This window comes from Crocodylus siamensis, chromosome 2 (genome assembly GCF_052110815.1).
Source record: "Crocodylus siamensis isolate JL-2025a chromosome 2, ASM5211081v1, whole genome shotgun sequence".
In the NCBI taxonomy this organism is placed as follows: Eukaryota; Metazoa; Chordata; order Crocodylia; family Crocodylidae; genus Crocodylus; species Crocodylus siamensis.
In genome coordinates this window covers 140,477,847-140,766,204 of record NC_143396.1, presented here as the reverse complement: position 1 = coordinate 140,766,204, position 288,358 = coordinate 140,477,847, and the positions used below count along the sequence as shown (strand labels likewise).

At 45.6% G+C, this 288,358-nt stretch overlaps 1 long non-coding RNA gene and 1 pseudogene across 1 annotated transcript; one reads left to right on the top strand and one right to left on the bottom strand.

The window, feature by feature from the left end:
- Positions 1-19,618: 19,618 nt before the first annotated feature.
- On the bottom strand, positions 19,619-19,747 carry LOC149870837 (U2 spliceosomal RNA; annotated as a pseudogene).
- A 51,510-nt stretch (positions 19,748-71,257) lies between these two features.
- Positions 71,258-257,895, top strand: LOC149870836 (uncharacterized). The gene is made up of 4 exons (XR_016440498.1): positions 71,258-71,590; positions 192,706-192,753; positions 254,668-254,721; positions 256,335-257,895. It is a non-coding gene; the product is annotated as an uncharacterized LOC149870836 (long non-coding RNA).
- Positions 257,896-288,358: the final 30,463 nt, after the last annotated feature.

The following is a 288,358-nucleotide window of genomic DNA, read 5'->3' as shown; positions in this document are numbered from 1 at the left end:
ATCAGCTGAAAGAATTCCCCACCCCTGATCTAAATATAGGTCATACTACTGCACTAGAGCCTTGAACTGGCCTTCCATGGCACTGGGGCTGAGACTGGCTCCTGTGCTTTGACAGTGTTGCTCCCAGCCTCATGCTGCATCAGAGCCTTGAACCAGCTCCTGTGTGGTATGGGTGCTGGTGTTACACCCAGTCCCTGCACCACACTGGAGCCTTGCCAGTTCAAGGTCCCAGTGGGGTAAGGAGGGTGGGAGCCTGACAAACAGCTTTGTCAGACTCCCCTCATCACACTCGAGCCCCCTGGTAATATCTGCTTGGAGCAATCGGACATCAACTCAACATATATTAGATAATATGATTAAGAATACTCCTAGTTGGAAGAGGCCTAACTATTATGCTTCAGTGGCACTTAGCACATGCTTTACTGCTTCAACACTCAGACTCTGGCGTTGTAAGTGCTGTTAGCATGTGCTAAGTGTAGTGTGTGTGAAGGCCTTTGTAGATTGTCTTTTTCCTCGTGTTACCAAAGCCGTCCTGATTAGCTTAGGGATCCAGGTTTGCAGCACTTTACTCCATCTCTACTCCAGCATTAAGACTGCTTCCACCCAAGTTTCTTTCCTGTATTAGAACATCAGGGTATGCTCAAATCCAATGTGGTCTAAGTTTTTCACAAGAGCGAAGTGTTTGGCTAGCACAGTGGTTCTCGACCTTTTTAGACTCAAGGCACCTCTTGGAAAATGTCAGATCTTACAGTTCACACAGGTTTTTTTTGCCTACAGGAACATAATAGACCAGTTTTTTTTATTGCAAAGAACTCGGTGCCTACATTGGTCTTGGCCTGTGCTGCACACAGTGCCCACTTGGGCCAGTGTCCTGGACCTCTCAGGTGGGTTCTACATTTGCTGCACCAGGCGTATGGATGGTGGGGCATGTAGGGCCAGATGAGTTTGACATCTCTGCTCTAGATTAAGTAATAAGGCTACGCTGAGTCATGCTTGCTGTACAGGTGCTTTTAGGAAGTGACAGTTGGTGTATAAAACAGCTCTATGCCTAAGCCTCCTGAGCTGCTCTGTCCACTCCAAAGCAGGAACCATGGCCACCTCTAGTACTATATTTATGAAATGGGTACAAATCATCTCTAATGTATTTTTAATAATAAAATAATGGTTTTCAAATGCAGTTCAAATCAAATGCTGTTTGCATCCATACCTAGCTCAGGAAAGAAATTCCTTGGAAAATATGAATAGATACAAGTTGGCTATTTTGGAATTTTAAGGTTGAAGGAACTGGCTAATGAACTTAACAGACTATTGCCAATTATGTCTGAAAAATCCTTGAGAAATAAAAAGCTACTGGAATATTGGAAGAAGGCATATGTTGTACTATAGAGAGATTAACAAATGAATATGAAGAGAACCAGAATGACTGAACAACCCAGAATGGGATTGTTAGTAGTTTTCGGTTTTGGCCTAACTCTGCTCACATGGTAGTCCAGGACAAGTTGTATTTTAAAGAAAATGCCACTGTGACAGGCTCAAACCACCTGCAGTTGCTGATGGGTGTGTCCCACCCCTTTGGGTGACATCACACCTGGGTCTATTCACCTTCCATGACTTGTTCCTGCAGGGTGTACTTTTGCTTGCCTGGAGGTGGTGATAAGTGGTCCCTTGAGGGTCCAGGTGTGACTCTATTGGTGTGCCTTCTGTGGGACTTCTCCTCTACACCCTTACCTTTCCACTCAAGTGTTATAGTCAGTTTTGGCAGCATCCTGCCATGATAACAGGGCTCTTCCTCATGTGCTGGCTGCTTGGTGAGAATGGAAACCACAAGGAATCTGCTGCTGCTTTGTATTTCTTAAAGAATCACAGCACAACTGATAGTCTAACTTAACTAACTTGGACTGTGCAGTGGGCAGGGCAACGATGCTCATGCACCAAGCAATCTACTTTTTGGGCAAGGGTTGATTCAGTGCTGGGTGCACCCTTTGCTCATGCATCTTTGGGTTCCCTATGCCTCCTGGTGGGCAGGCCTTCTGGCACAGGTTCTCCATCCTGGTGCTAGACCAGGTATGGCACTGCCTCATGGCATCCACTGCTATGCTTGCTGGAGGGTTGTGGCTCTGCCAGATCCCTACTGGCATGCTCCAAGGCCAGAGGCATACCAGCTGGGTGTGTGGTGTCAATGGGCCTCCAAGCCAGAGTTTATCCTTGTTTGGCCCCTGCAGGTCCCATTGGGCTGCTCTCTCCCAGCCCTGCCTTACCTGGGTGCATCCATGCTATCCTCTGCATTCAGGGGAAGCGTCCCATTGCATCTGGGCTGCACTGCTTACTGGTTGTGTTGGGTGAGCTGTCATCCAGATGGGTCCCCAGTGCTCTGGCAATGAATGAGACTTCCAGTTTTTTCCCTGGTATTTCAGCCCCAGGGAAAGCAGCTGGCCTTCAGCCAGTTGTGAGGTGCACATCTGGGTTTTTCCTGGATTCCTTGGCAGCGGGATGAGCATGCAGCACTTCCCCAAGTGTGCTGGCCCTAGGGAAAGGTGCTGAGTCCCTTCCAGCAGTAGGGAGAGCATCCAGCTCCATTTCCAGCACTCCAGCATGATCTCTCCCTGCCTCTGTCCCCAGCATGGCTTTTAGCACATTGCCTCTGGGCTCTGGGTCAATCAGCAGTGCTCCCTTGGTTGGCATGGTGCTGGCTGGTTTGATCATGGTCCAGCCACCTGGACTGTGGTGCTGAAGTAAGTTGGGTGGGGGCCTGTCACAGCCACCCTTTGGTGGTAATAGAACCATCACAATCAAAGATTTTCAAAAATAGTTTGGTGTGGCAACATAAGGGCAGCATATAAAATATCCAAATCCAGCAAATCTTATTCTATCCCTAAGACATTTTTCCAGACAGTTCCACATGGTAGCTAGGTTTTGTCCTTTGTCTAGTATGTATAAATCAAAATGATTAGGTTAGTTTAAAATAAAAAAAACCGCAGCTTCCTCCAGTTAATATAATGATGATTAATACTTAGCTCGTATATAGCATTTTTAATGAGAAGGTCTTGAAGAAGCTTTATAAAGGAGGTTAACACCATTTTATCCTTAAGGAACTTGAAGAAAACTAAATGTCTGTCTGTCTGTCTATCTCTCTATCTAGATCAGGCTTTGTCAACCAGGGGTACTTGGGAAGGCCCCAGGCGGTACGCAGCAGTGGTACAGGGAGCGGGGCCACCAGCACTTTGTGCTGCTTGTGCCACGTACTGCCAGTGCTTCTGTTTTTGCTGGTGCTTCTGCCGCCATGCACTGCCAGCACTTCCACCACCACGCACTGCCAGCACTTCCACCACCACATGCCACTGGCACTTCTGGTTTTGCCACCACGCGCTGGCAGCACTTCTGCCACACCACACTGCTGGCACTTCTGCTTTCATTGCTGTGCACCAAAAGGGCATGCCGGGGACCCGCTCCCCCCATACTTGTCAACTGGCTGCTGGGGGACTCTCTGCTTCTTGACTGGCTGCCGGGGGTACACAGACCAAAAAAGGTTGAAAACCACTGATTTAGATCCAGACATATTTAGATAGACAGATGGGCTTCTACTTCTTTAATTTATAAGGTGCAAATCTATCCTGCCTTCTAAAATCACCCAGTCAGGCAGTGGTACAGCTGAGAACTGAATGAAGGTTTCTGGACTCCTGCTTTATCCACTAGGTCATACTGCTACCCATTAGGTCATTATAAACAGTGTAGTTGCAAGCTACCAGCACTGAGCTTGTCTACTACTACAGCAGCTGGTTCCAGACAGGATAAGGCTGAGAATGAACATCCTACCTGAGTCTGCTGATGTGCTTCAGACCCAGAAATCGACCAATGAGGCTGCTTCAGGCTTTCCTCAGTACCTGCTCTTGAGGCCATTGGAGACCGGGAGGATTAGCCTGAAGCAATCTTAATGGGAACATCTGGGTATGGAGCATGCCTGCAGATTAGGTGAGCATGGCATGTTTGGACCTGTCCTTGCTAGGGCACGCTGCCATGATATAGACAATTGAACCTTATGCTTGCCATCCAGGTCACTAGCTACTCCTTATTCCAACTGTAGTGTTACATGCTATAACTTAGAGAAGCTCCCTGATTTGGAAGAATTGGGTCTGCAGAGGTTGCTTACTGCTCCACAATTAGTTTGTTGTTCTCATTCATGCATACCTGTGCTTACTGAACCTCATGATCATTACACCTGTGAACTGATTTTCTTTACTCAGTGTTCCTATAAATAAGGAGGGTAGTGCTTGCTTCACTTCCTGGGTTAGTTTTAATCTTCCCAGTATAAACTGTTCTAGACTGTCCAAAGATGTCCATACACGCAGTTAGCTGGCTCCTGTGGCTGACTGGCACACTATACGGATGTGTCCCTTTTAGAGGGTTGTATTAATGTAACGGTACTATATTTGGGTTGTATGGAACTGGCTTAGAGCAGGGGGTTTAGGAGCAGGGGCACCATGCTGGTGCACAAATAGATTTGTGTCCTAGTTGTATCTGTCTCCTTCAGTTCATTGTATTAATAATAGGGCTGTGTGAAACAGCACATTTTGTTTTGACTTCCGTTTTGCTGGGACAGTGTTTCATTTTGAGTTTTGTTTTGTTTCAAAGCGCTGTTCTGTTTTGTTTCGTTGAAAATGTTTCACTGTTTTGATGCTGTTTCAAAGTTTCTCCCGTAGGCTATAATGGGGAAGCACAAAGCTGCCAATAATTTTGTTATTCTTTGCCATATTTGGATGAAAACAGCAGGGAAGATAGCCTGTTCTGAGGGCATGAAGCCTGCCAAATTTCAAGGAGATAGGTGCAGGGGTTTCTGGGAAACTGCACTTCAAAGTATTGAAAGCAAAACTCATGTCACTTGCAAGTGTGAAGGCACAGGGGGGTGAAAACAGCAGGCATGGTAGCCCCTGCTGAGGCCACAAAGCCTGCCAGATTTCAAGGTGCAGTGGTTTCTAGGAAATTGCACCTCAAGCTGCTGACAAACAAAACTCATGAAATGTGTGACTTTTTTGTGCGTTTCAGAAAGATTTGGTGATTAAGACATACACACAGCTTTAAATGTTTTTTCTACATACCTCAAGGTATCAGGCAGCTCCTAAATGCTGCGATGCTGGGGCTCATGGAGCATCCCACAGGAGTGTGGGGGGCTCCCCAGCACGCTTGGCAGCAGACCTGGAAGTGGATTGGAAATAATTCTGGTCCACTTTTGGGTCTACCAGAGAGCGCTTGGGCCCCCCACCATGCCCCCTGGCTCAGCACCTAGTGCCCCCTGTGTCTGGGGAGGGGCACCCAGGGTCCCTGCGTGGCTGATCCCTGCATCGGGGGGAGCATGGGGGGTCCCCACGTGCTCTCTGGTGGACTTGGAAGTGGACCAGAAGTACTTCCAGTCCATTTCCGGGTTCACCGCTGAGCACATGTAGGGCCTCCCCGCACTCCTGTGGGACGCTCCATCCGCCTCAGCATTGCAGCAATCGCGATCCATGCTGGTATCTCAAGGTATATAGAAAAAACTTTTAAAGGTGTGTCTATGTCTGAATCAGCATCGAATCTTCAGATTTGGATTTGGCCGAATTGAATCGGGGACAGTGATCCGAATCAACAAATTGAATCACTGTCCCTGATTCAGGCCTGATCCAAATCCAAATCGAGTAGGGTCCGCTTTGCACACACCTGCTGGCCAGCTACACAGTCAGCATCAGAGAAGTCCTTCCCCCCTCGTCTCTCTCCCTCTCCTTACTTTCTATTTCCCTGCAGGCAAGCACAACTTGAAACTCAAAATGTTTCAAAACTTTCAAAACGTTTCCACTGTCCCTCATTTTGTTTCAATTTCACTGTTTCAAGCTTGAAATGAGTTGAAACAGCATTGAAATGAAACAGCTGGAAAAATGTCACACAGTCCTAATTAATAAAGTCTAACATGTTCCTGGAAGCTGACTATGGCTCTTCTGCTGAACCCAAGCATAGCATAGCCACCAATGTGGAAGTATTCTTTAGTGGGAGGGAGATCTTTCCATCTCTGAATTCCCTCAAGCTAATAGAAACTCTGTGAGTTCAAAACCAGGAACTTAAGGCTCTGGAAGTATGTTGTCTTATGTAGACGTAATAATTGCCCCTTTATTAAAACACTAGCCTGGCCAGTAACACGACTGGCTGTTTTTTGCTTTGCATGTACTACAAATGTGCAGTACAGGAAACAACCCTACCTCAAATGGTCAACCCTCTGAAACCTTCTGAAGAGCAATTTTATAGCTGCATGTACTTTCTTCCAGACATTCATTGCCCCAGGGTGTTTCTTTAGATGATGCTTTGTGCATGTTTCTCTTAAGTTGGAGGTATCACTCACCCTGCCCCTTGGGCTGCATCTGGATTGCAGGGCTCCTTGTGGGCTGGGTCACAAGGACTGGACATGACAGTGGGGTGAGTGGCATTGTGTGGGGTAACACTGCTGTTGATTGCCTCCTGCTGCCAACACGCATCCCCAGTGGGTTTTGTGTCTCACATTTGGGTGGCATGCCCTGCCCCTGAGTTCTTGGCCTCTCTATAAACCCTGCAGGCCAGATCCAGCCCACAGGTTGTAAATTTGACCCCTGTTCTAAATCATGCAACATGTCCACTTAATACCTGGTGGTGCTAGTATCTTCTCCACTGTTTCATAACTACCATAATGTCACAGAATTCATGGCACACCTTCTATATGCAACATTGTAAAAAAGTCTGTTTGCTGGAACTGTACTCTCCATTGGAGACTAAGGAAGTGTTTGAGGTTAATTTAGCACATAATGGGTTTCTAATAATCCAAGGTTTTTTAATGGTGCCTGGGTGTTTTAGGAGTGAAATAAGTGATGAGCCTCAATTTGGGATTTCCTCCATCTAATACAGAAATATGCAAATTCTGCTGGGGCGGCTAGTACCCCAGCATAGCCTATGCAACCTGACTTCTCTTGGGATGGCATACTGGGCCACGTGCTGAGTTTGATAAGTCTTCTCCAACCTGGGCTGAGAGAGCTAGGTCTCTAACTCAGGCCTGTAGAAGCTTATGCTTGAACATCCAGAGCTCCCAGGGCTCAGTGTTGAGGATCCTGTGTGAGGGAACAGTGTTACACATGCACTTCTGTACTGCTTGGTGAGACTTTTCCAGTGTCCCAGGCAGCAAGGAAAAGAGCATTTGTTTTGAGAATTCACTGCTAATGATCACCAATATTACAGTGCCTCTATATGCCTTTGCCCTGTGTTTATTTTGCCCAGTTGTGTTGCTACTTAAAGGATTTCTGTCAGCCTTAGTATTTTGCTAGTGAGGTTGTGGTGGAATCGGTTGTATAGAACATATGTGCCAGTAGTGCTTTCTGCCTAATTGTGTTTGGAAACAAAATTTCATCATTTTGATATTTTTGAAATGCAAGCTGACCTCAATCTAGTGTTCAACTACACTGGGATGCAAGGGTTATATAAATGTTGATACTTTCATCCTTTCAGTGGGTGGTATACATGATTATGATGTATGTGATTATGAAAAGTGTTGTCTTCATAATTTTTACTCTCTAAAATCACTTCAGCCTATGTGCAGGGGCTGCAGCTATTTCTCCTCTGAGTTCCTGTTTGTTACAGAAGAGACCCACACTGTGCTTCCTTCTGGTGACTTTTTACTTTCTTTCTTCATTATTTTCCTAAATCTAAAATAAGTGACTCATGCTGAAAGTTGCTTTTTGTGGCAGTCAACGATTTTCAAAATGGAAAGGAAGAGCGCATCTAATTATTAACTACCTGAGACCTTGAGTTAATGTCTGCCCTGAAGCATGTTAAATTGGATTGAATTGGGTAGCAGTGAGGGTAAAATGTGGCTCAGTGTATTTGTGGAAAAAAGAAAATTGCCAATTAGAAACATATGCGTATGGTTTGAGGATTTCCTCCAGTAATGGGCAGTTTAAACTAAACTATAAATATCACAAGGCAATAGCTTCATTTTAAAAAATGGATTGCCTCATGAAGTATCCAGATGAGATGTAACCAGATGCATTGGTGTGCATGAAATATTTTAATAAATCCTTGAGTGGCAGGGATTTTGTACGCGATCATCTTAGATTTTTCTAAATGGAATTTTCACTTGCTTATAAATTACACTGAAAATTCCCAAGCAGCACTAGTGCATTTTGCTATGTTTATGTTTCAACCCAGAGAAGTTTCCACTGGTTATTTCCCTCCATCTATTCCATGATGTAATAATTAAACAAACATTAATGAAGAATAAATTAGATTCAATGATGGCATGAGCCCCTAATGGTAAACGCACTTCCAGTTTTGAAGTATTCACCATACAAATGTTGGCATGTCTGCATTTTAGAAAAATCCTCATATACAAAATATGGCCCTAACCCAGCTGTCGAGTATCCAACATATTAATCTGAACTGAGATACCAGGATCCTGTGCATACAGGATTTGGATGCAATACTGTTGGGAGACTTTCTCTAACCCCAATTAGTACTTTAATGCTGAGAGCTTTTTAAAGAAGCCAAGAATAACTTATATTTCTTTATTAAACTGCTTAAAGTTGGCTGGTGCTTGAATCTATCTCCTGCTGAGTCTTCTGGTCAGCATCTGAACTTTTTCCTTGTAGTGGGTGGTGGGAGTGGGGGGTGGTAGTGGAAAATAAATCATTATATATTTCCTATCTTCATCTTATGCTGAATGAGCTATGAGGTCTTCCATTTTTGCCTTGGTGGCTGTGTGTCCTGTTTGATATTTGCATAGCATGAAATATAGTTTTTTGATGGCTCTGTCAGGCCTTCTAAAGCAACCTAATGCATTTTTTAATTTAATCGTATAGGTCTTTCATCACAAGTGGCACAAAAGGCTGAATGATTTAATAAACCTACTGCAGAGGACTAACCACCTTGATCCCTTTATGTGTCTGGAAAATGTTCCTGCTACTCCTGGGAAGGATCATGCTTCAGAAATATCACTTTTGGGCTTGGGGAAGAGATTTTTCTAGGCTCAAGGTTCTTTGTTAAACACCTTAAATTGGATTTCTCTTTAGAAAACTGATAGCTGGTTTTGCATGCATGCCTGCATGTATGAGAGAGACTGGATGAGATTCCTCATGTAATTAAAACAAATTAAAGCTTACTATTGTTAGAAATATTATTAAAAATGCATTATCAATAAGTCTTGTTAAAACAGCGCAGCTGTCAGCCCTCCCTGGTGAGAGAACTGGGAGAGCTACTGAGAGCTCTTTGTATTAAGGTATCACTCTCTCTTTGTTTTGCAAAGTTACTATCTCTTTGTTACAGTAAAGCATATACTCCTCAGCTTTTCTCATGCAGATAAGAGTAAATTGCAATTCTAGCCTTGAAGCAAGGAAAATTCAAACTCTTGTAACCTCATATATTTTCTACCCATGCGCAATGAATTAATACATATAAGCCTATCCGCCCCGCATACTTAAGTAGTTAATTATAATACACATGCGACGTATGATTTGACGTATTCACATACATGTTTGTATGAATCGGAAATGAGTTGTAAAAGTTCCTCCTTCTGCACACGTGGTCAGGAGAGAGGGGATAAAGCCAGCTGGGCAGTTTCCCTCGGGGGCAGCAGAGTGTTTGATCTTTTGTCTCTCTCTCTGACCCTATTTGCAAATATATACCTTTTGTGTTGCTAATAGAGTGTGTCTGTGGCTGAAGGTTTTTTTCGCCTCCCGAGAAACGAACCGCGATTTTTACATCACTATCATAAAGCATCATAGGCCATATCCCTGGTTGATGTAAACTCCTACGTCTCTAAAGTCGGTAGAGTAATGCTGATTTATACTAGCTGAAGATCAAGCCCTCACTTTTAAAAGTAGCTGGATGCTACTGTTCCTATTAGTATGAGACACAAATCAACATGAGCCTGCCTAAGGCCTTGTTGCCCAATTCACACATCCATTTGTCAGTCTTCTGTGAAGTATTTAGAGAAAGCTAAGCTGGAAAATGGGAAGGCAGGCAGTTTTAGTTCACTCCAGTCACTTCTGAGCGGCTGCTGGGGGGTCTCTGGGGGGCTTTGGGGGAGTGAGGGTGCAGCGGGCTTCCACCTGTGTGTCTCTCACTTCTCCGGAGCCTGAGGCTTTTTTTGCTGTTGGCAGGCCCTTTTGAACTACATGAATGAGCAGTGGGCCCACCATCGATGAACTGCTCTCAGGCTAGGGGGGCCCCGCCTGAGATCTGGGAGACCCTGCCCCACTGGAGAGGGACTGGTGATTACCCCCCCTCCCCCCGGAGGGCTGGGCCAAGTAGGGGCCTGGGCGGGGCGAGAACCAGCTCAGCTCCCACTCAGCCGCCTCCTCCCACTCTCTAAGGGTTGACCCACTCCCACCACAGGCCCCTCTTACCTCCGGCTGTGCTGGGGATCGGCGGGGGGCTCCGTGGCTACTGGGGGATCTCTGGGCGGCTTCAGGGGAACAGGGGCACAGCGGGCTTTCACCTGCACATCTCTCGCCGCTCCGGAGCCTAACTCAGGCTTTTTTGCTGTTCACTACTTCTAATACCAATCACATAAATCAGTTTAAAATCCTGTCCAGGAAAGAACAAATACTTCTTTCTTTCTATTTTCATATTAATTTCCATAGTTATAATGAACGTAGCAAACACAAATAATTTCTTGTCAAGAATGTTTTTTCTGCAATGTCTGCAAATATTTCTTTGAATAATTATCTGTAAAAAGATGTTCCCTTTATCTGACAAATTCAAAGTGGGCGCACCTACGTGAGACACTTTAGTCATGATTAAATTAGTATGCAGTAAGCATCACTGTACACGTGCAGACACTTACTGCACATTAATTTGCTCTAATCATGAGTAAATTTGCTACCTTTAAATACAAGTAGCAATTTACTTGCGATTATTTACTATGCAGAAGCATGTGTATAGGCTCTGACTGGGAGCAAATATGCTCCCAGTCAGCCCCACCAGCAGAGGGCCACCCCAGCACCAGTGCTCAGGAGCTGGGAGCTTCTTCAGCCCCAAGGCTGGCTTGGCTGTTTGCCCCAGCCCCAGGCCCTTAAAAGCCTTGCGGTGATGCTGGGGCCCTGGGCCACCTTCAGCCAGCCTTTGGCCACAGAGGCCCCAGGGCAGCTACAGCAGCCTGCCTGCACCCCTCTACCATTCCCAGGCCTATGCTGTGCCCCTCTGCTGGGTGCTGCAGGAGCCTGCCAGGCCTGCAAGCACCCTGGGCCACATGTAGCAAGTAGGGCTGTGCGAAGCTTCAGTCCCTGATTTGATTTGGCTTGATTTAGTGGCTGAATATCCAAATCCGAATCAAATCGGAGGACCCTTTAATCTCCCCGAACTGATTCAGAATGATTCAGATATTCAGACATAGACAGAGCTTTAAATGTTTTTTCTACATACCTCCAGGTAACAGGGGCTCGTGATTGCTGCAGTGCTGGGGTGCATGTAGTGTCCCACAGCATCGCAGCGATCATGAGCCACATCTGTTACCTGAAGCTATGTAGAAAAAGCTTTTAAAGCTGTGTCTGTGTCTAAATTGCTGATTCTCCAGACCTGCATTGAGTCTTCAGATTTCAATTTGGCTGAATTGAATCAGGGAGAGTGATCTGAATCAATGAATTGAATCACTGTCCCTGATTCAATTCAGCTGAATCCAAATCCGAATCAAATAGGGCCTGCTTTGCACAGTGCTAGTAGCCAGCCTCTGGCCACTGGGTCCTGTTGCAGCTGGTCCAGGCATCTGGCAGCCTGCCTGGACCCCAGCACTAGTCCCCAGTATAGTCCTGCTGCCTGCTTGCCTGTTCTGTGCTGTGCCCTTGCTCTGGGCACTGCAGGCACCTGCCTAGGCCTGGCAGCACCTGGACTGTTGCTCAGAGGTCCTGCCAGGAGGGCTGGGACATGGGCTCCTGGCCAGTGGAGGTGCTTCTGCACCTCAGCTTAAGCCCACGGGGGGGCCCTGGCCAAGGCCGATGGTGATATTGATAGTTCATCCCTTCTTGCAGCTGGTGCCTCTCCTCTGTGTGCCGCTGCTGGACCTGCACAGCCAGGAAAAAGAGGCTTTTTCTGAGAGTTTGTAACATTTATGTGATAACATGCACTATAACAGGGGGTTGTGCACTGCCTGGCTTCAGATGGGGAGTCTTGCATGCATAGGTACCCAGGGACCACGGTAAGTCAACTGGGCAGGCTCTGGCACAGGCAGTCACTAGCTGACCCCCCATCCCCACTTGCTATGCTATGTTTAGAAGTGATGCATTAACTTTTTGGTGAACTAATTCCACAGTAGAGTTAAGTGTTAAGTCTTACTGGGTGCATCTACACATGCAAATGATGTGGTTAGTGTTTACTTTAAAATAAATTACTTTAGAGTAAATCCACCCCAGGCAGGCATCTACATGTGCAAGGAAGCAGAACCAGATTTGTTCCTCATGGCAGCATTTTGCTCCTGCCCCAGCCAGCACTGCACTGGCCCCCTGCTGCTGCCAGGGGGAGCTGGAGGCTCCAGCTGCAGGTGCCTGTGGCTGGAGGCCATGTTTAAAAGGCAGCCCCAGTGCTGCTGGCCACCTGCTTTCCTGACCTGGAGCAGCGTGCAAAGCAAGGTGGCAGCATGCGGCAACTGTTGCTGCAACCTCTGCCCACCATGCCATGGCTGCTCTAGCCCTAGGCTCCAGGAGTGATGTCCACTACCCAGCCTCCTGCTCACCATCATGCTCACCCAGCTGACCCATCACAGGGACCACCGCTTGGCCCAGCTAAGTCTTGGCCCTGATGGTCCCCCTGTGTGGTGTGGCTTCCTAGCCTAGATCACCATGTTGTCCCAGGCCCCCTGCCACTGTGCTGCTACCAGCCAGATCCCATGCTGTTGCCTGGATCCCAGCAGGGATGCTGCTGACACGCTCCTATATGCTACTGCCGGGAGGATGGGCTCTTGGCCGTGGTGCATGTTCGCTGCCCGGGCGCCAGTTGTGTGCCTGGTGGGGGCTCAGCTGGCGGGTGTATGGCTGCATGAGCCAGGGGAGGAGTAGGTAGGCGGGTCCCCAGTGAGGAGAGGTGGGACTGCCACTGCACACAGCTAGAGGTTTGGCACTTCTGGTGTGAAGTGCCCACTCTGCACCAGGGTTGGCAGGGTGGAGTTGTGAAAGATGTGGGCAGTGTTGGCATTGCCCACCTAGCTGGCAGTCATATTGGTCAAGGCTCCACAGTGCTTGACGATGGCCTGGAGCATAGTTTCATAGTTGGTAGGGTCAGAAGGGACCTAAGCAGATCATCAAGTCCGACCCCCTGCCATGGCAGGAAAGAGTACTGGGGTCAAACAACCCCAGCAAGTTGTTCATCCAGCCTCCTTTTAAAGACCCCAGGGTAGGAGCCAGCACCACTTCTCTTGGAAGTTGGTTCCAGATCCTAGCTGCCCTGACAATGAAGTAGCACCTCCTGATATCTAGCCTGAATCTACCCTCTGTCAGCTTGTGACCATTAATTCTTGTCACTCCTGGTAGTGCTAAGGGAAACAGGGACTTTCTCAACGTCTGCTGGTCCCCCCCACCTAGTTTGTAAATGGCCACTAGATCCCCCCTCAGCTTTCTCTTGTGGAGGCTGAACAGGTTTAGGTCCCTGAGCCTCTCTTCATAGGGCCTGCCCTGCTGACTCCTGATCATGTGGGTGGCCCTCCTTTGGACCCTTTCCATGTTGTCCACACCCCTTCTGAAGTGTGGCACCCAGAACTGGATGCAGTACTCCAACTGCGGCCTGACCAGTGTTGCATAGAGGGAGAGGATCACCTCCTTGGACTTTCTTGAGATGCATCTGTGGATGCATGACAAGGTACGGTTGGTCTTCCTGACCGTGTCCCCACACTGTCTGCCCATGTTCGTTTAGACTCCGAGATCCTTTTCTGCCTCTGCACTGATGAGAAGGCAGTTCCCCAGCCTGTAGGTATGCTGCTGATTCTTCCTCCCCAGGTGTAGTACCTTGCACTTGTCAGTGTTGAAACCCATCTTGTTTTCATCCACCCACCCCTGTAACCTGTCCAGGTCTGATTGCAGCCTATTCCTCCCTTCTAGTATGCCTACTTCTCCCCACATCTTAGTGTCATCTGCAAATTTGAACAGGGTGCTCTTTACCTCCTCGTCCAAGTCACTGATGAAGATGTTGAACAGTGTGGGCCCAAGGACCAAGGCCTGCGGAACCCCACTGCCCACATCCCTCCAGGTCGAATAAGACCCATCCACCACCAGTCTCTGGGTACGGCCCTCCAGCCAGTTAGTGACCCATTTGATTGTGTAGGTATCGATGCCAGAGTCTTCTAGTTTTTTAATGAGAATGGCGTGAGAGACAGTGTCTAAGGCCTTTCTAAAGTCCAGAAAGACTACCTCCACTGCGACATGTGCGTCTAAGGATTTTGTGACCTTGTCATAGAAGGCATGTTGGAGTGAAAGTCCCACTGGCTGTAGTAGGGGCAGTTGCTGCAGGGCAGGCAGGTGACAGGGATATGGGTGTCATCCAGGGTCTTGATGCACTGGGGGAAGCCCAGGGTACAAAGCCCCATTACCGCCTCCAGGGGGTCATACACTTGGAGCATAGTGTGCCCCAGCATCTCCTGGAGGGTACCATACACCTTCAGGATGGTCTCCCTGGCAATTGCTTTGCCCATGCTGAAGAGGTGGCTGATGTAGCACAGGCTGGTGGGTATAGCCAGCTTCAGCAGGGCAATGGCCAGCTGGGTGTCCAGCCTACTGCTCCAGGTGCAGGCAGAGCTGCTCAAGGAGCTCCTGGAAGGTGGCCCAGGTCATCTGGAATGACTCCAGCCACTGCTCATCATCTCAGGTGCTCTGGATGATGTACAGCCACCAGTCTTGGTTGGCTGGGTGAGTCCATAGGCAGCGGGGCTGGAGCCCCAGGAACTCATGGATGGTACCAGTAGTGGTGTCCAGGTGCATGTTGTTGGCATCCCTGCTGAGGTTCAGTCAGCAGCACCAGGTCCAGGCAGCAGCAGTGGGGTGGCAGGGGGCTTAAGATGAACCTGGCCATGTGGCTGCACCACACAGCAGGGGCAGCCAGGGCTGAGACTGACCTGGGCCAGGTGGCTGTCACCATGGTGGCACAGCATGGCAATCAGGGTGTCCAGAAGGAGCCTGGGGCAATAGATATCACTCCTAGAGCCTGGGGGTGGAACAGAGTGGGCACAGGCTTTGGTGGCAGAGCTGCAGAGGGCTGTGCCAGCATGCTGCAGGCTGCTCTGGGCCAGGAACACAGGCAGCCAGGGAATAGTGCAAGGGGCTGGCTTTTAAAGATGTTTGCCAGGCACAGGCAGCTGTGGCTGGAGTCTCCCGCTCCCCTTGGCTGCTGCAGGGGGCCAGTGTAGGGCCATAGGGGTTGGGAGCAGGAAATTTGTTCCCAAATAGCTGCACTTGTAGATACTTGCCCAGGGCGGGTTTACTCCACAGTAAATTATGGCAAAGTAAACCCATCTAGCAGTATTTGCATGTGTAGGTGCACCCTTCGAGATTTTACTTTGCTTTACAAATTGGAATGAACTTTTTCATTTATTCTTTCATTTATTTTTTTCCTGCAAGAAGAAAATGGTTTTTAGTAATGTTTTTCTTTTTTCTTTTCTTTTTTGGTGGGAAACATATCAGCACAAACATCTATTTCTGTCAGACCTAAAGGTAGGACAAACTGCTAAAACAGAAAAAGATTCCCAACTGCATTCGGACTGATTTACTCAAGTCTTCCTTACTCCTGAAAAGAAACAAAGAAAACCCTAACTCCACTGAAACCTGGAATTGTCTTAAGTAAAATAAAAAACATAAAGCAGATTTGAGAACAAGGCTGTGGCTGGATACGCCCCCTGAAGAGGTTCTTGGAGCTTGTTTTACAGGTAGCCTCTCGCTCGTGTTCCCCCTACTTGATTAAAGGTTTCTGTTCATTGCTTGTTGCCTGTTCATACTCAACCACCCAAACGAACTGCTGAATGCTTCTGTGTTAAGCATGAAGTTTGTGTAAGCTAATGGCAATGTAATGTCATTTCTATAGTTAGTGCACATAGAATAATGCAAATACCCACTGTGTTTTCCAAAACTACATTTTCCATCCAGGCCTGGATTAATGCATAGGCAAACTAGGCACATGCCTAGGTCCCTGAGCTATGGTGGGTGGGGCTGGTTCTTCCCTCTGCGGTGGCGCAAATGGCTCCATCCGCCTCCCTTCCCTTCCCCTCCCATCCGCTGGCCTTGCTGCTGTGGTGGCTGCTTCCCAGGGGTGACTCCGAGCCCTGCTCCCCGTGGGCAGCTGTGCTGGGGTGGGGAGGGGGGTCTCCACCAGCCTGGGACCCATGAGTTTGTTTGCCTAGGGCCCACTAAAGGGTTAATCCAGCCCTGTTTTCATCGCCATATGGCCTACCTCTCAGTATACAACAATCATGGCTTTCTCAGGTTTCAGTTCTGCCTATGAAGTGCAGCCCTGGTTTGAAACAATTTGAGCCATGTTGCTTAGGCAGTATAAGGAGCCAAAAGATCCCCTGGAGTGCTCTTTGTAATAAAGTCAGAGTTCTTGGTATTGTGCCCTCCGCTAACCTAGCCCTTGTAAGTGCTGGTCCTACATCAGGGAGAACAAGACAGAGGTCTGTGGTTTGCCTGTTTCTTGCATTTTTGGGGGTTGAATGAGCTATAGTTAAAGCATGACCACCACTATTTTGAAGCATGGGATGCTAAATACACAAGACTGCAGGTACTCTAATTAGAACAGCTCCTGAGAGATGCCATATGTAAAGCGCCCCCCACCCCCAAGCATGTGTAAAGATGCCTTTACATGTTTTTGTGTTGTAAGCCTGATTCTGGTTTCTACCATGATAGTTCTGTCTACATCTTGTTATGGTAAGTCTCCCTCTTTGCTCAGACAGAATCTCAGCACAAATGTACTGGCATCTCACTGTGGATAAATGCAAGCGAATATGTAGAAAAAATAAATCATTGATTACATTTGGGGGCTCTCATGCAATCTCTCTATTTTTTATGTCATTTTTTATGCCAACCTTAAATTGGGAATGCTATCCCAAAATGTTTAGCTGCAGTAAGAAGGGGATTTATGTCATCTGCCTGCTGCTGCTAATTTGGTATTTTCACCTCAGCATTGTTTAATTAGATTTTATTGGACCTTGAAGGTCATCCAGTAAAGCTGTGTTACAGTGTAAGATTTAAACTCAGGAGATTATGGGCCTTGATATTTTTTATATTTCTTTTCTGTTTCTTCTTGCCTGTTGGTAACCTTATCAAGGTTTGTAGAACCACAGACCCTGACAGGTCATTACACAAAGAAACTTGAAGGGCTGTCAGTCATTAAAAAGAATCCTTACACATTTACCCTTCTTTGTGAAAGCCCTCCTATTGTACTCTGTGCTGATAAAGGCAGATGAATGCAGCTAATGAAGGAATTGTTTGTCTTCTCTGCCTTTCAGTGTGTGATAGGTTTTACTCATGGTCCAAAATGCTATGATGCTGGTTATTGCTCAACTAATTCAGACCTAGGCAAAGATCTTCAACTTGAGCTTAAGGATATCATTTAGCAATTCACAAGAATAGTGAACATCTGATAGATCTCAGTTACAAAGGTGTAATTTAGTCATTCTCCAACTGTGATCCGTAGGAACACAGCAAAGAAATGTCAAAATATGCATAGATGTTTTCCTTCTTCCCTTCAAATGGCTAAACAATCTTATGAAACTCTAAAGGTCCACATACATACTTGTTTTCCTGTGCTAGTGGTTTCTGAGGTTGTCACTGGAATATGGATGATTGTATTTGCCTTGTTACAATGTGGTCCAAGCTATCAAAGTGTTTGAGAATTTTGACTCCAGTGGGTTTTGACTCGATTAATATTGGCAAATGGAGATCAGAACCTATCTGAGGGAATTTTATTTGCCTCTTTATCTAAATTTTTTTCTGACCCATTGAGGTCTTTCAGAGTTCTTTGTAACACAAGAAATGTTCTGTTGTTTTTTCTGTAATCAAAAAATGAGTGACAACTAAGTGCTGGGTGCCTCAAGTCTAAAAATATTCAGAACTACAGGATTAGAGAATAGGGCATTTCCGTGTGCTCTGTTATTACCTGTGCTATAGTCATGCTCTGTCCTGGTTTTTTTAGTTTAGGAACATATGAGAGCAGGGACTTTCTCTTATCGGTCTATACAATGCCTAGCACAGTGGATCTTGCTTGGGGAACTGTTATAATGCAAAAAGCAAAGATTTGCCTTACACTTTGGGATGTGGCATAGCTGGGTCTTCATCAGTAACTGTAGGGAATTGTCTTCCTCCCCAGTGCTTGTGTTCAACTTTCTTACTTTTAATTAAAAAGCAATTTGGGGCTATAAAAGCAGAATAAACAACATTTAACGGTGTTCAGTAATCTTTTCAAATGGAGAAAAGATTTAGAGCAGTCCCTCTCAGGCTGAAATTGAATTACTTAAAATATCTGTTCATTTTGTGTTCTTTATTAAGGATCTGATCTAAAGAATTCTGAACAGAATGGCTCCAGTGGACTTCTGTGGGCTTTACTTACTCTCCATTCCTTTTTGGCTAGGGACAGACATTCAAAAAGCCCGAACCTGAATTGATTCAGTCTTTGCAGGTTAGTCTAATCTGGCTAGGCTGAACCGGTTTTCAAGTGGATAGATGTTCCGCACATGTCTGCAGTGTCTTAGGCCAGAAGCTCAGGGGTGCTAGAGCAGCCCTCCCTTCCACAGGGAACCTCAGCTGAGGAGGTAGGGGTGCATGGCCAGGTCCTGGCAGGCCTGTCCCAGGGCTCCCTGACAGCCAGGAGCAATCCGGGCCTATAGGGACGCCTGGTCCCAGAAGGGAACTCTTCCCCCCCCTCCCTCTCCCCCATTGCCACATGGCCAGGAGGGGGGCCCTGTTCAGTGCTGGGGGGGGTCTTCTCCCTCCTCCCTGCTGGTACAGTGGGGTGGGGAGGAGGGCTCTGTGAGGCCGCCTGCCCCCAGATGGGGACTCTTCCTCCTGCTTCTCCCCCATCACTGCTTGGTGGGGAGGAGGGGCTTTATGGGCTGCTGACCAGCCTCAGAGGGGGACTCTTCCCCTCACTCCTCCCCCCTCCCAGGGCAGGGGGCTCTATTTGTGCTCAGGGGGAGTCTTCCCCCCATAAGCAACTTGTGGGGGGGGGGCACTCGGGGGCATGTGCCCCCCTGAGATTGGGCACTACTGGCAGCTTCTACGGGTGGTCACTGCTTGCCACCCCCCGCGCCACCTGCTGCCTGTGGGTAGTCCTCCCGTGCCGCTGACATTGCCACCTACATATGGTGCTCTCTCTGTCTCAGGAGGCATCAGTCATTCATGCTTCCCCCTACTTCTAGAGTGCAGAGCTCAGCTGGGCTTCCCTGCAGATTCCAGCCCAGAGCTTCCTCTCTGTGAGAGCCCAAGCAGTGTGCAGCTGCCTGATTAGAGACAGCCAGTGGTGCCCTGTGCTGGGGAGGAGCACGACCCCCTGCAGTCTACCCAGCTGCTTCTAAGCCTGCAGCTCCATGCTGCCAGCCTGCAGCTGGGCTCTCACAAAAGGGAAGCAGGGGTGGGGCTCCCTCCACTCTGGGACAATTTTTTTTTTTTTTCTGTTTTTTTGCACCGGTCCTGGAAGCACTGCAATACCAGGTCAATGCATGGAGTGGAGGGAGCATGCTCCGGTTCCACCACCCAATACCAAAAAGAATCTGCTCAATATAGACCTCCTATGGAGGACATATCACCCAGAGTGGGCTGCCTCATGGCCATGCTGGCAGCACGGCAATAGCCACTCTGGGACAATGCTTTGCAGCTGGCAATGGGAGAGAGCAAGCTCCTGACTTCCCTGCCTGCTGCTGCTGCCATGCACCAGGATTACAGCCATGGGGGGAGTGTGTGAGGGTCCCTCCACACTGTCCAGCTGAGCCCCTCTTGGGGGGAGAAGGGGGAAGGAGAAGTGTTCCCCCCAGCATGGAACAGAGCCTCCCCCACCCCTACTCTGGGGCTGGGCAGCATCGCATGGAGCCCCACCTCCCAGCCCCCGGTGTGGGGAGGGGAAGAGGAGGAAGAGTCCAGATCCAGCTTCCCACAGAGTCTCTCTTCCTACCCTGGGAGGAGGAGGAGGAGGAGGAGGAAGAGAGGAAGAGTCCCGCCCCCCCCTCCCCCCCAACATGGAACAGAGCTTCCTTCCCCACCCTGCAGGACAGCCTACCCAGCATTGCCCTGTTAAGGTGACAGAGGCAGGGAGAAGGGTTAATTCCTTCCTCTGCTCTCCCAGACAGCCAGGGTCTGCCAGCTCCAGGGGCCACTGCTGCAGCTCCCCAGCAGACAGACTGACTCCTGCTGGGAGGGGAAGGAGGGAAGAATTAACCCCCTCCCTGCCCATTGCCTTATGGGAGCCACGCTAGCCAGTGCTAGCCCTAGTCCCAGCTCAGCTAGAGAGCAGAGGGGCGGGGCCAGCCCTGTGGCTGGAGGAGAGAGCCCCACCCAGTCCAGAGAGCATGCTGGGATGCTGGGGGGGTAGATTTATCTTAAACCAGGAAGGGGTCTGGGACAGACGTTGCATAAACTGGTTTGAGGCAAATCAGTTAAGTCTGATACTACATTCAACCAGGTTTATCTCAAACCAGTTTCAGCCATTTTCAAACTGGTTTATGTGCACTGAACTTAAGTTCTGTTACAGGTTTAAACCAGTTTTTGATCACTTAAACTGGTTTATATGTAATGTCTGTCCCTATGGTTATTTAGTCTGCTGAGGAGAGAAAGCAGTTTGGATTTCAACTACTTGGGTTTTACTCCTGCTTATCCAAATCGCTCATGTATTGTGCTCTATTTTACTCTTTATCCCTAAAAGCGATAGAAATTAGTGTGTCTTTGTCTTTAATGGTTTGGCTCTTTAACCACAATTCTCCCAAGCAAGTCTAACAGAGGTGGCATGGGAGTAGATGTTCAGTAGAATGAAGTTGTTTTTAAAACCCAAAGCATGTTTTACTGAGATCTTCTGAGTCTTGATATTTTTAAAACTGAAGTCTGTAGAAGAAGGGTATAATGTCTGTGACAGTGTTAAGTTCACACAACAGACCAGAAGTAAATTATTAAAAGTGAGCATAGCACAGGGTGCTTAAATACTCTTGGGACAGCTGGAGCAGAAATAGTTCAGGTAGAAACCATCCATAGGACACCAAATGCAGCAATACTGAACTGAATCTGACTGGTGGGGCAGAAAGAGCAGCAGGTCTTATCTTTCCTGCTGTAAGAGTGGCAGGACAGTCAAAGGCAGCTCCCATTATAAGGTTCAGGAGTTGTTTGAGCTATTTGCACCTCACCTCCTTCCTGATTACCTTGCCAGATAATTGAACTCCCTCTTCCAAAAGCCAGCTAAGCTGAGGAAGTTTCTCAAAAAGCTTTTGCTACATACCACCAGGTTTCTATGCTGCCTCTTCATATGGCAGCCTTACTTATAGCTGGAAGCCATTATTTTATAATAAAAGACATTCACAGCAGTTAAACTGCTGTAATGCAAGTAAACACAATGGAGACATGCACCATAACATCTTGTTATGCTATTTCAGAATTATTGTGGCAATGACACTTGCTGCAGTTTAAATAAAAATCACCTAATTGCAGTTTACTTTTAGTAATTGTATAGCTACTATATTGTTTTCTTTGACTAGTAGAGCTTCTATTAAACAGTCCAAGAGTTATGCTATAGTACGTGGTGGTATTTTTCCATGACTACCATAAATTAGCAAACAGTTGTGAGAATAAAGCATCCAGTGTGTCCTACAGTAGGAGGTAGCTAGTTTGGAAGGGTTCAACTCTGACTGTAATTAGTTTATTCATTAACGGATAGAAATTCAATGATGTAGCCGCATGAGATACAATATTGAAAGCTACCTGAACATATGGGAGCATGATAATGCAAATTTAATTTCTTAAAACAGGAAAAAGTCCTTTTTGTTTAATGATCCAGTCTCATGTTCTGTTCTGAAGTGACTGTTTTGTTTTGTTTCATTTTAAACAAACTCAATATGTCAGATGCAAGAACTGGATTATATGCTTTTTACACAGAGCTAATATCTGTGTCTATGAAAATGATTAAAGTATTTTCCAGCATTCTTTGGTCTGTTCATCAAGATATGGGTATTATTATTAAATGTTTGACTTGAATTAGTATTAAAAGAGAAGTCAGCAGCTGCTCAGTATGCATACAATTGTAGGACAATACATTCAGTTTCTGATTTTATTGGGGTGCTTAAGAATAGAGAGGAAGGGTTGTGTCCAGCAGTTAGTGCATATCTGTAGATCAGACCTTGGTTCAAATTCACAAAGCATCACAGACTACTCTTTTAGATGCCTTTTAATGCACCCTCTTTAAAAAGTTCAATGGAGTTAATCATTCTTCATTGCTTTTTAGAAATGTTGTGATAATACATACACGAAAGGTGGTGATGCTACATTCATGGGGGCCGGGACCTAAGGTAGATGGAGAGACATGCATGGAATTCCAGGCAACTATCTAGTCTGCTGTCTTTAGGTCCTAAGCACATTTTTGAAAAAGCACGGTAGTTGTGAGGTACACCTTTGCAGACACACAAATAGAGGGTTGTGTGTGACTCATGAGTACTTACACAGATATTTACCTATGTTGTGCTAGAAAATAAAGAGTTTTCCACGGGCAAGTTGGTAGGCTTCATTTTTCAGAAATGGAGAGATTTCATTTCAAAATATAGGAAACCCTTGCTATTTGCGAATCTGCTATTCACAGATTCGAATATTTGTGGTGCACTGTGTCAACTGGGTGGGTTGCCACTGTGGCTCCCTTTGGTGCTGCACCGAGCTCCTGCCTCTGCAGTTAAGCCAGGCATGGAGCACTGTGCAGGGCTGGGGAGAGCGGAGCGGAGAGCAGAGCTGGATGGGCGGAGAGTGAGTGCTAGGGATGGAGAGGGAGGTGGCAGTGGTGGTGGCATCTTTTCCCCAGGAGGCAGCCACAATCAGTCCCCAGGCGCTGCAGGGGAGCCCACACTTCCAGGCTCTCATGGTGGGGGGTGCAAGGAAGGCTGTGGGATCTGACGGGGAGCCCCGTCAGTATTTGCAGATTTTGCCGTACGTGGGGATCTTCAGAATGGGTCCCCTGTGAATGGCGAGGATCTCCTGTATTACCACTGTTTAGAGTTTATCATTGCTAAAGGTGGACAGAATATTTTAAATGAGCTAACTCTAATCTTCACAGAATCCAAACATTTTTTGAGGTTCAAAAACTCTTTAGTAAGTTTGGGCATTTTTACACATGCTCTGGGAGTGGGGGTGCAGTAATTAGAGCAGCTTCAAGAGCTGCTCTAATTAAAGTGCCTGGAGCGTCTTATGTATTAGCATCCCCACACTTCAAAATGGCAGTGGGGGTATGTAATCTAAAGCAGGGGATGTCAACCAGGGGTATGCATGCCCCCAAGGGTATTTAGAAAGGACATAGGGGGTATGCAGAGATGGGTGGGGACAGAGCGTGCCCTGGGGCATGGTGCTGGTGTCTTCCCCTGTGCCTTCCCACACTTTGCTTCTTACCCAGGGGAGGGGGAAGGGGAGGGGCTGGTTGGGCACTGTCAGCCCCACATCACCTCCCACCTCAGCTTGCTCTCTCTGTGCCTGTTTCCAGGAGCTGGGCTGTGGGGGTGAGGACAGCAGTGCCCCTGTGCAGGCCACACACGCATCACCTGGCTGGGGGGGGGCAGGGCTCGCTGTAAGGGGGTGAAGAAGGTGCTGGGCGAGGGTGACGCCGGCGGCAGCGGGGTCCGGCTCAACTTCCGGGTCCCGGCGGAAGGCCAAGCACCCAGGTTTCCCCCTTCCAGGAACCCGGAAGCACCCGGGTCGAGGCCCACCCAGACGGATAAAGGGAGAGCGGCGGATCCGGAGGGGAGACCGGAGGCAGGAGCGGCGGATCGGGAGGAAAGCTGTGGGAGAGCCAGTGCCGGAGGAAACACCATTGAGCGGGTGCGAGCCGCTTGGAGACGTGGCAGGACCTACTGGGACAGGAGTAAGCTCTGCCGTGGCGAGGAGGCCTGGCCAACTGGCGGCGAGGACATGAGCGGTTTAACGCCGTGGGAAGCGACGGCACCCGGCAGGAGCCGGGTACCGTAAGTACTGTAATACAGGGGCGACCACAGGCGGGGAAACCACCGCGCCTGTGATTTTTGGGAGGACTAAGGAAGGAGGCCCTGGGAGAGGGCGGAAGATCCCAGCCCGAGTCCAGGAAGGGGGTCAACCCCGCAGTAGATAGGGAATATCGGGGAGGATAGCCGAGGGTCCAAACAAACCCCGGCTCCCGTGAATCCCTGCCAGGAACCTGGTGTTGAACTTTGTATTTTTCTTTACGAACATTTTTTTGGGACTAGCGTCCTGACGAGTGGCTTGCCCCGAGAGGCGGCCGCTACCCGGAGGACCGGGTGAGGGTGTAGGGGTGGAGGAGCCCTCAGGATCCCTGGACCCAGTGGAGACGGAGTGCCGCTTCCGAACTGCACGCGCCACAGTATTGTGAACCCCTAAGTTACCATCGAAGTCGTGGCAGGTGAGACTGGCGTGGTTACAGTGAGGACGGCACATTCCCCTCTCACTGGGGGGTCCCCTGTGAGACGGTTGGTCGACGATCCGCACCCCTCACACTCGCATGCAGCAGCTGCCACTGCCGCCATCCCGTGCTGCCGCCACAACCTGTGCTGCGATCTGTGGCCAGTTCTACGTGTGGCTTCGCAGGCTGCTGATATGCCTCACACCTCGTGTGCTGTGCATCAGCAGCCTGCAAAGTCACACGTGCGACTAGCCATGGGAAAGTGGTGCAGAGTATGGTAGGGGCGGTGCAGGGCGGTGGCAGCTGCCATGTGTGAGCCCCACCCCCGCCGTGGCCAGCCAGCTGGGTGGCACATGTGTGGGCCACAGAGGGGCACTGCTGCTCTCGCCCCCTGGTCCTGCTCCTGGGAGTGGGCACAGAGACACACTCCCTTCCTGCCCATTCTCAATCTGCTGCTGCCCCAACGCTTTCCCTCTCCCCCTCACCGCCCCTTCCCCCCCACACTTACCTGCTGTGTGTGTGTGTGTGCGTGTGTGTGTGTGCGCGCGCTTCTGTGTGTCTGTGTGTGTCTGTGTGAGTCTGTCCCCTGCCTGCCTGGCCACAGCAGGCACATAGCATTGCTTGGCTCTTGGGGGCAGCAGGGTGCAGAGTCCAGCTTGCAGCAGCAGCTACCTCCGCCCCGTACACAGACTGTAGGGGCACATGTCCCACAGACGTCCATTAGGGTGTGAACAGTGGCAGGAACTGCTCCCTTCCTTCCTGCACCTCCCAGACAAACCACTCTTGCAGCTCTGTCCCGCACTCTGCCCTGGCTGTGCAGCCCCAGCCCCGCTCCCTCCCTCACCATGGGGGCCTCCATCTGTTCCTCCCCCCCTTAAAACTAAGAAAAAATTATAAAGGGGCACATGACCTGAAACTTTGAGGCAGAAGGGGTACACTTGCTAAAAAAGGTCATAGATTCATAGATTGTAAGGCCGGAAGGAACCTTGGAATATCACTGGGTCCAGGCCCCTGCACCAAGCAGGTTGAAAACCCCTGATCTAAAGCATGTTGAACAAGCTTTAGTTAAAGCACCTCTGCTGCCATTTTGAAGCACAAGGACACTGATACATGAGATGCGAAGGTTGGCTGGAGTGTGGTAATTAGCATACTCCAGCAGACTAGATTAATCTGCTCCTACACGCTGTAATTACAGTGTGTCAGAGCAGTCTCCCAGCTTGTGTACAGGCACTCTTTAATGGTCTGCCTTCTTAATGCTGGTTATGACTGGAAGTGCAAATAACACAAGAGTAGCTATTTTTACACCATTTATCATTCATTAAAATAAAAATGTCTGGAAATGTGTAGTGAAAACCTGTTCCTATGAGATTTTTCCAGCCTTCCAGGCATGCAAGCATTTCACACCTTAGCCTAAATTTCCATCATTGGCAACTTTGACCAATACTGAGATTTTATAAAGAAATCTCAGGGGTTGTAATTCAGCTTGGTTAGATCCAAGAGTAGGTGCTACTGAGTTCTAAATACTAAACAAATCTTTTACCTTTTAACTGAAGATTGCATTGCATTGTACTCATTTTTCAGGCAAACAGAAAAAATAAAATATGATGATTCCCTAGAAGTTTCCTAAAGTCTGATCTCTGCCAAGTAGATTCTGTGAACACCTGCCTAGTATGTGACTTGTTGAAAATCTTTGAGTGTTTTGTAAAGTCTCTTCCATTCCTACCCACTAGGGACATCTTTGAAATTAGCATAGTCTATCTCAAAATCAAATGCAAACAAATTTTAAATTAATAGTGTGAACATACTGGGAGAAAAGGGACTTAAGGGGGAGGCGGACATGTTTACTGAATATACTCCATCTGTCATTTCGCGCTTCTTGGAAGAGTAAGAACTCAGGTTCAGAAGCAAGAGGGAGATCCAAATGTAAGGTTAGCTTAAAAAAGGATGAATTAGCACTGCAGACGGCAACAGCACCTAGCTGGTCTAAGAAGAGTGTGAGATGTGTTCCACTTCCAAGGCCTTGCTTAAATTATTTAATGCTACTGAATTATGCATCCAACAATACCAGGAAAAATCGAAGCCCTTGTTAATCCTCCAAAATAATAGTGAACCATGAAAATAAAACCAGAGCAGAAGATTTGCTAAACTGGCTCAAACTAATGATCACTCTAGTTCAATAACTTTTCTCTAAGAGTGGCTTTGGAAGAAGGCATGAATCCCCTCATAAATTTACTTACTTTGTGCTTTTGTCTTTGCAATGAACGACATAAAAAGAACATTGAAACTGTCCCATGGTGTGTCTTGTCCTTTTGCTGAAAAAAGCTAGGTATATGCCATGGAACTGGTCCGAGCCAGTTGGTGCTCAGCAGTAGGGCTGTGTGAAATTTCACCACCAGTTTTGTTTTGATGCTGTTTCAGCCTGTTTTGAGGTCGAAACAGCAAAATCAAAATGAAACAGATATGGTCGAAACAGCCTCAAAACAAAATGAGGCAAGTCGAAATGTTTTGCTGTTTTGACGTTTCACCCATAGGCTATAATAGGGAAGGTTGAAACAGCCTATAACTCTGTCATTTCTAGCCAGATGTGGATAAAACTTGCAGAAATGGTAGCCTCTTCTGAGGGTATAAAGTGTGCCACGTTTCAAGAAGATAGGTACAGGGGGTTCAGAGACACTGTACTTATGCCATGCGTATGTGTTAAGCCACAGCAGGGTCAAAGCTACAGGAATTCTAGCCCCTGCTGAGGCCATGAAGCCTGCCACATTTCAAGGAGATCAGTGCAGGGGTTTGGAGAAACTGCACCTCAAGCGGCGGACAAGCAGAACTCATGACATGGGTAACACTGTGTGTGTTAAGGCACAGTAGGGTGAAAGCTGCAGGCATGCTAGCCCCTCCTGAGGCCACGAAGCCTGCCAGCTGCCAGGCAGATCAGTGCAGGGGTTCTGGGGCCCTTCACCTCTGGCTGCTGACAGGCAAAACTCGTGTCATGGGTGCTTGTGCAACTGTATCTGTCTTGGGGCACGGGGAGGGGAAACTACTACAGGCCTTCTTTGCAATGGTTTCGCTAGAGATGCATCAATTGATGAATGCCAGCGTATTGTTGGCTCTGCTGGCTACAGCATCGCACTGCCGGCTCATGTTCATACTGTGGTCAATTATTACCCTCAGGTTTTGGTGACAAGTGATGGGGGATTTTCAGTCCTGATGCCTGATGACAGGCAGCAGTTGTAGAAGCATCCATTACACGAGTTTTGCCTGTGAGCAGCTATGGGTGCACAGCCCCAGAACCCCCCTGCACGTATCTCCTCGACAGCTGGCAGGCTTTGTGGCCACAGCAGGGCCTAGCAGGCCTGCAGTGGTTTCCCCCGTCTCTGCCCCAAGACAAACGCAATTGCACAAGCACCCATGACACAAGGTTTGCTTGCCTGTGGCCAGAGATGCAGGGCCCCAAAACCCAGAACCCCTGTGTCTATCTCCTTGACAACTGGCAGCCTTCATGGCCTCAGCAGGGGCTAGCAAGCCTGCAGCTTTCACCCTGATGTGCTTTAACACGCACAATGTCACATAGCTGTCTGCAGCTTGAGGTGCAGTTTCCCCAAATGCCTGCACCTATCTCCTTGAAACTTGGCAGACTTCGTGGCCTTAGCAGGGATTACCACCCCTGCAGTTTTGACTCTGCTGTGGCTTAACATATGCACATGACATGAGTTTTGCTTTCAAGATTTTGGGGTGCAGTTTCCCCAACCCCCCCACACCTATCTTCTTGAAACGTGGCATGCGTCACACATGTAACACAAGTTTTGGTTTCAGGATTTTGGGGTGCAGTTTCTCTGAACCCCTTGCAGCTATCTCCTTGAAACTTGTTAGGTTTTGTGGCCTCAGCAGGGGCTACCATCCCTGCAGTTTTTGACTCTGCTGTGGCTTAACACATACACGTCACTTGAGTTTTTTCTATCAAGACTTTGGGGAGCAGGTTTGCCAAACCCCCTGCACCTGTCTTCTTGAAACATGGCACGTATCATGCCCTCAGAAGGGGCCCCCATTCCTGTAAGTTTCATCCAAATCTGGACAGAAATGACAAAGTTATAGCCTGCTTTGACCTTCCCCATTATATCCTATGAGCAAAACGGCAAAATGTTTTGACAGAACTAAACAAAAGTCGAAACGAAACACTGTTTTGTTGAAATGTCGAAACGCTGGTGTGAAAACAGAACGCTTCCATTTCACAGAGCTCTAGTCAGCAGTGGTTTTGTCTTCCTGTCACAGGCACTCAAATTGGTTTGGCTGCTGTTCAGAACAGTCTGATCCTGCCTGCCATATGAATAAGATCAGCTGTTGGCAGCACTTGTCAGTGATGGGTTTCCTGGGCATTTTCTCCAAAAGGTTTGGAAATAGATAGGGCCCAAATGGTTTCAGTATGTTCTACGAAGCATGATAGCTGGTTGCAGTGGGTGACAGGCATTTTGGAAAATGTTTCATAGACATCAGGGCTGGAAGGGACCTTGGGAGATCATCGAGTCCAGCCCCCTGCCCAAAGGGCAGGAAGTCAGCTGGGGTCATAGGATCCCAGCAAGATAAGCATCCAATTTACTCGTGAAGGTGTTCAATGTAGGTGCTTGAACCACCTCCGCTGGCAGACTGTTCCAGACCTTGGGGGCTCGGACAGTAAAGAATTTCTTCCTTATGTCCAGCCTGAAACGGTCTTGCAGGAGTTTGTGACCATTCGACCTAGTCATCCCTTGGGGCGCTCTGGTGAACAAACATTCCCCCAGATCCTGGTGGTCACCCTTGATAAACTTATAGGTGGCCATCAGATCACCCCTGAGCCTACGCATTTCCAGGCTAAAGAGTCCCATGTCTCTCAGCCTATCATCATAAGATCTGTTTTCCTGACCGCTGATCATGTGCGTGGCTCTCCTCTGGACTCTCTCAAGCTTCTCCACATCCTTTTTGAATTGTGGAGCCCAAAACTGGACGCAGTACTCCAGCTGCAGCCTCACCAAGGCCCTCAGAAGGGGCCCCCATTCCTGTAAGTTTCATCCAAATCTGGACAGAAATGACAAAGTTATAGCCTGCTTTGACCTTCCCCATTATATCCTATGAGCGAAACGGCAAAATGTTTTGACGGAACTAAACAAAAGTCGAAACGAAACACTGTTTTGTTGAAACGTCGAAACGCTGGTGTCAAAACAGAACACTTCCATTTCACACAGCTCTAGCCAACAAGGGGAGAATGACGTCCTGGGATTTGCTCGAGAAGCATCTATGGATGCAAGCCAGCGTTTTGGTCGCTTTATTAGCCGCAGCATCGCATTGCAGGCTCATGTTCATCTTGTGGTCAGTGATGACCCCCAAGTCTCTTTCTTCTGTAGTGCTATCCAATGTAGCACTGCCGAGCCTATAAGGATGCTGCAGGTTTTTCCTCCCAAGGTGGAGAACCTTGCATTTTTCGGTGTTAAACACCATCAGGTTCTCGTCTGCCCATTTGCTGAGCTTGTCCAGGTCAGCCTGGATCTCCCGCCTATCTTCTGGCGTGGATGCTTTGCCCCAAAGTTTGGTGTCATCGGCGAACTTGGCCAGTCCACTCCTGACTCCAGTGTCCACATCATTAATGAAGATGTTGAACAGTATGGGTCCAAGGACAGAGCCTTGAGGGACCCCACTGGTCACAGGGCACCACGATGAGTGACTGCCATCGATTACAACCCTCTGGGTCTGACCACAGAGCCAATTTCCCAGCCAGCGGATCGTGGTGGAGCCAAGGCCGCAACTGGCCAGTTTGGCCAAGAGGTGATCATGGGATACCAGATCAAAAGCTTTTTTGAAGTCAAGATATATGACATCAATCTCTTCTCCCTTGTCCAGGTGATAGGTCACCCGGTTATAGAAGGAAATGAGATTGGTCAAACAAGACCTACCTACAACAAACCCGTGCTGGCTATCCCATAGAATGTTAGCCTGGGCCAGTCCCTCAAGGATGGCCTCCTTAATAAACTTTTCTAAGAACTTCCCCAGGATAGAAGTCAGGCTAATGGGCCTGTAGTTAGCCGGATCCACTCTCCTCCCTTTCTTGAAGATCGGCACCACATTGGCCTTCTTCCAGTCTTCGGGCACTACACCAGAGCGCCAGGAGTTTTCAAAGATCCATGCCAGGGGCTGGGCTATGACGCTCGCCAGCTCCTTGAGTACCCTGGGGTGCAGATTGTCAGGGCCGGCTGACTTGAAGGTATCCAGCTTCTCAAGATGTTCCTTCACGAGGTCAGCATTTATGGAGGGTAGGGTATCCCCAACACCTGGATCTCCCTGTCCCATAGCAGGCATGGGCGTCCCATGGGACTGATGAAAGACTGATGCAAAGTATCTATTTAATAGGTTGGCTTTTTCCTGGGTGTCAGTTGTCAGTTGCCCCATCTGGTTTAGCAGGGGTCCAGCGTTGCCCTTGCTTTTCCTCCGGCTCCCCACATATCTGAAAAAGGACTTTTTGTTGTCCTTGATGCTTGAAGCTAGTTGGAGTTCAGTTGCAGCCTTGGCTTTCCTGGTTTGCTCCCTGCAGGACCGGACCAGTGCAGAATAATTCTCCTTGGAGGTGAATCCCGTCCTCCATCCTTTGTAGGCTTTCCTTTTTAGCCGCAGGAGGTCCGCTAGGTCCCTGGAGAGCCAGGAGGGCTGCTGTGTCTTCCTGCTGCCTTTCCTCTGTGTTGGAATAGATTTAGCTTGCTGTGCTATGTTACTGTGCATATTCCTTTTTTTTTTTTTTTTTTGTGAAAAATGGCAGGCAGTTAGGAATCCCCTGATTCCCAGAGAAATTTAGGCTAAGAACCACTTTTTTAATTGAGCTTAGATGCTCTAATCCTGTTGAAATCAAAATGCATTAGGTGCTGTGGTGCCTAAGCAACTTTTGCAAATAGGATTTCGGCTAGTTGGTCATTTAGGCATTTTGGAAAGCCCGGACTCTCGTGTATAACCAACATCATTCAATGGCCAGTTAAGAGGGCAGAGGTAGGAATGTTTGCTTAAAACATTCTCAGTAAGAAGATATTTCTCTAGTCTTGCCAAGGTCATGCTGTACTGAAACACACCAGTAATATGTGCATTTCTTCCATGCTTCCCCATGGCAGAATGTGCTTTCATTGGCTCCTGTGGCTGTGCAGGGGTGTAAGCTCCTTCCACCACCCTGGTGTACTTATACAGGCCTGTGCCAATGGGGGCACTCAGCAGCCAAGTCCCTACCTAAGTACGTAGGTGGAGAAAAGTGGAAATGGCAGAACCGTAGCTCCATTTCCTTTCTCACAAAGCAGATAAGCCAGCAAGGTTCAAGGCAAGGAAGTAAACTCAATCCCCAAAAAGAGAGGGAAGAGTGGAGGGATTGTGGACCTTTGAATCATAATTTGTTTTCAAGGCTGCTCTGGTGGTCGGCAGGTTTTGAAAGTGTGTTCCCCTTTTTGTAAAATAGCTAATAATCATGCACAGGTATTCCTCAGAGTAAAGGAGCTATCTCCAACTTGGCTCTGTCATTGCAAAACCATGTCTTTTTCATATTTACAGCATCTTGTACAGAGGGGACAATGCATAGCAGAATGGGGTCCTGAGCTGGTTGAAACCATTGGATGCTACTGTAGTGTGGACTCAGGCTTGCAATATACTGAGTGTCTTGGCCCAGATCCAGCAAAGCACTTAACTACACGGCTAAATATAAACGGGAGCTGTCCTTTTGAAATGAGCTTGGATGGCTTGCAGGTTTAGTTATGCATGTGCTTGGCTGGATTGGGGGCAGAGTGCTGAGCACCTGGTAGGACTCTGTTTTCTAAATCTTACATGATGATCCTACAGTAATAAATTGCTCTTAGAAGCAGTGTTGTGAGAATTTTTTTAAACTAATATTTTAGTTTAGTAAAGGAATGTATAACAAAAATGACAAAGCATTAATACATGGTAATAACAATTAAGTTCAATATTCCATTCTCCAAATACCCTGAGTAAAAACTATCTATTAGGTAAAATGGCTAATAATACTAGACACTTCATTTTACCATATAAGTATTTAGTATATTGGAGTCAAATGACTCTCAGGTAAATTAAAGCTGTGGGTTTTTTTTCCAGATAAAATAAGCAAAATTTAAAACTGAGCCTTCCCATTAACAAGATAGGTGAATACAAGCATATTGATCTCCAGACCAAAGAGTTTAATTAAAATAGCAGCAAGGAACCAAGACTAAACTGCTCTGTATTAATCAGAGACTTCAATAGAAAAGCCAAGATAATTAGTCATGTTTAAAAATTTTGAATTTGTAGTAGAGTACTACAGGTCCCAGCTGGAATCAGGACTTTGTGCGACTTACACAAACTAATAAGATGGCATGGTTTCTGCCCCAAAGAGCATACAATTCAAGGCCCTGATCTTGCAAACATCTATGCATGTGCTGAGCTTTATGTATGTATATAGTCCTGTTGATTTTAATGATCCTGTTTATGCTACGGTATTATAGATGGCCTAATTATCTGCAGAATCAGGGTCTGCATTAACAATCAGTGATATGTGGGAATTACAAGTAAAGTATTGTAGCCACAGGTTACTGTACTCAAGCAGATGCAGAGCTTGCATGGTGATTGAGCCCATAGCATTGCTTGAAAGTCAAAGGTGCTTGAGATGGGCATTTTTTGTATCATAAGCCCCCTCTACATGTTACAGGTATTGCACCATTAACTGATTAATTGCACAATTAGCCTGAGACTGGCTACATGTGCAAAGTACCTATCATGCCATTAAAAACTCCAACTAGCGATAAAATTAGACGTTGAAAATGTGCACCAACTTTATAGCTGGTTACTATTGAGCTTTAATTAGCATGTGTAGCAGGGTGCCCCGTGCCTGATGTGCATGATCCCCAAGGCTCAGGGGTGCATGAAAACCCTAGGCCAGGGGTTGGCAACCCCTGACAGGTGTGCCAGAATATGGCATTCAGAGCATTTTGCTCAGCACGTCACAGCTGGCCCCAGCTCCAAGCAGGCCCCTGTCATCAACCACAGCACAGGCAGCCACGAACCTGCAAACAGCTGCACCAGGGTCCAAAGTCCCAGCCTGGCTCACACGCGCCTCAGGGCAGACAGCAGGGAAGGGGCTGGGGCAGCGCAGACAGCAACAAACTGGGGCCGGGCTCTGGACCCCTGCAAACTCTTGTAGGCTTGTGGCTGCCTGCCATTTGCAAAGCCACAGCCTCGTGTGAAATAGAAGCAGCCCAAGCTCCATGGTGGGTGACAGGGGCCTGCCCAGAGCCTGGGCTGCTTGTAGCAGGCAGCTGCAAGGCAGCAAGCAACTATACTGGGATTTGGAGCCCTGGCCCAGCTTGTTTCTGGTGGTGGCTGCACACATGCTTCAGGCAGCACAGAAGGGAAGGGGCTGGGGTTGTGCTACCCCAACAGGATTGGGCCCCTTGCAACTCTCCCACCATCTGGCCCTAGCAAGCAAATGATGTAAAAATCGCGGTTCGTTTCTCGGGAGGCGAAAAAAACCTTCAGCCACAGACACACTCTATTAGCACCACAAAAGGTATATATTTGCAAATAGGGTCAGAGAGAGAGACAAAAGATCAAACACTCTGCTGCCCCCGAGGGAAGCTGCCCAGCTGGCTTTATCCCCTCTCTCCTGACCACGTGTGCAGAAGGAGGAACTTTTACAACTCATTTCCGATTCATACAAACATGTATGTGAATACGTCAAATCATACGTCGCATGTGTATTATAATTAACTACTTAAGTATGCGGGGCGGATAGGCTTATATGTATTAATTCATTGCGCATGGGTAGAAAGTACCTGAGGTTACAAAAGTTTGAATTTTCCTTGCTTCAAGGCTAGAATTGCAATTTACTCTTATCTGCATGAGAAAAGCTGAGGAGTATATGCTTTACTGTAACAAAGAGATAGTAACTTTGCAAAACAAAGAGAGAGTGATACCTTAATACAAAGAGCTCTCAGTAGCTCTCCCAGTTCTCTCACCAGGGAGGGCTGACAGCTGCGCTGTTTTAACAAGACTTATTGATAATGCATTTTTAATAATATTTCTAACACAAATATCTTCCAAGTCGAGGTTGCAGGGCTTTTTGGAACTCGGCCCCAGGATGTTGCCAGCTTCTACCTTAGGCCCACATGGGGCTCTTGGTCCCAGCTGCGCCTCACCTGCAACTGGGACTAAGAGTCCCACGGCTGACAAGGCTCTGGCTCTGAGCTGCTCATGGCCTCTGGCTGGGAGCCCCCTCGGCAAAGAGAGCACCCAGCTGTGGGTGCCTTCTTTTTGCTGATGCAGGGTGATAAGCAGGGATCTGGGTTTTCTGTTTGCTGTGGGGAAATGTGGATATTCTCCTTTGAAGGATAACAATGTAAATTTTCTCATTTGAAGGAGAAAACATGGGAAACCATAGGTTTCCCCTGGCAGCTCAGCCAGCACTGAGCATTCCAGCTGCAAGGAGCTGCTTGGAGCTGTGGGGACTGGGATGCAAGGGGTAGGGGGTGCCACATGCAAGTGCATGCACACACAAGCATGTGGCAGCCAGGCAGCAGTGGAGTGCAGCTCCCTCCACGTAAATCTATGGGGGTGGGGGAGCACAGATGACAAAGTGGCGGGGGGCACAAGTGATGCATTGCAGGGGGCAGAGGGGCCACAGGTGATGGATCAGGGGAGTGTGGTGGGGTGGGGGGCATGTGCTCCCTCCGATTTCTGCACCCATAGCAGGGCACAGGGCTGCAGTCAGGCCAGATGAGCTCTGGGCCAGAGCTGCCTCCGCAGCACAGGAGGTGGGACCTGGTGTTCCTGCCATGTAGCCGTAGCCTCCAAGGCAAAGCACCCTCTGTCTACCCGGTAGCACTGGGGGCACAGCTCTATGCTGCTGTTGTTGCTGTGCATCACCTTGGTACAGTGGTGGTGCAATGCTCCCTTGCAGGCTGGGTCCTTCCCACTCAACCATGGAGGTGGCTCCTGCCCGGAGCTGGTCTAGCCTGGCTGCAGCCCTGTGCCTTGCTGTGGGCACAGATGTCTGGGGGAGGGGGGAGCACACACCCTCCTGATGCATCGCCTGTGCCCACCTCTCCCCCTCCTCACACACTGTGGGCTGGGGCCTGCTGGTGAGGGGCAGCGGATGAGAGGTGGCCTTAGACCCTTAAGGGCCATTTAGTTCAGCCTAAAATGCAGTGGTAGGATATGCTCTTCCTAAACTACCCCCTCGAACTACTTTTTGAAAACCCCCAGTGTAGGAGATGTAATGTTTTGTTCATTGTCCTGTTGTTTAACATTTGGAAGTTTTTTCTGAGATCTGATTTAAATTTGTTATGCTACAGTTCAAACCCATTGCCTTTTGTCCTACCTTCTGGGGATGGAGAACTATTTTTCCTCTTTCTTTCAAACATTTGAAAACTGCTATGATGTCCCCCTCCTCAATCTCCTTTTCTCCAGACCAAACATGCTTAGATCCTTCCAGCTTTCCTGCATTCAAATCCTGTATCACCTTTGTCACTCCCCTGTGGATCCTTTTTTCACTCCACATCTTTCTTAAAATGTGCCTAAAACTAGACACAATACTCTAGCTGAGGCTCAGCCAGCACTGAGCAGGGTAGTACTGTTTCCTCATTGGGCTTGTTGACAATGTTTCTTTTAATGTATTTACTTTTTTGTATGAGCATATTGAATTTGCGTCCCCTCCCCCAGCTCCGTCTCATCAGTACTACTGCCATTGTAGTTATTTTTCTTGAATGCATTTGTTTTTTCTTACTCATGGGTAGCGCTTTCATATTTGTTTTTGTTGAATTTCATTTTGTGGTCAGTAGCTCACTTCTCCAATTTGTCAAGATCCTTTTGAATTTTAATTCTATACTCCTCAGTGTTTGCAGCCCTCCCTAGTTTTGAATAGTCTGCAAATTTAATTTAAACTCTCTATTCCTGCATCCAAGCCTTTCCTAAAAATATTAACCAGAATAGGATCTGGAATGGGGACCTCCTGCCAGTCCAGTATTGATCCATTAATGCTTACACTTATAATCATTTGGCCAACTATGTAACTATCTAATGCTATTTCTATTTCCCCAGCATTCTTATGTGAATGGCATGTAGGGCTGTGTCCAGACCTCATTTCCCTTAGCCACCAAGCCAGTTTCCCCATCAAAGAAGGAAATCAAGCTGATTTGACAGATTAGTTCTTAGAAATCCATTTTATGTGCTGGTAATCACCCCTTTATCACAATTACAAATTGACTGTTTTATAATTTGCTTTAGTAACTTTCAGGTATTGAAGTCAAGCTGGCATGGCTCCTCCTTTCCCTTCCTTTTTAAAATATGAGAATTATGTTTGCCTGTCTTCATCCCCCGGGACCTTGCCTGTCATCCATGATGTTGCAAATGTTACTGCCAGTGGCTCTGAGATTTTTTCACTTAGCTCCTTCAGCACTCCAGGGTGAATTCTACCAGGCCTTGCTGACTTGAATTTCTTTACATTTCTTAGAAGTTCTCTGGCAAGCTTTTTATTTGTCATTATATACAGTCCTTCCCTTTCTTTGTTTAGATTAATTTTGCTAGCCTCTTAGCATTGGTCACAATGTATGTGTATATGTGTGGGTACATGTATGTTTGTGTGTCAAGACTGAAACATTGTACTGCTAGGCTTTCTTTGAGTCTTCTGTGTTCTCCATTGAGCAGTAGATCCAAAGTTTCTCAGGTCATTTTTTCCTCTCCTTTCCTTCCTCTGCTATTTATAGACCCTTATCTTGTTTTTGTGCATCCCTTGTTAGTTGTTACTTGTTTTTGCCTTTGATTCCTGGTCTTGTCCCTACAAATGTGTGCTGTTCCTTTGTATGCTATTTTAGTGACATGCTCTTCTGTTCACTGCTTCTATGTGTCTCTTGATTTTCAAACAGCTGAGAAACTCCGAAAGCTGCCATATTGTTTCCTTGTGGTTCTTAAGCCATTTGTGGTATTTTTATTAAAAAATCTGCTTCCCCCCAAACCATCCATTTAGTTTAGTGGTTTAAGTATGCTTCTCCATTGCTATCCTGCTGTGACCTCCTTCTACCCAGCTGCACTATAGAAATAGATTCAGCCTCAGTTACCAGAGAGAGCAGAGGGATGAGTACCAATCCAACAGCATTTGAATTAACTAATGAAGGTATCTGACTCCCCTGCCCTTTTGCACCCCTGGTTGACAGCTTTATCTTCTGTTACCCTGTGAGACAGTAGGGTAGGGAACATCTTTTCCATCCTCCAAGGTGTCTGTGGGTCAGAATAACCAGACAAAGCAAGTAATGCTTAGCACTTGGCATAATTGGGGCTTAGGGGATGAGTTTCAAAAGAACCTGTCTTTGGCTGAACTGTGCTCCCATTTTGTGGTCACTGGAAAATTATTTCATAGATTTCATAGATATTAGAGCTGGAAGGGACCTCGGAAGATCATCGAGTCCAGCCCCCCGCCCAAAGGGCAGGAAGTCAGCTGGGGTCATAGGATCCCAGCAAGATAAGCATCCAGTTTACTCTTGAAGGTGTTCAATGTAGGTGCTTGAACCACCTCCACTGGCAGGCTGTTCCAGACCTTGGGGGCTTGGACAGTAAAGAATTTCTTCCTTATGTCCAGCCTGAAACAGTCTTGCAGTAGTTTATGACCATTCAACCTCGTCATCCTTTGGGGCGCTGTGGTGAACAAACGTTCCCCCAGATACTGGTGATTACCCCTGATAAACTTATAGGTGGCCATCAGATCACCCCTGAGCCTGCGCTTTTCCAGGCTAAAGAGTCCCATGGCTCTCAGCCTATCATCGTAAGGTCTGTTCTTCTGACCTCTGATCATGCGCATGGCTCTTCTCTGGACTCTCTCAAGCTTCTCCACATCCTTTTTGAATTGTGGAGCCCAAAACTGGACGCAGTTCTCCAGCTGCGGCTTCACCAAGGCCAAGTACAAGGGGAGAATGACGTCCTGGGATTTGCTTGAGAAGCATCTATGGATGCAAGCCAGCTTTTTGGTCGCTTTACTAGCTGCAGCATTGCACTGCAGGCTCATGTTCATGTTGTGGTCAATGATGACCCCTAAGTCTTTCTTCCATAGTGCTAGCCAGCGTAGCACTGCGGAGCCTATAAGGATGCTGCAGGTTTTTCTACCCAAGGTGGAGAACCTTGCATTTTTCAGTGTTAAACACCATCAGGTTCTCGTCCACCCATTTGCTGAGCCTTTCCAGGTCAGCCTGGATCACCCGCCTATCTTCTGGTGTGGATGCTTTGCCCCAAAGTTTGGTGTCATCGGTGAACTTGGCCAGTCTGCTCCTGACTCCAGTGTCCACATCATTAATTAAGATGTTGAAAAATATGGGTCCAAGGACAGAGCCTTGGGGGAATCTCACTGGTCACAGGACTCCATGATGATTGCCTTCCATCAATTACTACCCTCTGGGTCTGACCACAGAGCCAATTTCCCAGCCAGCCGATTGTGGTGGACCCAAGGCCACTGTTGGCCAGTTTTGCCAAGAGGTGATCTTGGGATACCAGATTGAAGGCTTTTCTGAAATCAAGATATATGACATCAATCTTTTCTCCCTTGTCCAGGCGATAGGTCACCTGGTCCTAGAAGGAAATGAGGTTGGTCAAGCAAGATGTACCTGCAACAAACCTATGCTGGCTATCCCTTAGGATGTTGGCATTGGCCAGTCCATTAAGGATGGCCTTAAACTTTTGTAAGATCTTCCCTGGGATAGAAGTCAGGCTGATAGGCTTATAGTTTGCCGGATCCATTTTCCTCCCTTTCTTGAAGATAGGCACCACATTGGGCTTCTTCCAGTCTTTGGGCACTACACCAGAGCGCTAGGAGTTCTCAAAGATCCGTGCCAGGGGCTGGGCTATGATGCTTGCCAGCTCTTTGAGTACCTTGGGGTGTAGATTGTCAAGGCTGGCTGACTTGAAGGTATCCAGCCTATCAAGGTGTTCCTTTATGAGATCAGCGTTAATGGAGGGCAGGGGATCTCCCTCACCTGGACCTCCCTGTCCCGTAGTGGGCATGGGCGTCCCATGCGACTGAGGAAGAACAACGCAAAGTACCCATTTAATAGGTTGGCTTTTTCCAAAAGTGTCAGCAAGGTTGGGGCAACGCTGAGCACCTTTGAAACTCCCTTTTTAATTGTAGAGTTGGGCCTGGTCAGACTTTAACCTTTGATATTCATAATTATTTATGATTTTAACATATATAGATTCAGCATTGGAATAGTCGAAAAGGTATCTTAATGGTGGGTAGAAAGCAATATTAGAAAATTGCTTTTAGAAATTGGCTAGTGGGAAGAATAAATATTGCATTAGAATAATGAACCAGGGAAATGGCAAGGGTTAATTGGTTTCTAAAGTCTGTTTGTGGTGAAGATTCACGTTCTCAGCATTTTAGCATCCAAGGGTCCAAGGTTGGCATACAGACAGGCAAATATATCTGGGAATTTGGAAACATGCAGCAGCAAAACAACCACAGTGTTTCCTGAAAACCCATAACAAGATAGGAACATGCAGAATTAGCAGCAGGTTACAATGTCAAGCTGTAACCTGGTGAAGAGCTCTTGATTCCTGTGTCTTGGGGGAAATGACCAAATTAGGAGACCAGGAATGACAAAATTACTGTTACCAAAATGACTGCTTCCTCCGCTACCATGTGGAGAAAAGGTAGTAGAAGGGCTGGTATGCCCTCTTGGCCTAATGGGGATATCATGGTTCTCTTGAAAAAGAAGAAAGAGGAATACAAACTATGGAAGCTTCGGACAGCCCCCAAGGAGGACTATAGAACAATTGCCCACACTTTTAGGGAGTAGATTAGAAAGGCTAAGGTGGTGACTGAATTTAAACTAGCAACAGAAATTAAGAACAATACGAAGTCCTTCTTTAGGTATGTAGAGAACAGGAGGAAAACAAATGGAAGTGTGGCGCCATTGCTTAACAACTCATGACAGCTGGTTACTGACACTCAGGAGAAAACTGAACTCCTGAATGACTACTTTGCTTCGGTATTTCACCAGACTAGGAGGAAAGATAAGGTTTAGAATGGGCATGGTGGGAATGGCCACCTTCCTACTGTTGATGCTGAATGGGTGTATGATCAGTTAGAAAAGCTAGACATTTATAAGTCAGCAGGACTGGGTGAACTTCATGTGAGAGTGCTGAAGGAGATGGCCAAAGTCATCGTGGGACCTCTGGTGAAACTCTTCCAAAACTCATGGCATTTGGGGGAGGTCCCGGAAGACTGAAAGAGGGCCAACGTTGTGCCTGTCTTCAAAAAGGGGAGGAGAGAGGACCCGGGCAACTATAGGCCAATTAGCTTAACTTCTATCCCAGGGAAAACCCTGGAAAAATTCATCAAGGACTCTATGCACAATACGCTTGCAGAAGGTGGCCAGTGGTGTCCCTCAGGGGTCCGTGCTTGGTCCAGTGCTTTTCAACATCTTTATCAATGATTTGGATGTGGGGATGAAGAGCTCACTGGCCAAGTTTGTGGATGACACCAAGTTATGGGGGAGTGTGGTTATGCTTAAAAATAGTCTGCAAATACAGGCCGACCTAGACAGGTTGGCAAGTTGGGTGGATTGGAACTAGATGAAGTTCAACATTGAGAAGTATAAAGTGCTCTATCTGGGGACAAACAATCCCCAACGTACTTACAGGCTTGGTAGTGCCAAACTGACTAGCACCACGGCTGATAGGGACTTAGGGGTAATAATAGACCATAGTATGAACAAGAGCCATGAGTGCGATGCTGTTGCCAGCAGGGCAATCAATACTCTGACATGCATCAACCAATACCAAGCAAATCCAAGGAAGTGATTCTTCCTCTTTACTCAGCATTGGTGAGACCACAGCTGGAGTCCTGCATCTAGTTCTGGCCACTGCATTTCAAGAAGAACATAGAAAGCTTGAGAGAGACCAGAGAAGAGCCACCTGTATGATCAGAGACTTGCAAGGCAATCCATACAAGGAAAGACTGAAGGATTTTGGTCTCTTCGGCCTAAAAAAGAGAAAGCTGAGAAGGGATGTGGTAGCAGCTTTCTGCTATATGAGGGGAATACATTTAGGGATCAGTGAACAGCTATTAAGCAGGGCACCCTTAGGGAAAACCAGGAGTTATGGCCAAAAATTCCTGGAAGAGCATTTCAAGCTTAACATTAGGAAAAACTTCTTCACAGTTAGGGTGTCTAGACTGTGGAATAAACTCCCTCCAGAGGAGGTGGTGCAATGACCTACCTTGGAAATCTTCAAAAGGAGACTGGATGGTCAACTCGCTGGGGTCACCTGACCCCAGTTGTCTTTCCTGCCTAGTGCAGGGGTGGTTGCTGGACCCAATGATCTTACGAGGTCCTTTCCAGCCACTGACAATCTATGAATGTATGAATCTAAGATACTGGCAGATTACCGAATTAAGCTGTGTGCACATGATGTGTTTAAAGAAATAAGAATTAGGCTGACAGGGCAGAACATGGACAGCATGATAACCACAGGAAAACCAATCAATGGTACCCAGAAATGAAGATGCATTAGGGAAAAAAAAGAATACAAAAGTAGGGCTCTTTGGGGCAACAAGGGGGAATCAGAGCCCAACCTCCAAGGCTGCTGACATCTGAGAGATTGAGTAAAGCAAGAACCTTGAGGTGGGATTTATGTACTGGTCAGACATGCCATCTCCTTGTGAAACCCCAGGACTGGTAAATAAGTAGGGCTGTGCAATCATTTTGCTTCCTTTGCTTGCATTAGTCTTATTTGCTATCACTGGGTTTATCTACATGAGATGCTTTACTGTGCAGAAGACTAATCTAGTGTGCAGTAAAGCCTCACCATCTACATGTGCGCATATTTACTGCTCTGTAAATTAGTCAACTGAGTAGTTAGTTTGCTGTCTGTAAATACAGGTAGTAAACTAACTGCACAATAGATACTGCACAGTAACACTCATGTAGACACTGGCTGGGCGCAAAATTGCTTCTAGTCACCCTAAACGGCAGGGAGCCAGAGGGGACAGGGAGCTCTCTGTCCCTGGTCCTGGCTCTCTCAGCAACCCAGCTCCCCCCAGGTGTTGGGAGCCAATCATCGCCAGGACTGGGGAGCTCTCTGCCCTTGTCCTGGCTCCCAGGGTAGAGCTGGCAGCTCCAGAGGGTGGGTGGGGGATGGGAATCCAGCCCTCGCCTGTCCCATGGAGCAGCTCTGGGGAGTGGGCAGGAGCTGGGAATCCAGCCCTGACCTATCCCCTGGAGCAGCCAGCTCTGCATGGCAGAGACCTCCTCCAGGGGACAGGTGAGGGCTGGATTCCCAGCCCCCACCCACTCTGTCCATGCAGGGCAGCTGCTGGTGAACCCAGTGCTCCTCTGTTGAGCAGGAGGGTTGCTGGCAACTGCCCCACACCTGGGACAGCTCCCAGAACCCCCCTGCCAGGCAGGGAAGCTCTGCCCAGTAGGAGGCTTGTTGGGAGCTACATGTCCCAATGGGCATAGGGCCAGGAGAGCTTTTCCTGCCACAGGGGCAGGTCTCTCCTGACCGCATGCACATCAGGCCACCTTGCCATGTGCATGGGGCCAGGAGACAGCTGCTGCTGCAGCTGGCAGAGCTCTACTGACCCCATCCCCACTGGGACAGACATGGTGTGCCTTGCAGCTCCAGGGCTAGAACCGGGGGGAGCCTGGAACCTCCCCTTGCCTGCTGCAGGGGGCAGAGCAGTGGCAGGAGCAGCCCTGTACCAGGCTGCTCCTATTGAGAGCAAATCTGCCCCCAAGAAGGAGCACATGTAGATGTGCTCTTGGGAAGGCTTACTGTGCAGTACTTAACTGTGCAGTAAGCCTACTGCAAATTAATAGCACATGTAGATGTGCCTCTGTATATCAATAAAATTCTTTTGTTATCAAATGGTGGGGTCGTGGTTGGTCATAAACAAAGTTTGTGCTCACCCAGAACAAGGTATCAGGACTAGTTCATTAATCCAGTGCCAACACTTAAAAGGCAAGGTAGAAAAACTCTGTAAACCATAGGTCAGATTGCCTGACATTGCCACTCATGGGCTATTTGACCACTGACACATGCTATCACAATGAGTCATCTTTCTAGATGACATGTCTGCCCTTCCTGGCTCCTAAGTAAACACCATCAGGAAATATTGATGGGGTGCGTGTTTCCAGGGCAGAACTGAAAACTTCTTGCAGTCTCTGGAACATCTGAGTTCAAAAGAGACCGAGGAGGCAGTAGCAGCTATTGTAATGCAACTAACATCAGCAAAGAAATGTCAAGGTAACATTCCTGAGTGAAACTGAGCACTGGGATAACTGACCCTTTTGTCACCAGTCCAGAATTAAGACATAGTGATTTAAACGAAAACCAATCTGAGTTGTATCTCTATGGTGACAGACTTATCCAGCTGGCAGAGTTCAAAATATTTTTTTTTCTTTTTTCTTGTGCTTTTTTACAGCTAAATAAAATGCCTGAGATTCCAGCTATTATTCTTTATCGCAGCTGCAGTTCAACAAAGTACAGAAGCATGTGCTTAAGTTCAGTGAGGTCCATTGGATTAGAGATCTAAGGGTACAGGGAATATCTGCTGATGTATTGTCTTTTGAAAAGGTGAATAGAGATTCTCTTTGAACAGTACCTAGTGTCATAAGGGATCTAAATGCATTATGGAGAAGAATAAGGAACTTTGCTATGCCATATTGAAATCCCCACTTTTTTTTTTTTAATGGGTCTGATGAATGCCCATCGAAGTCAATGAAGCCTTTCTTCCTGATGACATTGGGCATGATATCAGATCCATGTGCCCAAATTACCTCTTATGTACCATTCTGTGAGCTTCCAGGATATCTGTGTGTGTCCTAGTTCATTTCTCCATATTTGTGGGTTTCAAACTGTTAGATGCTGAACCCCCCCCTTTCCTTGTACTTGGTACAGCAGAAAAGTTAATGTCACTGTCAGTTTTAATGGCATCATGAGAAACTGGAATTGTCCAACCCGTGGTTAGTGTCTCACTTCATTGAAAACAAGTAAGGGGTGAAGTCCTATGTTATACTTCTGCCCTTCTGTTTGATACTTCTCACAATTAGCCCAAACTATAAGGTAGTCATTTTTATTAACAGCACTCTGCTCTCTGTCAGTTGATGCACTACAGGTGATTTTTTCCTCCTGCCTTTTATGGCTTATAAAAACATAACTATGTACTTCCAGTCTCACATCTGAAATATTCCCCTTTTCAGAATTGCAGTTTTTCCTTCCCTATTTCCTGCTTCTTTGGAACCAGTCTTCACAGTGTTCTGGATGTTGGTGTGCGCTGCCAACATACTGTTGCTTTCTTTTTTGCTGAAGCCTTTATTCCCCTCCTCTCTGGTTTTCTTATGATTTTGAAGTGACAGCTCTAGGATGCCATATGACTCTTTTGACCTGGACCCTCATACAGACTTGTGCTCAGATACCATGGTATTGAAAGCTGTACAGGTACTAATACATATAATTTAAGCTGATGTTCTTAGGACTTCAGCAAAATAATTCCAGATTTATGCTGGTGTACCAGATCTGAATCTGAAATGGCTAATCAAATGCTCCTTCACCACTGACAGTGATGGGTCAAGGAAAAAGTGAATTATTTATGGAAAGTGGAAACCTTGAAACCTATGCAAGTGACAAACAGTGTATTTCATTAAATGTTCACTATAGGCAGAGACAACCCTAGCAGGGTGTGGGGCCCAGGGCAATTCAGTCTGTTAGGGACCTGGATGCAAAGAAGCCGGTGGCAGTGGTGGGGTGATGAGTGGCCAAATGCAAAGCCACCAGCGGTGGTGACACGGAGTCACCAGCACTACGTGGGCCCTGCAGGAGAGGTTGCAGCTGCTCTGCCTGGCTTTGCAGGGCTCTCCAAAGCATGGGGCTAATTCCGGCCCCCCCTGGGATGGCCCTGACTATAGGATTATTATTTTTATTTCATTTTTTAAATAAGTTTGGTAAATAACAGCAAGAAAACTATTCATTACAGAGAATGTGGTATATCGAGGTACTACATGATATGGCTCAGGACCTTGCTTTCTTGGAGTCTGGTGTGTATGCGCCTTTGGGAAGGGGACTCAAGGGAGTTGCTATTCTCTGCTTCAGATGTACTGCTGTCACCTGCCACAACTTGATGGAATTTTTAACTTATTGGGAGCTGGAGTTAACTGATAGCCTTTGACCTTGAGTTCCTCCAAGGGTCTTTCAGGGGACTCTTTCTCCCCTTGACACCCCTGTCCGTACCACATCAACACAGTCAGTAAGGAACCCCATATCAATATTCTTCAACCTGGAGACTCTCAGCAGTTGCTCCATTCCTTCCAGGGGAAGATGAGGGTGCTGCATGGGGTAGCAGACCCTCATCTGGTCTTAATTTGTCCATGCCCCAGAAAGTCCATTTCTGTTGAACAAGCTTAACCAATTAAAGTCTTCATACTGGTGGCACCCACCTGGGTGCAGTCTCTCCTGCAGTCAGCTCTCAGCTGATGGTGGATATCCAAGCAACTCAAGAATTCAGGGGTTATTCCAAAAATCTTAATTAGACTAAAAAATGGAGTGATACCCTAGAGGGCACCCAGGCCCATCCAGTGAGCCCGAGTGCTGTGTCCACTCCTCTGTCCAGCTGATCTCTGCCCTGTCTGTGTTGCAAATGCTGCAACTCACTCCTTTCAGGGCTTAGTTTTCACCCACAAGAAGGCAGTGTGGCTCATGAGCCGCTGAGTCTGCTCTCCACACCACAGGGAAAAATCTTAATGCAAACAGAAAGGAGAACCAAAAAAACAGGAAATTTCTGCAGTCTGCAGTCCACTGACTCAGGGCAGTAACTCCATGTCCTCCTGGTGATCATGTTTGCTGATCCTCCTCTCCCTGGCTTACCACTCAACAGGCTCCTCGCAGCCCACCACCACTGTGCTCACTGCTCAAAGCAGGGATCCTCTCACCACCCCTGCTCTGTGGATGCTCTTCTCTGTCTGAGGGAGAATAGCCATTTCTGGCCACGACGGAATCCAGAAGTGTTCCACTCTCTGGCTTTCTGGTGTTCTTCTTGTGCTGCCCCTTTTCAGGGCCTGAAGTAGTTGGCTGTGGACTCCTTCCCCCAATCTGGTGGGAGCAGTGGCTTTGGAAGTGCTGCAGTGTCATTGGAGCCAGACCTAGGGCTTCTCCTCCTCCCATGGTGTCTCCTTCCTTGGCAGCCTTGGGCTCGGTGCATTGTCTTGCTGCTACTTCCTCACATGGTGCAGAAAGCTAAACCAAGATTATATAGTATTAGGAAAACCTAAGTCCCACAGATGATGTTAGTAATAGGAATCATGCAAAGCGGTGGATAGTCCCATATCATTTGTGTGGCTTAATGGCATCACATATTACATAAGTGAGTTTTGGGGATTGAAGATGAGTTTGCATCACTGCAAACTAAACTATATCCAGCTGTAGTTTAGTTTGCAATGATGCGTTGCAGCTGTTAGCTCACCCCTTGGCTGTGGAAAAGGTGGGCAGGCTCCGCAAAAAAAAAAAAGGATCAGGCCCCTCCCTGCTTCTGATTTCAGCAAGTGCCTGTTGAAAGCAAAGCAGCAAGGGGCCCAGTCCTTTTTTCTGCAGAGCCTGCCCACCTTTCCCAATGGCTGGGGGGCAAGCTGACAGCTGCAGCTGCATCTGGATGTAATTTAGTTTCCAATGATGCAAACTCATTTAAAACCTGCAAAACTGGTGCTTGTGTAATGTGTGATGCCGTTAAGCTACACAAATGACATCTTCATCATGTGTGCATTGTGACGACTGTCACATGTACAAGCACCCAAATTGTTTGAACCAGAGATTGCTCCTTTCATCAGCCTATGTGTAAAAAAGCAAAGTAGGTAAGAGCAGGAGGAACTCGCTTTAAAAATGCCCATCTAATTACCAATTTGCTCAGTGGGCTGAGTGACCCTTGAGCTGTGGGGGTCCCCAGTCCTTCCCTCCACAGCAGCGGTGCCCCCTGGGGCTGCCCAGGTGGGCTGGTATTGGGCTGGGTGCAGCCCCAGCTCTCAGGCAGCACCTGGCCTGATCCAACTGTTCCCTGAACCTGCCTGTTGGAAGCCCACTGGGTGCTGCTCCTTGGGTTGGCTCGGGGAACAGTTGGAATGGACCAGGTTCTGGCTCTGACCTGAGGCAGCATCCATCCCAATAGCAGCCCTCCCACATCACCCTGGGGGGTGCCACTGCCTCAGAGAGAAGGACCGGGGCCCCCCGAAGCTCAAGGGCAGCTTGGCCCACCGGCAGCTTGCCCCCCCAGCCATGGGCAGGCTCCAGCTCTGGCAAAAAAAAGGATTGGGCCCCTTGCCATAACGTGTTGGAAAAATTGAAACAGTGGGTTTCAGTTAAAAACCCACTATTTCCATTTAAGGGGCATAGAATAAAACCTTGAGGACTAAACCCCTGTCGTGTGTATAAGCACCCTTCATGCTTAGAGCCTCCTTCCGGTGTGTGCAGAATAGACATGCATCCTAATTGCTGGAAATGTAAATAAATGCTGAAAGCTGTGAGGCCCTGCATAGATACTCTGCTGCTTAGCATCTGATTTCTGCCACTGTGAGATACAGGACACTGGGCTGTATGGACTCATGGTCTGACCCAGTATGGTATTTCTTATGCTTGGACAGGGCTTCAAGTTGGGAAGGAACCAGTTGCAAGACCACTCATTATTTTCCCTACTAAAATTGCAGTACATGTGGAATGAAATGAAAGTACCTTTGATTTAATACCCTCAGCCTGACATGTAGAGAGAGCTTACTTGGGCTTTTTTTCCCCTTTTCTCCCAAACAAGTGCACTTGGCAGCATGCCTTTTGAAGGTAAAGCTCTGATTTCCAAAAGAGAACACAGTCTAGCAGCTCTTGTAAATCTCTTTTAGGAAGGTCTACATGTCTCCTATAATGCCATACAGGCATGTCCTCATATACTAATTAGCTTAAAGAGGAAGCTCCTTGAACTTGTTTTTAAACATATAAATTGTGTATCTGTAGGGTTTTCCCAGCATATTTTTTCCTCCTTATTTTTACCATTTCTTTAATATCCATATCTCATGAAAATAATGCACTGATGCTACAACTGAGAACATTACATCCATGTAGAAGGATCAGATCTGAAGGAATTTTAGATCAGGTAGGGGGATATCCATCAATTTCACCACAGACATTCATTCTTATACTGTTACACCTCAGGTTCAAAGATGATATATCTGACAGTTTCAGCACCAAGGGCAGATGCTTTTGGTTGGTTTGTCTGATTGTCTGGGAAGGTCACGCTGCTTGGACTATGTTCTGATGAAGCACTCTCATCATTTGAGAAGGCAAACATTATTATTAATAATAGTATGCATCTGCCTGTCAAAGATCCCTCATAATGCTACTGGTACTTTGTTATGAACCAAAGCCTAAATCCTCCCCCACCCCCTGTCTCCTGCTGCAATATTTAAAGGGGATTCAGAGAAAATTGGACAGAATAACTGTGCTTCATCTACATCTCTTTTTTATGTCTTGTGCGACATTCCGTGTTAAGGTAATTCATCCAAACAGGCCAACTCTATTCTAATGAAATATATTCAATAAATTAATGCTGTAAAGTGTTTCAGCTAGGTTTCCTCTGATTTTCTTTTTTGTAGCTTTCTGCATCTCAGAAATCATTTATTGTAAATTTCTCCACTATTCATTGAGAACAGCCTTCCTTTTAAAAACAGCCTGCAGTGTTTTGGAAGGGAGGGGGGAAGGCAAAGGGAAAGTGGGGCAAAGTGTTGCTTTCATTATCATGTTAAATGTTAAGATGGTAAATTGCTTATTCTGATTGCCTTCTGGACAGACAGATGCCCCTTATCTTGCATGTTAATGAGGGAGGTTTTACCTCCAAATTAGCTCACACAAAGAAATTGCTAAGTCCTTCCTATTTCAGGGCAGGTTTTCTTAGGCAGTTTCCTTGTTCCCTTGCACCTGATTTTTAATAGTGTTTGAAAGTTGTAGTGAGAATGTGCAAAACACCCAAATGCTAAATTTCCTGGAGGCAGGGATGGTTGAGACCACACGTTGTCCAAGATCCATACAGAAAAGGTTCTTTATTAATGTCAGCGGTTCTTAATAATAGCTCCAAACAAAAACATAATTGGGTGAAACTGAATACAATGGGACAGATTTCACTGTTGGCCTCTCCTATGCCTGTATTTGAGTATTCAAGCCCACCCACCTGTGTTAGCTGAAAACAGAATTTTAACGTGGAATTCTTAGCTTCCCTCTTGTCCCTGACTGAAGGACATTTGCTTGGGGAATGTTTCTCTCTTACTATAATCCCCCTTCTCTTCCATTCTGTCAGAAATGGTAACAGTGCTCTGCCAGAGGAGGGTTTCGCACTCTGTCTCTAATGTAAAACTGTTCTCAGCAATGTTAGAAGTCATGTACCACTATTCTGTTTTGGAAAATTACAAACTCTCTATAGATGAAATCTTTGAGTAGTCCCTCTGTATTTCTTCTTGTGGCCTCAACATGACTGTATTGCAAACTTTTGAATTCTTTTTCGAAAGCAATAGCTGTAGTAGTTTCTAATCCTGAGAGTATAAAAGACCTCAACTGCCCTGCAGTCTCTTTTAACCACCAGACATATGGCAAGCTCAGGCAGCATACAGTGTCCTTGATGCTTTTTCTCAGTAGCTTTCCTTTTTTTATGTCTTTGAGATCAGATTTTGCTTATACTTAATCAGTCAAAGCACTAGAGCGGAACAGCTGCCTTACACACCTTTGGTGGTTGGGCAGACTCCCTGGGCTTTCTTGATGATGAAGTCTGGCACTGAGCGAATCTCATATCTGCAGGGCTGTCCAAGTGGCAACCCATGGGCCAAATGCAGCCTGTTAGTGGTAAATTAATGGCTTCTGGGCTCTGCATATGGGTCTGGGTGCTGCTTCCCTGAGCCATCACTGACCCTTTTCAGCAGCCTGCACTTGCTGATTGTTGTTTTTTTCACCTCCCATGGAAGCCATCAGAGTCTCTGGAAGAGTCTTCCTCTTCCACCTTCTGTTTCTTGCTACTGTTCATGGGGACAGCAAGCATATAAATAAGCAGCATAGATCAAAGATGAATTCCCTTGTTGATAGCATGCTTCAGTGCCAGTTTAACAAGGTGTTGTTGGGTGTCCTGGACAGCAGGAATTTCCCAGGGGTGCTAGCAGGGAGCCTCAGAGGGGAACTATGGGCTTTCACTTGAACAGAGACATTGTGGAGAGGTGATGAAAACCCTCCTGAAACCTTGAGTCACCTTTTCTTTCCTCCTGAAGAAACACTCCTGAGAAAATAGTGGGAGGGGAACCTCAGTGACTTTTTTCACACCTAGATGGTAGAAGGAATGGGACCATCTCCCTTAGTATGATGATGAATTGGCAAGAGAGAGAAGATATGCTACATTCAGGCAGCACTTTCCAATTTTTTTCTGGTGTTTCTTGATGATTATGCAATGGAAGGGCTGACTTAATGCCAGTAAATTATACCATACTATCCTGAATAAATTGTGTAGTCTCTGCCAAGGGGTGAGGAGGAGGAAAAGTGAAGAGGCTTGTACTCTGAGGTATCCTATGTCATGTGGCTTGCTTTGAAGATAGTAATGGGTTTTGTTTTTATAGACCAGCTTCAGAATAATAGGTAGTCAGCAGTTTTCAGAGGCAGTTCTCTAAAACAAACAAACTTGCCCCTCACAGCTACAAACAAAAAATCAATGTTTCTTTTTTTATAAGGGTATGAAAAAGAAAGAAAAGGTGAGAGGGAGGGATAAACTTCACAAAGAAGGATAAACCAGTGGGAGCTGCTGGGGGCTCATCGCCTTTGCAGACCAGCCCCTAAGGTAACAGGCAGGGCTGACTGGTGCCTCTTGAGTCTGGGGGGATAGGTGGGGGGGCACAATTTGCACAGGCTCCGTCAGCTCTGGGGAAGTGCTCCACTCCCCTGCATCAGCACTGAGGAGTGGAGCACTTCCCCGGAGCTGGTGGAACCTGTGCCAGCCCCCCACCCCAGCCTCCCTTCCTGCCTTGCTTCACCTGCAGGAGGATCCGCTGCCTGCCCCAGTGAGGCTCCACCAGCTCCGGGACACTGGTTTGCTCCCCGGCCCTGATGCCATGTGCCTCCTCACTCCCTAAGGTGATGTGGGGGGAGGGAGCAGTGATGAGGTGATGCGGGTGATGAGGGGAGAGGGCCCTAACAGGAGACGGGTTGCAAGGACTGAGTGTCTGCCAGGGGGCATCATGACCACCCCTGGGATGAGTTCTTGCTACAGTAAGACCACATTATGCCTCTTAGTGGCAGAGCAGTGTTGTGAGCAGAAAGAGATATAGGCTAGGGACGGACATTCAGAAAGCCTGAGGTATAACCTGGCTAGGCTAAACTGATTTGTAACCAGACAGACAATGTCTCTGGACTGAGGAAATGGAGGAATGTGCTTGCAGTAGTTCAGGCTAAAAGCTGGGGGCCACTAAAGCAGCCCTCCCTTCCCTTCCATAGTACTGAGGGGGTCATGGCCAGGCCCTGGCAGGACCTCTGATTAGGGAGGTCTGCCTGTACCATCTTGGGTTTTTCCCTGCTTGCTGCTCAAGAGGCAGAAAACCATAGCCTCTTTCCATTAGTTCAGACTCTTTTTAAGCAGCTTACCAGCTGACCTGTTGGTTAGCTCCAAAAAGCCCTAAGGGGTCACTGTTCTGTCTGCTTGCCCCAGTGAAATTCGAGACACACACACAGACACCTCTTGGCATTAGCTAGCATACCACATGCCTAGGGTCCTATGGGCTGGGGTCTGTGCTGTGGGAGATGGGAGGGAGGGAGGGGGGATTCTTGCTTGAGCAGCGAGCACTGAGGGGGAAATAGGGCAGGGGGAAGCCAGGAAGACCCTGCTATATCTGCAATCTCTGCCAGAGCTGCAGCCAGGGAGCAGGGGGCAGGGGCCAGCCCTGCTGTGGAGAAGGGAGCCCTGCCCAACCCAGAGAGCATGCTGGGATGCTGGGGGAGTCTGGTCTATCTTAAACCAGCAAGGGGTCTGGGACAGACATTACATAAACCAGTTTGACCCAAATCAATTGAGTCTGATACTACATTCAACCAGGTTTATCTCAAGCCAGTTTCAGCTATTTTCAAACTGGTTTATGTGCACTGAATGTCTGTTCTGTTACAGGTTTAAACTAGTTTCTGACAACTTAAACTGGCTTATATGTAATGTCTGTCTGTATTCATACTGTATTCATAGTGGCAGTGTATGGAATTCCTGTGTTTGTGTACATCTTTGCTTCTGAGGCAGGATGTTGTGGGGTTCTGCATGGTGCCATGCAGCATTAGGACTGCTGGGTGTGCCTACATGTTTCACAAGAGAAACCCAGAGACTTCAAATCTATCGTGTCAAAAACATTATGCCCTGGTGTAGTCTTTCTGAGCTCTTTTCAAGTCTCTTCTGTAGTCAAAAAAATCAGTGAAAACTAAGAGCTGGCATTTTCTGAAGGTGCCTTGAGTCTAAAATGTTCATAATCACTGGTATAAGTGTTCCTGTGATCTTTCTGCAGCAACCAGTGATGTTCCTTGCACTTGAAGGGGAAGGCCTGTCTAAGCTTTCCTGCCAGCACAGCCCTGCTGGCACTGCCTGGTATATACAGATAAAAGAGTAGAGCTGTGGCCTCTGGAGCAGTAACTGCTCTTTGGCCCTTCTTCAGCCTACATTCCCAAGAACCTGTAGCAAAACTATGGCTGCCTCCTGCACAGGGCTTTCAGTGTTTCTGTGCTTTAGACTTTACTGCATGCCGTGTAATTAACCCCCAAATTAGAGGCCAGAACAGAAGGTCAGTGAATACAACATTCAGTCAAAAGCCCAACCAAATGTAGCTCTTGGACTTCTACACAAAATTTAGCTAACAGTAGCTGAGGGGCTGTTTAAATTTATATATCAACTTATTTAATTAGCCACACATAATGCTCACAACAAATTTAACCTTACCTGTGCATGCAGAAGGAAAGTTTGCACGGGCATTTTTAAGATTTCAGTGGGGTTATGCCATGGATGATTTAATCTAGGACCTAGAAGCTGGATCTGAGAACTCGGGCGTCGGGATTTTGTTTGTAGTGGTCTGATAGGCTTATTGAATGACTTTGGATAAACTTCCTGATGACTATATGCATTTCCTGTCTATCAGAAAAGCGTGTCTATCAGAAAGCCAAGCCAACACACACTTGGCTTGAGCTCTATTGTAAACACGTTTTTTACCCTCAGTAGCTTTTAATATCTTGCATTGCTTCAGGGACAGTATACACTTGGTGAGATTTAATTCTGACTGGACTAAGGCCCCTGACAGACATTCAAGTAAAACTGCTATGGGATATATGATGTGCCATCCCAGCAACTGTACTTCCTGATGTGTCCATGTTCATGATGGGAGGTGTGATTGTGGGATCAAGCATCAGATTCTATTGTGCCATATTGCTGGAGCAGGGGAGCCCAGTTCTGAGCTCCCCCTGCACTGGTAGGTAGCAAGCTTGTCTCCTTGTACTCCCCTGGCTGGGAGCCTTGATCAGCTAACTAACATTTTGTCACTTATTTATGGGGAAATCTGTCTCAACAATATCTTGCTCAGACTGTCTCAGTTTTGGACCACTAGTCTTGCCCAATGACAGCAAATAGGTTTAAGCGACCATGTGCCTTAAAATAACTGACTAATGAACAGTGAGCTAGCCCTGCTAGTGGTGCTGATTTCCAGTAATTTTTGTTCTGCAGGACTGAGACTGAGCATGGAAAAGAGAGCCAGGAAATCCTGAGATCTAGTCATGATGCTCTTTCTGATTTGCTGTGTGGCTTTGGGCAGATATTTTTGTAGGGACTACCATGCTAAGTGAAGTGCATAGTCTTTCTGCTGCAGGATATTGTCTCTGCCAGTTTACTATGTCAGGACAGCATGAAACCCATACAGTGGACAGTGATAAAATAATGCGCTTGTAGAAAAGCTTCTTCCTCCCTTCAGGCAGTAGGTACTTGGCTTACATCCTGCAGCATGAGGAACTTTATCCTTCTGAAACATTTATCTTATCTACGACAACTTCAGATAGTTAATTTTTTCATAGATTCATAGATGTAGGGTCGGAAGGGACCTTGCAGATCTTCTAGTCTGACCCCCTGTCCTGGGCAGGAGAGAAAGCTGGGCTCACATAACCCCAGCTAGGTCATTTTCAAGCCTCCTCTTAATGACCCCCATGTTAGGAGCCAGCACCACTTCCCTTGGAAGTTGGTTCCATGTCCTGGCCACCGTGACTGTGAAGTAGTGCCTTCTAATGTCTAGTCTGAACCTACTCTCTAACAACTTATGGCTGTTATTTCTTGATACTCCGGGAGGCGCTTGGGGGAACGAGGTCTCTGCCATTCCCTGCTGGTCCCCCCTAGTAAGTTTATAGATGGCCACCAGGTCCCCTCTCAACCTTCTCTTGTGAAGGCTGAACAGGTTAAGGTCCTGTAGCCTCTCCTCATAGGGTCTGCCCTGCTGTCCCCAGATCATGCAAGTGGCCCTCCTCTGGATCCTCTCAATGTTGTCCACATCCCTCCTGATGTGTGGTGCCCAGAACTGGACGCAGTTCTCCAACTGTGGCCTTACCAGTGTCGCATAGAGGGGGAGGATCACCTCCTTGGACCTGCTTGTGATGCATCTGTGGATGCACAAGGTGTGGTTAGCCCTACTGACTGTGTCCTTGCATTGGCGGCCTATGTTCATCTTAGAGTTGATAATGACTCCAAGATCTCTTTCTATTACTGTGCTTTTGAGAAGAGAGTTTCCCAGCCTATAGGTATGCTGCTGGTTCTTACTGCCCGAGTCCAGCACCCCGCACTTGTCAGTATTGAATCCCATCCTAGTCTCATTTGCCCACTCCTGTAACCTGTCCAGGTCCAACTGTATCCTGTCCCTCCCTTTTAGTGTGCCCACCTCACCCCAAATCTTGGTGTTGTCCACAGATTTAAACACGGTGCTTTTCACCCCCTCATCCAAGTTGCTGATAAAGAAATTGAACAGTGCGGGCCCAAGGACTGAGCCCTGGGGGACTTCACTGCTCACATCCCTCCAGGTCGAATATGACCCGTCCACCACCACCCTCTGAGTGCAGCCCCTCAGCCAATTTGCTATCCATCTGACTATGTAGGTATCAATGCCACAGTCGCCTAGCTTTTTAATGAGAATGGGGTGGGAGACAGGTTCAAAGGCCTTCTTGAAGTCCAGAAAGACTACATCTACTGCAACACCTGTGTCCAATGATTTTGTGACCTGATTGTAGAAGGCAACCAAGTTGGTCTGACAGGACCTGCTCCTATTGAACCCATATTGGTTGCCCCTGAGCATTATCCCTGCTGCTGGCCCTTCACAGATGTGCTCCTTGATAATCTTCTCAAAGAGCTTCCCCAGGATTGAAGTAAGACTAACGGGCCTATAGTTGCCTGGGTCCTCCCTCCTCCCTTTTTTGAAGATAGGGACCACATTGGCCCTTTTCCAGTTGTCCAGCACCTGGCCAGAGCACCACAAGGACTCGTAAAGCCATGCCAGGGGCCCCACGATAACCCTTGCCAATTCCCTCAGCACCTTGGGGTGGAGAGCATCTGAACCTGCTGATTGAACACATCCAGCCCTCCAGAAGTTCTTGAACTTGGTCCTTCCTGACCCTGGGCCTGGTGAAGTCTCTCCTGAGTCTGTCCCGAATCTCGGTGCGGGAGTCCCAGTCCCTGCACAAAAAAATGGAGGCAAAGAAATTGTTAAAAAGGTCACTTTTTCCTCTGGTGCAACCACCGGATTGCCTAGCATATCATGCAGGGGCCCCACATTACCTGGTGCTTTCTTCATACTCCCTATGTATTTAAAAAGGGACTTTTTGTTGTCCTTGATCCTTGATGCTAGCCCTAGTTCCATATCTGCCTTAGTTCTCCTAACAGTCCCCCTACAGACCCGAGTGATGGAGGTATACTGCTCTTTGGTGATAGCCCCTCCCTTCCACTGGGTGTACACCTCCTTTTTGGCAATCAGGCATTCCTGAATGCCCTTGGTGAGCCAGGGGGGCTTTTGAGCACTTTTGCCCCCTTTGATTCTCATTGGGATTGTCACCCCTTGGGCTCTGAGTATTGTCTCCTTAAGGAACAACCACTCATCTTGGGCACCCAGTTCCCCTACTTTCCAGGACCCCAGTGCCTCTCCTACCCATCTCAACTCATTGAAGTTGTCCCTCTTGAAGTCAAGGGCTACTGCCTTGCTTCAGGTCCTTGACACCCTGCGCTGGATGGTGAATTCCAGCAAGCAATGATCACTGTCACCCAGGTGGTCAAGAACCTGGAGTCCCCTCACCAGGTAGTTACCTGTGGCCGGGACCAGGTCCAGCAGGGCATTTCCCCTGGTGGGACTGTGCACTTCCTGGGTTAAGTGGAGGTCCTGTATCTTGGCAAGGAACCTTCGTGAGCAGTCAGACCTGGCTGATTGCTCCTCCCAGCAGATATCCAGGTAATTTAGATCACCCATGAGAACTACATCCCTTGCCTTAACTGCCTCTGCAAGCTGACCTGAGAATTCGCAGTCCAGCTTTTCCCCTTCTTTGGGAGGTCTGTAGTAGACCCCCACTGTGAAGTCCCTTTCCCCATGACCCCCCTGTATACTGGCCCAGAGCAGTTCAGCCTGCCCCTCCTCTGACCCCATCCTGCTAGTTGAGGCTGTGTATTGCTCTTTGACGTAGAGCGTCACACCCCCACCTTTCCTCCCCTCTCTATTCTGCCTGTATAGTCTATAGCCTCTAATGTTAACCGCCCAGTCGTGGTTTTCATTTAGTCTGTTTCTGAATTGTTGCATCTAGTTGTGGTCTTTACCTCCAAAATACTTTATAGCGGTGGGAAGAATGCTTTATAGCCATGGGAAGGTCATCTGTACTCCACCTTGCAGTCCTTATTAATTTTTTCCTCTAAAGAAGTCCTTCCATGCTTCTTCTTATTTTTGTGTGGCCCTTCTGTAGGCCCTTTCTATTTGTATTACTATACTTTATTTTAAAATCAGGCAATCAGAAATCAGAATAGTTTTTTAAGGAAAGAAGATACCTTTAGTTTATATAATTGAACTGTAATATTTTAATTGTTGTTCTCCATCCCTTTTAAGGTACCACTAAACTAATGTTTTATTTCCTTTTTCATTCAGTGAGCTGTCTGCAGTGACACAGGTCTTTTTTCTTAGTAGTTCTAGTTAATTTAGAACCCATCAATGTGTCAGAATAATTCAAATCATTCCTTCCAATGTGCATTACCTACCTCAGATGTATGTTGAGAGGATTAATTAGTTAATATCTGTAAAGTGCTTTGGAGCTGTAAAGTGCTATATAAGTAAGTATTATGAGGTTAGAGGAAATTAGAAAAGGATTTTTGTTTATCAGTTTAAATGGCTTTATTGATACTGCCGTTGTTTGTGTGGAAGCTGATATGAATAGGTCAAAATATCTTGCAACACGTGCAACAGGAGTTCTAAGAATGGCAGTGTTCACACACACCATTATCCAAATGCATATTCATACAGTGATGTGTTATTTTTTTGCTCAGCCACAAAACAAATTTATATTAGGCAGTAAACTGGTTCTGTTGGTATTTGTAAATGAGACATTTTATTAGCAAAAATAATCATTCCTTCATCCCCCCTACTTCTAATCCACTTGAGGTTTTGTCTTTATGATAATTGCACAATACTTCATTTTATCTGGGAAGTGTATACAGTAGTATCCTCATTGGTAAAAGCATATTAGGTACTCCAGCCAAACCAGCCTGGGAGACTGAATTAAAATGCCAGATTGTGTTAAAAGATTGGTAGAGGAGGAGAGAGCTATAATTGCTGTGATACAAAGCTGCCTAAAACCCAAAAGATTTGGACTTGTAATGTTGTACCTCCATATACCATTTCAACCACTGTGGTAGGAGACGCAGCAGATTTTCTTCACAAACTGTTTTGAAAATTCTGTTTAGACTTGCTGCTGCTCGGTTTTCAGCTAGTTTCACTGAGACTCTGAAACTCTTTATATATCAATGGTGCTATAGTTTTCTTACCATGTTAACACCAAAATCCATATTCCTTTAAGTACCACCTCCTTTGGGAACTTCCCTTCCCCATGTTGCTCTAGAAATTATTGGTATATAAATGGGTTGTTGATTGTAGCTGTGCTGATCTAAAGACATAGGCAGACAAGGTTCTTTGGGTAAATGTGATATCTTTTATTAGACCAACTAAATAGTTAGAAAAGTTCTTTGCAAGCTTTTGGGCACAAACACCCTTTGTCAGGTCTCCCTATGATGAAGGGTATTTGTGTCCAAAGGCTTGCAAAGAACTTTCCCCCAACTATTTAGGTGGTCTAATAAAAGATTCAAAGAAGTTGGGGGCTGGAAGGGACCTTTCAAAACCATCAGGTCCAGCTCCCCTGCTAGCTAACACAAACCCAGACACAGAGGGGCTCACTGAAACTTGGTGGGATCCAACACATGACTGGGAAGTGAACATCAAGGGTATAGGTTGTACAAGAGGGATAGAACAGGGAAGAAAGGTGGGGGTGTGGCACTCTACGTTAAAGAGCAATTCACATCCTCAACAAACAACACTGGGTCAGAGGAGGGGCAGACTGAAGTGCTTTGGGTCAAAATACAAGAGGGTCAGGGAGAAAGGGACTTAACAGTGGGTGTCTACTACAGGCCATTTAACCAGGGAGAAGAACTAGACTGGGAATTCTCAGGTCAGCTTGCAGTTAAGTCAAAGGATGTGGTGATCATGGGTGACCTAAACTATCTGGACATCTGCTGGGAAGAGCAGTCAGCCAGGTCTGACTGCTCATGTAGGTTCTTAGCTGAGTTACAGGATCTCCATCTAACGCAAGAGGTGCGCAGTTCCACCAGGGGAAATGCCTTGTTGGCCCTGGTCCTGGCCACAGGCGATGACCTGGTGAGGGGACCACCTGGGCGATAGTGAACATTGCCTACTGGAATTCACCATCCAGCACAAGATGTCAGAGGCTTGCAACAAGGCAGCAGCCCTGGACTTCAGGAGGGTGGATTTCAATGAGGTAAGGAGACTAGTCGGGGGGGCTCTGAGGGCTTGGAAGGGAGGGGAGTTGGGAGTCCAAGAAGAGTGGTGGTTCCTTAAGGAGACGATCCTCCAAGCCCAAAGGGTGACAATCCCAACACAGATCAAAGGGAGCAAGAGTGCTCAAAAGCCCCCATGGCTCACCAAAAGCATCCAGGAATGTCTCAAAGCTAAAAAAGGCGTACACCCAATGGAATGGAGGGGCCATGACCAAAGAGGATTATACCTCCTTGGCTTAAGATTGTAGGGGGGCTGTTAGGAAGGCTAAAGCAGAGATAGATCTGGGGCTAGCAACCTGGATCAAGGATAACAAGACCTTTTTTAAATACATAGGGGGTAAAAAGAAGGTACCAGGTAACGTGGGACTTCTGCAGGACACGCTAGGAAATCTGGTGGTTGCACCAGACAACAAAGCTAATCTCTTTAACAATTTCTTTGCCTCCATTTTTCTGAGCAGGGACCAGGTCATCCCCCCGACCAGGATCCCCGATGGTCCTCGCGGAGGCACAGCCAGGCCCAGGGTCAGTGAGGACCTAGTCAGGGAACTTCTCATGGGACTAGAAATGTTCAAATCAGCAGGTTCTGATGATCTCCACCCCAGAGTGCTGAAGGAATTAGCAGAGGTCATTGTGGGACTCCTGGCATGGCTTTATGAGCACTCATGGTGCTCTGGCAAGGTGCCAGAGGACTGGAAAAGGGCCAATGTGGTCCCCATTTTCAAAAAAGGGAGGAAGGAAGACCCAGGAAACTATAGGCCCGTTAGTCTTACCTCGGTCCTGGGGAAGCTCTTTGAGAAAATTATCCAGGAGCACATCTGCGAGGGACCAGCAGGAGAGGTTATGCCTAGGGGCAATCAACATGGGTTCATTAGAGGCAGGTCCTGTTAGACCAACTTGCTGGCCTTCTACAACCAGGTCACAAAAGCCTTAGTTGCAGGTGATGCGGTGAACGTAGTCTTTCTGGACTTTAGGAGGGCCTTTAACACCATCTCTCACCTCATTATCATTAAAAAATTAGGTGACTGTGGTGTCAATGCCTGCATGGCCAGATGGGTCGCCAACTGGCTGGAGGGCCGCACCCAGAGAGTGGTAGTGGATGGGCCATTTTCGACCTGGAGGGATGTGGGCAGTGGGGTGCCCCAGGGCTCGGTCCTCGGGTCCGCATTGTTCAACATCTTCATCAGCAACCTGGACGAGGGGGTGAAAGCACCTTATTCAGATTCGCAGATGACACTATGATGTGGGGAGAAGTGGGCACACTAGAGAAGAGGGACAGGCTGCAATTAGATCTGGACAGGCTACAGGGGTCGGAGGATAAGAATAGGATGGGTTTCAATACTGACAGTTGCAAGGAAGAACCAGAAGCATACCTACAGGCTGGGGAACTCCCTTCTCATCAGTCAGAGCAGAAAAGGATCTTGGAGTCATTATTGACTTCAAGATGAATATGGGTCGACAATGTGGGGATGCAGTCAGGAAGGCTAACCGCACCTTGTCATGCATCCACAGATGCATCACAAGCAGGTCCAAGAAGGTTGATCCTCCCCTTCTATGTGACATTGGTCAGACTGCAGTTGGAGTACTACATCCAGTTCTGGGTGCTGCACTTCAGGATGGATGTAGCCAGCATCAAGAGGATCCAGAGGAGAGCCACTCACATGATTGGGGGCAGCAGGGCAGGCCCTACAAAGGGAGGCTATGGGACCTGAACCTGTTCAGCCTCTACAAGAGAACATTGGGAGGGTATCTGGTGGCCATCTATAAACTGACCAAGGGGGAACAGCAGGCAACGGGCGCTACGGGGAGTAACAAGGAATAACAGCCATAAGTTGATGGAGAGTAGATTCAGGCTAGATATCAGGAGGCATTACTTCAAAGTCAGGGTGGCTAGGATCTGGAACCAACTTCCAAGGGAAGTGGTTCTGGCTCCTACCCTGGGGGTCTTTAAAAGGAGGCTAGATAGACACCTAGTTGGGGTCATTTGACCCCAGCATTCTTTCCTGCCCAGGGCAGGGGGTCGGGCTTGATGATCTGCTCAGGTCCCTTCCGACCCCACCTACCAACCAAACAACCACCCAACTACCAACTTGGGTGGGAAAGACTGCTGGGGTCAGATGGATGCTCATTGGATATAGCCACTCCCTCTAACTCAAGATGCAGAACAGCATGGAGTTCTAATGTGAAAGGGCATCTGTTCTCACTTACACAGTATGCTCCATTTATTTGGAGCTTTTCTACCTTTGTTTCATTTCCTGACTGATCATGTCATCACAACAGTAACATGCAGGATTTGACCTGCAGTCTTACTAAATTTGACCTCTCTAAATCTAAATAGTTTCTTCGAAGACAGTGTACCTATTGCAGTATACACTTGCTGAGTGCTTGACCTGTGTTATCCGAGAAGGATTCTAGATTAAAAGCCATGAATAGGGGAGTTGATTCTTTAACCCTGCTCCCCTGCCCAATTGTCTTTTTAATTAGAGTAACAGAAAAGGCAACAAAGTTACTTACAGGGGGGTATATGCAGTTGCACGCCCATTCTGCTGCTGCTGCTGCCCATGCTTGTTCTGGACACAGAGGGAGCCCCAGAGCCACTCCTGCCCTGCTCCAGCTGCAGGCTGAAGGGAACAGCTATGCCAGGTGCTGTGGCAGCAGTGGGCAGGTTTCCTCTTCCTTTTTCTGCACCTGCTGCTTCCCCCCCCGCCCCGCTGCCCCCCAGCCCGCCAAAATGATTCCTCCTGGCCAGGAGCAGGTGCTGGAAGGAAGAACCTGTCCTCCACCATGCTTCTATCTCCAGCTATACATGGCACCCACACAACTGCTCCTTACAGCTCCTGGCTGGCATGGGGCAGGAGTGGCTCTGGAGCTCTCCTTGCACCTGGGCAGTCCTTGGACTTATGACACAATTGGTTCCTGAATACTATGTCTTAAGTTGAAACATTGTAACTCAGAACCGATTTTCTCATAGGAAACAATGTTATAAATGGGGGGGTTGGTTCCTAAACCAAGGACCAATACCCTATTTTCACCAACAATAATCCAGAATTTTGTACTCAATCAATTATAGATGAGTAATATAGCTACATTTATGTGTTTGTATTGTAAATGGTAGTCATGTTGATTTGGAAGGACTTCTTTGAGGTGACTTTGCTGGACTTTTTGAAGGGCTCTTGGTTGGACTTTTTGAAGGGTTATTGGCTGAAGTCTTCTCAGGAGGCTTGGCTGAAGTTTCATAGATTTCATAGATATTAGGGCTGGAAGGGACCTCAGAAGATCATCGAGTCCAGCCCCCCGCCCAAAGGGCAGGAAGTCAGCTGGGGTCATAGGATCCCAGCAAGATAAGCATCCAATTTACTCTTGAAGGTGTTGAATGTAGGTGCTTGAACCACCTCCAATGGCAGGCTGTTCTATACCTTGGGGGCTCAGACAGTAAAGAAATTCTTCCTTATGTCCAGCCTGAAACAGTCTTGCAGGAGTTATAACCATTTGACCTCGTCATCCCTTGGGGCGCTCTGGTGAACAAACGTTCCCTCATGTACCCACCGGGCTTTGTTCGCTCCTGACGGCAAAACAGATGTTCTTTCACCGCGTCACCGCCCTGCTCTCGCCTGCCACATCTTGATGTATTGTCAATGGGGGGAGTCGTCTGATGGGTTCTCTTTGCCCGGGTCCACCCAATGGACGTACACGGGGTTCCAACCACCCCTGCACCCCGGCCTTACGCCACCTTCTGGAGCTGGCCCTGAGGAAGTGGCACGTGACTTCTCTTGCCCTGCTGCTGCCTTCCTTTACCCCTATTCCCTATACTCAGAGGGTTGAGCCTCTATAGTTATGGATCTGGCTCCAGACCCTCAGTCCTTAGGATCTACGCTTCCAAATGGGCTTGGGCATCCGCAGTCCCAGCGGTGGCCCCGCCCTGATCTGGCTTCTCCTTATGGACTCTTGCTGCCCCACCGCGCCCCGAGTGCACCTGGCTCTGATGGGTCCTCTGCGGTGGCTTCCTTTCACCGCGCTCCAGTCCCGCTGCCTCCTGCCTGCTGCCGACTCCCGGACGCTGCCGCTGGCTCCTTCCCTCTGGCTCCTCCAGCTCTGGCTCCTCGTCCTTCCTTGGACGCCGTGGGGCCTCCCCTTCTTCTTCCTCCGTTGGCGGATTTCCCTCTTCAGGGCCATCCACCCCTTCCTTTGCAGCTGCCGCCGTTTTTATCTTCGCCAGCCGGTGTTCTACACTGACGTCACCAGCTGGCCACAGCTGTATAAAGAGCCGGCTCACAAGCCACGTGGCTCTCCCCGGAGCGTTGACTCCTGCTGCTGGTCAGTTTTCAGGGTCACCCCGGCCCCTGGGACATCCCAGATACTGGTGGTTACCTCTGATAAATTTATAGGTGGCCATCAGGTCACCCCTGAGCCTGTGCTTTTCCAGGCTAAAGAGCCCCATGGCTCTCAACCTGTTGTCATAAGGTCTGTTTTCCTGACCTCTGATCATGCGTGGCTCTTCTCTGGACTCTCTCAAGCTTTTCCGCATCCTTTTTGAATTGAGGAGCCCAAAACTGGACACACTACTCCAGCTGCGGCCTCACCAAGGCTGAGTACAAGGGGAGAATGTTGTCCTGGGATTTGTTTGAGAAGCATCTATGGATGCAAGCCAGCGTTTTGCTTGCTTTACTAGCTGCAGCATTGCACTGCAGGCTCATGGTCGTCTTGTGGTCAATGATGACCCCCAAGTCCCTTTGTTCAGTAGTGCTAGCCAGCGTAGCGCTACCAAGACTATAAGGATGCTGCAGGTTTTCCCCCGCAAGGTGGAGAACCTTGCATTTTTCAGCATTAAACACCATCAGGTTCTCGTCTGCCCATTAGCTGAGCCTGTCTAGGTCAGCCTGGATCACCCTCCTGTCTTCTGGTGTGGATGCTTTGCCCCAAAGTTTGGTGTCATCGGCGAACTTGGCCAGTCCACTTCTGACTCCAGTGTCCACATCATTAATGAAGATGTTGAACAATATGGGTCCAAAGACAGAGCCTTGGGGGACCCCACTGGTCACAGGGCACCATGACGATTGACTTCTGTCAGTTACTACCCTCTGGGTCCGACCACAGAGCCAATTTCCCAGCCAGCGTATCGTGGTGGACCCAAGGCCACAGTTGGCCAGTTTTGCCGAGAGGTGATCATGGGATACCAGATCGAAGGCTTTTCTGAAGTCAAGATATATGACATCAATCTCTTCTCCCTTGTCCAGGCGATAGGTCACCTGGTCCTAGAAGGAAATGAGGTTGGTCAAGCAAGACCTATGCACAACAAACCCGTTGCTGGCTATCCCTCAGGATGTTGGCGTCGGCCAGTCCATTAAGGATGGCCTCTTAAATAAACTTTTGTAAGATCTTCCCTGGGATAGAAGTCAGGCTGATAGGCCTATAGTTTGCCAGATCCACTTTCGTCCCTTTCTTGAAGACAGGCACCACATTGGCCTTCTTCCAGTCTTTGGGCACTGCACCAGAGCGCCAGGAGTTCTCAAAGATCTGTGCCAGGGGCTGTGCTGTGATGCTTACCAGCTTCTTGAGTACCCTGGGGTGTAGATTGTCAGGGCCAGCTTACTTGAAGGTATCCAACCTCTCAAGATGTTCCTTCACGAGATCAGCATTGATGGAGGGCAGGGGATCTCCCTCACCTGGACCTCCCTGTCCCGTAGCAGGCATGGGCATCCCATGGGACCGATAAAAGACTGATGCAAAGTACCCATTTAATAGGCTGGCTTTTTTTTGGGTATCAGTTGTCCCATCTAGCTCATAAGGGGTCCAATGTTGCCGTTTCTTTTCCTCCGGCTCCCAACATATCTGAAAAAGTACTTTTGATTGTCCTTGATGCTTGAAGCTATTTGGAGTTCAGTTGCAGCCTTGGCTTTCCTGGTTTGCTCCCTGCAGGAGTGGCCCAGTGCAGAATATTCCTCTTTGGAGGTGAATCCCATCACCTTTCTTTTTAGCCTCAGGAGGTCTTCTAGATCCCTGGAGAGGCAGGGGGGCTGCTGTGCCCTCTTGCTGCCTTTCCTCTGAGATGGAATAGAGTTAGCTTGTGCATTGAGGATTGCTCCCTTGAGGAGCAACCACTCTTCCTGGACTTCCCTCCTCCTGGGGTTGTGGTCCCTTAGGGCCTCAATGACAAGCCTTCTGAGCTTGTCAAAGTCAGCTTTCCTGAAGTCAAGGATTTCAGTGTTGCTGACTAACTTGCCAGCTTTACGGTGGATGGTGAAGGTGATCAGCTCGTGGTCACTGTCGCCTAGCTTTCCATCAATCACTAGGTCATCCCCAGTAGCCAGTACCAAGTTGAGCAGCACTTTACCTCTCGTTGGCCTGTAGACTTCTTGAGTCAGGTAGAGGTCACCAATGCATGATAGGAAGCTTTGCAACTGCTCAGTGTTTTCTGAGTGATACTCCCACGAGATGTCTGGGTAATTGAAATCACCCATGACAACCATGGTCCTGGAGCATGCGGCCTCAGCCAGTTCCCGGGCGAGCTCCTGGTCAAGCTCTTGACTTTGGGTGGGAGGTCTGTAATAGACTCCCACCATTGTGTCCACTGTGCCGTGTTCCCCATGGATTTTAACCCAGAGAGTTTCCAGTTGTCAGCTTGCAGGGATGCGTATCTTTCCTTAACATAGAGAGCTACACCTCCACCTCTTTTATCTACTCAATCTCTCCTGTACAAGATATAGCTACCTATACCTGTGGTCCAGTCATGGGTGGAGTCCCACCAGGTCTCCGTTATCCTTATGCTGTTGTAATTATTTGTGTTAAGCAGGAGGACAAGTTCCTCCTGCTTATTCCCCAAGCTCCTGGCATTTGTGTACAGGCAGGCAAGTGTCCCTATGGGGGCTCTTGCCCACAGATTGTACCAGGGCTGGGGGAGGGGTGGGCTCCCTTAAGTGCCTTGGCCTGCTGGCTTTGCAAGGGTTGCTCAGTGGGCCAGCAGTGGCGGTAGTCCCGCCGCCCCCTGGCAGGTGAATTTTAAAGCCTGGTGGAGTCAGTCAGGTCTGCCAGTCTGGCTGAGAAGAGCCTCCTCCCCAGGGTAGAGAGGTGGAGGCCATCTCTTCCCAGAAACTCACTGCTTCTCTCGTCAAAGAGCGGGCTGTGATCATGAAAGCCAAAGCCTTCCGGATGACACCAGCGCCACGGTCTTTGGTTAACTACCTGGATCCTCCTCTCCCTCCTCAGCCCATATCCCAAGACTGGGAGGATTGAAGAGAACACCACCTGTGCCCCAAGACCCTTTAGTCCCGCTCCCAAATCCCTGTAGTGCCTCATGATCTGGCTGGGAGCACTTCGAGACATGTCATTGGTGCCCACATGAATAAGGAGCATGGGATAGTGGTCTGTGGGCTGGAGGAGCTTAGGGATCTTCTCCGCAGTGTCTCAGATGCGGGCCTCTGGGAAGCAGCAGACTTTGTGGGCTAAGGGGTTGGGGCGGTAGATTACCCCCTCAGTCCCCCTCAGGATGGAGTCTCCCACAACAAACACTTTACATTTTTGTCTCAGGGAGAGCGGGGGCAGTAGCTGTAGTTGGGCCTGTGTTGCCTGCAGGAGCTGGCAACTCAGCAGGCTCTGCTGGGGCTGCAAGAGGTTCGTACCTGTTGTTAAGGTCTGGCAGGGCAGGGGCCTTGGTGTGGTGGGCCTTAGGGCCCTTGACCACCTTGGTCCATCCCCTTGACTAGACAGACTGGGAGGTCTTGGAGTCCTCCCTTGTCCTGGAGGGAGACTGGGGTCTACCCTCCGGCTCCTGGGGGAGAAGGGCCTGGCAGTAGGAGTCTATCTCCTGCTCACAGTCCTTGATGGCATGTAGTCTCTGGACTTGTCTGCTTTCTTAAAGAAAATGTCCAAAGAAGTTGGGACAGATGTTCTCCAGGGAGATGGGCAATGCAGCAAACTTGTTTGCTAGCATGGTGTGGCCGTGGATCAAGCCTTGTAAAGTCAAAACTGACATCAGAATGTTGAAACAGGGTATCAATTTATAAACGTTGTCAGTGTGAAATGTTGTAACTCAAAACGTAGTAAGTTGAGGCCTACCTGTACAGACAGTCAAAAAGCCCAGGGCTGAGTTGACTCAGTCTTCACAGGTTAGTCTAAGCTGCGTAGATTGAACTGATAAGCAAGTGAACAGATATTCACTTTTGATTCCAGAAATGCAACTACATGCCTACAGTGGCCCAGGTCAGAAGCTGGGGGGCACTAGTGTACCCCTCCCTGCTTGGCTGGAGCAGACAGCTTAGGTCAAGTCTAGCCTGCCCACCCTGTGGGGAGGGGAAGGGTTTGTGGGGGAGGTGCAAAGCTGGGACGCTGGGGGACTGAGTTAACTTGAATCTGGAGGGGATCTAGGACAGAAGTTTAATAAACCAATTTAACCTAAACCAGTTAAGTCTGATATTCCGTCCATCCAGGTTTATCTTAAACTGGTTTTGTCTATTTTGAAAGTGGTGCATGTGCACTGAACTTTTGTTGCATTACAGATTTGAACTGGTTTCTGATGACTTATACCAGTTTATGTGTAATTTCTGTCCCTAGCCCCTGTGTGTCTGTTCCCCACTCAGTTCCCTGGTGTCCTCTGTCAGCCGAGGGGTTCCAATCACACCTCACCCCCCTGTTCCCTTAAGGTCTGTGGGGCAGTATGTCTCCTCCCTCATCTTTAGGAAATCCTAGATTAGTTCATGCATATACAGCTCTGAGGGATGTGATCATTCTTATTTAATTAATTCACCCAAGTTAGTTCACTTGAAATAGGACTGGGCCATTTTAATGCAGCATTGGCATACTATTCAGTTGAGGATAGAATGTATTAGACTTTGTCAGGGAGTCATTAAAAAAGGAAATTGTTATTAGTCTTTTAGAATTCCACCTATCTTTGACACTTGCCTATATCAGGATTTTGATAAATTCTCAAACAATACACCGATTTATTAATTGCTGACTTGTGCCAAGATAGCCAAAGTTAGGGAAAGAAGGCTTTAAATGCTGTCTGATATAACAGAAAATGAGGCAAGTAACTAAAGCATTTTTCAATGGGACATGAGCAGTAAGACTCTGGATGTCACTGATCTACAGGGGTGCTGGAGTCCAGCTGAGCACAACTGATTCCAATGACTGGGGCCTTCCCTACCACTTGATAAAGGAGCTATCAGAGAAGTCTGTTGAAAAAATGAATCCCATGCTTTCTGCTGACATATCATCTAAAAATAGATACTTTTGCATTTGCCTCCCCAAACAAGACAGGTTTTATTTTCAGTTAAAAAAGAACAGCTGTAGAAGCCCCAGCGTTAGGGAGCTTTTGCTGTATAGACTGGGTACAAGGTTGCACATGTAGTCCAATGAGCTATATTGACCAATCTACAGATTTCCACCAATGGGTTGAGCTTTTCAGCATTGATTCAAAAGTTTTGGCTGCCCAATTTCCAGTAGTTTTAGACAGCTTTGTAAAGCTCAGCCGTACATCTGGAGTCTTGCCAACACAATTATTATTACTATGTTGTGTTGTGGTACTTGGATGCATAGCAGAGCACCTCTGGCCTGGGGCAGTGCTGACTCTTGACACACCAAGTGTGGTGGGACAATCGGTAGGGCTGTGCAAAGCTTCGGTCCCTAATTTGATTTGGCGGAGATTCGGCCCAATTCGGTGGCCTAATCTCCAAATCCAAATCAAATCAGAAGACCCTCTCCAGACTGAATCAGAACCCTTCAAATCGATTCAGAGAGATTCAGAAGTATTCAGAGATCTGGGCATAGAGGCAACTTTAAATGTTTTTTCTACATACCTCTAGGTAGCAGGTGGCTTGTGAGTGCTGCAATGCTGGGGCGCATGGAGTGTCCCACAGAAGTGGGGGGGTGTTCCCCAGCGTGCTTGACAGCAGATCCAGAAGTGGACCAGAAGCACTTCTGGTCCACTTCCGGGTTCACTGGGAAGCATTCACGGAAGCATCAGGAAGCACACCAGGAGGCTTCAACTGGTGCCTCTTGGGTCTGGGGAGGGCACCTGGGGTCTCCCTGTGGCCTATCGCTAAGCTGGGGAGGTGCGCTCCACAGCAGAGCCAGAAGTGGACTGGAAGTACTTCTGGTCCACTTCTGGGTTCACTGCCGAGCATGTGGAGGGCCCCTCCCCACTCCTCTGGGAAGCTCCGTGTGCCCCAGCATCACAGTGATCACAAGCTGCGCTGGTACCTCAAGGTATGTAAAAAAAAACATTTAAAGCTGTGTCCATGTCCAAATTGCTGATTCACCAAATCACCATCATATCTTCAGATTTGGATTCCGCCAAATCGAATCAGGGACAGTGATCCGAATCAACAAATCAAATCACCGTCCCTGATTCAGGCCGAATTCAAATCTAAATTGAATAGGGCCTGCTTTCCACATCCCTAACAATCAGCTACCCCTGGGGTAAAGGTGGCACCTGGGACTACTGCCCTGGCCCCATCCCTTAGTTACACTACTGGTGGTAGTGCCCAGGAACTCTCCTCTGAAACTATGACCTACATTAGTTGCTAAACAAACACAGGACAGAGAGATCTTAGTTCCTCTGTCAAAAACCTGTTATAACTATTTGGAAATGGTAATGCTCACTGCCAACACAAACCAAGCCTATTTCAGGGTTTCTGCATGATAGCAGCTGCTCAGAGCCTATCCTTTTCCTACAGATGTCGATGAGAGTTTTGCTGTTGACTTCCAAATGATCAGACTTCTAGTAGGATCAGGCCCTTTTGTGTAGAGCCATTTGGTCCATCAACAGCACAGTGAACATACAGTATATTGAATGCTTATATCCTTGAACTGTTAGCTGTAATTTTATATGGCATGTAATCTTGTCTGGAAGTAGGGGAGGATGTAGGATAACTTGTAATCTAATCTTTTCTGTCTGTAAAAGAAAAGTTGCTTTTGTTATAACTTGTGCCTGCTGTTGAGGGCTGGGGAGTCAGAGCTGGGGAAGCTTTTCTTTCCTTATGAGGGCCTTTGCTCTGCAGTCTGAATGTCAAAGCTGACCCCATCAACTGCAGTGCCAAGGCTAATTGAATCAGAGCTGCTTCTGATTTCTGACCAGGTGTGACCAACCCCCTAACCCCATCTCTCACTCTGTGGAATTAAAACTCAACACTGGATCTCTGAGGGCAGTCTCTTTCTGACTTGTTTGTTAATCATGGTCCCTCAAGTGCTGACACTGAGCAGGGTTTGGCCAAAGGGCACTGTCCAGGAGATGCGATACATCTTGTAGTTGTAGAAGGCTCTGTCTGCATGGATTTCTGTGAGGGGAGGGGAACAGATCCTTTCATTTCCTTTTCCTTTTCTGCCATAGACCTTGAATAGTATGGAAATGCCCAGGTGCAAAGAGAAACCAGATTTGTTTCTGCTGGGATGCTGCATTGCTGGGTGTGTCTGTCTGTTAAATCCTGGGTTAAATCCTGCACCACAGCAGAATGGAAGTGATTTTCCTAGTGCCCTTCTCCAACTGCTTGTCTTCAGTTCTGCAATGTTGTCCCTCTTGCCACCCCTCCGTGGGGCCCCTTTCCTTTACTATGGTAATAGTGACATTCAGCGGGAAAGGCTAGAAGCAAACATCAAAAAGCCCAGGCACAGTGCTGGTGATTAATTCCATTTGTCTGTTTGTTTTTAAACCCATCTAGGCTACTTGCTGGCAAATTTCTGCAGTCCCTTCAAAATGCTGGACCAGGAAGATTCAGGTTGACAGCTTGGATAACACCCTGGAAAGAATGGCAAAGGTTTTGCTGTGAGGAGGAATCTCTGCTCAGCTCTTTTATTGCCAGAGGATATTTACCTGGCACTGTAACAGCATCTGCTAGAAGGAGACCCCTTCTTTCCTGTTTGTATATGGCAAAGTTTCTTGCAGAGCTCCTGGGCTGTACATTGCCGGACAAGGGCACCTCTCCCATGTTTGAGGTAGGTGCTGGCATGTGCTGTTTGATCTTTTGCTCCAGCTGGGCTTGCAGGTTTTGAACTGTCTCCCGAGGATGCTGCAGCTCTGATCATGGCTTGTGTTTGTTATATATTGGCAAGTAACACCCGGGAGGTGGGGAGCTGGGTGTAGGGCAGGAAATCATGGAGTTTGCTTGTCCTTGTTTGTGTTGTGGTAAGCCTCAGTGGGTTTGCTTCCCAGCTAACAGATTAGCGTATTAGTTGCTAATGAATTGGAGTTTGATTGCATGCTATTGACACTTGCCACTTGTACAAGAACTGTCTGGTTTCTCTTATGAACATTTTCCTTTTCTCTAATTATTTGTATCTCGTAAGAGAAGGAAAACCAAATGAGTTAACCAGCTACAATCTAGGAAGGGGCAAGCATTTTGAAGGAAACCTTTAAAAATACATTAATGTTATCAAGAGGAAAAATAAGGATGAAATTATTTTGGAGTGAAGTCATACAAATCATAATGCAGATTAGAAAGGACAAGGTTTGGGAGACAAAATGTGCTATATAAAGGAGGAGACAAACCTCTCTGCACTCTCTACACAAGCCAAATCCCAATCCTTTGCATTAGTTTTGGCTGAGTAAGATATGTATAGCAAATTTCTTTGAAGTAGGGCCCTGTCCACCTCCCATAGTATTTGACAGGGAATCTTTCTGTTGATTTGAGGGGTTTTGAGTCAGGCTATTAATGGATGGTGCTTCGGATAGATATGCATGTAGTATTCCATCGTAAAGGGATCAGCTAGCAGAGTCGAAGTATTTGTGTTTTCACTGGCCTGGGGACTGGTTTTTATTTTTGTTTAAGCAGTGATTCTCAGCCTCAGTGCTACAGCAGCCTGTTGGAGACCTGCTAAATCCTTTTAAGGGTGCCACTCAATATTAGCATGATTAGGTCGGCAAACACCTCCACACAATTCACAAGATGAACCCAGAAGTTTCAAATAGGAATCCATACCATCAAAATCATTCTGATCTGTTGTGTTTTTTCCTGAGTTCTTTGCAAGAGAATAATTGCTTTCTTATTCTTGTGTAGTAAAACAAAACAAACAAGCGAAAACTAAGAGCTGGCATTTTTCCAAGGGGTGTCTTGAGTCTAAAAAGTTCAAGAGCCACTGAGCTAAAGTGATTTTTCAGGTGTAGAATATCTCCATTCAGCTCCTACTTTATACCGTCTCATTCTTTCCCCTAGATAATACAAAAATGTCTGTTCTATTTTCAAGTTTCAAATAATCTGAGTAAACAGAGTAGGTAGAGGTGTAAATTGGAAAGATTGTCAAAATGCCCTGGTTGCAAGGCGAGAAAATGTTCAAAAGTAGATTACAAAATTCTTTGTGTATCTGGTTACTTGAAATTACACATTAATTCTTTGCAGGCCCTCCCAGTGAATAGCTCCTAAATATTAGATATGTGGATTTCAAAATTTGTGCTGTGTTAATGAGCTTCACACACTCTGCTTTCTGTGCTGTGATTGGATGACTGATGTAAGCAACCATTGGGAAGCAGATTTCAAATATTATAATGTCATTTACAATCTGAGATTTGCTTTCAGCAGATATTTTAAATCTGAAGTGAGCTCATTGCATGCAGCAGAGTGCTTGCTGAATGGAACTGTAGAGCAGGAATCAACAGTCAAATTAAGTTTTTGAAATAAGAAAAAAATCAGCTCTATTAAAAAGAGAAGTAGGTCCAAGAAGCTGCCCTTATATTACAAAGTTCTATATACTGTTGTTAACTGCAGAGTAGCATCATGATGGGCAGACAAATGGAGCTTGGTACAGCAGCCACAGCCTTGGTACAGGAGCAGAAGTTCACTGCTGTGAGGGGAGATGTTGCCTCCTTGTTTTCCTGCTGAAAATCTGTATTTGAGTAGCTGCTTGACTCATTTTGGCAACAAAAAATGGAGGTGATATCCCTCTGTAGCAGTGAACCTCTGGCTGCTGCTCCTGTACCATGCATGCTCTACTTGTCTACCCATCAGCACTTGTCCATAGCAGATCCATTTTAGTTGGAGCTAAAATCAGCCAGCTGCTAGCCATAAGAACCTGGTTCCCAAAGCAGAGTTTATAGAGTCAAATCAATATCCTGAAGCATTCAGTGCCCTGTGAAGAAGGGAGAGCTCTTTAGAAAAGCTTCATTTCTTTTCATTTTTAAAAAAATTTGTTTTTGTTTTTATTTTTTAAGTTCAAAAGTTATTTGCATAGCTGTTTGAATATATATAAAAAACATTATTTCCTTGCACTTGACATTCTTTGCAATACTCTCATAAAAGTTTGAGAAAGCTGTTGGGTTCATTTCTGTATGGCAAACATTCATTCTCTTATTTTTAATTTTATATACAAATGTTTCCTTCTCAGATTATTTAGCATGAATTATCATGCAGCGTTTATTAATATATTATTATTGTTTAGAGCTAATGAAGCATGTTAGGTGCTTTGTAGAGCTGTTGTAGCTGCTTTCACAAGCCTTATTATCACTGTATCTGAGTGCTTCATCGTCTTTACTACACTGAGCCTGACAGGACCCCACAAGGTTATAGAAATGCCATTTTACAGACAGGAAACCAGGGCTCTGGCCATGTCCATATAGTAGACTTTTTGCTGGCACGGCTATGTCAGTCAGGACCATAAAGAAGTGTGAAGCCTGGCTGATTATAGTTGTGCTGGCAGAAGCCTGTAATTCCAGTTAGACTGGAAACAGATGTCACCTTTGTGCCACCATAACAATTTTAATGGTGGCACGAAGGCCAAACAAATGGACATCCATGGCCCTTGTCTGTGGCTTATACTGTAGGTGGCATGGATATGTGCCACTGTTTTGCAGTGGATGTCTGTTTGCTTTAAGGTGAGAGAACATAGTCAACTCTGAGCTGCCCACGCTCTCCAGTTGCCCTGGGCAGATGTTCCTCAGGCTTCAGGGAACTGATCCTGCACAGGACTTCCCAGGATATGCAAGATCAGGCCCCTGACCCTCAGGAGCACCTGCCCAGGTTGCCCCATTAGTAGAGGCATGTCCTGAGTCTGACATGGGGTGCACCTCTAAAGATGGGGATATCCTTGGTTTCCCAGCTTTGGAGTCATGCCCAGGGATTCTGACTTGGGCTGTGTCTCTGCCGATGTGGAAACCCTGGGGTTCTTCTGTTTGAAAAAAAAACACCCCCTTAGTGTTGTGCCTCAGGATCCTAAGAGTGGTGGGGGTCCAACCCTGTGGGATAATGGGCAATGTCTGTTTCACCCACTGAAGCAGATCTGAGTCAGTCTACAGAGGGCATTGGTGCCGGTGCTGGGATTAGCAAGCAAGAGTTCCTTGCTCTCTGTACAGAGCTTACTCCTCCAGCCCAGGCTGCCTCCCATACTGACCTGGGCTATGGCCTGAAGTCGTATTGACTGCTCATAAAAATTGTAGGTTTAGCTTCTGGTAGTCAGCTTGGAAGAAGCTTGTGGAACCACTTGGACCAGCAATAGCAATGGACAGTGGATCTGGAATCCAAAAATGAAGGAACCTGAAGTTTGTGTTTGTATAAATTCCAGAAGGCCCAACTGCCCAAGTGCAAGGTGACCCCTGGGTAGTGTGTGGGACAGAATGGGGATAAACCATCAGTCTAGTGGTCAGTTTTCACATTAAAGTATGCAAAGTTACTATGTTATTTAACCAAAAGCTGAGATTTGCCCTCATAATTTCTGAACCCACACAATTGCTTATGATTGTAGATTTTGCGGGTATTAAACTCTGAGCATATGCCTGCACCTACACCTCTGTGTAGTCATATAGGCAAAGGTGATGCTGTCCATATGATAAATTGTGGAACTATGTAATAAACTATCTTGCCATGCACCTTTAACTTGCTCACCTGCACTTTGCCCACTAATCCATCTTCCCTGACACATTCTTTCTTCTCCTCTCCCCCACCAATGTGATATTCCCTGTCTTCCCTTATCATACTTAGCCCTGCCTAAGACCCAAGGTAATCAAGGCTAGGAGCTGTATTTCTGACCCTTAAAGTGTATTGACTAGACACTACCATGAGAAGCAGAAAAGGAGAGAATTTGTAGCTTTCCAACTGGACTTGTGCTCAAAGAGCCTAAAAAGGGTGTGAGATAACAGATTTCAAAGCAATGGCACTTTTAGGTGTAAACCCCCCCTATTTTCAGTCCTTTTTTGTAACTCCCGTAACTCCTGGCGTACTGGGACTCATGATAACTAAAGCAACTGGATTGACAGGTGGAGCAACAGAATAAAAATGTCCTAAGGAAAACACTTTAATGTTCCATACCATTCCTTAAAGTGTGTTTTCTTCTGGAACATATATCATGTAATAGAGATTACATCATTGTTTGGAGTAAAGATGTGATTACCCTTAACTCACTTAAAACTTTGCTACTTGTGAGTTATGTCTGTCTGAAACTCATGCTGATAAAACTTTGTTCCTGGCCATTTTGTATTTCTTTGTCTAGCCACACCGTGTGTTTATAAGATTAACTTCTGTGTAGTTTTTGTTCAAGGCATATTAGTTTTGTTTTTGACCTTTTGATACCTGTGTTTTCAGTATCTGTTATTTTATTTTAGAGCCATCCCTTGAACTTGTTAGTATCTGAGATGGTTATCTTTGGAGCTATGAAATACTTTAAGGCTTGCTCTTAGAAGACTATCATGCCTCACCTTGCTTCTTACAGAGCTGGGGTCTTTGAAATGTTGTACTTATTTAAATTGGCTCTGATTATGGGAGCGTTTTTTCCTTCTGGTATGAAAGGGGTGCTTGGGGCAGCCTAGGAAAAGAGTGAAGTGGAAAACAATGTCATTCCTACAGGTACAAGTTTTCAGAGGTACAGTGAGCTCATTCAGTGTCTGAAGTTGGGTGTGCTGACCACAGTAGACTGGGGCCGGAGGCGGGGTGGAGGGTGAGGGGAAGGGAAGCGAAGTCTTATCTGCCCTGGCTCTCTGCACACTGAAGGCAGCTGCTACTAATGCTCTAGCAGTATCTGCTTGGGTAGCAGAAGAACCATGACACAGCCTCTCTGGGAGCTGCCCCTGGCTCCCCAGTTGCTTTCCCCCACCACCTAAATGCTATTGGGTGCAACAGTGCATCTGCTGGGGTAAAGACTTCTGGAGGAGGAGGGGTGTTCTTCTTTCTGTACTTGTCATCTGCCCCCCAGATACACTGCTGGGTTTGGGGCTGTGTCTGCCTAGGTCCTATGGCCAGGCAGCACAGGGCTGCCCCTGCCATGGCATTCTGGTGCCCCCTCATAGTCAGTGCCCCACTTACCCTCCTTTCTACTTATACTACTGCAAATTTTGAAATAAATGAAGTCCTTGTCTAGAAATGTTATGGACTTATGGATCTGCATGGTATAGTCTGTATAGGTCAGGAGAGTAAACTTCCCATATATTCTGTTTTCTTACATGTAGGAGGGGATTTGGTTTTGTGGAGACAGGTCATTGAGAATGAAGATCAAGGAAATCTGGTCTATGCATGGACTGATCAGCCAGCTTTGGATTGCATTTCATCTCACTGAGCCTGTACTTGCCACAAGGTTGCTAAACCTTACTCATAGGAAGGAGCTGATTTATCAGTCAGAGCCCTGCCTCGTGTCCTGTTTTGAGCCTTGCCATTGACTGCAGTGTGATCAATATTTGTAACATACGTTGAGGCTAATGGGGAAATACTAGGTAAATTCTGAGTGGTATGGTGTCTGCAGACTTTTATTGTCTCATACTGATTATATCTGGATTACTCTGATAGAAGTGATGATGGCTATATGTTGGATTGTTGGTGTTCATTGTTATGGTGCTTTGTTTGAAATTATTTGTATTTTCAGATCTTTCAAGTTGCTGTTCTCACAGACCACGTTTGAAGAATGTGCCACTGAACCTAGATCTTAGAATTGCTTCTTTTCTATGAAGTCCTAATCCAAGAACTGATCCTGGTCATACTTTCTCTTCTGGGTTTTAGAAGTGGACTTTTTCATTTGTAAACTCGCATACTTCTTGATCATATGGGCTGGTGTCCTGTTGCTCTATACCTAACCAACCCTTCACCTGCTGCTAAACAGGCCCTGTGCTAAAGTTTCATGGTGGGAAAGGAGGGGGGGTGCTTTTTGTTCAATGGCCTGTGGATGAATAAGGTCCTGATCCCATAAACTGGGTTGTCAAAGATATGTTCCAGCCCACAAAATCATTCCAGTATTCTGTTTGCTCTGTTTTGGGCTGTACTGTCCAATAAGTAAACTGAAGCTACCTTTAAGAGTGATTAAAGCAGGGGCAAGTTATTAAGGAACTGGACCAAAAATCAAAAGAACTCCAGTTTTAATTTCCAGCTCAGGCCTCTTCTCTGACCTTGAACATTAAATTTGATCTCTGTCTCCTAGGTTCCCCAACTTGTAAAAGGGGGTACTAAAATTTAAAATCTCAGTAGTAAAGTACAAAAAGGTGAGATGCAGGGGAGGGGGCTTGGAAGTAGAAAAACAAATTTGGTGTTATTTGCTGAAGAGTTCAAGTTTGTAACCATAATGTGAAGAATGTACCCAGTGCTACTGGGAGGACCCACCAGGTTATTTAGGGCTCTGTTACATGTTACACTTGACACATTAACTGGACTTGCAGCATGAGCATCCATGCGTTCAAGCAGTAAAACATGTGCTAAGTGCAGTTGTATTGTAGTAAAGGTATGGCTTTTTAGGAGGAGTATCTCCAGATTGTATTAAGTAGCATGTGTTTTGCTGCGTCTAACTGCTCCAAGGAGATAATACAGGCTCCTTGTGGTCCCAGGTCTGACAGTTTCAACCAGCCCCACTGTAGTGCCTGTTGGTCCCAGCCTTGGCATGGCACTGGCATCTTCAACTGGCTCTCATGCAGTCCTGGTGCTTGGACTGGCAACTACCTGATTGTCTGGAGCCAGCCCCCATGCTGCATCAGTCTTGAACTGACTGTTGGTCCCAGCCCCAACACCACATCACAGCTGGTTTAAGACCCTGGCCCCCCATGTTTGAAGTCCTTAAAAATCATGTTTGCACTGCACCAGAGCAGGGCCAGACACAGACATGGGTGAGCTATGTGGGTGCCCAGGGCCCGACAATGGTAATACTTTAATTATTATTATCATTATCTCTGGCAAAGGTGGGCCTGATACTAAAAGTTTGCCTGGGGCTGCCAGGAGTCAAGGTACGATGCTGGAGCACAGCCAGTTCATGACAATCAACGAGTCATGTTAGAGATCATAGTAAGCATTGCTGTATGACTGTTCAGAACACAGTCTAGCTTTTAACACAGCATGGTAATGCTTACTACAATCTAAATAACATGCTCTAAATGTAGTGTGTGACAGGGCCCTTAGAGACAGCCTGTCACAGGGCGTGCTATCCTTTTTAAGGAAAACCCGTCAGCGCTGTTAGGAGAGCTTTGCTGTGGGGCATTTGGCTAAGGGACTGCCCCACTAGGAGCTTTAAAAGTTCCCAGAAGAGAAAGCAAGGGGAAGGATGAAACAAGTTGTAAAGGGAACAACTTGCTGCAAGGGGAAGCCAGGTTGCTTTGCTGGGGCCAGAGCAGAAAGGGCAGAGCCAGACTTAGGTGTGGGTGGCATGGGTAACCACCCAGGCACCATGGTCATGGGGGCACCTGCCCTCTTCCTGCCCCTCTGCTTGTGCCAGGTGGGAACAGTCAGGGGACTTCAGTGACAACTAATCCCGGTGGCTGTGTAGCAGGTCCCCCCCATGCTCCGGCTGCACCCAGAACTGATTGGAGCTGGGTGGTTGGGGCAGCAGGATAAAAAGCCCCTAGTGGCAGTGGTGGGTGCTGACAGGCAGCATGACAGGCTGGAAAGAGGATGCTGAGGGCCAGTCCAAGGGCAAGGAGGCAGTGCCAGCGAGAAGGTGGCATGGCTGGGCAGCCCTGGCTTGTGCACTAAGGGGTTCAGCATCACCGACTTGCTGGGGCTGGAGACTGAGCTGCAGCCCCTTAGGTACTGCCACCCCTGCTGAGGGCGTGGGCAGCACTGGGTGGCAGTGCCCTGCTGCTGGGACAGGGCTTCCTGTGTGGGTAGCCCTGCCTGCTGCCCACCCCTGCCCTTCCTGATGGCCTGTGTCAAGCCCCCGCTGCCCTACACTAGGCCAGCATTTCAGATGAGTGGATATGTGCTGACCCATGATAGCCTATAGAGCCCCCTACCACCTATAGCTGCTGGGGCACATGTACCCCTCATGCAGGTACCCCCTGCGCCCCCACCCAGATCCATACACCCACCCTCCTCACCCCTCCCTCCCTCCACACACCCCCATGCACAGACCCCACATACAGTGCCAGTGACTTGGAGAGGGTTCTAGGAGGAGGACTGGGGGTGGGATGGAGGAAGGTGCTGGTGGGGGTGCCAAAATACAAGTTCACTCAAGGCACCATTTGTCCTAAGGCTGGCTCTGAGAAAGGGGGTCTTCTAATATTCTGGAGAGGATTGAGGATTGTGTTTTGTTTATGGGTTTACTGCACTTTGCTTTGGAGAACTGGTTGAGGGGCTCATAAGGAAGTGAATTCTTCTTCAGGGGCCAGCAGGAGAAATGACCCACTTGCACAACTAATTAAATGGGTACCTTCTAGGAAAAGGATGCTGGAGACTTTTATAAATCAGGGATCCTGGTTTTCTCTGATAAAACCCCCAAAGTCCATGATTAAAATGAAAGGCCCCTCAGTCCTCCTACACAGCCCCCTGGCCCTGCTCATGCCCCTCAGTCTGCATCTCCCCACAGCCCCACAAGCCCTGCATGTGCCCCTTGCCCCCCCACCCACAGCCTGGTGATGCATCCCCTGAATGCATGGCAGCAACAGGGTTGGCAGTGCAGGGTTGTGCTCTAAACCAGTGGTCTCCAAAGTGGGGTGTGTGCACCCCAGGGGGTGCACAAGACAATCCATTGAAGTGCAGGAAGAAAACATTAGAACTTCTATTTATTTTTTATCTAAAAAAATAAGAAAGAAATTAAGCTTTACTAATATTTAATATACGGATTGACACAGGCGCCCTCACTCGGTCCGTATGGCAGATGGTCACGTGTCATGTACAGTACACAAGTAGTATATGTATATAATTTATAAATAAATAAATATACATATATTGGGGGTTCGTACTCAAAAATTTTTTACTGATAGGGGTGCGCGATCAAAAAAGTTTGGAGACCACTGCTCTAAACTGCTGCTGCATGGGGAAGACAACAGGGTGGGGAGCCCAAGCCCACAGTGAGCAAATCTGCCTGCCCCTACCCCACACATAGATCCAGGTGACACGTGCACCCCATGTTTCCCAGGAGTGCACGCAGTGGTGGGGAGGCAGCCCCACCCCCAGATGAACCACCTGTGGCCCTGTCCTGCTCCCTGCTAGGGCCCTGCAGCCAAGCATTGTGACCCTGGGCACCAGCCCCAGCTTTGCCCAACTCCCTCCCTCCCTCCCTCCCTATAGGTACCTCAATCCCCACTCCCCTTCCCCCACACCCCTTGCCTACAGGTGTTGTTCTCCAGGCTGCTTGGTTTCCATGTGCATATATACATGTACATGGCACCCCCTGCCTGACCGCCTTCTTCCCACTCCCTCCCAGCCCTTTGCAGGCTGCAACTCTGCTAGCCTGCAGAGAGCTCTTTGCAAAACTGCAAGATCTGCAGGTTTCTCTGTTAAAATGAGAAATCTGCATTTTCCTTCAGAAAAGAGGAAATCTGTGTTTTCTCCGTTTTTCCATGGGAAATGGAAAACCCAGATCTCTATTTATAATGCACCCTAGCAAAGAAGCTGCTATGTCTGTCCTTGCTGAAGCAGAGGTTGATCTAACTAGGCATCTGAGTTAACATGTAGTGACAATAAAGATGTAATGTAAGTTTTCCCTTTCTACATGTGAGCACTGGAGCTGGATTTTTAGTTGGGATTCTCTGTCAAAAGCCTCTATCAAAAATTGCTCGAGGGGCAGGAGAAAGAATCTGATACCCAGCTCAATTCACAGGTTATAGATACCACACAGCTTCTACAGCAAAGCAGACTGGGTTGTCACCTTCTTACTTGCTGGAGAAGAGGCCTACAAATCAGGGCTCATCAGTTCCATTCTTATCAGCACAGAACAAGAATGCCTTGAAAAAGTCATGTTTCCTCTGTGCTTTCAGCTTGTCCATCTGTCAATGCAGCTAATAATATGGATCCTACCCCCCTTATTTATAATACCATGGTGCTTTAGAAACCTAAGAACGGGCCAGGATCTCTTTGTGTTGCTTCTTGGGCAAATTGAACAAAAAGGTGACACTTGCCCCCAGATGTGAATGGTTTTGAGCCGCTAGAATATGATGTAGCTGCTAGGGAAGGACAATGGTAGTACCTACAGAAAAAGCTGAATACTTTGCAGGGTTAGGTTCCTCCTGCCCTTTGAAGGTAGTATTTGTAAGTCAGTTGTGGGGGTATACAGAGCAGCAGCAAACAGTGCATGGGACTGCTGAGGTGCTTCAGATGTTTGCTACAGCTTCTGTTTCAGAGGATACCACTTCCCCCATCAGCTGTGTGGAGCTGCTGGTGAACTCTGGCTTACTGGAGAAGCAATGCCCTTTGAAGTAAAAGCTACAAGAAATTGCTGAGTGGCTTGTTCTTTATTTGACAACTAGCTGTGAGTTAAGTGGTTTGGAAAACACCCAGGCAGAATGACCTGGTTTTGACTGGATGATGTTGAGTGGACTAGACAGCTTCTGTGGGTGAAAGGCCACACCACATCCAGTGAAAGCCATTGTGGGATTTGTGTAGCATCCTGTCTATTCTGAACGTCAGTCTTTACACAGTTATCACAAGCACCAAGATTCATGAAACTTAAAGCCTCAGCCCTTGGAGTTATGTGATTACCTGCACAAGATCAGCTTCATCTAAAAGGAAATAGAAAAGCAAGAGAGAAAAGAGTTTGTTTTGGCTTCTGGCCCATTATGGTTTGTGTTTTCAAACTCTGAAATTTATTCATTTAAAAAAAAATGCATTTTTTGCACTGACTCAAGATTTTTGAACGCTTTAGTCCAGGGGTTTTGAACCTTTTTTAATAAATGTACTCCTGGCGGCCGGATGCGGAGTGGGGTGGGGGGGAGGGTGGTAGCACACAGCTGGACATGGAGTGGCGGTAGCATGGGGTCATGGATGGTGGTGGCGTTGGCGTCACAGAGGAGTACCGCTGCCCTTGCCCCACCCCAGCCCTGCTCCTGGGAGGTGGTGGTACAGGGTGGTAGGTGGCGGTGCTCTGTCCCTGCCTGCCTGAAACCTCAACAGCTTTCCCAAGTCCCCTCGGGGGTGTGTGTACCCCTGGTTGGCAACCCCTGCTTTAGTTGAACAATGTTGTTCTGGTTTGCAAGTGACCTAAATAGGGAGTTCTAACTGAAGGAAAAGGAGAATGTATTTGTAAAAAAAAAAAGCTAGTCATGTAACAGCTATGATTTATTGATATTGTACCTTTCTTCCATAACCTGGAGCCAAAGGCCTCTGAGGAAATCTGACTAATTAAAACTAAGAATAACATTACACAACTCAGTAGTGCTTGATTAATGCTCAGCCTCAATCATTTGAGATTTATGAAGGATCCATTAATCCTGGTGTGCGTGTGTATACACCCCCCCAGGATTAATGGATCTTTCATTAAATCTCAAATGATTGAGGCTGAGTGCATGCATGCACACGTGCACACACACACGCGCACACACACGCACGCACACCTGCCACTTTCATAGCAAAATATGCCTGAGAGGCCTGACCCTTGGTTCCACTAAAGTCAGCTGTAAAAACTATTTTGATTTCAGTGGGAGTAAGGTAAGATCTTGGTATGATAAATGTGGTTATTGCTACAGTACAGTGGCACTTTCTGGTTGTTTCAAAATTGGCAGAATCTTATTATATTTATGAATGGACTGAAATAAAAATTCTGGACGCTATTTGGTGACCTTATGTAGGAAATACAGTTCCAGTGCAATTCCAGTGACTCAGGCACTAGCCTGGGACTTGTGAGAACTGTGTTTGATGCCCTGCTTCATCAGTGATTTCCTGTATGACCTTCAGCAGCTCACTTCTTCCCCCTGTGCCTCAGTCTGTAAATAGGAGATAATCCTTCTCTGTCACAAGTGCTGTGAGGACTAATACATTACAGATAGGAGGTGCACAGATATGTGGCAATGGAGGTTACAGAAGTACCCATTTAGGGTGTGGAGAGACATAATACTTGAATCGTTCCAAGAACGTCACTAATTGGGAACCAGTTCACAGTTGTCCCTAGATAGAAGTGTCCACATGTACACTGCTACGGGTTCTGAGTAGAACCCTCACCTGTTACGTATTGTGTTGCTGCCAAAATGCCAGCGGGGTGGCAGAGTACCTAGACCATTGTGCCTTTCAGGGCTCAGTGCCAGGAGTTTCTCCAGGATTCCCCTAGATGGGGGAAGAAGACATGGATTGGGCAGGGATTGGAGTAGAGGAGTTGCAAGGGGAGGGGGGATTGGGAAGCCCCCTGCTTATGGTTCCCAGGGGTCTGGGGCTTTGCCCTTCATCCTTCCAGTACTGGGGCAAGGACGTTTGGCACATGGGACAAAGCCCACAGCGGCAGCTTGCCTTTGGCCTGCACACAGATCCGTGGGTCACATGCCCCCCATGCTTGCCCGGGCATGTACACAGAAGTGGGAGCTGCCCTCCCCCCATCCCCAGGGCCCCCAAATGAGCCACTTGCTCTCAGCTCTGGTCCATGTCCCACCCCAGTTGGGCAGTGCCTGTTAGTGCCCCTTTGCCTTGGCGCCCTGGGCAGTTGTCCCGCTCGCCTCTCCCCCGCTTGCTACAGCACTGCATCCCTCCTCCAAGAACTCCCTGGCTTTTCCAACCCCTGTCCTGGAAAGGCACCTTCCTGCCCTGGAAAGCCAATTTCATTTCCCTGTTAGTGATCTTGGGTGGTGGGGTCCTAGGCTCAATTGAGGGGTGGGTTGGGAAGGTTGCCAGGTGTTTCTTGCTCTCTACTTCTGGGCTGCCACTACTGATCTCCACCCAACCCATAGGCCAGCCTTTAGTTTTCTTGCCTGCCTCACCTGCCCAGCCTATGCCTGTACTTGCCAGCAAACTACCAAACTCTGCATGATTGTTCTTAGACAGGGGGTGGCCAGGTATGTGTGTGTGTGCGTGCATGTGTTTTGAGGGAGGAGGTTTGCGGGGGGGTCTATACTCCTTCTTTCTGGGGGTTGGTTGCTTTGGGACTTCCCACAGTCTCTACCTCACTGCCTCTTTAATAGGACTTTCCCTAGAAAGCCACTCAAGTACCTTACACTGCCAGCAATTGTATAGAGATGTGTGTGCAGGATGGACCCTGCAGGGTAGGGCTGAATGCAGGAGTGCAGTGCATGGCAAGGAGCAATTAGCAGGCTAGTGTACTTCACACTGAGCTCAGAACTGACAGCCTTTCTGTTCTATTAAGTGCCTGTTGTGCAATGGCTGCGTTTCCTCTCCCATGACACCCAGCAGTTTTCAGGCGTTTGTTACAGATGCAACCATCCACTCACCACAAGCAGGGGGGGGCATAACCCCTCCCACCCCCTCTAAACCTGGCTACCTCCAAAAACCACATAAGCCTGGGACCCCCACCCAGGGTCCCCAGCAGGGTAATAACACTAAAACAGAGGCTTTCTGTTTCCCCACCCCTGCAGACAAGGGAAACTTGCAGGCAAGAGATCTTTGGGTACTAGTGTTCTGGTTACATCCTGGAGTATAGCCCCATTGTCCCGCATGGGTTTGGTTGTGTGAGAAGCAGTGCAGGTTGGGATGTCTGGAGGACTAACCAGGCACTAAGCACAGTATGCTCTGTTTGTATATAACATTGAACTGGTTCAAGGAGGACTGGCTCAAAATAGTAATTTATTTTCTTGGTGTGCTTTTAAAAATTTCCAGGAAGTTTAAAGTGGTCTAAAACGGTGTCTACGTCTAGGCTCCTGGTGTCTCCATAGATATCCTTGCTCACGTTGTCATTAGAATGCTCCACCATTGCCTCACTGTCACATGTATTAAGCCCCTGCACATTTCAAAATGGTCACAGGGGCGCTTTTTCTAAACCTTGTTGAATGCGTGTTAGATAAAGCATCCTGCAGGCATTTTGAAATGTGCAGGGGCTTAATACATGTGACGGTGAGCTGTTTTAATTAAAGTGGCTGTCCAAGAACTGCTCTAATTAATGTGCCCTCCCCCACAACACCCCTTAGTATGTGTATAGGCACCCTTGGTATTTAGTGTATTTACAATGTTCTAAGTGTTATGTCTGTCCACACCCTCAGACGGGACTTTCTGTAATGAGACCCAGGTCCAAATACAGATGAGGTTGGAAAAAGTTTGGCTCTAGATCCCAATTCAAATTGTCTGACTCAGGTCCCTGTCTCTACAGAGAATACCTTATTAAAATATCACCCCCTTATTCCAGGTGTGACATTTGTTCATCTCTAAGAGGAACCCATAAAAGGCTAAGTATGATTGACTTACTGCAGTAATGCAAGGTTTGCCGCAGTACTGCTTGAAGGAATTATTCTTAAACTATCTAGCAAAGAGTTTCTGCACTGAAAGTTTGACCCTCTTGGTCCCCCATCCCCTTCACTCTTCTGTAGGAGGATTATAGGCTATTTGAGGGAATGGTCTGTTTACTGGTGGTTTTAAGATGAGGTTTAGCACTGCAAATTCCTGGGAGAAGATGTGGAGCATTTCTCTCATTCTGCAGGCTAAGATTTAAATAACAAGCACCAGGGTTAGTTATGTTGGGCAGGGGCAAAGCCTCTGTGCTGTTGTACACAGGTTGTTGGGGAGGTAGGGAACTGCCGCTTTTTGGCTGGATTCTTAGCTGATGTAACATCTTCATATCTCTGTCTATAAGGCTATAACTGCTTACACAGTTGAGGATCTGGCTCTTGATATTCCCTAATGGGACAACTGGCAGGGATGATGAAGAGCCAAGGTCATGCCCTCCAGTGCTTGGGGAGGCTGTCTGGGGGTTTGCCTTAAAGGCTTGTGATACTCTTGCTTGAGGTTAAGGTCTGCACTAGCTTGGAGGTCTGTGATTAACCCTTAGGGTGGGACAGAATGCCAGATTATGTTAGCATAGGCTTACTGCTGCATGCCACAGGTTGGTGCTGGAATGAGTTGTTTTAAGCATATGCCACCTGTGCCCTTGCACAGTGCCCCACTCAGCATATGAAAACTGTATTTCTCATTTCAAATGTTAAAATGAGGCCAGAATATATCGTACTCTTGCACAGGGCCTCTGAATACTGACTTGAAAGTGAAGTAGTAATTTTAGAATGATTAGTGGCTTGCAAAACAAATTTTACTTCATTTGCTTTGTAATGAAGCCAGTCAAACTAATTCTGTTTTTGTCTGTGCTGCTCTAGTCATGTTCCCGCTTTTGGGTTGCTAGATATTGTAATGACTTCTGAAGTCATTGGGATTATTCATGCTTAAAGACTGTTTCTGTACTTAAAAGAGCTCCCAGTGATTTTAGTGGGGTTTGGATTAGGCCCGTATCAAATTGCTAAATACAAGCAGCTTTCTTATGCATGATCACAGCCAACCACTCTAATGTTTCATGCAGAAAAAATATTGGTGTTCCCTTTGTTAGACTACAGGGAATTTTACTTGCAGGTAGTGACTAGTGTCTTTGTGGATCCTGGCCAAGTATAACAAAGAACATCTAGATCCTTCCTGAAGCTGTTGAGGATTATGCTAAGTGTTTATTCAAATTAGTATAAAAATAAACATCCCCAAGGCCCAGAACCCCTAGCCCATCATTAAGTACTGAACATGGCAAAGTGGAAAGAGGGGTGGATTAGATGGATACAAAGGCTTGTCCATGTCACAAATATTTTTTATTAGAACATGCATCACTTTAAACTCTAGTTTAGTTCAGTTCCTCTCAAACCAAGCCAAACTCCACCAGATGCTATTGGCAACAGACATATGGAAATTTTAAATTGAGGATATAGAAAACATTCTGAGCAAAAAGCCATGTCTCCTGTCAAATGTCCATCAAGACTTCTCTTGTCCCTAATTGTATGTCTTTTGTCAGAGCATGTTGAGAATAATCGAACAAAGCTGAAAAATGTTTTCTGTGGTGGTGATGGTTTAATGCAGTGTTAATTACTTGTACATTGCATTTATTTTAATTAATATTTTTATATCATACCAGGCAAGTGGAGAGGTCCCAGTGAAATGTAATAGGGTTCTATAGAAAGTACTCTAAAACAGAGAAATCTCCTTTCTTTGCTTCTTGAGTCATTCCATAGAATGTTAGAGCAGGGTTATGAGTTGATATTAAATTCTGTAACAGTTAAAAACATTCCTGGAAGGTTATCATTCTTTGCTAAATTATATAGGATTTCTCCATAAAGGGCATGTCTACATGAGATGGTTACTGTGCAGTAGACTAATTAGCTGTGCAGTAAACATGGCGAGTCTACATGTGTGCCACTCTTAGGCTGGAGAAAACTAATTTACTCCAAAGCAGGATTGTACTTGTAAAAAAAATACATATACAACTCTGCTATGGAGTAAAAAAGTCTGCAGCAATGCACATGTAGACATTGTCCTGGCTGGCTGGGGCACAAGGATGCTTCATTGCCAGGGCTGCCTGCCAGCTAGCACCCTTGTGCCCCAAGCAGCCCCTCCACAGCACGTTGAACTGGGGAGGAGTAGCTGCTGGCAGGCTGAGCCCCTGGGCCTCCTGCCAGTCAGGGCTGCTCCAACTCAGCTTAGTGTGCTGAAATCCCAGGCACACATGTAAATGTGTGCCCAGGATCAATAAACTCCAGTACGATAAACACTGGAATTTATTGTATCGCATGAATATGCATGTGTAGATATGCCCAAAGAAATGTATTTAAGAAGTGGATTCTTATGATATAATCAATTATGGAGGGAAGGAGGTAGTGACAGGATGATATCCTTTACTGTGGAATGTCATCATTGGAAAGCAGGACAAGCCTGAGTCTATCCATCTTGAGAACATGACATATTTCTTTATAATGGCCTGTCCACAGCAATGACACCAGGGCCCAGTTCGACTGAGTCCTTTAAAGATCAGTCCACCAGTATTCCTTGTTGAGTACAGCCTGATTTTGGCTTAAAATGGAGGGACGAGAAAGAACTTTGGAGTCTTGTGTGACAGAACTGATATTTGTACATAAAGTGCATGGCTACGATAAAAGGCATATTGATAGATACTAAATTAGTAAATGTAAGGTGTATATCTCATCATGGTATTTATGGAAAGTATAGTGAGGAGTTGACTAAACTAAATAGTCATAACTGGAGTGGATTTGTTCTTGGCTACATGTCTGATTGACTAATCTGTGGTATTTCCAAATCCCCTTGAAATGTAAGACTTTAAATCAACAAAATCCTTTAGTACTTGCTAAAATGTAAACTTAAAATTAAGTATGTACTTAAGTACTTTAGTGCTCTATACAAATGCGCACACTTTTAGTTTCCCACATCATTGTAACTCTTGCATTTTGTCCACATGAACTGCCATTTGCTCATAGCAAAAAGTGAAACTGAGCAACTACGTAGAAAGAAGGGATTGCTTTTATTTTTTCTTTCTTTTTTTTTTTTAACCTACTGGTGAAGGCAAAGAAAGTAATAAATGATCACTTTCACTTTTTGTGCAAGACATCTGATTCCTGTCATCTGCCATGCCTTTTATTTGGTCAGCCTTTCTGTGTGGGGTGACTATTCTTTTTCTTACGATTTTAAATGATGATACACCTGCCAGTGCACCTGAAGGTCTGAAGTTGTTCCAAGGAAGCATCTTTATTGTGTCCGAATTAGTTGTATGATTTTTTCAAATAATTCTTTGTCTTGCCTAATAATTGCAAAAATCATTTTCTTTTTATAGCACCTGTTGCAGGCATCTTGCCTTGGTTATAGAAGTTTGAACTGTATACTGTGGACACATGGATCATGTCACCATTGAAGTAACAGCACTTCTGGGGTGGAGCATACTAGCTCCTTAAAGGTATAGTGCAGTGGTGCTCAGCTCATCTGGCCCTGCAAGCTGGTTGAGTGGCCCAGAACCAGTCTGTGGACCAGATCCAGTGCACAGAAGCCACAGCAATTAACACTGCCAGTGCTTTCCCATTGCCAAATTTCTGGATCCACGGGGAGTCCGGTGGTCTGTATGACTTGGCTCCACAGGCTGGATTTGGCCCAAAGGTCATATCTTGGTCACTCCTTGTGTAGTGCAATACCACACTATTTTTTGAGAGAAGAAAGAGAGAACCCTATAGTAATAGTAATAGCATTTCTTTTATTAACAGAGGATCATAAGTATACATGACACTTTTAAAAACAAAATATACTTATGCATTGAGGAATATGTTTACAAATATCTGTAATATATTTACAATTGGAGGAGTGATATTGATATACATGGGCTTTTTGAAACATGGAGGACAATGAGTCTGTAACAACTTGTACCTATTTTTTCTTTTAAACATGATTCTTGATAGTTTTGCAAATTTGATAGTCTCCTCTGGATCTTAGATAAATCAAAATAGCCATAGCTTTTAGTGTATTTGAGGTTTGATGAGAGACAGACTTGGCTTAATATATCATCTCTAAACCCAACCCATTTGGCAGCACTATCCCCTATTGTGTTGTAATAAATTAAAATGCCTCCAAGAGAAGAATAGCACCTAACAATTCACCAACGCTATTGTCTGCAGTACTGGGATTTTTTCTCTTGTTTTTTCTACATCTACCAGCTGACCAAGCCTAATTTCTAAATTTAATCCCTCCCCCTTCCCCCACCAGGTCCCATGCTTCCAGGCACCAAGATGCCTGTCTCATGGACTGTGCTGTCTGTGTCCTACTGGGTGACACAACATCAAATATCACATCTTCTTATGCTGTATGCACCCTGTGACAGTTTTGTGGAATGACCCAGCAACATCTACTTAGACTGATGTGACGGGGTGGCTGGTGGTGATTTGGCCCAGGGGTTTTGAAAGGGTAAAAGATGATTGGAGAGCTTGGGATTCCCTTTTCTCACTAGTCAAGCCCCAGAGACCCACCTTCCATGTCCCCTGATTGGCCCCTTGGGTCACCTGGAGGGGATAAAAGGGGCAGCGCGGCTGACTCAGGGGAGATGAGCGAAGGACCACAAGGAGGGAGTTTCAAAGAGCTGGGAAGAGCTGGGCCAGCAGGGCAGGAGCAGTTGCCCCAGAAGAGTCTGAAGGAGTGGGACCTGCAGGCAGCAGTTGGAGCCTCAGCAGCGTGGCCTGTGGGTGGCAGGAGAGTTTCCCCGCTGGGCTCTAGGATCCCCCTATGAGAGGCTGTGGCCAGCAGGACAGGTTCCCAGCTCCAGCAAGAAGCTGAGCAATGACCTGAGAGGTTCCCAGCTCTGCTTCCAGCTCCTCCAGCAAGAGACCAGGAAGCTCAACATGAAGCTGGGATTTCTGGAAAGTCAAAACCCCTAGTAGTTTGGAGCAGTACCAGTGCTGGTGGCTGTGTGGTAGAGTTTCTGCCTACCAGGTAGGGGAGCTGAGTTTAAGTCCCAGCTGGGGTGAATGAAGTGATAGGGAGAAATTCTTGTTGCAGTAGAAGGGGGTCATTGTGTTTTCCCTCTTTCCCCCCGCCAGGTACCTAGGGCCTATATTTCTTGTTATTTGACATTTTGTATTTTGTGCATTTTATATTTTGCCAACCAGTATTGTTTGTTCTGCTGTTTGTGTTTTATATTTTGTTAAATCTGTCTTTTCTCAACTGAATGAATATGTCTACAATTGTAAGTGCCTAACCTTTATTGAATCCTGCCCCCTCAGGGAATTGTAGTGTCCCCTGTACCCACTCGTTTATATATGTTATATTGCCACTACTGTTTTTCTCATTAAAATGGTTAAGTCCTCATTGGTGATCTGGTTTTGGTCTATATGGGGAAGAGAGTCCCTACACTTCCCACAGCACTTGTCCACCTGCTCTGATCTCTTCAGTTGGAGAGAGGGTACATCTTGAAGTACCACCCAGGTGACATTTACAAAGCACATTTTTAAAAATGCACGCTCGCACTCTAGCATAGGCCCTACTTCAGGGTCAGTGGAGGTAGTCTTTACTGAAATTACTGGAAAGACTGCCAGCTGTGCTGCAACACATTATTTAAACATGAAAACTTGAGAAATACATTCTAAGCATACATGCATGTTTACCCATTCTGATTACTATATACCAATGTCAGAGCTAAAACCAAGAGGAATTTTATTCTCCCATCTTCTCTCCAAAGAGGCATGTGAAACCAGTGAGGGGTTCATTGTGGTAGAGCAAACAGGCCAAACACCATTCCACTGATTCTTACCATGTGTTAGATAAATCTCCATGTTCAAAGCCAGTCTTTACAACCTCTTGAATTGATTCTGAACGCATATCTCATAAAATATTATATATAATCCTTTCTGCTGCAATAGCTTTTTAATGTGAGAAAACATTAAGCTCTTGTGGTGGAACTGAACAAGGTCAGAATTTAATACAGCATAAATACGGAAAAGTCAACTTACTAAATGTGCCTTTTCTTTTAAGTAAATTGTTTGTATTAAAAATACTTACTTTCTCCTACATATAAAAGGTAACTCTTTTGTAGACTAAAAGTGTCCCTAGTGCACATTTTCAAAGGTTTGTAATGCGTTATTAGTATTGGATTAAAAATTATCTGAACATTAAATACAATTGTTGGGAACTGGAAGGAGTCCAATGTATTATAAGAGCTCATTGAACAAGCAGTCTCTGTCTATGGCACCATTAAAGAAGCGTAAGTAGAACTGTGGCTGTGTTTGACTCCCAGCTGAATATGCTCAGCATCTCTTCTCTTAAAAGATGAGGGAAACCAGGTGTAGGTCTTGCAAGCCACTGCATTAATTCTAGTAACTCAGTTACTAGTGGTTACCATAATTCTCCCCCTAAATAATGTCCTTGGTTAAACATTTCTGCTGAGCTAGCCAGTCACATTCAGCAAATAGTAACGCCCAGTTGTTCAATCACTGTGATTATTAGATTATATTAGTAGTGTTAATACTTGTACCAAGTAAGTGCATGCTTCTGTGGTGACAACATGAATATTCATCAGCTGCAGCTAGAAAACAGAGTTAATGTATGGGGAAGAAAGTAAAACAAGGGGAAAACAGTAGAGTCAGTGCTACTTATTTACACCTTGGTCAGAGTGGAACAATGCCCAATGCATTTTTAAGCCCACTTCTAACTAAATGGAAACCTGCCTGCATGTTTTGCTTTTTGACCATTCACCAAATTCACTGTCTGTACAAGGTAGCATGACTTCACTGAAGTCAATTTAACTGTCCCTGCTTGTGCTGCTGGGGTGAACCAGAAAGAAAAGATGTGTGGGAAAGTCCTGTCTATCTGAACATATCAGGCCAAGCTTTAGCCTGCACAGTCTGGACATTACTAGGACATTCTGTTAATCATTTCAGCTTAATGTGATCCTAAACTGTATTTACACTCCATTCATGCTGGGAAATGTTAACCCTCCTGTTCTACAGTTGTGAGCAGGGCAGAACAATATAGGGAGTTGATACCATATGCCAAAATTTATCTAAGGTTGTTTGTACAACAAGTATATGTAACTGAGGGAAAGAGAAGATGACAAAATCGTAGCTGAGGAGCCCACCCATGCACTCCTCATTCAGGTGAAAACTCCTACTGATATTCCAAGAATTGTGGGATTATAACTCAATGGTGAAAATGTGGGAAATGTTTAGCAGTGATGGATGAACCTTAGGCAGATATTAAAAGCCTCAGATTTACATTTCTTCACTGAAATAAGTTAAAGATAAACTTTTGGGGGATTTTTTTTTTTAGTTATTATACCCCAGCTGTGTGGAACTGTGCAGTTTGGCTGAAAGGATTTATATAAATGTTTTCTTTTTTTTCTCTTCCCAAGAGATTCATACGAAAGCTTCATTTTGAGGCTTGAGATCTATATGAGGCTGACAAGCCTTTAATATTTCAGCCACATGCAAAATAATAGAACAATTAATAAGGAATTAAAGAAGGATGACATCATTAATTGCAATTGGTGTGGGTTTATGGTAATTAGTTCTTGTCAAATTGACTTGATACTTTCTGGTGCAATCACAAGTTTGGTTTATAAGGGAGGTAACATTGATATAACATTTAGGATTCTGTAAGGCATTTTATTTGATAGCATACAACATTTTGTAGCCAAGAAACTAGAATGATACAAATTAGCATGGTATAGTAAATGGATTAAAAGCTGGAGGTCTCAAAAGGTAATTATGACAGAAGGATCATTATTGAGTTAGGCGTGCTTTAACGAGGTCCCCTAGTAATAGCTTCTTGGTGCTATTCAATTTTTTTCTTAATGAACTTCAAGAAAAAACATATGATTGATAAAGTGTGCAGATGACATGCAGATTTGGGGGAATGATAAATAATGGAAAGGACATGTCACCTGATACTGAATGATGTATGTCACCTGTTAAGCTAGGTACAAACAAACAATATGCATGTAGTACAGCAAACTCTTACATAATACATCCAGGAACAAATAATGTAGGCCATGCATACAGGATAAGGAACTCGTGTAGGAAACAGCGACTCAGAATGAGTTTGAGATCATGATGAACATGGGCACCCAGCGCAATGCAATCCATAGATGTATAAACAAGGGAATACAGAGTATGAGTAGGGGAGGGGTGTATGTCTCTATTCGATGATGGTGCAACTCGTGCTTTGAATGTTATGCACAGGTATGATGTTCACAGTTCAAGATTTTTCTAATAAATTGGTCAGGTTTTAGAGAACAGCTGGGAGAAATGAGCAAAAGATTAGACAACTTACATTTGAAAGAGCGAGAGACTCAATGAGCAATACTAGCTTGGCAAGGTGATTAAGGGGGTGCTTGATTACAATCTATAAATAACTTCAGAGTGAGCAGGAATTTTATGTTAAATAGACTCTTCAATCTACCAGACAAAGGTGCAATGTAATCCAAGCATGAATTGGACAACTTCAGGTGATAAATATGATGCAGGTTTTAACTGTGAGAATAATTAACCATTAGAACAGCCTGCTAGGGTTTGTAGCAGGTCCTCTGTTACTAGAAATGTTTAAAATCAAGGATGTGTTGAAGCAATGTTGTAGTCATGAAGGTCCAGAAAATATGCAAGAAGCAAGGATTTCTGTGTGTGGTATCATTTATTGCATCAACTGCATGGTTGCATCAAGGATGCTTGTTTTTCTAGAAGGCATACTTTGGTTCTATCATGAATTAATTTAGAGGACTGCTATACTTGTGTGATGTAAGAGATCAGACTAATAATCAATAGTTACTTCTGCCTTTATATTCTATGAATCTAGGTTTCTTTTTTTGTGGAGTTAACTCAAACCCAAAACTAAAGCAGAACTGAGTTGAAATTGCCTAGTTTTACTGGAGAAGTGCAAAGGTTGCCTCCATTTTTCCATTAGTTTCAAAATTAGTGAGTTAAACAGTTTGGCAAATATGCATCCATAAAAAAGGAATTTAGGAGTGATTCACTCCGTCAAAATATTTTATAACAAATGTTAAGAATCAGTAATAAGTTGTTATCAAGTGGACAATGCATATATGTGTCTTTAAAAAAATTAAATAGTATTTACATTCATTAAAAGTTAAAGAGAAGCAGTGAATATCATCATATTTTTACAGTCTATACAGTGCTTCATAATGTACAAATTTTCTCACCTTCAAATATGTGCTAGTTTTAATAGATACATATTTCATAATTTACCCTTATAAATACTGTAAGCATTTTTGGGTTCGTTACAAGTCAGAATTTATTACACTAATGCATTTTAAAGTAACCATTATGATAATCTAGTCTGATTTTCTGTATAACAGTGTACTAGACTAGATTTTTTTCCAAGGAATGCCTGAACAAAGCCAGAGCATGTGTGTTAGAAAAACGTCTTGATTTAAAGATTCAGACTAAAAGATTCAACCGCATGTCTTGGTAAATTGCTCCAATGGTTAATTGTCCTTCTTGTAAATTATACTTATGGGGAAATAGCAATGCACAATTATCTCTGTGAAAAAATGTGGCACAGTGGATTTTTCTTTCTTCATTTTTTTTTGTATTTGCTGCTGTCTTTGGTGCTGATAAGGGGCATAAAGTGAGGTGTGAACTATCGCTATAAAGAGGATAGACACTGAAAGCTGTGTGTGTAACAGTAATAACAAATTGAATGAACAGCAATGAATGTGATTTCTGCAGGTCAGTGGAACTTGGCTACAATTATCCCACAATCTTGTGCACTGATGCTACAGAACAGAAAATACTCTGGAAGCTTCTTGAATGATACTCATCCTCTCCTTTTAAGAAATGGCTCATTTCTACTTAATTCCAGGAACCTATTTTTTTAAATGTTGGACTTCAGGATGCTTAGCTGCCTCATACAAACAGTTCTTAATTCAGGCTTCACTGCTAACACACAGAGCCATCTTAAGCAGGGCTGCAGGAAACAGTCATTATATGTGATCAGGGTGTGATCATTCTTGAGGGAGGTCACTCCAGCAAATAGCAGAGTGCTTTGCCCATGGGCTCTGAAATGAGGAGTGCCTGTTTATGAGAAGAACTGTACCACATGGCCTGTCCTCCTTCACCATTCTGCTGTGATTTATATTTGCTCTAGACTTCTATCTGATCTTGTTTGTTTGACTGTGTAATAGACGTTTCTTGCATAGTCTGGCTTATTTTTTTCCTGTTTCTGTCACTCTTCCCCTTTGAAAGCTGTAAGCCCGGAAGGGAAAGGGTAGGACATGGGGAAGCTGGAACAATCTGAGTTTGGGGAGGCAAATGGTCTATTTTGGAGTATGTACAATGGTAATGGATCAGAGCCCGGGTGGAGGTATTGCAAGAATAGAAACATCTAATTCTAATGTATGGAGTTTATCCATACTTCACCATCTATAGTCCTCTGCTCCAACTATGCCAGTTTAGAGTAAAGAGATGGTCCTGTAGGAACATATAGCATTGGGGAAAGTTAAAGTCTCTCCCAATCTGCTGTGACCAGGGTTTAGCCACAGAGTCCTCTCCAAATGTTGCACCAGCCAGTCTCAGGACAGGTAACCACTGACCCATTTTTTCAGAGGTTTACACTTTCCTTTTATATTTTGTTTAAAGGAACTAATGTAACTTAGTATTTCCTGAGGATCCAGCTGCTCCATACATGCACAGTAGGTATGTGTGAAACATCACAGTTTAATTTCAAGTTCTGTTTCACCTTTTCAATGGGACAGTGTTTTGTGTCAAGTTTTATTTTATTTTGAAAGCACTGTTCCATTTCATTTCATCAAAATTGGTTCACTGTTTCAATGCTGTTTTGATGTTTTGCCCATAAGCTATAATGGGGAATAATGGAACTGCCTATAACTTTGTCATTTCTTGCTGATTGCATGAAAACAGCAGGGAGGGTAGCTCCTGCTATGGCCACAAAGCCTGTCAAGTTTCAAGGAGGTGGGTATAGGGCTTTCTGGAAAACTGCACCTCAAAGTCTTGAAAGCAAAACACATGTCACTTGTGAGTATGAAGGCACAGTGGCATGAGAACAGCAGGTATGGTAGCCCCTGCTGAGGCCATGAAGCCTGCCAGCTTTCAAAGAGATGGGTGTAGAGGTTTCTGGGAAACTGCACCTCAAGCTGCTGACAAGCAAAACTTGTCACGTGTGACTTTGTGTGTGTGTGTTAAGGTGTGCCCTCACTCATGCTGGGGCCTCTACATGACATGGTGGTGTGCTGCAATGAGGTCTCCTCCTTCCCTACACCCTCATCATGGTCCACCACTTTAAATAAAAAACAGGTAATAACTTAGTAAGCAGCACAGTAGCACCAGCAGCATCTCAGGCAACCAAACTGTCACAAAGACTTTCTTTCCTCTCCTGCAGGAGCGTCTTCTCCAGCAGCTGCCAGAGAACTCTCCCTGCCAGCCCCAGCCCTGGGGCTTAGATGTGCCCACCTTTCCAGGGTGGCATGCCTCTGCTTTGGGGGGACAGGGGCTTTGGAGCTGGGGCGCGGGGGAGGGGGGGAAAGAATGCTTCCATTGATGCCAGGCTGAGGAGGAGCAAGGGCAGGGGGGTGGTGCCTGCTTGTTGTAGCAAAAAGGCCATTTTTGGGAAGGAGTGGGAAACTTATAGCTCTCCCTCTACCCATTCTTTCACCCCTCCCTGAAGGCTTGCTAGCTGCCTTTGCAGCACGCTTCATGGTATGTTTCAAAGTGTCTTTGCCTTGTGTAACAGGAGGGACTTCCTAGAGTCGCTATGCTCTCCCCTAGTTGCCCTCTGTACCATGCCAAGCTGCCTACAAGCACCCTTAAATCTTGCCTGTCACATCTTAGTCTTATATATATTAAAGGTAGGCTGCCTTTTGTCCTCTTGGCCACGGTTCTCCTGTTATCACTTGTCTTGTTTTTATAATGGGTGTTCTGTGCACCCCAGCCTTATGGGCTATGCGTGGCTCCAACCACCCCTGTGCCACGCCCCAAGCCTTGCAGATGTACTGGACATTCTTCGGTCTCCCACTATGTCTCTCTGGTGTTCGGTCTCTTGCTGCGCCTCCCTGGGTGCTCAGGCTTTCTCTATGACCTGGTCTTGCTCAGGCTTACTGGGCCCTTGGAGTCAGCACTCTCCCAATACTATGACCTTCCTGATGGGGTTTGGCACTCTCCCTATACTACACCCTTCTGGCATTCAGCGCGCTCCCAATGTTGCTCTTTCAGCTTTCATTGGTCGCCACCCACTTTTCTGTGGTTTCTCAATCACAGCCCTCCTCCAGGGCTGGGATCTCCACACTGGCATGGGTCCTGTATGAGGCCTCCTCCAACCCCTAACAGCCTCGCCCAGACCTCCAGTTTGACAGTAAACAAAACACAAGCCCCTTGGCTACAACATAAATCTAAGCCATCTAGCTATAACAACATTCGAGCCACTCCAGGGTTTCTCCATCTCTCACCAGTATTGCATTGTTCAGGAATTCAGGCCTCTTTCTTTTCCTCACTCAGGCAGAGGTCCCTCCCCCTTGGTTGCCAGCAGGGAGCGGCCTGCCTCGCCTCAGCCCTGGGGTTTAAAAGGGAGCCAGGCCCTTTCCTTCAGGTCACCTGACCACTAACAGGTGTGGGTCACTGGCTTTCTCTAGTTGCCCCAGCAACCGGCACCTGAGAGGTTATCCTGGCTCTCCAAGTAGCAGGCACCTTGGTGTGCTGGAAAATCTGTGTTTTTCTGTAATGGAATCTGATTTATGTAATATATGTAGATTATTGTATATGTATGTATGCATTTATGTAATAAATAAAATAAAAATATAGAAATGTATGTATGTGTTCCTGTATAAATTCTATATTATAATATGCAATATATGCTGTGCTTCCCTGAACAGTGAATGGAATGCACACTGTGAGAAAAACCACAGATTTCTTTTCTGAGGAAAAAGAATCAAAATAGACTAACAAAAACAGAAAGAGGATTTTGGAGTATTTTAAAGAGTGAATTTGGGATTTTTTTCCAGAGATTTTGCACACTTTAAATAAGGAACACCGGAATTCCTGCTAGTGAGGCAAGTGGCAGGACCTAGGCAGAAGAGCCTCCTTAGGGCTGGCACCTGGGACCCAGCTGGAGGTGGCTGACCTCCTGGCCACTTGGGGCCAGGAGGACTTGCTTCAACAATTCAAAGCAGGCCACCACACTGAGAACAACTTCCGGGTGATAGCTGCCCAGATGGTCAGGCAGTGGCACACATGGCAGTAATGCCACACAAAGGCAACTGTGCAGCCACAGCCCACTGGCAACTGGCCCAGAGGGGCAGATGCCTCTACTGACTGTGCAGTCCCCATCCAGGTCTGGCAGGCATGCAGCCTTGGGGCCACATGCTGCCATAGGTGGCAGCAGGTCACAACCAGGCAGCAGCCCCCACTGCCAAACTGCTGCAGTGGGTAGAGCATGCAGGGAACACTCAAGGCTGCTTCAGCAGTCCAGCTGGCAGAAGGGGTAGTGTCCCCAGATACCAGTTGGCCAGGCCCCAGAAGCTCCTGTCTATTTGTTCATCCGATTACCACGGGCAAGGCTCACCTGGCTAACTAGTAGCCCATTTTTATGGGAGCTAATGGACAAATGGAACAACTAAATTCTTGGGACAACTAATGAAAAACAAACAGGATAGGAGTTTTGTGTGGGTCAAAGGGTCAAAACATGAAACTAAGTGTGCCTGAGGGGGGCACCGAGCAGAGCCCCCTGGGCCTCAAGCACTGGTCCTCAAAGGCATCCAAGCAGCCAGTGGACATTGCCCACTGGTGCTTTGCCTGGAAACGTGCATGGACAAGTGAGAGAAAAGTGGCCCCACAGTCTTCAGGCACCTTCCCAGCCAGAGCTTCCTTCCTGGTCAAGTCCAGGGTCCACTTGGTCAGGCCCAGGAGGAGGTTGACCAGGAGTTCCCAGGACTTGGTGGGGCCATGGGTGGGGTGACCAAAAACAAAAAGGTGGGGGGTGAAATTCAACCAGAACCTTAGGAGGAGGCTCTGGAGGTGGAGGGGCTGTAGCCTGGCACACTCGAGGGTTATGTGCACCAGGGTCTCCCTCTGCCTGCAGAAGAGACAGGAGACCAGGGTGTTTGTGAAGCTCACTACATACACACCCATGGTGATGGCTTCATCAAGAAGCCACCAGATGAGGTCCCCAGTGGCTCGTGGGATGAGGGTGGAGTACAGACTCAGTCACTGGTGTGCTGCAGGCATGCCCTCACCAAGCAGGTCCCACCGCTTGGTATCTGGGTGGGACGTGAGGGCAGCATGATGGCTCGTGCAGCATACGAGTGTATAGAGGTGGTGGCAATGGATGGTGGAAAAGCAGACCTGTCTCGTGTCCTTCAGCTAGCTTAGGTGGCTGTGAGGCCGGGTGAGGCACCAGCCCCACGACAAACTCATGTGAGCTGGAGGACATGAGGGGGTGGGCAGGGACTGCCACTGTGCAGGACCTGGTCAACAAGGGCAAGGGCATCAGGAGATAGGGCAGATTTCACCTCCTGGACCAGATGGCAGGTTGCACGTGTTGTAGGTAGACCCACATGGTGGGCCAGCACAGCAGGGTCCACCTGTTCCTGCCTATCATAGTCCAGAAGGTCTCCAATAAGGGTGACACCAGCCAGGATCAAACTCTGTGGCAACCTGGGTGCCTCTGCTGTCAGCACCTCCAGCTGGGGGTTCCAGAAAAGGGGTTTGATGAGCAGGACAGCACCCTGGGAGAGAGTTGCAGGGGACCTGGAGGGAGGAGACAAGCTTCCAGGCCCAGAGGAGGTCCTGGTAGAACTCTGGTCACCCTCACAGGTCCTGTAGGGAGAAGCCCCTGCAGGCTGAGGAGCTATCAGTCATATCAGAGCCCTCAGAAGTGGCGGAGGAAAGTGTGCCTCAGGTGGCCCCATGCTGCACTGCTACCAACACCATATGGCAGTCACTGCAGGGCCTGAAGGTGGAATGCCAGGACCCAGATATGCAGGCAAACCAGCCCTGGCAGCCCTCCTGCCAAGGGAGGCTCAGGACTTCCGCAGTGATGCAGTGCCGGCATGGCCAGAAAAACTCCAGCACCTGTCTCTGGAGCCCTGCCAGGACCTCAGGGGGCACAGGCAGGGTGCATAAGCCATACCAGAGCATGGACAGGACCAGCTGGTTCAGCACCAGCACTCTCCCACACAGGGAGAGACACCTTAGGACCCCTGCCCGGAGCTGCTCCACCACCCTTGCCTCCAGCTGGTGCCAGTTGTCTGGTGGGAAGGGGTCTGTGGGGGACAGGTAAATGGCCAAGTAGAGCAGCAAGCCTGAACTTCAGCAGATCCCATGGAGTATGGGCGGGAATGAGCCCACCTGCCACCTACCATCAGGCCAAAGCTCTTGACTCAGTTGACCTGGGCAGAGGAAGCTGCCGAGTACAATGCCTGGCAGGCCTCCACCTGCACCAGGTCACCTGAGTCCTGGACCATGAGGAGTATGCTGACAGAACCAGCCGCACTACTGGCTCCTGGAGCATCAACCCCACCACTTGCCTTCACAGGAGAACAAGGAAGGGCTCTGGGGTCAAGGTGTACAGCTGGCCTGACAGCAGGCAGCCTTGACACACCCCTCTCCTGAATGGGATGGGCTCTGTCAGGGTTCAACTGAGCTTGAGCAAACACTCTGCAGAGGTGTACAGCACCTGGAGAGCCCACACAAAGTGGAGCCCAAAGCCAAAGGCCCATAATGTGCCTGTGAGGTACCCACGATCCACTCTGTCAAACGCCTTGTCTTGGTTCAGGGATAGGAGGACGAAAGACATGACCTCCCGGCATGCTAGCTCCAGTAGGTCCCAAACCAGGTACAAGTTGTTGAAGATGGAACATCTGGGTGCTGTGTACATCTGGTAGGAATGGATCACATCTGTCAGCCTTGACCGCAGGTGCAGTGAGATGGCTTGTAGTCCATGCAGAGGAGGGACATGGGATGCCAGTTCCTTATGTCATGGGGACCCCCCTTCTTTGGCAGGAGGGTCAGTACAGCCCTCTGGCATGACAGGGAGAGCTCCCCACTTGCCTCAGGTTCGGCTCAGACCATGGCAAGATATGGGCTGAGGATGTCCCAGAAAGCGCAGTAGAACTCCAAGGTCAGCCCATCTATGTCTGGCAACAAGGTGCTGGGCAACAGAGCCAGAGGGAGAGGAGCTTCTAGTCAGTCCCAGTCATCCACGCTGACCTGTGGGAGTCCTTACCAGAGGGTCTGACAGGCTTTGGCATTGGTCGGATCAAGGGAGAAGAGCTCTTCATAGAAGGCCCGCACGCGCTGGCGCATCTCACCTGGATCTGTGAGAGGGGTGCCATCACCCGCCAGAAGGCAGGGATGTACTTCTTGGCCCTCTGCCTCCTCTCCAGGGCACAGAAGCAGGAGCTGGATCCGCGAGCGGACAAACGTACCGTGGACACAGTGGTCATTTAGAACACGAAGCTCTTCCCGCCTCTCCCAATACTCTCCGCAGAGGGATGGGTTGGTTGGGTCGGTGGCCAGGCATCTCTCCAGCTCTAGCACTTCCTGCTTGAGCTGCTTCCTGACTGCCTCCCTCTGCTGGGTGTGTCCCTGACTGTAGCTGCAGCAAAAAAGCCGGATGCACACCTTCCCCACATCCCACCCAAGCTGAGGGGAAAGCTGCCTGTTGCTCCTGCAAGGCCAGCCAGAACTCCTGGAAGGCCTCCCTGAAGCCCACGTCCTCCAGCAGACTGGCATTGAAATGCTAGTAGGCTGACTCTGGACACCCAAGCCCTAGCGTGGCTTGGGCCCAGATGAGGTGGTGATCACTAAAAGGGGTCAGCTGGATGCCAGAGGAGTGGGCCTGGGCAAAGTGCAGCAAAGAGATATAAACCTTGTCCAACCGGGAGTGACATGCCTGCTCCTCCCCCACCCTCACATAGGTGAAGGCGGGGTGGGGTCTGTAGGGTGACAGGCATGCCACATGTCTACCAGGGAGTAGTCTGGCAGGATCTCCCTGAGGACACACACAGCAGCCTGGTTTCACTCCCTGCCCGACTGGTCCCGTGCATCTAGGGTGACGTTAAAGTCCCCACCAAGGACTAGGCACTCGTGAGGGTTGAGGGTGCTGATGTATGTGGCTGGCTGGTGGAAGAAACCCACCAACTCTGGGTCCCTCACAGGAGTGTACACGTTCAGAAGGTTCAGGACCAGCCCCTGCACCTGGACCCAGAGGTGTAGCAGGTGGCTCAGCACCACCTCAATGTCCTGGAGAACCTCTGGCTGCAGGCCTGGGGAGAACAGGGTGGCCGCCCTGCAAGAGGTGGCCATGAGGTGATTAAAAAGAGCCTGCCTTCCCACTCCAGCTGCCAATTAGGTTCATCAGCTGGAGTTGTCAGGGTATCCTGCAAGAATACCATGGGGTACCCCCCCGCTTCTGAAGGAAAGAGAGCACCCAGCATCTGTGGATGTTGAGGGTCACAATCTTAAACAACCTCGTGGCTGCAGGGGTGGAGTTATATGGTTTAGCAGGGGCCAAACACATCACAATGCCCGATATGGGAAGGTGCTGCACGAGCCCTTGCACCCTGCAAATATAGAGGGCCTGCCTATAGGTCTGTGAATTACAGCTTTTGGGCCCCTTGCCTTCCCCCACCAGCACCCTCACAATGGCAAGGATGCTGTCAAAATCTCTGCAGTGGACTGCTGGGTATACTCGTGGTCAAGAAATGCAAGTAGCTCACCCCTGGGGACTGCTGGGACCAAGAGGTCCACAGGCTCCATGGAGCCTGCCAGTTCTCGGGCATCCTCCTCCTGGTCCTACAGTTCAGTTGGCTCCTTAGGTACTGTTTGAACTCCCCTGGTCTGCTAAGACTGCAGACTCTGGCTGGGATTAGGAGAGTTCTGCAGCCCCTTGGGATGGGGGCAGGGTTCCCTTGCAAAATGGCAGGGCAGAGCTGGAACCCTGGGAGGGTCTTCACATGGTCCCCAACAAGATCAGATTGTTGGTCTGGAGACCCCACCCTGACCCTCTGTGGTGTGGGACCATTGGGTGGGCTAGTAGTGGGGTTTGACACGGAGTGGGGAGGAGGATACCCATTAGGCGCCAGGGTGGCATCAGTGCTTGTCTCAGGGTGCTGGGAGAAGGGACTTCCCTACTCAGAACTCACTGGGGTAAGCCTCAGGACCTCCACCTCACCTAGATCATTGGAGGGGGATGGCTCCACTGATGGAACTTCCATTGATTTTCTTAGGCAGGGACTGGGATTTCCCCACCATGATGCAAGACAGACTCGAAGGGAACGCCTCCAGACCTCAGGTTTGGGAGGACCGGGTTAGAGAGCTTCTGGAGGGGCTGGATGTGTTCAAATCAGCGGGTCCAGATGCTCTCCACCCCAGGGTTTTTGAGGGAGCTAGCAGGGGTTATTGCAGGGCTCTTGGCATGGCTTTACGAGCACACATGGTGCTCGGGCCAGGTGCCAGATGATTGGAAGATAGCCAGCATGGTCCCCATCTTTAAAAAAGGGAGGAGAGAGGACCCGGGCAACTATAGGCCTGTTAGTTTTACCTCAATCCTAGGGAAACTCTTTGAGAAGATCATCATGGAGCACATGTGCGATGGGCTGGCCTCAGAAATGATGCTCAGGGGCAACCAGCACAGGTTCATTAGGGGCAGGTCATGTCAGACCAACCTGATTGCCTTTTATGATCAGGTCACGAAGGCAATGGATGCAGGTGTTGCTGTGGATGTAGTCTTTCTGGACTTCAGCAAGGCCTTTGACACCATCTCCCACCCCATCCTCATTAAAAAATTGGGCAACTGTGGCATTGATGCCTACAGAGTCAGATGGATTAGAGATTGGCTGAAGGGTCGCACTCAGAGGGTGGTGGTGGATGGGTCATAGTTGACCTGGGGAGAAGTGGGCAGCGGAGTCCCCCAGGGCTTGGTCCTTGGGCCCGTGGTGTTCAATTTCTTTATCAGTGATTTGGATGACAGGGTGAAAAGCAACCTGTTTAAATTTGCTGAAGATACCAAAATTTGGGGTGAGGTGAGCACGCTAGATAGGAGGGAAAGACTGCAGTAAGACTTGGATAAGTTACAGGGGTGGGCTAGCAAAAACAGGATGTGTTTCAATACTGACAAGTGCAGGGTGCTCCACTTGGGCAGTAGTAACCAGCAGCACACTTATAAGATGGGAAACTCCCTTCTTGAGAGCACGGAGGCAGAAAGGCATCTTGGAGTCATTATTGACTCCAAGATGAACATGGGCCGACAATACGAGGTCACGGTTGGCAGGGCTAACCGGACCTTGTCGTGCATCCACAGGTGCATCTCTAGCAGGGACAAGGAGGTGATCTATGCAACACTGGTCAGGCCACAGTTGGAGTACTGTGTCCAGTTCTGTGTGCCCCACTTCAGGAGGGATGTGGACAACATTGAGAGGGTCCAGAGGAGAGCCACCCGCATGATCCGGGGACAACAGGGCAGACCCTACAATAAGAGACTGCAGGACCTGAACCTGTTCTACCTTCACCATCTATAAACTCACTAGGGGGGATCAGAAGGGTCTGGGAGAGACCTTGTTTCCCCTTGCGCCCCCTGGCATAACAAGGAATAAAGGCCACAAGTTGTTGGAGAGTAGGTTTAAATTAGACATCTGTAAGAACTACTTCACAGTTAGGGCAGCTAGGACCTAGAACCAACTTCCAAGGGAAGTGGTGCTGGCTCCTACCCTGGGGTCTTTAAGAGGAGGCTTGATGCCTACCTAGCTGGGATCATTTGAGCCCAGTTTTTTCTCCTGCCCAAGCAGGGGGTCGGACTTGAAGATCTACAAGGTCCCTTCCAACCCTACTTCTATGATTCTATGATTGGGTCAGCCTCAGCACCCATGGTCTTGGGGGGATAGGCCCTGGCTAGTGAAGTGAGGGGCCTCCTGCTTGGAGCTGTCCAGCAGTCCCAAAACCACCTCTGTGGGGATCACTCGTTTGATCTTTCCTGGGGATGGGGTGTCAGGCACAGCTGGGGAGGCCCCCAGAACCTGGGTTGCTCCTTCCTCCATGTGGTGGTCTTGGGAGGGGGGCAGGAGTCCTTCACATCAGAGGGCTCCAGCTGCACCCAGGCCTTCTTTTTGGCTTTGTGCCCAGAGGGGACCTGCACCCACTCAGCCATGGGGTGGTTCTCAGGTGGACAGGCTCCAGTAGGGGAAGGTGAGAGTTGCAGGGGCGGGGCAGCTACAGCCAGGGCATAACTGGGGCAGGAGGGGGCCCACTCCCTCTCTGCCCTTGGTGGTTGCTGCTGCCCTTGGCTGCTGCTGCCCTCCCTGGCACCCCACCAAACTTGGTTTGTGGGCAGAGCCCCCTGAGCTCATGGGGGGGTAGATGATGTGGTTGGGGTACCAGGGGAGCCTGAAGCAGGAGGGGTATTGCTGGCAGGGGCACCCCTCTCACCAGTGGGACCCACGGATGCCCTCTTCTCCTGGCCCATTGGGCACTTGTGATGCAAGTGCCCCAGGGAAGCATTGCAGTTCCCCCAGCATATAGAAAACCCTCACCAGGGCCCTCTGAAAAGGAATTGCAAGGCAGTCTTCAGCCATGCTCCTACCACCAGCTGGATCATAACCTGTCGACAGAAGTTGCACACATGGAAGAGACAATGGTCTCGGCACCCCAGCAGGAAGACAACCACGAGGGAGACAACTCTCCCCAGGGTTTGGAGCTGGGGGAGCAGGGCCCAATTAAGGGTATAGGGAGGGACAGAGCTGAGGATTATCCTGGTCCCGAGCTCTTCTAGGGGACCGAGGGGGACGTACTCGCCCTGCACCACGAACCCCCCCTCCACCACCTTTTGTGTAGTGGCCTCTGAGACAAGGAAAAACAAACTGTTGCACCTCATAACCGGTGTACCCTTGACCTGTGAGCCTGGGTTGGCACAACCGGCTTGGCGCAGAAGGGATAGATGACCAGACAGGTGGGGAGTAGCGGCGAGTAGGAGTCAGGCGGCTTGAAGCGTATTGGTTGTATGAAAGGTTTATTGTACTTACGCTACCAATGGTCGCAGCGTAGGCAGGATAGCTGATTTGTTCAGTTACAGTGCATAAAACAGAATGGTCTAAAGGGGTCTGTTGGTTCACGGGGTTCCTGAGCCGAGCCCTTGCTTTCTAACCTAGAGGCTAGGTGCGGCTGCCCGACTCAATAGTCCCAGAACTGGTCAACAGCTCATGCACAGGGAAAAATTATAATGCACTTTCAATCAGTAAACTTCGGAGCGCTCTTTAACAAGACGATCAGATGAACCAGTGAACGAGATATGCCAAATGAAGAACAGCTGGTGGGAAGAAGGTGTCTGCAGATGGCCAGCCTGCTGACTGTGTCTCCTTGGTTTGCTCAAAGTTCTCCGCTTAATGGTGAGAATCTGCTCTTATTTATAGTCAGCAATGACCAATCACCTCATGCCAATTGTGAATAATTATTGATTGCCAATTACATTTTTACACAGTGACCTAGATACATATTCATCTGACCTAGATACCTATTCATTTGACCTAGATACATTATTCATCTGGCTGCCCTCAGCAGGTTCAAAAGGTCAACCTTGTGATTGGCACCTGCAATACTTACCATTGCAGACAACAAGTTTCTAAGTGTGGAGAACAACTTTTAACAAACTCCAATTGTAATGCTACCTTCAGCAAAGAAATAAAGGCCACCAATACTGAGGGATCTTTATGGTCTGCAACCCTACCAAATTATAATAGTTTTTTGGTTTGCTGGCATCGGCACTCTAACTTGACAGATAAAATTCAGACATGACACAAACAAACAAACAAACCCGTGCCATGTAAGTGGGAGGTTGGCACAATCTTGGGGGCCTCCCACTACCCAGGTCTCAAAGTGAAGACTCTCCTGCTTAGGTAGTTGTCACTTCACCCTGTGCCTGTGGGCAAATGCCGGAAAGGGGGCTCCACCCGAGCTGGAAGGGCCAGCAGTGGAAGGTCCAGGCTCTGCAGCTTCAGGTTGCCCCACAGTTGTGGTTCCTCCACTGTGGGGTTGCATTGGTGGGGCTGGGGCTAGGGTCAGGGTCAGGGCCAGGGCCAGGGCCAGGGCCAGGCTGAGTGGGTGGGCTGGCTGGCTGGTGTAGCACACCTGGTCCCCTCAGATGCTGGTGGTTTAGGCTTGGGGGTGGGGCCCTTGCCCTTCCCACCTCCAGCTGTGAAGGAGGCTGAAGAGTAGCCCTTCCCACTGCCCTTGCCCTTGGTCCCTGATGGTGGGGGAGGGGGCTTGGGAATCCCTCCAGGGGTTGCGGCCTGGCCAGGGGAGAACCCCTGGGCCTCTTGACTCACTGCAGTGGAGGTTGCAGGCTTCTCTACCCCTAGAGGGGGTTGGTTCAACTCTGCCTCTGGAGTGGGGGCTGCAGGGGCACAAATCCCCTCAGGGCCTAAGCTTGGATCAGCCCCCATAGTGGGGGCTGCAGGAAGCTCTGTGGGGGCATCTGCCCCCCCTCAAAGTTTCCTGCCCTGCCATTGCTTCACATAGTGGAGGAGAAAAACAATAAAAGAAAAGCAAAATATACAGTGAGGCTGGTGAACCTAATAGGGGTAGGGGGCTGAAGCTTACTGAGGTACAGCTCCACAGGGAAAAAAGCCAGGAAGGGTATGCTTGGGGAATGCAGGGGAGGGGGAACACACACACAGGCTGGGGTGACTCAAACTGACTTACTCAGCCACACAACAAACACCAGGGCAGGAGAAGTGGACCACAGGATTTACCACACAAGGGCAAAAACACACAGGGAAGGCTGCTGAGGCAGATGTAAAAGATGGCTGGAGCAGTGGAGGGGCTTTGTTTGTTGCCGATCAGTCTAGGAGCCCCTCAGACCTCCAGCCAGGCACTCAGCAGCAGAGCAGTAGGCAGGAAAACAAAGCAGGATCAGATGCAGTGAGGCAGCTGTGAGGGAGGGCAGGCGCAATCAGTTAATTAGGGAATAATTCAGTGCAGGTGTCCTATTGAGTGGTGCAAGGTGGTGCAGCAGGGAATCTCCCTCTCTCCTGAAAGGGGGCAGTAGCAGAACAGATGGCAGCAACAGCAGCAGTGATGGTAGCAGCCATCCAGTTCAACTACTCGGGGTGTGCTTTAGGTGAAAGTGGAGGTGAAGGCAGAGGGTGGTCTGCTAATACAGCTGGGGAAGGTAAGGCACCTTTAGGCTCTGATAGTGATGGTGGGGGAGAGACCCACAGCCAGTGCAGGCTCCCTCCCCAGGCTGTTCCCTATCCATTGCTTGGTGGTGGGCTGGGCAGCAGGCTGGAACAGGAGTGCAGAAGCTGGGGTGCAGTGTAGTGGGCCCCGCAAGGGGGGCCAGTGGCATGCAGCAGAGGACCCCCCCATGGGCAACAAACAAAGCCCCTCCACTGCTCCAGCCATCTTTTACATCTGCCTCAGCAGCCTTCCCTGTGTGTTTTTGCCCTTGTGTGGTAAATCCTGTGGTCCACTTCCCCTGCCCTAGTGTTTGTTGTGTGGCTGAGTAAGTCAGCTTGAGTCACCCCAGCCTGTGTGTGTGCGTGTGTTCCCCCTCTCCCAGCAGACCAAGTCAGGAAGGGGCCTGGCCATCTTCTCCCTGAATGCTCCTGAGATCAAGCTTGCAGCAGCCTGGGATAAGAAGGGGCATGAGCCAACTTCCTCCCAGAGGCTCCTCCCTTAAAAGCTCCTGAGAGCAAGTAGCCCTAAGCTACTTCCCAGGGCAGGTTTTTATACTGCTGGGGTCAGCTCAAGTGCTGGACCCAGGCTCTAGCTCCCCCCTGGCTAAAGATCTGGGAGGGGCCAGGCAGGGTTATTTTGCCTCAAGTGGCACAATTCACCCCACATCAAAGTACATGTCTGGGTACATGTGCTGAGGCAAAAAGCCCCGGCTCATATTTGCACCACTTCTTTTGAGCTGGTGCAAGCGCACGTGCCTGCATGTGTGGACACACCCTGTATGTTTAGTAAATAGAAGACACAGGCCCCAGGCATCTTGCCGAGTGTTTATGTTTTTCTGTCAAATTCAAAGCAAAGATACATTGATTATGACCAGTCTATTTGCCTAACCATTTAGTGCACAAGCTGGATCCTTCTCCTGAAAGAATTAGCAGTGAAATGCTTAATGTTGACATCTGAAATGACCATCTGATTTAAAACTACATTTTGATGAATGAGAGAATGTATACCTAACTAAGCTATTTTTTCATGCTGTTTCCAGAGAACAGGGGAAATGTTGCATTTGTTTAAACTTATTTAAGAATTTCCAATTATTTTCATAACAACAGTATTGACAAACACAAGAATTCAAAAACACCATGAGTCAGGCCACTCAGTACCATGAGACTGGCTTTAAAACATTAAGACTTTAAAAAATTACACCTTTTGTGTTCTTTTTACTTTCTGCTTCCTGAGTCTTTGGACTTCCTTTTTACTACATCTCAAGAACTAGAAACTTGTTTCCTCTTTGGAGTAATTCAAGTACTAGATTTTGAGAATGTGTATGGATAAAAATAGATGATGAAAATTATTACTAGTGGTTTTTAATGAGAGGTGAGTGCTTACATTTGTACCTCTTGAAAATATACCCCTTGATCTCTATGTTAGATGAAGAAAATACTCGTATCTCTGGATATGCCATGGCCTCCCTAATATAGGTGTTGACCATTTGCTGTGTTACTGGGATTAGGAGCTGGTTCTAACCTCCCTAAAGTTGATTCTGCTGACAGGGAATAGGGCCATTGACATGTCACTGGAGATGCTTGTTCATCTATGCAAGGTTTAGCTGACATTCAAATGTTCTTCCAAAGCATTAAGGGTACCTATACACATGCAGAGAGGCTGCTGTGATGTGCTGTAACATGTTACAGTGCGTTGAAGCAGACTTGATCATTGAGTCTGCTGGAGCATGGTAATTACCGTGCTCCAGCAGACTCCAGCATTATATATATCAGTGTCCCCATGCTGAAAAATGGTGGCAGGGTGCTTTAACTAAAGCTCATTTTATGAGTTTTAGTTAAAAGCACCTCCGCTGCCATTTTTCAGTGCGGGGATGCTGATACATGCGACGTTCTAGGTACTTTAGCATGGATCTCGGAGTTGCCCTAATTAAAGTGCCCCCATAGAACATGTGTATAGGTGCCCTAAGGTTCCTGTTCGGGAAATAAATTATATTCAGGCAAATATGCATTTATGCACATACTTAGCTTTAACTCAATTGGACAGCTTAATTTAAAGTAAATCTATCTTCCACCTATGCTTAAAGCACAACAAGTGCTTAAATGACCTATTGAATACAGATACACTTAAGTATATTATTTAGAGCTGTCCTGATTTGAGGCCAGAGTAGGGATCATCTTGTAGGAGCAATTTGCTTTCATTTTCTGTTTGTTGATACAGGTAGACATTGGTAGAGTGATATGTCTCCTATAGCCTCATACTGTATTTTGTTGATAATAAACAGAAACTGATGTTTGTCAAAAGCAGGCCTCTCATATATTGCATTCAAAAGAAGCCTCTGCTACTGAAGCTGACCTGAATAGTGACAATGACACCACCTCCTCTTCCTAACATGTCTTTAAAATAAGAAGATGTTTGTGGTTAATATGTAATCAATTTGTTCTGTTCAGCTAATTGAATATCTCCTTAGGACAATAGGTTACCAGTAACAAGGGCAACATCTCTGGAGGTGCTTAGAGCTGCAGTCTTCATTGATTTTTCTCACAGAAAACTTGGGTTATTTTTCATTTTAAAAACAATGTTGGCTATATGTGCTATCATATATAACCTGTGTACTGCCTACCGTACCATTGTTAGGAATGCTATTGATTTCACTTTATTCTATGGAGAAAATCTCCCAACAATATTGATTATCTGTGTTTTTTAACCTGAATTTATTCCTTGCATCAAAAATGCTGCATAAGTCCTATACTTTTGTGAATTACCCTTTCTAAAAGGAAAATATAATCCTCTCATATCCAGGAGATGCTTACAGATCTTCTCAACAGACATTTTTAAGGACTAAAGAATATTAATTTCTAGTGGCAAAGTAACTCCTTCTGATATGGGGTGCACCTAGTGCAAGGCAATAAGAAAGGTGGTCCATTTATTAGGGCATTAACTTTGGACTTGCAAGACCTTACTTTGGTAGGCTGTTCTGCACATGTCTGAGAGTTACTGTGTAATAGGGTGCTCTTCCAGGGACAATGAGGCACCCCCTTGTGGTGGGGCAGTACCTGGCCACTTACTCTGGTCCTCTTTCCTCTCGTCCTTCTCTCCCCCCTCCCTCGCCATGTCTTGGTGTTGAGATTTGTTTTCTTGAGAGGCTGTCTTTAGGGAACCTAAGCCTAGGCCTAGGTGCCTTGTCTCCTTATCCTGTCCCCAGCCCTGAGTCTGATGGGGTTATGCAGGGCTTTGCCCTCTCTTTCTTTCTCCTGCTTCCCTTTCTCCTGGTGAGTGAATGCCCAGTCCTGCCAGGCTCCAGCCCATCTTAGTTCTCCCTTTTGTCTAGGCTCTGACCGGTCGGGATCCCCTCCCAGGTTACTCACCCAACCCGTCAAGGTTAATCTGAAGAAAAACCACAGGGAAAAAAAAATCTCAGTGCACTGGGCACCCTGCTCTGTCACCTCCTTGCCTCCCTCACAGCTGCCTTCATCCATTGGGTGTTACTGTTGTCATGAGCAGAAAAAGAACAGCAGGCTGGTGCATACTGGGCTCTCAAAACAGTTTGTGGTCCTCAGATATTGCATTTCCCTGGGGCCCCTCTGGTGTCAATAGTTCTTAGTCTGTTTGCGTATGCTCAGCCCCACCTTAGGGCTTCTGCAGAGTGATCATAAAACCACCTCCAGTCCTTATATCTCCTGCCCAGAGGGGTTTTAGCCCTTGCCTCCCTGCAGGGCTCTATCTCCATAGGCTACAGTAGCCAGTTCACGTCCTCTGGTCTGGGGAGAGTTTATATCTCAGTCGGCCACACTTGCCTGGTCTAACAGGGCTTCCAGCTCCCTGGGTGCAGGCGTGCTCAGGCTCCTACTCTCCTCCCTCTGCTGGGTCCTGAAGCTGGCCAACTGTGGGGTGAGCTTTGCAAGTGTGAGCCCTTGCCCCAGGGCCTGGCTTCTCTCCTTGGGGTCCTTGTTCTCTCTCACTACTGCAAGATACCCACCCCCTCCTGTCCAGCTGGGGGCTTCCCTTGACAGTTGAGATCTTCCTCATCAGGTCCATGCTGCCTAGATCCTTCCTTATGGCAGATAATCATCCTATACAAAGGTTCAGGCCTTAAGGCTCCGCTGCCTTTCCTTCCTTGGCCCCCTCTTCCCCATGACAGGGCTAGGGTCTCCTGTTACATACCGGCTGCTCGAGTAGGCACCAGGATGACACAATAGATGCGGAAGAACTTGATATATCAACCATGGGCATATTTGAGGTAAAAGTTCCAGCTAGATCACTACTCTACTAGTATTATGCTGTGGTACAGATGTTCAAGAAATTTTCTGAGGTCATGGGGACGTTAGCCTTCCCTTGTTTCTTTGAGTCTCACAGCTTGGGTACTGATGAGTCCTAGTTGAATAGCTGTTGAGATGACAGTTCTTCTTTCAAGTAAAAATTAAAAAAAAGACACTTAACACAGAGGGCATTAAACCATTGGCTTTGGGTAACTTAGTGTGAAATGAAATTTGACCTTGAATCTGAAAGTTCCAGTATTCCAGTCTCCAGGGTAATCCAGATATTCAATTTGATGTACTATTTTTGATACATATCCAGTACTGTTAGCACTGCATGCTCAAGCATATTGTGCTCCCCACCCCCCCATGAGATTGGCCTAAAAACAATACTTTATTTTAAAGCCTTTTATTTGACTTTCTTTTGTTTTTAAGCTTTAATAAGTAGTTGGGTCATATTTTCAAGCTTCCTCTCCATAAACAAGAAAGTTAACAATTTTCTCTTTGAAAAATCAAAGCTGAGAATCTCAACTAACTGTAGTTTTCTAGGAGATAACACTGTATGGAAAACATCAAATATTGATAGGCTTATGATACAATTGTAGGAGTTGATTCCATCATATATTTATTTAGTTTGGCTCTAGGCAGTCTTGCAATTACTCACAAATAAATAAACCAGCAGCAATAAAACCAACCCATTTTCTCTTCTTTGGATCTAACTTCTTACTTGCCTTCAAGGAAGAAAAGAAGACCTTAAATATTAAGAGTATTAAACCCCAAGTCTACTGTTTTTAAGATTATGTTTCAAGGTTTATCTATTTGCATAGACTTTGCTTGTGAGTGGAGCTCCTCTTGGGGTGAAGATTTTACTGATGTAGCTAATTAGCTAATTAACTTACTGTGTTTGTAAGCTAGGTTGTTATTTTGCTAATGTGTGTAATTTCTATACACGTACATAGTATTGTGTGTGTGTGTGTAATAGTTGAGTAGTATATGGTGTTTCCTGGACTTCATTCTGCATTGTATAGTGTCTGGAAATTAGATCTTCTCCCATGTGCCATCTGTAGATTTCTTTCTTAGTTTTTTCTTGTGTTTGTTTCCCACTAAAGGTTTGAAGAGAAGTTTTGGAAAATTTGGGTGCTTATTTAACAGTAATTTAATGTTTATTGCCTTTCCCCCCACAGCTCATCCCATGTATTTTTTGTTCCTGTTGCAAAAATGTTGTGGTTCGTTTCTCGGGAGGCGAAGAACTCTCAGACACACACTATTAGCAACACAAAAGGTATATTTGCAAATAGGGTCAGAGTGAAGACAAAAGACCACACTCTGCCCCCGAGGAAAACTCTCAGCTGGGTTTTATCGCTTCCCTCCTGGGCACGTGTGCAGAAGCAGGAACTCTCACAACTCATTTCCGGTTCACACAAACATACATGAAATGACGTCACGTCATCCGTCGCATGTGCATTATAATTAACTACTTAAGTATGCGGGGCGGATAGGCATATATGCATTAGCTAATTACGCATGCTTAGAAAGCTCTCCAGGTTACCAAAAGTTCAAACCCCTCTCTTTCCCAAGGACACAGCCAATTAAATCACAGCCTTTGTAGTTTACAAGAGTAGAGGCAGAGGAGTTTGAAGGTATGTGTGATTTAGTGTTACAAAGAGATAGTAAATTAGCGAGATGTCCTTGGTGGTGTTTCTGCTTATCAGGTACGAGATACAAACTGTGCAGTTCTAACAACACTCTATTCACTATACATTTTTAATAATATTTCTAACATTCCAATCAATCAATTCCTCCTCTAGCACTAGAGCTTATCTATTCCTTCTTAAGCAGTTCTTTCCCTGCCCTGTGAGCCTCTCTACTAGGCACTGTTTTGGGTGCCTAGCATGATAACAGCATCACTATCCTCAAACTTTCAATAATCAAGAGTCATACCCTTAAATCCTGAGAATTTTAAAAAGGCTGGTTTTCTTTTATTTGCCTTTTAGAGCTTCAGGGTTTTAAGTCTTTTACACAATCTAAAACTTTCTTTTTTAAGTGAAAGGTGACATGCTTATGGAATAACATGATTCGAGGAGCTTGAGCTGTAAGAAAAGCACCAAATACAAGAAGGTATACAATAAAATTTTGAGTTGGCAACACTGATGCCAACAGTGTGAAGACAGTAAAACATCAGCTCTGTTTGCTGTTTTTTGGCCCATTGTTGATATGGAGGCTTGGAAGCCAAAAGTAGTTACGGCCGAAGCGGCCTAGTTTTCAACTAGCTTGCTAAATTTTTTCAAAAGAAACAAGACATTCTGAAAATGTGCATGCCCCATTTGATTTCAGGGTGGAAATGTGGATTTCCTAAGGGGGAAAAACACAGTTCTAGAAATGATTTTTAAAGTTAGAATTCCTGTTGTTTCAAAAAGCCCTAACAATTTTTGGCTCATATCTGCAAAATGATTTAAATTTTAAAATCCAGATTTGCTCACTTGGTCTTAAAGATTTTGTGGAATTTATTGTTAGGGCCATGTTACAGATTACCTTTAAACTGTTGTAGCAGAACTTAAAATGGGAATATTCACCCAGTGGTGTTAAAGGATGTTAACTCATCATATGTATCCTGTAAGGGCACTTTTATGTGTGCTCCCAGGGGATGGGGAGCAGTGTTGTAATTAGAGCAGCTCTGAGAGCTACTCTAATTAAATCTCTACAGCATTTCATGTATCAGTTTCCCCCTGCTTCAAAATGGCGATGGGTGTGCTTGAATTAAAGCTTGTTCAATAAGCTTTAGTTAAAGCGCCCCTGCTGCCATTTTGAAGCTCAGGGATGCTGATACATGAGATATGGAAGCTGGCTGGAGCATGGTAATTACCACATTCCAATTAATCAAGTCTGCTCTGATGCACTGTAATTATGTGTTGGAGCAGCATCCACACTACTATTAAAGCATGACAGAGCACCCTCTGCAGTCATGTACAGACACCCTAAATGTTTTAAAGGAGAGCCACTCAGAACAAGGTTTATCTTTGAAATAGGTACCAGTGCTATTCCAAGGTATTGTTTGAATGGTCAGAGGAGGTAAACAATTTTACATTAATTCATTCAGCATCCCAGGATGCACAGCTCCCAGCCACTCTACCCCTTCTTACCCTCCAAAACTCTAGTGGTCTTCCTGGTCTGCCACCCTTTCCGTAGTGGGAGCAGCTGATCTGAGCGGCTTAATTGCAGAGACCATGAAGTTGGGGGAAGTGTGCTTCCCTGGCTGCATATCCGTGCTGCCTGGGGGCTCCATGCTCAGCACAGAGCTGCTGGGGTTCAATTAAATGGAGAATGTGCAGCTTGGGGGAAGCATGCTTAGCCTAACCACACCATCCTGCTGCTAGTAGCTCAGCTGCTCTCAGCATAGAGCTGCCTTGATAGTTTCAGTGAGACAAGATTGCCCAGGGAAGCATGTTTCCTGGGACTCTCTGGTTTTGCCAAGCTGCAGCTCTGTGCTGAAAGCAGAGCCATTGGAGTCTAATCCCCAGTGGCTCTGCTCTCAATGGGGATCCACTATGTCAGTTCAGTGAGACCAGAGAGCTGCAGGAAAGTGTGCTTCCCTCGGTCCCTGGTCTTGCTTAAAATGACATGGCACCTCTGTGCTGAGATCAGAGCCATCAGGGGTTAACTGTTAAGTTTAAAAATATGATTCACAAGATAAATCCAGAGATTTCAAATAAGAATCCACAGTGTTAGAAATGGTCTACCCTGTTGGGGTCTTTCTGAATTATTTGCGACAGAAGAATTGCTCTATTATTTTTCTATAGTGTAAAAAAGATGGATGAAAACTAAGAACTAGCATTTACTAAGGGGTGCTTTGAATCTGTTTAGGATTTGCCTCAAGTACCACTTTGCCAAGGGTATTTAAATGCATCCAGTTCACTGGAGCTTGAGGGGTAGAGATAAACAGCCAGCAAACACCTGCAAAAGCCATGCTTAGCATTTATGTGGAACTTGTCAACCATGTATTTCAAAGCACTTTGCAAAGGAAGTTCAAAATCATTTCTTACTTTGGGAAGCAGGTAGAGAGGCTTCCCATCACCACATGGCAAGCTAATGGCTAGAACTCAGCCTTTCTGGCTGACAGATCAAAACACAGATGATATTTTCTTGCCTGTTTGGGTCCTGTCACCACATGTATTATAGCAAAGGTGGGAAGATGGCATGGAGACCCCTTCCATTTCTTCCAGGCTTCTGCTGAGGCACGTGGTTGAAGGTTTGCCCTGTTTCTGCCTAGGCTATACCTGTTGTATGAATACATTCAGGACTTCATTCTCCAGGGCACCTTTAACCAGCATTAAATCAACCAAAGAAAAAGTATTCTCTTTGCTGAGTCTCTCTTTTCCTTTGACCTGCCTTGAGCGACATGGCGCCCTCCCTCCCATGCCAGAGGAGCAATAGGCTCCTGTCTGCGCCTCCGCTTGCCAGCCCTCTGGTGGCAAGTCACAGTTGTGCAGATCTAAGGCAGCATGAAGTGAGCTTATGATGGGATATACATCCCATCATAATAATGGGCAGGGATTAATGGTGGGTCACTGAAGGAAACAGGAGAACTATGGTTTTCCTTTCAAAACTTGCTGGTCAATGAAACAAGGCCAGGTGGCTTGTTGGCCTGGTTAGGAAGCGGGGAGGATGGAAAACTGACTGGATGCTGACAGGAGGCTGATAAATTAGGGACTTGGGATTTGGTTCTCTGCTGCCTGGTACAAATTGAAGATATAATGCTAGTTTTAATATGTGTCTCTGAGGCATCTTATGCCAAAATAGAGCTGAGCATGGAGGAGATGTTTGTTCTTTCTTGAAGGGAGAATAGACCAAGTGTATAGCGTGAAGGGTCCAAACCCCCCTCAGGAAGTTGGGATGACTTTTTCTGTGGATTTGAAGGATGAGAGAAATCATGAAGCTAGCCTAGCTACTTCCTTCCCTTCAAGAAGTAAATTCAAAAGAGACCTTAAAGTCAGTGTAGCAGGGCACTGAGGTGCCTGCTACTGGTGAATCAATAAGTAGGCAGCCCAGCTGCTGGTTGCCAGGGTAACCAGGGGAAGTCAGCTGACCGGAAGGGGCAGGGCCTGGCTCTTATAAAACTCCCAGGCTGAGGCCAGGCAGGCAGTTCCCTGCTGGCAGCCCAGGAGGAAGGAACTCTGTTGGAGTGAATAATGAGTAGAGGCCAAACTGCGGGTATGGCCTGAGACTGGGGACAGATGGAACATCTCTGATGTGGCGAGAGAAAGGTTGGAGCCCAATGGCTTAGAGTTATGTTATAGCCAAGGGGCTTCTGTTTTGTTTACTCTTTGACCGGAGGACTGGGCGAGTCTAGAAGGGGATGGAGGAGGCCTCCTAGGGGAGTCATGATAGTGTGGCAGCCCCAGCCCTGAGCGTGGGCAGTGAGAAGCCCCAAGTGTGGTCGGCATAAGAAGCCCCAGAGCCTCGCCAAGAGTGATGAGGGCTGCAGGGAGCCTGAGTGTCAGAGGGCACCAAGAGTGACGAGGGCTGCAGCTAAGACCGAACAATGTCCGGTAGATCTGTGAGGCTTGGGCTGTGGTACAGGGGTAGTTGCAGCCACGCATAGCCCATAAGGCTGGGGTGCTCAGACCTCCATTATATAAACAAGGCTCGGGGTAGCAGGAACTGTGACCAGGAGGACTAGAGGTAACCTCCCTTTAGTTTTTACAAGATCAAGATGTGGCAGGCGAGAATGAGGGTGCTTTAACCCAAACTTGGCATGGTAGGGGGTGCTAGGGGAGAGCACGGCAACCCTAGGATGTACCCCCCCCCCCAGCCTGGTACAATCAGCATTAGAATTATTTGGCACCTCTAAAACTTTCCAGCATTTTTAGTATATCCATGGGAAGATGCAGTTTGACTCATTCAGACTCACTGAATGAGTCAATTTGTTCTGCGTTTCTGTTATCTGTTCCAAAGCCAACCTTGCTGAGCATATGCGGACAGACTATCTAAGGGTACCTTGCGTGCAAAGAGACATTTGAAGTATAGTTTTCAAAGCTGCCTTAGGGATATAGCCACTCAATTCCCATTCATTTTGAGGCTGTGAAAAACATGCCCCTGAACACTGAAAATATCAGGTTTCCCACAGCCTGCACATGTGGACCCAAGTTGATCACAAAGTTAATTTAGTGACAGAAGGAACTCTCTTCTCTCCTGTAAACGTGTCCCTGAGCAATTTTAATAACTTAACCCAAGAGAGTCCTGTAGGGATAGATATGTAGTAGGTGAAACTCCAGCCAGTAAACTTTGTTTTTGCAACAGTGATTACAAATGAAATATTGTAGCAACCTTGTATGTGTAGGAGGAAAAATACTATGAATCAAAAGAACAGTTCAGTAAAAAATTGCTATGATGTCTATGCAGAAAATAAATTGCATACTGACTTTGAAACTGCCTATTATTGAACCTTAGTTGGTTTTGGGAGGCGTATTTTATTTATCAGTTTGGACAAACTGATAGCTTGGTGTATTAAACTGGGAAGTGACAAATAGAGGCAGCATAATAAATACCTCCTAAATCAATGTCAGAACGGAATCAGTGGAAAGCCAGATTTAAAATGGAAAAAATAGTGGCAGAGGAAAAGGGTATTGGCTAGTTTGGGGATTGTTAATTATTTAACAACATTCTTTTGAGTGGAAAAGCTAGGAGGCATAGAAATCTGGCTGATGTCATTAAGAGGCTGTTCTCACTAAGGTCAATGTGCATGACTTTGGAAATTGGATTTGATGTGCAGAACCAAATTTGTATGTGAATTTGGGGTGAAATTTTATCAACATTGAATTTATATTTACTGATGTCTTGTCTGAATATGGCCCATAGCTTATTTTGAACCAAGAAGAACAAAATATACAGAAGAACAAATGTGAATGAGGACTTCACATCTAATTGAAGACATCTGAATATATGGCCAAACTTGCATGACTAAAAACTCATTGTAGTGTCAACATCTGCATTTTTATCCTGTCATGTTCAAACCTGGAGCCGGTTTTGTTCAATGTCTTTATCAGTGGCCTGGAAGATGGCATGGAGTGTACCCTCAGCAAGTTTGCAGAACACACCAAGCTAGGGGTGTAGTAGATGCACTGGATGGTAGGGCTAGGATTCAGAGTGACCTAGACAAATTGGGGGATTGGGCCAAAAGGACTCTCATGAAGTTCAACAAGGACAAATGCAAAGCCCTGCACTTGGGACAGAACAATCCCATGTGCCAGTACAGGCTGGGGGCTGACTGGCTGGGCAGCAGCTCTGCAGAAAAGGACCTGGGGCTACAGTGGACAATAACCTGAATATGGGTTAGCAGTGTGTCCTTGTTTCCAAGAAGGCTAATGGCATACTGGGCTGCATTGGTAGGTGTGTTGCCAGTAGGCCAAGGGAAGTAATTCTTCCCCTTTATTCAGCACTGGTGAGGTCAGATCTGGAGTAGTGTGTTCAGTTTTGGGTCCTGCACTACAGAAAGGATGTGGACAAATGGAGAGAATCTAGCAGAGGGCAACAAAGATGGTGAGGAGGCTGGGTGACTTATGAAGAAAGATGGAGGGAACTGGCCTTATTTAGTCTAGAAAAGAGGAGACTAAGAGGGGACTTAATAACAGCCTTCAACTACCTGAGGGGAGGTTTGAAAGAGGATGGAGCTAGACTGTTCTTAGTGGTGGCAGATGATAGAATAAGGAGCAGCAGTCTCAAGTTGCAGCTAGGGAAGTTTAGGTTAGGTATTAGGAAGAAATTTCTCATTAGGACGGTTGTAAAGCACTGGAATGGATTACCCAGAGAGGTGGTAGAAGCTCCATCCTTGGATGTTTCCAAACCCTGGCTAGACAAAGCTTTGACTGGAGTGATATAGTTGGGGCTGGTCTGCTTTAAGCAGGGGGTTGGACTCGATGACCTTCCAACTGTAATTCTCTATTATTCTGTGATTCTATACTAGAATGATATGGGTAAACTTCTATACTCTTAGCCTCCACTGTTTCTGGCTTTCTTTTCCTGGTTAGAAAATTAGATTATTTCTTTTTTCCAGCTGCAGGGCTGTATTTATATTCATCACTGTATATGTACAGAATGGCATCAGGGTTGACTGATGTTTGGACAAAAGACTGTCTCATTTTAAACTCAATCCTCTCTTGATTTATGTTGTAAAACAGAGATGTCTAAAAAATGCTCCATACACTAGGAAAGAAAATCCAGAGTCTTTGCCAGTAGTATATAAATAGCACATCTTGGGGGGCCGTGTCTAGATTCTACACTTACTGAGACCAGTAACAGCACTCTCAGACATACTCTGTAATCCTGTTCATGCTGCCTTCCAAATCAGAAGTGGTAAAGCCATGAGCGACTGGTGCCTCCTGAGTTAGGGGGGCAGCAACCGGGGGGGTGAGGGTGAGGTCCCCCATAGCCAATCTCACTGACCCGGGGGGGGGTCCCCCACAGCAGGTCTCACTCGCCAAAGACTGGCTTTGTCACTTCCAGAAGTCCCATGGCCACTTCTGGAAGTGGCATCGCCACTTTTGCTAGTGGCCCCACTCCCCGGCTGGCACTCACAGGGTGGGCACCAGCACTCCTGCCTGACCCCCTGCCCATTGCCTAAACAGGGAGCATGACCTGACAGGGGGTGTACATGCATTCCCATGCACCCCCTACACCACTGGGTAAAGCTGTGTTCAGTAGATGCATAGGGGTTAGTTAAGTGGCACTGTCCCTCAATAATGCTGAGGGACAGCCCTTGGCACCATGTGCCTTTATTTCCTAACTGAGAGGTAATGCATGTGGAGATACAAGGTTTGTTTTGGGGTGTCACTGCTGGGCACAATAAGTTGGTGATCTATCTGTGGCTTGGAAAAGTCTGTAAGTGACATGAAAACTACAGGCAGCGATCCAATGCCAAAGTGTCTCAAAAATGAGCATGGCCAGGTCTTTTGGAGGAATTCTTAAATACAGGTCTGAGTTGGCCGCATTATAATTTTCCAGGTTTTTACTCAGGGGTCCACAGAGAGTGAAAGTCAAAGCAAAATGTCCAGCAAATGGTTGTGTGTTTTATATCTGGGATTAATCATGGAGTTTTCTTCTTGCTTTTGACTTCTACTGCTTTGAAACAGAGGATGCTTTGCAGATATGTGCATGCCAGAAGTTGCTGTATTTGTGTTGCTGCAGTTTATTTCCCAGGATTGAAGGGTGAGTTAAATCATCATAGACTTTTTTTTTTTTTCATAGACATTTGGGCTGGAAGGGACCCGGGAGGATCATCAAGTCCAGCCCCCTGCCCCAGGGGCAGGAAGTCAGCAGGGTTCATAGGATCCCAGCAAGATAAGCATCCAAATGTGTCTTGAAGGCATTCAAATGGGTGCTTGAACTGCCTCCAGTGGCAGTCTATTCCAAACCTTGGGGGCTTGGATGGTGAAGAAGTTCTTTCTTGTGTCCAGCCTGAATCAGTCACAGTGGAGTTTGTGACCGTTAGATCTTGTCATCCCTAGGGGGACTCTGAACAGAGGTTCCCCCAAATCCTGATGAGCACCCCTGATAAACTTATAGGTGGCCACCAGATCACCCCTAAGCCTGCGCTTTTCCAGGCTGAAGAGTCCCATAGCTCTCAACCTCTCATCGTAAGGTCTGACCTCTGATCATGCGTGTGGCTCTCCTCTGGACTTTCTCAAGCTTCTCTACATCCTTTTTGAATTGTGGAGCCCAAAACTGGACGCAGTGCTCTAGTTTGTGGCCTCACCAAGGCCGAGTACAGGGGGAGAATGACATCCCGGGATCTGCTTGAGAAGCACCTATGGATGGAAGCCAGTGTTTTGCTTGCTTTACTAGCCACAGCATCACCTTGAAGGCTCGTGTTCATCTTGTGGTCAATCATGACCCCCAAGTTCCTTTCATCTGTAGTGCTAACCAGCGTAGCACTACTGAGCCTGTAAGTATGGTGCAGGTTTTTCCTCCCAAGGTGGAGAACCTTGCATTTTTCGGTGTTGAATACCATCAGGTTCTCATCCGCCCATTTCATGAGTCTGTCCAGATCCACATGGATCACCCTCCTATCCTCAGGTGTGGATGCTTTACCACAGAGTTTGGTGTTGTCGGTGAACTTGGCCAGTCCGCTTCTGACTTGAATGTCCACATCATTGATGAAGATGTTAAACAGTAAAGGCCCTAGGACAGAGCCTTGTGGGACCCCACTGGTCACAGCGCAACAAGACGATTAGCTCCTATTGACCACCATCCTCTGGGTCCTAAGGTGGAGCCAGTTCCCCAGCCAGCGGACTGTGGTGATGTCAAGGCTGCAGTTAACCAGTTTCACCAAGAGGTGATCATGGGATACCAGATCGAAGGCTTTTTTTAAAGTTGAGGTATACAACGTCGATCTCTTCCCCCTTGTCCAGGTGATAGGTCACCTGGTCATAAAAGGAAATGAGGTTAGTAAAGCAAGACCTACCTGCAACAAACCTGTGCTGGGTATCCTTCAGGATATTGCCTTCAGCTAGTCTGTTAAGGATGGCCTCCTTGATTTAATCTTTTCTAAGACCTTCCCCAGGATAGAGATCAGGCTGATGGGCCTGTAGTTTGCCGGATCTACTTTCCTCCCTTTCTTGAAGATGGGCACCACATTGGCCCTCTTCCCATCATCGGGCACTTCACCAGAGGGCCAAGAGCTCTCAAAGATCCATGCCAGGGGCTGAGCTATGATGCTTACTAACTCCCTGAGTACCTTTGGGTGTAACCTATCAGGGCTGACTGACTTCAAGGTATCCAGCCTGTCAAGGTGTTCCTTCATGAGGTCAGCTTTGATGGAGGGCAAGGAATCTCCCTCACCTGGGCTTCCCTGACCCATAGTTGGCAGGGCTGTCCCATGGAACTGGTGAAAAACTGGTGCAAAGCACGCATTTAGCAAGTTTGCTTTTTCCTGGGCATCAGTTGCCCCATCTGGTTTAGCTGAGGTCCAGTGTTGCCCTTGCTTTTCCTCCAGCTCCCCACATATCTAAAAAAGGACTTTTTATTTTCCTTGATATTTGTAGCTGGCTGGAGTTCCATCATAACCTTGGCTCTCCTGATTTTGCTCTCTGCAAGTCTGGACTAAAGCAGAGTATTCCTCCTTGGTGGTGGTTCTAGTCCTCCATCCTTTGTAGGTCTTCTTTTTAGGACACAGGAAGTCCGCCAGTTCCCTGGAGAGCCAAGGGGGCTGTTGTGCTCTTTTGTTGTCTCTCCTCTGAGATGGGATGGACTTTGCTTGCACATCCAGGATTGCTGCTGGCTTTGCAAGGGCCACTCAGTGGGCCAGCAGTGGCAGTAGTCCCGTCCCCCACCCCCAATCTTCCGGTGGGTTTAGTTTAAAGCCTGGTGGAACAGGTCCGCCAGTCTAGCTGAGAAGAGCCTCCTCCCCAATGGAAAGAGGTGGAGGCCATCCCTTCCCAACAGCTCGCTGCCTCTCTTTCCAAAGAGTGGACTGTGGTCATGGAAGCCAAAGCCTTCCCGATGACAGCAGCGCCGCAGCCTTTTTGGTTGACTACCTGGATCCTCCTCTCCCTCAGCCCATTTCCCCAAGACTGGGAGAATCGACGAGAACACCACCTATGCCCCCAGACCCTTTAGCCCCGCACCCAAATCCCTGTAGCGCTTCATGACCTGGCTGGGAGCACTCGGAGCCATGTCATTGGTGCCCACATGGATGAGGAACATGGGATAGTGGTTTGTGGGCCAGAGGAGCTTAGGGATCTTCTCCGCAATGTCTCAGATGTGGGCTCCTGGGAAGCTGCAAACTTCCCAGGCTAAGGGTCAGGGTGGCAGATTGCCCCCTCAGTCCCCCTCAGGATGGAGTCTCCCACGACGAACACTTTGTTTGGTCTTGGGAAGAGTGGGGATGGTAGCTACAGTGTCCTCTGTGTTGCTTGAATGTTCAGAATCAGAATGTTCATTCAGAAAAGTCTTCCTGTAACACACTGCTGCTGTGACAGGCTCCTGTTCTTCATGTTCAGCCTTGACAGGTGTTTGTAGGGAAACTGGTCTTATCTCTCTCATCCTGAAGTATCCAACCTGCCAGAACTTCAAATAGATCTTATATTTCTCTAGGGCATGTGTTGGTGACATATAGCCAACAGACTTGTTGGATCTGGCCTGCAGATTTGCTTGCCCTGTTACGGGGAAGAGAGGGAGGCATTCTGTTTGTGCTGTGGCTGGGTGGTGTTCTTCACACACCATGGCTGGATGAAGGGTATGGGGCTCTATGTATGGCATACACCAGAGTAGGGCAGCAGGGAAAAGTGGCAGGAACAGGCCAGGCAGGGGCAGTGAGCCACCTGGGACTCAAGCCAGGATGACTTGGACTGTGGCCCCAAATCTTTATCAACTGCTGCTCCAGAGTCCATCACAGGCACAAACTTCAGAGGAAAGTCAGGTGTAGCACAGTTCAGCTCTGGAGTAAATCAGAATTTTTTTGCTCCAAACTTTTTTCTAAGAAAAATGCAGATTTTTGTCACAATTTTTCAAACTGCCTCTTTTGATGATTTATTCTTATGGGGGGAAAAAGTCCTGTTTGGGCACTTTTGGAATGAAAATGTTTAACTTTAGCATGGAAAGGACTTCTTTCCAAATTATTTAAAAATTTTAAAACCTGTCTAAAGGCAAAACTAAAATGTTTTGAGTGGCACAAAATGAAACCATTTTGGGGGGCGGGGGGAGGACAGCATGAGGGTGTGAGACAATATTCTTTTGTAGAAAATCTTGAAACTTCCATTTGTAAGCCAAACTTATGAAATACCAGAATTTTCCTATGAAATGGAAAATCTGTCTCTTTCTTAGCCTTGTTTACCTATTGTGTGCCCTCTTTTGAGGTCTGGAAGCATTCCTCAACATCCCTATCAAACTTTCCTGCTCTTTTCTCATCTTCATGGGAAGAGACCACCCTTTGTATACAGAGATGTAGGGGGCATGGTACAGTTGCACCCCCTTTCCTTCCTGCTCCACCAAAACTTTAAAACAGCAGAGACTCCCTATGCCTGAAGAAGGGTGATTGTGCCTAAAAGCTTGCAAAGAACTGTTGCCCTAATAAAAGATATCACATGTACCCAAAGAACCTTGCCTGAAAAGGGTAGTGCATCTCTATTTTATTCAGGCTGATGGAGTCAATTCACTTAATGGCTCATTATTATCTCTCTAATTTTTGCTAATCTCTCTCCACTCCAGAGGTGTTAACAGCTCTCTCTTATTTTTAATGGTTTTGGTGTTCCCCTATTAAAGCTGTCTTTTCTGCAATTTTGTTTTCTGTTGGCCATTCCTGGTACTTTCTGTTTCACAGCCCTGCAGACTTTTTTTTGCTGTAGCTAAAATCTGTAACTCGGGTGTAGTAATATTTACTCAGATGTAGAAATGACTGACAGTAAAGTATTAGAGGTATTGTCAGGATACTCGAGAAGACTTGAGTTTGTTTTATAAATTTGAATAAGTTATGTACATTTAATTATGGCTACAGGAAAAATATTACAATAGCTTTTGACTATTTTTCCATCATTTGGTGCAGTTTTTCTAAATTTAATATTTAATCCAGTAAAGTATGCACATTCCAATAATTATTTGAACTTAAACCAGAGGTGGGCAAAATACGGGGTACAGACTGGATCCAGCCCACCAACTGATTGGATCTGGCCTGCAGCTGCCTCCATAGTGCTCCACATGGGGCCGAATACTGTCTGCTCCTGCATGGGGCAGTCTGCGCTATGATTCTGTGCACACCTGCCAGCTCTGGTCCTGATCAGTATGCACAGCTTCCTGGCAGGGTTGCTTCTGATGTGTGGCTGCAGCTACCTAGGTACTGCTTGACTCCCCTTGCCTTCCACAGCTCCTTCTGCCTCTGCTGCATGGCTCCAGGCAGCAAGGAACATGGGGAAACTGTTGGGACACATGCCAGGCAGCAGATGCCTAGCCAGGCAAGAGAGAAGCTGCAGCTGGCTTATTCCTACCCCAGCATGCAGGGTTCCAACTCCAGGCTCTCCACCCACTTTGCCTGCCTGATGAGCAGCCACCTGTGAGTGGCCAACTGGGTGAAAGGCAGCTGGGAGCTGGAGCTGGAGCCCCATGTACTGGGGCAGGATCAGCCCAGCTGCAGCTTCCCCCTGGACCGAGGGCATCCAGCAGGAGAGGGAGGAGGAGCCTCTGGAAGCAGTACCTGGGTGGCGGTACCTGTGCAGCCCTGCCAGGAAGCTGTGTGTGCTGGCTGGGACTGGGGCCATTGGTGAGAACACAGCGTTGGCTGCTCCAGGTGGGAGCTGGCAGGGGCAGCCTGAGGAGCACCTGCACTGTGTGGGCAAGCTTTGCTGCATATGCCCCCGGCCCCCTCTCCCCACCCCTGGCTGGTAGGGGTGTGTGAAACAGGCCCTATTCTATTTGGATTTGGCCTGAATCGGGGACAGCGATTTGATCTGTTGATTTTTGGATCACTGTCCCTGATTCGATTTGGCCGAAGCTGAATCCTGATGGTTTGATGCAGATTCGGGGAATCATCAGTTCAGACACAGGCACAGCTCTAAGTTTTTGGTTTTTTTTTTCTACCTACCTGGCAGCTTGCAATCACTGTGGTGCTGGGGCGGATGGAGCACTTCACAGGAGCATGGGGGGCTCCCCAGTGTGCTCAGCAGTGGATGTGGAAGTGGACTGGAAGTTTCATAGTTTCACAGTTTCTAGGGTTGGAAGGGACCTGAGTAGATCATGTAGTGGCCCTCCTCTGGACCCTCTCCATGTTGTCCACATCTCTCTTGAAGTGCGGTGCCCAGAACTGGATGCAGTACTCTAGCTGCGGCCTGACCAGTGCCGCATAGAGGGGGAGGATCATATCCTTGGACTTGCTCGAGATGTATCTGCGGATGCATGACAAGGTATGGTTGGCCTTCCTGACTGCTTCCCCACACTGCTGACCCATGTTCATCTTGGAGTCAATGATGACTCCAAAATCCTTTTCTGCTTCTGTAATGATGAGAAGGGAGTTCCCCAACCTGTAGGTATGCTGCTGGTTCTTCCTCCCCAGGTGCATCACTTTGCACTTGTTTGTGTTGAAACCCATCCTGTTCTCATCCACCCACCCCTGTAACCTGTCCAGGTCCGACTGTAGCCTATTGCTCCCTTCTAGAGTGCCCACATCCCCCCACATCTTCGTGTCATCAGCAAATTTGAACAGGGTGCTTTTTACCCCCTCATCCAAGTTGCTGACGAAGATGTTGAACAGTGCAGGCCCGAGGACCGAGCCCTGTGGAACCCCACTGCCCACATCCCTCCAGGCTGAAAATGACCCATCCACCACCACTCTCTGGGTGCAGCCACCCAATTGACTGTGTGGGTGTCGAGACCACAGTCCCCCAGTTTCTTAATGAGAACAGGGTGAGAGACGGTGTTGAAGGCCTTCTGAAAGTCCAGGAAGACTATGTCCACTGCTACCCCTGCATCTAATGACTTGGTGATCTGATCATAGAAGGCCACCAGGTTGGTCTGACAGGACCTGCCACCGATGAACCCGTGTTGGTTGCCCCTAAGCATGCAGTCCCCTGCTGGCCCCTCATGGATGTGTGCCAGCAGAATTTTCTAAAACAGCTTGCCTAGGATCGAGGTAAGACTAACTGGCCTATAGCTTCCTGGGTCCTCCTTCTTCCCCTTTTTGAAGATAGGAACCACGTTGGCCCTCTTCCAGTCCTCTGGCACCACACCAGAGCACCACGAGTGCTCGTAAAGCCGCGCCAGGGGTCCTGCAATGACCTCAGCCAATTCCTTTAGGACTCTAGGGTGGAGATTGTCTGGACTGGCTGACTTGAATACGTCCAGTCCCTCCAGAAACTCCCTAACTAGTTCCTCACTAACCCTTGGCCTGGGTGTGCCTCCCCTGGGGCCTGAGGGGGGCCAAGTGGGGGCGGGGTGGCTGTTTCAGTCCCTGCTTAGGAAGATGGAGGCAAAGAAATAGTTAAATATGTTGGCTTTATCATCTGGTGTGATGACCAAGTTTCCTAACATGTCCTGCAGGGGCCCCACATTACCCGGAAACTTCTTTTTACCCCCTATGTATTTAAAGAAGGACTTCTTGTTGTCCTTAGTCCAGGAAGCTAGTCCCAGTTCCATCTCTGCCTTGGCCTTCCTGACTGTCCCCCTACATCCCCAAGCAACTGCAGTATAGTCATCCCTGGTGATGTCCCCTCTTTTCCACTGGGTGTATGCCTCCCTTTTAGCTAGGAGACATTCCCAGATGCTTTTGGTGAGCCATGGGGGTCTTGTGTGCCCTCCTGCTCCCTTTGATCCTCATTGGGATTACCTCTCTTTGGGCTTGGAGGATCGTCTCCTTGAGGGACCACTTGCCTTGGACACTTCCAGTCCACTTCTGGGTCTGCTAGGGAGCACACTGGGGGGACCCCCCCTATTGCTCTGGCCTGGCAATTGGCCACAGAGGGACCCTGGGTGCACCCCCAGACCCAGAGGCATGAGTTGCCAAGCCATGGAGGCATGGGGGGGCCCCCCAGCACGTTCCCTGGTGGACCCAGAAATGCTTCTGGTCCACTTTCCAGTCTGCTGCTGAGGTGTGCTAGGGAGCCCCTGTGCTTCTGTGGGATGCTCCATCTGCCCCACCACTGCAGCAATCATGAGCCCATGCTACCTAGAGGAATGTAGAAAAAACATTTAAAGCTATCTCTACGTCTTAATCGCTGAATCTGTCCAAATCTCTCCGAATCAATTTGGAGGGTTTTGATTTGATTTGGAGAGATTAAAGGGTCCTCTGATCCAATTCGGATTTGGAGATTTGGCTGCTGAATCTCCATTGAATCAAATCGGGGACCGAAGCTTCACACAGCCCTACTGGCCAGCTTGCACAACCTAGCATACAGGGAGCCCAACACCTGTCTGATGCACATACCCCTATACACTGCCCCACACCCCTCTGCACACATTTACTCCCTCCACACACATGCAGTATACAAGAGTAAGACTTTATTTGGAGCTATTATACAATTGCCTTTATAAACATGACTCAAGAAAACATAAATCAGGACAAACATTATTTTTTGAAATAAAATTAAAATATGTGGTAGTAGATGTTTAATTTAGGTGTATGTTTTTTTTTTTTTAAATCTGTAATTTGTTAAAATGTTATCTTCTGAAAGATTTTATGTGCATGTCCTTTGACACCTAAAAAGCTCACCAAAATCCATTAAGTAGCCCTCCAGCAGAAATAATTGGCCACCACTGTCTTTAAACTGAATAATATAGCAGTAGGTCCCTACCATGTTACCATATTTACTCAAATATAAGATTAGGGTTTTTTTCCCCAATCAATGGGGGGGGAGGGGGGAAGCCGCTTGTCTTACATTCACATATGAAATGGAGAGGGGAGCAGGTGACTGCTGCAGCTCTGACTCTGGCCCTGACATGGGCTCACAGCCGGAGTCAGCCTCACAGCAGCCTCCTGCCCCATCCCCACTGTTTCTGCTCTTCAGCTTCTGCTCCCCTCTTCCCTTCCCCCTTAGTCAGGTGCAGCTTAGCCCCAGCTCAGGCTGGGGTCTCTCCAGGGTACGGAGTGCATGAAAACTCCTTGCCTTGCCTGGTCAATCAGCAGCACTGACACTGCTGAACGGCCAGGCCAGGGCTGAGTTTCCATGTGCTGTGCTCCAGGATGGAGCAGGCTAAACAGCATCTGACAGTAAAGGCTGGGGGGAGGGAGAAGAGGCACAAACTGGGGAGCAGGTGGGGAAGAGGCAGAGACTGGGGGGGATAGGGGGAGGAGCAGAGGTGCTGGGAAGCTTGGGGGTGCAGGTGGCAGGGGGCAGGAAGGCTGCAGGCAGAGGAAGTGGGTGGGGCAGAGGGCAAACCTCCTCCCCACCCCCTGCTTTTCCTGCTGTTGCAATAAGGGGAATGGGATTCAAGGCAACCCTCCCATACTTAGATTTTATACCCAGAAAATTCTCACAAATGTATACATTTTCCATATACAGAATCTTATTAGTGGGGGGGAGGGGGTGTCTTGTATTCAGAGTTAAATAAAATTTCATGCAAAAAATGTGTAGTGTTATATGTAAGGATGCACCACACCACCTGCACTCCTCACTTCAAAATTCTAGATCCGCCTATGTCTGGGAAGTTCAGTGTTGTCCTTAGGCAACCCAGTGATTCTGTCTATGACTTGTCCTAGCATGTAATGCAATTGTTAACGAGAAGAAAGAAAAAAACCTCAGTTTCCTCATTTGTTTCTGTTGTGTCTGATGACTGGTGTACCCTTGACCTGCAAGCCTGGGTCAGCACGACTGGCTGCACGCGGGTGGGGTAGGTAGTCGGACAGGTGGGTACCAGCGGCGGGTTGGAGTCAGGAGATTTTAAAACGTATTGGTTATACAAAAAGTTTATTTTACTTACACCACAGGAGATTGCAGTGTAGGAAGGAAGTTGTGGTCACGCGGTGTAGAAAGAGAAGTTGATTTATTCAGCTCAGCATACAGATATTTTTGTTGCACAGGTTACAAACGGTGTGGTGCCGATTTTAAGCAAAGCATACAGGTAACTTCGGTCTAAAGACTTTCGTGAGCGCTTGTCGAGAACGGACGAGCTGGCAAAAACGAATACACCTGAAGACTTTTACTGTCGGCGGGGAGAGGTCAGCGACTGGCCAAATCGCTGACTATGTCTCCTGGGCGTGCGTGGAGGTCTCCACCGAAGGCGGAAATCTTTCCAAAGTTATAGTTTACAGGGTGGCCTATTACAACATGCCAGGCATGAATAATTACAGGACTGCCAATCATGACTGTGAACAGACTCTGTATGTTCTTAGGTTTCATGCGAGATTGACTGCGCATGTGTTTTACAATTAAGCGGGGTGGGGTTTGGATACGGAACTATAATGACGAAATATGTTATGTTAGCCTTTGACCTTTTTGCCATCGGCATCTGAAACCAAAGATTTTTCTTTGACAGTTTCAAGTTAAGAAATCTATTTAATTAAAATATGTCTGTATTAAAAGCTGTTGGAAATTAGTGGGACTGTTAAATGACTTATGAAATTCCACAACAAACCCTTGTTCAGGGAGCATGAGAGCTCATTCAGTCCTGTTTAAGCAGCTGAACAGTGTAGGATGCATGTAGGATAAGGGACGCCAAGCTCCATACCCAGGTCTGGTTGATGCTGAGGCTCTGAAGTGTAGATATTTGCTTTGCATTATAAATGTTAATAGTAAAAATGGTATGATGCTGTAGCAGGAAGGCAGCATTAATGTGTCCTTGGTGGAGAAACCAAATGCTAAATTAATCGTATCAAGCCATTGCAAGAGACTCTAGATAAATGCAATGCTAATTTATGCACATTGCCATTAGAAATCAGAGGAGGAGCTCCTACAATTTTCCTGAGGCTCAAATATGTGTGGCGTAGTGACCTTAATCCTTGAAGTCTACCATCACAACCAGCTCTAACTGGTATCCTTGCTGCAATCATCACAGAGAGACCAAGGAGTAAAGACTTGAAGACTGAACTATTTTTCATTTACCCTTGAGGTTTAGTCTTCATTGGTCAGAGTTTGCAGTGGCAGACTAAGACTTTTAAAGGGGCCTGAAAGAATTGGGCACCACCTGAGCTCCAGTTCTAACTGAAGTTGGGCACTTCACTTTATCAGGCTTCTTGGAAAACCCAAGCTAAAATTCTGGCTTTTTTTTATCGGCAAAGCTGTACCATGAAGGGCGCCTGATGTAGTTCCATGGGACCATTTTCTGGATCCTGTGTGTATGTGGAGTGGTGCTCAACATTAATCTTAAAGTTTGTTCTAAATCATGTTCTCTCCAGACTAAACGAACCCCCCACTCCCCAACTTCATTGTGTGGGCAGGAAGTGTCATGTATTTCCCAGTGTGTCATGTATGGAATCTGTTACTTGACTTCATTATCAGGATTTCTAATCCACAAATTCTAAAGCCTTAAATCTAGAAAAGCTCAAATTTGGGATGAGATGTGTTAGGTTCTTCATGGAATTCACAGTCATGTCTACTATGGGAGGGATTTTAAAAATAATTCCACAGTGACCTAACTCTTCTCATTATGCTGCAGACTGTAACTGGAATAGAGTTAAGCCATTGCTGGGCACTTCTGAAAATCCCATGTTAGAAGACCAAATAACAGTGTCCTAGGTAGTTGGACTTAGAAAGTGGGTCTGTTGCTGAAAGCTGTGTGGAAAAGTTCCTGGACTGTCTTTCCTGGGATCCTGAGCTCCTTATTGTTATTTAGGGGATATTTGGGGGTGCTTCAGTACTCATTTTTTAGAGAAGGGCCTGAAATAAATATTGGGGCTTGCAATTGTATCTGAATTCTGTGGCCTGTATTTTTACTAGTAAAACAATGAAATGCTCATGAGCATTGTAGGTACAACATTATGGGAGTTAGTGAGGTATTCCACCCTGCTTTATGCAGAGAATTAGGAGATGGTAATGTACAGGTCCCTGTACTACTTTGATTCACTAAACACAGCCTGGGCTGGAGTCAGTTTGAGGAAAGATGAAGGTAGATCAGGCTCAGAGTAGCTGCCTAGGAGATAAAATTCAAAAACAGAAAAAGTCTACCTGGCAAAGATCTTTAACTTTGTTTAAGAGAATGGGAGATGCAATCAAATCTATTATAGATGCACTGCATTGAAGAAACATTAAACCTAATTAATTTCTACCTGTTTTTTATTTGTCAACGTAATGATATTGGTCCTATCCAAGGCATTCCTCAGGAAGGGGGTGGAGCTGGAAGACAGGCTGGGAGAATTGTTTTTCTGACAATGTTTACCATATTTACTTTAATTCAAGACAATGTCTTTTTCCCTTTTTAACATGGGGTGTGGGGAGCTCCTTATCTTGGATTTAAGTACAAAGTGGTGTGGGGGTAGCCAGCTTTGGGGTCAGCTGCTGGCTGCCCCCCTCCACTACTTCTGCTGCCCATCTGCCCCATCCCCCAGCATCTGCCTCCCCCCTTTCTGCTGGCTTCAGACCTGCTACAGCTCAGGTCATGGAACACATGCTTTCTCCAGCCTGCTAACAGCTGTTGTGGCAGTGGCAGCTCTGGCCTGGTCCCTGAAGCTGCCAGCACTGCTGCTGCTACAGACACAGCCTGTGGCTGAAACAACCAGGTTGGACTGGGGCTGAAGCCCTGCCAAAGGCCAGAAGGTGGGGGAGGAGTGCAGACTGGGGAGAAGAGGGCATAGGGGTAGGTAGGGCGGGGGCAGGCACCAGGAGGAAGGCTGATGCCAGTGCGAGGGGGGGCCCACATGGGATGGGCAAGTAGCAAGCGGAAAGTGGTGGGCAGGTAGTAGGGGAAATAGTGTAGCAGGGCTAGTGGCAGGGATCAAGCTGCTTGACCCTGCCTCACTGCCTCCCCTACCACCTGCCCCCCCCGCTGCCTTTCCTATCACCTTTCCCTTGATCACCTGCCCCCTGACACTGATGCAGTGGTGGGTGGGATAAAATTAAGACAATCAGCCAATAATTATACATTTGTTAGAATCTAAATTTTTCATCTATAGAATGTAACTAGAGAGAGAGAGGACCTGGGCAACTATAGGCCCATCAGTCTTATCTCTATCCTTGAGAAACTCTTTGAGAAGATCATCAAGGCAGCATATCTGTGATGGGCCAGCTTCAGGGATGATGCTCAAGGGCAACCAGCATGGTTTCATTAGGGACAGGTCATGTCAGACCAACCTGATTGCCTTTTATGATGAGGTCACAAAGGCAATGGGTGCAGATGTTGCCGTGGATGTAGTCTTTCTGGACTTCAGCAAGGCCTTTGACACCGTCTCCCACCCCATCCTCATTAAAAAACTAGGCGACTGTGGCATTGATGCCTATACAGTCAGACGGATTGCAGATTGGCTCTAGGATCGTATTCAGAGGGTGGTGGTGGATGGGTCATATTCGACCTGGGGGGAAGTGGGCAGCGGAGTCTCCCAGGGCTCAGTCCCAGGGCCTGCGCTGTTCAATTTCTTCATCAGCGATTTAGATGACGGGGTGAAATGCAACCTGTTTAAATTTGCTGATGATACCAAAATTTGGGGTGCTGTGAGCATGCTAGTAGGGAGGGAAAGATTGCAGCAAGATCTGGATAGGTTACAGGGGTGGGCTTACATAAACAGGATGTGTTTCAATACTGACAAGTGCAGGGTGCTGCACTTAGGCAGTAGAAACCAGCAGCACACTTATAGGGTGGGAAACTCCCTTCTTGAGAGCACAGAGGCAGAAAGGGATCTTGGAGTCATTATTAACTCCAAGATGAACATGGGCCGACAATGCGAGGTCACAGTTGGCAGGGCTAACCGGACCTTGTTGTGCATCCACAGGTGCATCTTGAGTAGAGCCAGGGAGGTGATCCTCCCCCTATATGGGACACTGGTCAGGCCACAGCTGGAGTACTGTGTCCAGTTCTGTGCACCCCATTTCAGGAGGGATGTGGACAACATTGAGAGGGTCCAGAGGAGGGCCACCCACATGATCCAGGGACTACAGGGCAGACCCTACATTGAAAGACTGCGGGACCTGAACCTGTTCAGCCTTCACAAGAGAAGGCTGAGGGGGGACCTGGTGACTGTCTATAAACTCACTAGGGGGGACCAGAAGGGTTTGGGGGAGACGCTGTTTCCCCTAGCGCCCCCTGGCATGACAAGGAACAATGGACACAAATTATTAGAGAGTAGGTTTAGGTTAGACATCCGCAAGAACTACTTCACAGTTAGGGCGGCTAGGAGCTGGAACCAACTTCCTAGAGAAGTGGTGCTGACTCCTACCCTGGGGATCTTTAAGAAGAGGCTTGATGACTACCTGGCTGGACTCATTTGAGTCCAGTCTTTTCTCCCGCCCAGGCGGCGGGTCGGACTTGAAGATCTACAAGGTCCCTTCCGACTCTACTTCTATGATTCTGTGAACTATTGGGGAATCATCTTAAATTCAGAGTCTTCTTAGATTTGGGTTAATACAGAAATTTCCCACTCTAAAAAGATTTGGAAAATGTTGCTGAACCCCCTGCAACTGTGTGTTCATGAAACAACCTTTATCGAGTGTGTGGTATGTGACTACTTCTGTCTGGTGCCCTGAAGTTTGAGCTGCTCACCAGTTGTTGATATTCCAAAAGCTTACCTGGTTTTCCATGCAGAAGACAGAGTAAGGTGGCACCTAGTATTCCAAGGAATGTAGCTTCAGAGGCTACTCTATGGGGCATAAATCAACATACTGTAATGTTTGTTTGCCCTATAATATCCCATTACCCACAAGACTCATTTGGTCTCTTACTGCATAAGTCTCAGCAATCTAAGAGTGAGTGAATATTTTGGTTAATAAACTTTGTATGGCATATTTTATGTCAATGGTGCTTTAAAAATACTTGGCTCTTGCCATGGTTTTTTAGCTATGTTTGAAAATGATGACATTAACAGACTTTCTAGGGAAGGAAGAGCCTGTTTTTGGTGCATGTCCTAGCCCCTTGTGATAGGTTACGCAGCTCTCCTGAAGGACAGAAAAAAACCTGCCCAACTTACAAGAACATGCACATGTTATTGCATGGAGGAATGGACTGGCAACTGGGCTGTATTAGGGAAGCAGGCCATTAAAAATGGCCTGAGGAAATGGTCCTTGGCTTGAGGAAAAGCATATTCTTAGAACAGGTGTTAGAGGACTTCTCTCTATAGGGTCAAATGCCATATAAGATGGTAAGCTCTTATCACAGCCGCCTTTGTGCTCAGAGGATGATGGTTGCAACATGTATAGAACCAGGTTAGTTGATTATAAATGGTCTCCCTTGCTTTTTTAATCAAACCATGATTAATCCAAATAATTAAATGTACACTCTGACCTTCTGCAAAAGACATCAAGTAGTTTTAGGAAGTTTTAGTCAAGTGGGGGGACACTTCTTGTTTTTTTTATTAGCAGTGGTTTATCATTTATACTCAGAATGGATTCCTACAATAGTTATGGTATTAGGTTCTGTTTCGGTGGTGCTATGTGCCCCATTTTGAGCCACTGTATCAGAGATTCATAGCATAAATTAGCAATGCTGAAGATATTGTACACTTTCTCATTATTACTAAGACTTGTCAGTTGTGTGTAGTGTATATGTATCACACAGGGCACGTGTGCACGAGAAGCTTTACTGTTTACACTTGCAGGCTCTTGCTTTGCAGTAAATTAGTCTACTGCGCAGTTAATTTGCTACCTGCAAATGCAGAGACTGAGGTTTCATGAGTGGCTGCAAAGGGATACCCTGGAGAGCCTTTATTAGCATGGAGTGGGTGGGCTGTACTCGATGTTGCATGAGTTCATAGGTTCATATAGGAGTCAGTATGCCTATACCAATTCCCTGTCTTTTGCTGCCTGGTTATTGAGGAAGGTTTTGCCCCTCTAGCACCCTTGTACATGTCCCTTTGGAAAGTTTCTTTATTTGATCTTTTCACCAGGGTTCTGGATTTGTCTCAGTGTGCCCCATTCATATATTTAAAGAATGCTATCAGAAAGCTGGCTGTCCACAGGAGAGGCGTAACAGAGAAGCTGGGGATGCAGGGTTGCAGTGATGTACAGGGGAAGCGTTGACTTCTGGTTGCTGGTGCTGCTGGTGTGGCTAAGGAGACGGATATTATTCCCCTGCAAACTCCTCCTACCCCAAGTTGCTACCCAGAGCTGCTGCTTCAGTCACTCTGCCTTAGTTATGCTAGTGGAATGGTTCTGGGCTTCTGTATGATGCCTCCATTAGAACCTAAAGGGACATGTTATGAACAATAGCATTTTAATAGAGCAGGCCAAAATCTTCAAATAAAAAACAGGTTTTTTTATCACAATCAATATTTTCTGTGGGGCAAAGTATAGATCTTAATTAAAAAGAGTTTTATTTTCTCTGGAACAAACCATTCTGTTTGGATCAATTGCATTGTTTTGACTGAAAATTAAGAAAACATTCAGTGAGATATTTCTGTATTGAAATGGTTTGATAAATGTTGTTTGAAAAAGTTTTGATATTTCAATTTTTTGCTGCCCCAATTTGTCACTAAAATAAGTATTAAAATATTGGAATTTCCCCTGGAGTGGAAATAACATTTTCCAGCTAACTGTGTTTTAATGAATGCAAAAGTAGTGTTGTCATTGATTAACACAGAGGTTTTTATTGATTAGCGCTGAGTGTAAGTCATGCCCATCTTCATACAATTCCAGCACAAGAGGAGTAATTGGTCTCTGAGTAGATTCTGTGGTTGCTTTTGAACTTGATGGGTTAACAAGCTCAGAAAAAAAGAAAAGCAAGCAGAAATAGTGCATCCTTAATGCTGTTATAATTTTGAGCACTCAAGGGAATACAGGCTCCAAATTGTGCAGGATTTACCTAAGAAATAAAAATCACTTAGAGAAGGATGCCCAGAATTATTCCCTAAGCATACATTATAAGAGCTGGTAGGAATATTTTTTGACAAATTCCAGTCTCTTGGGGTTGGGGAAAAGTCAGTGAGATCCATGCTGGTGCTTTTAGTTTGTGCTTTTGGACACTGGGCCAGGATGTGGGAGGTTTTGGGTTTGAGGTGCTGATCTATTTGAGCAGGATTGATCTAGAATGAAAAACTGTTATGAACCAGGCAGAACCGGGGTTTGAACATCAGTAGGCATATCCACATGTAAGCCTATGTTGCCGTAATGATCACATAGCTGCCAATCATGTGTAGACCTATGTTGCTGTAGTGGTGCACTTCCCCATTTTAGTGTGCTACTATGGCAATGTAGTGGCAAAATCTAATCATGCGCCACACACACAACGCAGTACGGGTGGTCATTGCACCATGCTTTAGTACTTCCAAAAGGAAGTACTAAAGCACAGTGATGTGTAGATGTACTCAGTGTCCTGCATCCCAGGCCATGCTCTGTTTGACCTGTTTGTCTCTCCCTTACAATGTTTTGATGTAATTTGTCTTGTAGATGCATTTGAAAGACCCTATTTTTGAAGAGGCTTTGAAAGAGCCTCATTGGTCCAATGTGCAATGAAAACAAATTTCCAAACATTGAAAATGACTGCAGAACTGAATTGTTGTTTTCTGGTCAACTCTATAATTGATTTAAACTTATTTTCTGAGTTTGATAAACACTGGAAGCAAGGGAGTAGATATTATTGTAATGAAGTGTCCTGCTGCTGGAATAGCTTTGACTGACTATAAACCATTGTTACAGCTTTAATCTCCTTCCCATTTGCACTCTATTAAAAAACAAAAAAACAAACCACTTCCCTGGGCACCTGGTATTTAGAATATTAGCCAAACATTTTGTTAAAATGCAAGAGGCTGGATTAAGTTTCTGCAGTGACATATTAAACTAAATGTAGCTATTTTTGTGTTGGAGAGAAGGGCAAGTTCTGCTATTCTGTTGTGAATCCAGCATTGCTCCAGACTTGGTTATTCTTAAAGACCAGAATTCAACTGGGGGAATTGCAACAGAAGTCTAAGTAGTCAAACTCTTAATGTAATACTTTATTTTTTTAAATGCATATCCCCAAATCTTTCTTTCCTCTTATTTTTAAATAAGGCGCACTGGTCACAAATGTTGTCAGATGATTTCAACTCAAATGGTGGCATGAACCAAAGTGGGGAACAGAGATGGATGAAGATTGGAATAACGTACTTTAGAATTTAAACTTCTCATCACATATAATGAGATGTGCACACATGCGCACACAAACAGCAATCCATCTCCTTGAGCTTTTGACTTCCTAACACCAAACCCAACTTTTTGTGGTCTTTGTGGGTGGAATACCCATAGCTTGTTCAATATCTACTAAAGAAACAATTATGATAAAATAACACCCTTTACTTCCACGTTTCCACATTGTAATCTAAAAGCAAAACTGAACCCAAACTTAGTTTGAGGCTCAAAATAATTCACATAAACTTTATGGGTTTTGGTGGATCCCTGCACTGCAAGATTTGAGAGTAGAAGTGCTGGAAACAATATTAGTAAGCTTGCCCCAAGAGTTCTTGACTAGTTTTTCCAGTGCAAGTTGTTTTGATAGATGAGAGATGGGATTGATCTGTGAAGTTCTGGTGCAGACCAAACTTGGTCAGATCTTAGATCTGGTGATTTGGTTCGTTTCAGCTCAGTGGTGAAGTCTAGAGGTGGCTGTAGGATGGTTATTTTGCAGCCACTTTTAAATTGTTTTGGATCTCCATTGTTCTAAATGTTTTCCTGAACTGGAAATATCTCCATGTTCACTTTCAAATTGGAAAGGTCAGACCTTCAATTCAGGGTGCTCTTGTACCTCCTCTCTGCAGGAATTGGAAAATCCACCTTGGATATCAGAAGTCATCTCATAAGAATCGCTGAATTGATAAATCTCCATTAAATTATTCAATCTGGACTAAACAGTCCAATTTGGATCCGACTGGGAGCCTGCAGGTCAAATCTGTAGGTCTATGAGGCAGGGCCAAATTAACTTTTTAGCGAGCCCTAGGCAAATGAACTCATGGGTCTCTACTTAATACTGTATATTTATATTTACTTTTTCACTCAAGTATATAAAATAAGCACAACTGGGCCCCTTTTTCACTTAGGGCCCTAGGCATGTGCCTAGTTTGCCTATATGTTAATCCAGTCCTGCCATGAGGAGTTAATTGTGGCCCCTGAACTCCTGGTTCAGGCGCCACTTTCCCCAATCGCTCTCCAGCTGCTACTACTAGAGACTCTGGGCTTCTCATCCCTCCTCCAGCATTCATTTCTTGCCTCTGCCTCTGAGGGTGGGTGGGATGGCATAGCCTGTTATTCACCACTGGGCCTAAACATACTGAATCAGATCTAGCAACTGACAAAGTTTGGTCCAGACCAGAGCTTCACAGATCAGTTCCTTCTCTAATCTATCAAAACAACTTGTATTGGCCTTTGGTGCCCATGCATGGGAGAGGTGGAGTTGCAGCGGAGGAAGATGCCAGCAATGTGAGGGAGAGAGGAGGGCATGTTCAGTAGGGCTGTGCGAAATACTACTGTTTCCTTTTGACTTCTGTTTTGCCATTTCAAAGGGACAGTGTTTCTTTTTGCTGTTTTCAAGTGCTGTTCCATTTTGTTTCATTTAAACTGTTTCACTGTTTCAATTGTGTTTTGACATTTTGCCCTTAGGCTATAATAGGGAATCAAGAAAATGCCTATAACTTTGTAATTTCTTTCCTGATTCAAATGAAAACAGCAGGGATGGTAGCCCCAGCTGAGGCCACAATGCCTGTCAAATTTCAAGGAGATAGGTGCAGGGGTTTCTGGGGAAACTGCACCTTAAGGTGCTGACCAGCAAAATATGTGATGTGACTTTGTGTGTGTGTTAAGGCACAGTGGGGTGAAAACAGTAGGCATGATAGCCCCTGCTGAGGCCATGAAGCCTGCCAAGTTTCAAGGAGATAGGTGTAGGTGTTCTGGGAAACTGAACTTTGTCATGGAGTAGGGACCCTAGAGATGGCCGTGATACCCCTAGGGCCCTGTGACCTTGCCAGCTCTGCCCTGTGGGTGCCTTCTTGCATGCATTTCATGCCAGCCTCTGGCTTCTTTACTATTCCTTCCATCCAGGAACAGTGCACACACCAACTGCAGGTGTTTCCTCAGCCTGATGAAGGGTTTTTCAACCCCAAAGCTGGCATCCCAGTCAGCTGAGCGGAGCTCACCTAGAGCCTCAACTCCCCTGCAACCAGCAAGCCTCAGGCCTGTCAAAGATGTGATGGGTCTGTTTTCTCCCCAGCCAGGATTGTGTGTGCATGTGGTGGCTTGAGGTTATAAGGTGCCTCCTACTTGCCTTTCACCAGGGAGATTCTTGGTCCTGGCATTTCCTGGGGCTGCTGCGCCACTAGCAGTCCCACCAGGCCTCCCGACCACGGCAGGGTGCAGTTTTAGTGGTCATGCCCAGGACCTGGGGTCTCCTCCTTCCCCATAGCCCCTACCCATACCTCCAAGTTCATCCTTGCATGGGAGCTCAGCAGGAACATGTTCTTCCCCTGCTGGCTGGTGATGCAGTGAGTGCCACCTTCAGCTCTGAGAGTGGGACAATAAGCAGTTGTGAAACCCAAGGGTAAAAAAAATGAAGGAAGTGCAGATGGACTGAGAAGGATGGCACTCACTCTGTCTGTACATGTAGCTTAGGGAACCCCAGGAGTGGGAGGTTGACTTGCTCCACCAAACCAGGACCCAAGAAGGTGTGGTGAGGTGTCACTACATCCCCAGCAATGCTGAACACTTTTGGTTGGAACACTGGTCAGTGGACAGGATGGGTGTTCCCAGGCAACTGTGGCTAGATCTGGCTGCAGATTGCCCAGTAGGCCAAGGATTCTCACAGCAGCATGTCCATGTCCATGGCGAGATAGGCAGCCAAGCCCTGAGCGCTACCTGCCTGATGGTGAGGTAGGTGCCTCTGGTCACTACCATGGAAGTCATGCCCTTGGCCCACATTGGCAGTGCCTGTGGTGGAGGAGAAGACTGGCTGATGGACAGCGTTCTGGCATGAGACAGTGGATTCCCCTCTTCTATGTCCCCCTGCCACTGCCCTTCTGCCTTTCTGACTGTTCACCAGCACCTCCATCCTGTGATCCAGGGTTTTGCCGCCGCGTACTCTGATGCTCCCCTTCACTGTTGGGCCACACATGGTGGCCAGCATATGGACTGGACTGGACTGGACTGGACTGCAAGGGATCAAGCCATTCCCTGATGCCTTCCTTCAGCCACCTCACCAGTGCCAGCACGTGTGGTGACAGCAGCTTGCCCCAGCCAGGAACACTGATCCCCTTGAACTTCTTCATTTGGTCTTGAAGTTCCTGCACTACAGGAATCACCTGGCTAAGGAGGGCATCACTAGCGCTGAGGGTCTCAGTGGCCTTGAGGAAGGGCTTGAGGACCACCAAGATCTGGGAGATGGTATCCCACTAAGCTCTGTTAAGGGGGTTGCTAATTCCAATCTCTCCAAGTGAGGCCATCTCATGGATGGCCTTCTGTTGTTCCACCAGCCTCTTGACCATCAGGTGTGCGGAGTTCCACCAAGTCTCCACATCCTGCATGATTTTGTGCTGTGGGACGTGTCCTGCAACATCTTGTCTGTCTCGATGTTCTGGTGGAAGTAGTCTGCCACATTCCTGCATTTGGAAATAAGCTTGCTGGTGGTGCTGGTGCTGTCACCAGCAGCCCTGTCCCCCTCCAAGATGTCCCTGACAGTGAGGTGGAACTCATGTGCCACACAGCAGATGCCAGCAAAGTTGGCATCATGCACCACCTTGACCATATTGGTCCTGTTGTCAGTGACCACAAACCCACGGGTGAGCTCGCCCTGCTCAACGAGACACCCCTGCACCAAGTGGTTTATGGCCCCCATGATCTCTGTTGCCGTGGCACTCATTCATCACCTTGGCTTGAAGGAGAGCCCACTGACAGCCTGACTGGTCGCATACGTGTCCTGTGAAGGAGAGGTAGGCACGATCTCCACCCTGGCTACTCCAGATGTTCAAGTTGAAGTGTAAGGCCAGCTGTGCACCTGTCTTGTGTAGTTCCTCCCTCAAGTACTTCCTTCATGCCTCATACAGGGAGGGCATTATTGTCCTGCTGAATGTGGTACATGTGGGCACTTGTTATGATTGGGCCACAAGTGCCATTAGCCACCTGAACTCTGGATGCTCAACAAAGGAGAAGGGCTGGCCATCCAGAGCAAGCATCTCCCCAATGCTCTAGGTGATCTTGCTTGCCTTGGGAACATGCTCCCCCTTGTGCCTGCCTTCCCCTTACTGTTTCAGAATGGCTTTTCTGTGTTTCAGGGGCATGGAGGCTTTCAAATGAGAGGGGGACTTCCCTTTGAGCATGCTCCTGCTGGTGCCAGGCTGAAGAGGAGCAAAGGCAAGGGGGTGGTTCCTGCAGAAATGCATCAGGATCCCCATGGTGCTCATGTGTTTTGTGCTCTTGCCCTGGCTGGTTTTGGCTTGGCAGTGCAGGTAGATAGCATATATGGGATCATCTGCCAGCTCAAAATGATCCCAGACCACACTACCCCCTTGCTTGTGGGGTGTTGGTGCATGTGTGGATGCTGCCTTTTCCTGCTCCTCAGCAGGCATAGGCACAGCAGCAGGAGGCGTGGACTCAGCTGAACCACTTGCCTTCACAACCGCTACCTTGGCCTCCTCCCAAGTGCCTCCTGGGGAAGGAGACCTGGTTCTAGGGGAAACTTGAGAGGTGGGGAGCACAAACTGAGATGATTACCCCTCATTCCCCAGAATTTTCCCTGATATGGCACTCAGATCTAGCTCCAGCTCTTCCTCTGGCACTGGAAGGCTCAGGCTGAAAAGTGAATTGGGGTGGAGGAGATGCATGCTGGTGCTGCTTGTTGTCATGGTGGTGGTGGGAGGGTTATGGCTGGTGCTGTTGGAGAGGATGCAGAATCAGGCAGTGGCACTTCTCCCCTCTCCTTGCTGCCAGTAGAACCACAAGCCCCATCACTGCTAGTTGTAGGAAAAAGGCTGTGTCTCAGTTTTGTGGGAGGGGGCAGAGACTTACAGCTCTCCCTTTACCCCCCATTTCCTCTCCTCCCTTGAAGACTTGCCAGCTGCCTTTCCAGTATGCTTCATGGTGTGTTTGTGCTGGAAAATCTGTGTGTTTCTGTAATGTGTATTTATGTAATATGTAGATAATTGTATGTATTTATGTAATAAATAAAATATATAAATGTATGTATGTGTTCCTGTATAAATTGCATAATATGCAATATATGTTGTGCTTCCCTGCACAGTGAATGGAATGCACACTGTGAGAAAAAGCACAGATTTCTCTTCTGGGGGAAAAGAATCAAAATGGACTAACAAAAACAAAGAGGATTTTGGGGGAAGAATAAATTAAAAGGGATGAATATAATAATAAAGAGTATTGGGAAAGCAAAAGGTATTGGATCCCACTTGCTAAAAATAGGCTAGCCAGTAGGAAGTGATAACCTTTTTGATGCTTCTTAGCTGCTGAAATACGCAGCTCAGTAAGCTGACTCCAAGGCACAGAGAGAGCTCAGTTCAAACAATGGTTTTCATGCTGTTTTTTCCATCCCTCCCCCAGGGCACTGGGATTGGAAGGGACCTCAGGGAAGTATCACAGTCACTGGCCTGCTACACATGTCAATATCAGAGCAGTCCTTCCCTCCTCTTCCCCCTCCCTTTCCTTAGTTTCTGTTTAGCTGCAAGCAAGCCTGGCTTTGAAACTCAAAACGTTTCAAAATGTTTTGAGTGCCTTCGTTTCATTTTGCAAGTGTTTCAAAGTCTTTCATTTCATTTTGATTTTGCTGTTTTGAGCTCAAAACATGTCAAAACAGCTTTGAAACAAAACACCCATGAAAATTTCACACAGCCCTAATGTTCATCTTTTGGCCATTCAGAAGTCAGACTTTAAGCCATGTATATAAAAACCAGTTCATCAACAGTGCTCAGTGCTTCTGTAATTCAGACCTCAATGTCCTCCAAATTCAGAGGTGAACTTTTTACCCATCTCTGATTCTGAATCTCTTGACCAGGTACTCACCAGCCCAGGCAGTTACTGTTAATACCCACATCCTGGTAAAAGAGTTTGTTAGAAATAAGAGATCCAGTCCTTTTTCATTCAAAAGATGAGGCTTTCTGCTAACCCAGTTTCTGCTACCCAGTAGCTCTCGGGTATCAATTTTCATTCTCTTAAAATAGTCTTCAGTCCCCTAAATAGTACATCCTTGGCTTGGGAGGTCCAATGCCCATCTTTTTTTAATGTGCATGTTGCATGTGTTCCAAGTATCACAATTAAATGCAGCAGGTTTATGCTTAGGGCTTGTGGATGAGCTATTAGAGTAATGGTTAATCCTTAATGGCTTACCTGGAATAATCTGAAAATGATACACATTCAATTGAAAATATATTAAGAGCTGGAGAATACATGCAATGTGTAGGAGACAGCTTGAAGTATTTCTTTATAAAGTAAATATATGTCCTTATGAGCTTAGATGTGTTTGATTAATGTCAGTGGGGAACCCTTGCTTCCTAAAAATACCACTTCTTATGCTTCTACAAACAGCTGTATTTTACCCTCCTGCTATATTTTCCGAGTGCCTTTTTCTTTCGTGACTCCAAGCCTTTTCCTATAAAACAATGCAATCCCTCTTCTTGCCATTCCCTTGGTGACTGTCAGACTCACCAGGTGGCATTCCAGCTCCTGGGATCACTGGGATTCAATGTTTTTATTGGGGTACCTTGAAACTCCTGTTGTCAATGGTGAAGGAGGGGTTGTGGCATAAGTGACTAAGATTTATTTTCATAGCTTATGAGGTTTCTAGTACCTAGGGGGAATATCCAAGAGGCCAGTTCTGCTGGGCTGAAGGTTGCTTTTTACAAGGAGAGTGGCACAGAGCAACTCATTCGGAGAAGAAATGACACTGTAGGGTTTTTATAAATTAATAATGATGCATATTGTGTATGGATGTAAGCTTTCTGAAGGAACTAAAAGCTGTGCTTTGAATGGAAAGACTGCTTTTCCAGATACCAGAGTAACGAATGTGCTGTGTTTGTGTCAGACTTCTCCTTCTGGGCACATGTTACAGTGTTCAGATATTTGTGTCTTCAGGCCACAGGCCTGTAGCCCTGAGAATTGCACTTATGCTGAGAGCGGGTGAACTCTGCATAATGGAGGAGGAAAAATAATTAAGTGTGAGCTCTTAAACTATGAATTTGCCCCTTCCCTCCCCCACCTCCTGCAGTCTCCAAACTTGAGTCCTTAGAGTTGCCATAGTAAAGACAGCACACAGGAAAAGGTGAAGGGTATAATTCTGTCCTAGGTGGAATTAGGCTGTCTAATATGCAAGTGCAGGTGATTCTTTTCTTTCATATTTACATTTAGACAACCATGAAACCATCATGTTCATTGACTGATGTAAGGCAGACAAATCTGATAGAAGGATTGAAGTCTTGGACTTCAAAAATACAAATTTCAACAAGCTTGGGTCACTTGTAGGGGAAGTGCTACAGGACCAGGGATTGAAGGCGAAAGGTGTGCGTGAAGAGTGGTTTTCCTTAAGGACACCATCCTTGAAACACAAAGGAAGTCCATTTCTATGTGGAGAAAAGGTACCAGAAGGGCTAAACAGGGAAATCATGGTCCTCTTAAGAAAGAAGAAAGAGGTTTATAAGCAATGGAAGCTCAGGGCAGGCCCCAAAGAGGACTATTCCATGACGGCCCACATTTGCAGGGAACAGATAAGAAAAGCTAAAGCGGCAACCAAACTTAGGTTGGCAATGGGAATCAAGGACAACACAAAGTCTGTCTTTAGGTGCATTAGGAACAGGAGGAAAACAAATAGGAGTGTGGGGCCATTGCTTAACACTTAGGAGAGCTGGTTACCAGCACCCAGGAGAAAGCTGAACTCCTGAATGACTACTTCACCTCTGTCTTTCACTAGAACAAGGGGAAAACAACACCAGGTAGAGTACAGGATAAGCATGGTAGGAATAATTGCCTTCCTACTATTGCAGTAGAACTGGTGTATGACCAATTAAAAAAAAATTAGACATATACAAGTCAGCGGGACTGAATGATCTTCATCTGAGTGCTGAAGGAGCTGGCTGAAACCATTGCAGAACCCCTGGCAAAACTCCTCCAGAACATCACAAGTTATGGAAAAGTCCCTGAGGACTGGAAGAGGGCCAATGTTGTGCCCATCCACAAGAAGGGCAAGAGGGAGGACCCAGGTAACTATAGGCCAATCAGCAGAACTTCCATTCTAGGGAAAATCCTAGAAAAGTTCATCAAGGAGTCTATCTGTGATAAGCTTGCTGAAGGTAAGATTCTGAATGACAGCCAGCATAGCTTTGTCGTGGGCAGGTCTTGCCTTACCAACCTCATCTCCTCCTATGAGCAGGTAACTCACCACCTGGAAACGAGACAGCAGGTTGACATTGCATACTTTGACTTCTTCCAAAAGGCCTTTGATCTAGTATCCAATGATGTCCTCACAAGAAAACTGAAGGATTGTGGGCTTAATTCTGAGACAGTCAGGTGGGCGAGAAACTGGCTGCAGGATAGGATCTGGAGAGTTGTAGTGAATGGATCTGTCATCCTGAAAAGAAGTGGGCAGTGGTGTCCTGCTGGGGTTGGTGTTTGGTCCAGTACTTTTCAACATCTTTATTAATGATTTTGGATGTGGGAGTGAAGAGCTCACTGGCCAAGTTCGCGGATGACACCAAGTTATAGGGAAGAGTGGTCACGCTTGAAGATAGACTACAGATACAGGCAGACCTAGACAGGCTAGCAAGTTGGGCAGATCGGAACCTGATGAAGTTCAATGCTGAGAAATGTAAAGTGCTCCATCTGGGGACGAGCAACCCCCAACACAGCTACAGGCTTGACAGCACCAAACTGGCTAGCACCTGGGGGTAATAATAGACACAGTATGAATATGAGCCAGCAGTGCAATGCTGCAGCCAGTAGGGCAAATAATACTCTGGCATGCATCAATTGATGCATCTCCAGCAAAACCAAGGAGGTGATTCTTCTGCTGTACTCAGCACTGGTGAGACCACAGCTGGAGTACTGCATCCAGTTCTGGGCACCACACTTCTAACAAGGATGTGGACAAGCTTGAGCGAGTCCAGAAAAGAGCCACCCATATGATCAGAGTCTTAAAAGGCAAGCCATATGTGGAAAGGCTGAGGGATCTGAGACTCTTCAGCCTGAGGAAAAGAAGGCTGAGAGGGGACCTGGCAGCAGCTTACTGCTACACTAGGGGAGTACATCAAGGGCTCAGTGAGCAACTGTTCACCAGGGCACCAGAGGGGAAAACTAGAAGTAATGGTCACAAATTCCTGGAAGACCAATTCAGGCTCAATATTAGGAAAAACTTCTTCACAGTCAGCGTGTCCAGACTATGGAATAAGATCCCTTCAGAGGTGGTGCAATCACATACTCTGGAAATCTTCAAGAGGAGACTAAACAGTCACCTTGCTGGGGTCACCTGACCCCCAGTTGTCTTTCCTGCTTGGTGCAGGGAGCTGGACCCAATGATCTTCCAAGGTCCCTTCTGGCTTTACCATCTATAAATCTGTGAATCTCTATGAAAAGTTAAGAAGGATCAGGATTAGGAGGAAAAACATTATACTCACAATTATGAACATTATGTATGTTGGTACCTATTAGCACAAGACTGAGAGCCCAAGAGCTACAATACAACATCAAACTCCTGTCAGACAGTAGGGATCGGGTTGATTAGAAACTAGGGCTGTGCAAAGATTCGATTTGGTAGAGATTCAGCTTGATTTGGTGGCTGAATGTCTGAATCCAAATTGAATCGGAGGACCCTTTAATCTCTTTGAATCAAATCGGAACCCTCCGAATCTATTCTGAATCAACAAATGGAATCACTGTCTCTGATTCAGGCTGAATCCAAATCACACCCCTAACAGAAACAACTTATCCCTGACTTATGTAAACTGTAGCAAGTTGTTGTTACTTTCAGTGGATTCCCCCTTCTTCCCCTTTAGCAAGGAGCACCCTTGTGGTACTACTTGGTTATCCATTTCTGGCATGAGAACAGGGGCTCATTATTTTTTCTTTCTCAAGGAATTAACTGAGAAGTGGGCAGTGTATGTTAGGAACTTGTTCTCAGGGGGGCTTTGTTATATGAAATGGGTATAGTAAGGTGCTGTCTGGTATTAGTGTAGCTGTTCTTGACAACAGCAATTTATCATGCTACCTGCAATGCTTGAGCTGTAGGGAGGAGGAGGTGATAGGTTATGTCAACTTTTTCATAGCCTTTTCCATGCAGTAGTGATAATATGAAGGGGTGTTTTTAATCAGCAAAGGCTAGTGTCACTAAAGCCTCCCCAGTTACTGCAATATTTCTATGTGCTATGGTATTCTTTGAGGCTTATAACAGGGAGTCCTACAAATCCTGCAGTAAATGTGTTGCTGTGAGATTAGTGCTGACAGCTGGATAGCCGCAACCTGAACACCTTTTTTTTTTTTCAATTGATGGGTATGGCATCAATCGGGGATAGCTAAAGAACATTTTTGTCAGGTTTCCCATCTTAGGTTGAACATAGTAATTATGTGGTGTGTAGGTCATGCTCCAAAAACTGTTCAAGTAAAAGTACCGACACCCATTGATTGCACTGATCTTTCAGTCAAACTTTTATTCTTTGTATTTTTCTCTGTTCATTGCTGACAGCTGGCAGGTTCTTTCTGTTGGAAAAGTGGGGGAAGTGTGCCTCAGAAGTTGCAAATAAAACATTTCTGTGGTTTGGCCTCCTGAGCAACCTACAATGGAATCAAAGTTCAAAGAGCTTCATGCACAAGTTAGCTAGATGAAAGGAGCTCCGTTTGAGAAATCTGAAAGAACTGGCAAAATTGCAGGTCCAGCAGCAAATATTTTAATAAATCTATCAGGCTGGAGGTGGTACCACATGTCTGGAGAATAACAAATATAGAACCTATATTTAAGAAGAGGGAAAATAGTGATCTGGGTACCTCAAGGTGCATTAGTACCCAAGGCTTTAAAAAAAATTGGAGAAAGAGTTATAAAAAGTACAGAAATAAATGGAAATAGGATAAAGTGCAATGCAAGTCTGCCAAAGGTAGAATATGTCAAATTAACCCAGCATCTTTCTTTTATCTAAACAACAAATTGTTTTTACTAAAAATTGTAGGAACTGTTGACATTTCAGTGTAGCAGTTAATACACAAGAAAATTATTGATTAAACCAGAGAAGATGGGACTTAATACAAGAATTGGAAGGTTGGCAAGGGATTGCCCAAAACAGGGTTTGATAGGATCCTTATATCCAGCCTGCAGAGCCTGAAGAGTCTGTGCCTGCACTCGTACCCATGTGAGCACTAAAGAGCTGCATGGATGTTGGGCATGGAGGTCCCTTGCCACCTTTGCTTCTTCCCCTTGCACCCTTGACCTCCCTTCGACTGGAGAGCAGGTGCAGCTTCCAGCCTGTGGGGAGCTGCACATGGGCTAGGCAGCTGGGAGCTGCATCCAGGCTGCTGCTGCTGCTACTTCTCCCTGTCATTTTTACCCCTGCTGCCCAGCTGTGGCACTGAAGCAGAAGTAGCAACATGGATGCAGCTTCCTGCTGTTGTCCAGTCCCAGTGCATCTCCGCACCAGCTGGAAGCTGTGCCTGAGTCTCAGCTGAGGAGCAAGGGATTGGAAAAAGTAGCAACAGCACAGGCACAGCTCTTAGCTGCTTTGCCCTGGTGTGGGCACAAGGAGGCCCTTTACCACTGACATGCAGCTGAAGCCACCCAGCCCATATCAGGCCGGAGCTGGGTTTTTTTTTTTCTGGCCCAGGCCTTGAAAAGGTTGCTGATTGCTGGCCTAAAAGAAACACAGGAAGAGGTCACATCAGAAAAGGCAGTATTGAGTAGGAAGGAGGTTAACTATTGGCATTCTTTAAAGATCAGTCTTGGGACTGATCTTTTGTACTTTGAGTAATCATCTTGGCACAAATGGGTCTTCCAAAATTTGCTGAGATGCAAAATTGAGAGGTATCATAGGAGAGGATTGGGATATAACACAGGGGAACTGGATAGCACAGAAGAACTTGAGCAATAAATAGGATGCTTTAATAGCATAAAATATAGTTGGTACTAATAACAATAATTTCTGCTATGAGCTGGAAGTTCATCTGCTGGAAACAGCAGAAGAGGAAGACATGGTTGTATTAGAATATCAGAGACACAAATATGATATAGCTATAAAGGAGGCCAATCTGATCATAGCATATATCAGGAAAGGTGCTTCCAGTAGAAAGAGAAGAATATTAATTCTATTGTAGAAGAGTCTAGTAAACATTTTTTCTGGAATCTGATTCTGGCCACCCATGTGTAAGAAAGGTGAACTCCAATCGGAAGAGCTGCAGAGATTGGCTGGCAAGGTGATTGGGGTATTAGGGAACCCATTTTATGAGAAACTAAAAGAGCATGGCTCGTTCAGCTTTTTATAAGGAAGGCTGGGAGAGGATATGATTGCTATCTATAAATGTAATAGGAAGGGTAAGTATTGTAGTGATCACCAGGTTTTAATAAACACAGAAATATATGAATAAGAAGAACTAAACAGTAGGACTGTATGAAACAGCACTGTTTCATTTCGACTTCCATTTTGGTGCTTTGATGGGACAGTGTTTTGTTTTGAGTTTCGTTTTATTTCAAAAGCACTGTTCCATTTCGTTTTGTCGAAACTGTTTTGCTGTTTCGATGTTTTGCCCATAGACTATGATGGAGAAGCATGAAACTGTCTATAGTGGCACAATCTTTAAATAACAACAGGTGAAATAATAACTTAGTGAGCAGCAGCACAGTAGCACCAGCATCATCTCAGGCAGCCAAACTGACAGAGTCTTTCTTTCCCCTCCTGCAGGAGGTTTTTCTCCAGCATGTGTGTTAAGGTGCACCCTCACTGTGTCCTTCCCCCCTCCCTCTCCTTACTTTCTGTTTCCCTGCAGGCAAGCCCAGCTTCAGCTTTGAAATTTGAAATGTTTCGAAACTTTCAAAATGTTTTGACTGCCCTCATTTCGTTTCGAGGCTGTTTTGAAGCCCTTAGTTTCATTTCGATTTCATTTTTTCTATCTTGAAACAAGTTGAAACAGCATCAAAATGAAACAGCTGGTGATTTCGCACAGCCCTACTAAACAGTAACTTTTATTGTGGAGCAATAGGTAAGCCTCTGCACTTGTTTAGTTTCTCTGACTGACTAACTAACCTAAGTGAGAGATTATCTCCCAATTCCTAGCTTCTGTAGTCTTCTGTTAGGGAGCATCACTAAATTATACTTTTTATCACTACAAATACTAGAGGGTAAATTACATTTTAAGCCACAGAACATCACCGTCACAACAACATTGCATATAAATTGGCCATGAATAAATTAGGGCTGGAAATTAGAAGGTTTTTAGCTGTTCATACAATGGGGTTCTGGAACAGTCTTTCAGTAGGAGTAATGGGAGCAGAAAAGCTATCTCATTTTAAGGTGTAAGTTGATAAATATATGTAAAGTATTATATGGCATGGTGTACACGAGGTTCTTTCCTGTCCCACGTTCCTTATTATTCTATTGATACAACTCTCTCCCAGGTAAAGATTTCCAAGAGCCTCTGAGGATAGAAATGGATATTGCAGGGACTAAGGTTGATGTGTGTTGCGCCCAATGAAGCAGATCAGCTGTACCAAAAAACATGATGGCACAGCTGATCCGCTTCATTTGGCGACCTGTATTTCTAGCCTGAGTTTTCAAGCTCCCCTCCTTCCCCTCCCCCTCTTAACCTAATACCCTATCTTAACTGGGGATGACTTAATCAGCAACCTAATGATCGAAGGGAAGCTGGGAGACAGTGACCACGAGCTGAGCACCTTCACCATTCGCCGTAAAGCTGGCAAGTCAGTCAGCAAAGCAGAAGTCCTTGATTTCAGGAAAGCTGACTTTGACAAGCTCTGGAGGCTTGTTGACGAGGCCCTAAGGGACCACAACCGAAAGGGGAGGGGAGTTCAAGAAGAGTGGTTGCTTCTTAAGGGAGCGATCCTGGAAGCTCAAGCAATATCTTTTCTGTCTCGGAGGAAAGGCAGCAAAAGGGCACAGCAGCCTTCTTGGCTCTGCAGGGAACTAGTGGACTTCCTACATCTAAAAAGAAAGACCTACAAAGGATGGAAGGCTGGATCCACCCCAAAGGAGGAGTACTCTGCACTGGTCTGGACCTGTAGGGAGTGAACCAGGAAAGCCAAGGCTGTGACTGAACTCCAGTGCTGGAGAAAAAGCTCCTGCAGGAGAGGAAAGAAAGGCTCTGTCACAGTTTGGCTGCCTGAGATGCTGCTGGTGCTACTGTGCTGCAACTGAACTCCAGCTAGCTACAATTATCAAGGACAATAAAGTCCTTTTTCAGATATGAGGGGAGCCGGAGGAAAAGCAAGGGTAACGTTGGACCCCTGTTAAATCATGTGTGTCAACTGACAACTGATGCCCAGGAAAAAAACAACCTGCTTAATGGGTATTTTGTGTCAGTTTTTCAGCAGCCCCAAGGGACAGCCCTGTTCAAGACAGTACAGGACAGCGAGGGTGAGGGAGAACTGTTACCCTTTATGAATGCTGACCATGTGAAGGAACACCTTGAGAAGCTGGACACCTTCAAGTCAGCTGGCCCAGACAGCTTACACCCCAAGGTACTTAAGGAGCTGGCAAGCATCATAGCTCAGCCACTGGCATGGATCTTCAAGAACTTGTGGCACTCAGGTGAAGTGCCCGAAAATTGGAAGAAAGCCAATGTGGTGACTATCTTCAAGAAAGGGAGGCAGGTAGATCTGGGGAACTTCAGGCCTATCAGCCTGGCTTCTATCCCATGGGAGATCTTGGAAAAAATCCTCAAAGAGACCATTCTTGAGAAACAGGCTGAAGGCAATTTCCTGAGGTATAGCCAGCACAGGCTGGTTGTGGGTAGTTCTTGCCTGACCAATCTTATCTCCTTCTACGACCAGGTGACATATCACCTGGACAAGGGAGAAGAGATTGACATCCTATATCTTGACTTTAAAAAAAAAAAAGCTTTCAATCTGGTATCCCATGATTGTCTTAGAAAAACTGGCCAACTGCGGCCTCAGCTACATCACTGTCTGCTGGCTGGGAAATTAGCTTTGAGGTTGGACCAAGGCAGTGGTAGTTGAGGGAAGTCAATCATTGTGGTGCACAGTGGGGAACCCCACAGTGACCAGTGGGGTTCCCCAAGGCTCCATCCTTAGGCCTCTTCTTTTCAACATCTTCATTAATGATGTGAACACTGGTGTTGGAAGCGGACTTTTCAAGTTTGCCGATGACACCAAACTTCGGGGTAAAGTATCCACACCTGTGGACAGGATGGTGATCCAGGCTGACCTTGACAGGCTTGGAAAATGGGCAGATGAAAACCTGATGACCTTCAACACTGAAAAATGCAAGGTACTCCTTCTTGGGAAGAAAAACCCACAGCATGCTTTTAGGCTTGGCAGTGCTACGCTTGCTAGCACCATGGCTGAAAGGGACTTGGGAGTCACGATTGACCACAAGATGAATATATGAGCCACCAGTGTGATGTTGCAGCCAGCAAAGTGAGCAAAACTTTGGTTTGCATCCCTGCTTGCTTCTCTAGCAAATCCCATGATGTTATCCGCCTGCTGTACTCAGCCTTGGTGAGGCTGCAGCTAAAGTACAGTATCCAATTCTAGGCTCCACCATTTAAAAAGGATGTGGAGAAGCTTGAGGGAGTCCAGAAGAGAGCCACATGCATGATTAGAGGGCAGGAAAACAACAGGCCTTATGATGAGAGGCTGAGAGCCATGGGACTCTTCAGCCTGGAAAAGCGCAGGCTCAGGGGGGACCTGGTGGTTGCCTATAAGTATATAAGGGGTGTACATCAGGATCTGGGGGAATGCCTGTTTACCAGATCTCTCCATGGGATGACAAGGTCAAATGGTCACAAACTTCTCCAAGACTGTTTCAGGCTGGATAGAAGGAAGAACTTCTTTACAGTCTGAGCTCCCAAGGCCGGGAACAGACTGCCACCAGAGATAGTGCAAGTACTTTCTCTGGACTGCTTTAAATGTCAATTGGACGTTTATCTTGCTGGGATCCTGTGACCCCAGCTGACTTCCTGCCCCTGGGGCAGAGGGCTGGACTCGATGATTGTCTGAGGTCCCTTCTATCCCTAATGTCTATGAAATCTATGAAGTCAAGGATAAATAATGGGACTACGTGACTTTAAATTACAAGTGACCTTTCTTACAATGTGATTCAGCTTAAAAGTTTTAGTTTAGACTTTATGCTGTTAGTAGCATAGTCATCATTTTGCCACTAATCTACCTATATTAATATCTCTGGTTACGTTTTGCCCCACTTTGTTAGTAAGGGTAACCTTTAACCACTGCTGGGGGTCTCTGTCTGGACATGCCAACTCTTAATTTGAGTATGGTCCTCAAAGGAGACTATTGATGGAAGCTGTGCAGGTTAGTATAGAATGAGTGTACCCTTCTAGTCAATGCTAACTGCTGTGGAGGCTGTGCTGGGCCTACTAGTCATAGTATTTCAGTTTAGCCATGCAGTTCCTAACCAGATTTATACAGATTAGTATACTCAAAGTATAGTTGCCAGCTGAGTGATGACTGATAAATAGTGACTGATCAAAGGTGACTGAAACTGGAGACTGGTACAGTCACAAGAGTGATAGAAAGAATTCTGCAGTGGACTGGTCACTAGCCTGTGACTTGGAAAATCTGTGGTGAAGTTCTTACAAGAACTGTTTTATAGCCTAACAGTGTGACCTTGGTCAAGTCCTTAGACCCCCTGTGGCTTAGTTTTCCATCTGTTAAAACAGTAGGATAACAGCTTTTCTCTATCTGGAGATAAATACACAAAGTTTTTGAAAGATTAAGACAGCATGGGCATGGGAGCTATTCAAGCATCAACGACAGACATACTGATGATCTTGGCAAATACACAAAATAAGAGTGTTTTCAAAGGCTTAACACACTACTGTGGGAAGAAGGGGGAGAGTATTTCCAAATTTCAGGTCAGAATCCTGATTCTAAACGAGATGTTTACGAAGATATCATGTTTCCTGTATACGGCTGCACACCTCTCTGGGCACAGGGAACTAAAGACACAAGACAAGGATTTGATGTCCACTTGAGTAGTGGAGATTATGCACGTGTCTTCCACTTTTGGGTAGCAGTGAGAGAAAGTTCACATTTAAATCTTATGTCAACCTAAAATATTGCTAAAGCTCTTGTTTTGCAAGCTGTTATATTTCTGGTAAGACATAACCTTAAGTGGCCTGGAATGTTTTAAATTATCTTAAATTCCATCATAGAGCCAATTTATCTATTCTTAGCTCCAAAAGAATCTGTTTCCTGCTTCTCCCTGAAGATCAAAAGCACAATGACTTGTTTAAAGTCCTACTTTTTTACACTTATCTAGTCAAAGGGCAGAATCAATGGTATCCACCTATGATGGCCAATCAGAGCAGTACTGAATGCACCTGGCAAACAGTTCTTGGGCAATCCACATTTAAGTGTCTAATTCTTACTTATACTAAGGTCTTGCCACATACATGAAGCTTAAAGTGTCTGTGAAGGTAATTTATGCTGAACTTTACCCCTGTGTACATTAAGAACTACAGTATTACAAACAAAAATAATGGGATTGACTGGACACAGTGATTCTCAACAAGAATGCCTTGAGATCTTTTAAAGGGTGCCATGGTGTGCCACACAACATTGGCACTCTTAGGTGTGAATCAAATACGATTCACAAAGTAAACCCAGAGATTTCAAATAGAAAAGCGTAGAGTCAAAAACACCCTAACCTGCTGTGGTCTTTGTGTTCTTTGCAGCAGAAGAATTGCTCCATTATTTTTGTAGTAAAAAATGAGTGAAAAGAAAGAGGTGGCATTTTCCAAGGAGTGCCTTGAGTCTAACAAGGTTGTGAACCACTGATTTAACAGTGGTTTTAACTTCATTTGTGACATTTTAAGATCTAGCTTAACATATGATTTTAGAGATTAGCAAAATTAAGATTCTTTTTACTTGCCTTTTGGTTTTTAAGTCTTTTGAGTTCATTTTTTCAGCTTTTCTCTATAACCATGAGAGCTAGATACTTTTTTTCCCATGAAAACTGAGTTTTGTTCAATTCCAAAAGCTTCAGCTTTAAGTGCACCAGAGACAATGAGCCTTGTAATAAAATCACCAGTGTTGCTAAAAACTAAAATATGGCAAAGGGGCTATAGTGTAAATAAGAATCTGGCCTGAAGTGTTAATGAATTACGTAAATGTCATTCCCCTGGTAAGCAAAATGTGAATGGAAGAGAGGGAAAAAATCAGAGATAATGGCTGCATAAAAACATTCACGTCTAGCAATGGACAGTTATCTGGGAATGATTCCAGGGGAAGGAGGTCCTCTCGGTGTGAGGAGTGGGCATGGGCTTTGCTTCAGTGCTCTGTCCACTCCATCCTAGGTGCTGGTATCAAGGACCTGAGTGGAGAGAGGAAAACTGCAAGTCCCCTCCCCACTTCTCATACTGCAGTCCTGTGTGCCTGAGAAGCTAGCAACTGTTCCTCCCCTCCCGTCCTGGTTTACAATTGGAGAAGGAACAGCTGCCCCTTCACCTCCTCAAGACCAGGGTCACCCAGCACCGGGGTAGACTTTCCCTATGGATTTACTTCTCTGGGTCCATGGGAAGAGTTAAGCCATGGGAAGTGTACACACATTCATTCTAATGGGAGAAATTATCCCAGGAGCAACTGTTGCTGGGTTTTCTCTGGGAACTGGCATTTTTGGTCCAGAAGAAACAATGCAAACACTTGTATGCTTGTGGCTTCTGCTGAGAGATTGGAAATTCTCCTGATAGAAACGTAATGCTTGTACATGACCTCAGTTACAGGCTGCAAAAGGTTTACTTTTTTTCCTCTCTGCTACCTATTCCTGCACTCCTAGAATTCTCAGCTTCCTTTGGCTTCTGAGAGAACCTAGGGCATACGAAAGGGGTAATATGTATTCTGAGTCAGGATGCACTTCTCTTATTTTCTGAGTTACAAACATTTGTTTCCATGGGAAGGTAGATAAATGATTTAGATTCATCTCTTTATAGGAGAGAGTTTTTTTTTTTCGGGTAGCAAACCAAGCTCTGGGTAATTATCCATTTCAGGACAGCAAATTATATCTGTAAGATATGAAGGAACAATGAGCTGGATTTTACTTTTCACGTAAGATTTCTTTTCTCCCCTGCAAAGCTTCTGTCTACTGGCTACATAGAGCAGCCAGTTTCACCATATAAAGCAGCGATTTTAATGATTCTTTTGATGCTATGCAGAGTGTACATGTATTAGGGAATATTTTAGTTTTTACTGTCTTCAATTTATTCTTGATGGCATGTGTGTACTGACCTTAAAGTGAACTTTTCAGCAGCTTGCTTCCCTGCCTGGATTCTAAATGTTTAATGTAAAATTCAGCCTACATTATCCGGGGGGAAAATAAAAGCAGAAGCTTCAATTTTTAATGTGCACTGAAGTGGCATACTGAACATTTTCTTCCCTTGTGATGAGTGGGAGCAGCCTTATGCATCTACCCACTTTCTTCTGGTGCACAATTAAACCAGAATCTTGAGTGAAATCTCATCAAATTGACACACTTCAAATATTTTTTTAGAAGAGGTACAGAGGAAGATGATTATTCCTTGAAAGGAACCATTTTCATAAAGAAGCTTTAACAATATGTTTACATTTGCCTTAGTTTTTATGAATGTACCCCAAAATATGGGGCACTGATTCTGAAAGTAGTTACTAGTTATCTGTGAGTATAGTTATTCTCACGTGCATTCTTTTTTATGTCAATATACTGCACACCTACTTGAGTGTTTACGGGACAGGGACTTGGTTTTTGTTGTTTTTTTAAACTTTCTGTGGTGTGTGGTGGAATGCCAGGCTAGTGGTTCCAGCACCGCTTGGGGAGCTGCGGGCTTTGCGGAGCGGGCGAGTGCGCAGCTTGTGGGGCGGGATTGGAGGTAGCTTTATAGCCGCCCTCGAGGTTCGCCGAGTTGGCACAAGTAGACGACTTAGAGTAAGTTGTTAGTTTTCTTTGTAATAAGTCTATAGGGTGTCCGTTGGTTCACGAGGTTCCGGAGCCAGCCCTTGCGTTCCAACACTGGAACCAGTCCAATGCTAGGTGCGGCTGCTGACTCCTTAAGTCCCAGAACTGGTCAACGGCTCATTTAGATGGGATGTTAGCAGTAGAAGTTATTACAGAGCAGATATAAGGTAAAACAAAAGGTTTTATTCACTCACCTGGCCTCACCCTCTTATGAATAAGAGGGGAGGCCGGTTGGAACGAAGCTGCAGTAAATACAAGTATAGCGAGCGTAGATATGTTGTGTAAGCTACAATGAGAGGCAGTCGAGAAGTGGAGTCTCCGATGTTTCTTCAGTTACAGTATGCCGGATACAAAGGGGGTCTGTTGGTTCACGGGGTTCCAGAGCCAGTCCTTGAGTTCCAACACTGGAACCAGTCCAGTGCGAGGTGCGGCTGCCGGCTCCTTAAGTCCCAGAACTGGTCAACAGCTCATAAATGGGATGTTGAATACAAAACTGTAACACGGTGAGTCGTTGTCGATTGTCGGGTTTTCAAGGCCTTTGCTTTCGCTGGGATACATCCAGGCAGGGAGGCTGAGAACCGGTCTGCAGGGTGATCAGGCCTACAGAGTTTTCCAGTTGTCGTCTCTGCTGCTTCCTGCTTCTTTGCCTCTTTATAGATGTTGGCTGGACTGCCTCTGTGACACTAACTATGATATAAGCTAAGCATACAGGGATAGGATAGTTTCTTTTACACAGTAATTGCTAGGCAGACTTTCTATATAAGTTTCGTTTCTGCAGAAATAACACTTCTAGATAAGAAATGAAATTTACAAAATGCGCATGTATAGCTTAATGCCAGCGGAGAAAAGTACAAAGCGTTCATTTTGATTAACAGTCAAGACTGCAAGGTTACATAAATGTGAGAGTGCCGTGCGGCAGTTATACAGAAGGAAAAAAAAAAAAAGTTCCATGGTGGTTGATAAAAACTTTGGAAATAGTCTAAGACACAAAATACTTTATAAAAATAAATGTATTGGTGTTTGATTAGCTTAAACTTCGCTCTTTTATGACATGACCAAGAACTATTTATGACTGTGTCTATAGTAGGATCACTTCCCTAATTTCTTTTAACATCTGAAGTATGAATATTCCTTGCTTTTTACATGTATAAGTTTTTACATGTATAAGTTAATTTAGAACTCTGCTTAATAATAGTTAAAGAGATCTGATTTTAATGGAATCTATTTCGGATATAAGAATATCAGAGTTAGAGATTATATCTTGCCAATTTTACATTTTCACAGGATGCAATTTGAGAAATAAAAGCCTCAGTTTTGCTCCCTGTATAATTATGTATAACATTATACTTTCGAAAACAATTTTAAAAGAGAATATATAAACCAGATAAGCACTAAGCATTCTTTCCCTCCTCCTGGGTAGCATCATGGATTGGGATAATCGTTGACCGTTTGGAGCTACTTGTCCTCTTCCCCTGCAACACCCAGGGGCTACAAGCAATAGTCAGTTTTGCTCTGTGGGACTTCCGGGGGATTTTTTTTTGGAATTGATAATATGACTGTGAACACTTAGGGCCTTATATAAAGACCACAAAACTTAATGGGAATCTTTCTATTTACTCCAATGGGCTTTGGATCAAGTCCTGTCACTGAGCAGTAATACACATTCCCCAGTAATCATGTGACAGACTCTAGTAATCCCACAGCAAGACACAATATATATTTATTAATAGCAGTTCCTCCCATCTCTAATGCCATATCAGCAACACATTAAAACAAGTTGCAGTCAATTAAGAAAGGGGTTAGGGTGTGAGGGAGAATTCTGTTTACTTGCTGTCTGAACGGTCTTTTAGTAATAATGGAGTCCTGTGTCCAGTTTCGGGCTCCTCACTTCAAGCGTTATGCCGACTGTTTGGGAAGAGTCCAGTGCAGAGCAACACAAATGATCAGGGGCCTGGGAGTTGAGACCTATGAAGAAAGGCTGAAAGAGCCTTTATTCAGTCTACATAAGACAGTTGGCAATTTGATGATTGTTTGCAAGGCTAAGTACAGACAGTCAAAATGCCTGAAGTTGAATCAGTTCAATCATCACAAGTTAGTTCAAACTGTGTAGATTGAACAGATTAAACAAATGAACACATTCACTTTTGATTCTGTATATGCAGCCACATGCCTGCTGTGGCCTGGGCCAGAAGCCAGAGGGTGCTAGAGCTCACCTACCTGCTCTGCTAGACCTGACAGCTTGGGTCAAAACTAGCCCATCCACACAGAGTGTGTGTGTGCGTGCGTGCGTGTGTGTGCGCGTGCGCGCGCGCGCGTGCGGGGGGGTTGTAGGGCAGATGCAAAGCATCCTGGGATGCTGGGGGACTGTGAGTTAACTGGAATCTGGAGGCGATCTAGGACAAGTTCAATAAACTGATTTAACCTAAATCAATTAAGTCAATTAAACCATCCAGGTTTAACTTAAACTGGTTTTGGCCATTTTGAGACTGCATTATGTGCACTGAACTTTTGTTGTATTATAGATTTGAACTAATTTCTGATCACTTGTACCAGTTTGTGTGTAATTTCTGTCTCTAGCCCAAATGCTTTCAGGGTGATAATCAAGGATCCTGGTTTTCCCTGATTAAAAAAACAAAACACAAATTTTCAGATTAAAAAATTGAAAATTCTCTGATTAAACCCCCCAAAGATTAAAATGAAAGGCTGTCTACAGCTCCCCAGCCCTTCTGCTGGCTCTCACTCCCACCCACATCCCCTTTGGTCCTGCTGGTGCTCCTCACCTTTCACTCACCGCTTTTTCTCCCCCAGTCCTGCTGGAGGGGGTCCCCAGCTGCCAGGGCTATGGGGCCAGGGACCCGGGTCTGCAGCCCCCTGCCCCTGGCACAAGGCAGCGGCTGCTGCAGCAGAGTGGAGTTCAGCTTCCCCCTGCTGCCTGCTTGCTGTGAGCTAAGGCAGGATGGGAGCTGCTCCTTGTCATGATGCACACTTGCAGCGGGCAGATGGGACCTGCGTCCCCCACAGGTATGCATGGGGCAGGGGTAGCATGCTGCCCACTGTGGGCTCAGGCTCCTGCCCTGATGCCCTCCCTTGGGGCCTCCACAGCCTGGCATGTGTGACCTGGTGCTGCAAAGAACAGTGGGGCTGCACAGGAAAGCTGCTTGCTGCTGTGAGCTCCATGTTGCCCTTGCAATGTGTCACCTGTGTGCACGTGGCTGCAGGAGGGGTGGCACAGATCTGGGCAGCACAGGTCCCTCCTGCCCCCCAGGAGTGCATGCCAGGGCAGGGATCTGCCCGCCTCCCATCTAAGCCTTCAGCAGGCAGCCTGCCCTGCCCCTGGCCTACACCCAGATATAGCGGGCCCGGATCCCCCTCGTCTCTCCAGGGCTGTGTGCAGCAGCAGGGAGATCCGACAAGGTGCCCATGGACCCATCCTACTCCCTGCTGGGGCCCTGTGGCGAAGAATTGCAGCCCTGGGTCCCAGCCCTGCTCAACTCCCTCCCTCCCTTTAGGGGCCTCAATTCTCCCTGTCCCTGGCCCCACCCCTCCTTTACCTGCAGGAGCTGCTTTCCAGGCTGCCTAGCAGCCATGTGCATGTACGTGCACATGGTGCCCTCTGCCTAACTGCCCTTCTCCCTCTCCTTCCCTGCCAGCCTGCACAGGGCTCATTGCAAAACTGCAAAATCTGCCGGTTTCTCTGGTAAAATGAGAAATCAATGTTTGCCTCTGGTAAAATGTAAAATCCGCAGTTTTCTCCATTATCCCATGGGAAACAGAAAACCCAGATCCCTGGTGATTATAGAGGATGGGCTTTTCCCTGTGGCTGCAGGGTACAGGAGCAGAAGCAATGGCATCATGCTGCAACAGGGGAAATTTTGGTTGGCTATTAGGAGGAACTTCCTGACTGAGGGTGGTCAAACATTAGAACAGGTTGCCTAGAAAAACTGTGGAATCTCCATCCTTGGAAGTTTCCAAAAGCAGGTTAGATAGACGCTCGGCTGAGATGGTTTAATTAAGGAAGACCCTGCCTTGAGTGGGGGGCTAGACTAGGTGATCTTGTGAGGTCCTTTTCAGCCCTACTTCCCATAAAATCTTATGATTCTATCATACTAATAGCAATAGGTCAAGTTTCACTTTTGGAGAACATTTAATTAGCATCACAAAACTGATGGCAAACAATTGGCCAGAGTGACTTTGGGTGCCTCAGTTTTTGGATCTCCAACCAGAGGTGCGTTAGGGCATGTCTACATTTCATCTTGAGTGAGGCTGGGTATATGGCAATGAATAAGCACCAATCCATGGGTGCCAGGGCTCACAGATTTGAGAAATAAATGACCCTAGCATCTGAGTCTGGGGCTGGGTTAATGTGGTTGGGGCCATGCTGAGCCATCTGCTCTACACATATGTCACTGTAAGTGGGCAGGGTTTATCTCCTGGCAGCATGCTTAGTTTTGGTCAGAATTAAGTGTCGCCATGCCATAGAAGCCTGATTTCAGGAAGTTCTGAGCATGAACCATCTGGAAATCAGACTCTTCAGAGTCATAACTAACAAGTTTTCTGCCCTGGGCAAACAGTGTTAGAGGTTGGGCAGGTGCCCAGTGCTAGAGAGTGTGGGGGCAGGGAAATAATCAGTCTTACTTGACCCAAGGATTCCAAGATATGGAGGCATTGCTGACTGTCTGCTGCTGAATTTCATGTCTCAGGCTGTAGTGGCATGGCCTCCCAGCACCTGGCAGTTATTGCCTTGGCACAAGACTGCTGATGTCATGACAAAGACTCCCTGGGGGACTGTCATTCTGGCATCCCCTTTCAGTTAGTGCCTGGGGATAGCGCCCTGCTTATCTAGCCTTAGTTACACTATGGGGTGCTTTTCATTGTGTCTAGTTTTACACATACAAAGTGGAAACAGTGCAGATCATTAATGATTCTTGGAAATTCAGGTGATTGCAGTTTGCTGAATTCTAACACTGTTTGTGCAGAGAAGTTCCACTTATTATTCCCTTGTGTCCATACTTTCCCTCTTCCTCATTTTATTAATGGTCAACCCTCTTTGCCCCTTGCCCTCTGGAATCTGAGTGTTTGTCCTCTCAACACTCTTCTGAGGAAATGAAGGACCCTTGCTCTCATTTTACACATGAGTAAGGAAGGCACATTAATTGCCATCATCACAGAAGAAGTCTGCACAAAGCAGAGAATTGAACCCAGGTCTCCAAAGTTCAGTTGTACAATGAGGGGTTTCTGATTTCTCCCATGTTTCTGGGCTTCGCTGATTGCCACATGGAACTAGGAAATAATTTTCTCCTCCTGTAGTAACAGGGTTTGTTTTGGGTTTTTTTGTTGTTTCTTGTTTTTAACCTTGGGAGCATTCAGTATTGGCTGCAAGCAAGGCTGGGGATTTTGATTAAGGTGTGCCAGTGCTCCTGCAGGGACTAAAACCCGGAAGTTCCTGGTTGAAGGTCTTACCCCTCTTCTCAGAGTCAGACCAATTGCCACATTTGGGATCAGGAAGGAATTTTTACAGCATTGTCTGATTGGCATGGGATTTTTGACTTCCTTTGGGGGTTTTTGTCTTCCTCTGTAGCTGAGGGATGGCTCTTTTCCTTGGATCGCTTGAGTATATTTTAGCAACCCTTGAAGTGGTGGGACATTGTCCGCCCCTTTACCTGTGGCACGTTATGGTGCTTTGATGTCTTTGGGCTATATGACTTGTAGTTGTGCAACAGGATTGAGTATGTAGTTTTAGGAATAGGTTAGACAGGGACATGTATGGGATGGTTTGGATAGGGATGGCTCCTCCTCGAGAAGAGGGTTGGAATAGATGACTTCTGGAGGTTCCTTCCAGCCCTACTTTCTATGATTCTAAGGCCACTGACAGATATGATGATGGGATTTAATGCACAGTCCCTACAATTGCACATGTTGCACAGCAGCAAGCACATGGCAGGCAGCGTGATAGTGGCATCCAGCATCAGATCCCATCATGCCATATTGCTGGTGCATAGGGAGCCTGGGATCATCATGCATGGGCTCCACCTGCACTGGCAACCTTTGCTCTTGTGCCTGGGAGCCCCATCAGTTGATCAGAGCTCCCAGACCTGGAGGTTCACCATGTGCTCTTGCAGCTGAAAGCTCAGAGCAGTGACGGGGCTCCCAGCCATGGGGCACATGTTATCCCTCACCTGCAACTGGGAGTTATGATCACTGATGGGGCTCCAAGCCACTGGGGTGCATGTTGCCCTCTGCAGCTGGGAGCTCTGTTTGCTGATGGGACCCTAGCTGCAGGAGCTCAGAGCATTCCTCCCATGGCTGGGAGCTCTGACCAGCTGGTGGGTCTCCTGTCTGCAGAAGTGCATGGTGCCTCCCCATGGCTGGGAGCCTCATCAGTGTCAGAGCTCTTAGCCACAGGGGTTAAGGGAGGGCACCCTGCGTTCCTGTGGCTGGGAGCTCTGTCAGCTGATCAGGGTTTCCAGCTGGCAGAGCTCATTGTGCTCCCCAATCAGCTGATGAGTGCCCCCAGTTTCCAAAGCCCGTGAGAGTATGCTCTGGAAGCTGGGAGCACTGGCTATACACTCAATGAAACACCTGTTTTACATAATAACTTTGTTGCTTATTCCTGGTTTTATCACACCAGCAATTGAATGAATATATAGTCAGGTCAGGTTACTACTTCAGATGTGATTAACTAGTTAATCATGTCTTAAGTAGAATGCGTGTCAGGGGCCTAAATAATAAGTTAGCACTTCAACTGCTCGGGCAGTGCCCTGACCACTGGATCTCTTCATTCAGGCTGTTGGGGGACTATAGGTGTCTAGATTAATAGTTTAAGAATCACTGTAGCCACTACAGTTAGACTGGAGAAGGCCTATTCATATGTGCTCTTTTCTGGCGACTACAGGCTAAGGCAAATACTGTAGGTAACAGTTGTGGCAAAGCAGATGTTGGACTCTGATTCTAAAACAAAAATAATTAATTTGTAAATCTAAACTTGTATTTTTCAAAGTCTAGCACAAGTTGCAGTGATCTGTATTGCTGCTGGGTCCAGTTTGTAACTGGAGCTTTCAGTTGTCACATGATAGGTACTGAGGTTTAGTCTCAGTTGTTATGCATGCTGTTTTTTTCCCAGGGTGTCTCCTGACTTTGAAATCCAGTACTTTGAACAATCAATACCAGTGTTGAGCTTTGGAAGATGCCACACGTTAATTAACAGTGGTGAAACCATTGTAAACATGATGTATCATATATTCCTCTGGCATGGAGAGATGCATTTGAGGGAGAATAAATTAAACAATAAATAAAACCTTAACTAGGGACTAAATTGTATATAACCTACTAACTTATTTTATTACGTAATGTTTGTGCCATAAAAATATGCAGCATATTTTTACATGCAATGATAATCTGTTAGTATTAATACCTAAACTGTCTTGTCATCTGCAGGACACGTTACAAGAACAAATTAGTGTCTTTTAATTAAACCTTTTATCTACTGTCATTTGGAATTGTGTAAGACCATGAGATAGGTTAGGATTGGATGTTCTTCAGAAAATTAGTGGTTATCTGTACTTAGATTCCAAAGAATAACAGGCTTTTTGTGTATTGTCATACTGGAGCAGTAGCAATAATAATTATAACATTTCCTTTTATAGGGTCTTATCCAAAGCGCATTTACATCAGTGGGAGTATTTTTATTGAGCTTAGTGGGCTTTGGATCAGGCCCTTACAGGAATCTTCCACCCATTGATCCCAAAGCACTAAGTAAGGCAAGTGTCTTTAGCAGATGACTGTATCTTCTATGGGCATGTTTGCAGTATGGTGTCACTTTGTGTTTAAACATGCACATTCCAGTTAGGGAGTTTGTCAGGATTCCTGTACTACGTAGAGAGCCTTTCTTGAAGTGGGTGACTTTCACCCCTCCAGCGGAAACAGATGGATGCTGAAGCAAAATTAGGCATCTTGCTGGAGTTCTTGCTGCTTCATCTGAAGCTGTGCAAGCAAGCTGCAATCTCATAGTTCTTCAGGATACTACCAGATGCATCTGAGTGAACCGGTCCTTGTTAGATAACTGTACTGCAGATCTTCCTTTTTCTGACTTTATTGGGTTCTAGTTTGCATATTTGATGTCCTTCACACATGTGCGCACACCCCCCTAGGCATTCCTTCCACTTCTCCCTCTCCCTCTCTCTTTCTCTCCCCTTAGTGTCTCTTAGCTAAATAGGGATGCAAAGTGTTCAGAAGCGCCTTTTGGGAGGACTATGCCCCTCCTGTGAATACATTAGAGTTATGCCAGGGGCAGTTGGAGGAGGGGCTACTAACATTTCAGTTAGATGTCTTGAGTGATCAGCTGATAGAAAACATAAATGAAGCATCACTCAGTATCCCTCAGTTCTGTACTATGGTTATGGGAGGGGCAGTGTCTTAACTCAGAGCCTTTTCTACAGAAACTCTTGGGGTGTATTTCAAGGTCTGTGGCTGCAGCACCATAGCTTCACTCTCCACTTGCACCGTCTTTTAGTGACTATTCGATAAAACAGCAAATACTTTTGGCCTGGGGAATACTTTGCATTGACTGCATATACTGCTTCTTTGCAGCAGTTATTCTTTGGCTGCTTCTTCATCTGTTACTCAACAGCCAGATCCACTTACCCAGAAATACTAAATCAGTCATCTGCTGCTTCATTCTTCTTTCCTGCTACCACTGACCTACTGACAAAAATAGAAACACATGCTCACATTTAAATGAAAGTCAATCAAATTTCTTCTTCCTTTTGTTCAGAAAGAGAAACTTATCCCAGGGCCTTTCATTTAGCAATGCCTCAGTGACAAGGAAGTGTCTTTGGGATGCATCAGTTTTCATTCCAGCAGGTGATACATTTGTCATGTGTATGTGACGCTCATTGCCTTTGTTACGGGATCTGGGGCAAAATTTCAGTGCTTTTTCATTGCAATGGTATGTGTTATGGGCATACACAGAAACTTGTTTTGTTAAGCTCATATGTATCCTCAGTCCCAATCTATCCTCTTATTTAAGGCTCAGGTTATCCAAGGGTGATTTTGGTGTCATTGTAAAACTAGCCAACACAGAAACACATCCTGCCACTAGAAGAAATGGAGAGGTATTGTGTTAATCTTTGTTTGGGAAAGCAACCTAAAAATCTTGGACAGTTGTTTTTGGCTGGAAAGGGTGAATGTCAGAGTGGTTGCTACAGGGGTTTGAGATGGAGTTTCTGGGTTTTATTTTGAGTTTTGTGACCGGCTAGCTATAGTCTTGATTTGGCAAAACACTGGATAACGGCATGTATCACACACAGACTTGAAGCATTTCAAGCACTGGCTTGTTAGATGAAGGCCTAAATGACTAGGTCATTTCGGCCACTACCTCAGTGCCTCTGTTGCCTCCTAGAAAATGATATGGAAAATAAAATAGAGGTGATTATTGCCTAGTTTTGCCTGCAATGTGTTTTGCAATCTTTGGATGAATGCTGCTATAAGTGTGCAAAGTGTTACTAAATGCAGTTTCAAATGCACTGTTGTTTTGCTAGCAAAAATGGATAGTGGTTATGAAATGATGTTTGCAGATCTTTGCATCTGCTCACGCAAATTTGCATAACCAGTTATCTGTAGAACTGCAAATATACTGCGTTCCTCAGGGATGTGCCAAAGCTTTACATCAGGCAGTTTCAGTGCACAGTAGTTGGTTTATTGTTATTATTACCTACTCTGGTTCTTTTTGCTAGTGATTTTATAAAGCACGTTTAGTGTATCATTGATTTTCAGTGGGCAAGAAAGGCCAGCATGTTACTTAAATTTGAAGGTAAAATATATGCATTTTAAATCTGACATCTATGTTGTATTTGCAGATGCATATAAATCAAGTTCAAGTTTCTTGGTTTAGAATAAAGCAGTGCCAACCACGAATATTATCTTCAGCATGTGCAAAGCTATTTAACAACTGTGAAAATTCAGTTTAATTGGTATATTTCCGAATGTATCGGCTAAACTCCAGGAACAGAGACATATCCAGTAGGAAATGTTCCCAATGTGGTGCATTACTAGTAGACCAGAAAATACTGATCCCTGGAACCAATTGGATTAGGTTATGCTAAAAATGTATGGATATGTTACTCCAATTTCAGATGATTAAAATGACTTATTTTTAATGCATGGATGCAGTTCATTACATAATTTTATTTAGCATTAAGACATGGGCCTTATGCTCTTTAAAAACTGTTATATTGAAATAATAGGTGCTGATGACTAATTTAGTCATTTCCCATGCTTTTTCTAGCCATGGAAGTCAAGTTTGTTTAATGTCTCATTAATCTACTTTGCCACTTCCTATTTCTTACAGATACTTCTTGTATAATTGCTCATTTTACACTTCTCCCTTTACATTTAAGCCTGTTATTGGCCCTAATTTTAGGTTAAGCAAATGCTCTTTGTACTAGTCCTATTTACACCTTTTGCAATACTTCTTTATGCTGCAAAAGGGATGGAAAGGGGCCTTCATATAGCTAAGAATTCTTACTTTAACATCCTTGTATGTTCCCTGAGCATGGCTAAAATATTATTTGAAGTCCTTGTAAAGGATCAGTGGCACAATAGTGATTCCTGTTATCTGAATATTTGACCTCTTCAGGATTGCATGTGGACTGGTGAGGCAATTTTGTGCCATGCCAAATATACTGTATCCCAGTCTCTGATCCCCTAGACCAGAGATTACCAAATCCAGGGTAGGAAGGAATATTCAATAAGGATTAGAATAGAAACTCTCTTGCCATCTTTATTTTGCATTCATATCTAATTTTGAAAGCTTGTTTCTTCCCTATTTTCCACTTACTTTGTTTAAAAAAAAATCTCTCTGGTCCTGTAGTGATTAAGAGCTAGTAGGTACATTTCAAGGGACAGAAGGGTCTGGACTTTATTGGGGAACTAATTAAAGTTTCATCAATATGCATTAAGATGTCACACCCTGGGCTGTTAATTTTGAAAGTGCTGCCAGCCTAGCAATGTGATAAATATTCTGAGAACTATGGGATGACCAGTGATCATTATTTTTTATTGATAAAACTTTTATACTGCCAATGAAAAACCATAGACTTTTGGAAATGTGAGCCCCAGGGACTACCTATTCGTTGTTCAAGTTTATTTTTGTCACAAAATCCTTTCGGTACATTGACTGCTGAAGGCTGAGGCTTATTTTATTGCTGCAAGACTTCTGCGATGTCTAATTTCATATACTTCACTTGGCAAATATCTTAAGTGTTTCCTTGACTGGGAGTTTCAGTCCCTTGCTAGTAGCCATGGTTTGCTACTGACGCCAGTGGAAGAGGGAAACAGTCTTTTTTTCTGTGAACACATAGACTTTCTTGTTAAAAAACCCCCAAAAAACCAAAACCAAAAACTCTCAAAGGTTCTGAAGCTAAGAAGGCAATGTAAGAAGATCTGCAAGGTCCCTTCCGACCCTACATCTATGAATCTATAACTTCTGTAGAAGATGTGTAAGAGCATGTCATTAAAGGAGGAGAGATGGACAGGCTTTTAATAATATATTTATGGTCTTACCGATGGACGATTTAGTGACTATTTGAGTCATAACACAATAAAAAAGTCTCCACTTCACGTGAAGCTAATTAACTCAGTTCTACTGAAGGAAAGGTCATTTGAGGGTGTTTTTGATTGGGAAGGGGAAACATGACTGTGACCTCAGGGAACCCTTGGGATTTAAGATATCACAATAAAGTTAGATATTATTTTATTACTATCCATGGGCTTAATCACGCAAATAGCTTTGCACACACAAGGAGTAGACTGGGTCAATTGAAGTAGCACATGTGAAAAATACTTGGGCATAAATGAATTCTCTCCTCCAGTACCCTTGTCAATATTTAAGATTATAAATTGGGATGGCAGATACAGCTATTTTAAATGCTGCTTGAGACTTCCCATTATAAGACCCTATTCTCAGTAGCTTCAGACCGGGCCAAATTCTAATCATGGGCTGGTATTTTAGAGGTTTGATGTTTAACTATGTGTGCATGTGTATGCAACAAAATCAGACAAAATGCTACAGTCATCTAGGAAAACAAGGCTAGGGCACAATGTTAAAAACTTCTGGTGACTCTTTCTTTAAAGAGCTGTAGTGCTAAGAGGTTCCTGGAGCAGCCCTTTGAAAGCTGGAAGGCCTTTGCTTCAGGATGTGCTTTTTCCCTTCTCCATCATAACCTGGCTAAGAGACCTTTAAAACATATAAGCCTCATGTAATTTTAGTAGAGATTTTAGTTAATCCAGGTTGTTGAAGAGCCGCAAGTATGGCTCTTAGGTTTTTACTATGCTCGGCCTGGATGAAAGAACCAGTCACGAGTTCTGAGGGTTTTTCTTCATTATTTATTTATTTATTTGTATATAAGGTTTTTATGTAAGGCAGGATATGGCTTGTCCACTGGGTCACGGGGTTTGAGTTAAACTCCCTCGCTTTCAAAACTACCTGTAGTAGGAAGCATTGGGGCGGGTGAGTTTAACTAGAGTCCCAGACCTGGTCAGCGGCTCATAAATTTTCCTTGTTTCTTATCGAAATTACTTAGACTTATGGTTACAAAGGTTATTAACACAACAACAGTTGAGAAAAGAAGTGGGAAGTGAAAACACTGAAAGAATTCAATACGTTACCAAGCAGAACCATACAACTGACGTTTTCGATGGATTTTACGCAAAGGCCTTAAGGACGTCTTCTGCAGGAGAAGGGGAGAGCGGCTGCTCGGGCGATCAGACCGACTGCTGTTGCTGCGCTTGTTGCTCGTGTTCCGTGTTCTCTCCAGTGTGGCTTTTGCCGCGTTGGTGTTTTATGCTATGCTTTAGCCAATTATATCTTCATACTGTATTTGCTCCTTATATGGGACCAATTATATCTCGGTATTGTATTTGCTGCTTATATGGCTGCATGTGTGTTTCTTTCTGTTTCCGCGCATGCCCATGAAGGTCTGCTTTTCGCCCCCGGCTTCCCAGAGGTGCTAGCTGACTCAGGAGCTGCCATGTGCTACGCATGTGGCGCATGATCGGCTAGCTTAGCATGGGTGTGCCAGAGCGGCCTGGCCATTCATCTGGGTTTCGGATGCGACACAGGTAAAATCTCTGAAGATTCCATTTGAAGTGATTTACGTCAGAGCTTCTCCCAGTTCCCCAGACCAGACTGCTGATCACCTACTGATCACTTGTGAATGCCGGTATAAACTCACTTTCTGTCTTTTAATTCAGTTTTTTTTTTTTTTTTTTTTTTAAATCTAGAAATGTACACTCACAACCTCTGTTTAAAGAGCATTCTTCAAGTTGCAAAGTAAAGCAAATGCAAGTTGACAAGTGCCAGAATTAATGTTGCAATCTGAATTCAGTTCCCTTCTGCATGCATTATGATAATATTTTAACTACAAGATCAAATGCTGTTTTTTTTCATTGACTCATTGAATGCATCAGATGAACCTTTTCTAAAAGCTGAAACTGGTTTGCTTTGCAACATAGAATTGTGCCATACCAGATCCAGACCTTACAGACAGCCAAGCTCAATGTCCTACATTTAAGTACCTGTGAATTATTCAGGCTAACACTTTACCTCTGAACAATCTCAGGTAATTCAGTTTAATTGCCATTTATGTAATTCAGTTTAATTGCCATTTATCCAGTATAAATGACAGTTCCATGTTTGTTTTGGTGCAAGTCATATCCTGGATTAATCAGGGCTGTATCAAACCAATTATTGTTTTTTAGCCAAGCAGACAGGTGTAATTAATATTATATGTGAGAAGGTATTGTGTTGCATGAAGAAGGGATTAAGAACACAAAAATTGCCATTTACTGGGTCAGACCATAGGTCCATTTAGCCCAGTATCCTGCGTCAAACAGTGGCAGAGAGTGGATGCTGAAAGGGAGAGTGCACTGGTTTTTTCCCACCAGGGTTTTTCCCACTATTCATCTCTCACTTGCAGCCTCTAGCATTTAAGGTTTATGCAGTTCTAATTCAGAGACTGCATTCCTAACTCCCATGCTCAATAGCTACTGATGCCCCTTTTCTCCACAAATTTGTCCAATCCCTTTTTTCAGTAAACTGGCTAAATAGTCAGTTTCCACAACATCTAGTGGCAATGAGTTCCACAGTTTAATTTCATGTTCTATTAAAAAAAAAAACCAAACTGCCTCTCATAAGTTTTAAACATTAGTTTCATTTTGTGACCCTTAGTTCTCGTATTGTGAATCCGTATTTGTTTTCTCTTCCATGTTTAGTGTTTTGTAAACCCTTATCATGTCCTCCCCAAGCATCTCTTTTCTAAACTGAGTAGGCCTAGCCTCTTTAGTCTTTCCTCATATGGAAGACCCTTCATAACACTAAGCATCTTTGTTGTCCTTTTCTCGTTCTTTTATATTCTCTTTGAGATGTGGGGACCAGAACTGGACACAGTATTCAAAGTATGGATGCACCATGTATTTATACATGGGCACAATGATGCTTTCAATTTTGTTTACACTTCTCTTTATAATCCATAACATTTTGTTTGCATGCTCTGATGATAAACCAAACAGGGCTATCCAAGTTCTGAGAGCCTGTAGACCACAGACTTTCCCAGCAACACGCTGCTCAGGCCATAAGTTGTGCCATACTGTGTGTGGGCCCCCTCTGCTGTATTGCATGGCAGAACCTTGCCACTGCATGGGATCCTTGGGTCCCTCTGAATTTACCTGCCCCACCTGCAGGGTCAGGAAATGGAGACTGGAGGAGGGGGACAGAAGTTAGTGAGGAAAGGGGTACTCTTTGGCCTTCTGCCACAGCCTGCCATTTGCTGGAGCTGCAGCAGGCCTGATCCTTCCGTTGGCAAAGCCCCCCTGATCTCACCACATGGTGTGAGTCTCTTGGGATGCTGGGTGTGTCCTGCCACTGGTGCTGAGCTCTGAGGGGCCTGATCCTTTCCTCAGTGGAGCTCCCTCTTCCCCACTGCCAGATATGCTGTGTGGTGAGCCAGTAGGGGGTGTTCCTGTGCTGAGCCACCCACCTCACTGTGCCTGACACCTTCCAGGATCCAAGTGCCTCCCTGGGGGAGCCTCACGTCTGGCCAACCCCCTTCCTGGAACACACCTGCTAGTCTGGGGTAAAGCTGCCACCATCCAGGGATGGGCTTGATTCTGGCATGGTGTCTCCTGGGAAACACAGGCCTAGTAGCCCTCGAGGGTACTTAGCTCACTTCAAGAACTTGGGATGCTTCCCTCAGTCAGAAGCACAAGTAGTGGTCTCCCTTAGTCAGCTGAACCAAGGGGACCCCAAGGCATAATCTAGACCCACTCCTAATCAGTATCCCATGCTAGGTACAAAGGAGAACTTTATTGGTTATAAGGAGTATGATTGGAATAGGGTACAGAGTTGAGTAGTATCAGAGAAATCCCATAGAGCAGACAGGGTGGCTGGAGTAGCCTTTGATCATGCATCTGAGTTACTGCAAGCTATATATCTAGGTAGAGCTCAGGTAGCTTACTCCCAAGTATCGTCCAGAGGCAGGTGGAGATTTCCTCTGGAGCAGTTCCTTGATCATGAGTTTTGAGAGAGAGACCAAGTTTCAGATGGTCCAGCTCTTCTCTCTCTCTCTGAGTCTTCCTCATGGCTGCTACCCCTTTCTCCTGGACAGTCCTTAACTTATACTTCAACTACCCAGACATCTCATGGGAAGAGTGCTCGGCCAAATCCGAGTGGTCGCAAAGCTTCCTGTCGTGTGGATGACCTCTATCTGACTCAAGAAGTCTACGGGCTGATGAGAGGTAAAACGCTGCTCGACCTGGTACTGGCAACCGAGGATGACCTAACTGGTAACCTAACAATTGATGGGAAGCTGGGTGACAGTGACCATGAGCTGATCACCTTCACCATCTGCCCTAAAGCTGGCAAGTTGGTCAGCAATACAGAAGTCCTCGACTGCAGGAAAGCTGACTTTGATAAGCTTAGGAAGCTTGTTGGTGAGGCTCTAAGGGACCATGACCCCAAGGGGAGGGGAGTCCAGGAAGAGTGGTTGCTTCTCAAAGGAGTGATCCTAGATGCACAAGCTAAGGCTATTCCATCTCGAAGGAAAGGCAGCAAAAGGGCACAGCAGCCCCCTGGGCTTAGCAAAGAACTAGCGGACCTCCTGTCCTACAGACCTACAAAGGATGGAGGGCGAGATCCACCTCCAAGGAAGAATATTTAGCACTGGTCCAGACCTGCAGGGAGCGAACCAGGAAAGCCAAGGCTGCAATGGAACTCCAACTAGCTACTAGGATCAAGGACAATAAAAAGTCCTTTTTTAGATATGTGGGGAGTGGAGGAAAAGCAAGGGCAACGTTGAACCCCTGCTAAACCAGATGGGACAACTGACGACTGACATCCAGGAAAAAGCTCACCTACTAAATGGGTACTTTGTGTTGGTCTTTCACCAGTCCCATGGGACACCTCTGCCCATCACGGGACAGGGAGACCCAAGTGAGGGAGATTCCTTGCCCTCCATCAATGCTGACCTTATGAAGGAACACCTTGAGAGGCTGGATACTTTCAAGTCAGCCAGCCCTGGCAATCTGCACACCCGGGTACTCAAGGAGCTGGCTAGCCTCATAGCTCATCCCCTGGCATGGATCTTCAAGAACTCCTGGCGCTCTGGTGAAGTGTCTGATGACTGGAAGAAGGCCAATGTGGTGTCTATCTTCAAGAAAGGGAGGAAAGTGGATCTGGCAAATTATAGGCCCATCAGCCTGACCTCTATCCTGGGGAAGGTCTTAGAAAAAATTATCAAAGAGGCCATTCTCAACAGACTGGCTGACGGTAACATCCTGAGGGATAGCCAGCATGGGTTTGTTGTGGGTAGGTCTTGCTTGACCAATCTTATTTCCTTTTAGGACCACGTGACCTATCACCTGGACAAGGGAGAGGAGATTGATGTAGTATATCTTGACTTTAAAAAAGCCTTCGATATTGTATCCCATGATCACCTCTTGGCAAAACTGGCCTACTGTGGCCTTGGCCTCACCATGATTCGCTGGCTGGGGAATTGGCTCCATGGTTGGACCCAGAAGGTGGTGGTTGATGGAAGTCAATTGTCATGGTGCCCTGTGACCAGTGGGGTCCCTCAAGGCTCTGTCGTTGGATCTGTATTGTTCAACAGCTTCATTAATGATGTGGACATTGGAGTCGGAAGCGGACTGGCCATGTTCACCTATGATACCAAACTTTGGGGTAAAGCATCCACACCTGAGGACAGGAGGGTGATCCAGGCTGACCTTGACAGGCTCAGGAAATGGGCAGATGAGAACCTGATGATGTTTACCACCAAAAAATGCAGGGTTCTCCACCTTGGGAGCAAACCTGCAGCATCCTTATAGGCTCAGCAGTGCTACGCTGGCTAGCACTACGGATGAAAGGGACTTGGGGGTCATGATTGACCACAAGATGTACATGAGCCTTCAGTGTGATGCTGCAGCTAGTAAAGTGAGCAAAACGCTGGCTTGCATCCATAGATGCTTCTCAAGCAAATCTCAGGATGTCATTCTCCCATTGTACTCGGCCTTGGTGAGGCCACAGCTGGAGTACTGAGTCCAGTTTTGGGCCCCACAATTCAAAAAGGACGTGGAGAAGCTTGAGAAAGTCCAGAGAACAGCCACATGCATGATCAGAGGTCAGGAAAACAGACCTTACGAAGACAGGCTGAGAGCCATGGGGCTCTTTAGCCTGGAAAAGCGCAGGCTCAGGAGCAATCTGATGGCCACCTATAAGTTTATCAGGGGTGTCCACCAAGATCTGAGGGAATTTTTGTTCACCAGGGCGCCCCAAGGGATGATAAGGTTGAATGGTTATAAACTCCTGCAAGACTGTTTCAGGCTGGACATAAGGAAGAATTTCTTTACTGTCCGAGCCCCCAAGGTCTGGAACAGCCTGCCATCAGAGGTGGTTCAAGCACCTACTTTGAACACCTTCAAGAGAAAACTGGATGCTTATCTTGCAGGGATCCTATGATCCCAGTTGGCAGGAGCCCCTGGGTCAGGGGGCTGGACTCAATGATCTTCCAAGGTTCCTTCCAGCCCTAATGTCTATGAAATCTATATAGCCCTTATGACCTCATTTACCTGGAGCAACGAAGGCCAGCTGCCATTGGCTGTCAGCCAACCAATTTGAATGGCATCACTGGTTGCTGGGCAGACTGGCAGTCTCTAGCCCACCAGGGAGCCCAAGCCCCTCACCCAGGTATGTGACGCCAGTCACGTAGGCAGAGGGAGCAGTTTTCCTCCCTCCCTCAGGAATGTATCCAGCTCAGGTTATCTAAAGAGATAGGGTAAGGTGTGTACCCTCTGCAGGGCCCATACTAACCAAATTGTCACAGAGCAGAGTTTCTAGGGAGACAGAGGTGGCCTTCTGCCACATGCTGGGTCTCGTGCAGGGATACAGACCACCCCCTGTCCCCATCTGCCTGTGTCTGAACAGATGGCCAGAGTCAAGAAGCAGGGCTAGGAAGAGGGTCTGTGCTGGCTTGGCTCTGGGACAGCCTTGGGGGTGGGTACTGCTGCATGGTGGCTGGAGCAGATGTGTATGGGGCAAGTGCTAGTGTGTCTCCCTGCAAGGAGAGACTATTGGGGGTCATCCAAGGTGCATGGGATGCTGATGGACAGTGACCTAACATGAATTGATAAGGGATCTGGTACACAAGTTCAACGCACTGGTCTAAACTAAATCAACTATGTTAGAGTGCACATCAATCCAGATTTATCTTAGACTGGGTTCTGCGATTTTAGACCAGTCTATGTGCACTGAATTTCCTTTCTGTTCTGGGTGTACACTAGTTTTCAGTCACTTATACTGGTTGATGTGTAATGTCTGTACTTGGCCTTAAGCATGGAGAGAACATCTAGTGGAGAAAGCCAAATCAAAAGCCAGTGGCTGGAAGCAGAAGTCAGACAAATTCAAATGACAAATTAGATATAATTTTTTAACAGTGAGGTCGATTTATAAAATGTTAAAGGTCTTTGATGCACAGAAGGTCACAGGATGATCCAACCATCTCTTCTAGCCTTTAAGAACCTATTGTTTCTTGTTTAAGGTAGTTAAACGCTGTCCTGGGGGACTAGATCTTGTCTTTGGCTTTGTCTCTGTAACAGTATTGGCATGTGATGATGGGAAAATTACTTGAATTGAACTTGTACAGGTGCAAGGTAGTGTCTATGTGGCACTGTATTGTGGTAGTTTCTTCATTTTTTAGGTGTCCAACATCAGACCTTGAAGATGCTAGGCACTCAGGAACTGCAGCTGAAGTCATCAGGAGTTGTACTTTGAATGTATTATATGACATACAAAACTAAAAACTCTGAAAAATTGGGCATCTCCAAATGGGCATCCAAAATTAATAGCCATTTTTATCTCAGATTTTATGTGCCTCAGTTCCCCATCTGTAAAATGGGAGTAGCTGTAACCCATTGTTTCACAGGTGGTTTGGGAATATAGATTAGTATTTGTAAAGCACTCAGATATTGTAGCAACAAGTGCCATAAAAATGCCCATGAGAAAATTAATAGTTTTATCTTTAGTGCAGAGTTAGAATATTGTGCAGGAAATAAGCTATGAAGCCAGGCAGTGAACAATGAGTTTAACAAAAAATATTGAAATAGCTGCTCATTAATTGAGCACCATCCATCTAGAACACTGAATAAGGCAAGGGTACAATGGAAAAAAAATAGTATGTGAAGCTGTAATTAAGAATTATTTCATAATGCATATGCATAGGACATCAAATTAAGGTGAACAGGGAACCCAAATTTTGAATACTTGACTTTTCAACCTACAAATATTCTTTTAACATTGTTTTTGCTTGATTGATGCATGATATTAAATATGTAAGGTAAGTAAGGCTATTTTTGTTACTATCGCTAGCTATTCAAATATTTTGAAATGGCAAAATGTTTCTTCTTTTTAAATAATCACAATAGAACCCTCTTTCATTGTTTCAAAATGGTCCCTAAAATTGTAAAACCATTTTCAAAGATTAAATTACATTTTATTGAAGTGGTTAGTAAAATCTAATTGTTACTAACTGAAAAATTTCAGTAACTTTTTAATAATCTTTCTGGTAATTCCTTTTATTTTAGACACAATATTTTTATTTAGAAACAACAAAAAAGTTCATATCATTAATCATCTTGTGTGAGTGTTTTTGTTTTAGAAAGAAGCCTCCGTAACCATATGGCCACTCTTTCCTAACAAATAACACTGGTATGTAGATTGCTTTATTTGTTAAGCTTCAATCTATATGTCTGGTGCCACACTCATGGCTTGAGCAAAATTCCCAGTGGCTTCTAGGTTATTCCTTCTGTTAGTGTATGTGGTCAGTTAAATTGAATTTGCCTAGCAATTTTGCATGTATCTAGGAAACAGATTTAAGAACAACAGTGGTCTTGTGATTACGGGCAGGGGCTTGGGCAAGTGCTGCTCAGCCAGGAGGGGTGGGGCATGGGATCTCAATATTGCACTGTTAGACAGGAGGGTGTAGTGTACAATTGCACATATACAAACACACAAATTAATTAGGTGCATACACATACACACTACCAGCTCAGGCACATGCAATCCAAATCAGCCTAGGCACATGCATACTTATCACCAATTCAAGCACATATACACTACACACACCAAATTTAGATGGAATCAGTTACCAACACCTGCACATCAATACACATATCCCACACACAGACAATGGTGTGTGTGTGTGTTCACTAATTTACACACATACCACCCACCTACACATACATGCAGGTGATTTCTTAAGTTGGGTATGCATGCATGCATGCATGCGCGTGCTTGGTGTACTTGGGATACCTGGGGAAAGGTTAAGGTAAGAAAGTAGAAGTGTAGGGAGTGAAAGTTGCTGTAAATGAAAGTTACCAGGACCAGGATTAGAGCTGGCAGACTAGAGGGGCCTGGGCTGAAGAACTGAGGCTTGGGGGTCACTTTAGGTTAATTGACCTTAATTGATTAAAACACAATGCCCAGAGCCTACAGAACAGGGGAGGGATGCCAGCACAGAGGCTGGGACTGGAGCCAGACCTATGTGGGGAGCTGAAAAGGTAGGTGGGGAAAGGGAAAATAGGACTAAGGGAAAGCATGGGTGTTAAAGAGGGGCTTTGGGTGTGGGGAGCCAGAGGATGTTCTCCCGGGCAGCTAGAGAAGTTGCAGGGAGTGGTAGTAGGTGCTGGGAACTAGAGAAAACTGCAGGACACAGTCAGGAGGAGCTGGGAAGCTGCTGGGGGAGGGTGGGGGGGAAAAGATTACTACAGGTGTGGGTAGAAGCCTGAAAACAGAGAGACGGACAGCAGAAAGTCACAGGAAAAACAGCAGGAGAGACTGAAAGGCAGCAGGAGCAGTGGGAAAGCAAAGAAAGGCAGCAGAAAGTCACAGGGAAAAGGCAGTAGGAGCATGGGAAGCAGGGGGACAGCAGAAAAAAAAAAATCACAGGAAAATTGGCAGCAGAGACTGAAAGGTGGCAGGGGCAACAGGAAAGCAGAGAAAGGTAGCAGAAAGTCACAGGGAAAAAGACAGTAGGAATTGAGAGGAGATTGGGAAACTAGTGGAGAGGGGTGGGGGCTAGAGCTGAGAGAGAGAGAGAGAGAGAGAAAATGAGGCTGGAATTTAAGATGTGGAAGGGACTGGGATTTAGTAAAACACGACCCAACTTGGGGTTGCAAATGACAGTGGTTTTATTGAACAGGGGAGATGGTGACACAATGTCTTATTGGTTCCCTTGCACCCACCCACAATGTCAGCAGGGGTTAGAGAGGCTTGGTGCAGGGGCTGAAGTCCACTGAAGTCCAGGAGGAGGGAGAGACACACACAGAGAGACACACAGAGACAGTCCAAATTGTAGGAGGAGGTGTGCAGGTAATTGTGGCAGGACGGCCTCTAGGGGTGCCGTCACCTCCCCTACCTTTACTGTGCCAAATTGGGTCTCGAATGCACCCTCGATCTCGCCTGCCACATCTTGCTGGTAAATATCAAAGGGAGGCTGCCTTCCTGCCCTGCTTGGCACGGTGTCTCTCTTGCTGTACCGGTGCTTTGTCCAACTGCCCACCTGCGCCCTCATGGGTGCCCCCAACCGGGGCCTGTGCCCCACGCAGCCCCCAACCGGGGCCTGTGCCCCACGCTCCCCGCAGCCCCCAACCGGGGCCTGTGCCTCTGGGGCTCCACCCACACTGGGGCTTCTCTTCCTATGTGCCCTCCCTGGGGCTTCTTGCTGGCCCACTCTGGTGCTCTTCACAATTGGGGCTCAGGTGGCCTTGGCCGTACCTGGCCCCCAGACCCCTTCTTAGGTCTATGATCCCCATCCGGCTCAGGCGGCCTCAGCCTTACCTGGCCCTTAATCCAAACTGTTGTGCCCTCTCTAGCACCAGGAACCCCCACGCTGCTGGGGCACTCCTATGAGGCCTCCTCCAACCCCTTATAGCCTCACCCAGTCCTCTGGTTGTATAAAACTACAGACAGAAAACTCAAGCCCCTGGGCTACAACATAAACTCTAAGCAACCTGGCTAACTCTCATTCAAATCCCTACCAGGGCTTCCTCCACCCAATATGCTTAACCCAAAGCTGCTCATGCCATCAGGCCTCCCTACTCTGCTTACTCCCACAGAGCTCCTTCTTCCTCAGCTGCCAGAGGGCAACTGCCTGGTAGGCTTCAGCCTGGGCTGTTTATATACTCCAGGCCCTGCCCCTTCCTGGTCAGCTGACCCCTGTGGTTGCCCCAGCAACCAACAACTGTCCTTCTATAGGAGCAGGCCCTTCAGTAATATCTATCTGCGACAGTAATATCTACCTATCTCAGGCTGGAAAGCAGTCCTTGTCCAGTAGGTGTTGTCCAGAGGGGGGTCGCTGGCAGGGCCTTTAGGTGGATAGGTGGTATGGTGTGGTGCTGGTCCAGATGGAAAGGGCATCCCACTGGGTCTGTCTGACCTTGTGTGACCCTAGTGACAGGAGGCATGCCCAGGCAAGGGTCAGCCCCTGGCATACTGAGCATGTGTGCTTCATGCAGGGATGTGCATTTTTGGGTGTCTGTAATGGTGGGGTACAATGGTAGAGTTGCTGGTTCTGCGGGGTCTTTTGCCTTTCAAATGCTGGGTTCTTGTCTCTGTTCCTGGATGAGGTCCGTGGTTCCTGGATGAATCAATGCGAGGTGATGGCCCAGTCATTACAGGCCATTCAGTAGAGGCCTGCTACCATTGTATTTCAGTCATTCCCAATCACTTTCATTCATCCGGAAACCAACTTACATGGGGGGGATACATGACTCATACAGTTGTGACACAGGGGATGCCCGGGCAGAATTTGACATGACTTGTGTTCACTTACAAACACGGGCCTAAACTATATGATATCCACATGAAACAATAAAAATCAATACAAAAATGATAATAATACAATATACAATAGTAAAAATCAATACAAACCTAATAATTATACAATATAAAACAGTGGATATTCAAAACCAAAAACTTGTTACCAAAATAAAAACCTTAACTCTTATCCTAAGTCTGAGCTCACTTATACTTATCTATAGGGAATAGAGAGGGAGAGAGAAATGGTTGGGGAAGAGGAGGGACTGCATTAAAACAACAACAACAAACTGGGGGTTTTGCTGCAGTTCCAGGGTACAATGTTTAGACTTAAGATGCAGTTTTCAGGAACCAGTTGTGCTGTAAGTCTGAGGACTGCCTGTATAAGAATTCTGTCCTTGTGCACTGGTAATGTATCTCCAATGCATAATCATCTACCTGTCTTGCAACTAATTTAAACCCATGGAAGACAAGTAAAGATGCTGCCTAGTTGATCAAAATTTCTCATTCACAAAAGATTCTGATTTGAAATCCAGCAAAAGGGTTTTTTTATATATTTTATTAGAAATTCTTCATAATTTTTATTCTGCTAGAAGTGAAATAGTTTATTATATTTTGCAATATTCAGTTGACTGGACTGGATTGGGATCTATATGAAAGAACTGTACTATCATTGGACCCAGGAAGAAACACTTCACAGTGACATTTTAATTATCTGCAATACATTAAACATTGGGCAAACGGAGCAGGATTTCTATGTTTTGGTTCTGGCTAAGGAAAAGGCAATATTTTTTCCACAAGGAATACATGCCTTAATCCCTGCTATACTTGTCATCATGGAGCAGTTGAGGTCCCAAAATGCTGAAAGAAGAGCTGCAGGAGGCAAGGGTATTTTGGGGTGATATATTGGGAGAGATCTTAGAAAAGCTTTTGGGCATAAGGTACCCTTCCTCAGGGCTGGGGCAGAAGTTTCATAAACTGTGACCTAAATCAGTTAAGTGTGATGAACCTACATTCAACTAGGTTTATCTTAAACCAGTTTCAGCTATTTTGAAACTAGTTTATATGCACTGAACATGTGTTCTGTTACACGTTTAAACCAGTTTCTGATCAGTTAAACTGGTTTACATGTAACTTCTGTCCCTAAAACCAACTGTAATGATTCCAGTGCAATAGAAACAAGTCTACAGCACATTTGCTGTTCTCTAGCAACGACCAGGAACCCATCTATATATTGTGAATTTCCTGCTTGATGAGAACAGTTTAGTAGATGGAGAGGTCCTACAAGAATAGGGCATGCTTTAATACAACTTTATTTTTTCTATCAAAGCTAGCATTTACATAACAGTTTCCTCTTCCAAATACTTTCTAGACGCTAATGATTGGAAGTAGTTCCCAGAACACACTGAGGGAGATGAGGAAAGAAGCTTTTTCCAACTTTAAGGATGGAATATTGAGGGCAAGTGGGCAAAGAACTGGTGGAAGTGTTATGGGGGAAGCTGATAACAGAGTTTGGAGCTGGGCGCTTCTCTCTCCTACTTGTGTTCTCTGACTGCTAGGTTGTACCTGTGTATAAACCAGGCATTTACACTGGTAGGAGGATGATCCCTAATTTATACCAGAAACTGCACATACATCTGAAGCTGTAGTGTACTGCAGCAGACTCGATGAATAGAGTCTGTTCTAATATGCTGGATTTCCAGTGCATCAGAGCAGACTCGCAGCATGTGTGTAAGTGCCTATTAGCTCCAGTGTTTTTTTTTTTTTCCAGTGTGCAACAGTCTGTGGATAATCCAAATGGATGCTGCCATCTTTCCAAATTATTTGCTTGTTTACCAGCAAGTATGTAATAGAATACGTAATAAATACTTGTTTACCAGAGAAGCTACTGTCGATTCAGCTAAAGACATGCAACAATATATTTTAAAACCAAATTCTGCCTTCAGGTCCATGCAAACCATTTCCACTGAAGATGGTGAGAATTTCATATATGCCTCAAGGGACAAAATTGTGACCCTACCTGTTTGGGATGGGAAGGGAATTAAAGTGGTTCATTAGAATGAGTCCGCAGCACAATGAGGTACGTTATTTTTGATTCTCATTATTCTTGTTGAATTATCTTTCACTATCTTCTGGATTCTTTCATGTTGCTTCTACACATAAATCTGCTCTTCTTTGGACTTCATTGAAACTCTCTGTGGACTTTGGGAGCTCTTTTTGGTTAAAAAAGAGAATGTGATTGTTCAGCAGGTAGGTTTCACTGCCGGCTTACCAGGACTCTTGCTAGCAAAACATACCTGGTTTTGTGTAAATGGTATAATAAACATACAAGATGACTTTGCCTCCTTAGACCTATTTGTTGTAAAGGGCTTTCCTGGTGCTAGGAATTGTTCTACGGGCATTAGATGGGGAGAGATTTCAGTGCCTCCAGTCAATGTTCATTGGATTCTTTGTTATTCTGCCACTGTATTTGGGGAAGGGATAGTGTGAAGGCAAACAGTGGCATTAAGCTTTGTTCCTACTCCATGTGTTTGGATAACATGCAGCAGTTTGGGCATAGCTCAGGGCAGACTTAATGCTTAATAGACAGAATTATGTCTGTACCTGCACTTTGTTCTCTAAGCTGTGTGTTAGCCTAAAGTCTTTAGCAGCCAGAGGTGTCGGGTACAGTGGAGGAACATTCTGCCTGCCTCATGGCTATTTATTTTTGTAGCTGATAGTCTGCCCAAGGGCAGTGGGTGAAAACCTGTATCTGCTGAAGTCAATGGCAGAAATCACACTGAGATCAGTGGAGCCAGGACTTTCCCTACTATCTATCTGGCAGCATTTGAAAAAGAAAATTCTGTGCAATGCTGTATATTTCCCTTTCAGCTCAGCAGTTGCATATGCTTCACTTTCTCTTTTTCAAAAGGAGCTAGACTGAGTAGCACAGGGTTACTTGGCTTTGGCTAAAGTGATTATAAATACTGCACAGCTGTGTTTGTTGTGCCAGGAAGTCCATGAATAGCATTTCTGCTTCCCTACTCTATGAATCGCCTGGAGTTTAATGTGTGTTAAATAATTAAAATGACAACTGATTAGTTCAGCTCCAGTCTTCCCCCAAATGCATCAAGAAATCCCTGCTACCTGTCTACCGCTTAGAACTTCAGATGCCTTTGATTCTGGAGATGCTGATGACTTGGTACCAAGTGGACCATAGTGAGAATAAGTAAGCATGTTCCTAGATGACTCCACTCTTTATTTGTGTGGCAGGGCACTGTTGGTGCCTGCCACTTTAAGGGCCCAGCCAAGCAGCCAGCAGGTGCTTAATTGTGGCAGCCATTTTAGATCCAGGGCTGCCTGTATAAACAGAGAAGTTGCCTGCTGGTAGGTAGGTAGTAACATTGTTACAGGTTGCTGAACAGGCTAAGCAGGCATTTTATAAAGCATTTACTCTTCTAGGAGGGAGCTCTTGAGCTCTTTTTTGTCTCTTATGTGGACAGGGTTTTTAGGGGGGGGGTTATGAAGAGAGATGAGCAATGGAACTGGATTCTATTCTATCTGTTGGATGTGTGAGTAGATTTAGGTGTGATCCTATTCCATCCTACTGAAGCCCCTGAAAAACTGTTAATGCAAAGGCTGGGTGGGTTGTCCTCTTTGCTGGTTTTTATGTGACAACTGTGGGAGTATTAAAGGTAGCACTTATGAAAATAAGTGCATTCATGGGTTTTCAAGGACTTAAGCATAAATAATACCATTTAATCCCCCCATGCTCAAGTGCCCAAAGTTCACTGAAGCACCTAATAGGTGGGATAGCATCTAGCTTATAGTTTTTCTAGTAGATGCTTATCTCTTCTTCCCTTTCTCCTGGGTCGGGTAATGAGGCTGAGTGCTTTATGCAGTGTTTAGCACAGGCTGGGCTTGGAATAGGGACTGGCAGGCTTGGGATCAGGATAGAAGTGGTGAGTCTACAGTAGGCTGGGTCTTTTTTGCTGTTGCTCTGAGAGGGTGGCATGAGCTAAATATGCCCCCACTCCTCCCCTGTAATTCTGTCCCAAAGTACCTTTGATCTGATGTGCTGGGTTCAAGTGATCTGCTTCTGACAACCTCTCAGAAGTGAATCGTGATAGCAGGCTGTCACACTTTGCATCTTCCCCCTCAAATTCCAAATATTTGTTTTCTTCACATTACCACTGATCGACTGTTTGAGGCTTTCTAGGCAATTTGCCAGGCAGATTTTGTGTTTTCAGAGAATTCTAAGCATTTGTCTCCAGGACGTTAATTATCCATAAGTGTGTTTGAATCCAGAGTACAAGTCTCTTATCTTAGACTTCAACATGCAGTGCCAAATTATAAATCCTTAAATTATACTGTACCAACAGTACTTCCCATCCTTTTACTATGAAGTTATTCATAGGAATAAGGGGTTGTATGATTCAACAAGTGACATGAGAGAGAAAGCTGTTTAGCAAAGCTATTGGCAGTTCAGTTCACTAGGAATTTATGTCAGTGTGACTAAACTATTTAGATGTCTGCATGGCTTTCCTTCTAGTCTGTAGGGGTGAACTGTATGAACCAGTGTACGTTATTAAACATGTATATTTAACACTTACATTTTTTTTATTAATGTTCAGGTTATTTTTAATAGATGTCTCTATTTCATAGAGGTTATCATATTTTGTTTAAATGGGTATAACCTAGTAACTGATGTACCTAAGTGACATGCTGCCCTTAACTTTTATTAGAGGGATAGACTCTTAGAGGTCTGTTATTTATTCATGAAAATAAGGCTTGCAAAACAGGCAAGTTTCTCTTTTAGAGCTGAGGATTGGATATACATGAGCAGTAAGAGGTTTCTACAGCCTTTCATGGACTCAAATGAAAACGCTTGTCAAAGAAAGAAGCAGTGATGGCATAGGTTACTTGCAGAACAGAAAATGATGGCAGGCAGGACTGATGTTACAGGGGAAGCTGATTTAAAAACCAGGGAACTGAGCAAACATTCTTCTTTACAAAAATAATGCATGGTTTGTTTGTTTGTTTGTTTTTTTGCAAGAATTGTTAGCTTTCTCTTCTCCCTGGCTGTGTAAAGGGGGTAGTGGGTGCTTCTACATGAGACGTTAACTGGACAATAGCTGGATAACACTGTGCAGCATCATGTTGGGCAAAACCTGTGCTAATATGCTACTGTGCAGCACTATTAGGCTACTGTGCAGTTAGCATCAGAAAAAATCTGGGTAGCAGCTATGGCACTTGAATGAATGTGTTGACCACCCAGTGAGTACTATCTCATCTGTCATGGGATTTAATATTTCTATGCTTATGGCAGTGATTCTCAGCCAGGGTGCAACAGCACTGTGGGGTGCTGCTGCGAGATCCCTTTTAAGGTCTCCTCCAAATATTATGTGTGCAAATACCTATGCATGGTTCTCAAGGTAAACCCAGAGTTTTCAGATAGGAATCCTGACCTGTTGTGGTCTTTCTGAGATCTTTGCAACAGAAGAATTGCTCTATTTTTTTTTTCCCATAGTCAAAAAATAACTGGAAGCTAAGAGCTGGCATTTTCTGAGGGTTGCCTCAAATGTAATTATATGTGCCTTAAATCTGCAAAAGTTTAAAACCACAGCATTATGGTGTATATCACTTTACACGTATTTTGTGGCTAGATTGGTACCTAAAAACTAATTTGACAGATGAGGAAATAGAGGCTGGGCGTATACATGACCAAAGTCACACAACAAGTAAGTCACAACTATTATTAGGTTCCTGAGGCAATTTTCTATCTTAAATTGGGCTAGATGCAGTAAATAGTTTCCGGGGAAACTTAATCCCATGTTCAGAGGATTCAAGGTTTGGAGCCTCATAGGTGCTATTTCTGCTACTGATTGGCTCTAATAATATAACAGGAGCAGTGCTCTTACACATAGCCTTATGAGTGTTTTTGTTTTTTGTTTTTTTTTTTTTCTTGCTTATAAAAGCTAGTCTTTTTGGAAGAAATGGTCTATTTCTAGCTTGTGTTGTATAGCTACTTATGCAAAAAGCAAGTGTTAGCTGTGTGTCTGTCTTAATCTTTTAAAACTAAGGTTAAGTATTTGACTGGTCAAATAAAATTTGGCAAATTGATTGGTCAAAAATTGCCAATAAGTCCAAATAACACATAGAAAAACACAAACTTTCCATTAAGAAATATGTAAAAACAAAAAACAAACCAAAAAACCCCATTTTTTTTGGTCAAAAAACTACAACAAATTGTAGGTTTGTTGTTTTTTTTTTTTTTGGGGGGGGGGTGTAAAATTGCTATAATCATTGACCAGTCAAAAAATGGTAGGTCAATTGACTAGTCAATGGACAATATTTAACTGGTCAAATTGACTGGCTTGCCAACCCTGGTCTTAACTGGAATCAGTTCTTGGGGTTGGAGTTGTTCTTCCTTGGAACATTGTATGTGCTACTATTCCTGAAAAAATGGTTGTGATAGTGTTGTCTTGCCCACCCCTGTTCCAGGACTGTATGTAGAGGCGGCTGCATCCCTGATCCCAGGCTCTTCCCCATCTCCCACCCACTGCTGCAAGTGGACTGTGCGATGGGAGCCTTTGGGGACTCTTTAAAGTCCACAGAGCAACTAAGAGTCCCCTACTTTCCATCCCATTTTCAGAGTTGCATCTTCTCCCCTCCTCTTACACCTTCACCCATTCGCTGCTGTTTTTTGTATTGTCCCAGGAGCAGTGGAAGCTTCAGAGCCTCTTCTGTCTGTTTTGAGCTGTGCTGAATGAGGACTGGGCTCCCCTGGCACAGTGACAGCAGTGAATTGTGTGGGTTTCCCCCACCTGGCCATTCCCACCCAGAAGCAGGTCCAGGGAAGGAGAATTTTCCCCTGCCTATTGCCACTGCCACTGTTGCTGTCCCAGATGAGCCCAGCCCCCACATAGCCCTTCTGCAGCAGGTAGGAACAGATTTGAAGTCCTCCCCCCACATCCACTGCAGGACACTAGGGAAAGCAGCAGTGGCAGGCAGGGCAGGGCAGGGGAAGGGATGTGACTCTGAGCATGGAGGGAAGTGTGGGGCTCTCATTTGCTTTGAGGACTTCGTTAAAGTCCCCAGAGGTTCCCAAGGTATGGTCCAGGCCAACAGGAAGTGTAGCCGTGCCACTGCAGCCCTTCTGGCTCTGCCCCTGAATCTTTTATATTTCTTCCAGTTGCCTTAACCTATCAATACACTCACTACTTGATCCAAAAGAACACAAGAAGAGGATGCTCTTGCAAGTGATTATATAAAGCATTGAAGTAAAGAATGATGCCTACATAATATGTTTTAGAACAAGTAAAAAGAAAAATATGTACTTCTGCTCCCAAGCACTTATACATAGCATCCATAGCTTACGTTTTTGCTTAATCGTGTGGTGATAGGGTAATACCTGCTGTGAAATAGCCAACTGCAGAAAATGTCAGTAAAATCAAGTTCTCTCTTGGGTTGTATGTAGTATTGGGAGTTGTAGGCATGTCCCTAGGGCAGAATGCAATCCTATGACAGTCATGTAGTTTAAGAGCATCCATGCTCTGAATCCTCCTTTAGTTTTATATATTTTATTATAGCTTGCTTGTATTAAAGGTTGATTCACTAGTCTGCAAAAGCTTTCTTTTTACAGGAGGCCCTGTGGGAGTAGCAACAAGTGTAAACAATGCATCTAGAACAGGATACAATGCTCAGTATGCCAGTCATGCTTGGAACTGTCCTTTCTGTAGGAAGACAGGGCATTTATGAGTCATAGACACCTTGATGTTAATAAAAAAGGGGAAGAGCGTGAAACTAAACTCCTTATTTGTTTATTGGACTATCATTTTTTCAACTATGTTTGCCATAGCTGTAAAACCCTTTACAGCAAACTCCATAACATATTCCAGTTAATGTGGTAGTCTCTTAAAAAAGGATAAAAGACCAGCTGAGTACTGGGGCTTTAAACCAACAGAAGGCTGATGCATTTATACATGCAAATTATGTTGCCTACAGAAAGAGATCAAGTGTGCACACTCAGAAGAGCAAACAGCTCTACAGAGCCAAGGCACCAAGGGCCAAATACTGATTTGTGAGTGATATTGTTGAAGTTGCTCATGATAAATCTGAGATGCTGGTTTGGGCCATGGTGCTTTTCCTTGCAGCTTTTTTAAAATGGATGCAAAAAATGACTCAGACTTTCTTGTCAGACCCCAATGCTCTGTTCCTTATCACTTTTCTTAGAAGAGGTAGTTTTAAATGTGAGCATAGCACCAATCATCTGAAAAATCCTTTGGAGCTTCTGCATGGTACCTGCCATGATTAGCATACTGAGCATCTGATGCCACTGTCTGGTGTCCCCAGTCACAGCATGAGAGAGCTGGTGACCTTACTGTCTGTAGGTCTCCTCTGTTTTAAATGAAGTACAGGCAACAAGAGGGGAGATTCAGGAAAGAAAACAACATATATTAAAGCCTGATCACATAGTCTTTAGGCAGAAAAAAACACTACTTGGTGTTACAGGAACTAGTCCTGGGAAAGAGCAAGGAATATTTGAAAAGGCTTTAATCTGTTAACTGGTCCTGAGGCTGAGGGATGACATGCAACCAATGGCCTCAGATAAGTAGGCTGTCCAGGTAGCAGGGATGTGGCCAGTATTGTAGGGCATGGTGAGGAGAAAGGCAAAGAAGTGGCTTACTCCTTTTTCACTCATTCAGGGTTTTGGCTAGGTTGACATGGGCTGTGTATGGGCCCCCTAAACTAAACATCTTTTATCTAGGTTCCTTACATGTCTTGTACAGTTTATACATACAACTTTAGAACTTTTTTGTCCTGGAGACAGGGAAGCAGGGATACAGAATCCCCTTGTATGGGGTTTTCACTGCTTTTGGGTTATCACATAGCCGGCACACAGCTTTTAAGTTGCCTTTGGATGTTGTACACCCATGTGTGCTACCCCTGGTTTTGCCCCAAAGGGATAAATGACTGCCAGATGGAGTTTGGCTGGATTTTGCAGCATGATCAGCATTCAGCAGCACCTGTTGAGAACAAAGTGAGCTGCTGCATTCCATGCTTTCAGGGAAACTTTAACCTGACTGTGTAATCAAAGTTTTTCTGAAGTATTTTAGCCTAAACTGAATTAGTTTTGATGTCTCTTCCTTTTCCTTTCTTTCATAGTCCAGAAGTCAGTCCCGTATCAGCCTGAAGCAAAACACCAAGCAGAAGGTATGTTGATTCTTTCTTTGGTTAATACTTTAATTTTGTGTATGTGTGTCTATTTCCCCCTTTTCCTGCACCACCTCATTGCCCCCACCCTCCATCTTGTACCTTAGTTTATGAAACACGCATTTCAAGAGGGAAGAATTTCTGAGTTTTACTGTTATGGTTTCATGCTTGAAGAAGTCTAGTAGAGAAACAAAGGGGAATTCTTTGGGCAAAGGATTTTTTCTTTGAGGGGAGGCTTTTAGGTTTGGGCTCTTTTTCATTTTCCTGTAATTCCCAGCTAGCTCATCCAATCTCAAGAGCATTTTTTAGAACACTAATGAAGAATGATTACACCTCTCAGCCTAGAGTAGCAGCCCAATGGATTATGTAGAGCTGCACTGAAAAGCTAAGCAAGACTCTTTCCCTTGGAGCCTTTGATGGAGTATTCAGCTGTGATGTTTAGAGGATGGTCATGTCCCTGTCATTCCTGGTGCCCACAACTAAGTTCTAACAGAAATGTCCTATTGATCACATTCCTGCCCTCCCCAACAGGATGAGGAAATGAGATTGTGGGTGGAACTGGAGAGATTTTTCAGTAAATAATTAATTTTGGTTGAATTCACCAAATAGCTTCAGCCAAAATGGAAGTACTAAAACATTTTGGAAACTTTGAAACAATTCTGACAATTTTAAAGCACCAAGTCGCTAGCACTTGTAATACAAGTCAAGGAAGTGAAGGAGTAGATTTACAAAACTACTGGAGTGGCAGGCAATGCTGCCCCCTCTACTTCTAATAGTTGGAGCCCTTATCCAGATTCGATTCAAGACCTTCTCTGGGGACTTGAACCTACCTTGCCAATCTTCCAGGAGATGTTAATGGGTATTCTTAGAGGGGTTATTCTGCAATATCCTTATTGACTTGATTCTGCTTTGGAGTTGTTACTAAAGTATGCAAATGAACCGGAGAGAGTGACTCTCTGACCTGGCAGATGGGGAAACTGTTTCAAGAGTTCAACACCCTTTTCTGAATTGGGCAGAATGGATTTCATTCAAGGTTTTCCACCTCCAGGAGAGTGTCAGACACCTCAGCCTGTGGAGTCCTTCTCTTCCTTTTCTCTTTCTCTGATTCAGTGAATAAATATTTTTAGTAGTCCATACAGCATCATTTGTCATCAGGACAAATTGAGTAAAACTCATTCCAGACTCATTCATAACCTTTTCATTGAGGCATTCGCTTCAGTGGTCCACCTTGTGGTGTCAGGTCTCTTTAGACAATGGGAAGGATTTGTGTCTGGGTTCCCACACTAGGTGAGTACCCTAACCACAGGGCTGTTAGGTGTAAAGCAGCTCCTCCAGAAGTTTTGTGAAAATAGTTGTTTGGGTTTTTTTGTTTTATTATACAGCGTTTGAAAATAAAATGCATTTTTGGACTGAAATTAAAATTCTTTGGTTTTGGTGGGTTTTTGTTGTTTGTTGTTGTTTTTTTTAGAGTTCTTTCTTTGGTCTTGGTTAATGAATGGGCAAACAATTACTGGTCCAGTGCTAATTCCAGGAACCAGGACATGAAATGGTTAGAACTGTTGCGGAATGCCGGGCTAGCGATTCCGGCACTGCTTGGGGAGCCACGGGCTTTACAGAGCGGGTGAGCGCGCGGCTTGTGGGGCAGGATTGGAGGTAGCTTTATGACCGCCTTCGAGGTTCGCCGAGTTGGTGCAAGTAGACGACTTAGAGTAAGTAGTTAGTTTTTTATAATAAGTTTGTAGGATGTCTGTTGGTTCATGGGGTTCCAGAGTAAGCCCTTGCGTTCTAACCCGATGGGCTAGGTGCGACTGCCAACTCCTTAAGTCCCAGAACTGGTCAACAGCTCATTGAGAGAGGGTGTTAGTAGTAGAAGTTATTACGGAGTAGATATAAGGTAAAGTAAAAATTTGTTTTATTCACTCACCTGGCCTCACCCTCTTACGAATAAGAGGGGAGACCAGCTGGAACGAAGTTGCAGTAAATATAAGTATAGAAAGCATAGGTATGCTGTCTAAACTACGAAGAGAGGCAGCCAAGAGATGGAGTCTCCGATATTTCTTCAGTTACAGTATGCCGGGTACAAAGGGGGTCTGTTGGCCCACAGGGTTTACTAGCGAGCCCTTGCTTTCCACCCCTTGCGGGATAGGTGCGGCTACTCACTAATTAGTCCTAGGGCTGGTCAACAGCTCATGAACGGGATGGTGGATAACAAAGCTGTAACATGGTGAATCGTTGTCGATTGTCAGATTTTCGAGGCCTTGGTTTTCGCTGGGATACGCCCAGGCGGGGAGACTAAGGACTGGCTACAGGGTCATCAAGCCTGAAGGGTCGTCCAGTCATCGTCTCTGCTACTTCCTGCCTCTATGCCTCTTTTATAGATGTTGGTTGGACTGCCTCTGTGACACTAACTATGATATAAGCTAAGCATACAGGGATAGGATAGTTTTCTTTTACATACTAGGTAGATTTTCTACATAAATTTCGTTTCTGCAGGAATGACACTTATAGATAAGAAATGAAACTTACAAAATACACATGTGCAGCTTAATACAAGCATGGGAAAATATAAAGCTTTCATTTTGATTAGAAGCCAAAACTACAAGGTTACATAAATGTGAGAGTGCCGCGCGGCAGTTATACAGAAATAAAATAAGACATTTACAAGAACAAAGGAGGACTACGCTCAGATGGATGAAGCGTGTCCTGTTGGGGAAAAAGAAGAAAGAGGCATACAAACAAGGGAAGCTTGGAACAGTCCCCAAAGAGGACTATACAACAACGGCCCACATTTGTAGGGAGCAGATTAGAAAGGCTAAGGCAGTGACTGAATTCAAAGTAGCAATGGAAATCAAGGGCAATAAGAAGTCCTTCTTTAGTAGGGCTGTGCAAAATGGGCCCTATTCAATTCAGATTTGGATTCAGCCTGAATCAGGGACAGCAATTTGATCTGTTGATTTGGATCAGTGTCCCTGATTTGATTCCGGCAAATCTGAATCTGAAGATCTGATGCTGATTCGGTGAATCGGCGATTCGGACACAGACACAGCTTTAAAAGTTGTTTTTCTACATATCTTGAGATAGCAGTGTGGTTTGTGTTGCTGCAATGCTGGGGTGCATGGAGCTTCCCACAGGAGTGCAGGGGGGCCCCTCCAGTGTGTTTAGAGTACTTCCGGTCCACTTCTGGGTCTGTCGGGGGACTGCGCTCGGGGCCCCTTCTGTGTCCTCCTGGCTTGACAGTTGGCCATGGGGGGGACCCTGGGTACCCCCCACCAGACCCAGGAGGCACCAGGTGCTAAGCCGGGGGGGGTTCGCACCCCCATGTGCTCCCCAGCGGGCCAGGAAGTGGACCGGAAGTGCTTCTGGTCCACTTCTGGCTCTGCTGCTGAGTGCGCTGGGGACCTCCCCATGCTTCTGTGGGATGCTGACCCAGCACCACAGTGTTCAGAGGCCATGCTACCTAGAGGTATGTAGAAAAAACATTTAAAGCTGTATCTGTACAGCTGTATCCAAATTGCCGAACCTGTCCAAATCTCTCCAAATGGATTCGGAGAGCTTAAAGGGTCCTCAGAGATTTGGCCACCAAATCGAATCAGAATTCGAATCAGACCAAATCGAATCGGGGACTGAAGCTTTGCACATCTCTATTGTTTAGGTTTGTAGGGAACAGGAGGAAAACAGATGGAAGTGTGGGGCCATTGCTTAACAACTCAGGACAGCTGTTTACTGACACTCGGGAGAAAACTGAACTCCTGAATGACTGTTTTCCTTCGGTATTTCACCAGACTAAGAGGAAAGATAAGGTTTAGAACGGGCATGGTGGGAATGACCACCTTCCTGCTGTTGATGCTGAAAGGTTGTATGATCAGTTAGAAAAGCTAGACATTTATAAGTCAGCAGGACTGGGTGAACTTCATCTGAGAGTGCTGAAGGAGCTGGCTGAAGTAGCCATGGGATCTCTGGTGAAACTTCTCCAAACATCCCACCTGGATGTTTTTCTTGCTGGGATCCTGTGACCCCAGCTGACTTCCTGCCCCTGGGGCAGGGGGCTGAACTCAATGATCTTCCAAGGTCCCTTCCAGCCCTAATGTCTATGAAATCTATGAAAACTCATGGCACTCAAGGGAGGTCCCTGAAGACTGGAGGAGGGCCAGTGTTGTGCCCTTCTTCAAGAATGGGAGGAGAGAGGACCTGGGCAGTTATAGGCCAATTAGCTTAACTTCTATCTCCAGGAAAATCCTGGGGAAATCCATCAAGGAGTCTGTGCCATATGCTTGCAGAAGGCAGAATTCTGAATGACAGCCAACATGGCTTCATTGTGGGCAGGTGTTGTTTTACCAATCTTATCTCTCTTTCATTAGAGAGTTCTAATGAACGGATCTGTGTCGTCCTGGTGAGAAGTGACCAGTGGAGTCGTGCAGGGGTCCATGCTTAGTTTAGTGTCTTTCAACATCTTTATCAATGATTTGGATGTGGGGGTGAAGAGCTCACTGGCAAAGTTTGCAGATGACACCAGGTTATGGGTGGGTGTGGTCACGCTTGAAAATAGGCTGCAGATACAGCCGACCTAGACAGGCTAGCAAGTTGGGCAGATCGGAACCGGATGGAGTTCAACATTGAGAAGTCTAAAGTGCTCCATCTGGGGATGAACAGTCCCCAACATACTTAAGGCTTGGTGGTGCCAAACTGACTAGCACCATGTCTTAAAGGGACCTAGGGGTAATAAACCATAGTATGAACATGAGCTGTCAGTGCAGTGGTGTAGCCAGCAGGACAAACAATATTCTGGCATGCATTAACTGATGCATCTCAAGCAAAACCAAGGAAGTGATTCTTCTGCTTTTCTCAACGTTGAGACCGCAGCTGGAGTCCAGTTCTGGGTGCTGCACTTCAACAAGGACATGGAAAAACTTGAGAGATTCCAGAGAAGAGCCACCCATATAATCAGAGACTTGTAAGGCAAACCATTTGAGGAAAGGTTGAGGGACTTTTCAGCCTAAAAAAGAGAAGACTGAGAGGGGACTTGGTAGCAGCTTACTGCTATATCAGGGGAATACATCAAGGGCTTGGTGAACAACTGTTCACCAGGGCACCTTTGGGGAAACTCAGGAGTAATTGCCACAAACTCCTGGAAGACCATTTCAGGCTTAACACTAGGAAACACTTCTTTGCAATTAGGGTGTCCAGACCAATGTTCCCTCTAAGGAGCCTCAGTCCGTGAGCATGCTGCCTTGGTCTGGCATGGGACACTTACCAAAGGGGGATAGGGGCTGGGGCCAGGGGTTGGACCTGGAGCCTGGCATGGGCTCTGCTGGCTCTGGGGAAGTGCTCCCCTGCATCAGGGCTGAGGTGTGGAGCACTTCCTTGGAGCTGGCAGAGACTGCTCTAGCCCCCCGCCCCAGCCTCCATCCCTGCCTTGCCTTACCTCGGGGAGGAGCCGCTGCCTACCCTGAGTGAGGGCTCTGCCAGCTCCGGGACATTGCTCCGCTTCCTGGCGTGGCCTCCGGGGGCGTGTCCCACAGTGTCCCGGAACCAGCGGAGCCTTACTAGGGCAGGCAGCAGCTCCTCCCTGAGCTGAGGCAAGGCATGGATGGAGACTGGGTTGGGGACTTGGCATGGGCACCGCTGGCCCTGGGGGAGTGCTCCACTCCCTGGCCCTGATGAGGGGGAGCAGAGCACTTCCCTGGAGCTGGCGGAGCCTGTGGCAGGCTCTGGCTCCAGCCTCACCTGGTGCGCGGCCTTGAAAAGGTTGTGCGTGGCCGCACTTTTAATTGTGCATGGCTGCTCCCGCACACACCTTAGAGGGAACCTTGGTCCAGACTGTGGAATAAACTCCCTCCAGAGGTGGTACAATCACTTGCACTTCAAAAGGATACTGGATGGTCACCTGGATGGTTTTTTCTATGGTTCGTCTTTTCTGCCTACTGCAGGGGTGCTGGACCCAATGATCTTATGAGGTCCCTTCCAGCCCCTTACAATCTATGAATCTACAAGCATGTAAAAATAGGATTGCCCATTCAAGTCAGATGAGGCAGGGAGAAGACTAGGTATGCATGGGAAAGCTGAGGAGGGACAATTCTTTCCAGGTGCTTAGCTTAATAGTATTATAGTTTCTACTCTGGGGAACTGGAATGTTTTTCCAGAATGAGGAGCCACACTTACAGTATGCATGTACTCTATGTGTGCATGCATATTCTGGCAAGCAGTTCCCTGCCTATTTAAATAGGAAGATGAAAAGATTGGGAGTAAGGAAGTGGAGTTAACCGTTTTATAGAAGGGGAATTGAGGCACAGGTACATTTTCTACACATTACCAATTACTGGTTCATTTTCTTTTTAAATTATTATTTTTTTAATCCAATAAAAAGTGCACCATTTTATGGAGTAAATTTTGTTTTTTGCTGTAGAGACAACAAAAAATATTATCTGTCTGCAAATGTCATTCTGGTCTGACAGAGCTGTGCATAATATTGCTAGGACTGTATTTGTTTTCTTTTCTTTTATCATTACTATCAGGCTTTGCATCATTTTATTTTATTGATTTAATGTATTTGGAGATGCATGTATTGGAAAGTGACTAGCTAAGACATTTTGAGGCTGGGACCTGACTGATTTGTTGTGATATTGATTGTGCATTCTATTTGCTTTCTGTAAAATTGGAATCAATCTGACATTGTCTCAGTCTTGATATCCACGTAGTGAACAGAGCTTTGCTTAAATCAGATTTTAGATGGAGGGAATTGTATTCATTTCAGTTTGAGTCCGAGTTTGCTAATTTTTGGTTAAAGGCTCTTCAAAACCTGTTAATCTAAACATGGCAAGGCATAGAAAATGCAGAGAAGCAAGATGTTCAAGCTTTTAAGAAGTTTTGCTCTCTTCCCCAGCATTACTTTTTAATCTTATCAGGTATATTATAGCCATATACTGGGAAGCTTGGAAAGGTTGGTTCAGCTCAACTGTTACTACCTGCTTTTCTTTTTTCACACTAGTTGTATGGGTAAAAAAAAATGCAGTAAAACTATTAAGCCTGTTTGGAGTGGCAAGTATTTGCTGAGGATTTGGATTTGGCTGTTTTGTTTTGTTTTTTTGGTTTTTTTTTCAGAGGGACAGTGATTCAATTCAGATATTTGAATCACTGTCTCGATTTTTGATTCAGTGCCACTTCAGAGATTTGGCTCAGAGGGTGTTGGGGTGGGATGGGATTTGGGCACAGCAGCGCTGAGAGCAGGGACTATGCCCTGCTACCACTTGCCCAGCCAGGGGAGGGGGAGGGGTGCAATGGAGGTGTGACTCACTCTGGGCGGATGGGCAAGTGGCTGCAGCACCCGCATCCTGCACCCCCCACCCACCTACACTGGCTGGGCAAGCCGTGGGCTATATCCTGCCACTGCCTGCACAGCCAGGGTTGGGAGTGGGCATTACTGCCACACGCCCAGCCAATGTGAGGGGGGCACAGGGAATGCAGTCACAGCCTCTGCTTGCCCAGGTGGAGAGAGTACTGCCTCCACTTGCCCAGCTGGCATGGCAGGGCACGGGATGTGGGTGCTGCCGCCACTTGCCCAGCCAGGGCAGGGGGACGGGCGCTGCAACCACTTGCCCAGCTGGCAAAGGAGGGCATGGGATATGGACACTGCTGCCACTTGCTCAACTGGGGCAGCAGGCAGGCGCTGATGCTGCTTGCCCAGCCGGGGCAAGAGGGCACAGGATACAGCAGGGCAGTGCTGGGAGCGGGGGCTATGCCCTGTTGCCATTTGCCCTCTTCTGCCTGAATCACACCCCGCCCCCCGCATCCTGGCTGGGCAAGCAGCAGCAGGGCAGAGCCCCTGCTCCCAGCGCTGCCGCGCCAGCGTTCCAAGCCTCCCCAAGTCCCGCACCCCCTGCCTCAGTAGGGCAGCTTGTCCCAGCCCCAATCCTGTCCCCCCCTTCACCCACCACAACAGACTTACCAGCTGGAGGCAGCTGTGTCCAGCGTGGTGAGGACTGCTGCCTGCTTAGCCTATGGCTGTCTGTCTGAAGCGGTGCCAGATCTTTTCTGAATCAATTCAGAGGCTTCTGATTCAATTCGGACCTTTTAATTAGTCTCCCAATTCAATTCAGATTTGGCGATTTGGCTGCTGAATTGCGCCGAATCTCCTTTGAATTGAATCGACTACCAAAGCTTTGCACATCCCTAAAAACTATATATGGGTCAAAAGTAGAACCCCAGCTCTGATTACTTGTTTGTGAGTGGCTTTGATTTTTATTGTACTTTTATTACTGTGGTATTGGCTCAGCCTAGGAAAATAGCAACCCTGGAAGGAACCAGTTATCTGGTTCTGGGTCAGATACAGCCACAATCTAGCAAGATGGAGTCAATAAGCATTCCATGTGCTCTGACTCTGAGGGTTGGGCCTCAGGTGTCTCAAGCCAAAAGTCCAAAATAATAGCCACTGCTGAAAACAGACCTGTTTGGATTGGGGAGTGCATCTGAGATGGGGTTAGACTATCACATCTTCTGGTTGTCCTGCTGGGATCACTTGACCTCCTGCCTCTGGGCCATAGAATTTCATAGAATTCCAAATTACACTGCACAGCACCAGTTCTACTACATGTTTCCATGTCAGAATGAATTCACTTTGCCATTAGCTTTATGGCCTAGTAAAGGACTGAGTGCTATAATGCTAAGAGCAATTTCATAGAGCTGGAAGAATGCATAATTAGTTAGGCTAGGTCTAACACTGAATTCCTGCTGTTGAATTCCTTGTCCTATCTTCCATAGTTCTGTTCAGAAATTAAGGAAATAGTTGCTTATTTTAGGTGTGTTATATCTATCATCAGATAAACAAAGGGGAGCTGACCCCTTCTGACCCCTTTGAGGTGAAAGGTTAGAACTTAGATGGCTCTAAGCCAATCCTGTGTTCCTCGAGAAAAGGAAATTAATAATTCTGAGCAGTGTGGAACTCCTTGTTCAGTATTTAACACGTTCATGATGGGAATCTAATTTCTTTCAGTGCAAGTCTTGAAAGTCTTTGCAGGCGTTTCTGTAATGGACTGTTGCAGCCTTCAGGTAAAATTTGGTTCTGAGTTAAGTCTGGTGGTTCAAAATCAGAACCATTGCAAGGGCACTGGCAGCGCTCTCTCTAAAAGAAGGAAAGGAGAAGGTGTCATTCAAAACATGACTTATTTATCAAAAATATGGTCTGTGCTGCAGCTTTGCAACATATTGTATGCAACACAGGTTCATTTCTGAAAGCAAGATGATGGGGAGGAGGGGAGCGGTGGGAGTAGGGGAGAGGATTGATCCTGGAAGGAATTCATCAGCTGTTGCCCTGGAGAGCTTAACGGTATTATTGTGTAAATATGAACAGTGGGCTTCTCAGAATCTAAGCAAAACTGCATGAAGCAGGTTTGATTTTAGGTTTAGAATCTATTTATAATAGACCATTTGTTTTTTTTTTTTTATTTTCTGTGTATGCCATCCAGCACAGCTGTGCATGGTTTATAGGTTCTACAGGAATGCAAGATAAGTGTCCTTTGCTTGTTCGATTCACTGAGGCTTAGGGGGGCCAGGCTGGCCCCCAAGTCGATACCATGGGCATGGGCATGTTTGAAATGTATATGGAGAGATCAATAAATTCAAAATAACTGATGGCCAAGTCTTAGGCTGCATGGACACTGTACAGACTGCACCTAACTTACTGGTACATTGCCACTGAGTTGGGTTCTACTCCTGGCCCCATCTTTGAGCTACTATATGAGGTTGGCCATTTCACCTTTCTGTGCATCTGTTTTCCCTCCTATTCTTCACCTGTCTCAGCTACTTGAACTGCAAGAACCTGAAGTGAGAGCTCCGTTTTGTTATGTCAGTTTGTGCTGCATCTAGTGCTGCCATATTTGTTCTGGGTCCTCTTTATTCAGTTGTGCAGGCCCAACGGCCTCTGCTGAAGAGAGCTAGTGCTTCTGCAGTACCCCTTCCCTTGTCTTCCTTTGAGTGGAAAGCAGGACTCCTTGAAGATACAATTCTTAAAGGTACAAAAATAAAAAGGTATACCATATCTTCCTTCCCCAGCCAGAACTTTATACCAACAACACTGAACAAAAATTAACACATGCCTCCTAATTTTTATAACCTGTCTATTAACTAAACTTATCACCAATGTCCTATGGGTCTCTTAGACTTCCAGGCATCCCTTGAAATATTGATCCTGCTGTTTTCAGCAGGCAGCAGGTCTACCTCTGGTATGGGCTTTGTCATCTTAACCTACTGTGATTGTTGCCTAAGACTTTTCTAGGCAAACCAGACCTTTTCCTCCAAGTGCAGCTGGAGAAGGTGTTACCTATTCCTATATGTCCTATTCCATAAATGTTCACCTGGGTGACAACCTTATAAAATGATGAGGTGCTACTGCCATGTAACCACTAGTTTGTCATAGGTGTTTAGTGAACCATATCCATACGTGTGTGTAGCTCTCAGAACTCCAAATCATTTCTATTTTGGTTTAGCTCTACTTGCCTTTGTTTCTGCAAATCTTCAGTTCACATTGAAGTTCTTGGCTTCCAGATAAATGAAATGTCTCGAGGTTACAAGGGTTTCACTGGTGCTAGCAAGGAATTTAACCGTGCTAAGTATGGATCAGAGTTTAATTCCATCCTTTTCTTAGTAGGCACTTTATTATTTTAACACCATTTTCCATTAACTTGTTGGCTTGCACATAATGGCAGTTAGTAGTTACATATGTAAAATGTATACTTCTCTTCAGATTGCTTAAACTCATGCCTGCCAGACTGCTGCTCTATGTCAGAAATCATACCAGTGTCAGTTAGCTGTGTTCAGAAAAAATAAGATTGATATGCACAGTCATCCGTGTTAACTGTAATGTATTCTAGTAAAGGTATTTTGGGGAAATTAATAGTGCAGGAGGAATGTATAGTTGTTTTTTTTTTCAGTCTGTATAAACAAATCTATGACAACTTGGCTCCAGGGGGCCAGCTTTTCCTATGCTACCACCAACATGTGCTACTGTGCTTATCATGACTTGTGTGTGTCCCTTGTGTAAAAGTCCTTCATAAATCCTTATGGTTTTCATTTGAGGTCAGTACAAAACATCTAAACTTCTCCTAGATTTTTTTAATCTTTACATGACTTTCAAGAGTCCTTTTTACCTTTATTTCTGTAACACCTTGAGGATTACCCTCCAAATGTCTAACCAAAATGCCACCTAGGTTTAAGAGTTTTCCCCAAAAGGGTGTTAGAAGGCATGGATATGCTATCTTGGCAGTCTTCTGCTAAAGGATAATCATTTTCTGCAGGTTCTTATCTTGAGCTTTTGCCCTGCAAATTCCATATTACATCCAAGACCAGTTAGGTTGTTTTTCTGTTAATTGAATTTAAATCTACAACATCTAGTTCTGAACTTTGCTTCCCCAGAAATTTGTTACATGCTCTAGATAAGGGGTTGACAACCTTTTGGTACCTTGGGCTGCTGCTTATGGCGCAGCCCCTGCTGTGGGTTGTGACCCCATGCTACCTGGTGATCAGCAGATGACATGAGGTGAATAGATAAAAAAGGCAGGTGCAGTGACCCTGGGGACACCTTTTCTGCTGCTGTGACTGGAGCATACTGCTGATTCCTTGGGCTACTACAGGCTGGATCTGGTCCATGGGCCATAGGTTGCTGACCCCTCATGTAGATCGGGGGGTGTCAAACCTGCCCAACTCCCAGTGCCAGTCTATAAAACTGGACTGCAGGCCACATCCCAGCCCATCTGTGGCAATGGGGTAAGTTTAATTGCAAAGTTATAGTAAAGTCACTTAAAAGGTATTGTCGCAACTCTGCATCATTTCTGCTGCAGTTCTGTGTCCTTTTGCTCAGAGGCAAAAGAACTGCCATTGACATAGGCCACAGGGACCACTGGCTCAGTGATTGGTAGCATGCCTTGCAGAGATTTATTTAACCTCTGCTTTTTATCATTGCATAATTTTGTGACTCTGGGCAAATTTCTGTAACCACTTCATCACATAAGGTTTCAAACAGGGTCATAAAGTCTTCTGATAGAAATACAAACAATTTATCCTGTCAACATTTGAAGGGGAAGCCTCTTTCTGTGCGTTCTGACCATGCATGTTTCATGTCCTGTGGGCTGAGATGTTTGTTCTTTGAGTTCAGTGGGAAAGGTGTTTGAAAATGTCAGCCAAATAATAGACCAAAATGAATGAATGCATGCATATGCCTTGCTCAGTGTCGCTTGATCTAGCTGGAATTAGTTTTGTAATTTAAAGACACAGCTCAGTGGTCATTCTAGAGCTCCATTTATGCTCTTATCATGCTATTTTAGTATCAGATGGGCTTTTGGGTCTGCCCACAAGCACATGTACATGTGCTGGTATTGTGTGTAGATTGGAAGGGAGGAAGGCGAGTAGGCTAAGAAACTTCTGTGCCTGAGGTTGAAACGGAGCACTGTGGTTGTCACCACTCTTCCTGGCAAATGTGAAAGGGTATGGGATAAGAATGTTCCTTATTTTAAGGGAAATTCTCTTGCTTGGAAGTAGATGTTTTTCCTTTATGGTAGTTGCCCTTCCTATGGCAGAAAAAGAGATGAAAACTGATTATAGGATTAAAAAAGAGAACTTAAATCCATGCTGTAACCAAGACTGACAGAAACGTGTGTGCAGGAATGTAGAGATTATTTGAAATGGCAGAAGTGACACAGCTCACATATTCTATTTGCCAGGGCCTGCTCTCTTCCTCACCAGTGTAAGCGCAGAGAAATGCCAGTGGATCCAAACCAAGCAGAGAGCAGAATGTGCCCTTTATCCCCATTTTATTCTTGATTTTTAGTAGCATTCTGGTATTGGCAATGTATTATTCATAAGTGCTCTGAAAATTGATCTTTTGCCCTGTTGTGTTCTGAATTGATTTTAAGTGGATAATCTTTTGGGAGAGCAGTGTTAGAATTAAGGAGAAAAGCATAAATTTCTACAGGGAATGATTAATTTTGAAGAAGCTGTGGGTGGTGATTGATTGATTGATTGATTAATTCATACACAGCCAAATCTTGTATGCCATTTAAGTTAATGGTAAAATGCCTCTTGCCATCACTGTGACCAGGATTTGGGCCAAACAGTACAACGTATTCTCTAATGGAAATGTTCTGTTAAAGGAAAAAGGCTTTTATTTATTATTCTCTAAATGTTACACTGATACGTTACCTTTCAGAACAGTGATATACTGTAGAATGATATGACACTCTCTTTTATAATTAACTCATAACACTCTCAAAAGCGCACACACACACACACACACACACACACACACACACACACACACACACACACACACACACACACACACACACGTATTTTTACTGTTCCATAGTACAGTATTTGCTTTGGATGTGTGGATGTACCATCCTTGCTAGAATTTGCCTGAGCATTAAGGGAAGAGGGAGGAACTTACATCACACAACTGCAGCAAAAAGCTTCAGAGCTTGTTATCCAAATGAACATATTTCTTGAGTCCTTGATGAATAGTTCTTGATTTCGTGAGATCTTCATGTCCTCTCCTGACATTTCACTAACAGATATATTATTACTCAACACACTGTTTTAATTTAAATTTTGCAAGTGTCAACAAAATACATTATTATGTGTTTTATTACTTTGCAATCCTAATATTAGCAGTAGATCATACTTGTGATGTGCTTGTTCATATTTCCCACAGTAATAGAGCCCTCTTCTACAAAAGCATTGATATTATTATCATGATCATAATGATATCACATAGCACATTTTATCTCCCTAAGATGTTACAAATCACAATCCTCTGACCATCCTTGTTTTAATTTCTTCCAGTTTTTAGTAATAATGGGACTAAATCTGTTTATTTAGCAATCAGTTGGTGAAGTGTCACCTTCTGTAAAATGGGACACTAACAAGTGAGCACAACTAGTTTAAGGGACTTTATTCATGGTCATACAGCTGTGTCAGAGGTGGGGCTAGATTTCAGGAATTCTTCATAATTTCTCCTACACTCAGGCCATTTCTATGCTGCAGTGGCAGTGTGCCCGTTCCGGGCTGTTCCTGAGTGCATCTTGCCTACCCACTTCCATTTGTGTACTCCCACCCTTCAGGGCATCTCTCTTCAGCAGCTCAAGGCCTCAATCTATTGTATGCTTGCTGTAAATAAGCATCATTATTGCTGTATTTCCAGGTTTGCAGTCTACATGCAGGAATGGGTTGGTGAGTTGTGCTCAGGATCAGTCTCATTGGGATGGGCTGCTCTTATGGTGTAGAAATGCCTTTTGTGAAACACTAAAATCCTTCAGTGAAAGTGGAAGCTTTAAGTCCTGTCTTACCCCTGTATTCTTTAATCCTTGATGATCTTAGAGGATGAGTTGGTCTCAGTGTCCTAAAGGGAAGTGGTAGGTCTGGGCAGTCTCTACTCCTCAAAAAAAACCCCCCCAAAACTCTTGCCTAGGCATATGCATCGAAGGTCTGGGTGACCTCTCATGCATACACCATGATCCAGAAGGATCAATAGTTGCCAGAACATTAAATCTTAGAGGATATATCCAGAATGTATACTGTATGACTAGAGCTGTGTGGTAGACGCAAGCTTTGTATTATAACAGAGGATGACATCCCAAATTTAATATTCCTAGTAATTGGAAAATTCTAACTTTCCCTCCTTGCTTTGGGGGATTAAAATGCTTTGTTTATTTAAAACCATTTTTTGTTTTAATTTCAACATTTTAATATTTTGCATTTTACATACAATCTCAGAAATTGAACAAAGTATTTTTCAAATGAAAAAAATCAAAATTGATAATTTTGAAATGTGTGGAATTTTTCCTCGTTTTCCTTCTGAAAGTGAATTCTGGCAAAATCGACATGATTTTTGTGAAGCGGTTTAGTTTCAGCAAGACTGCATATCCTGTGGAATACAGTTCTGTCATATTTTCAGCGTTGAAGATGTCACACTGTCTCAAGGACACTTTTTTTTTTTATTATTATTATTATTTATTTGATTTACATATGCCACCCTCACCCAAAAAGGCTCTTCAGTTCTTCTCCCCACCATGTGGTCTTTTTGCACTCCCCATTGTGTGGTCTTACTCATGCTCCCCTCCACTGCCATGTAGTCTTTCCCCCATTCTCTCACTGCTGTGTGGACTTCCTTGGATCCCAGTTGACACCACACAAGGTATCTGGAGCTCCTGCTGCCATGCAAGCTTCCCTACCTCGTGGGGCCCTTTGGAGCCCAGAACCAGGCTCCCCAGTTATGCCATCATGCCCCAGGGGCAGGGACAAGAAATGCAAGCTGGAGGAGCAAGAGAGAGCCCAGAGGCTCTGGGGATAGCAGCAGCTGCCAGAGCAATGGGATGAGCAGCCCCCAGGAGGGAATCTAGAGTCTGCCATTGAGCCTTGTGGGCTACAGCTTTGATCTGAATGAATGAGTTACGAGAAGATCATGAACTGAAATGTTTTTAAAAGGGCACAGTATACATAGAATGCAGAACGGGGGGGTGGGGAACCAAAGGATTAAAAAAGGTACAGTAGAAGGTATTTCATAGTATCATAGTGCTTAGGGGTCAGAAGGGACTTAAATAGATCATCAGGTCTGGCCCCCGCCCCAGGCAGGAACGGGTGCTGGGGTCATATTGCCCCAGCCAAATATCTTTCCAGCCTCCTCTTGAAGACCCCCAAGGTAGGAGAGAGCACCACTTGGGAGCCCATTCCAGCGCCTGGCAGCCCTAACTGTAAGTAATGTCTCCTGATGACCAGCCTGAACCTACTCTCTAACAATTTGTGGGCATTATTCCTAATAACGTGGTGGAGTCCAGGGGAACAGAGCCTCCCCCAGTGCTCACTGGTCCCCCCCGGTGAGTTTGTAAATGGCCATCAGATCCTCCCTCAGCCTTCTCTTGTGGAGGCTGAATAGGCTCAGGCCCTTTAGCCTCTCCTCATAGGGCCTGCCCTGCTGCCTCTTGACCATGTGAATGGCCCTCCTCTGGACCCTGTCAATGCTAGCCACATCCCTCTTGGAGTGCGGTGCCCAGAACTGGATGCAATACTTTAACTGTAGCCTGACAAATGCTGCATAGAGAGGAAGGATCACCTTCCTGGACCTGCTTGTGATACATCTGTAGATGGATTGCAAGGTGCGGTTAGCCATACTGACCACTTTCTCGCATTGGCAGCTCATGTTCATCCTGGAGTCAACAATGACTCTAAGAGCCCTTTCTGCCACCGTGTTGACAAGAAGGGTGTTCCACAGCCTACAGGTGTGTTGCTGGTTTCTTTTCCCTAGATGTAGCACCTTGTACTTGTCTGCTTTGAATTCCATCCTATTCTCATCTGCCCACCTCTGTAATTTTGTCTAGATCTAGCTGGATTGTGTCCCTCCCCTCCAGCATGCCCAACTCACCTCACAGCTTGGTGTTGTCAGCGAATTTGGACAGCGTGCATTCCACCCCCACATTCAGATCGCTGAAAAAGATGTTGAACAGTACAGGCCCCAGGACCGAGCCCTGGGGAACTCCACTGCCCACATCCCTCCAGGTTGAAAATGACCTGTCCACCACCACTCTCTGGATGCAACCACTTAGCCAATTTGCCACCCATCTGACTGTGTAGGCATCAATGCCACAGTTGCCAGGTTTTTTTTTTTTAAGAGAATGTGGTGGGAAACTGTGTCAAAGGCCTTCTTAAAGTTCAGGAAGATGACATCCACCCTGACACCCTTGTCCAGGGACTTTGTGACCTGATCATAAAAAGAAACCAGTTTAGTTAGGCAGAACCTGCCCTCAATGAATGCATGTTGGTTGCCCCTGAGCATTACCTCCCCTGCTGGGCCCTTGCAGATGTGCTCCTTGATAATGTTCTCAAAGGTCTTCCTGAGGACTGAGACCTATAGTTACCTGGGTCCTCCTTTCTACCCTTCTTGTAAATGGGGACCACACTGGCCCTTTTCCAATCCTCTGGTACCTGTCCAGTACCCCATGAGTGCTTATAGAGCTGTGTCAGGGGCCCTGCTGTGACCCCTGCCAATTCTCTCAGCACCCTAGGGCATCTGGACCTACTGATTTAAACATGTCCAGCCCCTCAAAGTTTTCTAACTAGGTCATCTCTGACCCTAGGCATGGCAGTGCCTCCCCTGGGTCTGTCCACAATTCTAGTGGGAGAGATGTCCCAGTCCCTGTTCAGGAATATGGAGGCAAAGAATTCATTAAAGAGGTCAGCTTTTTCGTTTGCCGTAATCGCCAGATTGCTAAGCCTATCCTGTATGGGCCTCACGTTACCTGATACCATCTTCTTACTTCCTATGTATTTGAAAAAGGACTTTTTATTATTCTTAATTCTGGTCACTAGCTCTAGCTCCATCTCTGCACTGGCCTTCCTAACAGGCTCCCTGCAGTCCTGAGCAATGGAGGTGTAATCTTCCTTGGTGATAGCCCTTTGCTTCCACTGTTTGTATATCTCCTTTTTTGCCCTCAGGCATCCCTGGATGCCTTTGCTGAACCATGGAGGCTTCTTAGCACTCCTGCCCCCTCTTGGTACACAGGGATTGACTCCCTTTGAGCTCAGAGGATCGTCTCCTTGAGGAACAACCACCTGTCTTGGACTCCCATCTCACTGAAGCACATCCAATGCCTCTCCTACTAACCTTCTTAGCTTGCAGAAGTCGGCCCTCCTGAAGTCAAGGATCTCTGCCTTGCTGCTTGCTTTCACCACCCTGTGCTGGATAGGAAATTCCAGCAGGTGATGATCACTGTTGCCCAGTTGGTTGAGTACCCGCAGCCCCCTCACCAGGTCACCTGTGGCAAGGACCAAGTCCTGGGTTAGGTGGAGGTCCTGGATTCTGGCTAGGAATCTACATGAGCAGTTGGACCTGGCTGACTGCTCCTCCCAGCAGATGTCTGGGAAGTTTAGGTCACCCATGATGACCACATCCCTTGACTTTACAGCCTCCGTAAACCAACCTGAGAATTCCAGGTCCAGCTCGTCCCCCTGATGAGGCAGCCTGTAGTAGAAAGCATGGAGCATGTTATTACTCTGGGGAGTGTAGAAGTGGCCATACTCTTTCTCACTTGCTCATAAATCAGGTTATGGTTAGCATGGTAAGAGATGGAACCTGTTTAGTTTGTAGAAGCTGTGCTTTGAATCCATGATTTAATGGTCTCTTCCCTGACTCACCTTCTGCTTCTTGGCATAATGATGCATCGCACTCTTTCATTTTGCAAAGCTGACAGAGTCTGTATGCTGCCTATAGAGTTCTGCTACCCCAACCTGCCTGTCACAACTGTCTCATGAAGGGTGCAAACACATTCAAAGAAAGAGAGGAGAAAATTATCTATGCTCATCTTTTCACTTGCTCTCTCTGATGTAGCTGTCTTCATGCTCCTTCCCCCATCATAATTCATATTCTACCCTGCTCCTTCCTCTGTAACAGTTTTTTGAACCCAACAAAGAAACCTCAGATTCAAACTAGGTTGATATTTCCATCTGTCTATTGTGTCCCATTCTGACTCTTGTATATGAACACCTGCCCACAGTACTTGGTTTTCCTCTGTATATCCATCATCTTCCTAGGTGGTTAAATGATATTGACCCCTTTAATAACTGAGTACTCAAACCTTTCCTCTTTGACACAGTCCTTGCTGTTTGAGCTTAGTTCAGAATCACCTTGATGACCATCCTGCATACAAAGAAAATACTCCCCAAACTTTACAGTGACAGTAGTAAAGTTATGCATTTAGCTCAGGTGAATGGGGTATTATTAAGCTTTTCCAGAGCTTCTCTAATAGACTTCTGTCCCTGTAGACAGCAACACTATTGTGTTCTTTCAAAAAGTGCCTTTGTGAAAATGCAGTCCCAGCACTATAGCTCAGCTGAGACATAGGGGAAGGTCCTTACATCCTTAGACATTTGATACTTTCATAGCTATCCCAGCATTAAAATAGCAAATGAGCCAGAGACCCTTGGCACATTTTAATATACAGGGTACTCATAACAGCCTGTGTGTTTTTACAACACTTCTTTCCCAAACAGTTCCCTCAGCACACTGCTTCCACTTAAGACATCAGTAGAATTTTCAATATTTGCATCTTCTGGAAGTAAATGCGTCTCATCAAAGAATGTACTTGATCAAGGCCATCTTTTGAGAGAGGGAAACCCAAAAGCAAAAGCACTATTTTAATTTTCTCTTTCATTTGGTTTTGTTTCAGGATAATTACCAGGTGCACTGCAGAGGAGTGTGTGTGCAGGGAGGGGAATATTTTAAGTGATGCACATAAATCTGGGTAGAAAGAGGGTTCCTGCAGCCAGAGCTGAAATTTGCATTGTTCTGTTCTTAGTTTGTTCATCTCATTCGCTTTCATGTTGGTGTTTTGTTTTCTTTTATGCTCTATAAAGTAATTCTATAGGAGACCACATTGTTCATGCTCTACTTCTGTGTTTCTCTTTTTTCTGGTAATGTGTTTTGTGCTGATATCTGGCCCTTTTTCCTCTTCAATATTTTTTGCATGAAAACACATTATTTAATATTCAGAAATATAAAAGAATGGGCACCATAGCAGTTCTACAGATTTTATTTTTCCAGCAAAGCAAAATCAATTTAGTATCTTTGCCCAAGGAATTGCTTCAAAACCATGTACTTTGTGTCAACATCGTGCAATTTTACCTCCTAGCAGGGGCTTAATTTTTGCATATGATGATGAAAATGATTTTGTGCATGGGCATTCTCAAAAGAGGCTTTCTCCAAAAATATGCTAGTAGTGTGTTCTAGCCAGTCACACAATGAGTAAAGTAAAATCATCTAAGGTGCTTAGAAAATGTCAATTTCCAAACTAGGAAAGAAAACGTGTAGGTTCAGAACAATGAACCAAATATGTACACTAGTTGCGATTTGAGACAAATACATAAACCTTTATTTGAAATAACTACAGGTGAATGCTTGAATCTGTGATCACTCCAACATACACAATTGCGTATATGTGAGTAGCAGCATTTTTTACGCACACCTGTAAATACTGGTATGCAAATTTCATCAAAACCACAGGTACATACATCTGGAAAATATTTAATTATATGCACCTGTAGGTCTTAGTATGCAAACATGCTGCACAATTCTGTAGTTTTCCTGATGGACAGAATCAGAAAGAGTCTTGTTCTACTCTCTCAACCATGCCTTTATTTCCGAATATCAGGAACACCTTGACAATAGCTGGGAATAGCAATGCATGAACCCCAAAAGGTACTGAGAAGTGTTCCATAAAACAACTTCATCACAAAGTACCACCAGACAGTTTAAGCATGATGTCCTGTAAATATCCGATACAACTGAATAGGGAAAGACATGTGTTGTATACAATATTAAAAAATTTGCAAGAAAAATCTCATTGTCTATTTATGGGTGCCCTAAATATAATTCCTATGGCAGTCTCTGTAATGTCTCCTAATTTTATTGCAAGTTTTTTTTTTTTTTTATATTTGGCTTTTCTCAAAGTCCCAATTCCTAGTCACTTCCTAGCATGAAAGGCTCCACATTTTTGTTGTCATTATTTTAAAATGAAGTCTCTAGTTCTCAGTGTTGCATAGCAAAGCTGAAAAAAATGACTTGCATGTATCCTAAAGTTCAAAAAAGCAAAAGGCAGATAAAAGATATAAAATGGATTTGTCATGGATGTCAAGGGGTGCCATGCCCTCATCCTCTGTATGGGCTTTGAGCTTCTCTGTTTCTCACCATGCCTCTCTCCAGCTGGTCCAAATGAGTTTAGATCTCTGGGCAGTGATTTTTCTTCTTTTGGATGCCACTAGTAGGTGCTGGTAGGAAACGCAAAGCAATCTTTTCCAAACATGTATTAGCTGGAATTCAGTATCCAATTCTTTGAAATAAAAGCCATTGCCATTTTGACATCTCTGTTTCTCTAGCCATGTGTAAAACCAAGATATGGAAAATGATGAGGAAATTAAAGAAACTAAAGTTCATCTGCGCCTGGAACAAGATTTGGATAAGGTCCCATTGGAGTATTTATAGATCCATCCTCTTTTCATCCCAGTCCACCCCCCATAGTTCACTGGCAGCAGTCTTGTCACTTGTGGAACTTCTCACTCCCAGTATAAACTGGATAGCTCTGATAACAAGTACCAAGTTGTTACCTAACATGCTGAAACTTCTTCAGGTGAAGTTGTCACCTTTCTTCTTTTGGGCTTTTGGGCTCTAAGCTGTTGCTCACTAGTTGAATGTGATGGTTTTATCTTATTTTGCAAATGGAAATGTTGTTATCTCAAATGAGGCAATAGTCCTGGAACACTTTGCACTGGAGCAGCCCAGACGTGGAATTGTTTTCTATATGTGTACAAAATGGTTTCTCCATTGTGGCGGGGGGTAATGTGACTTCTGGCAGGTTCAGGAAGATCTTAGTGCTTTTTAACTGTGAACGTTCAGGGAATATTGTTTTCCAGCTGTGCCCACCATCTTTGATGTCAAAATTGTCAGATCTCTGTCATAATGAACAAATGTACAATGAGTTTCAATTCCTTGTGTGCTGCCTGGAAGAAAACCAAGAGAAACTGCCAAGCATTTCCATCCATTGTAATTCTTTTAAAAATCCTTACATAATCCTTTCATTTCAGTCCCTAAGCCCTCTAAGGCATCTGGTTAAATGATGACATAACTGGATTTGTCATTTTGATTTTAGTAGAAATGGGGCACTTTGTATGGAATAATATGTATGTGTTTTCAGTCCATGAATAGCCTGTTCTCCCTAGAGAACTATTTCATGCATATCCAAGGGTGACTGATTAAAATTATATGCTTGGTGCATAGCTTCTAAAATTGCTATTGATTGGAAGTGGAGGATAAGTTCTGTTTCCACTTGGAGTACACACCACTCTCTTGGTTATCTAAGCTATGCATTAACTCCTTGGACAGAAACCTATACTGGAAAAGGCCTCTGGATAGATCAATGGCAAAAGTATTATGTGACTACATCTTAAATTTGAGTCTATGGGAAGTAACAGGTACTTAGCTAATTCCACAATTGACTGGGCATCCTTGGTGGTGTTTTGTTAGCATTTTATGCGTCAGTTTTGGGGGAAGATTATTTTGTTCATTCCTAATAAAGCATAGCCAAATATACTACTGTGTTGCAGTACTTTGTTGTGTTATTAACATGGGGAGGCCTTTGGTATATGCCTTCTGTACTGCTAGTTATTGCACAGTGGAGACTTTTATGAAGTTTCCAGTGTCCAGTATGCGTGTGTGTGTGTGTGTGTGTGTGTGTGTGGCAGGATGCCAAAAACTTACTAACCTCCTTGAATATTTTTCAATGCTGGACATAAAATTCTTAACAGAAAAACTTTGGTTCTGTTTTCTGATTCAATCTGACACAGATCTGTGTTTACCATGTGTCAGCTGAAAACAAGCTTTACAGTGGTAACAGAAGGTCTGTTGTGGAGCAAATTGACGTTGATTGAGAAGCCTGAGGCAATCTGTCAGGGAGAAAAATACTGGATCATTATAAGATTCCCTTTTAGCAATTTGCTCTGTCATCTTGCTGTTCTTGGAAGAGGGTAAAGGTTACCAGTGTCTTGCACCATTCCCTGTGACCCTGTTTTTCTTCTGCCCTCCCCCAGAAAAAGACTTTTCTTTTCTGCAAGAAAATTTGGAACCACTTCACTACAGTATTTTTTGTTTAACAGCTGTATTTTGTGATTTACTTTCAGGTCTGCACATGATGTCTTGGGTGACATAACATGAAAATACCACTGTAGTTTTTTTCCAATCATTAAAGGAGGAGAGCTGGGATAGAGCTGGGACTTATTTCCCCATCTTCAATCAAAACCTTAACCCCCAATTTTCCCAAGTCCTAGCTTAGTTTTTTTGAAGAGAATTACAATCTTGCGAATGTCAGAGTATGCCTAAATCATCTGTTTCTTGTTGAACTGGAGAGGTTTCCACATTAGAAAGAATGGCAAGTCTTAAACTGCTGCGCATCAAAGATGTGCATGATAAAAACAAGAACCCCCAACTGTCCCTTACACTCAAACTCTGCATTTTTCGTGTTGCTTCATAAATATAGTTGCACAGACACCTTCCATTCACTGTGCAGTCTGTCATCTCCCATGACGCATCTGACAGCATACAGGAGCATTTTGAAAACATTTAACTCAGCAGAAGATACAGAGGGTCATGTGTGTGAAATCCTGATTCCTCACCAGTATATTTCTAAGTGTCTGGAGAAACTGAGTACTGTAAATAAATAAATAGATAATGACTAAGATGACAGAAATGTGAATGGCTTCCACATTTTAAACAAAATATGTGTAGTTTGATATGGGCTTTTTTAAAGTTTGTGCTATTAATTTATTCATTTGATATTGAATATAAAAGAGGGACCACCAGCTTGACATCTTCTGGCAGATACTGAAGTGTACTGGTCAACTGTCCAAGAAAGTTCACATTGCTAGTCATTTTCTTTACAACAAAGATGGACTACTAGCATCCCTCAAAGTCTTCATCAGCTGGAGTCAAATTTAAGTTTCAGAGAGCGGTGCATCTCTGTTCTTGGACAGACCATATTTTTAATGGTGGTTTATGTAGCGAAATAGGGCAATTAGATTGTTGCTACAGGAACCTTATCTTCCACTGCCTGAGGCTAAATTTTGTTACATTTTGACTTAAGCATTAGCTGGGCCAATTGACTTCATAGGTAGTTGGCTTTGGAAATATCCTCGGTTGATGTTGCCTGACAAAGTTTACTAGTAAAAGACATACCTGTATCAGTGCACCTTGTACAGTTATTTATAACTACAGTTTTAGAAATGTTTTTTCCAATACTTCAGTTGATTACTTAAATGGTGATAACCTTTACCTCATGCATAAAAGACGCAGTTCAGTTAATACTTCACTATAAACTATGCCTTTGTCTATTGAAAGACGCAGATTATCCTGGCAGGGCTAAGTGTCAAAGCCATTTGCCATTAAGTAAAGTGTCCCAAAATAATATGTGATTCTGGTACTCAAGTAGTCTACATGAGAGTCTTAAAATAGCTCCAAGTCTTATTCTGTTAAACCTGTTATAACTGGGGGAGTCTGAAGGAGTTGTAGATCTAGATAGTTGAGAGGTATAGCTGGGCAGTTCTGTGCCTTAGGGGACAGTGGTACCTTGGACAGAGGCAGTGTCTGGGTTGCCAACAGTGGTGGTGGCTGCTGTTTTTGTGGCGCAGTCCCACCCAAGTTGGTGTCTGTGACTGGTGCCTCACTTGCTCTCCATCCTCCCTCCTTCAGTTATGCTACTGGGATAGCTTTACAGAGGGTTTTTCTTTTTCCCTGGTTAGAGCTAACCCAGGTTTTTGTCTTTACTGATTTTTTTTTTTCCCCCTTTGCTCCTATAACCTCAGTACTCCCTGCAAATTCAACTATAGCATAGGAGTAGAGCATGATACTAAAAAAATACCAGTTTAGGAAAATAATTGAATTGATATGTAGAACAAATTTTGGGATGAATTTGGATTGTGAATATCCATGTACTGTGAACCTAGTGATTACCATGGGATTCCTAAGCTCCCCTCTTGTATGGAGCTGACCTCTAAGGGTTCTAAGGACTTTCTAACTTGGTGGGGGCCAGTCAATTTGCCAGATGTTCCAGAAATTAGTCCTGCACCCTCCCTGAGTGCCACTGTAATCTCTTTCTTTTGCCAATTTGCTCCTCTGCTTTCTGCTTCTTGCCCTACCTGTGGCTGCTGCCTGTAGCCTCCCTGATCTGCCATGTACCACACACATGGCTGCCCAGACCACTTGTGGCATTTGTGCCACAGGTTGGCCAACTGTATTCTAACCTATTATTCCTGATCACTGTGTTTAAAGGACTGCTGTCAAGTGGATCTGTCCTCTTTCACATCTCTTCTGAGGCTGGCTTGTTCCTTGTGCTTTCCCCCATTTAACAGGTAAGGATAGCTTAGGGATAGCCAGTATTCTGTTTCTATGTGGAATATAAACACAATAGAAGGGCTACAGTCTTCAGATTAGGACTTAATAGGTCTCTGAATGAAGGAAGCTGTAAGGGAAGAGGGAGAGGGGAGATTATTTTGGATAGACCCTAAATAAATGCTCTTCCTATTAGCATCTGTTTGTGTCACTGAGGTACAGGATATTGGGCTAGATGGACTTGTGGTTGTATGTTCTTGGGCAGATTCAATATTCATCACCCCATTTGCTTAAAATTTTAAAACTCGCTTACAAAGTGTATCATACATGTTCTCCCTTTAAAAAAAGATGGATAAGCACTACAGCAGTTTTCAGAAACTGTTGGAAATTAATTTTCAAGTTTATATAATACAACGTAGCATGCTGCTTGAAATACAGTATTTTGTAAAGCTGGTTGAACGCTTTCCATCAGAACTGGGTTCTTTTTACATAAACTTGAGTTTTCAATTATTTTTTGATGGAGGAAGTATCTACTTTCTAAAGAACATGCCATTATTTTAAAAAAAATTATGAATGCTGCAAAAGCTTTTAGGCAAAAAGAAAATATTCCAACCAAAATTGATATATTTATGTAGTTCATGCACCCAATGCTTCTTTCCCACTGGGGGATAGGCTTTCTGGCTAGACTTTACCTTCTACAGTGGACCATGACCAAAGACTTTTTATGATGAATTTCCTTGCCTCACTAGGAGAGTAGGTAGTATACCTGTGCAAATCGGCAAGTATTCACTTTGGATTCGGATTCAGCTGATTTGGAGGACATTGATTTAATTTGGAGATTTGAATCACTGTCCTAATTCATTTTGGCCAAATCAGATCTGAAAGATTTGGCACCGCTTTGGAGATTTGGCCATGGGCTAAACAGGCAGCTGACACATCTGCCTCCAGCTGCTAAGTCTGTTGGGGTTGGGGGAGGGATAGGGGTTGTGAGGCATGGGGGTGTGTTACTTGGGGAGGGTGGTAGTGGGGTGTGGGAGGCAGGCGCGGCAGCATTCAAAGAGGGGGCTCTGCCCTGCTGCCACTTGCCCAGCAGACATGGGGGTGGGGAGGCATGATTCAGGCGTGGCTTGCTCTGGGTGGAAGGGGGCAGCGGCAGCAGGATATAGCCCCTGCTCCCAGCGATGCTACACCCACATCCTATGCTGTTCCATGGTGGCTGGCAAGTGGCAGCAGCATGGAGTCCCTGCTCCCAGGTCTGATGCAGGTGCCGCAGCGCTGGGAATGGTGGCTATGCCTTGCTGCCACTTGCCCTCTTCCACCCAGAGTGAGCCATGCCTGCATCAGACAACCCCCACTCTCCTGCAGCAGCAGGGCAGAGCCCCTGCTCCCAGCACTGCCATGCCCGCATCGGCTCTGGGAAGGGGGACTCTGCACTACTGCCACTTGCCAGCCAGCTTGGGGGTGTATGGAGGGTGGGGGGGGCGCTGCTGCCACTTGCCAGCCAGTGCAGCAGGCCGGGCACTGCTGCTGCTTGCCAGTTGGCCTGGGAGGGTGTGGGATGTGGGTGCAGCAGTGCTGGGAGTGGGGGCTATGCCTTGCTGCCACTTGCCCCCTTCTACCCAGAGTGAGCTGTGCCCACATACCACCCTGGCTGGGCAAGTGGCAGCAGGGCATAGCCCCTGCTTTAGGTGCTGCTGCGCCTGCATCTTGTGCCCCCCCCCTTCCCCAAGTACTGTGCCCCCTGCCCCAGTCCCTCCCTCCTTCCCCCATGTCCCTTTCCTCCACCTTCCCCCAACCCTAACAGATGTACCAGCTGGAGGCAGCTGTGTCAGCTGCCTGTTTATTCTATTGCTGAATCTTTTATGAATCTTTTTCCAAATTGATTTGGACGCTTTGAATCAATTCAGAGCTTTCAGTTGGTCTCCTGATTTCAATTTGGAATTGGAGATTCAGTCCCTGAATCAGGCCGACTCTCCTCTGAATTGAATTGGCTGCCAAAGCTTTGCACAGCTCTTGTAGGTAGTGTTATGATGTGAAAACGGAAGATGTACAGAAGCCAAACAGCCTGTTAGTGAGGTAATGGTCACTTGATATCCTGCTAGTGAGTTAGAGCAGTGGTGTTCAACTTATGGTGTCTAAAGGATCCATAAAAGATGGCTGTGATCAATCAAAAGTATGTGAATACTCACACTTACATTTCAAAGGGGTCCACACATCCATTCAAAAAATTTTAGGGGTCAGCAAATTAAAAAAGACTGAAAACCACTGAGTTAGTTTAAACTCAATTTATGGAAATGCATGCATCTTGTTTTACATCCCAGATTTTGAAGTGCCATATAACTGTTGCCAGGTTCAGTTTTTGTTCTACTTTATTAAGAAAGTTGTAATTATTTTTACTATGAAGAAAACAGTAAGACACAGAAGCACTTGAAAGTATACCACAAATGTAGTTTTTAGTACTACTGGGTACAGGAGGTACTCAGAAGAATAGCTGCATTGCATCTGTAATGACAACTTTTACTTGATATCTATTTTGGATTATGTAAAACAGGGATTGCCAACCTGCAGCATAGCTGCCACAACTGGCACAGATAGCTTCTGTGTGTGGCACACAGCAGATTAGGGAAGGGGCAAGTGGCCCAGCAGCAGATAAGGAAGGATACAGAAAGCAAAGCAGCAAATCAGGCAGGAAGCACAGGGCACAGAACAGACAGAAAAGAAGCACATCAGGCAGGGGAAGGGGATTGAAGTGGCACATGGGGAGGATGTGGAGCTAATTTGTGGCATGCCTGCCAAAAAGATGGACTCCCCACTGATATAAAGCACTGCTAGAGTAGAATAGGACACAATTGAGAATGTCTCTGTGATGGATAAAAATAGTCAAAGCACACTTTTTATTCCCTCCCATGAACCTTTTATTTAACAAATTTCAGTTTGATGGTTTATGGGAATTCTTGAAAGCAAATGAAGTGAAAAAAAGTTTATTTTTGTATCTGAAATAGAAAATGTCATTTAAAAAAATTGAAAGTTGACATGATAAAAAGTGTTTCATTTCATTTAAAACTTTGCTTTCAAAGAATAAAGAGTAAAATTTAAAGTATTAATGTTTCTCTCTACAAAAATCACTTTTGATAAAACTTCATTTTGCTGGCAGAATTTTTATAGAAAAGCAGAAACTTGTTCTTAAGTGAGCTCAGTTCTGACCTAAACTGAGCATCAGTTTGGGGAAGCCTTGAGAATCAATGTGTGTTTTCCCTGCGAAAGAAATCATGCTCTCAGATTAAGTGCAGATACTTGTGGGGATTAAGGGGAAGTTAGATCACATTTAAAATGGTCACCCAATCTAAGATGATTGGGGATGGGGTTAGTTGGGGGAGGGTTGGGACACAGTTGGGTTAAGTAGGCTTGTGGGGAGTCAGGGTTATGTGGAGGGATCGGGGGACAAATGGGATATGGAGGGGCAGGTGGGATCTGCAAGAGTAATTGTGGGGATGGGAGGAGGTAGGTGGTGTCTAGGGAGGTTTTGGGAGGGCAGGTGGGATCTGCAGGAGGGGTGAAAGGTGAGATCCGCGGGAGTGATAGAGAGGATCGGGGCTGCAGACAGCATCTGCGGGAAGATTGGGGGGCTGGTGGGAATAATGGTGAGTAGGCAGGAACCATGGGAGGATCAGGAGGATTGGGGGTGCAGGAGGCATCCATGTGGGGAATTGGGGGGCCAGCGGGATTTGTCAGGGGACAGGTGGGATATGCGGGAGCAACTGTGGGCATCAGGCATGCAGGTGACATCTGTGGGGGAGCTTGGGGAGAAGGCAGCATCTGCAGGAAGGATCAGGAGTATGGGGGTGCTGGTGGTATCCAGAGGAGCATTTGCGAGGTTTGGGGAAGCAGGTGGGATCTGTAGGATTGATCAGGGTGGGGGCAGGTGGGATCTATAGGAGCAATCATAAGGTGCAGGTGGCATCTGCAGGAGCCATTGAAGAGATGGGGGGGGTGGAGACGAGATCTGAGGGAGTGATTGGGGCAATATGTGCTCTGCAGGAGTGAGCTGGGGGAGGCAGGATCTGTGGGAATGATTGGAAGGCAGGCAAGGTATGCAGGAGGTTGCTGGGTTCTGGGAGGTTTTGGTGTGATCAGAGGGACTCAAGGTTTGTGCCCAGGCTTAGGGGGAATAAGGGGCTATATTTAGCCCTCCCTCCTCCTTGCACCCCTCCCCCTACCAGGACCTACTTCACCAGCTCCTGACATCTGTAGAAGCTAATAAAACCAGCACCCAGAGAGGCTTGTGGGATGTGGGGTTCAGGATGGGGCAGGCTGGCTGGCAGGTGGGTGGGGGAGGGGAGGCAAGGGGTTGGGAGAACTAAAAAGAGCCCGGTTCCAGGGGGCAGGTGGGAGAAGTGCAGCCTTGGAACTGGGGCCACCAACTAGGTTTTCCTAGCTGTGAGTGGGGCTGTGCAGGTAACTGTACTGAAGTTCAATGCACCAGTCTAACTTAGATCTGTTAAATGTGATTGTACTTCAGTCCAGGTCTACCTTAGACTGGGTTCCACTATTTTTAAACCAGTCTGTGTGTGTGGAACTCCTGTACTGTTATGGTTTTAGATTAACTTTCAATCGCTGAAACTAGGCTGCACCTGAGCAAACTAAGTTGGATCAGGTCACCATTTTTAATGCAATCTAACCTTCCCCTAAGCCCTGCGAACATCTGCATAAGGCCTCAGTTTGAGTTCATTAGCACAAAGGAAAATCCTATAGATGAGGTAGCCTGTAATTTTCACTTGGGATAGAGGGATGAGTTAAAGATTACAAGGGAGCCAGAGATTTACTTTAACTTTTAAGCTTGTATAAAAAATACAGATGACTTTGTCTAGACTAGTATTTTACTAAAAGCACCTTCTTTCCTTTGGAATAAAGCACTGAAGGAAAGAGAGTTTGGAACTAGTAATGAGGGGAAAGAGATCTTGTAGGAAGTATTGCAGAGGATTAAAAACTCTTAATCATGCACAGAGAGCTTGCAGATGAAGTATGTGATGTGGACCTATGTTTTGGGGTTATTATTTACTTATTGATTTCCCCAGTTGGAATTTATTTCCCTAGTTTTAAATAAGGCTCTTGCTGGAGGGTTTCCGCAGTAATAGGAACCCTGAGGAATCCATAGTGGCCCGGTAAGTCTCCGGCCGCCTGAGCCTAACTGGACACATATTATTGACAGGACCCAAAAGGGCCAGAGAGGCCAGGTAAGGCTTGGGTCGCCTGAGCCTAATTGGACACTTATTATTGACAGGAACCCAGAGGGGCCAGGAAAGGCTTAGGCTGCTGACCCCAGTGGGTAAAACCACCACCAGTAAGCCCGATAGGGCTAATGAGTAGAGGGGCGTTGGTTGCGTGACAAGCCAAGGGCGCCAGAGAGGGGCGTTGGTTGCATGACAAGCCAAGGGCGCCAGAGAGGGGCGTTGGTTGCGTGACAAGCCCAGGGGGCGCCAGGCAAGGGGCGTTGGTTGTGTGACAAGCTGGAGGGTGCCAGAGAGGGGCATTGGTTGCGTGACAAGCCCAGGGGTGCCGGGCAGGGTGCAGAGAAGAGAAGGACCTGACAACGTCCAGAAGAGCAGTGAGGCTTGGGGCGTGCTAAAGGGGAGGTAGGAGGCACGCATAGCCCTTAAGGCTGGGGTGTATCGAGTCACCCCATACAGAACAGGGGATAGTTCACCAAATACCGTGGATTAGGAGATAAAGGCAGCCTCCCTAATTGAACCATTTACCAGCAAAGACGTGGCGTGCGAGGATAGAGGATGCTGGATTGCCTAACTGACACGGTGGGGGGGGGGGGGGCGCGCTAGAGGGATCACGGCTGCTCCTAGGCCCCACTCCGTGACAGCAGTGGATATTGAGGGCTACAGGCAGGAAGGACAGGGACAGAAAGAAAGGTGGAGGGGTGGCCCTCTATGTGAAGGTGTGGTATCCCTCCCTGCAGGTTACATTTGATGGCAGTGAGAAGTCTCTTGAGACCCTCTGGGTCAAGATACAAGGGAACTCGGGAGAAGGGGACCTGATTGTGGGAGTCTATTATAGCCCTCCCCACCAAGAAGAAGAGAGTGACCAGGCATTCTGCAGCAAACTGGCTGAAGCAGCTAGTACTAAAGACTTGATTGTCATGGGTGACTTCAACTACCCTGACATCTGTTAGGAAGATCATTCAGCCATCTCCAGCAGATCAACTAATATCTTGGCAACCATACACGACCTATTCTTGACACAGGCTGTGGAGGGGCTGACTAGGAGTAAAGTCACTCTGGACTTGGTGCTGGCCAAAGGGGAAGACATGGTAAATGACCTGAAGATTGGAGGTGCTCTGGGTGATAGAAATCACAATCTGATCAGATTCACCATCCACAAAAATGCTGGGAACTCTACTACCAGAACAAAAGTCCTAGACTTCAGATGGGCAGACTTTGGTAAACTCATGAGTCTAGTTGGAAAGGCCCTTTGCAACCAGTGACTGGATGACTTGGGAACTCATGAAAGGTGGCACTTCTTCAAGGAGGCTATTCTTACTGCTCAAAAAGAGGCCATCCCCATGTAATCAAAAAAACGGAGAGGGACCAAGACACCTGCCTGGCTCAACAGAGACATTAGGGAACTTCTCAAAAAGAAAAAGGAAGTGTACATGCAATAGAAAAATGGATCGGGATCCAGAGAAGAGTGTGCTCATCTGGCCAGGGTCTGCAGACATGGGACAAGGAAAGCCAAGGCATCTATGGAAACCAAGCTGGTGACCAATATTACAGATAACAAAAAATCCTTCTATAGGTACATAGGGAGCAAGAAAAAATCAAGCTCCACTGTGGCACCCTTACTGAACATGGAGGGGAAGCCCACAGTTGACTCCCATGAAAGGGCAGGGCTCCTTAATAATTACTTTACATCAGTTTTACTGAAACCAGGTGAGAACTGGTCACCAGACCAGGGGCACAGGGAATATGGCAATGACAGCGGTCCTCATAAAATAAGTCTAGAACAGGTGAAGATACTCTTAGAACATTTAGATGTTTTCAAGTCAGCTGGTCCAGATGACCTTCACCCAAGAATGCTGAAAGAGTTGGCTGAGCTCGTAGTGGTGCCCCTGACGGGGCTATTCATAGATTCATAGATGCTAGGGTTGGAAGGGACCTCAATAGATCATCGAGTCCGACCCCCTGCATAAGCAGGAAAGAGTGCTGGGCCTACATTACCCCAGCTAGATACACATCCAACCTTCTCTTGAATACCCCCAGGGTAGGGGAGAGCACCACCTCCCTTGGGAGCCCGTTCCAGACCTTGGCCACTCGAACTGTGAAGAAGTTCCTCCTAATATCCAATCTAAATCTGCTCTCCTCTAGCTTGTGGCCATTATTTCTTGTAACCCCCGGGGGCGCCTTGGTGAATAAATACTCACCAATTCCCTTCTGTGCCCCCCGATGAACTTATAGGCAGCCACCAGGTCGCCTCTCAACCTTCTCTTGCGGAGGCTGAAAAGGTCCAGTTTCTCTAATCTCTCCTCGTAGGGCTTGGCCTGCAGGCCCTTAACCATACGAGTGGCCCTTCTCTGGACCCTCTCCAGGTTATCCGCATCCTTCTTGAAGTGCGGCGCCCAGAATTGCACGCAGTACTCCAGCTGCGGTCTGACCAGCGCCCGATAGAGGGGAAGTATCACCTCCTTGGACCTATTTGTCATGCATCTGCTGATGCACGATAAAGTGCCATTGGCTTTTCTGATGGTTTCGTCACACTGCCGACTCATGTTCATCTTGGAGTCCACTAGGACTCCAAGATCCCTTTCCACTTCCGTGCCACCCAGCAGGTCATTTCCTAGGCTGTAGGTGTGCTGGACATTTTTCCTCCCTAGATGCAGCACTTTGCATTTCTCCTTGTTGAACTGCATTCTGTTGTTTTCTGCCCACTTGTCTAACCTGTCCAGGTCTGCTTGCAGCTGTTCCCTGCCCTCCGGCGTGTCCACTTCGCCCCATAGCTTAGTGTCATCTGCAAACTTGGACAGAGTACATTTCACCCCCTCGTCCAAGTCGCTGATGAAGACATTAAAGAGTATCGGTCCAAGCACCGAGCCCTGCGGGACCCCACTGCCCACACTCTTCCAGGTCGAAACCGACCCATCCACCACAACTCTCTGGGTGCGACCCTCCAGCCAATTCTCCACCCACCGGACTGTGCAGTAATCCAAGTCACAGCCCCTTAACTTGTTCACCAGTATGGGGTGGGATACCGTATCAAAGGCCTTCCTGAAGTCCAAGTATACGACATCCACCCCTCCTCCTGCGTCGAGGCGTTTTGTGACCTGGTCATAAAAAGAGACTAGATTGGTCAGGCACGATCTACCTGCCACGAACCCGTGCTGGTTTTCCCTCAGCATAATTTGTCCTGCCGGGCTCTCACAAATGTGAGCCTTGATGATTTTCTCAAAGATTTTGCCAAGGATGGAGGTGAGACTGACTGGCCTATAGTTACCCGGGTCCTCCTTCCTCCCCTTCTTGAAAATGGGAACCACATTGGCCCTTTTCCAGTCCTCCGGGACTTGACCCGTGCGCCACGAGCATTCAAATATTCCCGCCAGTGGCTCTGCAATGATGTTGGCCAGTGCCTTCAGCACCCTCGGATGGAGCTCATCCGGGCCTGCCGACTTAAAGGCATCCAGTTCCTCCAAGTGACCCTGCACCACCTCAGGGTCCACGCATGGAAGTCTGGTGCCTTGCTGCTGCCTCCCTACACTCCCAGTGAGAGACTTGTCATGCCTCTCGCTTAGGAACACTGAGGCGAAGAACTCCTTGAGGAGTTCAGCCTTGTCCCCTCTGTCCGTCACCAATTGTTTCTGCCCATTTAGCAGGGGTCCTATTCCTCCCTGGGCCTTCCTTTTACTCCCTATATATCTAAAAAACAATTTCTTATTGTCTTTTACTTGGGTTGCCATCCTCAGCTCCATGGTAGCTTTGGCCTGTCTAACTGCCTCCCTACAAGCACGAGCAGAAGAGGTATATTCCTCTTTGGTGATCTCTCCCTGTTTCCACTTTTTATGTGCTCCCCTTTTGGCCCTTAGTCTGCCCTGGATTTCTCTGGTCAGCCAGGGAAGCCTCCTGGCCCCTTTCCCTCTTTTACCTCGCACGGGGATCGTCTCGCTTTGTGCTCGAAGGATAGCTTCCTTAAGGCACAGCCACCCTTCTTGGGCTCCCATCATTTCAAAACTACTACTCTGCAGTGCATCCTTCACTAATCGCCTGAGTTCGCTGAAATCAGCTTTCCTAAAGTCCAGCACGTTCACCCTACTGGTTACCTTACCCACTCGATGCCTTATGTTGAATTGTACTTTTAGGTGATCACTGTCCCCCAGATGGCTACCGATCTGTAGGTCCCCTACTATGTCATCCCCCGTTGCCAATACCAGATCCAGTAAGGCATTCCCCCTAGAGGGACCATGTACCTCCTGCGTCAGGTGGAGGTCCTGTACACAGGTTAGAAACCTGCGTGAGCAGTGGGACTTTGCTGTCTGTGTCTCCCAGCAGATGTCCGGGTAGTTTAGGTCCCCCATGACCACCGCCTCTTTAGCTTTTATGGTCTCTGAGAGTTGCCTCAGGAGCCCCAAATCTATTTCTTCCCCTTGATGTGGGGGTCTGTAGCAGACCCCTACCACCAAATCCTTTTCTCCTTGCCCTCCATGTAGCCTAACCCACAGTCCTTCTACTTCCTCATCCTTTGATTCTGTCTTGATGAGGGTTGATGTATATTGCTCCTTAACATAGAGCGCAACCCCTCCCCCCCTTTTCCCCACTCTGTTTTCAAGAAGGCATGGAACTCTGGAGTTGTGCCTAGTGACTGGAAAAGGTGAACATGGTTCCCATCTTTAAGAAGGGAAAGAGAGATAATTGCTAACTATAGACCGGTCAGTCTGGCTTCAGTCCTGGAGAAGATCTTTGAAAAAATTGTCAAGGAGGCCATCAACCACAAGTTTGCATCTGGTGGGGTACTGAGAAGCAACAAGCATGGGAAGGTCATGTCTAACAAACCTGATGTCTTTTTATGACCAGGTAACTAACCACCTGGACATGGGACAGAAGGTGGACGTCATCTACCTAAATTTCAGCAAGGCCTTTGATACCGTTTCCCATGAAATCTTCTCAGTTAAGTTGGAGAGTACTGGCCTACCAGGCTACAGTGAGATGGGTTGGGAACTGGCTGAGTGGCTGATCCCAACAAATCATAATTGATGGGGTGGCCTCATCCTAGAAGGCCGTCTCCAGTGGTGTCCCCCGGGGGTCAGTGCTCGGGCCCATGCTCTTTAACATCTTTATTAATGACACGGATGTGGGAATGAAAAGTACAATGATTAAGTTTGCAGACGATACCAAGCTGTGGGGGCAAGCAGGAAATTGGAGGATTTGAATGAGCCATCAGTGTGAGGCGGTGGTCAGCAGGGCAAACAACATGCTGGCATGCATCAGCCAATGCAAAATTTGTGCAAAACTAAGGGAATGTTACTCCTGCTGTACTCAGCAGTGGTGAGACTGCAGTTAGAATCCTGCATCTAGTTCTGGGTGCCGCGTGTGTCAATAAGGATATGGAAAAACTTGAGAGGGTCCAGAAAAGAGCCACCCATATGATCAGGGACTTGCAAGGCAAGCCATATGAGGAAAGGCTGAGGGCTTCTTTAGCCTAAAGAAGAGAAGGTTGAGAAAGGACTTGATAACAGCTTACTGCTGTATCAGAAGAGTGCATCAGGAGCTCAGTGAACAACTGTTCACTAGGGCACCCACGTGGAAGACCAGGACCAATGGATATAAACTCCTGGAAGGCCATTTCAGGCTTAAAACCAGGAAAAGCTCCTTCACAGTCAGGGTGTCCAGACTGTGGAATAAACTCTCTCCAGAGGTGGTGCAGTTACTTACCCTGGAGGTTTTCAAGAGGAGACTGGACAGTCACCTCTCTGGGCTCACCTAACCCCAGCTGTCTTCCTGCTTAGAGCAGAGGGGCTGAACCTGATGATCTGCAAGGTCCCTTCTAGCCCCTAACAATCTATGAAACTATGAAGGAAAAATACTTATGAAATTGCCATTAATATGAACCTTTGCAACAGGCTTCTGAATTTTAGGGTTACCATATGTCCAGGTTTTCATGGACATATCCTTTTTTTGGGTCCTTCAAACTCTGTCCAGGTGGTTTTTGAAATAGGAACAAATGTCCAGGGTTTTGATGGTAGAATTGCATTTCCTGGCTTGCCCTAGCAGTGTGCATGTTTTACCAGGGATTTGGATTTTGTGTTTGCTGTGGAAAGATGCAGATATTTGTCTTGAAAGGAGGAAACTGGGTTTCTTCTTGCAGGTTGGTAGCCTACCAGCCTGCAAGGAGTTGCTTGAGGCAGTTAGAGGCACGGGGTGCCACGTGTGTCTGTGCCTGCACATGGCTAGAATATTGATGGAAGCAGCTCCAGCAGTTGGATGCAGGTAATAGGGCTGCATGAAACAGTACTGTTTTGTTCTGACTTCTGTTTCATCATTTTGAAGGGACAGTGTTTCATAGTTTCTAGAGTTGGAAGGGACCTGAGTAGATCATCTAGTCCAACCCCCTGCCATGGCAGGAAAGATTATTGGGGTCAAACGACCCCAGCAAGATGTTCATCTAACCTCCTCTTAAAGACCCCAGGGTAGGAGCCAGCACCACTTCTCTTGGAAGTTGGGTCCAGATCCTAGCTGCCCTGACCATGAAGTAGCGCCTCCTGATATCTAGCCTAAATATACCCTCTACCAGCTTGTGACCGTTATTTCTGGTCACTCCTGGCAGTGCTCAGGGGAACAGGGACTTTGCCAGTGCCTGCTGATTTCCCCCCCCCCCCCCCCCCCCCCCCCCCCGGACTAGTTTGTAACAGGCCACTAGATCCCCCCTCAGCCTTCTCTTTTGGAGGCTGAACAGGTTCAGGTCCCGTAGCCTGTCCTCATAGAGCCTGCCCTGTTGCCCCCTGATCATACGAGTGGCCTTCCTCCCAACCCTCTCCATGTTGTCCACATCTCTCTTGAAGTGCGGTGCCCAGAACTGGATGCAGTACTCTAGCTGCGGCCTGACCAGTGCCACATAGAGGGGGAGGATCATCTCCTTGGACCTGTTCGAGATGTATCTGTGGATACATGACAAGGTATGGTTGGCCTTCCTAACTGCTTCCCCACACTGCTGACCCATGTTCATCTTGGAGTCAATGATGACTCCAAGATCCTTTTCTGTCTCTACGTGGATGAGAAGGGAGTTCCCCAGCCTGTAGGTATGGTGCTGGTTCTTCCTCCCCAGATGCACTTGTCAGTGCTGAATCCCATCCTATTCTCATCTGCCCAACTTTTGTAACTTCTCTAGGTCCAGTTGTAGCCTATTGCTCCCTTCTAGCGTGCCCACATCCCCCCACATCTTCTTGTCATCAGCAAATTTGAACAGGGTACTTTTTACCCCCTCGTCCAAGTCACTGATGAAGATGTTGAACAGTGTGGGCCTGAGGACTGAGCCCTGCGGAACCCCACTGCCCACATCCCTCCAGCTTGAAAATGACCCATCCACCACCACTCTCTGGGTGCAGCCACCCAATTGACTGTGTGGGTGTTGACACCACAGTCCCCCAGTTTCTTAATGAGAACAGGGTGAGAGACAGTGTCGAAGGCCTTCCGAAAGTCCAGGAAGACTATGTCCACTGCTACCCCTGCATCTAAGGATTTGGTGATCTGATCATAGAAGGCCACCAGGTTGGTCTGACAGGACCTGCCACCGATGAACCCGTGTTGGTTGCCCCTAAGCATGAAATCCCCTGCTGGCCCCTCATGGATGTGTGCCAGCATAATTTTCTAAAACAGCTTGCCTAGGATCGAAGTAAGACTAACTGGCCTATAGTTTCCCAGGTCCTCCTTCTTCCCCTTTTTGAAGATGGGAACCACGTTGGCCCTCTTCCAGTCCTCTGGCACCACACCAGAGCACCACGAGTGCTCGTAAAGCCATGCCAGGGGTCCTGCAATGACCTCAGCCAATTCCTTTAGTACTCTAAGGTGGAGATCATCTGGACTGGCTGACTTGAATACGTCCAGTCCCTCTGGAAGCTCCCTAACTAGTTCCTCACTAACCCTTGGCCTAGGTGTGCCTCCCCTGGGGGTTTTGTTTCACTGTTTTGAAGCGCTGTTCTATTTTGTTTAGTTGAAACTGTTCTGATGCTATTTCAACATGTTTCAACATTTTGTCCATAGGCTATAATGGGGAACTATGAAAATGCCTATAACTTTGTCATTTCCTACCTGATTCAGATGAAATTTGCAGGGATGTCCCTCTGAGGGTATGAAGCCTGTCAAGTTTCAAGGAGATAGGAGTAGGGATTTTTGTGAAACTGTACCTGGTGGAAGAAATCAAACTTCGCATTGTGGTTGAATCAGAACTAACAGAGCCAGCTTTTTTTTAATTTAGGGCTATACTGTGATCACAGGGAGGATTTCATACAGCAAGGGGAATCACTCACTTGTCTGTTTCAAAGGATCCTCCTCCTCTCTAAGTTTTCAAGCATTTTTATACTTAAGACAGATAAAGAGGGAAAAAAAATGACCTTGGAGAAACTAAAACAAGTTTACTTAATTGGACATCTGTGCACAGGGTAATAAGACATGCAGGACTCCTTATCTCAAAACATGTAATAAATAAGCAGTATCAGCTCTTTTGGTCTTTGTCTGTTTTCCTAGTCAAGTAGGCCAGAAGCCCAACTAAATTTACTACCACATTCCCTCAGGTTTTTGGTTTTTTTTTTTTTTTTCTCACAAGTTAGATATTTAAGCCATTAGCCTTTCAACTTCTAGTTTTTCTTTCTCTTTACTTTCTGCTATTTCAACATACAAATTATATACTTCATTCCTGGTTGATGGGCTATTCCATATTTGCTTGGCAGCACAACTTAAGCAACATAGTACAATCATAAACACTAGGCATACTCTAATAAAAACAACAAACAATATCAACAAACTATGAATGACGGTAGAGCCTAAGGAACTGAAAATAGAGCTAAACCAAGAACTCAAATTCCAACTATCTGACTTGTGCAATTTAGCTGCTTCTTTTCAGATATGTTTACTTAAATCTTGGATTTCTTCTGAATTATCAGGAATATAAGTACAACATTCTTTACCTATTAAAGCACAGACTCCTCCTTTGCTGGCTAGTATAATCTAATGCAAGTCGTTTTGAAATGTCATTTGCCTTATTTCCTTCATTTCTGTATTTATTTTATCAAAACTATTAGCAGTAGCATTAGCAATCTTTTCCAGAGATGCTGCAACTTTCTTTATCTTGGACATAGCTAAGCCTGTGCCATAGCTGGGGAACATTATACCCCAAAACCTTTGATTTTATGTAATTTCACGAACATAGCAAATTCTTTCTTTAGGTAAGTGAGATCTAATAGTAAAGGCAGGATATGCTGCGGAGACATAGCACGTTCCTCTCCAACCAGAGGGAAGATTTATATAGGTCTTATCTCCACACACAAAATAGTGACCAGCTAATGCAGTAAATCCACCTGTATTACAGCATGGGGACATCATCCACTGTGAATAGCTTGAAAATTGACCTGCAGGGGAATAGTTAGATATTCAGGAGTTGTTAGAAAAACGAAGCACCATTTATCTTAAATTCTACCTCGCACTTACTGACGCCTACTGCAACACAAGATCCATTACAGGTCCAACAGAACTTTCCAGGGGTGGCATAAACTAATTGTACATAGTCAGACCAGTTGCAACTTACATTCTGCCAAGTTTCATTTTCATGAAAATCTGAATAGTAAGGGGCTAACATCTGAGTTGCATTCAAGGGTACCAGTATCATGGGTATTCCTCCGGTAGAATAGATAGGGACATGACTACATATCCAACAATGAGAGATATTTAAATATATCCCACTTTGATTAACTAAAGACAAGAACATATTTTCATGAAATGATCTTTGTCGGTGTGGAAGTGTAGTTTGGTTTACAGAGTTTCTCATAACTGATGAGTCAAGTTAATATAAGATGGCCCCAAAAGAAATATTGAGAACTACCCAAATCATGACTAACCAACTCCACCTCAGGAACCAGGAACTAGGTAGAGGACTTTTTCCTGTCCTGAAGGACATAGTGGTGTCATTGGGGCACATCCTCTTCGCTCTGTAGCAGCAAATCCTCTTTGCCAGTAGGTGCTTGGCTCACTACTGGTCTTGAGCAATCCTGCTGGCAGGTGCTAGGCTCACTACCAGTCTGTAGAGGCTGATTACAAGATTGATATGGAGGAGAGTCTGGGTCTAACGGGGCTGATGTTTCTTACTGTGTGAAGTGTGGATCCATGTCTGGAGTCCTTGACACTTTATTGCAGTGTTGGTGGTCAGGAGTACCTGGAATGGGCCTTTCCAGTGAGGTTCCAGCGATTGACTTTCGTTGATGGACTTTTATATGGACCCAATCTCCAGGCAGGATAGAATGGCACAGCTCATCTGGTTCTCTGGGGAGAGCTGCCTGTACCTGTGAATGAAAAACTTTAACACACTTCATTAGTGCCTTACAATAGTCTAGAATGTTATCATCATGTGAACGTATATTGCAAAAGTGGGAGGCAACAGGTGGCGAGGCGGGAAGCCTCATGGGTCTTCCCATTTAGAATATCATGTGGGCTAAGCCAATTCTTTCAATTGGCAGTAGATCTCATACTCATAAGGGCTATAGGAAGTGCATCTAGCCATTTTATGTGAGTCTCAGCACAAATTTTGGCCAGTTTATTTTTCAGAATGCCATTTTGGCATTCTACTTGGCCCGAGGCCTGTGGAAGGTATGGGCAATGAAAGTTCTGTTGGATCTGCAGGACTTTGCAGACTTCTTTCATTATCTGTCCAGTAAAATGAGTTCCTCTATCAGAGTTTAGGGATAAAGGAATACCAAACCTTGGAATAAAGTCTCTGAGCAACTTTTTGTTTACAGTGATGGTGTCAGCTTTTGCACATGGGTAGGCTTCTACCCATCCAGAAAACATGCATACAATAACAAGAACATATTCATAAGGACAACATTTCTGCATTTGAATAAAATCTAATTGTAAATTTACAAATGGTCCCCAAGGTGGGGGATGTGCTGCCTTCTTTGTTTTTACAAGCTTTCCCACATTATGGGCTTGGCAAGTAGGACAGGTGTGGCTGTACTGTAGAGCCACAGATGGGAAAATTTGGAGCAAACCAATCAAGCTTAACAGGTTCTATCATCCCTCTTTTGCTCACATGTGCTATTCCATGGTGTATGTGAGCAAGATGAGGAAGAAGGACCATTGGGGTAACCAGGCAGCCACCCGGGGAGCGCCACAAATGGTCAGGGTGTAACAAACACCAAGCCAGTCTCCATGTATGTTTCTCTGGTTCAGAAGCCTGATCTTGGAGGAGGGCAACGTCATGAAGACTTGCCAATGGAGACTGGTCAGTTGGAATAGACAAAAACACAGGCATAGCCTGAGGAGTGGAAATAGCCGCAGCTTTGGCAGCGGAATCTGCCAGAGCATTCCCACGTGTAACATCTTCATAAGGTTTCTAGTGAGCTTGGCATTTACTAATAGCTACAGCAGAAGGTAATTGTAAAGCATTCAATAAGGCATTTATGTATGGACTATTACTAATCTTGGCACCTCCTGAAGTGAGGAAGCCTCTTTGTTTCCAAAGTTGACTATAATCATGTACAATACTGAAAGCATAGCGAGAATCAGTATAAATATTAACAGAGGCACCGGAGGCTAGGGTGCAAGCCCTGGTGAGGGCCACAAGCTTGGCAACTTCAGCTGAATACACATTAGGTAAGTGATGGCTTTCTATAACATCATATTGGGAACATACTGCATATCCTGCAATAAGAGAACCTGCAATAAGAGAACCTTTTGAGTTTCTTTGACACGATCCATCAACATAGAATACTAGATCTGGGTTTTCCAAGGGCTTGTCCTTTAGGTCAGTGTGGGGCATTGTTAGGTGAGCAGTAACAAAAATGCAATCGTGGGGTTCACCATCTGAAGGGGTAGGTAACAGGGAAGCAGGGTTTACAACAGGGCACCTAGTTAGGGTGACATTTCCAGCAGAGAGAAGCAAGATTTCATACTTAGTTAATCTAGCAGTTGAAAGGTGTTGGGTTGTTTTTAGTAAAAGGGCTGCTACAGCATGTGGGGCAGGAACAGTAAAGGGAGAACCTAATACAAGGGTAGAGGAAAGTTCAACAGTGACAGCGGCTGCAGCTACAGCGTGGAGACATGGAGGAAATCCATCTGCAATAAGGTCAAGAGAAGAGCTATAATAAGCAATGGGATGGTGCTTGTCTTCATGTGTCTGAGTAAGTACTGCAAGTGCAAATCTGTCCTTTTATGACAAAAGAGAATAAAAGGTTTAGTATAATCGGGAAGGCCTAAGACAGGAGCTTGTGACAGAGCTTGTTTAATAGAGGCAAAAGCAGCTTCGATTTCTGAAGTCCAGGGTAAAGGCTCAGGGGTATTAACAAGAGTCAGATTTTGCAACGGCTTGACTACAGAGGCATAGCTGAGTATCCACTGATGGGAGTAGCCAGCCATGCCTAGGAAGGTATGCATTTGGGACACAGTAGTTAGTTTAGGGATTTTAAGAATGGCTTCTATTCTGGAAGAGGAAAGCAGTCATTCTCCAGCAGAAATACCATGACCTAAATAGTGGACATGAGGAAGACAAAGTTGTAGCTTTTCTGTAGATGCCTTATGGCCTTTTAGGGCAAGAGAGATGAGGAGAGTTAAAGAATCAATTTTACAGGCTTCAAGGGAGGTAGATGCCAAGAGCAATCATCAACATATTGCACAAGCACAGAATTTTCTTTAAATATTATGTCATCTAGATCTTTCTTCAGAATTTGAGAAAAAAGAGAAGGGGATTCAGTATAGCCCTGGGGCAATCGCGTCCAGGAATACTGAAGTTCTTGATAGCCAGTTTCTCTTTGCATTTACCTATCGGGGTTTATAGGAATAGAGAAAAATGCAGAACACAAGTCAACAACAGTAAAATAGCAAGCATTAGGAGGAATACAGGACAAGATGGTACCTGGATTTGGTACAACAGGAAAAGTAGGTAAAACTGCAGAATTTACTGCACAAAGGTCTTGTACAAAGAGATAGGTATACTTTCCAGGTTTTTTACAGGAAGAATAGGCGTATTACAAGGGCTCTTAGTCAGGACAATGATACCTTGCTTTAAAAGGGCAGTTATAACAGGGTGTATCCCTTCTTCAGCTTCTGGACGTAAAGAGTATTGAGCAACTTTGGGTAAAGGCTTAGCTGGGCTTAATTTAATTTTTACAGGCTGGGCAGTGTGGATTTGTCCTTCTTCATTAGCATGCTGGGACCAGAGAAATGGAGGGACAGCTTTTATGATTTCTTCTTGCAACACAGAAAGATCAGGGAACTCAGGCTCAGGACGTGAGCTAGCTAAAGCAGCAAGTACAGCCGTTTTGTTATCAGGGAACATCTAAATAAACACCTTTAGGAGAGCAATACAGACGAGTAGTACAGACGAGTTTAGAAAACAAATCTCTGCCTAACAAATTAACAGGAGAACAAGGACTAAGGAGAAAGGCATGTTGATCAGAAACAGGACCAAGAGAAACATGTAATGGTTGGGAAACAGGATGAGGAACTATTTGATCTGAAATTCCTACAGCGTTTACAGCAGCGGAGGAGAGAGGAGTTGTGGAAAATTCTTCAGCTCGAAGAGTAGAGCAGCTTGCACCGGTGTCTAATGAACATTTTGTAGAGATGCCATTTATCATGCAGAAAACAAAGGGATCATCTTGATTAAGTGGGAGAAGTGGGGCTGTGATGATGTTACTATTCCTCAGGCTGGCCTAACAGGAGGCTCTCTGATTCGGGACAGAGAATTGAGTGAGGGGAGGTGGTGGCGAGTTAAACATCATCCCCGGTTGGCCAGGCCGGTGAGGACATTGAGCCTTCCAGTGTCCTGGTTAGCTACAATAATGGGACTGAAATCCTCCTTGTCCCATCCCATAACCACATTCCCTGCTTCTGAACTGTCCTTGATGGAAACCTCGGCTTCTGTCCCTGTCTAAAGTCTGTAATTGTAATGACATTAGCTTAGTTTCTGTGGATTCCTTTTTCTTTTCCTGGCAGGTTGTACAATGATTTACAATGGTGACTAGTTCTGCAAGTGGCTTAGTCTGCCAACCTACAGCAATTGCGCACAACTGTTCCTGGACTTTAGAAAGAAGTCCGTGGACAAAGGCAGAAGCAACTGCTTCTGGGGCAGTTTCAGCTGCATTTGCAATACCAGAATGTCTTTTAAATACTAGTTTCAAGCGGTCCATGTAGTCTTCTGGGGATTCTCCTTATTTTGGTTGCAGTTATGTATTTTGGCCCAGTCAGTTTTCCTGGGGCAAATTTTAAGCACAGCCTCAAGGAGATGTCTTCGGGCATCTGCTAAGTGATCTCCTATTCTGGGGTCTTGAGTAGGCCAAGTAGCCTGTGCTGTAGTTGTGGACCTCAGAGGGCAGAACACTTGGTTCAAATTTGCCCATGTTGGATTATAACAGTGGATTAGAGTCTCCAATTAATCTCCAAATTTCTGGGGTTCCTTCCTGATGCTGGGAAATTGTTTAACAAAGTTTAGGAGATCTCCTGTGGTCCAAGGGACAGGGACTGTGATTGTAGTTTCCCCATTTGGACCTTGCCCTGGAAGTTGGCATAAAGGCATAAGCTGAGCCTTTTTAGATTTTAAAGAAGGGGCTGGACTATACTGGGTACCAGACCTTAAACAAGAGGAGGGGGTTGAGATTTCAGGAGACGGATGCCATGTCTTCGGTGGATGTGGGCATGCCCCCTGTGGGGGCAGGTGACGGTTGTTGAGTGATAGTTTCCCGGTGAGATGGTCTAATCCTGCCGGAAGAGTCTATTTGGTTACTTTGGACTTCTTCAGGTTCAGATTGTGCCTGGAACTGATACGGGGGTGGCACATTAAGAAAATTAGTTATATCTTCTGCAGATTCATTCTCAGTTATTTGTGGATAAAGTTGTTTTGGTGCTGATGGTACTATTGATAGGGGGCTTCCTTCTGGTGCACTTTTCTGTTTTAATTCCTTTATCTGAGATTTCAGTTTCTCATGGGAGTCCTTAAGACTCCGAACTTGAGATTCTTGATGTCTTTTGAAAGTTTCTTCACACCAATCAAAAAATGTGTCCCACTGAGTTTGTGGTATATTACTACCTCTTAACTCAAGGTCTCTGCGGAGATGAACAATTTTACTTAAATCAAATATTCCCTCCAGGGGAAACTGCCGGCTAAAATCATCTCTGGTATACCAATTCCATTTGTCTAGAAACTTTTATGGCCATAGTGTATGTACATGTAGAATGCTGGAGTCCCTTTTGGTGGAGCCATTATGTCTTTAGCCTTTCTGCTCCCCATATCTTTAAATTCAATTCATACAGGTCTTTCATACAGGAATGGCTTATTTAGGGTGTCCGGTCAGGTTGTGAGATTTGCTAGTGGCACAGAGATGCTGTGGCTAATGTCCAAAGACAAGATTCCACTGCAATAACAGCACACAATGCAGTTACTCACAGTTAGACACGGTTCATTTATGAGGGTGGGGAAGGCGTTAACCTGTCCATCGGGTCACAAGGTTCCAGTTGGGCCTCTTGCATTCAAAGAACCCAACCTTAGTCTCAGACCTGGTCAGTGGCTCATATTTCTCAATTCATATTCTCAGTTCACACAAGGGAATTGCTGCGTTGAGGCATGAGGTTCAAGAGCATTTCTTTAGTCTCAGCTTTGGTCAATGCTTATCGTGGAAAACGCTCACACTCTAAGAGTTTCTACCTTGCACCCTTGCTTTCGAAGAGCACACAGAACAAATCTGTTGTCTTTGACTCCTGGCCTCAGAGAGACCTCATAGTTCTTTACAGAACTTAATTCACCTGGGGAAATATTTTCATTGACAACAGCAACACAGAGTCTTTAACTTTAACTCTTTCTACTCAGTTACTACTTACATAGCGGGTCTGACAGTTCTGTCAGAAAAAAAAGTTAGGATAGGGTGAGCCTCAAGCAGTGAATCAGGAAGACACAGAGACAGCCTCTCACTGAAAAGCCCCAGTACAGATTTGAAAAGGTCTCTACCTTGGTTTGGCGCCAGGGCTTCAGTGAAGAGATGTCTATGTCCCAACTGATTACTCCGGGCGTCTCTATCTGAGTCACGGCACCAAATTGTAGAAGAAATCAAACTTTGCATTGTGGTTGAATCAGAACTGACAGAGCCAGCTTTTCTTTATTTAAGGCTATACTGTGATCACGGGGAGGATTTCATATAGCAAGGGGAATCACCCACTTGTCTGTTTCAAAGGAATCTTCCTCCTCTCTAAGTTTTCAAGCATTTTTATACTTAAGACAGATAAAGAGGAAAAAAAAATATGACCTTGGAGAAACTAAAACAAGTTTACTTAATTGGACATCTGTGCACAAGGTAATAAGACATGCAGGACTCCTTATCTCAAAACATGTAATTGAAATAAGCAGTATCAGCTCTTTTAGTCTTTGCTTTCCTAGTCAAGTAGGCCAGAAGCCAGACTAAATTTACTACCACAACCTCAAATTGTTCAAAGCAAAACTAGTATTACTGGCAGTGGCAGCATGCTGTTATTCCGTATGCAGTTCTGAGGGCCCACTCGCCCCAGGAGGAGTCTGGCACAGCCCCCACAGCCCTCCTGGATCTGCATGAGGGATGTCAGCAGGCTGCTGTGGATGCCTGGGGCTAGCACCAGCACTGGGTTTTTCCCTGTGCTTGGCATGGTATTTGGTTGGGTGGACAGACTTGGGTGCTGGCGCTGGCCCTAGCCAGCAGTGGTAGCATGCTGTCATCTGCATGGTCCATAGCTGGTGAGTGTGGAGCTTTTAAAAAACAAACAAACCCCAAAACCAAGCTTTGTGTTCAGTGGCTTTGGCAGCAGTGATTGGGGCCTCTGGCAGCTTGTGGCAGTGCCTGCCCCCCCCCATGCAGCACAGGACAGTAGGGGGCAGTGGGGTTCATGCCCCCTCCTGCCTGGTACCCACACAGCAGCTGCACAATTGCATGGGTGCAGCATGGCTCAGCAGGGCACTGTGCACTGTACTGGAGCTGGGGTGGATCCACCTGTCAGTCAGAGCTCCAAGTTCAATTCCCCAGCTCTGATCATTCCCCTAGTTCTTCCTATGGGGTGTGGCCCCTGGATCTGTGTGCGGGGTTTCATCAGGCGGCTGCTGTTGCTGGCTGGGGAAATAGCCCAGAGTCGCTGCCATCCCCACCTGGCAGTGGCAGCCTGTTGTCATCCTGCATCAGCTGGGGGCCCATGTCCCCCAGGAAGAACTGGGGGAAAGATCAGGAAAGGTGGGGAACCAACCCAGACCTGAACATTTTCCCCAGCCCCTAGTTCAATTTCCCAGCTTTCTGATCATTCCCGCAGCTTTTCCTGGTGGGTGCTGCATTTCAGCAGGCTGCTACTGCAGGCTGGAGCCAGCAGCAGCACCTCAGTCTTCCTGGTGCTTGGTGTGGACTGCACCAAGCAGCTTCCACTGGCCTCAGCTTGCAGCAGCAGCCTGCTGAAACTCTGCATGCAGATGAAGGGCCTGCACCCACCCAGGAAGAGCTGGGGAGATGATCAGAGAGCTGGGGAATTGAACCAGGAGCTAGATGTCAATATCAGAGCAGTCCTTCCCCACCTTCCCCCTCCCTCTCCTTAGTTTCTGTTTAGCTGCAAGCAAGCTCAGCTTCAAAACTGAAAACATTTAGAAAGTTTTGAAATGTTTTTGAACAGACTCATTTCGAAGCTGTTTCAAAGCCCTTTGTTTTGTTTCAATTTCTGTTTCAAGCTCAAAATGCATTGAAACAACTTCAAAATGAAACACCTATCAAAATTTTGCATTGTCTTAGCATGCAAGTCTATGGAGAGCAGGGATTGGAGAGCCAGGGCTTGGGGACTGTCTGGGATGTGGGGTGTGGCTAGGGTGTGTGGAGGGGATGGGTGTATGAAGGGGCGTGGTGCTGGGGAAAGGTGACTGGGTGCTGGGGCTGTGGCAAGGCAGGGCAGGGGTGAGGGGGAGGTGCCTGCCTCTCTGGTGTGGGAAGGGGGTGGCGGAGGCCCATTGGGGGTGGTGGGGAGCTGCGCGGCTAGGCCGGTGGCACTGGGGCCAGTGCTTGTTCTCTCAAGGGTAAGGTGGGGTGGGGCTCCTAGGAGACAATGCTCAGGGCAGGTAGTGCCACAGGTATCCCCTTCTCCCTCCAGTCCACACTAGGGCCAGACTCACTCTACCACTGCCTACATGAGTTGGAGTTGCTGCATTCCAGCCTGGGTGGGATAGGAGCAGCTGACCCCCCAGCTTGGAGTGAGGGGACCAACAGGGCATGGGGTACAAGGGGCTGCAGATCAGGAGTGAAGGGCAGCAGCAGGGTTGGGGGAGGGCTGTGGCTTGGGTGTGAGGTGTACTGGCATGGGGGAACTATGGGTTAGGAGTATGGAGCACTAGCAGCACCAAGGGGCTCAGGATGGTGAGTGAAGGGCACTGGCAGGGATGGGGGCATTATGGATTAGTAGTGAGGGGCACCAGCAGGGCCTAGGGGGACTGGAGACTGGTCTCCCACAATCAAAAGAAACCCCCCTGCTTAAATAGCTGCTGGGTGCAGACAACATTCACCCTGGGTGTGATCCCCTTCCCAGTTGTATTTACTCAGGAATGAACTTTGCCCTGTCCCTGCCCTGACTCTCCCCCATACTCACAACCTTGTAACATCAAAGGAACAGGGCTGTCCTTGCCTGGTACAATGTGAACTAACAAAATTTGTGTAGAGGGCCCTCTACTTCCATCTACTTTGTTTGCTGGTTTTTGTTCAAGGAGCATTCTCTGAGCTGCTGCTTTAAGCCTCCTCTGTCATCTACATATGCTAAAGTGAAACCCATAACATTATCTAAAAGCAATATGGGTTGAACCTGGAGATGAACAAGCTGCAGATGTGATGTGGCTTGTGGCTGCATGAAACCAGAATCCAGAAGTGATCAGTTGAATTTTCTTTGGAATTACTGCTAAATGGAATGGCTTCTTCAGACATGTACCAAAAGTGTCTCCCTGTGTTAGACCTTTAAAATGAATAAAGTGAGATGCAAAATGCAGCAACAATGTGCAAAAGAAGGCAGAGATGCGTAACTGGAGTTTTCTATTTGTCAGTATTACAACTATCGAGTGTGTGCTGCACACATACTGTAAATCAGGCTTTCTATTCCTTTCCAGTGGGCAGTTACATTGTGTAGCCATTGATTTCCCATCAAACTGTCACTTAGGGAAGCTGAGATAATGGCAAATCAACAGTCATTCACCAGCATCAGGGCTGGGCTTTTAAACAAGACCCCATCAGATAGGGACTGGAGGCAATCATTACTGTTGTGCTTCAGTATAAATGATTTGTAATAGCCAGTGATTATGATAATGACTTTTTTCATCTTTGAATTTGCCCCTTGTGTTCATTCCATCAGCCTGTCTTATGTATGAATGTAGTTTTTGTTTGCAGTGAGTATATACAGGTACAGACTGGTCTCAGAGAACTATGTAATGTAGGAGAGCATTTGGGGAGGAGAGAGGGACCGGAAATGTTGAAAATGTCTTGGCAAAAGTGAGGCATATGAACTGAAAGAGACTTGTGGTTGACACAGTGTTGTCATTGGGGAAGACATTCTAGTCTTATCTCTTCATTCATTTTTTCCTGTTTTTATATTTTGAAGAAAGAGGGGGAGATCCCCACTGGTGAGTAAGAATGACTGCAGCAGAGTCAGTTGATGCTGGCTGAAGATTTTAACCCTTTGTATTTCCTGTTGGTTGTTTTTACTCTATACTAGGAGTGAAAGCCTGGTTTCATTGAAGTCAATGGCAAAACTCCACATAATTTCAGTGAAACAAGATTTCCTCCCATGCTTTTGCTAGAATAGTGACAAAAAATAACATTAGGAGTCTCCAGTTATATCCTCTCAATGATTCCAGGTCACTTCTCTCCTCTCCTTCAGTGCGCAGTTGAGTAATTTTTCTAAGTGAGGGCTCAAGCTGAGATCAGAAAATCAGTCTGTTTTCTCTGTACACCTTGTGTTAACAACACTGATGCATTGTGCAGGCTGACAATTTGTTTTGTTGATGCATGATGAAGAGTGGAGTTCAGAAACCTACTGCTATAAAGATATGATAGGCTAATGTTGAACAGAAAAGATGGTCTTACTATTCACAAAAATAAGCAGCTATGACCCAGACACAGGAGATGTGGCTATATTGACTTAGGGTGTCATTTTTTATGTAAGAAGATAAGAATTGCCATTTACTTGTTCAGACCATAGGCCCATCTTCCCCAGTAGCAAAGTGTAGATGTTGAAAGGAAGAGTGAAGGGGTGTAGCCAGGGTTTTCCTCTCCAACATTTAAGGTCTAGGAAGTTCTAATTCAGATGCTGTATCCCTAACTCCTGTGCTCAATAGCAACTGCTGCCCCTTTCCACCAATAATTTGTCCAGTCCCCTTTTGAATCAGGCTAAACTGTCAGCTCCCGCAATATCTGGCAGTAATGAGAGCCACACTTTAATTACGTGCTGTGTGGAAACAAAACAACTTTTTTTTTGGTTAGTTTTAAACTTTTACTACCTACTAGTTCCATTTTGTGACCCCTAGTTCTTGTACTGTGAAAGAGAGACAGTAAATAATAAATCCCTATTTACTTTCTCTGCATCACTTAATATTTTGTAAACCTTCATTGTGTCCCCTCTCAAGCATCTCTTTTCTAAATCTCTGTTCTAAACTAGTCTCTTTAGTCTGTCCTCATGTAAAAGCCCTTCCCTACCACTGATCACCCTTGTAGCCCTTCTCTGTACCTTCTCTTGTTCTTTTATGTCCTTTCTGAGGTCTAGGGACCAGAACTGGACACATTATTCAAGGTGTGGATGTCATCACAGTCCCACTCCCTGTTGGAGGTCCCCCTCTCCCAGCATGTCCACCCACAGACAGGGGATTTTCCTTGCAGGTGTCTGTTTTCAGCTCAAGCCTTCTCAGCTCAGACAGGGGCTTCCCTCTGCAGGTCTCTGACCCAGCAGCTGCTCCCAGCAAGCCTACCAGCATTGCTGATCAACCCGTTCCCCACTCTTTCCCTGGCATCTGTGTTTTTTGGCTGCACAGCTCCGAACCCAGTAGGGAATCAGCTTCTTGTGGTATGACACAGGCTCTCCCCTATCCTGATGTCTATTTCCTGGGCAAATTTCAGCTCTGTCTCCCCTTGCTTGGGACCTGAGTCTCTGTCCCCTCTCTCCATGGCTGGAGTTGGCTCCTCACCTGTTTCTCCTCTCTTTTTTTTCCCTCTCTTAGCTTTTTATGACCCAATAGCAGCCAATCAGAGCCCTCGGTTTGCAATGGGGGTTCTGGTCTGAATTCAAATGTTCCAGTGAAAAGCATGCACTGTGCACAGCATACCATCCTGTCTGGAAAAGATAGTGCACTCTCTCCAAACTTTTTCCTGTCCTTTTCTTGCAGAGTTCTTAAGCACAGCTCACCCACTCAGCTTGCAGCCAGGCTTGCAGCTATTTCACCTGTCACTTTTTTTTTCTGAACGTCTATGTCTCCATGGAAATGTGTCTCTTGTTTTAATTATTATTAGTAGCAGTACTGCATTAATGCTTAGAAACTTGATTGTGTTGGGTGCTATGTAGTGCTTAGTAAGTGATAGCCCCTTGTAAATGGACAAAGGATGACAGTTTGCTCTTTCCTGATCATGTAAGCAATCTTTTTTTTTTAGCTGTCTCAAGAGCACTTTTGGCACTTATGTGCCAAAGAAAGTTGTTTCTGGGTGCGTATAGATAACTACATTGTTTCACAGAATAGCAACAATAACAAAATGAGCTTCATGGTTGGAAGGGACCTGAGCAGATCATCAAGTCCGACCCCCTGCCGTGGCAGAAAAGGGTACTAGGTCAAATGACCCCGGCCAGGTGTTCATCTAGCCTTCTTTTAAAGACCCCCAGGGTAGGAGCCGGCACCACTTCTCTTGGAAGTTGGTTCTAGATCCCAGCTGCCCTGACAGCCTCCTGATACCTACCCTGAATCTACCCTCTGCTAGCTTCTGTCCATTGTTTCTAGTCACTCACGACTGCAGCCCAGCTTCAGTAATTGGGGGAACAGGGACTCTCTTTGGACTATTTGCTGCAACAAGAGCTTTAGTCAAATACTGCCAATTTTTTAAACTACCTGTTGTATTACTACCAGTCAGTCGTAAGCACATGGTTGACCTGTAGCCAATATGCACTGAATACATTTGGGCACTGAAAACAAACAGTACTGAAAACAACTGAAACTCCTGAGAGCCAAACTTAATTAGTGGAGTCAAAGATAAAGGCAGTATGTATATATAAAAAAGAATTATATCAGAAATCTGCCCCCAAAAATGAACACTCAAAATATCCATAATAATTTCCCATATGGTTTTAACAAGCACAGCCTTAGAAATTATTTTGCATGTGTAAATCTGTTTCAGCCAATCTCTCTTTACACACAGGCTAGGAACAGAAATTACACATAAACTAGTATAAATATATAGGCACCAACATTTGTTTTTGCCTGGGAGAACGCAAAGATGATGGACATATGGAAAGTTTTAGGCATTTCAGGTGACAGCCCTCTCCTGAGGGGGGCCAGTGCCCTCAGGCCTCCATGTACTTGGCATCTCTGGGTATAAGCGATCAGAAATTGGTTCAAATATGTAACAGCAGAAGTTCAGTACACATAAGCCACTTTCAAAATAACAGAAGCTGGTTTAAGATGAACCTGGATGCATGTGGTAACCTAAATTAGCTAAGTCTGATGAATCGGTTTATTGAACTTCTGTCCCTGATCCCCTCCAGATTCAAGTTAACTCCCCAGCATCCCAGGATACTTTAAACCTCCCCCGCAAACTATCCCTCACAGCGTGGGTGAGCTAGCCTTGGCTCAAGCTGTCTGCTTCAGTGGAGCAGAGAGGTGTGCTCTAGCAGCCTTGGCTTGTGGCCTGAGCCGGTGCAAGTATATGGCTACATTTCCAGAATCAAAAGTGACTATCCTAGTCACTTGTTTATCAGTTCAATCTATACAACTTAAATTAATCTGTGAAGCTTGAATCAATGCAGCCTCAGGCCTTTTCACTGTCTATACTTAGCCCCCATGTCTCATGTTTAGCAAACAGATAGTTTACTTATGGTAATTACTTGCTGATTCAAAGTCCCTGTTTTGACACTGAGTTCTGAGTCTTTTGGATATGGGGGGATATTGGTCTGAAAAATAAAATTATATAGAGTTCATCTTTTAAGAAGTTTACTAAAGTTAAATGAAAGGGTGCACAATCAAGTTATCAAGCTTTTTAAAGCTCCCTGGGTGCCGGGAGCCAGCCTTTTTCTGTTGCCTTTGTTTGAGCACCCAAGAACTTCTAAACATCATGACTGCAGCCCAGCTTCAGGTGTGCTCTTTAAGGGTGCTGATAGAAGTGATATTTGTTGCTTGACTGGCCCCTTGAAAGTGCTCTATAGGTGCCGTGCCCTGACAGAAGTGCATGGCTGCAGAGCACTTTACAAGTGCCCAATTACATGACAAATTAACCCTTGGTAATGAGGGTTAAGATGAAAATGCTCCAAACCAGAGCACCTTCATTAACTTCTGTTTGTCCCTGCACATAAGTAGGGCTGAGTTGATGTAACCCAGTTCCACCCTGCCCCCACTGCTCTCTGCAGGATGGGAAGGGGGAATAGACAGGGGAGGGACCCATGCTCTGGTGCTGGAGGAGGGGCTGGTGGATTGGAGCCCTCATGAGGGTATAGAATTTTGGCCACTGGGAAATAGTAGCAGTATTAATTGCTCCCAGAGCCACAGCAAATTAACTCTGCCACCACCTTCTGAGAGCCCTGTGGTCCAGATGACATGCTAGATCACACTCGTATGCAGTTGCTCCCTGGCTGGCTTCAACACTTGTGGTCGGGCAGGCATACTGGATCACGTCAGCAGACTAACCCCATGCATGAACCCCATAATTGGAACAGGCCCATGGACTGACCATGTGCTATTCTGCCTATGGATCTGGGAGGTTGAGTATTGCTGGAGCAGCATGTAATAGGTGTCCATTAAGTAATTAGCTATCAACTCAAGTTAAAACCAGTAACATAGATGAACCATTAAAAATTGTAGTCTCTTCTGTTTGTCATTACCAATATTCTTATCACTCATCAGGTATGAAGTATTAACAGTGGGAGAAATGAGCAGCTGATGGTTTAGGAGCTAGAAGTGACCATTTTCTCATAGCCCTTACACGAACATTTTGTTTTTAAGCAATTGTAATTTTCAGCTGATTTCCCATTCCAGAGGCTACCCCATTTCCTGCACTTAACAAGTTTTTAGTTCATTTCAACTGAGCAAATATTATGTTTTGATTAGGTGAGCTATTAGATATGTTTAGCATTAAATGAAGATAGAAGTAGATCTGATTTTTCTATGGTTTACATTTTACTGCATCCACTTTCCCTCTAATTATCTGTGAGTGCTCCAACCCTTCATTAACTAAATAGGATGCAGATGATGGTCATTAGTGTAGAATATAAATCCTGCTGGCACATTTAATAGCCTTTCTCTTGACTAATTGAAATTTCCAGTATTCCCAGATCCCAGGAAAACATTAAAATCTTATCATTTGTATATGGGGTATGATTTTAGACAATGCATTTTGTATACATTAGAGTTACCATTTTTCCCCTTTGGACTGGAAATAAACTTGATGTTTGGCATGAGCAGAAATAAAGACGACAATTTAAATGTCTGCAAAAAGCTGCTAATATACTTTTAGCTGATCCTGATGCTCCAGCCAAGACTAAACCTTGTTTCTTGAGATGCATTAGACCTCCCTTGCTTTATGGAGTTTCTGTGCCTGTCACTTATTTCATGCAACAGTTTTACTTTCTGTACCAGACACATTACTAAAGGACTGGTTTGTGTCTCAGCACACTCAATGACGTAAGAAGTGGTTGTCATTGGTATGATGCAGGGGAACGTTCCCTGCACAGAATAAAGAGATGGCAAATGATGACCCAGCATTTGTCTTTTCAACACCCCCTGACTCTCTAGAATGTTTATCATTCATCAAAACTTTTTGCTCCATCTTCAATCTTGACCCTGCAGATGATGGCTCCTTGTATATGTGATGAGGATTTAGGTCCTGTAAATGGAAATAACCTTCTCTGGCCACAAGTACACCCAGTCACCCTCCTGCCATCTCCCAAGAGCAAGCTGGGTATCCTGGTGGCCAAAGAAGGTGTCAGGGAGTGTGCACAGGGCACTGGAAGCCTGGGCAGGCTCAGGGATGCATCACTGCAATTTATTATGTGGAAAACTAAAATACATTGGGATGTGTCTTAGTTTGCTATGTAACAAAGTAATTTATATTGCAATACACCACTGCATGTGTACAGTAGGGCTGTACAAAGCTTTGGTAGCTGATTTCATTAGGAGTAGAGTTGACCTAATTCAGCAGCTGAATCTCTGAATCTGAATTGAATTGAGACACCCAGTAAAAGGTCTGAATTGAATCAGAAGCCTCCAGATTGATTTGGAGAGATTCAGAGATTCGGAACGTTTGCAGGAAACGGAAACTGAGAAGAGGGAGGGGGATGGGGTGACCTTTCGTATATGGAAAAGGCAGAGAGTGGGGGAAAGACTGCTCTGATATTGACATCTGTAACTGGCCAGTGACTGATCTTTCTCGTTCCCTTCCAGTCACAATGTTCTGGGGGAGGGATGCAGAAACAACATTTCAAGCTGTGTCTGAATTGATCTGTGCCTTTAGTGAGCTGTCTCTTTCTGGGAGCAGCAGTGTCTGAAAGGCTCTGGCTTGCTATCTAGTCTCTTGCTAGCTAGAGACTAGCTCTATTCTTGTAAGTTGTATCCAATCTTTTCCTATTTGCCCTTGCCTACAATCCCTATTGTCATCCCTATCCATTCCTTTCAACTTATTCTTCCCTCAAAATCCTCTTATTTGTTCTTGTTAGTCCGTCTCAAGTCTTTCCTCCCACAAAAAGAAATCTGTGTTTTCCCAGACTGTCATCACTATGTAGGTGCCAGGTCTTCTGGCAGGGGAGGGAGAGGGGGCAGAGGGAAAGCTGCAAGTTTCCCTGCCCCAAACTTAGATGCACCCTCTTTCCTGGTTGCGATGCATTTTCTGCTGCTAGTGGGAGCAAAGAGGTGGTAGCAGTGCCTGCACCTGCACCAACACCACTAACCAGCAGCAGCATTACATTCTGCACCCCAATTTCAGTTTCCAGCATGAGCCTTCTACACCTGAATGCCAGAGGAGGATCTGGATCTGGAAGCAGAGGAGCTGAGGGCCATAGCAAAGGAAATTCTTGGGAATGAGGGGTGTGGAGCACAAACTCGTATTCCCCCTCCAAGTTCCCCTAGAGACAGATCTCTTTCTCTGGAAGGCACTTCAGAAGAGGTTGTGGGGGCAGGTGGCTCATCTCCTGTTGTTGTGCCTCTGCCTGGCGAGGAGGGAGATAAGGCAGGATCCCTACCCTCAACGCAGAAGCAGGTGGGTAGTGTAGTGTGGGATCATTCTGAGGTGGCAAATGATCCCAGGTATGGTACCTGCCAGCGCTACCAAAGGCACATCAGCTGGGCAAGGAGTTGAAACACTTCACCATCACAGTGATGCTGCTGCATCTCAGGAGGCAGCACCCCCTTGCCCTTGTTCCTCCTCAGCCTGGCACCAGTGGGAACATGCCCAAACCAAGTCCCCATCTCACTCCAAAGCCTCTGTTGCCAAGAAACAGAGGCAGACAGGGGTGTGCAGTATGGAGGGTGAAGGTGATGATGGCTGAGTGCCTGTGACTCCAGTGTTTGACTGCATATGGAGTACTGAGAGATCATGTTCATGCTTGAGCCTTGCCTCTTTGGCTTCTGCCTTGTGCTGGGCGTCCCTCTCTTCATGCTGGCACTGGGCCTCTCTCTAGCCTCCTGCTCAGTCTGTTCTTTCTTATGCTGGCACTGTGATGCCCTCTCTGTCAGCTTCATTTTTTTTTAAAATTCTAGCTTGAGCTTTAGCCGTGCTGGGCGTCCTGAGCTTTCAGTTCCAGGCTGTATCTCTGGAGGTCCAACCTACTGGGTGAAGAAGGGAGTCATTCCTCAGGCATTTCCAGCTCAGGGGGCTTACTCCCAGCAGCTTGTCAGAAAGAGCAGTTCCATCATCTGCACTCCCACTCAGAACCAGGGTGGGCACTTCCCTTGTTCGCTCATAGTCCAGCAGGACTTCAGTCAGGTCCTCTCTCTTTTGCCGTCTTTTTCTTTGGATGCCTGTCTCCTTCAGCTTCTCCACTGATTGGTCCATGGTCAGGTGGTCATACTTGTCAGCCATCCTAGCTATCTATATTGTCCAGTGATCCGATGCCAAATTAGAGATTGTTTGCTCAAGGCTTTTCAGTGACTCTATTCCCTTCCCCAAATTATGCCTTCACAACAGCAGGTTGTCGGATCCCACTCCTGGCAGGAGAGTACGGTGTGCTCCTTCACTGAGCCATCCGCTTCACTGCGCCCAACCACCTTCCAGACTCTGAGTGCCTCCCTGGGGGCACCTCACATCTGGCCAACCTCCCTCCTGGAGCATATCTGCAAGCCTGGGGTAAATCCATCACTGTCCAGAGTCTGGACTTATCTGGGACTTGCACCTTCTGGGAAACACAGGCCTAGTAGTCCTTGAGGGTACTTGACCCACTGCAAGAACTTGGGATGGTTCCCTCGGTCTGAAGCACAAATAGTGGTCTCCCTTACTCAGCCGAACCAAGGGGACTGCAAGGCATAATCTAGACCTTCTCACAATAAGTCTCCCATGCTAGGTACAAAGGAGAACTTTATTGGTTACAAGGAGTAGATCTGGAATAGGGTAGACACAGGGTGGAGCAATATCAGAGAAATACCTTAGAGCAAACAGTGGCATGGTAGCCTTTGATCATGCAGTTGAGTTACTACAAGCTATATATCTAGTCAGATAGCTTACTCACAAGCATCATCCAGAGGCAGGTGGAGATTCCATCTGGAGGCAAACAGTTAATTGATCATGAGTTTTGAGAGAGAGGGTTTCAGATGGCCTAGCTTCTCTCCGAGTTCTCATCATGGCTACTGCCCCTCCCCCTGGGCAGTCCATCACTTATATGGCCCTTATGACCTTATTTACCTGTTCCAGTGAAGGCTACCAACTGTTGGCTGCCAGCCAGCCAGCACATTTGAAATGCATCACTGGTTGCTGGGCAGACTGGCAGAGTCTTTAGCTCCCTCCCAGTCATGTTGGCATTGCTTAGAATAATAGGGAGTTTAAGCCCCCACCCGGGTATGTGATGCTAGTCATATAGGCAGGGGGAGCAGGTTTCCCCACTCCCTCAAGAGTGTATCTAGCTTAGGTTACAACTCCAGGGTTGCCTGAAGCAGATGGGACCACAGGAGTCTGCACTCTACAGTGACCATGGTAACCAAGTTGTCAGATAGCAGAGCCTGGGGAGAGACAGAGATGGTATTCTGCCACAGGAGGTGATGGTGAACAGTCAGGGAGTCAGATGGGCAGAGGCAGGGGGATGTGGAAGAGGGGGATCCACCTTCCTGTGCTAGCACTCCAACCATGAGCCAATCTTCTCCACCACAGCGACTGCCAATGTGAGCCAAAGGCATGGTTTCAGTGTTGGGGTCCATAGGCACCAGACCCCACCATCAGGCAGGTAGCGTGGAGGCCTCGGTGGGTACCTATCTCACCGAGGACGTGGAGCTGCTGCACTGTGACTCCTTGGCTTATTGGGCAACCCTCAGCCAGATGTAGCTGGATCTGGCCACGGTTGCCCAGGAACACCTGTCCTGTCCACTGACCAGTGTTTCAAGTGAGAGGGCATTCAGCATTTCTGGTGATGTAGTGACACCCCACCGCATCTCCTTGGATCCTGGTTTGGTAGAGCAGCTGGTGTTCCTGAAGGTGAACCTGCCACTACTGGGGTTCCCCAAGCTCCAGGTGCAGACAGGGTGAGTGCCACCCTCCTCACTCCACACCTATTTGCTTTTTTTATTTGCTTTCAGAACCTTGAGGTGCACTTTCAGCAAAACTCCAGCACTATTCTGCCTGAAACCTGGCAGGCCTCACGCTCACACGAGGGGCTACCATCCCTGCTGCATTCATTCCATTCTGCCTTAACACACACAAATGATACAAGTTTTTCCTTCAGCAGTTTGAGGTTCACTTTCACAGAAACCCGTCCACCTATCTCCTTGAAATATGGCAGACTTCATGCCCTTAGAAGGGAATAGCATCCCTGCTGTTTTCATCTGTATATGAAAAAAATTACAAAGTTATAGGCATTTTAGTGATTTCCCCATTATAGTCTATGGCTGAATCTCTGAATCTGAACTGGCCGAATTGAATCAGGACAGCGATTCAAATCGCTGTCCCTCTGAATCATTTGAATCTGAATCTGAAGTGAATACTTACTGCTTCACACAGGCCTAATGTACAGTGTGGCACAACTAAATCGCAATAAAAGGGCAATTAAACCACTAAAAAGGGCAGCTTCATCTTGCATACAAGTGCCCTTAAAGACTAGCCATTTGCCACTTTATTTTTGGTTTCTTAGTAGTAGTTCAATTAAAACATGTACTAAAGGGTTTCATTTTAAAGATTCTTTTACATTTTGTGAAGTGGCAGACTAATTTTAGAACTTATCAGCCATTTGCCCAAAGCCCAGCACCATTTAGGACCTGGAAACTGGGTTGACCTGTAACTTTAAAGCATTTAACAGTACTGCATGCAAAATTATTTATATGTACAAAGTCAGCAGTTCACATGTACAAATATGATTACTCATATGTAGTTTCAGTCTGTTTGTCTACTGTCTGGGAACTAGAGTGGTGGCCTATTTAAAAAAGAGCTAATTCTTTTGGAGTTTGAAAGCAGTTTATTTGCTAGAAATAAACTGCAAATAATGCTCTTATGATACTGGTGCTAGGGCCTTGAGAAAGGAAGGACAATCATGTAATTGGGCACTGGACTGAGACTGAGAGATCTGGATTCAGTTTGCTTCATTGAGCAAAAGCCCTACTTTCCTTGCTTACATAGATGAGTCCTCAGAGACCCCGAGAGTGGTTAAGTGGGAAAACCCAGGCTGTACTTTTTGTTTATCTAGACCTACCCTTGGGATCTCTAAAGCAGGTTTGGGTAAGTGGGAAAATCTGCTTTCCATGGTTATCCAGACCTGCTGGGAGATTTTAGGGGCAGGTCTGGGTAAGCAGGTCTGGCATGGAGCACTTTGGATTCCCCAGGTCCCATGCCTCTATGCCAGGATCCTCTTGGGCTTTTTCTGCACCCCTGAAGATCCTGGGGTGTGTTTCCATAAGGGGGAAACCCCAACTTTCCCTACTTATGGAGAGGCATTCCAAGATTCCCTGGGGTGTGTCTCTAAGTGGTTTCTGGGAACAACCCTAAAGTGACTTAATTAGTGCATCTCCTGGGTTAAAGTGTATGAATGGGAATGGGTGATGGGACATGGTTGGGAGCATCCCAGTTGGGACACACTGCCACCATGGCATAGCTGTATCCTTTCTATCAGTGTTTGTGTCCATCAAGAATTGTATTACATATGGATTAGGAAAGTGTGCTACAGAGTTTATTGCCTACCATACTTTTCTCAGGAAAATCACTGAGGAGTGGTATAACTAGGGTACTTCTAACTTTACATCAAGGCAAATTCTGCTTAAAAGTCAGCTTATAAAGATGAACTACAGAAATTCTGCTAAAAGTTGCTTGTAAATTCTAAAAAGGGAGAAAGAAAGGAATTGAATAGCTGTCCATAAATGTAATCAGCATGCATTTTAACAAAATGATATCAATAAAATTTGAGCAACCAGAGCTGCAAACTGATTAATAGAGCAAATGATATCACAATAACTTAGACAAAGCAAATTAAAACAGTGGGTTAAAGTGAAATGTTTCTTTGAATCATGTAGTATCATTTCCACTGGTAGAGGATTCTTGACATCTGGCATTTGGATTTTCTTGGGTATGAAAGATGTGGTAATATATTTGAGCATGGTGATAATTCCACTTTTTGGCAATGGCCTATGTGCTTTCTCCTGTTTTTGGTCTTTCACAAGGGCTAGAAAAGGTCTTGGGGAATTTTTAACATGCTGTGTCAGCTGGCCTCTGTAAGAGAGTCTTGATTCAACATCACCTGTAACTAGTTTACCTCTCAAAGCATCTGGCAAAGGAGCAAAATCCAGGTCTGCTGTAACGTATTCTCAGGCACATGCTCTCTGAGAATTAAACTAGTTTCAAAAGAAGCTGAACCCAAATTCTTTGAGAAGAGCCAGCAGACTCTTTGACCCGTCCAAATGAGAGAAACCTTGGAGTTCATTGATAAAAAATATGCATGATTAAAGGCACTGCTTAGGGTAGGTCAGATAAGTCTTTAAAATAATTGACAATGTAGAAAAGCAGAGCCTGAAATTGATAACTTCAGGAGAAATTATGCCAACCTCAAGCTTGCTATCACCCTCCTTCCCTCCAGTTCATAACTTTTAAACTACACAGCCCCTGGACTATTCAAGTACTGTTAGCATTTTAAGGTTCAAAGACGTGCATTAACCTTTCAGTGTATTTTGTAATTTTAGGGCTTGATTCCATCACTGTTAATTTATGTTAGTAATATCTTGCCCTGTGACTAGTCCTAAAGCAATCTATGGGGCTCTTTATGGTATAAAGTAAAATGTGCATAATTAGCACATCAGTAGGAAGAGTGGACTCTTCCTCACTTGCAGCCAGCTCAGTAGAGGACAGCCCTGGGTTTGCCTTACACTGAGTATGATGCTTAACACTTAGTCTGAACTGATGGACTTTTCTCACTCTCTTTCAGACTACAACTTTCAACACATTGGCTAATGAGAAGTCTTTATCTGATTGTAAACGGGTAAGTTAACCTTTGTGCTTTATTCCTCCTCAGAATGCTAAAGGGCAGGCACCTGCTATAATTAAATGCCTTGAACATCAGTAGAAGCCTTGACAGGCTCTGGTTCATGCGAAGGTGAACTCCCTTTCATTTTGCCTTTAGTTTGTATGGAGGGGCTCTTTCTAGGTTTCTCATTGAGCTATCGCTTATGTCCTAGAGAATTAGATGAAATATCACTGACAAGAAACTTGGAGGTGAAGTTTGGTTTGCATTCTCATTTACGTTTCTTCATATACTGCTGTGGGTGGGCTGATTTTTAGCCCAGTGGTAAACTGTGGAATGAAACATGCAATTTTTTTTTGGGTGGGGGGGAGGGGTAGAAACCTGGTTGTGATTCACCACTATCAGTTTAGGCACTTGTCTAGTTTAGCTAAAGTGTTACTGGGATATAGTAATTAGCATTCCATGCAAGAACATCTACTAAGGTATGAAGCATAACATGGTCTTAAAGTGTTATCTGATTCTTGTTCTATAGAGTCACATGATCTTTCATCTGACATCTGATCTGAGGTCTAGCAAACCATCAAAATATTTACAAATTCAACAGCTTGAACACATTTTTGATGTTCTCCACTGATAAGGAGAACCTGGTGTTGAAGGAATACATCCATTTGAGATGAAAGCTGCCTACTCCCTTTTCAAAGTTTATGAGAATACCTGCCTTGTTCAGGACCCACTACTCCTGGGCTTATGGAATAAATTAGTATCAAGAATGGTCAAGCCTTCATGGTTTGTTAATACTGTTGTTATACTATTGCATTAGTTTCTTATGCAGATACAAATGAAGTTTAGTAAAGGCCATAAGCTGTTATTCCAGTTGTTCTTTTCTATATTATCTCTAGACTGCCAATGGGCTACAATATTCCTCAAATCAAATCTCCCTGTTTCACTTCTAATACATTCTCTTGTGATAAGGCAACAACCTCTTAAGTGAGTTTCACAGACAACAGTTACAACAGACAGTGGAATAATAAGTTGAAGGGACAATATTAACTTAGTTGATGGATTTTTTTTAAAAATTCTTTTAAGAACCATTTCCATTCTTCCTACTTTCTAAAATATAAGGCTCCAGCAAAAACGCAAGTCATATCAGTATCCCAGTTTCTTCTTCCCTGATTTATATCTTGTTGTTTCAAAAATAAATCTCAAATTTAAGTGTAACAGAGAATGTTGGGAACTGTCTTCTCAAACTCATCCTACTTCCATTTGTAGTGACTAATTAAATTGCATTAAATAATATATGGACAAGTAGACACCCAGATGACTTTGATTTTTTTTAACTGTTATCTAAAGTCTGGGAACCTCTGCATGCCATTAGAGTAGTGGAGAGGGCACATTCTTCATTCAAGGGAAGGTGTGAAAGGACCTATAGCAATCGGAGAATCTTCAGTGCCTTATCCCTGTTCTTCAGGCCAGTTGCTATAGCACTTGCCCAGGTTTCACCGAGCTTTCTCAGTGGTTCTTGGACAACTTGAGAAGAAAGATGCTATTTAACAGGTGATAACAGAATCTGGATTAGTGTAATCTCTTCGCTTGTCCCGTCCTTGCCATAAATCTGTTCATTTCTTTTGTAGGAGCCCCCACGCTGCATGTGCTTTCAGAATAATGCAAGTGGTTTGAATATGCCGTGTTGGAAGCACTGGAGAATGAGGGTCCTATGGGCGTGGAGGGAAGAAGGCTGAGAAAAAATCCTAAAGGAATGGCAGTGGAGTTTGTTTGTTTGTTTGTTTGTTTTCTTTTCAGGGCAAGAGAAGGCAATGTCTTACATTGCTCATACAGTTGGATGTAATCACTCAGTTTCTATGGGGTCTTTCAGTCAGCTATAATTCTGGAGTGTTCCTTCTTTGTTCCTATCCTGCATTTGTTTAAAAATCCAAAAGTCTGCATGTTGGAGAATAGAAGAGTCCATCATTGCGTTTTTTGAGTTCATTTGGAGTTACATTCATGTTCTTTGTTTCTTATGTATGTGTTCACGTGGACCAGGTAAAAGAAAGAATAGGAAAATCCCAAATATGTTTGCTGTGAGCAGTGTGATGAAGGGGTGCAAAAGAAACTCATGAGTGAAGAAGCCATGGTTTTAGATTGTGTTTTTCATTGTGTACCATCAGAAGCTATTAATAGTTCATTCTTTTTTTATGGCTGCATGTCTAGACAAATTTGTGGCATTGTGCTATTTTTCTTGACAACCCTGCATGGTATTTTAATGAAAGAGGGTCAGGCCCACAGTAAGTGAAAATAGATATAGATCAATTGAATTCTGCAAGAAATAGTCAATAAAAACAAAACTTGTGTGAACAGTTAAAAATGAAATCAAATGGTGTACTGACTGAAAACAGTAACCTATTACATTCACTGCATGTCAACTTTATTTTTTCCACAGTGGACTTTGAATCAGTTTTTAGAAGTCTGTACATTTTCCTACTTAGGATGTAAGTGGGTTTTGGATTGGACTCTTCGTCTTTATCAGATCAATATTAAAAAAGCGAAGTTTAAAATTTCACTCTTAATATCTGCTGTAAATACTGACTGGCACCGATTTAATTCACTTTTTTTTATAGAAGATATTGTCTTAGTTTATCAGCTGTCATTGCCATCACTAATGTTGGAGCAAGCCATTTCCACGAGAACACACCAATCTGATTCAGACCCTATTTAGCAAAATGCTCAAATGCCTGCTTAGGGCTCACTGAAGTCAAGGTAATTAAATACATCCATTACTTAGTAATGATAGATTTAACCTGATGCTTGAACACATGCTTTAGAGGCATTCCTGAATAACAGAAAACTTGCAACCCCTGTTACATGAAATTATTTATTATTAATTGAAATTCACTGTGCCAAAAGATCTATATTTTATTAAATTACAATAAAACAGAAGTGCCAAGCAACTGCATCCCTAGGTTACTTTAAGAGCAACTGCATTTTCCAAGTTCTAACATTCTGGAGCATATTTTTTGGTTAATATTCTATTTGTTAAAGTAATGTTAATAATAGTTATGATAGAATAGAGTGAAACAGTGTATTCTGGTTTAGGATGCACAATTGGTAGATGAAATCAAGTGACCTGTACAGGGTTGCCATGGAATGTTTTCCTAGAATCTCTGTAAATATTTGTAGCCGTTCTATGCATTTGTATTAAACTATGGCTGAGACACTCCTGCGTCTAATATAAATTTTTATACATGAGAGTGCCTCATCAACCTGTTAGCTTATTGACTGTACTCATCTTAAATTTGCACAGTGGAAGTTTTCTCACAGACGGGGCAATTTTCATTCGGGAAAGGAAGTTATTAGGCCTGTGCAATATTTCATAGATTTCATAGACGTTTGGGCTGGAAGGGACCCCGGCGGATCATCAAGTCCAGCCCCCTGCCCCAGGGGCAGGAAGTCAGCAGGAGTCATAGGATCCCAGCAAGATAACCATCCAAATGTGTTTTGAAGACATTCAGAGTGGGTGCTTGAACCGCCTCCAGTGGCAGTCTATTCCAAACCTTGGGGGCTCAGACAGTAAAGAAGTTCTTTTTCATGTCCAGCCTGAATTGGTCGCAGCGGAGTTTGTGATCATTTGATCTTGTCATCCCTTGGGGGGCTCTGGTGAACAGATGTTCCCCCAGATCCTGATGAGCACCCTTGATAAACTTATAGGTAGCCACCAGATCACCTCTGAGCCTGCGCTTTTCCAGGTTGAAGAAGAGCCCCATGGCTTTCAGTCTTTCATCATAAGGTCTGTTTTCCTGACCTTTGATCATGCACGTGGCTCTCCCCTGCTCTCTCTCAAGCTTCTCCACACCCTTTTTGAATTGTGGAGCCCAAAACTGGACACCGTACTCCAGCTGTGGCCTCACCAAGGCCGAGTACAAGGGGAGAATGATGTCCTGGGATTTGCTTGAGAAGCATATGGATGTAAGCCAGCGTTTTGCTCCCTTTACTAGCTGCAGCATCACACTGAAGGCTCCTGTTCATCTTGTGGTCAACCATGACTCCAAAGTCTCTTTCTGTAGTGCTAACCAGCATAGTACTGCTGAACCTATAAGCATCTTGCAGGTTTTTCCTCCCAAGGTGGAGAACCTTGCATTTTTCGGTGTTGAACACCATCAGGTTCTTGTCAGCCCGTTTCATGAGCCTGTCAAGAGCCACCTGGATCACCCTCCGGTCCTCAGGTGTGGATGCTTTACCCCAGAGTTTGGTGTTGTCAGCAAACTTGGCCAGTCCACTCCTAACTCCAATGTCCACATCATTGATGAAGATGTTAAATAGTATAGGCCCTAGGACACTGGAAGCATTTAGCTTTCTCATCAATTCCTGGTGAGTGTTTTCTGGTTAAGCATATCCCCACACTATGATGGTAATGGCTGGATATTTACTTAACTTTCTATGATAGTGTTTGAACCTTGATAGGAGAAGCTGTACAAATGTTAATGCTAAATTTCAAGAGCACATTTCTTATGAATGGTCTCTAGGAAGATGGACATGGTGATTATATGTTGGTTTGAATCCACAGTCATGCAAAGTAAGTCAGAGAAACTGTTGTAGTAGAATACAGTGGATCTTGTATAACCTTTTCCACCATCTTTTATGATGTCGTTGTTTCTAAGAGTGGTCAATTGGCTGAAAGGTGGGTTTTGAGAGGGGCTACCTCCTTTTCCTCATTTTTTTTTCTCACTCCCCTCTTCCTCAGTTAGCACTGGATTCTGGTGACTAGTGATGGCAAGTGCTGAAACTTTTCCTTTTTTATTCTAATTTCTTGTGATCTACTTCTCAATATATTCTTATTCTAGTTTGGATTTTTTGCACCATCCAGGCTAGGCAAAGAAGATTACAACATCTGTTGTTGTTGATGATGATGATGATGCTTGATGTAATTTAGGCAGTTGTTTCTAGCACTCTGTCATAGATAAGGACTAAATTTGGTAGCTGTTGGGAAATCATAGAAAGTTAGGGTTAGAAGGGACCTCAGGAGGTTATTTAGTCTAACCCCTCCTCTTTCCCCCCCCATGCTCAAAGCAGGACCATGTCAACTACATCATCCCAAACAAAGCTTTGTCTAGCCAGGTTTTGAAAACCTCCACAGATGGAGCTTCCACCACCTCTCTGGGTAACCTGTTCCAGTATTTTACTATCCTTCTTCTGGTGTGAAAATTCTTTCTAATATCTAACCTAAATTTTCCTTGCTGCAGCTTGAGACCATTGCTCCTTGTTCTGTCATCTGCCACCACTGAGGACAATCTAGCTCCATCTTCTTTTGAACCCTACGGTAGTTGAAGGCTGCTATTAAATCCCCTTTGTCTCCTTTTCTGTAGAGTAACTAAGCCCAGTTCCCTCAGTCTTTCCTCGTAAGTCATGTCCCCTAGCCCCCTTACCATTTTTGTTGCCCTTTGCTGAACTGTCTCCAATTTGTCCACATCCTTTCTGGGGGGAGGGGGCAAAACTGAATACAGTACTCCAGATATATCTTCACCAGTGCTGAATAGAGGGGACGAATCACTTTCATTGATCTACTGAAAGCACACCTACCAATGCAGCCCAGGATGCCATTAGTTTTCTTGGCAGCAAAGGCACACTGCTGGCTCATAGTCAGTTTATTGTCCACTGTGACCCCCAGGTCCTTTTCTGAAGAGCTGCTGCCCAGCTAGTCAGCCTCCAGCCTGCACTGGTACATGGGATTCTTCCGTCCAAAGTGCAGGACATCGCACTTGTCCTTGTTGAACCTCATGAGATTTCTTCTGGACCAATCCTCTACTTTGTCTAAGTCTCTCTGAATCCTAGCCCTACCCTCCAGCCTATCTACTACTCCCCACAGCTTGGTGTCTTGTGCAAACTTGCTGACAGTGCATTCTATGCCATCTTCCAGGTCATTGATGAAGACATTGAAGAAAAATCCTCTGGTGCTGGAATACTACCAAAGTCCCCAGCACTGCAAGCTGGATCTGATTGTCCCACAGGCTGGATCTGGCCCATTGGCTATGTGTTGCTGATACCAGGTCTAAGAGGTGACTAAAAGAACAATCTAGATTTTGTCTAAAGTGCCTCCCATGAAGTCACAAAAAAGTAGTGATAGAGAAGGTACTTGCACTACAAATCTTCTCAGCCCTAGTCCCTGTGGGACTGGTTTTCCTCTTTTTGCTGAAGGGGTGTCCAAAATATTGTCCAAAACAATGTTTAAATATCTGAGAAATGTTTAGGGGAGAAAAATTGCAGCCACTCGGGTATTAGTATAAAGGTGACAGTTTGTCGCATATTTGGATACTGGAAGTGCTCTATGGCTGTGCCCTGACCAAAGTGCATGGATGCAGAGTGCTTTAAAAATGTCTGATCCCACAACAATCTGAACTTTCATTATATGAGGATTCTGTTAGCACGAGCCTTGGCAGCATGTGATGCAGCTGAGCCTTGCCTCCCTGTCTTTGGAATGGGAAGGGAGCAAAGGGAGCTTCTTCTGGGGGTTGTCCAGTCAGCCCTGGAGTTTGGGGGGTGTGGATCAGAGCTCCCCTGAGTTGTGGGGGACTCTAGTTTATCTTCTCCACCCTCCAGCACCAACTGGGCAACCCCCAGAATGAGCCCTCTGTGCTCCCTTCCCCCCCCCCCATTCTGAAAACAGCACTGGGGCTGGGAGAGGGACTGCAAAGACACAGCCACTCTAAACTGCATCTTATCTCCTAATCCCCAGGACCCAACAGCAAACATCTGTTGGATCCCAGGGTTAGCTTTAACTCATGGCGCTTCCTGAAAAGTGCCATAAGTTGCAGTAGGAAGCTGGACTTCTGTTTGCACCCTAAGTGTTTCAGGTGAAAATATTTTTTTTTCCCCTTGCTGTATGCATTTATTGAACTGCTTCCTCTAAATTACTGAATGTCTAGATGCTAATTGCCAAGTGCTTATCATAACAGCAGATGACTGTGCAATGTCTCCTTTTCAGGCCAATCTGATATCATTGTCATATGTGTCATTTGCATCCGAATGGAAGCTGGTATAAATAGCATGATCCATGAGACCCAAAGGCGATATCTTTGTAATTCAAATTGAACAAAGAGTATATTAATAATGAGCACTTACATGCAGAATATCAGAAATTCACTGGTAAGTGGGAGGATAGATATATCACCAGCGAATGAGTTGGCCTGAAATACTGAAGTCAAATAAGATTTGAACCATGATATGCCAGAGTGTGGAAGGCCAATATGAGATTTTCAGCTACCAAGTGCAAGGCCATAATGTAATGGGACAAAAAGCAGCTGTTAAATCAAATCAGGCTAAAACTGTGCATACATCACTATGGCTTATTATCTATACAAGAGCCAGTTAAAAGGTTGTGTGAGTGCATCCTGGAATCTGAGTGAGGCTGGAATACAGAATTACATTCACTGTGGCCAATGAGATGACCTTACACAGCTTTCTCCAAGACCTCAGACAGTGAAGACAAATTTAAATATCAGGTGATAATTGGTACACAGATTTGGACTGAGTTTTGGTTTGTGAAGAGTAGCAATAATTAATGCTGCTTCAAGAGAGCTGTGCCAAAGAGGGAAGGTCAGGCAAAATGTGATTTACATAAACTCCAAGAGCTTCATCCCAAGTGCAACAGCCCCTCCAAGGCATGGGCACCTCATCTTGTTCTGTGACAGTTTGAAGCCTTCAGCATTAGGTCATGGGGGGGCACAGGCACAAAGCAGTTCAGATAAAGAAATAACTTGGGGTTGCTCAATAGTTTGCTAGACAAATCCTTTTATTTCTGGAAAAGTTCAATGAGGATTTGCTTCTATTTATTGTGATGTCTGCAATTCCAGATTCCTATCACAAGCAGAACCATTTTAAAATATGAAGGAAAGGCATATGTTGTTGCCAATGTTCAACCTGGTTTTGCAGGGGGAAAAATATGGAACTTTTGTATACCTTCCAGAACCTAGTTTCTGAACTCCCAGCAGTTTTGCTCACAGATGCCACTTTTTAGTGTACGTACAGAATATCCACCAAGTAGCTGGCGTTATCTCTTCTTACATTATTATCCACTTACAAGTCTTGAAAATATAACTGACGTGGTATTAAATCTCCAGTTTTTAAAAAATATTAAGCCAGAGTCTGAAAATCACATTTAAAAATGAACAAACTTATTGGGTTTCTTTTTATTTTCCTCTTGGCTTCTGAGCCCTTGTCATACCCTCCAGTCAGATTTGCAAGCTTTTCTCAACTACCAGAAGAACTGGAAATGCACATTTTTTTTATATGAAGACCTTAGTTTTCATTTATTTAATCTCTTGTCTCTGTAATCCAGGATCGCTATTCAGTGGTCAGGCATCATGAGCTGATGCTGAAATTGTGAGAGTTGGCAACATGACAGCACATACAGATTTTTAGAGGTGAAATCACATCACTGATTTTGTCAAAAAGGGTTAGCTTTGATTTGTGGAGAATACTCCAATTCAGTTCACAGATATAAGGGACAATGGTATCCATGCCACCACTGATAGCAGTAACTCTGTAACAAACTGCAATAAACTCCCTCCCAAGTGGCTGCTTGATGCTCTGTATAGGATAGCTGGTTTGGGTCGGGGCAAGTGAAGAGAAATCACTTCTCTCCTTTGAGCAAAGCTCTGAGGGACAAAGTTTAAAGATTAAACAGAAAATATTGATACATTACCAAAAGTGGCCAGCTCTCCCCATTTTATCATGGGTCTCTTGTTAGCTGATGCTTTTTCTTGAAGTCCCACCTCCTCGAGTTATGGGATTAGGCAGGAATGTAACCTTCCTTTTTTAAAAAGTGTGGTTCTAATCCTCATAGTTAGGAAGAAAACCCCTAAAAATGAGACTCAGTTGTATTTTAACACTGTGAAACAAGAAGACAAGACATCAGTTGAGTCCCAAATTAATTCTTTTTAATACTGTTTGAGTTCTCTTTTGAGAACTGACTCATGATTTTGAACTGTCGGGATTGGTGACACTGCTGACCTGCTGATAAGGAAAGCAAGAACTACTTGTGTTCCTTGAAAAAGTCTCTTACTCTTGTGTGAAAGCAGCTTTGAGTTGACAGTAATTAAAGAACTAACAGTTCTAGTTTATTTTTTGTATAAGACCTCAAAGCCCAACTGATACTTTCAAGTGGAGCAATAATCGAGTGAGAAACAAGCGACTGGTGTCATTGTTGCCTGTTGGTCCCAGAGTAATAATGTGAGGAGAAGGAGGTCAAAGAAAATGTAATGAAAAGGAAACAAAGAGTGAGCTGAAATAGGAAGGTCTGAATTTCTAGCTCCCAAGCGGAAAAAAAAGGATTCCGCAGAAATGCTAAATTGAGAGCTTGTCTGTGAGAGCAAAGGGGAAGAATGAAAGTTTCAAGTGTTATGAGAAAATAACAAGCTGCCAAGTCAGACAGGTCAAATGGGCACAGAAACAAGGTTCTTCAGCTATCAAACAATTCAGTTCTTCCTATAGGAAAAGAACAAAAATGACAAGACAGATGAGAAGAAAAGTTGGTAGCAAATGACCCTGGTGGCTTTGTAGTACAGAATAATAATATGCAATAAAGAGGAAAATTCATACACAGCCTGTGCCAGGGTTATGCCACAGAGACTGGAAGAGAAACCCCAGTTTGGGTTTACTCGTGCCAGTCACAGATGGCAGTTCTTAGTCATCTCCTGTTTAATGCTAATTAAAGCTTTGTCCCCAGCCAACACTTCCATGTACCAATCAGTATATTAGTTCCTTCCCCAGGTGCACAGTAGGGGTCTGAACAAGAGGAAGCTGAAAGTAAAATGTGTTTAATTTGTTTTGATGTATAAAAATGCCAAAAAGGGATTTAGCTATGCCCTTTAGGTGTTCTTGACACTGTTTATTAATACACCTGGAATGAAGCAGTGCAAAAGAACCTACTACTTACCTTCCTTCTCCCTTGAATAATTTTCTGCTTTGAGAATTACAACCCCTCACCACCCCCATCTACAAATGCGTGTGGAAAAAGACTACCCTTGGATATAGGTTATTTCAGACTGAAAAGCAAATTCTGAAATCATAGGCCCACACAGAGAATACTCTTTTTACAGAGTGGAGCTCTTGATTCAACACCTTTGCTGAGATTTGACATTAGGGGACAAACAGTGTTGGGGGAGAGAAATGCTTAAAGCTAGGGAACGTTGCTTTCCACCAAAAGAGTAAGTCTGCATAGAACAAATATTGTACGGGCGTATGCTACATTGTATTGTCATGCAATGAAAAGAAATCAAACACAGTGCCTGCCAGCTGCTCAGTGTAGATGGATCCTTACACTCATGTGGAGTCCCATTACAAGATGGCAGCCTAAATTAGACAGTCCTCTTTTTTTCTTTGTGGTTTTATCAGACCATTGTTTGTACAGAGGCAGGGAATGGAGAAGAGATGGCTATAAACAAAGTGCAGGGGAATATTTCTACTAGAGGGCCTTTCTATATTTACTTGCATTTAATTAGCATTTACTTCATAGTTGATGCCAACCCTATTGACAGCACCTGGCAGGGGATTATTGAAGTGATGAAAACTGAAAGGAAAGTGAGGGCAAATGTAACAGAGATGAGAGGGTTCAGTCCAGCCAAAGACATGGTTTTGTTCTGGGTGTAGGGTAACAGGTCAATCAGAATGGAGACCTGGATGGGAGCTCCACCTAGGACTTGACAGCTGTGGATATCTTTGACAGTTAATGCTAAACCAGGTTAGGAAGGTCTCAAGTCAGTTAGTCATTTTATCTCCATCAGACCAACCTGAGACTGGGCATCAGTAGTGTTAGGAAAACAAATTGCAGTTTTCTGATTGAACACATAACAAGCATTCTTCCTCCTTGGGTCCCACAAAAGGAGACTAAGTGACTTGCTCAGGGTCAAATAGGATGTCTGCTACTGAGAAGACTTGTACCAGAGTCTCCCAGTTTCAGAATTGCCAACCCAAGATGGGTTTTTTTTGTACTGACAATCTCTAATCCTTTTACTGACAAACTTTTTACTGGTATATATTTTATATAATGTCTAGTGTAACTTTTCTACCAGGCCTCAGTTAGCAGGGTTAGGTTAAAATTTAGGGGTTTAATATCAACCATAGTAAAAAAAAGAAAAATTAAAAGTTTGCAGGAAAAAAAAATTCTTGGGTTGGCAACCTTGCTTGACTGCAACAGTGGTTTTACACTGTGTTGCATTTCCTCCCCTTGCCATCATGATGCCCCTGACTGTACCTGTACTTTCCCCATCTCCAACAGTCCACCACCAGCCGTACCTCTGCCTTACTTCACTGACAACCATTTTAAGCTTTTTTTTTTTAATGACAGAAATTTTACTGGCAGTTGGCAATTCTGTCCCCATCCCAGGCCAGTACCTTTACCACTGGGCTATCTTTCATCACCAAGGTCTCAGACAAACTCAGCCACTTTTTTCAGATTGAAATACATTTCTTTTTCTTTTTTCATTTCCCCCATAGTTTTTTTACCAACTACAATGTCATATTTGATGTATAACAGGGTAAAGTTGCACAGTAATAGCAAGCTACCTCTTATTTTTTTCCTTCAGCTGTTTGCTTTCACCCTATGTAGCCATTCCTAGTGTTGGTTGCACCCCGTGTTTAGTTAAATAAGTCATGATATCTTTGTGCAGATGATTCCACAATTCCACAGTCATGGTGTTTGGTAAACAGAACCAGGGGACTGCATGATGCTGCCTGTGATAAATAGTGCCATTATAATTAGTGTCATTATATCCAACAGCTAAGCCTTCTGTTCAGGGGATACACAGCAGGGAGCCTGAATACTGAAATCCTTACTCAGCTCCCATTGACACAAGTTCTCCAGATAGCAGGAGCTGTGGTCTGCCCCCCCCCCATTTTTTTCAATCCTAACATGTTCACTGCTTAAGTATTTTTATTTAAATAAAAGCACAGGGATGTCTGAGGAGGCAGGAGGGAGCCTCTTCACACATATGACAGAGTCCACTCAGAGCCTCAAATTATTGTCCCCTCTTCTCATCTCCATTTGCCTTACAGATTTTCCCTCCCTTTCTTATGTTTCCAAATTCTGCAATCTTTTCCTCGTTTGCAATAATACAGAATTTTGTATATTGGAGAACAGCAGGAATGTAGCTTTGCTTTGTGTTGCAAGGGAATCCTAATTGTAAATAAATAAATGCTGATTTAATGTATACACGTCAAGGAAATATTCACTGGCATGGTGTATCCTGTAGTGTAATCCATGTATATGAAGGTATGCCTGCTTGCTAATGCCTGCCTGGATTGGAAGATGCTATTGTGTATGGCTGTGCGCATGTGCCTGCCTCTTTATGCGTTTGCTGCTGCCCTTTAGTGAGTAAAATCAGATCAACAGTGGTCTTAGTGAAGATTCTCTCTTTAGTTTAAGTAAGAATGGCTTGTGCTTTTGTAGCAGGATCATCAAAGTTCTGTCACTATAACTGCCCCAGAGTTCCTTGTGGTCATGAGGTACAGCTCCTACTGTAGGTGCTTTGGGGGTGGTATTGGCCTGGCCTTAGCATGTCATACTGAAAATAAAAAATGAAGGCGAGAGGTGGGGAATTCCATTTATATCATAACCAAAAATGGCACTTTCAGAGGATGAGGCCATTCCCTCTACTGAATATTAAACGTGCATTGCAAATAATGGGTGTCCAACAGCTTCTGGAAGAAAGGATGCTGAAAGTTCTTGGTAATGAAAGGGTTATTAGCAACCCAGTATTTAGATCAGCTCTGTGTCTCTGTCTATAATAAATAAAATGTATGTAGTGTAGCTTAGTTGTGATGAGTCAACTCAGCTGCATTCTTCTTTCCGTCTTTGAACGGATAATTCAACAGTCATTTGGGGTGTAGAATATTTGTAGTCCCACTGAGAAAGTGAAAAGGCATCAAAGGACAAGCATGACTTCAAGTCACTGGTCCAAATACAAAGGAAGTATATGATCACATCTGATGGAAGAACACTATGTATGTATATGATTATTTTGGGAGTTTATTGAGCTGTTCAGTGAATGAGACACAAAGTTGGGCACTCTCTCAGACTTATCTTCCAATAAGAATAGAAGTGTCTGCATTTCCCTTCATAATATGCAACACAAATAGAAAAAAAAGATGAGGGAGAAGCAAAATGGAAAAGAGAGAATATTTCAGGGACCTCCCTAGATGTGGCCTGGAGAAATCACTACATTTAGTCTATGTTTAGTGATGTAGAATTTGACCCTTTTATCCTGTTTTACTTGTTTCCAAAAGCTGCTATTTTGCTTATGACCTTCCTTCCCTTGCCTTTTCCTCAGCTGCTGCACTTGTTTTCTTCAAGACAAAATATAGTATTTGTTAAAGTCCTTTGATCCTCAGCTAGTAACGCTAACTATTACTGCAGCAACAATAATAAAGTCTGCCACTGAAAATCATTTTCTTGGTCTTGGAGCTTGTTGGTCATCAGTGGAGGCAGGAAATACAACCTTCAAGCCTGCCTGCTCTGCTGTCTTTGGATTGGTTGATTCTTTTCAGTGTTGCACTGCAAGGCACTGATTTTGCAATATAATAGTGTGCAGATAGAAGTGATATTTTTCAGACGATCTGGCCCTGAAAGCACTCCACAGCTGTCATAACACATGTACACAGCTGCAGAGTGCTTTTAAAATGTCCAATTGTGATAAAAAGTAACACTTGTTAAATCAGGTAATAAATGAAAGTACTCAATTAGTTGCTTGCATGGGTTACTTGTCCTGCCCCTGGTTTGCCACAGGAAGAAGGCAGAGTGTCTCCTCCCTGTGCAGCCAGGGAGGGGGAGAGTACTAAATCCGGCCAGTTGGCTACCTCCTTGCAGGCAGGTGGTGGTCAAGCCAGCAATCAGGGTGAGGGCCCTCTGGAGCCTTCTTTAGGGAGAGGGTCCTGGGTACCCAATGGCACTACTGGGTGGGAGGAAGGGTTAAAAACCCTCCTGAGAGACCCTCCCACATGGGGGGAGGCAGGGGGCTTCTTGAGCCCTGGCTGGCTTACAGGGCAGGCAACAGTGCCCCTTGCTGCCTAGCCTCTGTCAGTTCATAGATGCACTGAGTCCCCATGCACAGGAGTTGTATGCTGTAACTTTAAGCACTTTGTATAAAGGTACAAAAAGATCAAAGTGCCCTGTATAACTTCTGTAGGCACCTGGAGATGCCTCTCTTGACTTCACTAGGCATAAGACTGAGTACTAGATATGTGTCCGTACTCAGTATTACTGAGTCCATACTTTTGACCTCTGTCTTTTTGACTGCCTTAGTTAACTGAGTCAAAATGCTTTCTATGTGGTTGAACTATGCTTGCTCTGGTATGGCTCTGTCTCAGACTAACACTTCTGTAATTAAGTCTCTATTTCCTTAGCTATTTCTAGAGCTGTAGAAAGGCACCTCCTGAAGGACCCTTGTATCCTGTCCCGATTTTATAGGAGTGTTCCTTGATTTTGTATCACTCGGGAAAACCTTCAGGGAAGCTTATTTTAAATGAAGAAATCAATATTTAATTTCAGAATAATGAAATATGAAAATAAGTAACTTGGAAAATGCTTTGCTGGTGCTAATATCTATTTACCTATTACATTTTGATGTATTTTAGACTTTGCTTTTTCAGACTTTAGAGTAGATAGTTGGATTAGCAACACATAGCTGCTCTTAATGAGGAAAGCAGAGACTTAGTTGCTGGGGACTAGACCGTAGGGCTGTGCAAAGTTTTGACACCTGTTTTGTTTCAATGTTGTTTTGACACGTTGCGAACTCAAAGCAATGAAATCGAAATGAAACAAAGGGCTTTGAAATGGCCACAAAATGAAACAAAGGGCTTCAGAACGTTTTGAGTTTTGAAGCTGGGCTTGCTTGCAGGGAAACAAAGTAAGAGGGAGGGGGAAGAGGGGGCAAGAACTGCTTTGATACTGACTGTGTAGCTGGCCAGTGACTGTGATCCTTCCCTTGGGTCCCTTCCAATCCTAGTGCTCTGGGGGAGGGTTGAAAACAGCATACAAAGCAGCACTGTTTGAAATGAGCTGCCTTCTGCCTTGGGGTCAGTTACTGAACGGTGTCTTCTAGCAGCTCAGCAGTGTCAAACAACAAAGGCTATCTTTCATTTCCTACTTGCTAGCCTAGCAAGTGGGATTCATCAATACCTTCTCCCTTTTATACCCTTTTATATTATTTTTATATTCATTGATTCCTTGCAATTTATTTCTCCCCCAAAATCCTCTTTTTCTTTTTGTTAGTCTATTTTGATTCTTTTCCCTCAGAAATCTGTGCTTTCTCTCGCAGGATGTATTCCATTCACTGTGCAGGGAAGCACAGCATATATTGCATATTATAATATAGAATTTATACAGGAACACATACATACATTTATACATTTTATTTTATTTATTACATAAATACAGACATAAATTACATAAATGTACATACATATACAATTATCTACATATATTACATAAATCAGATTATATGACAGAACACGCAGATTTTCCAGCACCTAGCAGCAAAGACGCTATGAAACACTCCATGAATCGTGCTGGAAAGGCAGCTGGCAAGCCTTCAGGGAGGGGTGAAAGAGGGGGTAGAAGGAGAGGTATAAGTTTCCCACACCCTCCCAAAATGAGACGCAGCCTCTTTGCTACAACAAGCAGACATGAGGCTTCTACCTGCTGTACAGGCAGTAAAGAGAGGGAAGTAGTACCAGTGCTACTGTCTGTGCCCAAGTCTCATCCCCTCCAAGAGCACCAGCCATAACCCCACTACCACCACCGTGACAACAAGCAGCAGCACCAGCATGACAGTCTCCTCCACCCTCATTTTGCTTCCCAGCTTGAGCCTTCCAGTGTCAGAGAAAGAGCTGGAGCTGGAGCTGGATCTGGATCTGAGTGCCATAGCAAAGGGAAATTCTGGGTAACGAGGGAGAATCATCTGAGTTTGCGCTCCACACTGTTCAAGTTTCCCTTAGAGCCAGGTCTCCTTCCCCAGAAGGCACTTCGGAGGAGGTTGAGGTGGAAGTGGAGGCAAGTGACTCAGCTGAGTCCACTCCTCCTGTTGCCATGCCTCTGCCTGCTGAGGAGGGGGAAAGGCAGCATCCGCACATGCATCTGCATCTCAGAAGTAAGCTGGTAATGTGGTCTGGGATCATTTTGAGCTGGCAGATAATCCCATATATGTTATCTGCCTGTACTGCCAAGCCAAAACAGCCCTCATTCCAAAGCCCCTGTCCCCCCAAAGCAGAGGCAGGCCACACTGGAATAGTGGGGAAGGTGGACAGAAAGGGGGGTGCATTGCAGAGGTGAGCAAGATCACTCAGAGCATTGGGGAGATGCTTGTTGTGGATGGCCAGCCCTTCTTAGTTGAGCAGCCAAGGTTCAGGTGGCTCATGGTGCTCATGGTCTCATCATACCAAATGTCTGCATGTACCACCTTCAGCAGGGCAATCGTTCCCTCTGTGTATGAGGCATGCAGGGATTACCCAAGGGAGTAGCTGCATAAGGCAGGTCCTCAGGTGGCCTTATGCTTCACCTCAGACATCTGGAGCAGCCGGGGTGGAGCTTATGCATACCTCTCCCTCACAGGGCACTTGTACGACCAGTTATGCTGTTGGTGGGCTCTCCTTCAAGCTGAGGTGATGGATGAGTCCCACACAGAAACAGCAATCATGGAGGCCATGAATCGCTTAGTGCAGGGGTGGCTCATTGGGCAGGGTGAGCTCACCTGTGGGTTCATGGTCACTGACAATAGGGCCAATATGGTCAAGGAGGGCCAAGTTTGGTATCTGCTGTGTGGCACACAAGTTCCACCTCACTGTCTTATGTCTTGGAGAGAGTCAGGGCTGCTGGTGATGGCACTCGCACCACCAGCAAGCTTATTTCAAAATGCAGGAAGATGACAGGCTACTTGTACCAGAGCATCAAGAGGGGCAAGATGCTGCAGGACAAACAGGCAGAGCTGAACATCTCGCAGCACAAAATCATGCAGGATGTGGAAACTCGGTGGAACTCCACATACCTGATGGTCGAGAGGCTGGTGGAGCAACAGAAGGCCATCCATGAGATGGCCTTGCTTGAGAAGATTGGGATCAGTGGCCCCCTTAACAGAGCTGAGTGGGATGCCATCTCCCAGTTCTTGGTGGTCCTCAAGCCCTTTCTTGAGGCTACTGAGACCCTCAGTGCTGGCGATGCCCTCTTTAGCCAGGTGATCCCTGTAGTGCAGGAACTTCAAAACCAAATGGAGAAGTTTCAGGGACTCAATGTTCCTGGCTGAGGCAAGCTGCTATTGTCAGATGTGCAGGCAGTGGTGAGGCGGCTGAAGGAGGGCATCAGGAAATGGCTTGATTATTTGCAGTATGGTACAGTCCGTGTGTGACCCAAGGGTGAGGGGGAGTGTATGCAGCAGCCAATGCCTAAATTAGTAGACAGAGGTGCTGGTGAAGTCAGGGAGGCAGAATGGTGGAGGCAGTGGGACGTGGAAGAGGGGGATTCACTGTCCCATGTCAGCACACCATCCACCAGCCAGTCTCTTCTGCCACTACAGTCGCTGCCAGTGTGGTCCAGGGGAATGGATTCCATGGTGGGGTCCAGAGGCACCAGACCCCAGCATCAGGCAGGTAGTGCTCAGGCCTTGGTGGCTGCCTGTCTCATCAAGGATGCGGAGCCACTGCTGTGTGACCCCTTGGCCGACTGGGCAAGCCACAGCCAGATGTGGCCGGATCTGGCCATGGTTGCCTGGGAACACATGTCCTGTCCACTTACCTGTGTTCCAAGTGAGAGGGTATTCAGCATTGCTGGTGATGTAGTGACACCCCACTGCACCTTCCTGGATCCTGATTTTGTAGAACATTTGGTGTTCCTGAAGGTGAACCTCCTGCTGCTGGGGTTCCCAAGCTCCACGTGCAGAATGAGCGTGTACAACCCTCCTCACTGTCCTCACCTATTTCCTTTTTTTCATTTTTTAAAAACCATTTAATGCCCTGCTCTCAGAGCTGGAGGTGGAACTCACTGCATCACCAGCCAGCAGGGGAAGAACATGTCTCTGCTGAGCTCCCGTGCCAGGACAAACCTGAAGGTATGAGCTGGGGCTATAGGGAAGTGGGAGGCTTCAGGTCCTGGGCATGAGCACTAATACCGCAATCTGTCAGTCAGGGGGCCTGGTGGGACTGCTGGTGGTGCAGGAGCCCCAGGAAATGCATGGACTGAGGATCCCTGTGGTGAAAAGTGGGTAGGAGGCACCATAACCTCCAGCCTCCATACACACGCGCGTAGTCCTGGCAGGGGAAAGCCACATCTTTGACAGGCCTGAGGCTTGCTGGTTGCAGTGGAGTTGTGAGGCTCCATGTGAGCTCAGCTTAGCTGCCTGGGATGCCAGCTTTTGGATTAAAAAACCCTTTGCCAGGCTGAGATAACATCTGTAGTTGGTGTGTGTGGTGTTCCTGGATGGAAGGAATAGGGAAGAAGCCAGAGGCTGGCATGCAATGCAGGCAAGAAAGCCAGTCAGTGAATATGGAAATGGAGGCATCAGGGGGTGAGGGACAGGTTGGGGTGGGGGTGGTAGGGGGATATAGCAGGTAGAAGTGGACAGGTACCTGAGGAGTCAGATGTCTGGCAGGTTGTAGTGTGTCAGAATTCCAGTGTCTATATTACCTGAGATGCTGCTGTTGCTACTGTGCTACTTACTCAGTTATTACCTGTTGTTGTTTAAAGTGGTGGACCAGGCTGAGGATGGAGGGGAGGAGGCGGCCTCATTGGGACACACTGTTGTGTTATGTAGAGGCCCCAGCGCCAGTGAGGGCGCACCTTAACATACATGTGGTCACGTCATGAGTTTTTCTTGTGAGCAGCTTGAGGTGCAGTTTCATAGATTTCATAGACATTAGAGCTGGAAGGGACCTCAGGAGATCGAGTCCAGCCCCCTGCCCAAAGGGCAGGAAGTCAGCTGGGGTCATAGGATCCCAGCAAGATAAGCATCCAATTTACTCTTGAAGGTGTTCAATGTAGGTGCTTGAACCACCTCCGCTGGCAGACTGTTCCAGACCTTGGGGACTCGGACAGTAAAGAAATTCTTCCTTATGTCCAGCCTGAAACGGTCTTGCAGGAGTTTGTGACCATTCGACCTCGTCATCCCTTGGGGCGCTCTGGTGAACAGATGTTCCCCCAGATCCTGGTGGTCACCCCTGATAAACTTATAGGTGGCCATCAGATCACCCCTGAGCCTGCTCTTTTCCAGGCTGAAGAGCCCCATGGCTCTCAGCCTGTCATCGTAAGATCTGTTTTCCTGACCTCTGATCATGTGCGTGGCTCTCCTCTGGACTCTCTCAAGCTTCTCCACATCCTTTTTGAATTGTGGAGCCCAAAACTGGATGCAGTACTCCAGCTGCGGCCTCACCAAGGCCGAGTACAAGGGGAGAATGACGTCCCGGGATTTGCTCGAGAAGCATCTATGAATGCACGCCAGCGTTTTGGTCGCTTTACTAGCCGCAGCATCACACTGGAGGCTCATGTTCATCTTGTGGTCAATGATTACCCCCAAGTCTTTTTCTTCTGTAGTGCTAACCAATGTAGCCCTACCGAGCCTATAAGGGTGCTGCAGGTTTTTCCTCCCAAGGTGGAGAACCTTGCATTTTTCAGTGTTAAACACCATGAGGTTCTCGTCTGCCCATTTGCTGAGCTTGTCCAGGTCAGCCTGGATCACCCGCCTATCTTCTGGCATGGATGCTATGCCCCAAAGTTTGGTGTCATCGGTGAACTTGGCTAGTCCACTCCTGACTCCAATGTCCACATCGTTAATGAAGATGTTGAACAGTATGGGTCCCAGGACAGAGCCTTGAGGGACCCCACTGGTCACAGGGCACCATGATGAGTGACTGCCATCAATCACAACCCTCTGGGTCCGACCAGTTTCCTAGAAACCCCTTTACCTATGTCCTTAAAACCTGGCAGGCTTCATGGCCTCAGAAGGGGCTACCACCTCTGCAGTGTTCATTTGAATCAGGCAAGAAATGATAAAGTTATAGGTAGTTTTGTGATTTCCCATTATAGCCTATGGGCGAAACGTTGAAACAGCATCAAAACAGCGAAACAGTTTCGATGACATGTAATGGAACAGTGCTTCAAAATGAAACTCAAAACAAAATAATGTCCCATCGAAACAGCGAAATGGAAGTTGAAATGAAATAGTGGTGTTTTGCATAGCCCTACTAGACAGGTAGGCTGATTTTGTGGTACAAACATAGTAACTGGCTCTTTCTCTTAATGTTGTTACATTGGAATTATTTTAGGCTTTTGAGTTACTTTATTAAAATGAATGGGGCAGTTCACCTCTTTAAGCCCTTGCTTCAGACTGTCTACAGACTCAAGACAGTTCTGAACTGGTTGTCAGTCTTCACAACTATGAGAAGCAAACGCCTATTTATTGTAAAAGAAGGGTTGGATTTTGGAGCACCACTTTGTGGCAAGAGATGGATGGGTTCTGCAGCAAAGTTTGTGGGCCCACATTGCAAAAGAAACAGAATCCTTCAGAGTGTACTTGTCCATTAGCTTTTCTTTTTCCATAGCTACTGTGTGTATAAGGCAGAGACACATTTGCTTTTCTCTCCTGAATGGAATGCATCTTTGCTTGCCCTCAGCCAATCTTAATTACTGCTTAATTCTGCTTTGTATATTTTGAGAATACACAAAGGGAAGTCTTGTGTTTCCTATTCTAATCATTTGATTTCCTTAATGTCTGTTCTTTGTCAGTATCATTTCCCCCAGACTATTTAAAATTGCTTTCTGAGTTTCAACTCCTACTGTCACCTTATTCTCTATGCACTGAATTGTTGCTATTTTGTAGTATTTATAATGAAAATGGAGGCCCCATTATGCCAGTCGCATAGAAATGCACACAGAAACCTGAACATTTGATTTTGTTAATTTTAATTAAAGGTTCACAAAAGCTACTAGTAATGTGGTTTGAGGAGGTGGGAGGAAAGAATGTTAACTCAGAACTGTGCAAAGCTCTCTGGACAGATTCTACACCCTCCTGAGTTAGCTAAACATCAAGTGGCCAGGAATTTAACAATTAATTAGACCTGCACTTCTTACTGCCTATGGGATTACAAGGGTCAAGCTTCATGCAGTTACATGGAGTTCTTTGTTTAAGAAGACTGTTACTATTCTAACTGAACAAAATTAAACACTGTACTTGCATATAAATGAAGGTATGGCTCCAGTCTGAAGATCAGATCTGCATGGGTTCAGCCTTTTGGCAACAGTGGGCCTCCACATAGGCTTAGATGAACATCAGTCTGATTCCAAGATCTGGGACCTTGGTCATAACAATAATGTAACTATAACAATACAATCTACAGTTGAATGCACCTCTATTAAATACCAAGGGCTGGATTCTACTCTACTTATTAGATGTCCAAGTGCTGCTTAGATGTAAGTGTCCAAGTGTGATCCTAGTTCACCTTTCGTGATTCCCTAAAAAAAAATCATAGATTTCATAGATATTGTGCTGGAAGGGACCTCATGAGATCAGAGTCCAGCCTCCTGCCCAAGGGGCAGGAATTCAGTTGGGGTCAGATCACCCCAGCAAGATAAGCATCCAATCGTTTCTTAAAAGTTTCTAGAGTAGGTGCTTGCACAACTTCTGGGGGAGTCTATTCCAGATTCTAGAGACTTGGACAGTAAATAAGTTTTTCCTTATATCTGGTCTAAAACAGACATTCTCCCAGTTCCTGGACATCTTATATAGTTATAGGCTGTCACCAGCTCACCTCTGAGCATTTCTGCAGGCTGAAGAGTCCCATGCCTCTCAGCTTCTTCTCATAAGGTCTTTTCTCTTGACCTCTAATCACATGCATGGCTCTCCTCTGGACTCTCTTAAGCTTCTCCACATCCTTTCTAAAGTGTGGAGCCCAGAACTGGATGCAGTACTCCAGCTGCAGCTTCACCAAGGCCAAGTGAAGTGGGAGGATGTCTTCTTGGATCTTGCTTGAGATGCATTGGTAGATGCAAGCCAGAGTTTTATTTGCTTTGCCAAATGTGGCATCACATCGGTGGCTCATGTTCATCTTGTGGTCAGTCATGACCCCTAAGCCTCTTTCAGTCGTGGTGCTAGTGAGTGTAGCACTGCCGAGCATATAGGTGTGATGTGGGTTTTTTCTCCTGAAGTGGAACACCTTACATTTCTTTGTGTTGAATGTCACTAGGTTTTGATCTGCCCACCTTGTGAGCCTGTCCAGGTTGGCCTGAATTGCCAGCCTATCCTTAAGAGTGACTGCATTTCCTTATAATCTGGTGTCATCCACAAACTGAGCCGGTCCGCTTCTGACATCCAAGTCCAGATAATTTATAAATATATTAAAGAGTACTGGTCCGAGTATTGAGCCCTGGGGTATACCACTGGTCACCATGCACCATGTTGACTTGATTCCATTGATTATCACTCTCTGGGTCCGACCGCGGAGCTAGTTCCTCAGCTGTCAGATTGTAAGATTGTCAAGGCCGCAGTTCCTCAGTTTTACTATAAGAACATCATGGGAGACCAAGTCAAAGGCTTTTTTGAAATCTAAACATATGACATCAACCTCTTCTGCTTTGTCCAGGTGATGTATCACTTGGTCATGGGAGGAAATGAGGTTGGTAATGAGGTAAGACCTACCCACAACAAAGCCATGCTGTCTATCTCTCAGTACATTGCCTTCTGTTGTTGATGGTTTCTTTGATTTTTCCCAAGATCTTTCAGAAGATTGAGGTCAAACGGACTGGCTTGTAGTTCCCTGGATCTTCCTTCTTTTCTTTCTTGAAGATAGGTACCAGATTGGCCCTCACAAGATCTTCACCAATTATAGGCGTATGATCACCCTTATCCTGGTAATCCTACATCTTGTTAGGCAGGGTGCTTCCCTTGGGTTGGCAGAAAACCGACACAAAGTAATCATTGAGGAGATTAGCTTTTTCCTGAGTGTCGGTTGTCATCTGTCCTGTTAACAGGGGAAGGAGGCAATAACACATCTCCCTGTGTAACACCTTCCTCTTAGTCTGAAGATTCAGTCCCCAAAGATCAAGGAGGAAGAGGACCCATCACCTTTTGTGATTATAGGTTTTCAGAGGCTCGGCAGGAGGATCACACTTGACACTAAGATGCCTAATAGATAAAAAAGGATCTGGCCTTAAGGGCTTCTTGTTTAAAGCCTCCATCTATTAGTGTTAAGTCTGATTCATCCCTCTCAATGTATTGTCCTAAATAGGGAGTACTGTTAGTACTAACCAGTTGTATTGCTCTTTCCCAGAACAGGCTGCACATCTGTGGTAGATGGGGTGATTGTACTATATAGTGCGTAAAGTGCTTTGGTATTCACCTGAGTGGAAGGTCTTCTTTATGAGTTTCACCTATGAATAGAATATCTCTGGTTCATTCATAAGAACATTAGATCTGCTGTCACACTTGATTAGACCAAAGGTCCATCACCCAGTATCCTGTTTCAGACAGTGGGAAGTAGCAACTGTTTTAAAGGAAGAGTATAGCAATAATAGCCTAGTATAGCAATGATGCAATAGCCTCTGATAAACCTATCCTCCATAAATATGTTTAAACATAAATTTATCTAAAGAGCAGCCTTCTTCTCAGCATACTTTTGATATTAAGGTCTTCTGGGGGTGGATTGGGTGGGTGGGGGGGTGTCTTTTTTTCATTGAAGTAAATGGATAAATATTCCTAAATGCTATTGGAATATTTCTTACCACTTTGCCCATTTAAAGCCTGCTCACATCAGTTTTGAAAGGACTGAGGAATGGATGAGTGGGAAAGCACATTTTAACCATGTCTTCAGACACCCATAGACAGGCAGATGAATGTGGAGAATGAATTTATGGATGTCCTATTCATCTTCATTAGAGATTATGTCATTTGTATCTATAATACACAGTGGACTTTGGTTTTAAATTGCCACTGAGTTAATTGAGCCTGTGATTTAACATGAGATCTTCACAATTACCCTATTTACATAAGGTTCTTGTGTGGACGAAGTGATAGTCTTGCATTGTTTTTATATATGGGATTCAACCAGGAGCTGATCTTGAAAATGCTCAGAGCTCCTGCCAAGTGTTAGACACTGTCTGACTGATTTTGCAGAATCAGACCTTTTGGTGTTTTCACCAGTCACTTCAGATGTGATGATGGTTATTTCTTTTTCCTGTGATGTCATAATATGAATCCCAGTTTACAGACTAAGCAAAACACCCTATCCCATGCCCAAGAAAGCTTACGGTCAGTATAAGTATTGCTGTGTGAGAACTAAGACTGCAACCTGGAGGTTCACTTGTGGTTTTGCCATAAGCAAGAGCAAAATACCACACTGCAGGTCAGGGCACTAAAATGTGATCCAGAGTTTGGTCCTTGGTTACTTCTATGCTCAATGGAGGGAGGCAATGTGTAGTTTACAGCTTTCAGTTCCATGCCATCTCAGCTGCACCAACTGCTTTGTTGATCAGATTGGAGAGTAGAAAGACAGGCTTGTTTTGCGCATACTCACCTACTGCATGTAAAATGTCTCCCGTTACACTCTGACTGGCACTATGACTAGCTTGTGTAGGCGAGAAAGGGTGCATCTCATACCTCTTTATTTTCCTGTGCAGACATAGAATCATGTCCTGAAACACGAGCTTCAACTACGAAGAAAGACACATATGCTGCATTAGTATAATAATGGATTTTGTGCTTCCTCTCTCCAAAAGAACATGATGCATCTTTTCGTGTTGCTGTATGGTAGTGCTCAGTGTTGTACTTAATTAATGCAAGCAGTAATTTCTTCCCAGTTGCAGCATTCCAGTGCAATAGTTTGTTTCTTTGCTTAGCTAATTAGAAAAATGAAAGACTTGGCCTGCATGTGTGGAGTTTTGCCAGCCTATCAGCCACCAAATGACTTATTTAATTACTGAACTTTGGTATGTAATGAGGGATGAAGCATTCAAATGTACAGGCAATGTGTTTGTCATTAATTAGGTGACAGAGAAAGAGAGGATCTTATCTTTTTTAATTGTTTGATTTCCTGTCTTGGCTCTCTGATGCATTAAAGCCCAGGCAGTTCTCTTACTTCCCAAAAATGGAGCTTAAAGAAATGAAAATTGCTGTAAGTGCAAATAATTTTTAGGATGAGATGCAATAAAATCAAATATCAAGCTGTAATGGTTTTGAGCATTTGGTTATTTTAGAATACAACTTTGACAGTAGTGGGACTATGAAAATGTTGAATCTTTTTGCAGACAAGATTCTTTGGGTGAATCTGATATCTTTTATTAGACCAACTTAAATAGTTGGAAAACAATTATTAAGCAAGCTTTCAGGTTCAAAAACTCTTCATCAGGCTAAGGAAGCTTTAGCAGTTGGTGTGTGCTCTTCCTGGATGGAATGAAAAGTAAAGAAGCCAGAGGCTGGGCCGGTATGCATACAAGACAGGTAGTCAGTGAAAATGTAGATTGAGGAGTCAATGGGTGAGAGAGGCTGTGGGAGAGAAAGAGAAGGGGGATGCATAGTGGAGAGATACCTGGGGAGTCAGATGTCAGGCAGTTATAATGTGTCATAAATCCAATGTCTATATTTAGTCCATGATTTTTAGTATCCAGGAGAATACTTACAAAACACTTCCCAGAGATGAGCCTATGAACTCCACTTCATCAACCTCCTGGATACTAAAAATCATGGACTAAATATAGACATTGGTTTTATGACACATTATAACCTGCCTGACATCTGACTCCCCAGGTATCTCTCCACCCAAAGAACCTTGTCTGCCTATGTCCTTAGGCCAGTACGGCTACAACCTACACTCCTGTTGAATCTTTTTGTACACTTCACCAAACTTCTTCATGCTTCTATTTTATTTATGCCAAAACAGATGATTCAGGGCCAAACATCCAGCAATAAATAGATTGGGGCTTGGCTACATGAACAAGCTATTGCAAGGTAAGCTGGAGTGTGAACTTATGATGCATCAGGTACTCCATGCACACACTCTTGCCTCATGGGAAGTGCAAGGCAGTTAACCCTCACTTTGATTGAAGACAAGAACTTGCACGTGGGCAGTTACAATGGAGCAGCTGATGCACTCTAAGTTCACACCCCATCTTCCCTCTCAGTCACCTTACCTGTCCATGCAGTCATACAAGTTCCCTTGTGGTAACTTGTTTGTTTATGGTACCCTTTTCTGAGTCTATTTTATCTCAGCTGGTGATCTGTCCCTCTGCCTTCCAAATAAAGGAGGACTTGGCCAGTCTTGCTTTGTGTAGACATCTCTTTCAATATACAAGAGCGGTATTAGTTTGGGCCTATCAGTGCAGCTCTTGCAACTATGTGAGCACAACATTTGCCATGTTCTTTGCACAGGAGTCATCTTCTGTAAATTTTCCTTATATAAGGACACAGTTCACTGGTATGTTTGCTCCCTTTTTATATGGGTGCCAGTGGCCTTCAGTTCAGGAAGGTTACAGTGATTTTCAAAAGTCTGCCTTTCTCCCCCTCATTATTTCCAACCCTCTCCTCTGTAGTCAGCTCCCACTACAGCTGCAGTCTCACTGAATGTTGCCAACTTTCCCCCGGGCTGACTAATAAGCTTGTCCTTTCCTATTGTTGTTTGAAGTAAAACAAAAAACCAAAAACAAAAAACACTCCCTTCTTTACACCCATGCTATTAATAGTCTTTAGACATCATGGACCATCTCTTCAAAAAGGTGAGAGTAATAAGAATTCTTGACACTAGAGTGGCTTGTCTGTCACTCCTCCAATTCTAATCTAGATGAAACAGTCCATGACTTTCTTTGGTGGTGTCAGGGAGGGTGTTCCTGTCTAATCCAGGTTGGCTTGGGAAAAGTGCTTGAGTTTGGGGGGTTTTTCCCCTGAAGAATTGGTCTGTTGATGAAAAAGCTGTTGTCTCCCCTTTCTCAGGAAGCTTGCAGTATTTCACATAAGTTCTGAGGCTGAGTTTGATACCATTCCTGACCTGCCAGTCAAGTCAGCGTCTGAAGATCACCAAATATCTGCTTCATCCCTTCTGCCATCTCCAAATCCATGGGTGTTATTATCTAAAAAGGATTTCACAGTAGCCAAATGTGCATCAGCTACAAGAAGAATGATTTTCTTTCTCGTGATTGAGTAGATAAGAAATTACAAAGACAAGACCAGCAAAGTAGCAGTTACTGTAAAAGCCTATAGCAGAAACTATGTTATCAACAGTGACAATGCCAATGGCAATAATAATCCCTTAATTAAAAAGCTCAAGGACAGGGAGCCTGAACCTTTCAAAACAGACACCTGTAAGCCCTTATGACTGTTTACTGCACATCTAGCAACTGTTGCCACCAAACACTGAAAATAATTACGTCGTCATGAGATGCCTGTCTGTTGACATTTATTGTATTTTCAACTCCAGTGCATTTATGCCATTGTAGACCAGAGTGAAGTGGTGTGAGTAATAGGGCTGTGTGAAGCTTTGTCCCCGATTCAATTCGGTGGAGATTCGGCCTGATTTGGTGGCTGAATCTCTGAACTCGAATTGAATCAGGATACCATTTAGTCTCTCTGAATCAATTTGGAGATTCAGACATAGACACAGCTTTAAATGTTTTGTATACATAACCCCAAGCTACCAGGCAGCTTGTGAATGCTGAGATGGCGGAGTGGACGGAGTGTCCCACAGGAGCGCGGCGGGGGAGGGACAGAACCAGGACCAGAAGTATAAAAGTACATCTGTTCCACTTCTGGGTTCACCACCGAGCATGTGTGGGGTCCCCCATGCTCCTGTGCAACGCTCCATCTGCCTTACCATTGCAGCATCCACAAACTGCATCAAGGTATGTAGAAAAAACATTTAAAGCTGTGTCTGTGGCCAAATTGCTGAATCTCCAAATCAGCATTGAATCTTCAGGTTCAGATTTGGCAAATTTGAATCAGGGACAGTGATCCAAATCAATGAATGGAATCACTGTCCCTAATTCAGGCCAAATCCAAATCGAATAGGCCTGTTTCACACCCCCCTAGTGAGCAGCAGCCATCAGCAGCAAAACCCTCCAATTTACAGAGTGTAGAAATGTTATTGCGCTGTCTGGACCAGTGTAATCAGTGGTTGGGCAGTGCCAAGCAGATTCAGTCTGGCTCAGTTGTCTTTGCTCACTTGTTGAAGCAGCTTCAAGAGCTGCTTTACAAACCTTTTGTATTTATGACAAATCAGAGAATCCCCTTTTACAGATCAAATAAGCATTAAATACTGTTTTGTTCAAAGGAAGAAGATAATAGAATTTTGAATGAATTAATTACTGCAGTAGTACGATTTACACATTTAGATTAATTGATCTAATCATTACTACAGTGTTGATGGTGTATTGTTAATCCTTTCTGTCTTTCTATCCCAAAGCTCTAGGAAAGTAGGTAAAGTGTCTTTCTGTTAGACTAATTTTGCTTGCTAGATTTTCCTCCATCTTCATTTAACTTTGATTAAACTCATCATAAAATAAAAACAAATACTAAATTTAATCATGCAGAAGCAGAGAAGACATTACTGTATTTACTTGAATATATTATGGGCTTTTTTTCACCAAACCAGGATGGAAGAGAGAACCCTTTATCTTGCATTCACATACCACCAATGCTCGCCCTCTACCCGTCTGCCAATGAAACAAATGGTGGGAGCATGTGTGTGTGTGTGTGTGTGTCCCTGAAAAAAAAGACAAAAAAGAAAAAAGACAGTTGCTCCCCAGGAAGGAACCAAGTACTAAGCGTGGAGGTACTGCAGTACTAGGTTGGTTTTGGTGCCAGAAATGCTAGGTTAGTGCAGCCCATCTCAACAAGACACAGTTCTCATTGTGCTCAGCCCCCCCCCCCGTGCCAACTCTTTATCAAGTCATGGTGAACCAGTGTATCAGATGCATTTTAACTTCCTCTTCACTCCCACAGCTTAGTAGTGCCTTTCCTATTTCCAGTGATTCCTGTTTCTTCACACACTTTAAATGTCTGGCAAACATCACCAAACTTCTAGGTAGCTGAAAGGGTCTGTCACCCTGCCTCTCAGCTTGTTGCATGTGATTTGTGTGGCCTCTCTATGGAGTGGAGAAGGGTGAAGAAGGCCTACGCCTCATTTGCATATAAATTTTTGAAGTGTCCTAGGACTTGTGACAAGGACATCCAGTTCCAGTCATGATGCGTGTCTAATTAGCATGTGGCTCTTTTGTTGGAGGTTTCTGGAGTACACACTTATACTGAGCAGTGTGGGTTTGTGGGGTCACCGTGGCTTGAAATGCTGTTGACTCTGCTGGGGCCCAGCCCAATGATCAATATAAGTCATGAACCTTTTAGCTCTGGACTAAGTTCATGCATTGTTGGTAAAAAAAAAAAAAAAAAAAAAAAGTGCTACTCAAAAATGTGTTTATGGAATATTTGTGCCAAAATTTGCAGCAGTCAGGGTTGGGGTTAGTCATACTCACAAGAGTTGCCTGTTCTCTGAGGTTTCTGCCCTCCTCCCTGTCTTCCTTCTGCCTCCATTCTCCCACCCCTTTACTGTTGCATGCAACTCACTTTCACATTGCGTTTGGAGAGGGAACAGAGCCTGAGTAGGGCCTGACAATAAAGGGGGATAGGAAAGCTACAGGAAGAAGTTGGGGGGTGAGAGGGAGGGCAGAGGGCAAGAGGGCCACCTTGCCCCTCCCCACCTCCCAGCTACTATTTTTCCTGCTGCAGCAGTGTTAAGGGAGATGAATTCAAGACAACACTCCAATAATTAGATTCTAGACCAGGAAAATGATAACAAATGTATAAAATGTCCATATATAGAATCTAATTAAGGGGGCAGAGGAGTCATTTTATAGTCAGGGTTATCTTGTATTCTAGCAAATATGGTATTTTGAAATGGATTTAAGTGATTGAGACACTGTCAAATAATCTAAGATCAGTGTTTAACCTACTGAATGTTGTTAGGATGTGAAGACTAGCATCCTGAGGATCTGCTTTGTCTTTATATCTATTTCTATGAAATCAACCCCTGTTTAAGAAGACTCAGTGTTTTGTGCTCTAATACTCTAGAGTGAACAGAAAGAACATAAACAAAATAGCAAACCCTATTCCTAGAACTCTGCTGGCATAATCAATTATACTGATGCACAAATAAGGCTGTAACTGAAAAAAAATGGCATTGGGCAGAGCTGGTTAGAAGCTTTTACAGTGAGTGTAGCAGAATATGAATAAAATTACAAAAATAGTATGAGGCATACAATTGTCATCTTGGTACTGCTATTACTCCCTTTTTAGAAACCATCAAGAATCAGGGAGCCAGAGCTCTTATTTGTCTCTTACCTTGGCCCCTATTCTTGGCAGATGGAGGAAATGTTTAAAGGTAATCTCCCTCAAACTGCATTCTTTAGCAACTGGCCCTAGCCCACATGTGCATCACAGGGTCCAACAGTTGTGTGGCCAGTAATAATATGTTCCTTCACTTGGGAATTATGATTACAGTTTCCAGTACAATTGTGCCTATGGATGGGTGGTAGGGCCCTGTTGTACTGACATGGTACAAACAGGTAAGACAAAAGTAGCCTCTGTCCTGGACAGCTTATCTGCTATGTTTTGGACAATATATCAGGCGACTAAACAAATGAGACCAGGGGTCAAGGAGGACAAAATAATTGTATAGGCAAATATGTTTTTAAGGCTGTTCTCCGTCAGCTATGCCATTCCTTCCATGTCCAGAGATGACAGTCAAACTGCTAATTGCTCAGTGAGGCAGCTGTTTAATACTTGTCCTCCATTGGTAGTGTGGCAAATAGTAAAAAACCTGGCATGTTCAAGTAACACAAGACACTGGTGTTAAGAAATTCACAAAGAAGCTAACTCTCTTTTTTTACTCTAGCCTTGTATTGTGCTTAGGTACAGTGTTGCAGCAAATAATTAACTGCTTGGCTGACTCCACCCTGCAATACTTAAGTATAGCAGGATGAAAAATGTAGCGTGGAATGTTTAAGTTATGACAACACATGTTCTGAAAGCCTTTCTTTTTCTGTTTGTGCACTGAGCAAATATCAGGTGCTGACACTGTTCGAATTCCTTTATAAGACAAAGGAAGTTGCTGTTTTGGTCCCAAGAGATTTAAAAAAAAGACAGTTCATTAGATCTCCTGAAGTCGCAGGAATATATGATGAGGTATACCAGGTGCTGTGTTTCACAAATATCACATGCCAGTGGGAGGCTGGAAGGAACTGGGAGATCTTCATTTTAAGCTCTAAAGTGGGGTTTAGTTAGTATGCTAGAGCAGGGGTTGTCAATCGGGGGTACGGGTACTTGGGAAGGCCGTAGGGGGTATGCACGGATGGAGATGGAGTGCCGCTACCCATCACCCCGTGTCACCACCTCCCAGGAGCAGGGCTGGGGGCAGGGGGGTGGCGAGGTCAGCAGTGCCCCTCTGCGGGCCACATAGGTGCTGCCCGGCTGGTCAGACGGGGGGAGGAGGAGACCTTGTACCTGCCCCTGCCACCACCACCCTGTGTTGCTGCCGCTCTGCATCTGGCCATGCGCCACCCCTCCACACCACCTCTCTGCTCCACATCCAGGCATCGGGGGGGAGGCAAAAATACTAGCTGACACTGCTGCCAGCCAGGAGATGGCACTGGCCAAAGCCTCCGCGTTAGGCCTCTAGCACAGGAGTTTTCAACCTTTTTAAATAAGTGTATGCTTATGACATGGGTGACGCTGTATTTCAACCTTTATTAAAAAAGGTTGAAAACTCCTGTGCTAGAGGCCTAACACAGAAGCTTTGGCCAGTGGCATCTCCTGGCTGGCAGCAGTGTTAGCTAGTATTTTTGCCTCCCCTTTCTCTCCCAACTTGTGCCTGAGGCTGATGTTACCATCTCCCCTTCCTGTTTAATTACAGTGCACCAGTAAGAGGATATTTGAGTTCCAGTTTGGCTGGAATGTTGCAGTAAAACTCCTACATGGACAAAAAGAGCTCCTGGGACTTAAGGGCCAAACTCTAAGAAAGCTGTGCCTGTTTTCCAGCCTAATTTGAAAGAATACTTATATGTCTGTCCAGGCTTGTTGAATTTACAATTGTTGCAAGTATATGGGTGATGGTGGTAACTGTGTGCCAGTGCATGTGAGTTCTCTCACACATAGTTGTCTGAAACATTTTTTGTCTGACACAAAATGACTACGATTGTCTCTTAATTTTGCTACTCACTTAAAAATAATAATATGCAATAACATTTTGAATGTTTGATTAAAAAAAATTCTGGGGCCTTTTAGCATAATGCCTTTGGGGGATTTTGCCTTCATACCTGCAATAAATTAAATAGATATAATAATATAGATAAGGAATATTTTAGGGACCTACTGTCACATTCACACTGGATTTTTGTTACTGTTTGTGAAAAGTCCTTCTTTTGTTCATCTTGCTTTTTGAAAGAGGCACAAAAGTATAGGACTCATTTCTAATAGAAAGAAGGGAAAAGTAGTTCAATAGAAGCTTAGGAGTTCATTGACCTTAAGTAGTTTGCATTTGTTTATATTTTCCATCTTTTGATATTTGTGTTGCGGCCATGTTCTGGAAATGCATATGGACCCTAACACAGGAAATTTAAACATATATTTAAGTAGTATTGAAATCAATGCATCTTAAACACCTGCAGAATGTGCTTTGCTGGGTTGAGGCCCCAGGTGGTTCCACTGAGTTCAGTGGAGATGCTGGTATGAGTAATGCCACTTGTGTGTAAGTGCTTGTGGGATTGGGGCAATTCATCAGAGTCATGGATGCTTCTCTTGCATATCTTACTTACGGAACTGCTTACAGTATAAACTTTTAAAATTGTTGACCCAAACTTCCAAAAGTGACGCATGTTTTTGAGTACCTCCCACTTTATCCAAACCAGCTCTTTGATTCATGTCCATGAATCAGTAGTCACTTTTGTAAATGAATTTAATTGCCATTATAAATAAATCATAATCCTGATAATTTTTTTAGTTTGCTTTTCCTTCTGATTGACCAAATAACATCTCATAAATCTGATTCCTCATGGCATTTAGAAAGTTTCTGTACTTCTCTGGTGACACACTTCAGAGTGTCACAGTCTCCTCCTTTCTCCCTCCCTTCCCCACCCCCCAACCCATTCTTATCCCTTTGAGGGAGATGATAATGACTTAACTGAAAACTATAATAATACCAAAAATCCAATGAAAAATTCATCTTGTAGAAACAAGCAGAAAAAATAATGACAATAAAAATAACTGTGTCCTCAAGGTGAAATGGAACCAAATTTAGAAGTCTCATTATGGTTAAAGATGACATTTTAATTGGAATCTGTTTGCATTTATTATTCTTTTGTAGTCATTGGTGGTTCCTTTTCATTGTATCTTATCCTCCTTCTCCAGGGATACAAGTGCAGTAGGGGAGATGGTAACCAATAGCAACCAGCCACAATGTGAGCGAGGCAAACTAACTTGGGAAGTGATTCTTAATTAATGTTTGGTTGGCAAGGGAAGCTCAAGGAAGCTATCCTCTCTCCCGTCTCTCAGTAGACATGTCTTTTGCTGAATACATTGTAAGATACGTTGGTGACAGCAGGCACCCTGTTAACTGTGCTTCCAATTTTAGTTTTGAGTTGGTGACAATCAGTCTCGGTTGC